Below are 274,682 nucleotides of genomic sequence, written 5' to 3' on the forward strand. Positions count from 1 at the left end.
CCATTAAGGCCAGAGGCCACAGTTTCTATAAGAACTATCTTACAAAACCCAGCCTAGAAAATGTCCCCTTTTACCCAGGAAGAATCTGAGTGCTGCTGAGGTTAACAAAGATTCTCTTTGTGTATATTAGATACATTCAAATCTTGGCATGTTAATATGTTAAAACCATCAAAAATTGATAAAGCTATGCAGTATGTGGCTGAATTTGTTATGCAAATAATAATATCAATTATCTTTTAATTTCTGCCCCACACTGTCCCCCTGGAAATGCATTTTTCCACCCAATCTGTTTATTTATTTGTGTGGAAAAAAATAATAGAAACCTAATAAAATCTCTAGGTTTCAAAGCTAAAATAGTATAACCAATAAAACCATCGAAAACAAGACATTTTATTTCTGAAATGTACATGCCTAAAGGAAGAAAAGAATTAAAATTATTTTCTCTAAAGAGCAAAATCAAGTGTGAAAAAGATTAGGAGTATGAAATGCTTTCAAGTACTACCATAAATAATAAAATACAAAATAGAGAGTCTGTGTTATTGCCTCCATCCAACTGACTTATGGAAAAATCTAAAAACATTCTTTAATAGAATATATTTTCCATATGATAAGGAATATCTTTTGCCTATAGATCACTTTTAAATATTAAATTCCATGTCATTCTCTGGAAAACAAAGTTAAATAGCAGTCTGTGCTGTAAATTCCCAGTTCTCCATTTAAATAGTAGATTCCAAAATGGCCTGCCCAGCATTAGTGGTACAGTACTGAGCATAGCTGCCTTCAAAAATGGCCTGCCCAAGTGTATTACTGCAGCAGTCCGCTGGCTCAAACGCCATTACAAGATGGCGCTGGTTTCCTGTTTATCCCGAATGCTAACGTGTCGCTCTCCCGCCCGAAGGCTGATGCAACCTTGACGTGGTATCACCCCATATAGTACTGACCAATCAGCTTACCGCCCAAGCTCCGCCCCCAGAACCTGCATATAAGCCAGCTTGCCCCGGCGCCCGGGGCCCTCCTCCCGTACCAGCTCTCCCGAGAAGCCATAACCGAGCAGCGTTCAATAAAACCGTGATAGAGGAAGAATCTTGGAGTCGTGTCTTGCTTCCCCGCTGGTCGGGGCGCGCCGCAACTGGTGCCGAAACCCGGGAAACTTCGGACCTTGCGAACGACTCGGAGGAGGGCCGAAGATTCAGAACCTCACACGGGAACGGTGAGTACTCATAAGGTATGACTGACGCCTATGACACCAATCTTGCCTTTTTGCTGGACTTTTTCCCGTTGATAATTTTTGTGTGGGTTATCTTGGTGATTGGGTGCTGCTTTTGGCTGCGCTGCCACCGCGCGGAGGAAACTTGTTTGTGTTGCTGCGAGCGAAACGAAAGTAAAGTTTGTGTTGCTGCGAGCGAAACGAAAGTAAAGCTCCTTAGTGGGGACTGCCGGAGATAAGATAGTCTTTCGTTAGCTCGTTGTTTTCTTTGAGTATAAATCAGTTTCAAAGATGGGGAACTTTGACTCACATATTGAGTTTTTTGTCAAACCTGTGAAGGAATTACTGGGTGCAAGGGATATTAATGTATCCTCCGGTTCTATAAAAAGGGCGCTTAAAGAGATAGATCAACATGCGCCATGGTTCGCGGTATCCGGTGATCTCACAATGAGTTCCTGGGAAAAGCTAGGAAAAGATTTGGAAAAACACAAACGAGATCTAGGAAAAGCCACCTTGCCTTTTTGGAGATTGGTGAAATCTTGTCTGGATGAGGAAAAGGCACAGGAAGCAGTAGCAAAGGGGAGAAAGGCTATGGCAGAATGGCAGGATAGTCAGTCCGAAACCGGTAAGGAAACAGAAGCTAGCAAAGAAAATTCTAAACATAAAGAAAATAAAAGAGAAAAGGGAAGGAAAGGAAATTTCCTCTTAGAAAAGGGAGAAAAATTTTAATCAAGAAAAAAGGATTTTCCCGGTAAAAAGGGGAAAAATTTTTGAAACTAGGCCTAAAGATTGGGGCCCTGTAGAGGAAGGATGAAGGAAAGAGAAAAGCCTCTTCCCAGTGATAATGGAGGAAGAAAAGACTTTTTCCAATTGTAGAATTTTCAGGATAGCTGAAACTCTGAGCTCTTTCTGCAGTGCAGCATCTGAATTACAAAGAATCGGCAGGTAGGCCTCATTGCTGCTGGCTGAACTAGCAAACAAGCCCAGAGCTTAAAGTTTTGCTGTCTGTTTGCTTAATTTTGGTTCAAATGTTTTTTATTTCTTTCCCTCAGAATGGGAATAATTCAATATTTAGGATCCCTTCATGGGAAATGTTTTTCTGTTTTTCCCTTATGGTGGGAATAACTCATTAGGTAGTCCCTTCACGGAAGTAAGAGAAAGTTTAAACGTGAGTGCACGTGTGCGGGGCAAGCACCCAGCATGGTGGCGAAGGTGTGTGTGAGATAGCCCAGAGCAGCAGGCAGGAGGCTTAGCCAAAAGGCCGATGAGAGGAACAGACTCGCGGGCAGGCAAACAAGCAAAGGCCAGGAGAGGGACTACCACTAAAAGTTTAAATGGGCCTAACTTCTGGTGAAAAATGGTTTCGGTCAGGACATAGAATGCTAAGTCAATGCTGTTTGAATAAAGGATGTTCTGTTCTTTTGACTGTCTTAATAAATGTTTGGATGAATATTTGATTCTCATGGTAAATAAACTAAGGAACAGAATTCATAATTGTGAACTATATATTAGGTATGCTCTTGTCTGTTGATCATTACTGAAAATTTGGCTCTGCTCTTTAAGTTGCTTTCTAGAATTCTATAGAAATATAACACCTGAAATGGATTGGGTTGTTAGCTTATTAAATAATGTTGCTAAGATAAACCCATAAATAATAATCTCTTACTGATAAAGAGGTTACAAAATTATTTTTCCAGTAAATAAAATACAAGTAAATTGTTTGGTCCACATTGTTAATAATTGGCAATTTACATTAATGTTACTTGGAATTTATAAAAAAGGATCCTAATTTTAACATTTTATAAAAATACTCAAGAGTTTTACCTAAAGTTACCTCTTCAAATCCTATAGAGATTGTATTTAATCCTTTTATAATTGGTATATGTAAAAAGGACCATGAAAATAGAAGCTGGTGATAAAATTGCTCGATTAATATTGCTTTCCTGTTTTAATTGCAAAATGGCACCTATATGTAGAACTGGAGGCTTTGAAAGTATAGGAAAAAGGTGTTTTGACAAACAGTTATCAATGATAAACAGCCTAAATTAAAAATAAAATTATATGGGATTGAGATTAAAAGATTACTGGATTCTGGTGCTGGGCATATCTATAATTTCATAAGAATCCTGAGATCCCAACTGGCCACTACAAGAAGTCAGGAAAATGGCGGCTATTACAGGATCTTAGAGCTGTAAATAAAACCATGCTTCTCATGGGAGCAACACAACCTGGCTTGCCTGTTCCTGTGGCAATTCCTAAACATTGGCATTTAATTGTGATTGACTCATATGGATGATATTTTATTGGCTGCTAAAGATAAAAAACTTGTTTTTGATGCCTTTTCTAAATTACAAGAGGTTCTTAGCCTGGCTAATTTACAGATTGCCCCAGAAAAGGTACAGGTATCTTATCCCTATCATTATTTAGGTCATGAATATTTTGTTTTTCTCATTCACCTACTGGAGTGTTTTGGCAAACAGGTCCTATTCTATGGGTACATTCCCCAGCTTCTCCAGCAAAAAACATCACTCCTTATCCACAGGCTGTTGCTCAGATTATATTTAAGGGAATCAAGATCAGTGTTCAAACTTTTGGTAAGGAGCCAGATATTGTGGTGACCCCATACACCCAGTCTCAAATAGCATAGTTGCAAGCTAATGATAATGATTGGACCATATTGACATGCTCCATGCAGAGTCGGTTTGATACTCACTACCCCTCCAATGATGTGTGTCATTTTTTTAAATTGCATCCTGTTATATTTCCCAAGATAGTACAGATGACTCCTATTCCTCAGGCCCGTGTAGTATTTACTGATGGCACTTCACATGGTTTTGCTGTGGTGGTTTCTGGTAACATAGTAAAGAGAATGAAAGTCCATGGCACTTCTGCCCAAATGGCAGAGGTACAGGGACTGTTGCTTGCTTTACAGATGTTTTCTGATGAGAGTGTAAATATTTATACTGATAGTCAATATGTGGCACATGCCATTATGCCTTTGGAGACAACAGCCTACATAACATCCATTTCTCCCATTCATGAATATTTATTGCAAGTGCAAGGACTTATATGGTCCCGCTCACATAACCTTTATGTGGGCCATATTAGAGCTCACACTCAATTGCCTGGACCTCTAAGTGAAGGTAATCAGAGGGCTGACGCCATTACTCGTGTGGCTGTCACATTAGTTTGTTCTGCCTTTGATAAGGCTACTCAGTTACATCAACGTTATCATCTTAATGCTGGATCTCTTCCTCATCATACAGGCATAACCTGGGAACAAGCCATCCAGATAGTTAAATCATGTCCTATTTGTGTTGAATTTTTACCTGTTCCTCATTTGGGAGTTAATCCCCGAGGACTTTTACCTAATCACGTGTGGCAGATGGACGTCACGCACGTGCCTTCCTTTGGAAAATTACAATATGTCCATGTGTCTATTGATACATATTCTTCTCTAATTTTTGCTTCTGCTCATTCAGGGGAAAAGATTAAGGATGTAAAGAATCATTGCCTTAATGCTTTTGCTTACATGGGAGTGCCAAAATGCATAAAGACTGATAATGGTCCCGCCTACAGCAGTATGGGATTTTCAAAATTCTGCCAAGACTTTTCTATTGTTAATAAGACTGGTATTCCTTATAATCCTCAAGGACAGGCTATAGTAGAACGCTGCCATCGTACCTTAAAAACATATATTTCTAAAGTAAAAAGGGGGGAGCTAGGGGCTCATCTCTCCTCTCCACATTCTATTCTTTCCCTTGTTTTATATATTTTAAATTTTTTATTGGTGGATTCTGCTGGAGTATCCGCTGCAGATAAGCACTGGAGGGCTCCTGTTGCAAATCATCCTCTGGTGCGATGGAAAGATCTTTCTACTGGCACTTGGAGGGGACCCGATCTGGTATTGGTGTGGGCCCGGGGATCTGTTTGTGTCTTTCCACAGGACAATGAAATTCCTCTTCGGTTTCCTGAGCACTGTGTGCACCCTGTGGCTGCTGCTGAATCCCGACATGGCAGAGACCTATTGGGCCTTCGTAAAAAACTCTCCCCTTCTGATGCCAATGGGGATTGAGAGCCCAATACAGCCAGCCTTGGCAAACATTAACGTAAGCCTAGGAACTATAGCCATGTGGTTGGATTCTTCAGAAGGTAATGTATGGTAACCTTTTTTCAAAAATGTTGGGAATGTGTCACACCTTGGAGATTAAGGATAACCATGAAGGTCACTGACCTCTGTTTGTTAACAGTAGCATGCCAGCTAAGCCTTTTCACATTTTGCAACCCTCTTCAAGCTGGTGTAGTACCTACTTTTCAGGAATGGCTCTGTGCAACATCTATTGGCCTCCTGAAATTCTTCTAGCCTCTTTTGAAGACACCTTAAAATTTGTGAGCCTGAATGTAGCCATTAATGAGACCATTAGTTCTGCTCCTTGTTTGCTGTTTTTGTTTTTGTTTTCTTTATGGTTCTTAGTTCTTTTGCAGACCTGCCAGCCTAAGTAGTGCTGGGATCAAGAAAAATGGGCCTTGGTGGTTCGTGTTCCTGGAGCTGCGTCCATGCCAGTGGACCATGGCAGTTAGACACAGATGATGCTAACACGCTCCAGAAGAGACTGACATCACTGTTACCGTTGTTGCTGTTATAGCGGTGGTGGCCACTGCTGCTACTATTTCTGGGATGGCTATTTCATAATTGGGTTCTACAGCTAGCACAATGGAGACCCTGGCAGCAAAAGTAGCTACCACAGTTAGTTAATCTTTTATTTTATTGGGCATGATAAATTTAATTCTACATTTATACATTTAAATTGGCTTTGAAAGTTGTAAAAATTATTTAAACTCAAGTTCCATTTGTTTATGGGATACCACTTTACAAGGACTCCAATTTGCAGTAAGGCTCATTTATGAAGGGAATGGCTCAATCGCCTTTAGCCTCCTGGCTATGGGTGGGTTAGGACTACTGTTGGTCTTTTCTGTGTCGCACAGATTGCAAGCCCAGCGCCACTTTGAGATCTTTGGCAACAGTTTACTCTACAGCTCACGTGGTTGAGCCTGTATGATAATGAGTATTCAGAGACGGGTAATGCTTGGGGGGCGCTCACCAACCTAAGACAGAGCACTTGCGGGGCCTGGGCAGGTGTCTCCATGACGGGTAAGGTGACCTGCTGACGTCCCACGCAACCTAAGTCAGAAGCTCATTTTTTAGTAAAAAGGGGGGACCTGTAGGGCCCTGGTCTCCTCCCATATTGAGTAAAGCCGTTGCCTGCTTGCCGACCTTGACCAGATGTCCTCCCTATTCTAATTCCCTGCCGGTATCCACCCTCCTGAATGCTTTAGGGAAGTTCCTTGTTTGTGTATCCTGCATATTGGGCGTTAACAGCTTAGATGCAAGAATGTAGAACATTCAGTAGCAAACTTCTGCCCTCCGGGGATCTCCCATTGTACTGTAAGCCTGTATTTAAGGTTTCCTCCCTCTTTCAATAAACGGCATTTGGCATTTGGCATTCAGCTGAGGCATGCTGACCTTCCTGATGATCAGCCTCTCCCTGAATCTGGCCTGGACTCAGGATGACATATTCTGGGCTTTCCTTCGAGCCTGGCCTGTGCCCGCTACTGTGTTTTTAACGGATACTCTCTTTCCACAATTTCATTCCACCATCTGCAGGCTGGAGGATGAAGTTTGTTATCCTACCACCTATCAAACTTCAAGCTATAATAGCACTGATTTTATTTTCCAGTTCAAAAACAGTGCTTAAACAGTAAACCTTTTAAACCAGCCAAGAATAAGTTAGGATCCCTGTTTCAGGCATATAACAACAAAAGTCTGGCAGGGTATCCCTGGGATATGAGAGAGAATTTGAAATGTTACAATTGAATTTCACCGCCTCTATTGCTGCCCTAAATCAGACGCGTGCTCATTTGACCACCTTGGGAGAATTTACTGATTTTTTGGTCACAGCTGCATCTTATGTGAAGGAATGGGCTGGGGTGTGGGCGATGGGAACAGTGGGCTTGATTGGTCTAGTCATACTGGGTTGGATCCTCTGTAGGTTGATAAAGCGCAATCGTACAGAGCGTACACTTATGCTATGGCCGCCCTGGATGCTGGCGGTTCCCCAAGTATCTGGTTGGCCCAGCTGAGGGAACTGTAGGCTGTCCTTGCACTCGGAGGGCTCTGCCCATTGCACCCGATTAGGAAGCCTATGATACTGCTCCTGCACACGGAGAGCTCTGCTCATTGCACCCGTTTAGAGAGTATCATTGTTCCTCCTACTCAGCACTCGCCCATCGAGCAGGAAGCTCATCATGAGGAGACTCCTAGCTCTGGGTTGCCAAAAACAAAAAGGGGGAACTGCAGCAGTCCGCTGGCTCAAACGCCATTACAAGATGGCGCTGGTTTCCTGTTTATCCCGAATGCTAACGTGTCGCTCTCCCGCCCGAAGGCTGATGCAACCTTGACGTGGTATCACCCCATATAGTACTGACCAATCAGCTTACCGCCCAAGCTCCGCCCCCAGAACCTGCATATAAGCCAGCTTGCCCCGGCGCCCGGGGCCCTCCTCCCGTACCAGCTCTCCCGAGAAGCCATAACCGAGCAGCGTTCAATAAAACCGTGATAGAGGAAGAATCTTGGAGTCGTGTCTTGCTTCCCCGCTGGTCGGGGCGCGCCGCATATTACATATCTATACAAATACTGACCATCAGCGAGATCGTGTCTCCTAGGACTACAGCAGCTACATCCATAAAGGCTCACCAACATGGCTGCCTAAACATCACCTGAACAAGGACAACAACAGACATGCCAACATGGACAAGGGAAAGCCCAGGAGGCCTCAACCCACACGAAGAACTAAGGCAACTCATGCATGCTGAGTGAGGGTGGCCGAAACCATCTCCCCAGGGAAGAGCACACGGATGAGTTATCCAATACCAAACGGGCAGTTCTGAAAACATACACATGAGTAACACTATACAGACTGAGCAGGCTATATTTAGGAATATAGATAGATAGATAGATAGATAGATAGATAGATAGATAGATAGATGATAGATAGATAGATAGATAGATAGATAGATAGATAGATGGATAGATAGAGATACAGATACACACACACATATATACATATATATATATATGCATGTAGCAACAATTAATGGAAAAAAGAGGCCATGAATTTGCAAGAGAGCAAGAAGGGATGCATGGGAGGGTTTAGAGGGAGAAAAGGGAAGGAGGAAATGATATAATCATATTATAATCTCAAATATAAAGAAGATAAAATTATTGTATTTCTACATACTAGCAATAAGTAACTGAAAATTAAAAATTTTAGGTTCAATTTTAACAGCATAAAACAGCAATGAATGAAATATAGAGTCAAAAAAACCTACAGAAAATTAAAATGTCTAATAATGTAGGAATACCAGCTATGCTGATGACAGATTCAACAGAAGAGTTCCACTCTCTCCAAACTGACCTCTAGATTCAACATAAATCCAACCAAAATCCCAATTACCCGTTTTCTTTCTGAAGTCTAATTCTAAAACTAATTTAAAGGGGACAAGAATCCAAATAGTCACTGAATTCAAAGTTGTAGGACTCACATTCTTGGTTTCAAGGCTTGCTCTAAAGCTACAGAAATAAAGAGAATGTGGTCTCCTAGAACAGAATACAAAATTCAGAAATCGATCCATGCGTAAATGTTCAACTGATTTCCAGTGAAATGAAAATGTCATTTTGGTTCAGTGTGGAAAAGGAGACCTTTCAGCTAATGTTATTAGGTAAGGTGGGGGATTGGCCCTTGATTCAGGCCATGGAAAATTCTAACTTAAAAAGAATCACAAAGCTTAATGTAATATTTAATACTTTTCTACACCTAGAAAAAAGGAGATCTTTATGCTTTATGAGTAGGCAAAAATTTGCTAGTTAAAATATACAAAACATTATCTATAAAAGAAAGAAAATTAATAAAGGATACTTCATCAAAATTTAAAACTTGTTTGAAGCACATTATTTAAAAAATTGGAAAAGCACACCTTTGAATAGGAGAGATTATGTACAAAACAAATAGCCAGTGAAAGATTTGTATCCAAAATACGTAAGAATTTAATGGACTAAACTCAATAAGATAATATGGGAGCGGGAAGATGGATAAAACATTTGAATACTTTACAGGAGGAGTTCTGTGAATGGCCAGACCACACATAAGAAGACGTCTGTAACTCGTTGAATATATTAGTCATGTCTCTTTGTTCTGTCAGGCTGATGAGTTGTCAAGTTGGGTCCTTGCTGACTTCAGAAGGACTTGTCCCCTGGGCTAGTGAGTACCTAAGATTATAGCAAAATAAGAGCCCATACATGAGGTGGTTGGGGTTCACACTCTGATGTATTGCTATGTATGTGAACTGTACTCACAGATGAACAGGGAGTATAACAGACTGTCTTTTTATTTATTTATTTATTTATTTATTTATTTATTTATTTATTTATTTAAGTTTTTCATTTTGCATAACAATCCCAGTTCCCCTCCTTCCCCCTTTCCCCCCCCCACCTCCCCCAGTCCCACCCACCCCCACACTCCACCCCCCACCCCCCACCATCCACTCCTCAAAGAGGGTAAGGCCTCCCTGGGGAGTCAACAAAGTCTGGCATACTAAATTGAGGGAGGACCAAGTCCCTGCCCCCTGTATCAAGGCTGAGCAAGGTATCTCACCCTAGGGAATGTGTTCCAAAAATCCATTTCATGCACCCAGGATAAGTCCTGGTCCCACTGCCAGGGGCTCCCCAAACAGATCTAGTCACATAACTGTCACCCACATTTAGAGGGCCTAGTTTGGTCCCATGCATGTTCCCCAGCTACAGACCCGAGTCCATGAGCTCCCACCAGCTTGGGTCAGCTGTCTCTGGTTTTCCCATCATGATCTTGACCTCTCTTGCTCCTGTGATCCCTCCTCCCGCTCTTCAACTGAAGTCTAGGAGCTCAGCCCAGTGCTTGGTTGTGGGTCACTGCATCTGCTTCCGTCAGTTACTGGGTTCTACAAAGACAATTAGGGTAGTCACCAATCTGGTTATACGAGAAGACCCGTTCAGGAACCCTCTCCAGTGTTGCTAGGAGTCTTAGTTGGTGTCATCCTTGTGGATTCCTGGGGATTTCTCTAGCACCAGGTTTCTCCTTAACCCCCAATGTTTCCCTCTACCAAGATATCTCTTTCATTGCTCTCCCTCACCATCCCTCCTCTTCCCATCCCCCAGACCCTCCCTTCTACCCCCCTCCCAGTTTACCCAGGAGATCTTAAGTATTTTCCCTTCCTGGGGCCCTCCATGTGTGTCCCTCTTAGGTCATCTTTTTTAACCTGCTTCTCTGGGGTTGTGGATTGTTTGCTTTGCGTCTAATATCCATTTAAGAGTGAGTACAAACCATGTTTGTCTTTCTGGGTCTGGGTTACCTCACTCAGGATGATTCTCTCTAGTTTCATCCATTTGCCTGCAAATTTCATGATGAATAGACTTTCTTTTAATGGCAGCCATCTGATCGATTGACCTTGCAGTGTGCCTAAATGCTAATAAATCTATTTTAAAACCTAGGAGATTCAAGTTAGATGCGCAGTGACATGCCATTATACACATCAGTACAGCAGATACCCTCAAAACACAACAATCCAAAAATGTCCCCCTCCAACCACTGAGCAGCCAGCCCACAGCATTATGTGCATGCAGGCAGGCACTGGGCGCTCCCCATACAGCCTCTGTCCATTTTCCTCACACTTGTTTTCATCTGAACTGCTTTTTAATTATGAAATTTATTTATTTATTTTATGAAAATGTGGGCCAGCATACACATGCCACACAGTACATGTGTCAGTCAGAGGACAACTTGTAAGAGTCAGTTCTCACTGTCTACCTTATGGGTCCCAAGGATTGAAATCCAGGCTTGTTGACAAGCTCCTTCACCCATTAAACCATCTTACTGGCTCTTTTATATTTATTTATTCTCTGTGTATAATCTTTAAAAGATGGGGCTATCAAATGTCAGGTCGGAGAGCAACTGGAGGCTTCATTCATTGCTGGTGAAATCATTAATTGGATACTCATTTTGGAAAGCCATCTGGCCATTTCTCATAAGGTGAAAGATACACTTATCAGAGTAGTAGCAATTCCACTATTAAGTATTTACTCAGGAGAAATTAAAATACACGATCACACAAATACCTATCCACAAAGTGATCCGGATAGCAGCAAATCAAATACCATCCGGGAGTGTGGGCATGTATCTACAGGAGTGAAATCCCACCCAGCACAAAAACAGGAACGACTGAAAAATGCAACAGCAGAGATGGATTGTGCTAAGCAAACGTCAGCCAAAAGTCTACAGTCTGCAAAGATACCATTTCTATGAAACTCTACGATGGGTCCATTTAACCTTTATTGACAGAATATTGGCATTAATCTGCAGCTGGTGGGTAGTGAAGATTAGTTGAGAGTGACTGTCCTTGACCTGAACAGAGACAATCTGAGGGGATGAGAAAACAGATAAAACATGCTATCTTCATTTTGGTTTTATGAGTATGTAAGTGTGCCAAAGTTCAAATCAAGACAAACAAATGAGTGTATTTCACTGTACCGAAACTATACCTTAAGAAAGTCGAATTTTAGAAAACATTATCCCTGAAATAAAATGAGCTTTTATGTCAGTTTCATTATTCTTTTAGATGTGGGGTAATAGGTTTAAGTGTTCTGAAAGTATTATGAAGGAAAAATACTGCAATTACTAAGGCGGTTTCCTGTTTTAAGAGTTGAAGCACTGCTGTTAGCAATGTCGTTTTATGTGCCTGTAAGGGCTCGGTCTCTGTGCGCTGTGTGTTAACGTACATCTATAAATACCACTTTATAGAAGTGGCTGTATTTCACAAAACTCTTTTTACACAGTGGAACTGTTAATTCTGACATACAGACTCTGTTAGTCATCACTTCCCATTCTGAGACAGAAGAGCCTTTTTGCTTCTCAGATCTAACACAAAACCCACAAGCTGGCTCAGGAATCTAGTGTCTGGACAGACATCTGCCAAGAGGAGGACCAGGGACTCTGAGAAGTTGGATTGATGCTGCTGAAAAGAACTGTCTCTGTTTCTCCTGCTTTTTAGGGGATTTTTGGGGAAGACAAACTAGGACTGCCAGATGGTTACAGCTCATGACGGCCTGGCAGCATTCAGGGTGAAATGAGAGTACATTAATCAGCATTCAAGAGGAATGAATGGCAAGAGGAGATGTATATTGATGCTATTTTAGCGCAAGTCAAATTAAACCTGTACAATTGACAGCACACATTAATCTCCCTGTTGCCTCCAGGAGCAGTACAAATGAGCTCCTACTTTCTTTAGACAAACAGCTGTTATTTTTCTGTTATTACCTTGGCGAAATTGTGGAGATGGCCTGATACATTACCCCTAGTAATGAATACAAAATTTCACACTCTACTTTCCCTGCTAATGAGAGGCGGAAGCCTGCATTGTGGCAAAGAACCTCTCAACTGCAGCCCCGAGACAGTGTTCAAGAAAGCCAGTGGTCAGACGTGTGTCGCTCACAAACACTTGGGCCTAAATGAGCTCTGTGGAGGAAACACTGTAAGAGTATTACAAATGCAGCAAGGATGTTTATCTGAAAGGAACATGAAATAAGATTCTCTCTGTCTGAAAACCACATGTTGATGTATGTTCCTGATTACACACAATGGCATCATGTTGAGTTATTTTACCTGTGATGGTATTTAGGAATAACACTGTTTTGAAGAAAAGGCTGGCCCTTGTATTGGTACCTTTCTTGCTGCTGAGATGCCTGACAGAGACAACTTCAGGTGAGGAATGATTGCTCTTGGCTCACAGCCTCGGAGGTGTCTGTCCATCACAGCCAGGGGAGTAGAGAAGAGAACAGTTACCTGTTGGCAGGTTAGAGAGTGGGGTGGAGCATGTCAGACTCTGCCAGCTTTGTCCTTCCCCATTTGTTCAAGCAAAGCCCAGGGCCCCTGGAAGGGTGCTACCCACAGTCAGAGTGGATTTTTCTCCCCCAAGTTAACCCGCTCCAGAAATGTTCTCACAGACACAGCCATACCATGCCTCAGCAATTCCCTAGGCGATTCCAAATCCAGTCAACAGTGAAAATTAGTCATCATACTCTTGAGTTGAAAACTAAAATACCAAATAGTTGATGGTGTCTGAATCAGATTGAATTCTTGCTCTAGTAAAGCTTCTTTCTGACATATGCCATGGGAGTCTCTGGTATGCTGTCACCCTCCCCTTTAATATGGACGTCTTTGCTGGGTAGCCCCCCTAGTGGGGTGTACTATATTAAAATGATTTCTAGAAGCTCTGAATAGCCAAAAGAGACCAATTCGAGGAGGACAGCATCCTCCCAAAGCCGTAGTTAAAAAGGAAGCAAAATTAGCAAATTTAGAGCTCACAAAATGAGTTGCAAGGTCCTCTGGTATTTGTTAGGATTAACTCTTCAAGCAATATTCTGTTTTTAATTGTAACAGGCCCAGTTTGTGGATATTTTGAAGCTTATATATCTGAAGGTAGAGGGGTTTTGTTTGTTTATTTGTTGTTTGTTTTTTAAAAGGAGGAAATATTATAAAACAAGATTGCAAAAGCAGAAGTAAATGCTCCCCTAGACCAAGAAGCAACAACAAATTATTAGTTTATTTATTTGGGTTTTGTTTTCTTTTTTTTTTTTCCTTTTTTTTTTTTTTTTGGTTTTTCCAGACAGGGTTTCTCTGTGTAGCTTTGCGCCTTTCCTGGAACTCACTTGGTAGCCCAGGCTGGCCTCAAACTCACAGAGATCTGCCTGGCTCTGCCTCCCGAGTGCTGGGATTAAAGGCGTGTGCCACCACCGCCCGGCTGGGTTTTGTTTTCTTAACATGGGGACTCACTATGTAGTTCAGGCTGACTTAAATGCATGATCTTCCTGCCTCAGCTTTCAGAGATCTTTGATTGTATGTGTTATCACATCTAACCACAAGTTACACATTTTTATTATTTTTTTATTTCGCTATATATACACGGGTGTTTTGCTTGAATGTATGTCCATGTATCATTTGCCTGTCCGATGCCTCTGGAGCCAGAAGAGGGCACTGAATCCCCTACAACTGGAATTACAGATGTTTTTCACCTCTGTGTGGGCACAGGGTATCAAATCTTAGTGCTCTTCACCGCTGAGCCATCTTTCTGGGTCCTCAAATGACAATTTTAAAAATGCAACAAGCCAATAATTCTTTTCATGTCCCGAGGCTTCTGACAATCTTTTAGCATTTTTCAAGCTTCCACTAGGGAATTTCCTTTTCATTACATTTAAAGTTTTATAAGACCAATAGTCTCAAAAAATATAACATTAATCTGAAAGAGGTATTATATTTGTATTTAAATTGCTTTGTATTGCACTGAACTCTATAGCTGTTATCGTTAATTCTTATAGTAATCCACTGAACTTCTATTATTGGCTTGGCAAGGAACTGGACAGGAGGGAACCAAGAGAACTGTGGCTGTATCTTGGTGGCTGTGTCTCCTGACCTTCAGACTGCCCCTTGATGGTTAAACATCCATGAAGCTGTAGATAGGTTCTTGTCAACACACCAGAAGCTAACTAAGATTACCAGGTGTGAGTTCTAACAAAAGTCGTGTATACCTCAAAGGCTTCTTTATAGTCATGTGGATTTGTGTTTTGATGCGTGTCCTGCCCACCATAGACTTTTCCAAAGAGAAGAAACACCGTAAGAGGGAAATCCAGTCTACCATGATTTGAGAGAAAAAATGTCACATTAACCTAATGAGTATGCCACCCAGTTTATAAAAATGCATTTTAAAAATTCCTTAAAATGTACAACATAGGGGCGAAAGAGATGGCTCTGTGGTTAAGAGTACATACTCTTTTACAGAAAATCCGAGTTCGGCTCCCAGTACCCACACGAGGCAGCTTACAACCCCTCTAACTCTACCTCCGGTGGATCCAGTACCCTCTTCCAGTCTCTGTGGGTATCTGCATTCATGTACACATATCCCCACAAAGATACACAAAATTAAAAATAAAAATAAATGTTAGCCAGCATGGTGATGCAGGCCTCTAATCCGAGCACTCAGGAGGAAGAGGCAGGCAGATCTCTGTGTGTTCGAGGCCAGCCTAGTTTATATGGTGAGTTCGAGGCCAGCCAGGGCTACACAGTGAGACCATGTCTTTAAGATTAAAAATAAGGCCGGGCGGTGGTGGCACATGCCTTTAATCTCAGCACTCAAGAGGCAGAGCCAGGAGGATCTCTGTGAGTTCGAGGCCAGCCTGGTCTACAGAGTGAGCTCCAGGAATAACACCAAAACAACCCAGAGAAACCCTGTCTAAAAAAATAAAATAAAATAAAAAGATTAAAAACAAACAAACAAACAAAAAACCAGAACCCATTGTGCCGTAGTCCCTGCTTTGAATTCCTAAATAAACTTTAGGTAAAACTATCTGTCTCAGCTGAATTTTTTCCTTCAAAAAGACAAGAAGTGGAAAACTTTTGCTCAGTAAGACCTTATAATAGCTCTGCATACCGGAGTGCTTATTTTCTCAGGCTCCCACCTCATCCAGGGGAAAGTCTTCACGTTCTCTGTCCAGGACCCCCCTGTTCATGGTACATGCTAATGTGTGATCCAATAGTTTGGGATCTATAAACCGTGTAGCATCATACAAAGATGTGTGCACTGTTGGAGTACTATTAGCTGTCACTTCCTGTCCTCAAACACAGGATTTCCAACAAATTCTATTTTATACAGCTTATACAAAAATACATACTATTGATAATGGCTTATGCAAGAGAGAACTTTCAATCTGAGTATCGATGGGAATCCAATAGTCTTCTTAGTGTTTTATACATACAGTGCTTGGGGGGCATTTTCCAGAGTTAATTCTGGCTCCATACATTTAGAATAAATTTCTTCCCTGCTTCCCACATACTTCAGTAGTCAGGTGCAGAGAATATCTTCATGGCAATATGACCTTTTGTCCCACTTAATCACAATCCAGGCAGGAGAGCTTCTGGAAGCCATTCCAGATTCAGGACAGTTAAATATCACATCATGCTATGCAAAAAATGACTGTAATAACCGGAAAATCAAATGCCTGTACCACACCTTCCCCCTCATACCTATCTCCAAATTGTGCGGGGCGGGGGGCAGGGCATTTGTGCAAAAGGAGACAAAGTACTAACTATTTGCTGCTGATAAACCTTTCTTTTTTCTGGTAGACATTAAAAATCCATGGGATGGGGGAGGCAGGAGAGATGACTCAGTGGTTAAGAGCATTTGATTGCACTTGCAGAGGACCTGGGTTCAGTTCCCAGCACCCACATGGTGGCTCACAACTATTGAAAACTCCAGTCCCAAGAGATCTTTGTCCAGGACTACCCTCTTCATTGGACACTTGTACACTGTCCCAAGCTACCAGGCATGTGTGTGGTACACGTGTACATGCAGGCAAAAGTGCCCATCTACATTAAATAAAGTAAATAAATAAATCTAAGAATGATTTTTAAAAGGACTTGTGGGATGATAGGACAGATCAGAGGGTGAAAGTATTTGTAGCACAAGCCTGGCATCATGAGTCAGATCCCTGGAACCGATATAAAGGTAGAAGGAGAAAACCAACTCCAGGAAGTGGTCCTCTGACCTCACTTCCACACACGTGAGGTGGCGTGCCCACCCCCTCTACATGCAATAATATACACACAAATAGATGTTTAAAACATTTTTTTAAAAAATTCACAGTCATGTATACCTATCCTGGTATCACTCCCTGGGTCTTGAAAAGGCCCATGCAAAAAAGGGGCTGATGTTTAAATTTCTCTCTATTATGGATGAACGTATTCTCCCCAATGTATATATTAAGCTCCTAATCCCCTAAGTGACTATATTTGGAGAGAGGACTTTTAATGGGGGTAATCAATGTTCAGTGAGGCACTAAAGCTATAATCTAACAGGATAGGTGTTCTTAAAAAACAAAGTACCAACACACACACACACACACACACACACACACACACACACACACACACACACACACAAAAGGAGACAAGCCTGTACAGACACAGTGGTGGTCTGTGAGCCATGGAGGGAAGCCTCACCAGGAAGCAATGTGCCTGTATCCCAACCTTGGACCCCCCAGAACTGTGAAAACGGCACCCCTGTTATTCAAGCTGCCCAGCCCATCTTGTCATAGAGGGTGTGCAGATTAATACCGTGGGGAATAAGACTCTCATTCTGTGGTAATAAACTCAAGGGACTAGTGAAAGTGAAAGTCTTTAATATTCAGTTCTGCAGAACCGGTCACAAGTATAGAATTAGGGCAAAAATGGCTGGTATATTGATTCTGTGGGATACTGGCTTCTAAAGTCCCCAATGGGGAGAAACTCCTGCATCAAACAGACACAGTCTTCACAGTCTCCACACTTACAGTTACCACCAAGGGTACCATCCTATTGGTTCAGGACAGAGATCCTTATCTGATAAATATCCTGAGGCTGTGACATTGTCTTCTTTCTGATTGTGGGGTCAGTCACATAGCAGACTGCCTGAAACGTCTCAACTCAAGAGTTCTGAGGCAAGCAGGTGCCTAGAACTTCTTGCTTATCTGTGATTCTTTGATGAGTTCTAAGCACACTCTATACTGAGAAATGGACCATAACGATTTATTTCTTAGGATGTTAATGTACCTTCTCTGACAGCTCCATCTAAATCAAGCACTTCCCATTATTCTTTCATCTCCTAGTGCAGAAAAAAAAAATACACTACTCAACATTATATATGTATTCCTCCAGGAGCTTAAGAGGCAGTAGGATATGCAGAGTTACTATTGGGTTATGGGTTCAAATCCAGATTCTGCTGTTTCCGCATGATGCAACAATCCTCGTTATGAAAACACCATGAGCTTCTCCATCTCTAAAATGGTAGTGATGGAAATGAATACTAACTATTTCGGGGGCTGGGGAGACGGCTCAGTTGGTTAAGTGCTTGCTCTGTGAGCATGAAAACCTGTCAATCGCTAGAGCCCATTTTTTTTTTTTTTAAATCCAGGTGTGATAGTGTATGCTTATAATGCCAGAGCTAGGGAGGCAGAGACCAGTGGGTCTCTGAGGTTTGTTGGTCTGCCAGCCTAGCTTAATTAGCGCGCCCTAAGGCAGCAGGAGACCCCATCTCAAAAAAAAAAAAAAAAAAAAAAACTGAAGTGGATGGTGCATAAGGAACAATACCCATGGTTGATCTCTGGCCTCCGTGATATATATGCTGGATTGATACACGTGATCATGCAGATACACACATGTGTATGCCCCTACCATGTAGGCATACACAAAACAATATAGTTTCTACTTCAAAAGCCCTATAGTAAGAATGAAACAAGTGACCATGTATGTCAGAGTCTAGATTAGTGCTTGGGAACCATGTGACCATTCAGCAGTCTTCTGTTGTTTATTGGCTGTTAGACTGCTGGAATGTGCAATATGGACAGGGACTTTGTCCTTAAATGTCCACAGTGCCCAAACCGGTGCTTCTGCAGCACGTGCCAAAGCCAGAATAAATATTTGTCCCCTTCAAATGTCAACGGCAAAGGCCTGTGGGGCCTCTAAGTCCACAAAGCAGAGATCACGCTATTCCTTGAAACCTAAATTTCTCCTGATCTCAGAGTCCTTAATTTTGTGTTTATTGTGAAAGTGCTGCTAAGTGACACTACTTTAATTGACATTAAAAAGTTCATAGGGCCAGTTAACAAGAGCCAGAGAAATTCAGACTCTCTCACTAATGCAAGCAGACTTAACATTGACGTTGTGAGAGAATTTCTGTTTCAACAAACTACCACCCACTTAATGAAACTAAACCATTTCATTGGAAATTGGTGAGCTTGATTTCTGTTCCTGACTTTTGGAACTGGTTATGTGGCTGAATGCAATCTGATGTTCTGAAAAACAGTCAGTCCACGGTGCTCTGGCACCTTCTGCTGATGAGCTAGAGAAGTTTCCTTGCTCTGCGACATGTCACTGCTGTGAGTCACTCTGCATGACTCAGACTCAGGGAGAATCCAAATCAGATGCCTGGTGGTGGCTTTGGGATTGGCTTCCATAGGTCAGTTAGCAACAGAGACTCCTGGCCAGCTGTTACTCAGAGTCCACTGTAGGAGACAGCATGGCAGTAACCAGCAATTTTATCCTAAATATCAACTTCTGTAAATTGCTTGTGCCTCAAATCATGTAAGTCAACAGTGGGAGCATTCATCACCAAGGAAACCAATGGGACAGTTTAATTCCCCCACAAGATCTGCTCCTCTAGCTCCACCAATGCAGATTTTTTTCCAGTTGTACTAATGGTTATTCCTCCATGGCAAGGAGCCTGGGAAAGAATGTGCTAGTCACTGGGCAGTGGTGGCGCATGCCTTTGATCCCAGCACTCACTCGGGAGGCAGGGGCAGTTCTCTGTGAGTTTGAGAGCAGCCTGGTCTATGAAGTGAGTTCCAGGACAGCCAGAGCTTATTACACAGAGAGACCCTGACTTGAGAAACCAAAGAATGTGCTACTCTCGTGGTGGCAAATTTTGAGTCCGGTCCTCTATCTTGAACCTCTTATTTCTATCAGGTCCCCACTGGCCAGCTGATTCTTCACCCCTTACAGTATAACATCTACACAACTCTGTGTCTTCCCCACCCAAACCTGCCAGCTCTCCTGGAGCCAGGTCTATACTAATACCATCTCCTAGCCATCACCATCATAGGAGCCGGACATGACATTATGGATGAGAGCATGGCCTCTGGACAGAAATCCTGGCTTTGGAATTTACCAGGGATGTGCCATTGGCAAGGCTTTTGCCCCCATTTCTTCATCTGTAAAACGAAGTTCTTTGTAAGTTTACCATGAAAATCCAAAGATCATAAACAAAACGTTCATAGAGACATATAATAGGGATTGTTAGCGGCACTGGTGAAATTTATTTCTGTTCACCCGATTATTCACTGAGGACTGTTTCTATCTCTCTGTCCCTTCCCTGCTTCCCCTCTGCTGTCATCTAGCTCATATCCATGGCATTTTGATTCCATGTTGAAACAAACTAAGCTGTTGTTATTTCATCTATTCCTTAAAGAGTTGCCAGATACCTCCTAAGTCCGTGCACATCTATGATCAAAGACCTTTGGTGGATTTCCCTTGTCCAAAAAGCATCGTCTTGAGCAGGGCTTTCAAGTCTGGAAGCTCTGATACCTTTCTTGTTAGTTTGCTTGTTTGTTTGTTTTTGTTTGTTTTGCCAGCTTCAACTCCTCACACGCTTTGTCTTTTGGCTGTTGTCAACTCTTTCCCTTCCTCCACAAACCCTACCAGCTTTCTCCTGACTTGTGTTTGTCTGAGGCTGACTGCCTCTGATAGTCCTCGGGCTCTAGACGATGCTATCTTTTTCACAAACTCAGCCCAGTCCCCTCATTGGAATTAGCGAGTCCCCACCCCAGAGCTTTGCTTCAATGTGGATCTGGAGCTAACAGTGTTGTCATTCACATCTGCCTGTCTCTGCCCACACTCAACTCAGCCTAGGCATTCAGGTAAGCCTTGCTGAATGGAATGGAACAGAACAGTCTTCCCAGCAACTGCCTATCATCGCCCCTGTATGTCTCCAGCTCACGGAGGGTCTTTGAAGATTGACACTTTACAAATTAGCATCCTGGTCCAGCTGAAAGAGTACCACAGAGCCCTCTCAACAGAAAGCATGCAAGAATCATTAACTGCAACATCACTGTGCCATGGCAGAAGAGGAGGAAATAAATTTCAATGAATGCAGGCTCAATACTGGTGTTCTAAAGCCTTCCTTCTGACTTTGTTTTGTAGAGGGAAGCTGCTGTCATCTCCTCAGGGATACTGGAAAAGTGCCCCCGCCGCGCCACACCGACCCTCTCCAGTTGAATTTTTACTGAGGGTACAGATTTCAAAGCTGAGACTTGACTGTGTGGCCACAGAAGGTCCCACAAGAAGAATGTAGCTGGTGCTGAAAACACTTTTTTATGGTGGACTCCATCAGCTGCCCACCAGCAGCGATCTAAAGGGTGGGACAGAGAGAGAACACAAGCCAGGAATGATGCCCTGAGAATGGCTGCCCATCCCCCTCAAACTTTTCCGAATGCTCTAGTGATCCTTTGAATCAGGAAACGAGTCTTTTAATCAGCCTTAGTAGTTCAGCATCTTTTCAAAGTCACCACTCAACTGGTACAAGGTAACTCAAGGGTCGTCAACGGGTCGATGTGAACCTTGACATTTGCTAGTTTACAGTACTTTCTTATTCTGGAAGTCTGGAATAAGTTGTCTTAGCACCCATACATCCCGCATTCAGGACCAAGGCAAGTACGTATGAGCAGACAGCACAGCTGGACGTGTGCTACAGCAGCTAGGAAAAGGCCTTCACCCACCGTCCATGCCACCACCCACTTCTGGCTATTAGCTGCGTCTTCCAAGACTATAAAGGGGAAGGGCTGTGACCTCTGCTTTGTATACCCAACTTTCAGATCAAAGGTTAGGTTCTAGTAGAATTAAGTGATTGTTAAATGAATACATCAATGCACCTTCCGGAGAAGTACTCAGAGCCGGACCAACCAGGCAGTCTTCACGTATGGGAAGTATGTATTTCCTTTCTCAGTGTTTGTTACATTAAGTATGTGCATTAGCATCACTATTAAGTCATTTTTAGCTCTGAAATTTAGGAAATGGAATAAAAGTTCTGGGTCTGGGACTATATGGGAAGAGCAAATAGTAAGAAGATTTGCTGAAGTCAGATACTTAATCTCATCTCGCCAGGGCCATCCCAACTCCTGCCGGGAAGCATTCATCTCAAGGGTAGCTTGGGAGACTTACTCTTCAGTTCTTCTACACCCTGTAGCTGAGTTACAGAATAACCCGACAACAATGCCCCAGAATTCACCCCACTATTAAACTAGAGCAAAGTCCACAGCAGGTTTCATGGAGAAGTGCCGAGCAAAGGCCAGAACTCCAGGAAAGGACTACCACAGACTAGGGACAGTCGCCTGTCCTGAGTGAGGATCCCTGTGCCAGCCCCAGCTGTGGGGGGCCATGAGCTCTGTGTTATCCACCTTCTTGCAGGAACTCCCAGGCCCGTTCTTAGTCCTGGGGATCTTCCTGCCCGTGACTCTGCTGCTTCTCCTCCTGATTGCCTACTTCAGGATCAAATTGATGGCGGGTAAGTGTGAAGGAAGGGCTCATCCTTAAAATACACCAAAGCTCTGGGAAGCTGGAGAAACATACCTGTTGGATTGACAGATGTTTCTGCCCCAGCCCTCCCTTAAGATCCTTGATGAACTTGGGCAAAGTTTGATACTTGCAACTCCGTGGATGGTAAGGTAGGTAGGGTTTGACCACTTGCTACAGGGACTCCTTCTCTGTAGTTCTTGGTGGACAGACAGCTGTGAATCAGCAAATTGGACATAAGGTTGCTTGTTTGTCTCCTAAGGCAACAGATTCATAAGCATTACTCTATCCGTGGTCTGCCTTTCCTATGTGACAGATGTGCGTGTACGTCATGGTCCTTGTAAGGACTACTGTCAGTCACATATACGCTGGGTTCCCACTGACACTGAGTGCCCCAGGGAGAAGTTAAAGGATTTGGATGTCACAGGTGGGAACTTCAGTCCACTGTATCACTCTCTTATATTTTTGGTTGTGAGCCTAGCCTTTAACGGCTGAGCTATCCCTCTAGCCCCACTGTATCACTCTCAAGTCTTAACTCTGCTGCTTCTTTGACAAGATTAACTTTCACAACCTCAGAAACATATCAACCATGAAATGAAATGAAACAGAGCAGGTCAATACAGTCTCATAGTACATACATACCCATGTGCATTTTTTTTATTCTGTGGAGGCACACACACACACACACACACACACACACACACATCTATACATAAACATTTACATATATACACACACACACACACACACACATATATATATATATCCATGTATTTGATCATGTGCATATGCACACAACATCCTCAGCCACTGAACTTCTACTTAAGAAATGTTCCAAGCATTTTGTTATCAGTGTTTAGCCAATGCAAAATACTAGATACTGGACTGTAGCAGAAACCTCCCATAAAAGCATAGTATTATATAAAAAAAAGATAAAATATTCGGAAGCTTAAGGTGATCTTTGATGGGCATGTGTGTCCTGGATTGAGCTGATATAATAGAAATTAAAGGAGCTAGACTGTGTTTTGAGAGGCTACATTTTGATTTGGTTTTCAGTAAATATTTGATGCCATAAAGGTTAACACTCATTTTAGTAATGTCACTAAAGATCAATCTGCTTCTTAATTTGGATGATTTCATATTAAACTATGGAAAAAAACAAAATTGAAAGCTGGCCATGTTTGTGCACAGCTATAATGCTAGCACTCAGGAAACTGGGGCAGGAAGTTCGATTATATTTGAGTTAAACCTGGGCTTCAGCGTGAGACTCTGTCTTAAAAACACATGCCTTTAATCCCAGCACTCAGGAGGCAGAAGAGGTGAGGCTAGCTTGGTTTACAGAGTGTGTTACAGAACAGCAAAGGTTATACAGAGAAACTCTGTCTTGGAAAACCAAAAAGCAAATGGAAAGTCCCTGGTCTTCTACAAAATCTTGCCAAGTTCAAGCAATGCCTTCCTGTGGTGCCCACAGCAGAATAATTAGGGACACTTATGTCTAAGGTGGTACTTAGTCCACAGAGAACATACATTGCACTACAGAATCCTATTTCCCATCAGAGCCTACTGGAGAACCCTGTAGCCCAGTGGTTCTCAACCTTCCTAATGCTGAGACCCTTTAATACAGTTCTCATATTGTAGAGGCCCCAACCATAAAATTATTCCCAATGCTACTTCACAACTGTAATTTTGCCACTGTTATGAATTGTAATGTAAATATCTGTGCTTTCTGATGATCTTAGGTGACCCCTGTGGAAGGGTCATGACCCACAGGTTGAGAACCACTGCCATAGCCTTTCGTGTCTCATTTTTATGAACACCTCTTATGCAGGGTGATTAAGGGATAGTGCACCATGCTCTACAGGACCCATGTGACAAATTCTTTTCTTTATAAAGCAATTCACCATCCCTCACTGTCCCCAAGATCAGTCTTCTGGAAACTCGGCACCCAGATGTTTAAGATTCCCAAGCCTTGGAAAAACTCCAAAGGAAGGAGGGGACTGAAAATGAAGACTCCCAGGCCTTCACGGCAGTGTTCCTTCAGTCTTGCACATTGGCTCGTTGCCTGGGGTGCAAACATTTCCCCATGGAAGACCCTTCACGGTCACTGCAGTGACCACTGCCAGTCACAGATGCCCTAGGTTCCCACTGACACTGGGAAGCAGAAGTGGGTGTCATTCAAGGACTTAAGTTCTTTACATACTTAAGTTTTATCTCCAGTCACTCCTTTAGCAAGATAAAATCTACAGTGTCTCAAAAAGCATGAACTAAGGCAAGAAGGTCAGAAGAGCTTCTTGGGTTTTAGTCTCTCAGTGGTCTCACAGCCTCTGCTCAACAATATGAATGATTGGGTGATTCTGTGGGACATTTGGTATCTGGGAGAGTCTATAAAAAGAAAACAGCTCAGTTTTACAACTTTTCTCTTCCCTGGGAAAATATCTATAACATGAAAAACATAATTGAGTACCCAGTATTTTTACTGCTGTGATGAAACATCATGACCAAAAGCAACTTGAAGAGGAAAGAGTTTATCTGGCTTATAGATCTTGAATAACAGTCCATTAAGGGAAGGGAAAGCAGAAACTAAAACTTGGTAGGAATCTGGAGGCAGGAGCTGATGCAGAGGCCATGGAGGGGTGCTGCTTACTGGCTCACCCCTGAATTCTTATAAAACCCAGGACCACCAGCCCAGGGGTGGCATTGTCTACAGTGGGCTCGGCCCTCCTACATCCATTATTAATCAAGAAAATGCCCTACAGGTTTCCTACAGTCTAATGTCCTGGAAGCATTTTCTCAGTTGAGGTTCCCTTCTCTCAGAGGACACTAGCTTGTGTCAAATTGACATTAAGAAATAGCCAGGACAGGGCTGTTGACCACACTGCTTGGTCTAGAACTGCCCAACGTGTACATATCACTGTGACTATTGCAGAATGGCCTCCATCTGTCCTCAGCACATCCCTATCTAGGTAATTCGTCTAGAGATCAAGTCACAATAAAAACCACATAACGACATTTGTAACTCAACAGCACTGTTGAAGCATGTAAGTAAAGGGAGTCGAATAACTAGAACTTCATCCTTCTCTCTCCAAATAATATATGCTAGTGAGCTTGTCCTAACTCCTAGATTTTCTCATGCCATGGGTCTTCTCCTTCCCTCTCAAATTTTTTATACTTTGAAGCATAAGATAGACCCTAGGGGGCAGTGACACTAGAGCCTCACATAATGAGAGGCACAGTCCGTGGGTGAATTCCTTTAAACAACTTTAACGCTTGCTCCAAACACACGTCCTTCCTCTAGATAACAACAGTTGTTAGTCATCCAACAAAGGTTTGCGAATCTACTTGAGGCAGTTTTCTGCTCTTATGACTGAACACTACAGAGTAATTTATTTTTTAAAAATTAAACATTTCTTATAGTTCTGAAGACTGGGAAATCCAAGGTCAAGTGGCCCCATCCAGAGAGGTCGCACTTGTTTGTAGAGACTCCGTGGTCTAAGGCAGCACACAGCAAGAGGGGTGTACCTAAAAGACAGATCCAAATTATTTTTCGTTCTGGTTTTTGCTTTGTTTTTCGAGGCAGGGTTTCTCTGTGTAGCCTTAGCTGTCCAGGAACTGGCTCTGTAGACCAGGCTGGCCTTGAACTCACAGAGATCCACCTGCCTCTGCCTCCCGAGTGCTGGGATTAAAAGCATGCACCACCACAGCCTGGCTCAAAGTTCTGCTCTTAAAGGCCCCATCTGGGCCTAGAGCTTTAGAATCTCACAAAAGGGGTGAAATTTCAATGTGAGCTTTGGTGGCAAACTAAATTCCAGTACTACTATGTATTATGGCAGTGGGATAGATTTTCACCATAGACTTTTGAGACCAAGAGGAAACAGTCTTACATTTAGAAAGCTACAAAATGCATCAGAAAAAAAATTAATCCAACACCAGTTACATAAATCTGTATGTTTCTGATCTTGTCCTCAGACCAAGTTAAGGCTAAACTCTGCCCTTGAACCCAGCCAAGGCTGAACCCCGATCTTTCACTTTAGTCTTTTTCATAATGTCAAAACTGTGACCTCTCACCAGGCAGGGTCCTCTAAACACCTCAGTGACATCCCCAGTGATGGAATAAGTCACCTTCTCCACTGTCACCCTCTTTTGCTGGTTCTCAATGAAGTAAGTATATTCAGGCTGTAGGCGGAGAAGCCAGGAGTACAGGAAGCACCGTTTACTTCAGTGGGACAATTCTGTGCATCGGTTACTTAACACAGTGGAGGTCTCATCTATGGCTTGTCGCTTAGAAACTGTAGTTCTTTCTGTAGTCATTTCCTAAGGGTGTGTGGTATTATTCCCTCTCCAGTTAGAGGGCACATGAGGTCTCTTGGTCCAAATTAAAACATCACCAGTTTTATCCATTGAATAGCATCCATTTAAAAATTGTAAACATATGGGCAAGTGTCTCATATAGTTAATCTTCTCCCCAGGGCTACAGCAAGTGCAATCATTCCTATTTTGTTTCTGTAAAGAGAAGGACATTGACAGATTAACTGGTGTGTTCACAGAACTCCAGAGTCCTACTTTCCAAAACAGAAAACCAGCTTGTGTACCTCATATATCCTAATGTTAGACAGAGCGTCACTTTTAGATATGACGGGAAGTGAGTGGAGGTAATGTCATCATTCAACATTAATCCCTACTCTTCAAGTCTTGAGAGGTAATGGTGCATGGAAATTTAATTAGTATATAGAGAACATCAATTTTCTCACAAAGGAAGAAAGAAATTTCTCTAACATCCTGCACACTTTAGTCTGTCATTTGCCTTGAGAAACAGCTCTTGGGGCGGAAGGCTGAGTCTTAAAACTTTCTAGAAATAGCCAACCCCCACATCATCACTGCCATGGACATTTTTCATTCCCTAGGGTGCAAGCTGTGGTCTTCCTTTCTCTCCAGTATTCCAAAATCTCTACCTCTAGCGCCACCTACCTCCCAAGGTATCATAACCCTGATCAGGAATAAACTGCTCTAAAACAACCAATAGTATCAAAAGCAGTCATTGTATTAGAGTGTATCTGCTGAATGCCCAAAAGTTGAGTTAGATATAAAATAAGTAAAGCTTACATTGGATCAGGTTGTGACCTTCAGCAGCTGTGTGTTATAAAAAAAAGACCAGGAACATCTTGAAAACACAGTGTGTTAAGCTAAAGCATCTTCCACTGAATGTCATGCTTAGATTTTAGTTGTGTAAAGAGAAAAGTAACAAGTCAGGAGAGTGAAGTTGCTAAGATTCCTGACTACAGGAGATTACTATTAGCATTTGAGTCTGGAACAGGGCTTCTCTACTTAATTTAAAGTTTCAGCCTTCTCATCTGTAAAATAGAAGTAAGAACAGTAGGGTTCAGCTATAGGGTCGGTGTGGGAAATGAGCGGCTACAGAGAGTAGTCGATTTTGTTTGTTTGTTTGTTTTACTCTGTGGAGGCCCACCACCCAGCACCCAAATAAATACTCAGAGACTTATTCTTACTCATGAATGTCCGGCCTTAGCTTGGCTTGTTTCTAGTCAGCTATTCTAACTTAAATTATCCCGTTTCTCTTTAATTATATTTTGCATAATCTTTCTTTATTCTATGTATTTTATTTCCTTCTTATTCTGTGGCTGGCTGTGTGGCTGCATGGCTGGCCCCTGATGTCCTCCTCTCCTTTTCTCGCTCCTCCTTCTTCCCTAGATTTCTCCTCCTATTTATTCTCACTGCATGCCAGTCCTGCCTATCTTTTCTCCTGCCTTGCTATTGGCTGTTCAGCTCTTTATTAAACCAATCAGGTGTTTTAGGCAGTCAAAGTAACACAGCTTTACAGAGTTAAACAAATGCAACATAAAAGAATGCAACACATCTTTGCATCATTAAACAAATATTGCACAGCATAAATGAATGTAACACATCTTAAACTAATATTTCACAACAAAAGAGATGTTCCAAACAGTCCCCATCCTGAAAAATGGTAAACCACTATTATTTCTGCTGCTTATCAATCCCAAGATGTCATTATAGGTATCATTATAATTGCCTCATAATAATCAAGCCACCCTCACCTAGAAAGCAGTAGACACGATATGAACCCTGGCTATCGGGCTCCAGAGCTAGCTTTCTTAGCCCACACAAAACCAGGCAGGTTTCCTATCAGCTAATGGGCTTTTTTTTTTTTGGTCCAGGCAAATAAACTCACTACCAAGTTGAAAGGCAACTGTGGGAAATCTGTAAACAAGGGAAGAATGTTTACAAAAGCTTTGGGTGGGTTGGTTGTGGGGCATTTACCCAACCACCCCCACAGTTCCCCAGAGTTTTCTTGTGTGCGAGCAGCAGGAAATATTAGATAGAAGGATTTATTGCGGAGAATCTTGCGGAGAGAAACAGATAGAAAATAAAGGATAGCCTCGAGAGGGCCTGGAACCTATTCCAACGGCCCCCGACTGTCTCTGCCCCAGGGTTTTTATAGAGAAGCCAAGGGATGGAGCAAAAGACCTCCTCCCCCAGCACAGCCAAGTGCAGACCATCTCAGACACCTGCACTCAGGCCCGTGGTCCTAATCATCCTCTATGTGGACCTGCTGGGTAAAGCCACGAGGAACCCGAGAACGGGTTCCCACAGTTGGTGTTTTAATATAAAAGAAATACAAATTATTCCTAATGATGGTAATTCTTTCACATAAATATTTACCCTGAGCCAGGGAAAATTCTTCACCCATGGCCCAAGGGAGAAAAATCCTTATTGCTTCAGAATTGTCCATAACAAACCCAGGTATTTCTTCAAGCCACCTGCTTAATTTTTCTCTGCACATCCTCCCTAATAGACTCTCGGGATTAATATGATAGCCCAAGCTGTTTAATATGATTGCAAGCTGTTTGGGGAGAGGAGTAAATTATTTCAATTCTCTTATTTTCTACAGAATGCCTTTGGCAGCCATTTGGTCACTGGCTAAATTACTACAGCTTGCTAAACTCTCCTTCTCTCATCCTAGGTCTCTGGGTTTTTGTTTATTTTTGTTTTGTTGTTTCTCAGCTCTCTCCCCTTAGTCTCTTATTTGGGCCACCCACTTTGGGTTCTGCATTTAAAGCACTTCTTATCCAAGTGGGAAAGAAATTACTATTATTCCAATGAGTTCATACTCTGAGAGGTCATCTCAAAGGAGTATCTTTAAAGTAGCAAATCATGTATGTGGAAAAGCAGTGTAACCCAGCAGCTGACAGCACTGACTGACTCTAAAGTCAGGCGTCCTGATATCAAACCCTGAACCCATCCATTTCTGGAGTCTTGGGGAAAACTGCTTTATCATGGTCTCTCTCTGCCCCAAGCTGCTCAGCCATAAATCAAGAAGAAAGCAACTTATGTCACTGCAAGAAGTAGACCAGGTAACACATGCAAAATTAGCACTGTGTATCTGGCACATAACTGCTGAACAAATACCGCCTATTTAATCCTATGGCTCACATAGCCCAGGGTGTATCTTCATTTGAGAATATGGAACATTCCCTAGATATCCAAGCCAGGTAGGAAACATTTCCTAGGTGCATGGTAAAGGATTGGTGGCATAGCTTGATGTGGATACCAAGAATATGGTCAAGGTCAATTCCATATGCATGACATTAGTGAGTGACATTGGTGGTAAGTAAGTGTTGTTTGGTGTACCAGGAACATATAAGGAATATATATTGAGACCTTAACAGAGATCTCAAGGTTAAAATCAAGTTTGGTTCCTGACAGACATACTAGGTGAATACATGAGCAGTGAGAAGGCCGATGCAAGGCAAGGAGGTGGGAGTGAGGCAGTGATGAGTGAGTAGGTAAGACTATGTTGATGTTACAGAGGGGAAACTGAGGGTTGAGAAAGGCCACTAGGTTTAGAAAATCCGGAGTAAGTAGGATGCCACTTAAGACTTTTTAATATTTTAGCAGAGCAGTTTTTAATCTAAACATTTTTGAGATTAAGGTATTCATAGGCTCTGAAAAGTTGAAAGAATTGCCAGTAAAAGATGCCAAAAGTTTAATGTCCAGAAAGAAAACAGAGAATAAGGTGACATGTCTAAGGATGACATGTACCCAAGTGGATTTTGGGAAAAGAGGATGGACAGAAACCTTGTTTTTCTAATTCTTCTATCTCCAACTCCTGACCTACACGTTTAATGAAGGTTTCTTGAATATGAGAATCTAAACATCTGCTAAATAGGACACTTACTTGCATGTTAATGATCTTTAATGCAGTGGCCATCTATCCAAACCAGGAATATCCTTTGGAAGAGGCTGAGGAGGGCCAGAGAGATGGCTCAGTGGGTAAAGGTGCTTGTGGCCAAGCTGGATGACACGAGATCGGTCCCTGGCACCCAGGTGGTGGAGTGAGAACAGCCTAAACCAAGCTCTCCTCTGATCTCCACATGTTCTGTGTCATGCTCATGACTACACTCATACACACACAGAGAGAATATTATTTAATTTTTTATAATCCAAGCTCTCCTCTGATCTCCACATGTGCTGTGCCATGTTCATGACCACACTCATACACATGTAGAGAGAATATTAATGTAATTTTTTAAATGGAAGCTGAAGAGGTGAGGTCCCACAGTAGAGACCCATTCTTCTGTAGCCCACAGAGCTGCCAGTCAGAAATACTAGCCAGTAGCTATAAAGGGTCCAAAGCACTCAGGTGTCTACAAATTAATCAATATTTTTTCTTTCAGTTGATGAAGAACTGTCTCAGATTTCTGATCGCCAAAACAAGTATGGTTCTTCCCTATATAGGCGAATGAGACGAAGGTGACTGTTGGGATCATTCAGGGGACAAAGCACCGTGAATTCTGATGGTCAACAGAACCCTGGGGAAATGAGAAGGACAGTGAATGCATCAGCTGCTATCAGAGGATGTCTATGTGATCTGGTATTAATGGCACTTCTTCAGAAAGTGCCAAGGACTAAAAATCTTATTATGCTCAATGCATGAAGCACATCATGAGTTTCTTTTACTGTGACATTTACTTGAGGGGGGGGAGGGATGTTTTTAAAATAAAATTTCTAGACCTCATCATATCACTCTATGGAAGCTCACATAATTTTCCCTTTAAGGGTGAGGAAACCCTGACAGAAATCAAACAAATAGTAAAAGATGGGGCTTGAAGGGAGAGCTGTGGATGTGCCACACAAGAGCCTTCCATTTGGCCCTCTAGCTGGTCTGAAACATGGCAGCTTCAGACAGCATTCAAGACCTTTGTGTCTCTTCTCTTCCCAACTGCTTTAAGTCATCTCTGTGGTAGGCCACGACAAATAAATGGAGTCTCAATATTAGGTATGGGTCACTCACTAACATAGCTCTCCACATGGTGGAGATATTGATGTGGTGGTACCCAGGAAAGGAAGAGAAGGCAATGTTCATCTAATCCCCCAGGACAATAATTCAAGTTTTTTGGTAAAACCCAAACAACTGGGAGCTATTTCTAAATAGAAAGTCAGCACTTCACTAGCAGAATTCATATCATTCAGTGGACTCTACAGAACATAGAATATTGAAAAAGAAGCATTTATTCAAGGTGGCAGTTAAAATAAGATTATGCCCACTACCATGTTCACCATACTTGTCTAGTTAATAGCAACAAAATGTTCAGTACTCCCTAAACCTGGCTATATTCCAACTTTTGCACATGACTCCATTGTGCTTTGAGTGGGTTGGGTTGCTTATGAAACAGCAAGTGTGGTCTTTTTTTTTTTTTTTTTTTTAAGTACCAATTTTGGTAGTGACAGTAATACAAGCATACAAGACTGCAATGTTAAGAAGGCAGAATGTCTCACTGTAGCCTGATACTTCCTGACTCTTTCAGCCCCTCCCTGAAATTCTTCACAGGCATTCAGTGAGCTTTCTGTTGGCACTTCTCGAGAAATGTACTCTCAGCTCAACTGAAAACATTCACTTGTCCATTTTAATAGCACTCAATTATATTGAGAATGTATGTTGGGTCTTTCAGAGTTGGGTAATTTCTAAGTGTTAATGCCATATGGAAGAAATAACACTATTCTTTCAGTTCTGGGAAGGAGCTCTTTTTAGCCTCTGGTGGAAGCAGTTTGTGTAAAAATGCTTTCTTCAACAGGAGGTGTGAAAGGACACAGCAGAGTTCCATCTTGGGCAGCTGCCAGCCAAATCTGTGGTTCAGCCATCAGAGTTTGCTCCCTCTTTCCCCAGAAACACGAACGTCAGAAGTCTGAGCTTTGGCTTTGATGGATGCCTGATCACTAGCTCGACTACTGTGGTAACAGACGAGCTTGGAACACGCATGTTCTATACAGTAAGCATAACCACATTGTCAAAGGATGACTTTGTGTTCCTGGACACAATGAGGGCAAAGAATTAACAAAACCAGATGCATGTGCATTTGTATTAAGAACACTGACATGTTAGCAGGCTGTCTGGAAAAGTCCCGAGGGGTTATTACCAACTCGGTGCAGGCCCTCCTAACTTCACCAAATCTCTTGCTAGCAGTCATCAGCTGCAGGGTCACATCATTACTCTCTACATGACCAAACACCAGTTTAGCTCTTGTCCAGTCATTGCCTCTGCCAGGTTTATCTAACCCAGGCCAGTCTCCTTACACACTCCAAAGCGAGTTCCAACCTAGGCGCTGAAGCCTTTCCCCAGGGAGCCACATCTATTCCCACCACCCCAAGTCTTCTCACCCCCAGCAGCTCCCAATCTCTTTCTTGTTCCCCTCTAACCTACTGCTAATATTCCTATTAACTAAAAGAAGTATCCAGTAGGGGTAACAATTCTCTAAATCCAGTCCTTCAATAAAACACTTCAATGGGTGCTTAAAGCACCATCACATGGCTCTTATTAGTCAATGAAAATAACTAAGAATTCATATAGAGCTATGAAAGCTTTTTTTTTGGGAGGGGGGGATCCTCTTTATGTAGAGTCCATATGGTCTAGGACTAAGTAGACAGGATGACTTTGAACTCATCCTCTTCCTGCCTCAATCCCATGAAGTGCCAGGATTATAGGCACAATTCACCATACCCAGCTTTAAGGCTGTGTTAGTTTTTCCTCTTTTTTTTTTTTTTAATTGAATTAGTAACTTGGCAGTTTGGTGTTGCCCAGGATGATCCTTCAAAGGCTTCCAGAAATGGACTGCAAGTCCATGCCCACTCCACATCCTGACACTAGCTGGTAAGACAGAAAATTAGGCATGGAGGGGTACAATTCACATCCTCTGAAACATATTTGCAACTTCTTAATTATAAGATTAAAAACTAATCTTTCCAGGGATTTCAGTGCTTTCTAGTAGCAACAGTAAAGTCAAGAACAGAGTTTCCTTGATATCTCAAGTTCTCTGGCAAAAGTAAGTCTTAGAAATCAGAATTCAGATCTTATACCTGTCAAAATTTGGAAACATTAAACATATTTCAGATTAATAACTTCAAAGCATATTCTAAGATGTTATGGTTTGAATCTGCAATGCCCCCCGCACAGGATCATGTGTTGAGCCTTGGTCCCCCATTTTCTTTTGAAGCTATAGGTAGAGCCCTTAGGAGGTGGGCCCTGGTTGGCAGAAGTCAGACATTATAGGTGGGTTTTTCAAACTTCCAACTGTCCATGCATGTCCTGCTTCTTATCTGTGCATTATGAGATGACCCTGACACACACTCCTGCTCCCCCATGCCTCCCTCACTGTGATGGACTGCCACTCTCTGAATTAGTAAGACAAAGTAACCCCCCCCCTTTAGATTCCGATTACTGGTGTCAGGTGACAGTGCATATCCCAGCATGAATGGTCCCAACGTGAATGGGGCAGGACGCACACACTCTTTAAGATTTTCATCTATAATTAACAAGATTATGGATTTAAAAATATTCTTCCTACTGAAAAACTTCAAATCTGTATCTTGAAACTCTTGGATCCACTTTCCTAATTACTCTGCCATCTGGCCCAGTTTACAAGTGAGATGAAGACATTTTGAGAATCCCTTTGTCAGAAGTATGAAGTATTTAATAAGATAGCCTTTATTGATGTTTCCACAAGGGATGATTATCAACACTGTTCCAAGTGGCTCTTTGGGCACCATGTCTCTAAAATGCTCCTGATTGCTCCAGGTTCCCTGTTCATGCTGCCTCAGCAGAATAAAACTGATCCCATGGCCTGACTGCATTGCCCAGCCTGCAGGTTTTGCAGAGGCCCTTGGCACCATCGGTATTATCATTAGATATATTTACAAAAGAAGGAAGATTAGTAGATAATTTTTAAATATGATCTCTATAATACTAACGTCCTGATGGAAAGTGTATGTACAGAAGCACGTTTGGTTTCATAATATTCCCAAGGCTTGGCTAGCTGATACAGCCTTCTCCAGAGAGTTGTTTTTGTAACAATTATAGAGAATGTGAGAAAGGCCTTTCACAAGTTGAGACATAATTTAGTGGGAACAGATCTCCAAGAAGATCTGTTTTGCAAATTATATTTCCTGTGCTCATTTTAAATGACTACATAGAGAAATTCTATATAACATTTCAAAAAGATTGTACTCTGTTGACCATTTTTCTGTGTCATGTTTAAAAGACAACGAAGCCCATAATGTGGTATGCTTCGGTGGAAACTTCCCAGTCAGCCATCTCAATGACACGTGGATGAAGCCCCTCAGCCAGCCCGCTCCATCCGCTCCATGAAGACACAGTGGACATAAAATAAAGCAGGGCCCGAAGCACAGCAGCAAGGCACAAACGGTGCAGCAGATAACTCCATGAAAGCATACAACAAAAGGAGGACAGTTCTCCCTTGCAGAATTCCAACAAGTTGGAGCACCGTTTAACCACGTGCAAGGAATCTTCCCACAATGCTTTCACATTTCAGATCGCTGGTGCCGGCAGCAGCAACAAATGAAAGCAAACCAAAAGCAGAGCTTAACCACTCTTAAAATGCTATTATCTTAAGTAGTTTTACAAAATACTAGATTTTCTGGTGGAAAAATAGCATTCCTGTTTATTTCTCTCATGTGTGTAAAAAGAGAAGTGACAAGTTTATAGAATAAACAAACTTTTATTTTATAACAGTATTACATAAAGCAAAATACCATTTAATACAACTTGAAGCTGCTATAAATCTAATCTTGCATCATAACTATACAGAGTCAAAAGCAAATGAAAAACATGTTCAAGACAGTTAATAAGTCCCCCTCAGGTCTCTGGTGTCAGCTTTAAATGGTATAGCTTTCATATAACCAACACAACCCCACCACTGTCCCCTACCCTCGTCTCCGCAGCTTCCTCAACCCTGCGAGTCATCAAACTATCTTAAAGAGATATACCTGCTCAGTAACAAAGGGTCAGTTTTACACGTAGACAAAGAAGTTTAATACAAAGCAAGTGCTCTACTCAAGTGTTCAGATAATGGGAAGTATCGAAACTGGAAAGGTTAAGAAAGAAAGCACTAAGGCTTTAAGCTGCCTGATTTCTTTTAGTAGGAAGAGGGAAGGGCACCTTCTGTGGTTCTCCTCCTGTTCTGGAATGCTGTGGCAAAGTCTATGTCTGAGAAGTACTGCACTGTGGGTGGCGGTCTCTGAACACAGTGCTTGGTCAGTGAGCTTCGGAATTCTCCAGTCCAGAGTCTCTGACTCCACTAAAATACAAAGTCACAGGACTGGAAAGTCAAAGGGCTCAGTATAAAAATCATCCGCAGTGAAATTCCCAAATATTAGAAAATTTTCAAGATGTAAGAAATGCTTTTAATTGGTATTAATATGTTCTCATGCAGTATATTTACTGCAATCTGAAAACTGTAAATATGGACTGTAAGAATTCAATGGAAACAATCCTGAAGAATGAAAATTACTATCTAAATTAGTCACAGAGTTTCCTTTCCACATAACAGCACCTGTTCAAGTGAACAGCACCTTACCAGCCTGGGCTGGCTTTGTTCACTGTCATTTGAGCAAATGAGTCATAAAAAGCAGTAGGAAAAGGAAACAAATATAAAACGCTTAACAAAAAACAAAGAATTAAAAAAAAAAAGACAGAGGAAAAGAAAGAAAGAAAAGAGGAAGCAAGAGTATTTAGAAGTGGTTATAAAACAAAGAACGTATTAGAAATGCATGGGAATAGTATGGACCAGATCTGTTAAGGTAAGGTTTGGTGTTGGCATTTTAATTCTGCAGGCTTCTGGTCATTGTTACCAGGTGTAGCACAAATTTGCTGGAGTAGTGGTGTGGCATTAACACTTGGAATGATCAAAGTTCTTCCGATTCATGAAGTTGAATGTTGCTTAAAAAATGACTTTCTAGGAAAGAAAAAAAGACACAGTGCTTAAATATTCCAAAAACAGGCTTAAAAAGCAAGTTATCAAACTTTTCAGTCAAGTAATTAATCGTTACCTGCCTAAGTCAACAAGAAATATAATACAATTACCGAAAACAAAGATGAGAGCTTACTCCAAACCTAGAAACTTGACGAATTCTGGAAAACTGACAGGTACAGAAGAGCTGGCATCCAAGACCATACCACATGATTTAATTACCACAGAAGATACGACACGCACAGTGTTCCACACCCCCCGCCCCCCACCCCCAAAGTCCGTTATCTAGATTTCCTTCTGCAGTTGCAGGACCTGTAGTCAACTGTGTCCGAAGACATTACCTGGGCAATTCAAAAATGAAGTCTGAAACTCAGGGTTGCTCGGAGTAGCACAACACTCTCTCACCCAGACCCGCCCAGTTTATGAGTCAATATGGCCATGCTACTTAGCCATTCATCACTCAGCAGCTGTACTGGTTATTAGGTCAAATATCATGGCCTCACAGTGGCTGCATCCAAGTAGCCCCTGGTTTCCTTATTAATGGCCCCAAAGTGCCTGAGCAGTATCTGCAATTCAGATATGCTAAAAGGAAGTCATGAAGGGTTCCCTTAACTGAAAAGGTAAAGGGGCCAGTACATGGAGGACTCAGTACTATTTGGTTTCAGGTATCTAACGGGAGTAGAGAAACAGAGATCCACTTCAGATGAAGGAGACTGCTGTAAAAATAAAAGTTAACCAATGCAGGTTTTAAGCTGGACTTGGGGAAAGTCAGTCCATTTTTATTGCATTAAGATGAACAAGAAGATTACCTCAGATGCTGAGAACAAGCGTGATATAGATATGATGGGATAAAAGGGTAAATTGCTGAACCTATTTTAAAGAGCAACAATTTGTTTAAAATGTTTTACATTAGTATACATTTTAGTTTATTGATACTAACTTAAAGTTAATTTGTTATACTGTGTGTATATTTCTACTCTTGTTTAAGGTGTTATGTTTGTACAGCTCATTTAAAATTGTAATGGATAATTAAAAAATAGATTAATAATTAGTCATCTATGATAATCATACTCATAGCCATGTTAGTTAAGTCTTCTAGGTATACATAGATATATTTCAGATAGATAGGTAATCTTCAAATACTTCAAAGACCTACAGAATATGGCATTTAAAATATTTTAAAAATTTAGACTTTCTGGACAGTGAGACATGTCTGCTCCTGGCAGCACCGATTTACTTCAGAGAGGAGGATGGGCACTGAAGACACTCCATATGGAGTTTATCTTCACCTTGGCAAAAATTGCCATTTGGGCAAGAAACTGTTCTTGCCTGGACTGCTTGATCGACTGGACATGCAAGACCCATAGAAAGGTGACCACTGAACTTTGCTTGACAAAATGGTTCTTCAGGTTCCTGCTTTGCAGACAGAAGTGACTAAGAGACTCTAGGCCTGTAGGCTGAAGACAGATGCCCCAACTTTACAAAGGAACATTAGGTGACAGACTTGCCAGCTGTCTCTGTCTACACTGGCAAGACTCCTGAAAGTTGCTTGTGTCCTTCTCCCATTTTTCAGGTAATATTATATCCTTCTGAGGTCTTTGATGTAGTTGAAGACTAGATAGTTATAATTTCCCTTAGTTATGATAAAAGATAAGTTAGATATGAAACCTTAGACTCACAAATATAGGGTAGATAGGATATCTTCTCTAATTTTGCCAAATATAAATAGACTAGATATTGTAACTGTAATTCTTGCTTGATAATTGTTTTGTTATATGTAAATTTACTATGTGAAAGTTAAAATCTTCCTTTTTGAAAAAAAAAAAAAGAAAAGGGGAAGTGTGGATATCGCTCTGTAAAAATAAAATGCTGATTGGCCAGTGGCCAGGCAGGAAGTATAGGTGGGACAAGCAGAGAAGAGAATTCTGGGAACAAGAAGGCTGAGGCAGAGAGACACTGCCAGCTGCCGCCATGACAAGCGAGATGTAAGGTACCGGTAAGCCACGAGCCATGTGGCAACTTATAGATTAATAGAAATGGGTTAATTTAAGATAAAAGAAGTAGATAACAAGAAGCCTGCCACAGCCATACAATTATAAGTAACATAAGCATCTGAGTGATTATTTTATACGTGGGTTGTGGCACTGCGGGGGCTTGGTGGGACCTGGAGAGAAGCTCTCCAGCTACACAAGTGAGAGGCACAGAAGGTGTAGAGCATTAGGATACTAAGACAGACTTAGGGATTTATGTAAAAGAGGAGACAGAAGTGTATGGAACAGCATGCTGAAGCAACACACACCAGGAAAGGTAAGCGTGGGGACCTAAGTGACGGGGTAAGACTATCAGGTCTGCTCTACAACACTAGAATGAGAAGTATGACGTTTAGTAAATACAACGGGAATGGGGGGTTGTTTGACAAAAGATCACCTGCAATGATCCAGAGGAGAGTACAGAGCCAGGGAAAAGGAGGGAGTCCTGAGTTAGGGGCAGTCAGCTATGCAGAGTATAAACCCGGCATAGCTGGACTCAGAGTATAAAGCACTGCTGCGTGTTCAATGTGATGAGCATGCTGAAGGTGAAGGGCAGCAGAGGCCAGAGCTCCGGTCAGGGGCCCCACAGCTGAAGACCAGATGTTACTATGAAAGGGGAAGACTTGGACTTGAGTTGTTGCCACAGAAGGGTAAGCAAAAATAGTTGACTGTGGTGATTAAGGATGAATGACTGCCTAAGAGGCAGAGGCAGGTGGAACTCTGTGATTCTGAGGCTAACCTGGTCTATATAGTGAATTCCAGGTCAGCCAAAGTTACAATAGTCACACCTTGTCACAAAATAAAACAAAAACTAAAAGCAACTAAAAAGAAAGAATGTTCATACATAATACAAAGTCTGGGACCTAAAAGGAGGAGGGGGTAGGCATAGAGCCTGTGTGAGCCACTAGGACTATAAGATGGATCTGTGTGTCAGCACAAAGGGATCCAAGCAAGACTAACAGGTACAAGGATATTGAATGTATCAGAAAAAAAGAAAATACAGAGTCTTGGGGAAGCTCACAAGCCCATAGTCAAAGGCAGACAGACAGCACAAAGGACTAAAAATGATTAACCATTCCTGAGCTAGCAAAACATTTTTTAGATGCATCCGTTTCATTCTGTATTTCAACTTGGCAAAAATTCTGACAAATGCATTAATTAGAGAGGACAGTGGACATTAATGTTCCTTCCAGAAGATACCAGTCCCAAAATAAATCAGAATGAACATGGTACTGGTGAGATAAATTTTGATAGGGGAAAAAATATTCCCCATTATTTAGAAAGAGCACAGATAATATTAAAACATTTGATTATTTGGGGCAGGATGACCAATCAAATCCATTGTCGTCGTCACACACACACACACACACACACACACACACACACACACACACACACACACCCGCTGTCTTAGGCTATTCCATTACTCAGTAGTACTTCCGCCTGAGTCTAGGCAGGGGAAATCAATGGAAGCAAAGTCATTCAGGCTAGCAATCCCAAAGAGAAACGTAGGGGATGGTGAGGGAAAACACAGATTACCAACCAAACTGCTCTGGAGGGTTATCTGTGACCTTTGGTATTCCTACCTAGTTCTTGTACTTTGACATCTAGTATCTCTGCTCTGCTTGGTAAATGTGTATCATTTGTTAAACACAGCTACCCCCATCTGTCTAGTTTACATTAGAAAACAAACCCCTTCACCCACTGAAATAATGCTTTAGCTATAGTAGGTTAGATACATGATTAAAATTTGAGAGAAAAAAACAAGATCAAGGTTAGCTATCTCTGAAAACTACAGTAAAAATGACAGTTTGAATCATTTATGACATTTTCTCTATTTAGGTTTGGTGTCATTTCTTTAAATTTGTTTTCATCAAAAATGTCATAAAATTGGAAAAGAGGGCAAAAATTATTTGTTTCAATGACATTACAGGAAAACTAGGAATGTGTAGGAAACTGAAGACAACAGATACTGAAGAAAAATCTTCAAGACCTACTGGACTTAACATGAAGACACACATTAAAATGTCTCTTACTCCCATTCAGTCACAGGAAATCACAAAAAAGGCATAATAGCCTAATTTTTCTGGTAAAATCACAAATGACAACCTTGACATGCTTCTAGAATCCCAAGCAGCTTTTAGAATCTAAGAAATCTCCATTTTTAATGTCAACTGCATTCATTACATTTTTACATGTGTAAGTTAACTATTAGTTAACTGGACTCCTTACTGTTTTAGATGGATGAGCAGTAACTTCCTTTGTATAGTTCTTTATACATCCATGTATCTTGGCTCTTCCTGCATGTAAACACAGCATGCATTCCCTAAGCATTTAGGTTATGAACTAAGGAAGAACAGAGACAAGGATGGACCCACTAATGTCGCTGGCATATACACATTAGAAGTTTTCCTTTTTCTTTCTTCTTTTTGTACCTCTAAGAAATAAACTTAATATGGGACAAGTTTTTATTCTGGGTCTAAATGGTTGACACTTAACCCAACCAACAACGAGGCATCGCACCTTTTGGTAAGAGCCCAAGTGTTTCAAGAACCTCTCCCTTGCCCTGCCTGTGCTTGCGTGGACAAGGACCTGGCATGCCAGGTAAGCGTCCTGCCTCTGAGCCATATCTCCAGTGCACAGCCCTCTTTCTTTGTTCTTTTGCTGAGACAGGGTCTCACTGTGTAGCCCCGGCTGGCCTAGAACTTTCTATAGACCAGGCCGGCCTTGAACTCACAGAGATCTTCTCTGCCTCTACCTCCCAAGTGCTACAATTATATGTGTGCACCACTGTGTCTGACCTTTTTATGGTAGGACAGAATTCTATTCCACATTTTTACAGGTCTGGACACAGTTTTTTATAGTGTTAGTACAAATTGACAGTAGTGATATCTTCACTTTCACAACATCACAGAGTTTGTTATAAGGTCAATGCTATTAAGTTTATGAATTATAGTTTATGGATTAGGATTGTGGTCAAGCAAATAGAAACCATCCTGGATTATGCAATGTGAGTAAACATTTCTAATTACTACAGTCATTCCTGAGCTTGTGAAAATGGTCAGTGTGGCTACACACCTCAATATAGGTCTAACTCCATGTTTAAACTCTTTAAGAGCACATGCTGTTCGCATGCTTGGCTGAAGCTCTCACAGGTTTGGAGGGGTCCACTTTACTTTGCCCAGAGCACCTTGTGCAGCAGTGGAAAGACACTGAGGTCCATGACAGAAGCATTACAATCTCACTTAAAAGGCCCAACCTCAGTTTTGAGGTTCACATATGTCTCAATCTTGAGACTGCTGAGCTCTAAAAAGTGAATCAGTAAATTGGTTTTTAAAAGCATTTAACACTGCCTTTAAATGGGAAAGCCCTTATCCAGGGAGAAGTCTGAATAAAAACAAAAACAATTTTTTTTAACAAACTAATGAACAAAATGCAAAAAATAATGCAAAAGTCTTCAAATTAAAGAAAATTCAATTACCATAGAGCAGTAATAGAATTAGAGATGTAGAAAACAAATATAAATATGTATGTAAGACGCAATACAATTATTTCTGAAATTACAAATGAGTTCTGTGTAGTCAGGCGTGATAGTCATTTCTAAAGATGAACTTTTTATTCTTGTTTTTAATTTGTATGTTTAATTTTCAATTTCAAGCAGTTTCTATTGTTTACATTATTAGAATCCTAAACCCCAAATGCAAATACACTGAATTTCCACTAGGCTAGCTCAGGAATTGTTCAAGTGTCTGTATTACCAACAGAATGCAGACGGAATGTGGTCTACAGATTGAGGGTTGCCAAGACTCCTTCTGGAGGCCACACAGTCCCCACTACTTTCACAGTCATCAGTCACACTACGGCAGCTTTGCTCTTTCGGGGCACCAATGGTATAGCTACGGTGCTGGGAAATGGTGACATTTTGGCAATGCTGCACCACCAGTGGACTCCATTAGGAGGTCTGGCTTATCCTCCCACTTCCCCCTCTTTTCTTCTGAGATAGGTCAGGGCTGGCTCTGATTCACAGTCCTCATGCCTCAGCCTCACCACTGGCAAGGTTACCATGGTACATCACTACATCTAGAAACTCATTTCCTCTTCGCCAGCACACCCTCAAAGCAAAGACTCACGTCATGGACACATGCTTGGGCTGAGAGATGAACAGAACTGTGGGCCCAATGATCCTTCAGGTAAGTTTGAAGACATCTTGTACAGAAAGTGCTCTCCCTAAGCTACTGCCGTTTCCTGAATGGGGAGGTGGGGTATCTCCCCACAGGAAAAAACAATAAATGCTTGCTTTTCCTCGTTTGCTGGAACCTGTCAATGCATAAGAGAGCAATCATGTCAAGAGGTCCTATGTTCTTCCTCATGAGCTATGTTCTTTACAGTGCTTCATCCAGGGGAAGGCACGCTAACACAACTCAGTTCAAAGTCTGCTAGGATCATAAACCACCTAAACGTCTGTTTGTGGACCAGTCTATTTTAAGATGCTCCTCCCAGTATTTTTTGTCCTCAAGGCATCTGATTACCTTTCACAGAGCTGCAGCTATCTCCCCTCCCTAGGGGGACACAGAAGGGCATCTGCATCTCTGTGACCCTTTCTGGTCCAACCTCATTTTGCCAGCCACAATCCCTTGCCTCTGAGAAAAGAGTAGTTGCCAGTAATCTCATCAGCCCCATCACTTCGTTCTTTAAGGCCAACAGTTATTTTTACGGTTAGACTCCATATGCCCAACACTCCCAAGTCATTCAATGTCAAGAATTACTATGCAGCAATCTCTAGACAGCCTAACACACCAAATAACCAGTTCCAGCTGCAAATGCACACATTACCAGCCAATGGCTGCATGAAATATGAAGATAATTCTACCTTTCACTCACACTTAAATTCAGTTTTTTTCTCCACCTATTTATTTCCCTTCATGTAGGAAAAGCAGATATAATACTTTCTTTTACCTTAAAAAACTAGATTATGTAAACATGATTCTTCTTATATAAAGCATTGACATTATTTGTTCACTTGGCTTTATAACAAAGCTAAAAACTCAAGAGACTTTTGTCCAAAACAAATTTTTCTAGAAGGGATCCAAGTATGTCATGTGGGAATTTATTTAAAAGATTCCTGTGATGGATCCTTTGGCAAAGCCCTGTGGGGTGTGTTATCCAACCGGCAAATGGTCCTTCTAGGTTAGCAAGTCACAAACTAACTGGCTTGGACTACACAAAAGAATGTAACTTCTCCAGCCTCAATGTTCTCACAAGTCACAGTTGACTCTAGGAACCAATAATAGAGGTCTCAATACAAAGCCAAACATTTATAAGTCCTCAGTAAGTATTATCTAATAATGTTATATTTTTTACAGATTTTTCTGTGTGGTACTTCTTCCTGATTTTGCTTCTGAATTAAATTCAATCCTACTCTTCAATACAGAGATGTCCACTATAGTTTCTGTACTAAGAAATGCCTGAGCCACTATGGCTTCCCCGTTAGAGGATACATCATCTAATCTAGCACTCTTTCCATCAGCCAGCCAACTAACCCATCAATCACATACACTACTGATAAATAGTACTAACACACAGTGAATTAAAGACCTCAACATAAGGCCAGATACACTGGATCTGTCAGAAGAAAAAGTGGGGAATAGTCTTGAACTTGTTGACACAGGAAAACTTTCTGAACAGAACACTAACGGCACAGGCACTAAGAACAACAATTAATAAATGGGATCTCATGAATCTGAAAAGCTTCTGCATGGATACCGCAGTAGGCTACAGAATGGGAGATTTTTACCAAGTACACATCTGATACAGGGCTAATATCTATGAAGAACTCAAAGAAATGGACACCAAGAAAGCAACTAAGCAGCATGGTGATGCATGGCTTTAATCTCACCACTTTGGAGACAGAGGCAGGCGGATCTACAGAATGAGTTCCAGGCCAGCCAGGGCCACACAGTTAAACCCTGTCTTGTATGAAGAATAGAAAAAAGGAAGAAAACAAATACCTTAATTTAAAAATGGGGTACAGATCTAAAAGAGAATTCTCAAAAGAGGAAACTCAAAGGGCTGAGAAGCACTTAAATGTTCAACATCTTTAGTCACCAGGAATACGCAAATCAAAACTACTGTGAGATTTCATCTTGCACCAATCAGAATGGTCAAGACCAATGAAACAAATGACAGCTCATGCTGGTGAGGATTCGGAGAATTGGGAACACTCATCTGTTGCTAGCAGGAATGCAAATCTGTATAGCCACTATGGAAATCAGTGTGGTGGTTCCTCAGGAAGACAGGAAAAGAGCTACCTCAACAAACAGCCAAAGGACTCCACATCCTACTATAGAGATACTTGTTCAACCATGTTCATAGATATTTTATTAATAACAGCCAGAAATTGTAAACAGACTAGATGTCTGTCGACAGATGAATGGGTAAAAGAAATGTGATACATTTACACAATAGAGGATTATTCAGCTGTTAAAGAGAGAAATGAAATCACGAACTAGAAAACAAAAACAAAACAGCAACAACAAGAAAACCAACCTGAGTGACTATAAGAAGTGATCAAAAGAAGACTATAACCACAAACATGGTATTCTATGCACTTATATGTGGACACTAGCTGTTAAATTGTTGATAAGCAGGCTACAATTCATAAGTTGGTTATAGACTAAGGGTTGGGAGGGGAATAGAATAGTTCCATGACAGACAAACATATGAACTCACATAGACTGTGGCTGCATGCACAGGGTCTACACAGATCTAAGCCAGATGGGGTCCCAGTGCTAAGAGGGGAAGTGGATCCCATCCCTAACCCAGAAGCAACCTCCAACTGACAACAGCTTGCAAAGGAAAAATTCATTTTCTCCAGTGGGCATACAAAGCACACTGAAGGGCATATCCTAATCCTAGCAGTAGATGACCAACACAAGAGAAACTCAACGCTATTTTTGGAGGTCCTGTTTTGTTTCTATGGATCTTCTATACATGGAAATGTGTGTCTCTGCATCTGTATGTGTTCCTTTTGCTTTTTTTTTGTCCTATTCAGGTTTGTTTATATCCTACTTTTTAAATGCCTGTTTGTTTTCTAATGAGAGAGAGAGAGAGAGAGAGAGAGAGAGAGAGAGAGAGAGAGAGAGAGAGAGAGAGAAAGGTACAGATTTGGGTGGGTGGTGAGGTAGAGAAGATCGGGGAGGAATTGGGGGACAGGAAACTATAATCAGAACATATTATTTGAAAAAAATCGATTTTCAATTAAAAAAACAAAGACATCTATCTGGATGCTCACAAAGACCAGAAGAGCCAACCTTGCACTAGATTTCCTGTTGCTAGAAAGATAGGCAGCTACCTAATGTGGGTCTGGGAAACCAAACACAGGTCCTTTGTAAAGAGAGCCAGCTTTCTTAACCTTAACTGACTCACTTGTCCAGCCTCGCTTTTCATATATATATGAATATATATATATATATATATATATATATATATATATATATATATATATAAAATATTCAGAGGAACAGTAACACAGTTTTCCTACCTTATCTTTTATACTGGCTAGTTTTATGTCAATTTGACACAAGGTAGAATCATCAGAGAGGCAGGAGCCTCAACTGAGAAAATGCTTCTCTAAGATCTCGCTGTAAGGCATTTTCATAATTAGTGATTGATGTGAGAGGGGCCAGCCCACTGTGGGTGTTGTGTTACCATCCCTGGGCTGGAGGCCCTGGGTTTTCTAAGAAAGCAGGCTGAGCAAGCCATGAGGAGCAAGCCAATAAGCAGCATCCTCCATGGCCTCTGCATCAGCTCCTGCCTCCAGGTCCTTACTCTGCTTGAGTTCCTGTCCTGACTTCCTTGGATGATGAACTGCGATGTGGAAGCGTTAAGCCAAATAAACCTTTCCTGTGCAACTTGCTTTTTGGTCATGGTGTTTCATCACAGCAACAGAAACACTAACTAAGACACCTTTGTACACTATTTTCCATAACATCTTACTATATGCTTAAGGTAATCCTATGAATTAATAAAGATAAATTGTACCATCCCACTGATCTGTCCAATATCATCTAGTTTTCTATCTGGCGATATTAAAACCTAATAGTCTTTTGAGTCCAAGGTATGAGTGTTCTTAGTTTTCCACATATAAAATTATCAACAAAATACATCTCAAAGATAGACCAACATTACAAATAACAAAGTTTATTAATTTAAGCAACTGGATATTATGGTTTTTCTAAAATTTTAAACAATTCATTTATACACTCTGCATTGAAGAGAGTATCTAAGATATAAAGTAGTTAGATACAAGGTCAATATAGAAATATCAACTGTATTTAGATAAGATTTATAAGACTACAACTGGTTAAAAATTATGTAAGTTTACTGAAAGACATTTCATGACCACAAAGACAACATCACAAAGCTGCGATTCTCTCCATATGGGCCTGATAAGGAAGACATAATTCCAACGACAACCCCACAGGTTTAGGGGTACAGCTCATTGGCTGAGTGTTTGTAAGTCCCTAGTTTGTTCTCCAACATTGAAAAATAAAAAAGGAGAGGGAAAAAAATAAAAATACAGAACTGAATTAGCAAGCTGACTTAGTAATCTATATGGCAAGAAAGAACCAAGAAGGAACAAAAGGAACCCAAGTGGGGGCACACATCCTACAGCTATCATGACCCAGTATGAAGATACACGATGAAGACAGTGAGGCGGGATCACACATGGACCAAAGGAAACAGACCACCGAGAACACCCCTTCACATAAGCAGCTGAGCCGAGACACTACAGCTTAGAGGGAAAGGACCAGCTACTGATACACAGTGCTGAGATGCTCCCACCGCTTTTCCGAACACAGAAAAAGCAAGGGAAGGTAGCGTAACACTTGCTATATGAATTGGAATATTGGCATATTCAGAAGGAAAGTATGGTTAATACTCCAGAGTACCAAAGAGGCATAAACCACAAAGGAAAGCTTATAAATTCAATCACACTAGAAATGAAAGAAACACCATGAGCCTCACAATATTTGTAACATAAAACACCATAAAGACTTAGTATTAAGAATCAATAAATGGGGGCTGGAATGATGGCCGAGTGGCTAAAAGTGCTCACTGCTGTGGCAGAGGACCTGTGTTCAAGCCCCAGGACACACAGTAGCTTGCAACCATCAGTAACTGTTGTTAGCTGTTTTTACTCTTTTGGGGGCCCCACCACTCAGCTCCCAAATAAATTCACACATGGAGACTTATCATTACTTATGAATGCCCGGCCTTAGCTTGGCTTAGTTTCTAGCCAGCTTTCCTTAACTTATCCCATCTACCTTTTGCCTCTGGGCTTTTCCCATTCTCTTACTTCTGTAATTCTTACTCTGTGGCTTGCTGTGTAGCTGGGTGGCTGGTCCCTGGAGTCCTCTTCCTTCTCTGGATGTTAGATCTCCTCATTCCTCCATCTTTGTGTGTTTGTGTTTGTGTGTGTGTGTGTGTGTGTGTGTGTGTGTGTGTGTGTGTATTCTCTCTGTCTGCCATCCCTGCCTATCCTTTCTCCTGCTTTGCTACTGGACAGTTCTTTATTAGACTATCAGGTGTTTTACACAGGCACAGGAACACAGTTTCACAGAGTTAAACAAATGCAACATAAACAAAAGTAACACACCTTAAAATAATATTCTACTACAAGTAACTCCAGTTTCAAGGGCTCCAATGCCCCCTTCTGGCCTCTGAAGGTACTAGGGATGTGTGTGATACAACATGCAAACATAGAAGCAAACAATCAGACCCATAAAAAAATAAATAATTTAAAAAAAACAATAAATGAAAGAAAGAAAAAAACAGGTTTTTAAAAAAAGCAACCAAGTATTTCATAAAAATGTTTTGAGTTTTCTGGCTATTCCCATTTTCACAGAAAAAAATGAGTGCCTCATAACCATTCAAAAAGATATGGAAGAAACTAAAATTACAATCACAGTTATGTATCATTTCTTGTCGACTAAATCAGCAGCATACAAATCTGAGGCTGTGAACTAGTAAGGGGAATCACTTTCCGAAGATGGACGAGCAAATGGTTTTACTGTGTGAGGCAGAAGAGAAATACTCCATGGCATTACCATTCCCAGGAGTTCTCTGCCCTCTGACTGGTCAAGGTACAGACTTTTAAAGTAATCTTACAACGTACTCTATGTGGTAAGACCTGTTTTATAAAATCCTAACAGATAAATGTCATAATTATGCATTTCATCAAGAATTCTTTCGTCATTGCATGAAAATAGTGTAATAACTAATTCCATACTATTGGTCATTTAAATTGTCTCATGTCTTGCTACTAGTACACAAGTGTGAAGTGGTCTGATGTTAATGAGTTACTGGTACTAACACTGGTGACACTATAGTTATATATAGGCCCCTCACTGATAAATTCGACTGGTTTTTCAAAAGACACAATATAAAGGACTCTGAAAAGGAATATCAGCAAACATCCCAAAGTATTTAAGCAAATTTACTGCTTTTAATTTTTAGTATATTTATTTATTTTGTGTGCACACATATGTGTTTCTGTGAGGGTGTTTTTATCATAGCACACACATCAAGGTCAAAGGACAACTTGAAGGAGTCTTTTCTCCCAGCAAGTGAGTCCCGGAGACTGAATTGAAGTTGTCTAGCCAGTAGCAAGAGTGTTTACTTGCTGAGCCCTACTAAGTTCTTAAAGGTAGTTTAAAGATAGGCAAGTATAATGTAAATACTTTGAGACAGATTTTTGCCCAACTGTCTTCTAAGAAATAACATACATTAGTATGTGAATATGGTTTCTTCTCATAACCTTCCAACACCGGTTAAAACCTAAATTTTTGCCGTATCAGTGAAAAATGTTCCATAGACTTTTAATTTTTACTGATTTAAACAATATAGTAAAGGCCAAAGATTTTTGTTTATAGTTCACTTAGTTTTTACATGGTTTACCTGTATAACCTTCAGCCCATTTTTCTCTAGAAGTGTTTAAATTTTCTTAATAATACTTTAGAGTTCTTAACTTTTTGAGAATATTAATCCTTTTCTGCTGGTTATATTAAACATCATTTATCATTACTTTCCCTGCTTGGTTCAACTAAAACTTTCAGCTCTTAGGTAATATAAGCATTATGCTCTTTTTTTAATAGATCACTGTTTGATACCCAATTTTTAAACGACTTGGCTCATTATCTCTCATACAAGATAAATCTCTCTTTAATATAAAGGTACAGCACCATCCTCCAATGGTCACCGTGACATTAACTACAGATTACACTAACGCGCTTGACAGAGAAGGAACGCCAATGACTAGCAGCCTCTCTGTAATGCACAGTCATTTGCACCAGATAACCACCAGACCACAGAGTCTGATTATCCACATTTGAGCAGGTGCACTTGGAGATAACAACAACCTGAAGAAAATCTTCCAAACTAAAGAAAGCAAAGACCCCAATATACAGAATTGCACAGCACAGGATCACAGAACAGTCACAGGGAAGGCTGTGGATGACCAGGCTCGCTTACCTTATTCTTCTCCTTCCTCCTCCAACTCCGTTTCTTTGTGTACCACCACCCTTGTGACCGACATATCAGGGTGCTGCTCTCTGGCTTCCCTAATCGCCTGAGCCAGCGCCTACCGGGGCAGAAGAACAACAACAATCATGGGCTGAGTATTTGGTTCTGCCTAAAGAGGGTAGAATACATGCACCTCCATCAACCACACATAGGCTCCAGCCAAATTGTTCTTGTGTCTTCACTTACAGTCACAGAACATCTAAACTGGATTCACTGATCATTTCAGAGAACACTGGCCATTTTCTCAGCTTCCTGTCCTTCCTGTGCATCTCCAAGGGGTGATGCATGTAGGAGAAACACACTGGCTTTGAAACCCAGGCTCATTCTCACTGTGGTATTAGGAGCATGGATTTTCTCTGAGCTTTATATAATCCTTACCTGGAAGCCTAGACTAATGCTACAGCAATACAGATCATTTTGAGGTTTGCTGTATGAATTTAGGTAATGACATCAACTAACAAGTATAGTGCCTCATCTACACAATCAAATGATAGTAGCTCCCACACAACAGCTGGAAACTCCAAGACATGGACCAGACCTCCTCATCTTTGTCTTCTAAGACTCTGAGTAACTGTCCGAATTTAAGTATATTATACTAAAACATTATAGGAAAACAAATACCTATAAACCTGTAGGGGGCAGAAATAAAGAGCAGCAATAACAATAAAAATGATCATTAAGAGAAAGAACACTGACAGACTGAGCTCCTGCAGGCCCCTCTTTGCAGCTCAAGACCCAAGGTTAATGGCTCTTCCTCAAACTCAAGCTACCAGCATTAGGATCGCATGGGGAGGACCCAGACCGTGAACTACACTGCTTCACGGTATCTTCCATGGACGAGGTAGCAAGAAATAAGAAAGCCTTTACTTTATCAGAGAGTAAACTGCAACATGGAAAGATCCTACTTTTAAGAGGGAGACATATCTTTCTTAATTATTGCCAATTTTATTTGTAAAGAAGTTTTGGAAGAAAAACAAAAGGCACAGAAGAACAAAGTCTAGGAAAGAATTCTAAGAAAAATAAATAAATAAAAATAAAACAAAAAAAAAACTCTTCTAAGATACAGATCACCTTATTACATAAGGAAACTATATCTGAAAACAGTAAAAAGCAGTGCAGTGTTTCTTTTGCTCTGGTGTCTATCTCTGGGGAAGAATGAATTACTGGATCACATTACAGTTTCTCTCTGCTATATATATTTATAACATAACATATAGTGTGGTGGTTTGAAAGAAAATGGCCCCAAACGGAGTGGAACTGTTAGGAGGTATGACCTTTTTAGAGGAAGTGTGTCAGTGTGGGGATGGGCTTTGAGTTCTCCTATGCTCAAGCTATGCTGAGTGACTCAGTTCACTTCCTGTTGCCTGCAGATCAAGATGTAGAACTCTTAGCTCCTTCTCTAGCACCATGTCTGCCTGCATGCCACCATGTCCTGCCAGGATGATAATGTACTGAACCTCTGAAACTGTAAGCTAGTCCCAACTAAATATTTTCCCTTATAAGAGGTGTCATGGCCATGGTGTCTCTTTACAGCAACAGACACCCTAATGAAGACATAGAATATACTCTGAAGCTTTGTTCATTAAAACTAGTTATTGCTACAAAGTAAAGAGGAAGAGGAAAGTCATAATCACCACAAGACATACCTTATTTTATTTTTTGTATGTATGAGTATTTTGTCTGCATGTATATCTGTGTACCACATATATGCTGGTGTCCACAGAGGCCAGAAAAGAGTATAAGATCTCCTGGAACTAAAGTTACAAATGTTTGTGATCCACCATGTGGGTGCTGAAAATCAAGCCCAGGTCCTCTGGAAGAAGGGCCAGTGGCTCTTAACCACTGAGCAACCTCTCCAGCCTGAATCTTAAATTATGTTTGCAATTCCTTTCCTTCTATATCAGCTTAAGAAATTAAATGTAATAAAATGTTAATAAGATATTACTATGGCAATAATAAAGACCATGAGAAAATATCATACTGCCAAACTGAGAGGAAAAAAATGTGAACCTGGGTCTCAGTAGAGTCAGGTTAGTTTTGAACTTCTCGGGCTTCCTCTACTCTCGTCTCCTGAGAACTGACTTAGACACCACACATATATCACCATACCCGGCTGTGAACTATTTTATCAGAAAGAAATATGCTCAGAAGAGTATCTATAGTGTAGTCTTTTCCTTCTTGGAACAGAGCAGCAAATCATGACCTACACAGAAAAATGAGCTGCTGAGCCGGTTTCTATGAGAGTGTGCCTCTCAGACACATCAATGTGAGGCATTTCTTTTTGTGTCTCACTCAAATAAAGGACTTCAATCACTAAGATTCCTTTGAACATAAGAAACTAGAAAAACTGTGAATGGCATTGGAGTCACTCTATGACCCGCATCAGTTTTTGTCAATGGGGCAATTTCCTCTAATTTTCCATAGTTCCAATGCTCCCAGCACAGCTTTAAGGAGAAAATGAACCCATCATGAACTTCTGATGGCAAATATGCAGATCAGACCTCACTTTAATAGTGCTGAAGCATAAAAGAGACGGTGTACTTCACATCAACAGTTAAGGATACAGAATCATCCTTTTTAATTAGAATTGTGTTATTTTAGTAACCATACGTTCCATGTGTGTTACTTATAATTGCCTTTCACGAGCAATGCTACATAAAGGCAAACAGGTTAAAGGGTGAAACCTGAGAGATACTCAGCTGGAAAAGTATTATAAAGCATGGAAGGGCCTGCATTTTTGGGAAGTGGGCTAAAGAAACAATGGCTGGGAAAATACTCCAACTTTCACTTCTTCCTGCCTAGGACACTGTAGGAATTTAAGAAATACTTCTTGAGCAAGAATGTCAGGGGAAAAGCAAGAGTCGGGTATGCTCCATCTGAGTCAGGGAAGTCTAGACTGCCCCAATGGGCAGCAGTAGAAGCATCTTCTATATGGCAAAGTGGAGGGGTCAGTTCCAGAGACAGTTCCTCCACAGCAACACACTAGTCATCTCCTGACGCTCGAGTTCAAACTTAGCATCTAGAGCAACCTTTATCGCTAACCCTCAGAAACTAAAAACAAAATAAACCAACAAGAAAACAAAATAAATCAACAAGCAAACAAAATGAATCTCAATGAGACATGCAATTAAAATAGCATGCTTACAAGGGTCACAAGTTCCCTCCTTTCTGGTCCTACACGGAGCCTTTCTCAAGCAAGTAATTCCTAGCTCTAATAGTGGCCCTCGCTGGCAGCACCACGTTCAAAGCTGTGTGTCTATCATTTGACCCTATTCTCCAGCAGAAGAGGCCCACTCAACACTTCTCTTCCTTTCTTCAAGTTGTAGAGAAAAATAGTACCTCATTCTCCTTAAAATTAGACAAAAAAAAGAAAAGAGAAAAAAGAAAAGAAAGAAAAACAAGAAAGATAGAAAGATGGGGAGGGAGAGAGGGAGGGAGAAGGAAGAGGAGGAGGAAAGCAACGACGGGAGGGAGGGAGGGGAGGGAGGGAGGGAGGGGAGGGAGGGAGGGAGGGAGACTCTCCTCATCACTTGTGGCCAGTCTAAAATGAAGCCTCCAGCAGCCCCATTCATTTCCTGCTTTATAACCAAGCATTGCATCTAGCTTAACCTATGTTAGAACTGCAACACAGTTCTGGTTTTAAAAACAAAGTATCAAAACAAATAGAATCAATATAAATTTTCATTGAAAGACATATGAGGCAATCTTCCCTTCCCTCTACTACCCCAAGTTATAACACAAAAAAAATACTTGTCAGTATCCCAACTTTTCTTATGCTACAGAATCACTTGAAAAGGTCTAACAATTAGACCTAAGAAGCCTTGGTGGCTTGTTTGTCTTTTAGGGCATTGTCAATAATTGTCATTTGTTTACAAATATTTGATGACCTGTCTTTAAACCAGGCCAATGTGAATTCCTACTGGTCACCGGAGGTCCCCATTATCTTGCATGTTAATCCAGTGGAAGATAAACAGTACTTCATGTTTTGTGCTGATGTGCTCACAGGAAAGCTCACAGGACAGGCTGTGAGGTGTCTTTCCAACATACACATACACACACACACACGTGACAGGAAAGGCCCTTACCTGATCGTGATCAAGAGCGGCATCTCCTGTGATCACAATACGTTTCTCAATTCTTGTTTCAGATATTCCACCCTTTACAGTCTACAGGTCACAGAAAGAGAAGAGAAAACATAACTAGAACTTGTAAGCAGAGAACAGAAGCAATGCCTGACTTCCAGCTTCTGACCCTCTCCAGACCAGAATACAGAGCAGTGTAAGACTCAGGCTCCAGGTAGTTTCTGTGCCGTACTTTTCAGTTCAACAGAGTCCTACTGTTAAAGTTACAGCACGCACACACATCCTTTACTTGAAAGCAGCCCTTAAAATACCAAGATTCTGCTGGAATTAAAATGCAACAGATGCCATTTTTAAAAGTCTAAGTAATGCCACTGGGATAATCTATTACATTCCCTAAGTTTCTTCCCTATCAGTTGGCCAATTTTTGAAAAGGAGAGTAGAAAGAAGAAATAATTATTTGGCATTTGTAGAGTTACAAATATTTTAGGTGTGTTTTCGATTTAGGTAATTAATTGATACTATAGTTTTGATGCCTGATTCTAGTCATACAAATTCCTTTAGTGAGTTCATTAATTTGATTTTGTGCAATTTCAAACGTTTGATTTGAGGCAAACAAATGAGATTTTCATTAAAAGTTGATCTGATGATCGCTTCCATGCGTGTTATGCACATGGACACAGAATACACTGTGTACTGGCTGTGTAGACAGACTGGGGTGAAGGAGGCCCTGAAGGAACTGCCTCCCAGAAGTCCTGGTCAGGCAGAGCTGAGAGCGCCTGTGGCAGGCTGGTGAAGCAGAAGCCCTGAGAGAGCCTCTGAGCCCTTTGAAAAGAACACAGCCACCAATACCAAAGTCGCAAGAAAACACACAGGCAACTTCTGTAACCTTCACGATCCACACACCAAGTCACACACGGTGGCCCTTCAATAAGAAATAAAGCTTATCACTAGCTCTGTCAGCTGAGTATTTGTTAAATTGAGTACCAACATACCCTGCATTTTTAATCCACAAATTTCTTGCTATTTTTGCTTGCTATTTAAATTATTGTCCTGAAACATGGGGTGGAAAGGGTATAACAGACCATTAAAAGCACAAATCCAATGTGAAAATAGAATCAAAATGCAATGCTAGAAAAATCAGATTTGAATTCCACTAGAGTGCATCAGAATCAGCTGGGCGCTTCTCTCCAAGGTTTCAATAGATCTGAAGTGAATCATGACTTTTATTAGACATCCAAGCCCCAGATGCAGCTGATGTTCTCAAGCCTAGTACCACACCGGTTGGTTATAAGGTACTAAATGTTTAGAAAAGGCTCTGGGTAAAATGTCTCAAACCAACATATCAGGACTTTAAATAAATGAGAGAAGTTCACAATTTTATTAAAATATTTCTTCTGTCCATATAGCTGTCTTAAATATAGCTAGTCATATTTTTACCCCCCTGTACTTTACAAAACTGTAATTTGGTTCAAAACACATTTGTTGTTGGAGCCTAATTTCTTGGATACTTTAAAGAAACTCATTTTAGTCCACTGGCACTGTCTGTGTATTACTGAAGTGTGTATAGAAACAAGAATAATACAGAAAAGATCTGTCTGCCATGTACCATCCTCTCCCTAGGGTTCCCCTAGGTTGCTTTACCTTGGTGATGTGTGTGGTTGTCGTTGTTGACACGGACTCAGATGTGATGGTTTGTGCAGTCAGTAACGTGCCCGAATCACCACCAGCCCCGCCATCAATCTTTGGATAGTTGGAGGAAAAATACAAAGTAATGCTTAACTTCCGTCATGTCAGAAAAGACCCCGCCCACTGAGTATGCATCTTCTAAGATTCCACAGTTGGCAGGAGATGCTATCTGCCTGTCCTTTGCATGTTGGTAGTAGTGGTTCATGGTCCAGAAAGCAGCTGGCACTGAAGACAGAAGAGCTGTGGAAAACAGTGAATGGACAGAAACAAACCATGTGGCAGAAAGAGGAAGGAGAACAAAGCAGAAGTTGGGACTGTACGTCATACAAGAGCAAAGAGGATTTGTCTGAGGACATTTGTAGAAGCTAGAAAAAGAAATCCGAGAGCCAGGTGAAGAAGTTTCCACAGTGACCAGAAGTACTGACTTTGCTATTGTTTTTTAAGCACAGGTGGGTAAAAATAGGTAAAAGTTTCTCAGATTACTAATAACAGAACTTGAACTTGATAACAAACTGAACTTGAATGATTTGGCTATTTGCTTATCTCTAATATATTTTGTAAAACTTACATAGTTCTTATAATGGTTGGTATCTCATGAGTATACACATATATATGAGTGCATATATTAATTTTATATATGTGGATACACTCCATGTATGTCATATGTGTGTGTATATATGTCGTGTGTGTATATGTATGTATGTATATATATATATATATATATATATATATATATATCCCATTGTGTATATATATATCCCATTTTATATATTTTAAAGGGAGCTACTTTAATTTGTTTGCTTTAACACTGGAAGAAGCAGGAGATTCTAGAGTTTGCCAAAGTAAATTAATAGCTAGGGTGCTTATGTTTCGATTGCAAACGTATCTGCATATTTCCTGACACTAACACAAGGAAACTGCCCCCAAACTTGCCTCAGGCACCTGAGCTTCTTCCTAAGGGTACTTACCACAACCCAGACGTCACAGCAATATGCTCACAAACCTGCCCATGATAAGAAACCTGTTTGCTCTTATGTGGGATCTATGCACACACTAGATAACATGCTTGCAACTGTTTTGAGAAAATTTAATGTTTAAATCAAAAATTTTTAAAAATATTTTGAGATCTGACATCCTTCACCACAGTGCAATCCTGCCAGAGAAAGGCAAACTATTTATCACGTATATTTTTAAACAGGTCCGTTTTGAAATGATGAACTCATTTTGTTTGTGTGTGTGTGTGTGTGTGTGTGTGTGTGTGTGTGTGTATACTCATGTGTCTGTGGTGTCCAGAGCACAATGTTAAGGTCTTCCTCAATTGCAGGCCATTTTGTTTTTGAGATAGAATCTCTCACTGAACATGAAGATGACCAACTCAAATTTGGCTGCACCGGTTGGCAAGCAAGCCCAAGGATCCTCCTCCCCAGCACTGGGATCACAGGCATAAACCACTCCCAGCTTTGAACAGGTATGAACAGGTATCTGTACTCAGGTCCTCAAGCTTGTGTGGCAAGCACTTTACCATAAAACTAAGCAATCTCTCCAGCCTTCTTGTTTAAAAATCTTTGCAGAACCAGTATCTACAGACCTAAAATCAAGCACACACGTCTTATAGTCACTTTGACACTGATTACATGAAAATGACTACATATTCCTAAGAAAAATGGCCCAGCATACAGGGGAGAAAGTTATGTGTGTGTCTCTAATATTGGAATAAAATATGAGTTTATCAAGTCTACTTTCATGGAGTCAGAGCAGGGGAAAGCGTATAATACTACAAATCAGTAAAACACATCTAGTAAATGTTGCAAGGCCATCTGCTTCCCAAGAACATACACACCGTTTTCGATACAAGCAGCCAGAAAAGCCCTATAGTAATAGGGTAGGGCTTGTGCTGCGGTCGTCTTAACTACCCATATGTATGGCTCTACTATGTAAGTACTAGGTCACCAATATTTACTTACTCCTCCTCTCTACTGATGTTTTTCTTTCCCTAGGAACCAGGGACTGAACTCAGACCCTCACACTACTAGCAGTGCTCTATCTCCAGTGCTTTGGGGGTCACCAATTGACTGTAGCTCTCTGTCTAAATCTAAGACAGCAACAGAGCAAGTTACATTGCTGGGACAGTTACAATGTGTGAAAAGCTATGTCAAAGTCAGAAATGGGGGAAGACAGTGTAAACAGAAATATTCACACTACACAAAAAGGGGAATTCAAACAGTCCAAATCTTGAGCTTCTGTACCTGTGGAGACTCATATGTGATGGTTTTGGTCTCAGTTTGAACAATGGGGACTTCCTTGGTGGAGATTTCTGTCCTTTGTGAGGCATCAGAAATTGTTACCATCTCTGTTTTTACCACTGGTGGCTGAGGTGGAAAAGGAAGGGAAAGATAAATTCTAGTGGTCATAAAGTAGAAGTGTATAAAGGAACCTTCAAATATAATTGTTAAAAAATATCCAAATACACACTCATGCATGAAAAGTAAGAGAAAAAGCAAAGAACCTAAAAGATATAAAAGACAAATTCTCCTTCAAAGTATATCTCACATGCATATATGTACATGTGTGTAAGTATGTATATATACAAATATATGTGAAAAATAAGCTAAAATCATGACTCCCTAAATTGTATTACACTTCAATTGTGATGGACCTAAACCACTACACTGACACATGTATACTTTACTTTGGGGGAAAAAAATGTTAAAACTGAAAGATAATAGAATGCACTAAAGGTAACTATCTCTATTTTTACTGAAGCTTAAAGAACCACAATGTGAAGGTTCATTATTTTTAATTGGATTGTAAGCTATGTAGGCCAAGATTTACTCTCCCTCCCCCGAAAATACGCCATCATCAAAAAGGAAATTTTCAAGTATGATTATTTTTAATTACACTCATCTGAAAGTTCACTTTCTTTTGCATTAAGTACAATAAAATGTTGTATCTAAAATTAGTCCATCAGTGTTGTATTAAGTGCTCTGAAAGATTTTACACCTGCAGAGAGGTTCACTGTCTGTTAAAACTGCTGAGCATACATGCTTAAGTAGATCAGACTATAGCACACCAAATATTATAACATTTCCTTTGAGAGAAAGCTCCCAACAGGTATAATTATTAAAATGGAAAAGGTAGTTCTAAGTGTTCAAAAGACTCTTGAGATGTCTGCTCTGAAGTGAAAGATGAAATCTGAAAGTAACTTATTTAAAACAAAGCTACTTAAAGACTGTCCATTCCATCAGAGAGCAAATGCTGATAAATCCGGACACTGTGGGAGTTCTGGAATCAAGAGACATTCCCGGGTAAGTCAGTTATCACATGAGAGACATTGCCCCAATGATCAAGACTGAATCTGAGAGAAATATGCAAGGTTCTCTTTCTTGAAAATAAAGGAAAGACATATCTAATATCGGACAGTCTACAAAATAATCAATTTGCAAATAACCCAGGACTGATATAAGACCATGAAAAGAAGAGCGCACTTCTCGTGAATGCTTAGTCCTTGGATGTCAAGAAGGAAGAGGCTCTTAACCACACCACACTCTCCCTGGACTCTACAGACAAGAGCCACAGTGGCATTCAAGAAATCATGTCCTTACCACTGCCAGAAGCCACCTTCACAGCACCTGCTGTGAGCTCCAAGGAAAAGTAAGAGAATGATCCAGAAAGTCAAATCCAGTCATTACCCCAGGAGCACACACACTTAAACCCACCATCTCTCAACAGCACGCACACATTTTACTACATATGCCCATGAGAAAAAGGCATGTGATTGAGGAAGCAGTGCAAAGAAAGACAGAAGCACCCAAAGCATGCAAAGAAAAACCAACATGGAAACGAGAAGGAAGAGGGCTGTGGGAGTTTACCCTACAGGCAATCCAGGGGAAGCGCCCAGAGCATGCAAAGAAAAACCGACGCGGAAATGAGAAGGAAGACGGCTGTGGGAGTTTACCCTACAGGCAATCCAGGTGCGGTGAAGAAGCTAGAAACTGTGACCTGAGCTGCAGAAGATCTACAAAGCAGTGCTCCCCTTCTTCCCAGACAGAAAACTCAGATTCTTGCTGAAAAAGCTGAAGGAGAATTAGGGGAAAGGTGAAGAAAGGCAGGTGTTTCCACCCGAGAAACAGTGCCGTAGTTTAGCTCATGCTTGAGACTCCCATTTACCTCTGAACAACAAATAACCTCTGGTAAAACATCAATGTCAACATGGGGCACCTCTCCGTTAACTCTGTGTTGCTCTTCCTCTGCTTCTTCTCTCATGTCTTGCTTAACAGTGCCTCCGTGTGCACTCTTCTCTCCGGGTAGCTTTTGGACACCTACATGTTCCTGGGCCTCTGTGTCTACTGGGAGGAGCCTGGCCTCTGCGTGTCTGTCTGGGATGGCTTCGGACACTGCTGCCTCCCTCTCTACTACCTTGGCTGCTTGGCCGGCCTCTTGCTCCAGCTCTTCATCATTCTCCTCCTGCTCTTCCCTTATGGTGCCCTCGGTCACTCGGTGGTGGGGCTGGTACTCTCCCACGTCTTCCTCCTCACTCTCACTGCTGCTGCTGCTCTCAGAAGACAGGGAGGTGGAGTCTTTTGGTGTCACGGGCTCCACCTTACGAATCTCCCCAGGACCACTCCCAGCTGATAGCTCTTTACCATTCATTTCTTCTGTGATTACTCTTTCGTCTTTCCCAACCTCTGCCCGCTTCTTCTCCTCCACTACATTCAGAGTCTCATGTGAACTCTGTACAGGAAAAAAAGATGGATGAGGGAAAACAAAAATAGATGAATAAATAAAACCAGTGGAAATCCAAATGAACTGATGGCAGACTCATGTCATGAAGGAAAACGAAGATGGTTATGATGGCTGACTGGAAGGGAAGCAGGGAAACATGAGGCGATGAGAGGCGTTAGGCATGGCATTAACATGGAAAAGGGGGAACCTTAACAGCGTCCCTGGCTCCAGCGCAAGGCCCTTCCGATACAGGAGCGCGAGTCTGCGAAACAAAAGCAACCGAGGACACAAATCAATATGGTTTACCTCACCGACCACCGAAACAGACACGGGACGATGCAAACACAGAACAACGGCCAGATCAACTACGGAAACCCATGCTCAAGGTCACAGCGGACAACCAGACAAACGCCACAACACTTACAACAACGACAAGAACAGCCAGCATTCTTGAAAAGAAGTAAAAAAACATTATTACAGGTATAAGCCCTATTTATGGAGTTGAAAATGTTTTTTTTTTAAAAAATAGGTAATTATACCTAAGCTTCCTAATCTGCTTAAAGGATAAATTTTAAATCTGTTCCTCAAACACTGTGGTCTGAATCTAGAACACTGGCTGGGACCCTAAGCCCTAAATAAATGCAACATCAAGGATTTCTTTCATTTTTTGCAGGGGTGGGGTGGGGTGGGGGGTGATGCTTTCTAAAAAACAGCCTGGAGCTGGGCCGTGGTGCACACCTTTAATCCCAGCACTGGGGAGGCAGAGGCAGGTTGATCTCTGTGAGTGTGACCAGCCTGGTCTACAGAGAGAGTTGCAGGACAGCCAGAGCTGTTACACAGAGAAGCCCTGACTCAGGGGTGAGTGGGGGGAGCTTGGACTGGAAAACCATGTTTGGTTTAAATGGCTATTAACATTAAAAGGTTCATTCCAAACAGTTATTAACATCTCAATTTGCAATATAGATATTTGGGTGGGTGTCAACATTTGCCCCAAGTTTCCTCTTAGAATTTGCTCATTCACTATCACCACTGATACTGGAAATGGGTCAAGCTTATTACTGAAGACCATCATCCAACCCCCAGTGATACCTAATTCTTGGGAGTACATTAATTCTATTTGATTGACACAGTAGCTAACCGTTCTATCCAATACAGGAGTAACATACAGTACTACAGTCCAGTATTAACTAGGGACGGGGCTTCTCTGAAGTTTTTAAATCCTCACATTACCTCACAACACTTGTACAAATGAAGCAGAGCAACAAGTTTACATCCTCCTGACACTCCTGTTAGTGGTCTAACTGAAAAATCTTTCAGCTCCAGGCAACAGTGCCATTTACTCAAGGTATCACCCACATGAATGCAGAAGGGCACTGGTCCTCTGACCTTGCTGGACACTGACTGTGTGTACTCAAGAAGTTTTCCTAATGGGACACCAGGTACTTCATGGGGCCCAGCAACAAGGACACACAGATCTAAATGACACAATTCTCTGTAGCACCTACAAACATATGCCACAGACTCTCTAGCCTGTTACTCTGAACTGCGTGGTACTTTTATGTTTGAGTTGCTCAAAATTCACACCAGTTTTACTGAAAACCCAGGAGTTTCAGATATTACATGGAAAACCATGAGTCTACAAACTGCTTCATAGATGAAGATAACTGTGGTTCAGAGCATTTCTAAGGCAGATGTTTCAGGCTTATTACAGGCCAGTGGTATATAATATAATATAATATAATATAATATAATATAATATAATATAATATAATATAATATAATATAATATAATATAATATAATATAATATAATATAATATAATAAATATAATATAATATAATATAATATAATATAATATAATATAATATAATATAATATAATATAATATAATATAAAATATAATATAATATAATATAATATAATATAAAATATAATATTATATAATATAAAATAATATAATATAATATAATATAATATAATATAATATAATATAATATAATATAATATAATATAAAACTATTATATTACTTAGCCTCAAATGACAGACAGGTTTAGCTCAAGTTCAGGGAATTCCAGAATGTCATCCCAAAACAATTAGCTCAGGCACTCTGGCGGGACTAACTCTGTTAGTGTTGTTTCAAATAACAGACCACCATAAGATGCCTGAAATTGGGCTTTGAAAACTCGAGCTCTGCAAAGCACTTATCTAACTTCTTTCTCTTTGTTGACACTTTCCTTCTGCTTAATACCTCCAGCTCTGGGTCTCGGGGGTTTAAACAATTTTCTAAATTTAGACAGGTTTTTTTTTTTTTAAACAAAAGAAACAGGAGAAATTTTCCAATCTACTTCTTCATGTTCAAATTCACTGTTTCTTGAATGTTTCTCCCAATGATTTCACTAGTAGAATGGAGGGAAAGGTACCTAAATACTCAAAAAAAAAAGAAAAGAGAAAGAAAGAAAGAAAGAAAGAAAGAAAGAAAGAAAGAAAGAAAGAAAGAAAGAAAGAAAGAAAGAAAGAAAGAAAGAAAGAAAGAAACTCTGTCTCTTATGTGGCTTTTAGTAGCAGGGGAAACAAAGTAAAATGCACCTCAGGCAAGCGTGAGAAGGGCGCAGAAGAAAGCGTTTCTCTAGGTGCATTAGAGTTCACAACAGCGCCCTCTGCTGTCCAAGTGGTGGCTGAAGGGAAGGAGGCTTTCATACTATGAGAAAAGCCCTTTCCACTAAACAAAATTGATGTTATCTCCTCTTCTAGGCTCTAGAGGTCAGAAAAGGAAGAGCAAAGAGTTAGCGATACATCAGGACAGACGGCAGTAACCTATTAAGAGAAGGGAAAGGTTACACGAGAGAGACCAACAGACAACTTACGATGAAAGGAAGGGCGAGAATTTTGGAGATGGGAGCAGGCTCATGCCAAGGTTTGCCTGAATGCCAGCTTCTGCTCCTTGCCTGAGAATCTCTGGTGGCTGTAACCTACAGAAGCCAGCTACAACTCCATTTATCACTGATTTTTGTTGTTACAAACGGCATACCCCTAGCCCCTCGAACATTGACTTTTGAGGTAGCTCCTTGGCCTCTTTTTTTCTGGCAGAGAAGGATCTCTCCAGCAGCCCTACATTAGAAAGCCTTCTTTCCTGTGCTGGAGCCACTCTGGATTTCTGAGTCCACTCACTTACTAAAGCATATTTTCTGCAATGCTTCTATAACACCCTAACTCCTATGATCTCTTCTCCACTGCATACGAAATGCAATAAACAGTCTTGACAGAATGGGGAGGGGGTCCTCACCTTTAGGGGGGTGGCAAAAACAAACAGTTAAAAAAAATTAAGACAATTCCTGAACTGAAATCTCAGTTCAAAGTCAGAAATAAAAAGCTCATTCGTCTGAAAATCTATTAAGGCATACATATTAAGTTTCACATTTCTATCCCTTAAACAACGCTTCCTAGTCAGCCTGTGAGGACAACGGACAAGTTGTGACAATCCTCAGAAACTTGGAATGCCACAAAGGATGAACAAGAAAACCCCCACCCCTCCCACCCCTGCCATGTGGAACTTTGTGAGAATTCTTAATAAACCACATTCTCCAAAGACCTTTACAAAAAGAAAAATGCGTGACACGTATAAAATGTTCTTCAGACAATGACCTAAGAAGGATGGGAGAGTGGGTAAGTTATTAAAATTTTTCAACAGAGAAAAAAGTTTCTGATCTTCATCAATAAAAATTGTGTAATTTCAGCAGTGGTGGTATACGCCTTTAATCCTAGCACTTGGGAGGCAGAGGCAAGCAGATCTCTCTTAGTTCGAGGCCAGCCTGATCTACAGAGCAAGTTCTAGGACAGCCAAGGATACACAAAGAAACCCTGTCTCAAAACAGAACAAAAACAAAAACAAAAAGGGGGAGGGGGAGATTGTGGAATTTAAGTATTGTGCAATGAATTAATCAAATAATTTCAAAAGTATCTCACTGACTGGGGACGTTACTCGTGTAGTGTTTGTCCTGCATGTTCAATACCTTGGAATCAACCCTCAATACTACACTCCAAAAGACTACAGAGTAGGTAATCCTCAAAAGTCCACAAGAGAATACAAGTTGTCCTATGTCTCATAATACATAGGATACACACTAATTACTTACCATTAAAAACTAAAAATCCTTTGGCTTCTAATTTCCTGTTCTACCCCTCAAATTATTCATGGTCAAACAAAAGCCATTTTTAAAAATTCAATCTATTTAATTTTTAAACAAGACACTTATCACACACACACACAAAACCACCTAGGGGTTAGAGAGATGAGACACCTCAGCAGTTAAGAACACTTGTTCTTGCAGAGGACCCAAGTTCGATTCCCAGCACCCACACAGTGGTTCACAAGTATCTGTAACTCCAGTTCCAGAGGATTTGATGCCCTCTTCTGACCTCTGTGGGCACCAAGCACATATGAGGTACATATACATATATGCAGGCAAAACACTCAAATGTAAAATAAAAATTAACAAATCTTTTTAAAAAATTGTGTAAGACTCATACTGTAGGAATTTGGAAAATTTAGACAAATACTTGCTCATATTTTTTCCACTTTTCAATAATGACAAATAATGTTCAAAGACAATTAAGAAACCTTGGAAAATCAAAAATGAAAGGAAGACGTAATAAAGATAGAAAGTGAAATGGCATTCAACTCAAGTCAAAGCATGAGCAGGCTGAGCGCATGCTTCCCATAGTGGTATATTATCTCAAGAGAAAAACAGTGCACAGAGATGGCCAATAACTGCTTCATAGGTGACAAAACTGAGTAACAATAGCTGGACAACACCTGCTATATAGATTTTCTGCATGCAGAGAATGCAGTCATTTCAAATGCATACAAGCCCCCTAGGAGCTTCCCCTGATTAAATGTCACATGACCCCACTTCAACCTCTGCCAGTTACTTTATGCTGTACTGTACATCCTTCAAACATGAGATCCAGAAAAAGTCATTTTAAACATCTTCACCAAAATTCTAGTTAATGTTTCCAATAGCCTTTATCAAATGATGGCATCTGACTTGGGTTCTGTGCATTCTGATGACTATATCCCTGTTTATTAAGCTCATGTCATTTAGTCATTTTGGGTCCTTAAACCAGTTCCTACCTTAGCAGTTACATGTGCTCTTCCTTTAGTATGGATATATCTTCTGGTCTACTTTCTTAGAGACAGGGTTTCTCTATGTAGCTCTGGCTGTCCTGGATCTCGCTCTGTAGACCAGGCTGGCCTCGAACTCAGAGATCTGCCTGCCTCTCTGCCTCCCAAGTGCTGGTATCAAAAGTGTGCTCCACCACCGTCCGGCTTTGGTCTATCTTCCTATCATTAAGAACTTACTTCGAGGCCATCTCCTCCTTATCCTTCTAACTCAATACTATGTTTCACCTTCTGAAGGTTCTCAGTGTGGGAAAACCTCTAGTCACTAACGAGCATGTCTGCTGTCTACCTTCTCAGCAGCCTCTAAGCTCTCCTGGCTAACTAACCAGCTAAGCAAGCTCAGCAGAAGAGGAGAGTGGAAAAGAGATGGAAAGTGTGTTTCCTCCCTTGGGAGAGGCATTTCACAAACTCAAGGCCTTGCACAAAGAGAAAGAAGCTGCTATGGGACATCTATATCTCTTTTGTTACACTAAAAATCTCAAAAATAAAATTTCAAAAGCTTCCCATATGTGATTAGTTATGAACCAAAGCACATGTAATATATCTTAGTTGCACCACCATGTGCCTAAGTGACATACAGTGCATTTTCATGGACTAGTTTCCCAACCATAAGCCACATACATCAAATGATGGATCATGAAGCACCTAACACAGATGACATTCCTACACATCCTTATTCTCAAATTGCATGGAAGGTATTGACTGAAATAGGATTTTTCTCCCCAATGTTCCTATGCTCCTAATACATAGGAGCCTAACTTTTTAAACATTCAAAAACCATTTGAAAATTAGGCTGACTCATTAAAAATAGACTCTCTGGCTGTGAGCAGAAAGAAACGCATGGAGAGGGAAGCAAAAGCAGATCCAATGATGCAAGGCGAACACCTTGTCGGCCTGAGCTTCCTCTCCAACTGTCCGTGTCGCCGCCATCAGGTACGTCTCCTTCATGGAGAGAATATCCTTGAAAAGACGGTCTCCTTTTCTCTAGTGTTTAAACAATGACATAGTCAACAAAAAGACACATACATTACACCTACAGCAACACAAACGCAAACGGACAGTGTGGGTCAGTGCAGTGAACTGGATGGGAGTGGGAGAGAGGAAAGCTCTTCCTTCCTAGGTCAGCAGCCACCGTTTCTCTGGAAACTCTAGACTAGGCTGCTCAAACTACTGGATTCTCAAACAATCTGCAAATGCTGGTTTCCTCCTTCACAGCACCGAACATGGAGAGTATCTAATCTCTCCATTTGACAGGTTGCAGTTTTCGGTTCAGCAATGGTTTTTGCTCACTGGTTCTTAAAACACTGCCTTCCGTTCAGTGCCACACACTTGGAAACTTAATACTACCAGGGGCTTTGCTCTGAGGAAGAGCAAAGACTGTCTAAATCAAATGTCTAACATTGGGCAACATTCACTACACAATGAAAGGGAAATAATCAAATTGTAACACAACATCTTTGCACAGCTTTCAAAAGTGCAGAGCAAATTCTATCAGTCTCCTCAAGAGGCATGTGCCCATGAACTTCCTGTTCAATCACAGGAGAGATCTGAGAGGATCAAAACAGAAGAGGAAGAAAATGAAATGAATGCGGAGGTATTCTGGGAATATACTCTACAGGCAATACTTGGCGAAGGTAAGAAGCAGAACATGAAAAGAAAGAAAAGTAGGTCTGAGGTCCACTGGCACTTAAAATGTTTCTGAACATGACTCTATTTACCACTGCCAGGAATTTCATAGGTACATTGATAGACATACAATATTTCATAACATGTAATGTTTTGCAACTTTTCAACAGAGCCCATCAATCTTTAAAGGTAAATCTTAACTCATTATCTTCATAGTAATGACCTTAAACCATTCTATACATGCTCTGCATTCCTTTATCAACTTATATTTGAGAAACTTTTAATGTCCTTATATAAGAAACTTATTCGATATAGTATTACATTAGTTCCCAAACTGTCCTAAGTAACAATTCAATGCTACTAATTTACCTAAATACAACAATAAAATTACTCTGAAAACATTCCAAAAGTTTAAAATTCATAAAATTTACCTAAGAATTAGGTCAATAAATATTACATTGTTAATACTTAGTATTTTAAAAAATTGTTAGCAATAAAGAGAATTTATGCGGGAACATTTTCCAACTTCTGAGCGTCAACAAACAAGATGAACAACTGCAGTGAGACACAAAGCCGACAGACAGCTAGTGACATACCCCTTGGGTCTGTAGGGACAGAGGTGTGAGACGTCGTTTTTCCCATTCATTGGGGCGCGGCTCAGGTGTGGACTCCATAAAATTGCGCTTGAGCTCACTAATGCTAGCCTGATGTCTCAGTATGTCCTCCTGGGCCTTATCCAGGTCCTAGCAACATGTAACGTGACAAAGGGGATCCAAAACAAAACACCCAGCAGGGCAAAAAATAGAACCAAAAAACAAGATAAAGTAAACTTATTATTTAAAAAAAAAACATAATAAAGCAAGAAAAATGCCAAGTCTCAAAAGCCATATTATCACCTGTGGATAGCCCTGAGTTCATAAAAATTGGAAAATGAAGCCACTGAATTATTTTCCTCACATTTGAATGGTTTTAATTTCTTCTCTGTTTGGGATTTTAAATTATCCATATTAGAAGGGAGCCATGGAACTGACCATAATGGCTAACAATCCTTATCACCTTGAATTTAAACAGCAGCCTATGACTTTGTTCCCACAAATTTATTTTTGTCATAAAGGCTATTACTATATTGCATTCTGTGAATATAGCTTTGTCAGGAACCCCAGTGGTGGCTCTAGCTCTCCAGGAATAAAATAACTGCCTCCAGAGGCTTTTATGCTTGGTCTCTCTCTAAATGAGCCACATACTGGTCTCACGTAACACGGAGAACAAAGGAGAACCCAGCCACTTGATGTAACATGTGGTCCCTTTACAAAGATGGAAAATCTACTAATTCTATCTTCATTGGTCTAGGCCCTGACGAATGGTATCTAGCATATTTAAAACAAAAAACAAAAAACTGGGTCTGGTAAGAAGCACATGTGTAATAGTGTTTAGGAAGTGGACTTAACAGGATTTTAAATGTTTTCTTACACTTCAAAAATCACAGGCTGCCTGTAGACTCTAGTCCCACTCCCAAAGGCAGGTCATGCATCTGATACAATTAGCTAATCCACAGTCATGCACAAGCATAGTAGCTCACCGGGAGCTTCTATAGCCATCTGCAAAAACTCCCAACAACCTGAAACTTTTGCATGGCATGGGGAAATGACTGGCTTGAGATCAGGCACATTTCTTGCATTTGTTCACAGCAATGTTACTTATACTTTACAGCATTTTAGTAAGTTAAGCAAAAATACATTTTAGCAGTTATCAAAGCTGCCAAAAGCAACCTAACAGATTAGTCAGATTACCCAGAGCTGCAGGTCTCCACTGAATACACTGCACACACCACCTTAGCATGAGAAGAGAAAACTGTCCTCCTCTGACATGGGAACAGTCTTTACAACTACCAGTGTCTCATCTACCTATCCGTCTGTCCATCCATCCACCCATCCACCTACCTACCTAAATACCTATCTACCTCTTCCCCCCTTCCCTTCCACCCTTTCTCCTCTGTTCTTTCCTTCTGGTCAGAACAATTCTATTAACAAGCATATTCTCAAGTGGAATCATTTAAATGGGCCACATACCTTATCACATGGATTGTACTGAGAGGTCAAAAAAGCGGGGGAAGCCATATATTGAGTCAACTGAATGAGCTAATGTCAAATGAAAAAAATTTACCTATTCTCTTTAATATTAAAAACGGGGTTGTGTTACTTCAGATTTTATAGCTTAAAGGTGACTTATTAGGGAAGCAGACTTACTTAGTAATGAATAAACTTTATTTAAATAAAGAGAGCTTTTCTCCCCACCTGTCTCTTTGAGAACTTGCAATAGCTACATCCCTACCTCCGCCACGTAAGAACCAAGCTGGACTGGTAGCATGCACTCCCACGTTCAATAACCCCATGCATCGCATGCACTGTGCTGGAAGAGAATGGCCAGTCAGCCAGCCTGTGCGTGACCTCCCGTCCACAGCAGCTTGGCAGCCAGAGGACAGAGTGCAGCGGTTCTTAGATCATACAAACCTCCAACATTAAATTGCTATGTCTGACATAAATATTATCCCCTTCTACTCTCAAGGTATTTTTCTGTGGAATTAAATCACACACAGGGGGGAAAAAGCAAATCAACATAAGTGTATCCATCAGCAAGCACCATAAACAACCCAGAGTTCCATAGTCTAAGACTTTAAAATAAAAGAGAAAATCTTAAAAGCCACAACAAACAAAACTCAGATAAACCCGAAAGTGCATTCCACCATCCTCTCCCACCCCTACCCCAGCCCCCCAACCACAGCAATGGAGGGCAACAGGCACTTATTATTTAACGTGAGGGAAAACGGACACCTCCTCCAGGTAGGTTTCCACGTCTTCCGTCTTCCCCTGCAAAGTCACACAGCACACAGGCAGAAAGAAGGGGCTCGCTGGTCGGCTCCACCAGCAAGGCAGAGAGAGATGCTGTGTCCAGACTTAATGGTGCAGCGGCAGTACCAACCTTGACTCCTGGCCCTCGGGAGACGCTACTAAGTCATGTGCTCTGTCTTCACCTACAGTGTTGCACAGATGATGAAATGATCCTTTGCAAGGGTGGAATGGGGATGGAAGCTTCGCTCTTTCTCAGTCCCTAGACTCTGCTCTACTTTTAAGAACTGTCTTTTTTTAAGCAGTAATAAAAATATGAAAGTGTAAAGATGGCAAAAGCCAAGTAGCAACGGAACAAGGTACGGAGATGCCAAATTTGTCTTCGGCTTTAAGTAAGTTACAAATTTTACATCATTATACATTGTCCCATCAGTTTTTAAATAAAGTTTCCTTTGGACAAATTTAACCTATTAGATTTTTTTATATTAAAATGGGTATTTGCAAATAATCTTTAAAATATACACTGTTTTTCCATAAAATTTTTATACAATGGGATGCTGCAGTTGGACATTTCCCAATATTTAATGACCCCAAAAAACTAATTTGAAGGCTTAAGACTAAGAAACACTGAGTAAATGTTGACAGCAGGAAACTAACTAGTGTGTAAACACAAAACCACTGGCTGAAAGGAAAATCAGCTTTCCAGGATAATCCACCCACAGGCCCTCCCCTGTGCCGGCAGGACAGAGCTGGGTCAAAGGGCCTGTCTGTAGCCACTCAGTGGTATGTGTGAGAGGTAAGGGGAACTGACAGAACCCCCCTCCCTTTGTATTAGAGGTGAAAAATGTGACACAGCTCTGTGAAGAATCGGCCTCCAATTTCTTGGTCAACATTTAATTCACAAAAAGGTTGATCTTTGGTATTTCTCAAGTAAATGTAAAGAATTACAGCTTCTCCTACAATGTATACTCGATCCATTTCTAGTATTGTTCTTTGTGTTTGCTCTGAATTCTGTGATTTAATCTGTGTTGATAGAATACCTAAAATACAAGACACTTAATCACCAGACCACCTTGAGCAAAATAATTAAAAACACACTGCACATGTTAAGACCGACTTTCTTGCAGTGCAGAGGTAGAACACTTCAAAATAGCTGTCTTACACAGATGAAAAGTCTCAGACACCTCATTTTAAATAAAAAAGCCACAAAGGCCAACCCTTCATATACACTCTAGTCTCTCAAAGTCATGTTTCATTTTTCATACATGTTTGTTAAATAATAGACTATCATTTTTCTTATAAAATAGCTGATGATGACTCTTACTTATATAATTGCATGATTCAGGGTAGAAGAAAGAACACGACACTAAATTCATCTCTCTGGTCCCCGAATGCTGAAAGTACATCAAGGAGATTCTGAGATAGGCTTAGAAACATCAGGAGTGTCATTTACAGACTCGGGTTCCTAAGCACAAGTACAAGCCTGGGTTTTGATCAAGGTTAATAACACTAAGTTCACTGATACATGTCAATTACAATTATGTCCAAAACATTCTAAGTTTTGTTTCAAAACAAAGTTCCCATGCTTAAGGAACAGCACTAACATTTGTCTTCAAAACAGAGCCAAGATGAATACATAAGGACAGTACAGATTCCCAGCTCACACACTCCTTTAACAATCTAGCATGATCTAAGATATTTATACAATAATCTTGCGAGTTTGTGCTGAATTTAGAATGTGTGTACCTACACTTAGGATAGTGATGCAGAGGAGTATCTACACTTAGCACTCATGCACGTATGTATGTAAATGTGTACATACTATTTTGAGGATAGTCAGTAAAATTAATGCACAGGTTTAGACTCTACATTAGAAAGGGGATGTAACAAAGAGCGGCTGGGTGGACCTTAAAAAATGCAACTTATGGAGGCATGCTGGCCACTGCTTCCTCTTCCTCTGGTCTGTCATTCAAATCACAGTCATAAAAAACGTGACAGGCGGTGGCTTTCCCCTCCAGATAGCAGAGGACTAGTGCCAGAGGAAGTGAAAAGGTAAGAGAAAAAGAAACTGACTGAGAAGCTGAGAGAAGCAGCCCGAAGATGAGGATAAGTGAAGGAATGAATGAAGGGGATGTGATGGGGATGTAATGCTGGACGTCAGGAGGGAGGAAGGAAACCCAGATCTTGGGGAGGCTGGGGAAGGCAAGGTATCCATCTTCATCAAGAAGGGAAGGCAAGCCAGAGGCAAAGCATTTGTAAAAGTTAAGGGAAAAGTAGCCAAATTCAGAATCCTTAGGGTCAGCCGATTTGAGAGTCTTCTCCTGGATGGAAGGACAGTCAGGTTGAGGAGGGGCTACAGCAGGATCTAAGACAGAATCCAATGTGGCCACCTCAGGGTCACCCTGCTCTGACGCTCCACCTGGGGAAAGTAGCTCGAAGCTATCTAGTGTGGTCTCATCAGCCTCCCCAAAAGGGTCTTCCTCTGAAATGTCTGACAGCAAGTCCACTTCCGGGACTGGCAGGAGGTGTGGGGAAAAAGGTGAAGTACAGCAAATGAGAGGTGACGGAGGGCACATGCACACACTCTATTTCAAGAGTAACCCACAGTTGAGTATGAATCATACAATGGTCATGTTCAAAGGAACAAGAAGGACATAGGAGAAAAGAAGATATATTAGTGAAATATTAATCCCAAGTAGGCTTCATAAAAACAGTGGTTAGAAAATTAATTGAATCATCCATTTTTAAGGAGGAAAACCAGATTCCTTTTATCACATAAAATGTATACCTACTAATGACTGTGAGTTTCTAACTGATGTTACTCAAACCTAGTTGCTGATTCATATATTAAAAACACCAGCAAAAAGCTCATATAACTAGTCATCTTGAAGACAAGAAAGATTTCCTTTCAAATTTAATATAAGAACTTCTGTCGTCCAAAGAAAATGTTTCATAATTACATATGTCAAATTAAGTAGGAAAAGCAGAAAAGAACTATTCTGAAATACTACGCCTACTTCTCTTCAGTAGTCGTTTTCTTGGGTACTCTGTAAGCTTAAAAGATTCTGACAACTTAACACTTGAAGGACATCATGTAGGACATAAATTGTGTTATCTTTAACTAAATCCCTTCTAGACAAATATTTTTCAACATGACAATCATAAATTAAGGTCAGGCTACAAATGATTTCCTATCATCTGCTGTTTGATGTCCTGTGACTATGTGTCGGAGGCCTCTAAGCTGGCTGCAGGGAATGTCAGTGCAAGAACTCCTACTGTTCTGGCGGATACTTCAGCTACCTTCCTTTTCTAAGTTCATTCTGCTTATCTTTACATTTTTTAAAGGCAGAATTAAACAGACACTGTAAGTCAACAGGATAATCGTGTGTGTGTGTGTGTGTGTGTGTGTGTGTGTGTGTGTGTGCATATGTGTGCTTGCGCACATGCATGTGCACTTATTTCCAAAGTTGCATATAAAAACCGGTTTGCACAGATCTGGAAATAAGACATGAGGAGCCCAAAAGCTCTTCAGTCAAGTGACTTAATCAACTGAAGTGACTTCAGTAACAAAGTAACAAAACAGTGACAGATTTGAGAACATCTTAATATTGATTGCTTCTTCATTCACTACAGTGTATGCACAAAATAAAGACAATGACAGCACACCAACCCTGCACTCACTAGCCACAGCTACGAATTATTAATGGATTTTTTCATAAAATTATCTTCATTCATATAAAAATTTAAAAAAACAATGGAACTCAAGACAGGGACTACCTTTAAAATTGACTGGCAACAATATGTAAATTTCAAATAAATGGCTTTTATCATTGGTGATTCAACTGATAATAAACTAAGAAAACAGGAAACGCCAGTGCACTGCTTTCTTATATTGGAATAATTACACTGAAATAAATATTTACACTGAAAAATAATCAAAACAAGGTTAGAAATCACAGTCCAAACAGCAGCAGCCTACACATACTTGAAACTTGGGAAATCAAACCAGCATAGGTCACACAACGAGAATACATTTCTGGTTCTGACATGCAAAATGCAGCAGAGAGCCTCTGTCTCAGCACATCTTCCCAACAGCACTAGTGCTAACGTGCCATACCTTTCCTTCAGCGAGCAGGGGTGTGGCTTTTGTGGGGCTTCTGACATCCCTCCGGCTATCCCCATCTTGAATGGTGGTGTAGCTGGCAGCTCCAGGGCCAAGTGCTGAACCCTCTCCCGGAGGGCCAGGAAAATCCTTCAGAAGACTTTGGTCCACAACATCAATCAGAGCTGGTCAGAAAATAAGTTGAAATGCCCGTGAATACCTTGACCCTGAATGGCCAAGCTTTAAAGAACATAACCCCTTAAACAAACAGGTCACATTAAGTAGCTGGAACATAGATTGAACTTTGAAAATATCAACATTTAAAAAAAACAAATGTTTAAAAACAAACTTGTACAAAACTCTACTAATATTCTGAGTTTTTAAAAACTATTTATTTATATTCAGCTATCCATCAGCAAATTAGATTTTTGAGCATGTGGCTCATTGAGGAATTGACCAGTAGGAGGAGCTCTTGGCCCAACTGCAACAGTCCAGAATTAGAATATAACCATCATCCAGGGTGACTGATCAGTCCTAAATCTACCTTTTAAAACAAATAATACTAATCATTAAAATGACTTGCTTCAAGAGGTTTTAAGAAATCCCCTGCAAGTTAACTTTTTATTTGCATATTAAAAACCACAGACTTAAGAATTTACCTAGTATTTTTCACTTTTCTGATAGTTCTGAATACCTCAATCTGACTATGATGTCCAGTACCCCAGCTACTGCCCAAAAGTTGGCCTTGTGCATTGCCTCCCTCTTTCTCAAAGAAGTAAAAAGCTATTATTCTAAGGTTTCTGTCATAGTGAGTGAGTGTGTGTGTGTGTGTGTGTGTATGTGTGTGTGTGTGAGTGTGTGTGTGTAAAACCCACCAGTTAACTTGAGGTACCTTCCATCTTGGTCCTACAAGGTACTTAATAATCTGCACCCTCCCCGCCCGTCTCAACAGGCTTCTTCCCTAGCCCAGTTTGTCTTATTAAATGATACTCTACCTGCACCTATCTGCTTGAGCCAGAAACCTCCAATTCTAGATCATCTTCCCTTAAAACCAGCAAGTCAAACAGGGCTCTTGGGTGTTTTCTAAACATGGTTAGATTTCTTTTTTAATCCTTTATTTCTATACCACTTCACCCTTTAAAACTTTTCCCATCTATAAAAATTTACTTTTCAGACTCCACAAAATCATCAAAACATTAAAATGAGCTCACATCTTACATTACACCTGCTAATTTCCCAGGCTGGTTGTTTTTTGGTTTGGTAAAGATTTTACTTATTTTCCTGTACCGAAGTATATAATTATACATACCCCTTTGACTTATTTTATAAATTTAGGCACCATAACAATCACGAATCACTACAAAGTGAGAAAATCTGACCTAAAGGTAGTTTCAAATATATTGATACTGAAATATGAGTCAATATGAAATTAGAAATTACAAACCAAGTTAACAAATGTTGACTGCACACTTTTAAACACATACTCAGTCTAATGTACAGTAACCAACTGGTCTCCTCCCAAACCACGGTGAAGATCACAGCGGCCCGTCATGTAGACCACTCTGAGCCAGGCTGCCTGTTTCCTGGCTGTCTTCTCTAACCATTCTCTTAGAGCACAGGATTCTTCAAAGCTGACACTGTGCTCTGGTGTGCTGTCACAGATGCCCCAAGCCCTCAATGCACAGGAAGGACTCTGCAGAGCCTGCCAACGGCCTGGCTCTCCTAAGCTTCAGTGTGCGGTTCTCTCGCCTCAGAGCTGCTCGGCGGCGTCCACTGCCTGGGTGCTCCATGTTCTCCTCTCTACTCAGGGCTGCCTCCCTTTCATCTTCCTAGGTCTCTGAGATTCTTCATTAGGGAGGCCTTCCTTCCCTGATGACCATACTTAAGTAACACAGCACTCCTGTTTACTCTTAATTTTCGCCTCCAAAAACAAAAAACAAAAAACAAAACAAAACAAAAAAACACTGCTACCCCCACTTGCCAGCCAACAAGGATTGTTAGTTCTCTAAAGGGACTCTTCTGGCTCCCTTGGTTCCATTTCCCAACCTCAGAGGAGCCTTGCTGCTCTACAGCAGCTGTTCGAGGGGATTTTTACTTTTAAGTCTTCCAGTGTCACATTAAATGGTGACGTTTATGCAATCACCTCACAAGTTTTCTAAACTTAAAGGGAAGATTATTTACCTATCTAAATTGTTCAAGTCTAATTTTTAAAAGCAAGCAACAAAATAAGAAAAGACAACCCTTGTCAGCAATATTCAAGGAATGCTGGTAAAAATGGTGAAGGAAGCCGGGCGGTGGTGACGCACACCTTTAATCCCAGCACTCAGGAGGCAGAGGCAGGCGGATCTCTGTGAGTTCGAGGCCAGCCTGGTCTCCAAAGCGAGTTCCAGGAAAGGCACAAAGCTACACAGAGAAACACTGTCTCGAAAAACCAAAAAAAAAAAAAAAAAAAAAAAAAAAGATGAAGGAAACTGAACTCTGTACTGGGTTACTGAGGAGTTTTGCTTTGTTAGGGAAAAAGAACCTAAGCCCTAACCAAACAGTTCACACACTGGCATGAGAAGCCTCCTAGTTTTCACAGTTAACACAATCATCCTTTTGATGACCTGCCCATCTGATGAATTTCAGTGCCCAAGACACAAAGGGGAAATACTGGTGCCATGCTTGTTCCTGTTCCTTGTGAAAACTGTTTTCAGATACAAACTGGACAACCCTCTGCAATAACTACTCAGTGGAGATGGTGGGTTCCCCACAGAAGTGGACAGGCCACAAAGAAGATGCCCTGGCGGAACCTGTTAGGATCCTGCCCCTACTCCTGGAGTCCTGGGTCTTGCGTCTTATATCATCAGGGGGCACGGGCGACTATGCAATCTGCGCCCTAAAAAAGCCAAACACGAACCCCACCCTCTCTATCTGTTCCCTCTCTGCTCTGCTCCCTCCCCCCAGGCTGGCTCCCCTCTCTCTCCCCCTCTTTCCCTCCTAATAAAGCTCTCTGTAACTCAGGCAGTGGTGGCCATGGCTGGTGACTTTTCCAAGGGTAACCAGCACTGCCACCAGCGCCATTTACCTAATCAGAATGTCCTTCATTAACTCTAACACTCACAACATGGGAGCTATACAGCCTCACAGCTTAGAACAAAAGCTCAGGACAGTACTCCAGAAGGCAGTAGCTCCTCTTGGAGCATAACCTACAGAGATTGTCTATCTAATGCTGTGGCAAGAGCAGACTTGGCAAAGCCTTACATGCATTGGAACATTTTTCTGATCCCTGCTCAGCTGTAAACTGACACCACTAATTCACTAAACTTAAACAGTCACATCTGGAAAGAGGGACATTCATCTGCTTGAAGCACACATTATCTGGTGGTTCCTTAAAACTGTAGGGAAGACTCTCTAGAGCTAACAAGCACATCCATCAATACCCACTGACAAACCCTGGGAGGTAGCAGTGTGTACAGGCCTAGTCTGTAACTTCTTTTACTAGGAAAAGTAGCATATGGTCAGTATGTGTCAATCACCCACTAATGGGACACTATGTTAGCATAGGAATAGTCTGTTTTATCTACTTACATAATATCTAAGTTGTTCAAGTTCATATTTCAAAACTATATGAAGGAACAATCAAAATGCAATTTTTTGATAATAATGCACTATAGAATTATAATTTTTTAAACTATTTAATTAGTATTAAATATAACCAAAAATGTTAAATTTCACTAAAATTAACCATAATCATTTTTGTAATATAAAAAGAAAAGCATTTTAATAAAAATGTAACATTATCTCTCTTATAAGAAACTTATTATTAATTCCTAATTTACTAGTTATCAGTATGATAAATAATATGAAAAAGCAACATCACCTCATTTCCATGCACATGTTCATAAAACTACAAATATGTAGCTCATCTGAACTCTAACACAAAAGCACTAATATTTATACTATCTCCCCAGACAAATGAGTATGTATTTCTTTTGTTACTATTATTTAAAACCATATTTAAAATTAATCCTTTGAGGCCTAGAATGTTTTCTTGTATGATGGAAGTTTGATAACTTCTAAAAGCATAGCTTCAAATCTGAGAGAATTGTTTAACAATTATTTGAATTAAGATTCATATGCAGTGGGCAGTGGTGGCACATGACTTTAATCCCAGCACTTGGGACACAGAAGCAGGCAGATCTCTGTGAGTTTGAGGCCAGCCTGGTCTACAGAATGAGTTCTAGGACAGCCAGGGCTACAGAGTAACCATGTCTGGAAAAAAAGAAAAAGAAAAAGATTCATATACAAACTTACCCCCCAAATCCTTTATAATTGTTAGCAATTAATAAGTATAAGAAATTAAGTCACATTAGAGATCATAACCAAATAAAACCAAGAGAAACATGTTTATCCAACAGCTTATAACCACAAACAAAAATACATACTGATTATTTATGTGTGCTGTCAACACAAAGGAAATACGTGGCAAGAGCGACAACCTGAATGCAGAATTATTTCACTCTGAGAGTAACAATCATTTACTAATTTTGGGGTAACTGTCTATCCCTCTAAAGGATGTCTGGTAGTCTTACTAACTAGATCATCACTTTCTGACCCCAGTGGATTAGAAAAGATGAGTAGAATCCAAAATTATAAATGTGTTTACCTCCATCCAGGCTCCTTGAGACACGTTTACTAGAGGCACGCTCGAAGTGTGGTGCTGGCCTATCTATGAGGGTGCTTGCTTGGCGGGTCTGTGCCTGGGTACGTCCACTGTAGCGGAATTTGGACCCCAAGGTCAAGAACTTGGCCTTTGGTGGCTGCTCTGGAGACACAAGCCTACAAGTGAAAAGAAAAAACAGAGACTTCAAGTACATGAAAAACAAACAAACAAACAAACAAACCAGGTATATATTTTTAAGATCTCATTTTAAATATTAGTCAAAAACAGTGCTACATATAAGCTTTTACAAAAAACATCCTTCCTACCTATGTGATTTTACTATTTTGTTTTGGAGACAAGGTCTGACTATACAGCCCTAGCTGGCCTCAAACTCCCTGGGCAAACCAGGCTGGGCTCCAACTCATCCACCTGTCCTGGCTCCCAAGTGCTGCGATTACAGTGAACGCCACACCAGGTCATATGTCGTTTTATAATAGTTCACAGATTTTTTTTTTCCAGCCCAACCAAAGCAGGTGTTCTGAGTGTGCATCAAGATATTTATTTGAGTTTGTGTAAATCATTTGTGGTAAACACATATGTCTGAATTTGTGCTGCTATCTATAAATGCCAAGTGAAAAGCCCATTATCATTAGCGATTGTTAATATTTATGCTTCTTTCTGGTTGGGAAAAAAACCCCATCTAACTCAAGAATCTGTTCCATTAAGTAATTCTTCCCTGAAGAACAGAACTTACACAGTGATCCACAGAGATGACTAATATTCCTTTTTGTCAACATAATTCTACTATGTAAACCTTGGGTTCATAATGTATGAATTCAAACCTTAATCACAAGTAACTTTCAGATTTATGTAAGAGCACCCTTTTTAATAAGTAAGCCAATCTTTTTTGATACAACTGAAATTATCTTGCCATTGTTTACTTGGGAGTAGAAAAAAAATCCTAACAAAAATATAGTCTCAGAGATCTTACAATTTATTATTAAGACTTTAGTTGACAGTTCATGAATATGGAGATTTCAATCATTTTCCAAGGAAAAGTCATTTTTTACAAGTTTTTTTCTAAAGTCATTCCAAGTATTCCTAGATCATCTGTATAAGTTTTAGAATTTTTCTGCTTAGTGAATGATAAGTTCTAAGGCAAGGTGAAGTCAGCTGTGATAACTGTGAGAGGTAATCCTCCTTTAACTCAAAAGTCTCAAAATAGTATTTATCAAAAAAAAAAACACTATGTCAGAATTAAATGATAAATAAACTAATATTCATCATGCTTTCTTGGTTCAAATCTACTCATGTGGTAAAGTGTAACTATACAAAGCACATTCCATCTTCTGCCTATAAATTTTCCTAAGATACACACAATGGTGTCCTACAACAGTGCTGAGAATGTGTACTCTGGTGGCTGTTTATTCCCCTGGGACTGTCTCCTGATGGGCTGAACATGGGAGAGTTTCTCTAGCTAGCGATACTGCGAAACAAGCCCTTAACCTGCTTTGTAAGAATGCAGACAACTACAGAAACAGGAGGTAAGGTCGCTGACAAGCTTATCAGTGCAGCCACTGTGGGAAAAGTGCTCTCTGGTCTATTAATGAAGTCTACTCTCAGAGACCAGTGGGGGGAAAGAGGAAAAGACCATCACGATGGAAAAGCATGCACTGGTAACTCAAAAAGAAATCACCAAAGAAAATTCTGAAATTACAGACAGAATGTCTACTTTATGGAGAGAGCTATGAGGGAAAAAAAAAAAAAAAAACTTAAAGATCATGGATTTTAAAGAGATATATCACTTTAAAATTTTAATATATTTTCTGTTTCTTTTATAAAGTAACTTTAAAACAACTGAGAAACCTCTCATTCATCAGGAACCAATTTTAAAGAAAATGTAAAATCTTTCAGAGGTGTTCTCCCAGCTTCCAATCACTACTTTACTTTCTATAACTCCATGAGGCCTACGTGTGCCAGGGCCCATGCACTGGGGGCGCTTGCCTGTTCCTGTTGTAACCTTTTGTAGTCTGTGAAGTCTAGACATATCCAAACGCCCATCTTAATGGGTTTTTGCTTTGTTTTGTTTGAGGGTTTCACTGTGTTGCCCAGACTGGTCTCAAATATACGAACTCAAGTGATAGTCTGCCCTGTCCTCGTCCCCTCCCCCTCTCCCACAGCTGGGACAACGGGTAAGCACCCTTTTAGTGTTCTCCTTCCTGGTGTCACACGGACGTAGCCTTGAGGAATAAGTAACTTCTGTGCTATGTGTTGGAAATCTAGCAAAGGGAAACTGCTGCAAGCCCTGTGACCTCTGGCCCATTACTACTGAAGTGCTGTGTCTTCTTAGTAAATGCACAACAATATAGTCTTCAGAATGAACTCTAGAATGAATCTGGTTTTGCTGTGTCCCCCACCCAATCTGAAAGGTAACTTTTCTCATTAACAGAGTCTGTGAAGACATTTAACATCCATGTCCAATGAGAGAGAAGTACTCTACACAATCAAATTTCTTCTAATTTACTTTCCATTAAGGTAATGGTCAGCCAACTGGTTACTATTTAAGTAAATATCAGAATAATTGTCCATTTAAGCATTTTTGCATGCGATATTTTACAAAAATATATAAATTTAAGACATACAAGGAAAACATTTAAAAGATAAATATATAGTACAATTAAAAGAAAGCAAAAATAATTGAAAATGGATTTATTTCAAATGGGATGAAAAACTTTCTTATCTAATTGGCACCGGTAAACCAAAGCATTAGCTTACAGGTAGTTTTCCAATGACAAATAAATTTTGAAGTAATTAAATTGCAATTAAATAGAAATTAATATCAAAACAAAAACGGATCAAACACTGGAAGTTTTCTCTAAGATAATTTTTTGGGGATTGAAATCAGAGGTTACATAAAATAATCCTCTAAAAAATGTAGGTCAACGCACAACATATTTTAATTCACTCACTTAATTATTTCTTTTTGGTATTACTTTTATTTTACACAGCAGACTGCAATAAGACCTGTGTCTTCATAAAAACTATCAAAGCAGTGAACTATAAGACATCTATCCTATTAGCTTTACTAATATGAAAATTACAAAAGGAACTTCCACGGAATGTTAAAAACCTTGAGTAAAATGACCTAATTAATGATGTGTCAAAAATGAATCAACTTTTATATATTTGACTGCTTAAGTAGTGAAATACTGTTTTAAATTTTATAAAATCCAGCTGCTACAAGCCAAATACCATCGATGCTCATCTATGAGAAAGACAGGAACCATTTTTAAAAAGCCTACATATAAATTACTGAAGTTAACCATGAGTGGTACAGAGGTATCCACAAAGCTCTCTATAACGGAGCTGACAAGTTTAAGTGCAAGTGACTCTCTGGCTCTAAGAACCTAGTCTTTCTCTCAGACCTATGAGAACCAAGCTGTCAGGAGCACAGGAGGAGGCGGCGCACTGCAGACAGGTAGGCAGACAGGTAGGCAGACAGGTAGGCAGACAGGTAGGCAGCCCAGTGCAGCAGACACACTGATGAGAACTAGGCTCCACAGTACCTGGGTTAAACGCCATCTCCACCTGTTACTCTTGATATGACCACCACACCTTAACACTTCTGTTCCTCCTTTTCCATATGCCAAGTACAGCCAACAGCAATTGTGTCTTAAGTGGTAAAGATTGTGAACAGGTTGTAAAGATTAAAATAATCCTTGCGCAGCACTTAGAATAACAGCAATCTCTATAATGCGACTAGTAGTTTTAGTATCACATTTGTGTTCTGCTAACATTAGTATATCTGATTGGTTATCAATGAATAGAAAGACTTGTTTATTTTTAATAGCGTCAATCTGCACGCCTGACAATTTTATAAAGAAATAATTTGCACATTTCATAAAAAGTATCAGCAAAATCCACTGATCTGACTTAAATTACTCTACAAACACATTAGGATTTTCCCTTTCCATGCTAAATACGTTGTTTTATGCAGCTCTGGAAGTGTCACATACGGCTGACCTTTGGTTTGTTAACTAACCATGATCACAAAAGTCTTCAGGAGCAAAATAGTCTACTTTTAAGTGAGCTTTGCAGGACTAGCACATCACAGAAATCCCTGGAAGGCACATAAGAGAGAAAGCTGGCATAGAAGACAGTGAGGCCTTCAGGTCCCACCTCTGCTCCAGTGTGTGGCTACTGTTCTACCTCTGAGTATCCACTTCCTGCAATATGAAGCAGTCAGCTGTGTCTAACAACAATAAACAGTCAAGGAATTCCTAGCGCCTGTCATTTCCAACAGGACCCTTGCTGTGGGTATCATCAATTGACAGCAAACTTGCTATCTGCCCAGGCTAGACCTGTATGACAGGTGATCTAGCTATATACGAGGTAGGCCCAGGCTTCTTCAGGAAAGTCTGCTCAGGTTACCAAGAAACATGAACCTTTCGAGGACTTCCATGATTAGTGTAACTGAGTTAGATTCAAATACATGTTGAATGATATGTCTCCTCTAAAATTAGTGTATTAGAGTACTCTCGAAAATGAGTACTGTTTCACTCTAAGAACCAGTCATTTGTAATTAGCTACAATTTGTTTTTTATTTTAAAAAAATAGTGATAGTGTCAATGATGATAATAAACATTATTATACACCAGAAATAGATTATGTTTGCTTCACACGTAAACTCCCATTTAATTTTGAAAATAATCCCATAAGGAAATGAAGGAACCCCTCATTAGCACCACACAGCTGAATAACTCGTCCTGAGTCTAGAGAAAACACTTCAACCTGGCTGGCTTTATAAACCACAATGACCAAAACCAGAGGAAATGAAAGGAACCAAACTACTGGGAAACATACGCCCCCAAAGAAAAGGCTTAAAAGACAACAGACACAAGCTATAGTTTGGGATAAAAGGAAATTGGGGGGGGGGGGGGTGTTCACTGTTGCTCTGTTGCTTGCTTGAGACAGGGTCTCACTAGCTCACTAAGTAGATAAGGCTAGTCTTGAACTCACGAAGACCCGCCCTGCCTCTACTTCCCAAGTACTGAGATTAGAAGAATCATGGGGGCTCTTTAGGAGTTCCGTTTGCTGGGGCTTTGTTTTTTAAGGAAGGCGTGGGTGCGTGACTGGCCAAGGAAGTCAGAGGAGGCATCTACTAGAAAGTAAACTTACCCAGAAAACTCCTTTGGGGGAGGGATGAAAGAAACAATCAAAGCAATGTCTATCCACTCCTTGAAAAGGAGGAGGTTACAAATGAAGGTGGTGAGATGAAGAGATAATAAATTAGGAGGTAAAGACAATAAACCAAGTGGAGCCCTCGTGACCCCAGTTTCTACAGCGGACCTGAGGAGAGGCCTTCTCACAAACATTTCAGAGGACAAGGGAGGTCAAAGGACCGGCAGGCCACTTTCACAAGGTTGTGTTAGCGGACCACCCACCAGCAGGAGTGCTGCTTCCTTATGGCTGACAACACAGGCACCCAAGTGGGCCCGCCAGGCCGTCAGACCTGCAGCAGCACACGGGGAAGCGGCTGTGCTGGGGAGGGGCCTGAGGACAGTCAGACCGTCTTGACCAAACCACCAAAGAGAGCAGTGGCAGGGCTCCAGCTGACCGAGAATGTTCGGCTGGAACCTCCAGCTCACTCCTGCTGATCCGAAAAGCCCTTTTCCTGTCTCTATCTCTGTCTCTCCAAACCCCTCCCTCTCGGAGAGTCTCCAACAAAGAGAAGGCACCAAAAAGCCCAGTTCTGTGTTCTTGGCCGATGCGGCAGCTCCTCCTCTGACGCTGCCAGCAGCCGAGTCCCACCTAAAGCGGTCAGCTTTTGACCAGACTTGGGCAGACACATCATCACCCCTTGCCTACAGGCTCTATGACCTCCCTGTTTTAGTTCCGTGTGACTTCTCCTGCCTGGATCTCTGGGGCTGGAGAACTCACCTGGGAGTTGCTCTGCTCAAATAAACATGTTCTTTTAACTTTTTCAATTTGGCTTGATCTGGCTTACCGCGTCAGTGGAAAAACCTATTATCGCGATACAGAAAACCTATTAAGAAAGAGGTTAAGTCCAGAAGAGCTGCTAAGAAAAAACTCTGAACTCTAAGTGATGACAGAAAGGACAGCAGCAGGTGGTGTGAGGATGGGATGGTGGAAGGAGACAGTGAAAACCAGAAGGCAGATCAAAGCACGGCCTCAGGTAACAGAAACAACCGAAACATGGCTTCCAGCGGAGTCAGAAACCCTGAGGCAGGGCACAGTCACATCTGCCATGCTATCCATTCCACCTAACCTGGACAGGGTACCACAGGCAACTGCACGAGACTGTTCAAGTTACCTGTAGAAAGTGTGATGCTCCACACATACTTTCCATAGCCTTTTAGCTGCCCGGTGGTTTGGCAATTTGAATCCAATGGTGCTCTCAAACTGCTCCAGCTGAAATAAATCCGGAAGACAAAATCAGCCGATTCCTTAAGCACTGGCTACATGCTACTGTAAGCCGATTCAGTCATTTCTGTCAGGAATAATTCTTGTTTAGAAAGTATTAGTCTATCTATAGTCAGACAAAATAAAAAAAATTTCAGACTGTGATACTGCTTCTATGAAAAGCAAGTATTAATTGCCCATGTGAAATGACTATTCATTCCCACTAAAACACATTCCATCACTTAACTGAGTCAACAGAAAAAAATGAGCTCCCACTGTGCGTGGGGGTGGGAGGTGGGTCACAAAAAGATCCCTTCTTGTGAAAGATATAGTGGTTGTGTATATCAGAAACAGGAATGTTCGTATGTAGGTTATCATCAAGAACCCTGGCTTGTGTACCACACAAGAACAAAGAAGAGCTTCTTTCTGCAGTATTTTCATGGCAGGAATTCATTCATCTCTCCTACTAGCAAAGGAAATACTGATAGTGTGTTAGCTAAGCCAAGGGTACAGGCATTGCTTACCTCTGCTGGTCTAACCTTAATGTAGAAATTACTGCGCTTATAGGAAATTTTCAGGATCTTCGGCCAAGCAAAACGATTAATTCTCAGTCTGTCTTTGTAAATGAGAAGGCCATTAGCACACACACCCAGCTTGATGTCCACACCTTCAGAGTCCTGCCAAGTATAACCCATTCAACAGTTAGAATGACAAGTTACATAGACAGAGGCAAAGCAAACCTCAAATGATTGAAAATGTCAACATGTTCGTATTTAAATCTTAGTGACAGTGCCTAAGTTAATTTCAAGAGTAGAACACATGCTCATATTAAATGATTCATCTTCAGGAATTGGGTTGAATTTACAAAGAACTATAGAAATATCATTTAAAAGATATAAAAATCTGCAAAAGATTCAATTTCTCTATTGGCAAGCTCTGCCAGGAGTTAACAGGGAAGAATGAAAAAAGACCCAAATTTCAGCATCTCGAAGATACGGAAGATAGAATGCTTCCCTGGAGCAAGTCCAACCCTCGTGGATAGACAGTCTGCTGGCACACTGCTATGCTAACTGACAGCTGTTAGAATTAAACCTGTATTTTGCAAAACACCAATCCACAGAAAACTTCTCTTCTAGGCTGCCAGTGCTGAAACCTCTGAATTCTTTCAAGCATTTTCAGCAACTTAAGTGCTGACAAGCAGTTCTCATTAAGCATCCCTTCAGCTGACATATTGCAAACGACTGAGACAATTTCTGAAGTTATTATTAGTTTTCTTTTCCCAGAGATTTAATTTGGAATCAATGGTAATACAGAATAATTACTAGTGTGAAAATGTTTTACTTAGGTACAGACGAAAGCAGAAAGCTGACAGCCGAAAGTATGTTTTAAAAAGGAGAAAGGAACAACTTTCCCCTCGTATTTCACAGTGCAGAAGAGAAGAGGTACACAATATTCAAAGTACACGAGGAGTTACCCTCCAGGGTGCAGGTGATCTCAGTCAAGAGAGACAAACTCAACACTGCTACTCAGAGTTGTACACAGTTTAAGAAATCATTAACAATGGGGAACAAATTTTCACACGCACAAAGCAAAGACAAACAGCACATTAAGTCTAAGTCCCAATTCAGTAACAGAAAAGTGTTTGGCGGCATCATTACTAAGAATGATCTAACACAAGTTATAGTTTTTTGTTTTCAAAATAAAAGTATAGTATAGCCTACGGATGTTAATTTCATTATCCACTGTGATACCTGAGTAACAAATAAAATTACATTACAGCACATTGAGCAGTTTCTGAATCACTGGGGTGCCGAGATGGCCTAGCCAAAAAAACACTTACTGCAAAAGCCTGATGACCTGAGTTCAATCCCCAGAACTGATGTAAAGGTAGACAGAGAAAATCAGCTCCACAAAGTTGTCTCTGACCGCCACATGCACCATGGAGTGTACACCACAGCATGTGCACGGCCACTTACATATCAAATACACAACTCTTAAAAAAAAATTTAAAAATGGCCCAGGCGGCGGTGGCTCATGCCTTTAATCCCACCACTCGGGAGGCAAAGCCAGGAGGATCTTTGTGAGTTCAAGGCCAACCTGGCTGGTCTACAGAGCAAGATCCAGGACAGGCAGCAAAAAACATAAAGAAACTCGATCTTAAAAAAAAAAGTTAAAAAACTTAAAATACCAATACTGCAAATACTCACAAGGCCAGCTCCATCTAGTCGGAAGCAATCTTTAGACAGGACAAAGAACTATTTTTATTTTAATTAAAAAGAAATCCTACCAGTACTCAAGCAGATTGGAGGAGGTTTGGCTGGCTTACATATTGTTTTAGATTTATCAGGATTTGTGAGATCAGAATTACTGATAAAGGGTATGAAGTGAAAGGGGGAAAAGCATTTCTTAATCTCCCATGTCTGAGCTATGCTATTCAGCAACAATAAAAAACAGCTGACTGCAAAAGTTACCCTCTGCTCCGCCCTTCCGGAAGCTGCCCAGTGTGGACGGTCTTCTGAGAGGTTTGAGATGCTGAAGAGTTCTTGCCCAAGATCAAGGAGACGGAGGGAAGGAGGTCAGGGGTTAATTGAACAGGCTCCCTCCCTGTGTGGTCACATCAGCTGGCTGGTTCTAACAGTGGCTCCTCTGAAGAAAACCTCTCCAGACCAGCTTTCTGCCCAGGTCCCAGCGGCCACTCTGCCTTCCACCCTTCAGAGCTAGAGGGTGCAGGGGGGCCACTGACACCATCTCAGGGTCCCTGCTTCTCTGTGCTTTCATGCCCCTTCGTCAAGACTTTCCATTCAACATTCTTGAACTTGTCTTGAGTTTGCTATCTTAAGGCTTCAAACAGGAAGAAGAATGTGAGCTCGAGGTCAGGAAAAATGTTTTATGAAAATAAAATTTTACATGGCACATATTTTAAAACTGTTACAGGACTTCTTTTCCATGAGCCACAAATATGCTTATTATTAACTTGTTCTAACAAATGATAGTGAATAATGACACTTTATTGTTCTGTTCCTAACTGTACAGCGAAAACTGACATTACATTCATGATCAAGCTTCCCTTTTAACACTCTAGTATTAAGAGAAAAGAATCCTGACATTTTGCAGTAGTTCCCTAAGAACTGGCTTTTACTTAATGATCTACAAAGCAAGGAGACAGAAGAGCTGCATACAGCAAAGGCTGCAAGGTGTAGCTCATTGGTAGAGTATTTGCCTCATGGGTTCAATCCTTAGTCCTCCCACCCTCTCAAGAAAATTACATATAGCAAAATTAACAGAAATTTAAAAAGTAAAGATGGGAGAATCTTTTCAGTTCCAGACCTGTCCTCTCTCATCCTTTAGTTTCTTCATTAACCAAAAAAGGAAGGGAAGGGGGGTGTCCAACAAAACACTCCAGCATCAGAAAGAGCAAATTTACTACCTAGTAGCATTTATCAAAGAGTATTAGGCAGAGCTGATTGCCAGCAACAGATGACATTAGACAAGTCATTCTCTTTACTATTTCATGTATTTATAAAATAAATACATTCAAATTTCGAAAAGATAGTCTATGTGGAAGTGTTTTTTTTTTTTAATCTTAAAAGTTCTGTATCATCCAGCAGTTTAAACATGATGTTTCCAGGGACTAATCACTGGGTTGCAAATGTAAATAAAGCTGCAGTGAAAAGTGTCCTATATAAAAGGGTCATCCGACCCCCAAAGGGGTTGCAACCCACAGGTTGAGAACCACTTGTCTAGCAGAAGCTGGGACCCAGCATGAACCAGGGCCTCAGGGTAAGGTTTAAGGCTACCCAAGGCAGTTTTGTGGTAAGAACTCTCAAAGTGGCATTCATTAAAACACTTGATGAAACTTCTCAACTATGTTCATTTATTTTAAATAGCCAGAATTGGGAAACAACCTAGATGCCCCTCAACTGAAGAATGGATAATGAAAACATGGTTCATTTACACAACAGAGTATTGCTCAGTGGTTTAAAAAAAAAAAAAATGGCATCATAAAATTTGCAGGCAAATGGATGGAACTAGAAAAAATCATCTTGAGTGAGGTAACCCAGACCCAGAAAGACAAACATGGTATGTACTCATTCATAGGCGGATAGTAGATATAAAGCAAAGGATAACCAGGCTACAATCCACAGCCCCAGAGAAACTAGGAAGACCTTAAGAGGGATGCATGGATCACCCTGGGAAGGGGAAATAGACGAGATCTCCTGGGAAAACTGGGGGTAGAGGGAAGGGACAGAAAGGAGGGGAAGGGGATGGGAACATGAGGGTCCCGATGGTTGAGTAGGGGGAGGGATGGAGAGGGAGAGCAAAAGAGATTTCTTGTTGACATTATGAGGTTAGGAAGAAACCTGGTGCCAGGGAAAATCCCAGGAATCCACAAGGATGACCCCAGCTAAGACTCCTAGCAATTATAGTGGAGAGGGTGTCTGAACTGGCTTTCTGCTATAATCAGATTGGTGACTACCCTAATTGTCATCATAGAACCTTCATCCAGTAACTGATGGAAGCAGATGTAGAGACTCAAAGCTAGGCACTGGGCTGAACTCCTGGAGTCCAGTTGAAGAGAAAGAGGAGGGATTATATGAGCAAGAGGGGTCAAGACCATGATATCCACACAGAGACAGCTGACCTGAACTCTTGGGAGCTCACAGACTCTAGATAGCTAGGGAGCCTGCATGGGACTGACGGAGGCCCTCTGCATGTGGGTGACAGTTATGTAAATTGGTCTGTTTGTGGGGCCCCTAGCAGTGGGACCAGGATCTGTCCCTGGCATATGAGCTGGCTTTTTGAAACCTATTCCCTGTGGTGGGATGCCTTGCTTAGTCTTGATGCAGGGGGAGGAGCTTAGTTCTGCCTCATCCTGATATTCCATGCTTTGTTGACTCCCATGGGAGGCCTTACCCTTTCTGAGGAGTGGATGGAGGGATGGGGTAGGAAAGAGGTGGGGGGAGGGAACAGGAGGAGAGGAGGGAGCAGAAACTATGGTTGGTATATAAAATAAATTTTAAAAAATGGAAACAAAACACTGACGAAAGAAGAAGCAGGGAGAGGACAGGTGATTCCCACACTCATGAATTTTATAAGTGGTCACCAAGAAATACTGAAGACCCACAAGTGGAGACAAACAGCATTTTCCAAAATGAACCAGGCTTTGTGAAACTGAAGATTTCCTAGAACGTCAGCTGCTAAACTGGAAGAATGTTATTCCCACTGAATTTTACAATACCTTGGCATGATGCAGGTCAACACCGTACATGGAAAGCCTCTTTGCATTTTCTAAGAACTGAGAATCAGCTTGTGCTGGAGATAAGCCTCTGAGAATCAAAAGAAACTGTGTTACCGAGAGATGCAAATATGCTCAAAATAGATACAGGAGTGTGTACGATTGGGAGTGCAGGGAGGAACTCGGAGAGTAAGACAAGCTGCAGCTCCATCTCTACCACTTCCTACTACGGTCAGTTAATCTCAGCCTGCTCATGTCAAGGAGGCCAGTTTCTACACTTACCACTTTTATCCTTAAAATGGTGCTTTCCATTACTCTCACTGGGGAAGAAGACTGGGCAATAATGGGCGCAACATAAGCTAACAGGGCTCTGGCCCGACAGTCTTCATTTCCAACATAACATTTCATACCTAGCACGTCAAATCTGAGTGACAGAATAAATGTCTGTTGAGCAGAATTTAAACACAGAAATAAAGTCAAATACTGATCTTTTTTATTTCTTTAAACCAAAGTCAATGTATAAGGCCCCTTAAGCATTTTAAATCTCTGAAAGCTATTCAAATGATTTTAGTCAAAATTTCTTAAAATTATGGCTTGAAAGTATAAAACATTTTGTAGTTTTGAGAGATTCTGAAAACTCATGTAAACTCCATTTTGACAGAAATAGGAAAGTATTCAAGGTATACAAGGCATTCAAGTAATTTACATCATCCTCACCTAAATCAAAGGGCTATGTTCCGTGGCCTGTGGGGACAGCTGCACATTTCAGCTATCCCAAACCCATCACCATCTATCATTCCAATCCAGATGCTTCAACACATCCTAGTTTTTTAAAAAATCGTTATTTTCATCCTTTGAAAGTCTCAAACACATATATAGTGTGTTTTGATATCATCTACCCCCCTACCTCCCTGGCTTTCTTATAAAATACAGGAATAGAGATACTAAGAAGCAGAAAAATTGTACAGTAAGGCCAAACCAAGTATACCCAAGTCTGCTTCCTGTGTGTCTGTTGAGGATAGGATGGGACAGAGAAGGAAGCGTCAGATGGGAATCTACATTATTCTGATAAAAGAGTGTAGTTTCAAGAACACAATCCCCATATTACAGTAAGAGCTAGCTGCAGGTTGTCTCCATCAGTGCTGGAAGAGCTCCAGAAGGAGAAAGGAGGTAAGCTAAAAACGTGGCCTCCAACAACCAGCAAGTATCCAGGCTATGTCACCCTGTCCCGGCGCTGGTCTCTACAGCTAGCAGGTCAACAGACCTGTGAGTTTTATGCAGCTCTGCCACCTTTTCTTCCAGCTCCTTGGTCTGGGATGGGGCAAACTGGAAGTCACTAAGATCCATGCTGTCATACTCTTCTGGGTCATAGTCTCCGTGTTCAGCCTGCAGTGTGTAGGATCCCAAAAGGGCATGAGTCACAAAGGAACAGGGCAGGCGGCCAGAGGCAATGTCCTGCCGCAGCTGAAGGCACAGGAAATATCTGCGAGAGCAGGAAGAGAAAAGGATGGAGAAGAAACATTAGTTAACTTTAGAGCACCTTCAATTCCTTAAACTTTAGTATTCCACTGCAAGCATACACATAGGGATTCTTTATATTCACAGCAAAAATAGCCTTTGCATAACATGAAGTTCAGTCTGCTCCTACATGGATGGCTTATTTAAAAAACTAAGTCTAAATTAATAAAGAGAATAGACATCTTTCATTGTTGTTGTTGCTTTTCAATAAAAGGTTTCTCTGTGTAGTCCTGGCTGTCCTGGAACTCACTCTGTAAACCAGGCTGGTCTCTAACTCAGGGATCCACCTGCCTCTGCATCCCGAGTGCTGGGATTAAAGGAGAATAGACATCTCAACAGCAATCATTTATAAGGAAAAATGGTAGTCACTCACTCTTGCTCATCTCTATCATTTTCATACTGATTTCTTCTTTTCTTGAAATGCCTTCAACACAATCCTAGTGAATCTACACTGAAACCTTTGACTGTCCACTGCCTTGTCTGGAGATAGCCAGCTCAGTTCCACAGAGAGAGCAAGCACTTGGAAGTCATGATCTCTAGTCCAAAGCAAGTTAATAGACTTGTCTGAGGCTAATGTGCTGCCTTAGCAATGAGAAGTCTTTGAAGGCGAGAGTAAAAGTCAGGTACAATAAACAGCTGGCACGGAGCCTGGGACTCTAACTGGGCGGTGTCACAACAACAGTTACCTGCCGTCAATGACTGAACTGTCTCACTGCACCATTATGTGACCTCGAAATAAACAGCAGTGATCTCACTGAAAAGATCGTTTCAGGTTGTCGTTCCTAGCACAAGTTGACTACTTTCTCACGTGGATGCTGTCTCTACCCATGGCTGTAAGACCCACTTTTCTCCCTTTCCTTGCTCTCTACCCCCTACATGCCAACACACCAGAGATTATACCCTAAGCAAATCACTGTGCAGTTACAAAAGCTACTGTTTATTATTTACTAGCTGGAGATAATTCAATCAAGGCATGATTAAAATATGAGTAGTAATTAATTAGCCGTGTGTTGGTATTTAGCAACAGGTGACAAGGTAAAAATAAACAAAACACCTGCCATTTTTCCAATCTTGGCAATAAATGTCCATATGACATCTGTACACTGAAACTAACATAGGTAAACATGGAGTATACTCTTAAAAAAATACTTTGGCATTAGAAATCTGAAATACTAAAGGTATGCCTTTAATCATATATATAACATAGGAAACGAAGCTGCCAGCAATATATTAAGTGTTTTATGACTTGAATATAAAGGGAAAACTGTGTGTGTGTGTGTGTGTGTGTGTGTGTGTGTGTGTGTGTGTGTGTGAAGTTTTGAAACTGGCAATACTTCAGCTCTTTGTAAGAAGATCCATTTTTAAGTAAACATCTAAGTTTGTTTTGTTTTCAAAGCTGCTTTGAGGCTGCTGTGATGGCTCAGCAGCTACAGGCACCTGCAGCCCAAAGACACATGCCTAACGTCCTGAGTTCAGTCCCTAGAACCCGTATCGAGGTGAGAGGAGAACGCACTCCACAAAGTTTCTTCTTACTTCCACTTGTGTACCCTGGCATGCACTCCCGCAGACACAATGATAAGCAAGCGAGGAAACAAGCCTCTGTGTGTGTGTGTGTGTGTGTGTGTGTGTGTGTGTGTGTAAATAATTGTTTGGAGGGAATGGATACGGCTTAGCTGTTAAGAGCACTTAGGGCTCTTATAGGGAGCTTTGCTTTGCTTTTCGACACCCATCTACGGGCTCAGAACTGCCTGTGACTCACCTCCCTCATCTGCCCTGTGGGTACTAGGCATGCATATGGTGCACATACAGATATGCAGGCAAAAGTTTATACCATACATTTTTATTGCTTTGATTTTCAGTCCTAAAGTTACAGCCATACTCACAGAGCATAGAAATAAAAAAAGTCATAAGCAAAGATGCATTTTAAAATGTAAAAGCAAAGTACCTGGTGATATCTTCAGTCAATTGAGAAGGATCCGGAGGATAAAATTTCACATTAAAAGTGAACAGCCAGGGAAGGTCTGTAATTACAAAATGTCAATTATTTACCAAATAACTGTTTGTTTGTTTTTTATTTAGAGTAATTTAGTATAACCATGACATTAACAAGAAAACTTTTACAACTATAAATTAATATAAGTAAGCCACTAGAGAATAATAGGTTTATTATTATTAGAGAGTTAATCTATTACTATAATAGAGTAAACGTATTAGAGAATGGGTTTTACTTTTTCTAAATACATATTTTATATGGTGATTTACTACACAATAAATTAAATAATCTCCATCCAATAGTTCTGCGATAAACTTGTTTCACCCATGGGATTTCTAGCTTCTAAATACTCCCCATTCTGAAAGAAAGAAAGGGAGGGAGGGAGGGAGGGGGGAGGAAGGGAGGGAGGAGAGAGAGAGAGACAGAGAGAGAAGAGAGAAGAGAGAAGAGAGAGAAGAAAAGAAAACCCGTGGGCTTCCCACATTGTTGGCAAACATGAAATGATCCAGAGGTCACAGTAGACACTCAGGAAATGTTTGTATAATGGAAATGCTCAAAGAGATCCTAAAGATGGAAAAGTAGGGATAGGGAAATATCCTGACATACTTTAAGACAAAACCATTTCTCAGGTTTTAGAGTGTGGACCTACAGGACCACACCATTTCAAAAACCCAGGCACTGTGTACACATCCTTCTGTGGGGTGACCACCAATCCATAATCAAGTCAAGTCACAACAAGACTATCATTTCCCAATGGCATCTTGTTTATCTGTTTTCCAGGTGGTAACACTAGCACAGAGCTACCTGAGTAGGACTACATTCATAAGTCTTTACTAGAACTTCTATATTTTAGGATGTATTTCCAAAACCCAAGAATGCTAAATAAACATTTTTGACTGAAAAAAAATTGTATATATTTATGCTACAGAAGATATATGAAATATGTATACATCATGGAATGGCTAAAGGGAGTTAACAAAGAAATTACCTCAAATACTTATTTTTGTGGTAAGTACACTTAAAATCTACTAATAGTTTTTAATGTAATTGTTATCCCTAATTTTACTTGGCTACATAAAAAAAAAGTTCAACTAATTATGGGTTATTTCTATACTAACCACAGGCAGGTTTTAGACATACAGCCTAATAGATATACTACTGAGAAAATAACCAAAACTTAAGGTAAATTTTAAGTGAAAACCATTAGGCTTGCCAACTCCTAGGTAACTCAGAAGATTAGTTCTAATCTAATAGGACAAATCACAGAAGAAGTTCTATTGCAACAGGAAAACTACATTTTCTAAGCTGCATCCATGGAGGAGACAGTGCCGGGAATCATTTAAAGAACTCCAGTGGTTTAGAAAAGCCGCTGAATTGTTACTGCTATTCCTTTGCCAAACCACGAGGGCAAACGTCCCAAAATAACTCTAAAAAAACACTTCAAAAATAACCAAGACATAAGAACATGATTCATAATCAACCGGAGTCTCGCTTTCCAAGTTTTTCAAACACTTTTACTTGCAAAGTTTCCTGTCAAGTTTTCAAACTTGCTTTTTAAGCTTTCTTCTGAAGGGCAATTCCCAACAGGAAATATCTGCGACTCTGAATGAGTAGCACAAAGCAAACTCAGGAAAGAACTCTATGGGCCATCAATCACATTTCGACATTGCCCTGTTCTTCCTTTTTGGGTCACCTGGCAGATCTGGGTTCAGAGAAAGTATAAGCACTACATCTTTTTGAGGCACACCCTTCATAGAGCATGTGAAGAAGAAACAAAGGAAGCGTTTCTCTGACAGTTTCTTCGATAATACTAGCGCGATGCAGCTCTGTCCACTCACTACTTCTTCCCTGCTTTTCCATCATCGATGGAACAGCAAATAATAAAACGCAAAAGAGGAAGAGAAGAAGGCAATGAATGCTGAATGTCAGAGTAGTTCAAAGATAGAAGCATGGCACTATTCTAGTTTCATGCTCAAAGTCCCAAATTTTAGACCGTGTCTCAGTTCCAGACAAGGCCAAAAGATTGGTCAATGAGAAGTTATTCTTAAAAGGTAAAACATGAAGGCTGGAGAGATTGCTCAGAGGTTAAGAGCACTGGCTGCTCTTCCAGAGGACCCAGGTTCAATTCCCAGCACCCATATGGCAGCTCACAACTGTCTGTAACTCCAGTTCCAGGGGATCTGAGATCTTCACACCAATGGACATAAAATAAAAATTAATTAATTCATTCATTCATTCATTAAAAAATTTAAAAAGGTAAAACATGAATCTACAAAAAGAATATATGAGAACAACAACAGATAAGCTCAGAAAGAGCAGAAAACCAGGCGTAGTTGTACATCCCTATAATCCCAAACTCAGGAAGCTAAAGCATTAGGAGTTCACAGTCACTGTGGGCAACAGTGAAATCCTGTGCATAAATAAATAAATTAAAGCCGGGCAGTGGTGGCGCACGCCTTTAATCCCAGCACTTGGGAGGCAGAGGCATGAGGATCTCTGTGAGTTCGAGGACAGCCTGGGCTACCAAGTGAGTTCCAGGAAAAGCACAAAGCTATACAGAGAAACCCTGTCTCAAAATACACACACACTAATTAATTAATTAATTAATGCATAGAAGGGGGAATGATGGAAAGACTAAGCTTTGTTATTGAGGGGAGAAAAATAATATAAAACCGAAGAGTGGACAGAAGAACCAAGAGAACTGAATGGTTTCAGTGTTTTGACATCAGAATAATAAAGGAGCAGAAAATGTAGAAATGGTATCAAGAATACAGGGGACTCTACAGGTTAGTTTTCAGGAAATGGCTTGTCCCTGGACAGCCCTCGGGCCCAGTCTTAGAAGGGCTGTGAGGAACTTAACTATACTTCAGATTTTTCACCCAGGTCTAAGCGTTCCAGGCTGTTCTTAGCGCTCTACCTGTTTCAGGTATTCACAAACTCTGAAGCCAGTATCAGAGACTCCTCAGCAGTTCTAACACGTTTTGGCACCTCTGTCCCAGGCAAGGCAATGTGCAGAGGCACATCTATGCAGGGAGGGGAGGCTGGCTAAGTGGGAAGCATGGCGTCATGGGGGAATCACTACAACGAAAATGAATGGTAAAGACAGAAAGAAACAAGCAACACTAACTGTCACGCCAGAGTCTAAGGCAGGTAAAGCAATTTGGAACTTTGGAATGGACCACAGAGAAGACAGGCAGCTCTGGAAAGACTTCTGCTTAGCTCTCATCCCTGGAGTCTTCACTCCAGTAGACAGGAACAATGTGCTTATGTGCCTCTAGGGCACAGGATATGCTCAACAATTAGAATCTACAGTTCCAAACTAAAAGGGAAAGATATTTGTATTAGGTGTACATAGAGCAAACTGTCTCAACCAAAGAGTGAAGTGTGAGGGTGAGGTGACAGTTCCGTCAGTAGAAGCCTGCTGTGCAAGTACGAGACTGAACTCAATCTCAGCACCCATGTGAGAACAGGGCACAGCAGTGGCACGCATTTGCAACCCAGCCTGGGGAGGGGAACACTGGAGAACCAGGGAGATGGGTAAATTCAATGGCTTAGCAAATTTAGTCAAACTGATGGGCTCCAGGTTCAGTGAGGAAATGTTATCTCAAAAAACAAGGTGGAGAGTAATCAAGAAGACACCAAAAGTGGACCTCTGTCATGTGCATGCGCATACACACACACACACACACACACACACACACACACACGCATGCACATTCAGATATATACAACATAAATTTCAACTCAAAAGGTCCAATGTATTTTTTTAAAGGTCAGGCTGTTACTTTATACCAGTAAATTCCACAAACATGTAAGAATAAGTCTATAGCCTCCTGAAAGAGAAGAGTCTCTGAGGCATCTACAGTCACAATCAATACTTTTAGTTTTGTAGGGGTTTTTTTGTTTTTGTTTTTTTGTTTTGTTTTTGAGGTAGAATTGCACTGTGCAGCCTACAGTGGCCTGGAACTCAAGATCCCCTGCCTCAGCCTCTTGAGTGTTAGGATTGTAAGCACATGGCACCATATTCAGCTAAACGGTCACAATTCCACAAGTGTCTTACAGTTGCATTGATTTCAGCATGCAAAATTGAACATCACCATATTCTGTATTACTATAGTATTTAACCCTATAGGTTTTTATTAAACACAGAAATATTACAGATTAATTTGAGTATGGTTCTTTAAATACTCACTTCTCAGCTGTCTCTTTATTTCTTTTGCTGGATCTAGCCAGTTCTGCAGGTGGAAAGAAAAAATTAGTTATCCATAAGAACTATCCCCCAAACCAAATGGAACAGTTTATAATTCGTAACTTACATCTCATAAAGTCCACTTTAAGTAGTTTTCACCTATTAGCATACTGGGAGTGTGTGTGTGTGTGTGTGTGTGTGTGTGTGTGTGTGTGTTGTGTGTATGCATTGTGTGCGCACGACTGTGCAAGCGCATGTGTGTAATAAAATGCTAATTACTTCTTAAGGTGAATTTCATGCACTTCATTTTCTTGGAATATGATCCAAATAATTATCTAATGATACGGTGCAATTTATCTATACTACATTTATCTTTACTACATAGAGCTGCTCACAAATCACTCCTCAGACACTGAAATAATAAACTGTTCACAGTTCATTTTTACTTAAGAAGGATAACTTTAAGTTGGAAACTGCTGGCTCAAAGTATACACGCCCTGATCCAAAGCAAGAATTTCAACCTCTAAAGCCAACGTCTTCACATCCCTCCACCTCCTTAGCCTCCTGCCACGACAGCTCTTCCATGCTAGGGAACGATAATGCCAGATTAGAGACAGTATTTTCCTTCCTGGTCTTAACATCCTTTCTTTCTTTTCTCCTTTCTTCTTCATTTGAAGTTAGAAAACACAATTCTAAGCAAGGAACATCCTTCCATTTGCCTCTCATTTCTCTTTTTTGAGAAAGCTAACAAAAAAATTTTGGGGTTTTTTTTATTGGTTTTATTTAAAGAAAAAAAACCAATTCTGAACCACCTAATGATAGTAAATCTTTCAAATTGTAAAGCAAAGAATTTCCACAAATTTTCAAAAATTTGTATTTGTATTTTTTCCACCCTACTGTTAAGCCATAAGAAATTCATTCACCTTCCTAATGCAGAACACAGACATTTTTTTGAAATACAACACATTGACTCAACTGACTTTACAGCAAGTAAGTCTGGTTTTTAACAAGTATCTCAAATAATGCATTATTAACACCTGTATTTTAATACAATTTATTCCCATACAGCAAGAATAAAGTATTTGTTGTTACATAGGAAGTAATTATCAATTCATTGAAATGATGCAACAGAACATGACACTCACTAAAAAGTATTAACAACAGCACCCTTTGAAAGTAGCCCTCAGATTTTACTACACCATTCACAGCCTCAACTCTGGCAGCAAGGGTCCAAGGTATATGTGTCTCTGTCCTAACACTGGTCATATTCAAAGCTCTCATTAAAGAGCTACCAGAGCATGGTCCAGTTTCATTATTCCTGTGTCCCAGCTGCATGGTGCATTGATGTGAGGGACCAGTGGGACCCTGTACCTCTAGTGCCATGTTAGGAAGCAGCTCTATTTTTCCCACTTAGAAAAAAGTACAGCATTCAGCTTCCTCACCCTGCAGCTGCTGTCTTACACACAGTTGGCTCACAAATGGCAACTATGTTAAGTGCACAAGACCAAGAAAAGCACATCATTCAGCTTCTAGCCCAGGCTGACTGAGGCTAGGAAGAGATGAAGGAGGGTTCAATGTGTGGCACTGAAAACAAGCAAGTAACAACCACACAAAGAAAAATGGAGTCAGAGACCACCAGTGCAAACCCAAATGACAAGATCCCTCCTATCACCAACACAGAGAAAACATTAAGGGAGCATTTGCTGGTCTCAGAGACAGACCTCCCAAACCTTCAGTCTCCTTAAGGATAAGCTCACACAGATGCCTGCTGAAGAGAAGCCCAAGGTACCCGTTTTGCAGGAAAGAAGGATGAAAGCAAGGTCATCTTCTCTAACCCCACAGACGCACCCTAGGTCCCAGCTACCACACCTTCCATCCTATCTGAAGCACCAATCCCTCCAAATCACCTGATCATAGTGAGCAGAGAGAGAAGTTTACAGACATAGACATTCATGAGTGACTAGCTGGCAAGACAAATTGAGACTGTCACCCTTAGGCCACTTCCCACAACACTGTCTGCCAAGACATAGTGAAGGCTGCTGGGGCTTCTTATGCCAGATCTGTTCTGGTTTGCTTTTCTGTTGCTAAGCTAAAAACATTGACAAAAGCAGCTTGGGGGAGGAAAGTGTTTACATGGCTTACACTTACAAGTCATAACCCATCATTGAGGGAAGTCAGAGCAGGAACTCAAGCAAGACCCAAAGCAGAGACCATGGAGCAATACTGCTCATGGCTTGCTCTCCAGCTCTCTCATTGGTTCATTCTCAGCTAGCTTTCTTAAATAGCTCACACCCCCTGCCTACAGATGGTGCTGCCCACAGTGGGTTGGGCCTTCCCTTGTCAACCATCAATCAAGACAAAAAGACAAGACTAATGGCCATGGGCCGTTCTGATCTTGGCAGTTCAACTGAGGTTCCCAAGTGACTCTAGGTTGTATCAAAATGGCAATAAAAAACTACCTAGCACTTCAAGATCCTTACCAGGAAACCACAGAGCTGTTTCCACGGTAGGATGAAGCAGCAGAAGTCACTCTGTCCATGTGCCTACCTGGTTCCCTTTCCTAAGCACACTGACTTCCACTCTGCAAGCTCCATTCCTTCCAAGGAGGCAGGTCTTGCCCACTCTTTGAGACTACAGCTGTGCATAGGCATGAATAGGCATTTTTAAGTAATTAACATTAGCTATTAAAAATCAATACTTGTTTACTGTTATCTGTCCATTTCCACTTCCTTCCTATCCATGATGTAGTCATCATAAATGATTACACATTATTAAATTTATTTTTATTTGAATAGTTATCTTTGCTGGGCAGTGGTGGTGCACGCCTTTAAACCCAGCACTTGGGAGGCAGAGCCAGATAAATCTCTATGAGTTCAAGGCCAGCCTGGTCTACAGAGCAAGATCCACAGAGAAACCCTATCTCGAAAAAACAAAACAAAACAAACAAACCAGTTATCTTTGAGTACTTAGATTATAACTGTATATAATTTGTCTAGTATCAAAATTCTCAAGCAAAAATTAAAAATGTTTTAGTACATCATAATGAAACCTAAGTATTTCTCTAGATTACTAATTACACATAAACATAAACTACTTTTGCTGCTGTGTTTTGATTCTTAAGACAGAGTATCACTATATAGTCCAAGTTGGTCTTGGACCTCCCAGCCCTCCTGCTTCACCTTCCCAAGTGCTGGGAAATTACATGTGTGTACCACCATACTTAGCAAACAAAAAATAAAATCATAAAAATCAACTTCTCTGGGTTGACACTTAAGGAAAGGATGAACGACACGTAAGACACATCAAAAACATGGAAAATGGCATCAGTGGATAAAGGTTAAAGATGGTGGCAAGTGGACACACTGAAGAACACAAGCGTAAACATGCACACCATCCCTCAGGAAACATTAGGATGTATCCTTACTGTGTGAAAGACTTGGCTAACATAACCACAAACACAGACTTTGGGCTTAGAAATATGTGGAGTCAAACTCCCACTTACCACCAATTCTATGTCTTAAAAACATTTCTTGCCCCCAGTAAGCCTTAATTTCCTCCACAGCAAAATAGAAACCACAACATCCACCTGACTAAAACAAAAATCTACTACCTGCCAGTCTCACACTACTCTTTAGGCTGGATCTTAAGATTTCAGAGTTTGATTCCCTCACTCCCAACCAAAGTTTGCCCATGTCTTCATTATTTTCAGGAAGCCTTAGGTTGACCAGGTATGAGAATTTAACCATTTCAAACAAATCCACCATGTAGTAGCAAATGTTGAAAGGCTGAGAGTAGTTTTGTCTTAAATTTCCATTCTTCTACAAGAATATATAATGCTGAACGAGATCCCCTTTACTATATACATTTAACCAACAAAAGTCTACAGAAATGCTGGTGCCAACAGTAAAGTTACAGGCTTTCCATGTCACAGTAAAACTTAATACACATCTAGAGAATGGACGACTATAAAGTTTAAATGCAATGAATAGAGAATCTTGGTAAAAGTTAGTTTACATGTGCAAAGAGTTTACGATGAGCTTTTAGTTCTGCTTCTGGGGAGATGTACTCTGGCTATTAGACAATGCTTTAATCTGCAAAAAGCAAGCTTGGGTATCAACTACACTTCTAACAAGCACTTCTTGAAATATGACTTATAACAAAATGACTATATAATGCCTGGGCCAAAAGCTGAACTCTACTAACAACAAAATTTCAATACTACTTTTCTCTTTAAAGAAAGTTCAGTATCTTTAATGATTAATTCACTTGAATACCAAAACTACACAGACTTGTAATTCCGTATAAAAGAGTAACAAGCTGCTTGATTCTATATACCTTTAACATTTTCTATAGCAAAGTTTATGAGACTTTTCAACAGATGCTGAAAAGTTGAACATTAACAATGCCACAATTTCATAATCAAAATGAACTGAAAGGCTTCCAACTCAGTGTCACAATTGAGAGATACAATATTACACTAAAACCAAAGACAGTTTAGATTTTCCCTCATGTCAAATTGTTATATAAAATATTTATAGTTCTGCCTGACTTCCACTTTACAAAAGGCTGAAGTAAGTACCTGAAACTTCTTTAAAAACACATAACATTTATCAAGAGAAAGAATCTGAGAGTTGAGTCTAGCAAAGTGGTTGAGCATGGGCTTGGCACACACACACAACAAAGAAACACACACCCCTATCTCCTACAATGCAAACCCCAAGAACTTCAAAGTATGACTGATGAAGCTAAACTGGTATGACAATGCTAATTTTCTGTAGAAAAACATAAAAAAGAGACCATATACATTTATACTGGGGAGAAGGAAAGTTCTTTAAATGAATTTGAGGACTGAATTTTGCCCATATATATTTATTATAGATAAACAGTAAGACATCTAAAAAGCTATGCAATATGAACATTATAGTCACATATATATATAATTTAATATACTCAACTATAATTGAGCACTCATTTCCTGAAAAGTTGGTGCCTCATGAAGGACACCTCTCTGTATGTTCTTGAAGCTTTAGTTAAAGCTTTCGTACTAAAAAAGTGTTCATCTAATTTTACAAGCATTTTCATCTGACATTTCATAGGAAAACACTAACCGCAAAGTTAAATGAGGGATGTTGGACTCCTCTTCATCACTGGCATCTTTCTCTCAATGAGGATGCTACAGTAAGCCCACCACAGTCCAGCCTTACATACTCTTAGAGGGAAGAGGCCAAACTGTCTACCTCAGAGTTATACTCCCAGCCCCCTTCTTATCTCGTTATCCTCGGTAACAACGTTCCCCTCCCAGACTTGGCCGTCCCCTTCCACAGTCAAACCCTGGATCTTGTCACTGCACGGCTCTCCATCTCACTAGACTTCATCGTCGGACTTTCAGATACAATCAGAGCACTGAGGAGAAAACCTAGCACACAAATAAGGTTTGTACTCCGTATGTTGATAACAGAGGAAACTTAACTCACCTCCCTTGAGCGGTGGACCGAAAGATGGCAGGAGACAGCCCACCCCCGGGGAGAGGGAACTCTCACAGGAAGATATTTAGGTAGCTCTTAGAAAAGGCAGGTATTCAAATACAATGCAGCATCCTATGTATGAGCAGAGAGATGGACCGGCAAGGCCCACTCGGGGGGCAGACTCGGGCACGCACCGAATGTCAGCCAGCCACTGTGAGACAGCAGCACTAAGAAGGGGCGGAAGCTCCTGCCACAAGACTGCAGGGAATTCAACTGTAAGCAGGACATAGCTCTAAAATAAGGGAAGCCCACAGACACCTGGCTATTCACAGTGGGAAGTGGAAATGAGAGTCCAGAACAATCCTTCAGGGACAGGTGGCATTTAAGGGGAAGATAAAGTTGGCTTTTAGAGCATGAGTGTTCTGTAGACAGCTGAGTATATGGATCAGAGGTTCAGGTGTTAGATATAGACTAGACACGTGTATTAAAAGTTTAAATAAAAAAATAGTAAATCCTACTAGTACTATCTTATTCAAAAGGCATGTTCCAGAAATAATTTCCTAATGTTGTTTATCTTGCTTGTACTAACAAAGCATTTACAACATACTAAACTGTATTTATATTTTACAAAAATTACACATTCTTACGAATCTACCAAGAGACAATTCCAGAAAAAGATGTAACTGCCAAGTTCCCAGCACTTTCTCTTTTGGAGCTTTGAAGAGCAACAGACAAGCACATGATTGGAACCATTACCAAGACCAACTTGTAATTTACTGCCTTAAAAGGCACTTAGTTTATTTAGTGAAGTGTGCTATTACTTCTGAGGAGAGTATTCTAAACAGTTCTAATAAAAACACACACTATTCAACAAGCAGGCATGCAATTTGTCTTTAGTCTAAAGGTAGAATTAAACCACAAATTACATATCAGGGATTTAAAGCTGAGCAAGTTGAGAAAATTTAATTTGCATATAATTATCATGCTTAAAACTAAAACCCTTTATTTCATTACTGAGATATGTAAATACAAACAATGATATTGTGCAGGCAAATTACAAACTGCACACTATGCTTCCTCTAATGGCCACTGTGTTCTATTGACTGAGATATGAATGCCTGACATTAGACAGAAACCTCTTTCACTACAACTGAGTGCTCTATACATCCTAACGCAGAATGCTCCACAGCAACAACCTATCAGACTAAACAGGCTTCCTCTGTAGGGTCCAACTCTGGACAAACTTACATTCTTCACTCCCATGTCAGCACCTTCTCACCATGCCAATTCTAGACACTGCCAAAATGAAGCACAAGAGGAAAGCCCTTTGCCTAATAACGCAGACAACTACAGTTAGCCCTCGTCCTGTCAGAGGGTTCATATTTCCGTCCTTAATTTACCTGGGAAACTGAAAATCTCTTCAGTTCAATAAAACTAGTATGAGCTTCAGATCACAGACCGCCCTATGCTCTAAGTTCTCTAAAATTATATGAGCTTCAGATCACAGACCAACCACCCTATGCTCTAAGTTCTCTAAAATTATATGCGCTTCAGATCACAGACCACCCTATGCTCTTGCTTAATGTCCTAGAAAAACTTAAGAGTAGCCATGTTCTCAGCACACTCCTTGACATTGGGTAGATGTACTACTAGGGTCAATCCCGCACTGGTTGGTCAAACATACCACCCGAGACAGCTGGCCCAACCACCTCTTTTGCCCCCGACAGCCCAACTCAGAGATATGAGTACCTTTGCCACACAAAGCCATTAAAGTCCATAAGCAAGACAAACACTTCCTCCCAAGTACCTAAGCAAGGCTCGTGGATCCTCTGACTCCCGACAGTTCTGTACACCCACTCCCCTATTGCTCAGGTTTATTCAGTAACTACTACACAAGTGATTGCACATCTGTATGTTGGCAAAATGAGTCTACTTGGCTGGCCTCTGTATTTAGCACCACGAGGAAAAATTGGGACATGACTTAGATAATATTACGTTAAAAGATAGGCTTCATGTGAGAACATCAATTTTCCCACTACTGAATCTTTTAATTTGAAGTACTTTCCCCTCAACAATCCATTACACAAGTTGATTCTATCGTGAATTCAAGAGCTAAGGTTTTCATATAATTTTAAACTCAGGATTTTCAATCTCAATTAAGACAAGAAAACATTCCATTCCATCTGCTTATGAGAAAGCATTACACACCCAAAATGCCAAAAAGCATAATCACATAATCATTTTTAAATATTTGTCAGAACCTAATAAGCATATAAATTAAAGTTAAATTTATTCTGAAATTAACTGATTAAGAAAAATAGAGTACTTTCTAAAAGACAAAGTTGAAATCACTTACTTTCTGCTCAGCATTTTCCTGAAACAGAAGCCCAAAGTAGTCCTTCTCCAGGAGATTGAGGTGCTCACACACTCTGTCAAATAACACTTGTCCCTTAGCGCGTTTCTGCAGAAAAACAAAGCAAATGTTCACTTTTCTAAAGGAGATCACAGAAGGGAACAGGAGATGTTGACCAGGAAAGGGAAAGAACGCGTGTGACCTGGAAGACAAAGGAAGATCCTGGGGCTGGAAGAGCACAAGAGAATGAAGGGGGGGGGGGGGGGGGGGCAAGAACAAAGTTTGTAGGGAAAAAGCCACAATAAAATGTTTTTGTATACTAATATATTAAAAATTTATCTTAAAAGCACCACTGATTTATTACAAATTCATATAAAGTATTTGTTTTCAAATGTTCTAACAATGCAAAAGATTATTCTAAAATGAAGCCCTAACTAAATGCATTCTGCTTTATTGCTAGTCTTATTAATTACTAAGAAAAGTAAAAAAACAAAATGCTGACTGTTCATCTACTCATATAATCCACAATAAAGACATATTGTCAAAGTGTTTCCCTCAAAACCTGAAGATGACTCACGACAATTCCTGAAAGAATGCTCCCCTATGAAAACTGTCTGATGTAACTTCATACAACTTACCCTATCAGCACTGAGGTTTTGTTTGTTTATTTATTTGTTGTTGTTACTGTTTTTCCAAGATATCTGTAGAACACCAGGCTGTAAATTACACTTTTATTTCTAATTTTCTAGAGAATATAGTATTCATTCTTTGGAGATTTAAAAGCTCCAGGAAGCCCCAGAAAAAGTGGTCATCATTTAGCCAGTGACAAAGCAAACCCATTTCCAATTCAAAGGCATAAGCTTGGAATATCCCAATGGTGAGTTCAGTCAGACATGTATCTCCTCCCCAAGGCATGTACAGATGCCACAACTAGATGGCCAGTGAAATTGGAACAGGGCCAAGAAAAGGCTCAGTGAACACCCCAATATCAAAATATGCACCTGTCCATTCATGCAGTACATAGAAATTATACACACACACACACACACACACACACACACACACACACACACACACAGAGAGACACAGAGAGAATCAATTGATCAATCTGGGGGAGTAGAATCTGGTATTTTCACTACTAAATATTTCATAATAACATTTCTAAAATATGGTTATTATGTCAGTAGTAAATGAAAGGAGAAATTCACACAAATTACCATAGCAATGTACTACATCCATCACTGTGGATTCACAATCAGTAGTTGATATTTAGTTAAGTTACTCAGCTAGACATGTGCTTCTATTATTTACGTATTTACAGTATATAGAAACACTTGGGGTCTAAATACACCACTACCTCTAACAAGATGTATAACTGAAGTTTTCAGAATTGTAAGTGAGAATAATAGAACATACCATAAGCATATGGCAAGCATAAAGTAAATTAAAATGTGTAGCCACTGGTTATGGTACTTGAAATTAGGAATATTTGAAAGGATTATCTAAGACAATGTCTATAAATACATACATCACAGAGGAAAACATACTCCAACTTGGCTTAAAGTCAGTTTTTATAAACTCGTATCTCTTCACTAGTTTCTATCTCAGAGACATGCTTTACTGGACAGTATTTATCCTAAAAGCCTAGGAAGAACACACCCACAAAGCCACCCCCACAGTCTGGTGCTAATATGGTGAGCCCCAGCCTGGGCACTGGAGTCAGACCCAGTTCACCATCACCCAACATTTCGTGAACAACATTTGTGTTACTAGACAGTGTGACAATGGGAAAACTACATAGTCTCCTATCTGTAAAATGGAGACAGTGACTAACGGCTCTCCATAAGAATCATATTAATGCGACAGGATACATCAAACTGTCTGGATCATTCATAGCTGAATTCTACTTCCAGCTGTTCTCTGACTTAGCCCACATCTCACAATTACCAAAATACTGTGTGATGTGCAGGCTGTTCCTCCTACTAGGCTTCCATCCCTAAGACATAGACATTTTAGCAGCTGCTAAGAGGCTGACTGAGTGCGCACAGTCGTAACCCAAACTCCCATTCAGCATCTCTACTCTCCAAGTGCTATGGGAGCACTAAGAACCAGTAACCGTATCTAAGAAAACACGGCTTTCTCAAGAATATGACATCTCATGTGAATCTTAAAGGAGGAAACGACTTCTGGAAGTAGAGACTACAGATATTTAAGAGGTATTATTTTTCACTTTTGGTGTTTATTAAAACCCGACAGGGTGAATTTCTATTCAAAGATACTGCAGGACACAGTAAGATGAAAAAGGAAAACCATCTCACAATGAACAGGCCATTCATTCTAACTGCTAGGTACCGCCCCATGGACAAATGACTGCAGAGCTTGCCGAGCTAGAAGGCGAACATACACCAATCCAGCAAGAGTAGATGTCAGATCCTGTGTTAAGACAGTAGAGAAACAATGATGACTAAAACATAAATGATCTCAAGAAATTTTATCCAACTGTCAAGGACAGAAAATAAATAGGAGAAGAAAAATACTGTCTTGCTGATAAGCACTTGAAGATGGTAATGAGAGAATTAAATTAAGTGTGTGACATGATTAATAAATGTTTGAGGTGTTTCATTTGAGGATTCACAGAAGACCTGTATAGGGCTTTTTGTGAACTGTTCTAAAAAATAAATAAATAACCTGGTGTTAAATATGATTTAAAAAAGCTTCAGTTATTTCATTCAACCTCCTTCGAAGTTACAGGAAGTTGAAATGATCCAGTTTTCCTATCTGCTTAGAATTAATGATACCTGTAAAGTGTAACACTTACACATCTGTCTAGGGAGGCAACTTATCTTCTTTGTTCAAGCTAGGGTTATTAGAACATAGGCCAGGTTGGCCTCAGTTTTGAGGTCCTCTTGCCTCAGCTTCCTGAGTGCTGGATTATACTCATGGAAACTATGTCCAGCCATCGGTTTGTTCTCTGATATACAATTACAGTTCTATTACATGAAAGGACCACAAAGGAACATCTGCCAACCAAGCAAAATGAAAGACATTTTCCTTTACAACTTGTATCAAAAATAGCCGTTTGTGTGTATGTATACAGAGATACATCTTTCGGAGTTGCTTACACATATATGATTTCAGGGCTGACCACTTGGTACTGGATAACCAGTTAAGGGCTCATCCTCAGGAAAGACTAATTATCTCCTCCACACATACACCAACAATAATCAAAGAAAAAGAGGCCACAAATTTGAAAGGGGCTGGAGGTGGGGGTAAAGGGTATTGGAAGGGTTGGAGGATGACATGGGAAGCATTGCAGGAAGGAGATGAAAGTGAGAAAATGATTTAGTTATATTTTAATTAATTTTTTTTCAAAATTAAAAAAAAAAGTATATATAGTTGGTTCACGGGCTATTATTTCAGTTTGGGGTTATTGTCCCATAGAAGGAAGATCCTCAAATCCATTATTTTCATTTTTTAAAAAAATGTTTTTGTGCCACAGGGTACACACAGAGGTCAGAGGACAACTTGTAAGAATGGGTTTTGTAGACCGAAATGAGGTAAGGGTTGGCAGCAGGTTCCCTAACCCAACTGGGCCATTTCACCAACCTTTTCAACTTAGTTTCAAGTGTCAAAACTCTGCCTCTGCTCCTACACAAATCTCTAGATTTTCATCTCCTACAAAATCTATTCCAGTCTCCCAATATTTCAACTTTCTTCCTTAAGAACTTTTGTTTGTTTGTTTGTTTGTTTGTTTGTTTTGGTTTTTGAGACAGGGTTTCTCTGTGTTCCTGGCTGTCCTGGCACTCACTCTGTAGACTTCCTTAAGAACTTTATTTCATACCTCTCGCACTCACTCTTCTCTTCCCATCCACACTTTAGCTTTTCAGTGCCTGGGTTAAGAAAAGCCTAACTTACCTCAATGCCTCCTATAGCAAGCAGCACTTCACTGAATTATAAACCAGTAGGGACAATATTGGGCAGCATGGCTCACATCATCAATGCAGGCCAAAAGTCTGGCAGAGTTCAGTCTAGAATTCAGGCTTTCTGGCTGGCAGTCATACACAATCTCCTGGGGCCTCATTCATGACTATCGGCCCACAGATATTCAAGAACCAAAGCAAACACACACTGCCAATAAGTTTGGGAGAAGATCAGCCACAAACCTACACATAAGCTTTTCCTTAGTAAATGAGAACATTTCCAGATACCTTTGGAGAACTATACAAGCAGAAAACCACTCCACATTTGTCCTACGAGCAAGCTACACCCATATTTATACAAACAAGGCAACTGGCTTTTTCACACTTTGCACATTTCTTCATTAAGACATTAGCTTCGCCGTTGCTTCATATTGCCCGCTGAAGCATCTCTTTACTCTATAACTGTTCTTATGTTAGCACTTATATAAACTGTTTCAGTCTCTGTTCTAATGATGGAGCACTTAATACAACCACGTAATTAGGAATGGGGCACTACCTCAGGGGTAGAATCTTGTCTAGCATCTATGAGATCCTTGGTTCAATCGTAAGCACTGTCACAAAAAAGGTTCATAAAACTTACCAAGCACATTTTGAAAAAGGAATTTTAGTTTTAGTCAATTCCAACAAGCTTAACAATCTGTTTCCCCCATATACCTAACCCAACTTTACACCTAAGCAATACAGAACCAGGGAAGGGAAAGTTGCAGTGGGGGAGAACTCATCTACTTTCCAGGTTCAATCAGACACTTTATGTATCTGCATAAGTGTGTGTGTGTGTGTGTGTGTGTGTGTGTGTGTGTGTGTGTGTGCATGGCAAGAAAATGCAGCTATGGTAGGAGGGGTGCACATGCACGTGTGTCCCAGAGGTCAACTCTGGGTGCCTCCCTTATCATTCTCCACCTTATTTGAGATGAGTCTCTGAATCCGAAGCTCACTGGTTCAGCTAAACTGCTGGCCAGCAGCAAGTTCAAGGGACCTGTCTCTGTTTCTCCAGCATGCCACCTGCCACATGGGATTTTTAAGTGGACACTAGGGGTTCAACTCCAGGTCCTCATGCTTGCACTGAACCAGCTGAGCCATCTCACCAGACCAGATCTTTTTGGTTCTGGTTTTGTTGTTTGTTTTAGAAGACACTGCATAATATATTAGAGACAAGCAAAGGAGCTTGAAAAAGCAAGATAATTTAGATGTGTCTTCAAAAATATTTTACTTAAAAACTAGCAGACTAGCTTATGGAAGTCTCTCTTAAAAGCAGACCCCAGCTAAAGAAAAGCAGACTGAAATCTGAGACACTGAGCAAAGTCTCCTGTGTCTGTGCTGTTATTTGTGGCATTCATTACTGAAGCCAAAATATGACATTTCTGGAGACCTCTCAATGTGGAGGAATTTGTGCAACTGCTTACCCAGCAGATTGCAGAGGACGCCACACACCACTGGCGTTTTATAAAACACCATCACTGTCTCCTTGTAGGCCTCTCCACACTGCCCTTATTGTGTGCCAAGAAGCCAGTGATGGGAAGTACACAATGCAATCCATACATTACTGGCACAGAGCTATGCATTTTGCACTCACTCTAACTACACTGTGCAAATATCAAAGGCCAAGGAACAAAGGTATGCACAGAGCAAACCAAACTCATACATTGTTGTGGGGCAGAGGAAATCGACTAAAGCCATATGCAAGAGGAAAGAGCACATCAGGCTAAGGGCATTATTGCCAGAATTCTTTTCCTACCAATCAGAATCACCTGTCCACAAAACTGTTTCCAAAGTTCATTCAAGTTCTGGCAAAAAGAAACTAGAGCCAATGACCTCTTTGTAGATGATTAGAACATAATTCCACAAGTAAATCAGTCATTTATGTTTCCCTGACTGTGGGAGCCCACAAAAGCTTCCTGGTGAGATCTGAGCTTGCTTTACACAGCAGGGCTGCATTTTAGGGGATGGCTTGACCATGTGCACAGTCACCAGGTGCCTGGAATGGTCTGCACTTGGCTGTACTAGGGGAGGTCTTTGCTCCACTCCTTTCATTCCTTTAAAAGTCCTTTAGAAGACAGAAGGGGCCAGTGGGTTTGGACCCAGGCCCTTTCTAACTGTCTCTCTCCTCTATATTTCTATCTACATATTCCTCATTTCTCCCTGCTCAAGAGCACCCTGGGGGAAAAAGAGGAAGCTAGTCTCCCTCACCTGACCATTGATAAAAACTAAATTTGAAAGGTTATTCCAAGTACTCAAAATACTCCTCCAAGTTGAGGTGCCTCCAGTAATGTCCTATTTGGAGAAAGAAAAAAAAAATTACATCTGACTGCCTATACACACACTTTTTTTTTCCTTGTCATCATTCTCAAAGCAACACAATGCAATAACTACTTAGACAATATCATCACTGTATTATAACTCTAAGTGATCTGGCAGTGAGTTAAAGTATACTGGAGGCTTTCCATCAGCTGCATATAAATACCAGGCCATTTTACAGAAAGGATTTTATGTTGTACGGCTCTGGAGGGCTCTGTGGAAGTTCTGGAAGCCAACCCCTTTTAGATGCCCAAGAACAACCAGATTTGCAAGAAAAAAATACATATATTTTAAACAGAGTAGCATTTCCATCTTTTCATTTCCTATGACAAACCTCCATTCTACCCAACTAAACATACTTGCAAAATAAAGTAATTATCCAGATACCTGTCAGAAGAAATAATGAAAGGACATAAACACTTGTAAAACCATTTTTAAGAATACCATCAACACTGTCAAAGTAGAAGTCACTAAACTGCCAGAACTAATTCAAAGTCTTAAAAGGTATTTATTACACTAACTTTAGTATGTGCTACATTCAAGGTAAGGATCCACAAGTTTATTTTAATCGTGTGATAAAACACAGTCAGTATAGAAAAGTTGTTACATAAACTAAGACTTAGAACTGAAAACACACATTTAGTGCTGATCCCTATAAAAACTATTACATTTAGTATGTGTGGCTATGAAAGTGTGCAAATGCGCGCACACATTTTCTCACTCAACCACCACCAGGGCTGCCACCACCACCACCACACCCACCAGGAGAGACAATGGAATTCACATCAGCACAACTTCAGAAAATAGACTCAAAGGGCAGGAGGTGGAGCCTGCAGTTCTTTCTTTCTCCGCAACCTCTCCCACAGATGGTAGTGCACCTCTGTAAGATCAGCATAGTGGAGAACTGAACTTATTAATGATACACTTATTTAGTAGTGATCTATTCAGTGACTCTGAACGACAGGACTAGCCCCAGTTAAAGCCAGCCAAGAGAAGCAAGTCTAGCTCAAAAATGGCAACCCTGGCCTCATAAAGCCAGTGGACGAAAGCTGAGAATGTATGGTATAGGCTATCTTTTAATAGAGCTTATGCTAACAGATCTTAATATACCTTCCCTTTGTATAAACAAAGGAAGCCTATCTTCCCTAACACATTTTGTTGTTTCGTGGAAGACTGCATCACACCACTTCATCTGATAAACCTTGACAAAACTCCGGGGGTTTTAGTTGTGTTTTGTTTGTTGTTTGTTTGTGGTACTGTGATTGAAAGGAGGCTTTAACATTTTTTTAAAATTCCTCTGTTTTAGAGATGAGAAAAATATGCCTATGCAGACTTTACAGATTGTATTCTGAACCTCAGCTTTCCCACCATAACTTAAATAGTTCTTCATTTTCAAAAGAGAAAACAACCCAAAGACTAGTTCCTCCTGTTCTGCTACTTGTTAGGGTCTCAAACCAGGGACAAATTGCTAACTGAGATGCCTATTTAACATATCAAAGTGGACCTGGCCACCATTCATGTTCTCCCAGAATCCCTTAGTCCTTAACAGTTAGTTACAGGGTAGGGCTGGCATATCCCGCCCTGCCCCTGTGCCTCTTTCCTATATAATCCAGACATTTTGGTTGCTCAGCCCTTTTGTCTACCCTTTACTCTCCTGGCTTGTCCCTCTCCCCTCCCCTGACTCCTTACAAGGCCAGGCTAAGGGTCAAGTTCAATCTGGACTCTCTCCGATGTCTCTGCCTCTGGCTATGCTCTCCCTCACATCTACAATAAACCTCCTCCACCATACCTAGGAGCAGTCAATTCCTCCTTTTTCATGTCTTTTTTTCATTCACTACCAGCAGGTGGGTACAGTCAAAAACTACTGAGTGCTAACTACCGAGGTCTCAGTGCCTGGAAGAAAGGATCAGTAAGGGTGAAAGCTGGTCCTCACAGCTACAAGTTACTTTCAACTGGCAAGCTGATTGCTTTCAAAATACCACTGATTCAGAGGGAGAAAAGCAATCCTGGTGTTTTGAAACCAAAAGTGGAAAGAACATTATAGAATTTCAAGACTACTCAAAATTCAAAACCATCCTTTTAGAGAAAATATTATTGAAAAAAGAAGTAAGGCATTACTTTTTCGGAGTAAGGCATTATTGATGTTCACCTTTTCAAGCCCAAGCCAGCCAGCAATTTACTACTTCAAGGAAGCAAAGAACTCCCAGCTACTGGAATCCACATTTCTCTCCAGGCTGCCAACTCCTGGGGGCTCACCTCTGTAGCATGCTTGTACTCCTAGATTTGGCCAACCTTTTTCAGAAATATAATGAACTGTTTTTACTCATTAAGGCCCTGAAGAATTTCTACAAGTCAGCCAACTGTTCCTAAGCATTTAAAAAACACCGCCAGCAGGGAGACAGAAGCAAAAATTAGATTAGGAACACAGACAAGCAATGCCATCAAGGTATCTCAGGAAAAGAGGGTAAAAAGTGTACATATGTAGCCAGGCATGGTGGCACACACCTTTAGTCCCAGCACTCCAGAGGCAGAGGAAGGCAGATCTCTGAGTTCTAGGCCAGCCTGAGCCACAAACCCCCGAGCAAGTTCCCAGACAGCCAGTGAGCCACACAGAAACCCTGTGTCGAATTTTTTTTTTTTTTTAAGTATACTGATGTACAAGAAAGTAAATGGAAATAATGGTTTTCTAGGAGAACTGACTCAGGCAAAGCCCCACATTAACGTTCTGAAGGGAAAAGGGAAATAGCTTTAGGTAAAAGAAGGAATGCAAGCTTTTTAGAAATCCAGTAAGAGTTGAACAGCACAGTTCAACAACACAGGAGATCCCTTCCCAGGACAGTGCATGATCAATGAATAAACTAACACACAAGTAAGTTCAAAGGAAGAGAAAGCATTCTGAGAGCTGGACTTGAGTTAGACGTGGAATCATGCCAATGAGGAACACAAAAGCCAGATTAAAGACAGAAACTTTACAGGAGAACAGACAACTCTGGAAGCGCAGAATGAGCTAGATCACTGTGTATGGGCAGGGAAGGCAGACAGCCTGCGGTCACACCTAACAGTCCTGAGGGACCAGCCGAGAAGTGTCTTGAGTACCAGGCCAGGCCAGCTCCCACCTGAAGAAGTTCTTTGTCTTCTTCAAGTGGGACTAAAAACTTCTATTACTCCCATGGCATGACACCCTTTTCTCACTTTAAAAAACAAATCCCTGGGGGGGGGGGGGGGGGGGAGCTGGAGAGATGGCTCAGAGGTTAAGAGCACTGCTTGCTCTTCCAAAGGTCCTGGGTTCAATTCCCAGCAACCACATGGTAGCTCACAACCATGTGTAATGAGATCTGGTGCCCTTTTCTGGCCTGCAGGGATACATGCAGAACACTGTATATATAACAAATAAGTAAATAAATAAATAGATAAATCCTTGGACAAAATTGTCATTTTAAACCCTTTTGTGAACCTAAAAGAATGGAGAGTTGGTCAGAGACACTGTATTTGGATCTAGTCACTGAAATTTTTAATTTGCACATAAATTATTCCCAGTTCCAAATACACCCTCCCCGACTTCTATGTGGTATTTTATGGAGTATCAAGTACCATAACTTCTAGATCCTCCAAAAGTATAAGGATAGCTGAAATGACTCAACTGTTTCACCTCTCAGGGTCATGGCTGTAGTTTGAAAACCAACCCAGGGAGACAAAAGTAGACACAAACACATACCACTTCATAAAGCAAGAACACCAAATAGGGTTTTCTGAGACTCAAAATCAGTACGAAGAGGGCCTGGGGACCTTGACACATTCTCTGCTCTCTGCTGAATACTTTTATCACCAGAACACTGCTGCTGAGAGCTTGCATTCTGATTGCCTTAGGAAAAATGGTTGTGACATTCCTGTGTGGGCTAAAACAATGCCTTCAATTCTCAGACAAAATCAACATGTGGGAAAAACTCGCAGCTGCCAGAGGAAAATGTGAGCCTTTAGTCAGAATGCACATGGACTCACGCTTCTAAAGTCTCCTGAACTTCCACACTTATTTTCCAACCTTAAAAATTATATACAGGTTTACAAACTCAAGAAAACCCAGCTCAATCCGAGAAATAAAGGAAGCCAATATTTTCATTCTTACTTTGCAGTCTGAGAATAGAAGAAAAGACAGGAAGTCCCTTGTCCAAGACATACAAAGAGTCAGCAGAAAACTAAACCGTCTCCTGGCTAGACCCAAGACTTCAAATAAACCTTACTGTACTTTTCCTCAGAGGAAAGAGCCCCGCTGTTTTAGCACACCTAGTGTGTAAATGACTTCTACAGCAGCGTCACAGAGAGTCCTACATCCAAGCATCTGGAGCCAGCATGCAGAATCCAGACGACCCTAAAATTCCTCACAACTTAAGCTCTGGTACCAAACTAGGTTGTCATACATCATTTAAATAACTTAATGAGATAAAAGTTGATATAACCTTCATTAAAAAATATAATAATCCTCATTGGATACGATGGTATACACCTTACTCTCAACACTCAGGAGGCAGAAGCAGGTAGATCTCTGTATGCTGATCTACATGGAGAGTTCCAGGCCAACCAGGGTTATTTACATTTTGAGATTCTTTCTCAAAAATAATAGTAATAATAATAATCCTTCCTCAAAAGACTTGAAATACATGTGATTAAATTTATCAACAAATGATAAATTAAAATAAAACATTAATATCAACTTTCATGAATAATAATGAAAAGGTACTTAACACTCTGAAACAAAATTACTAAAATATACTAGGCTTTGGATAAAAGGAAATACATGACATAGCAATAAATTATTGCTTCATAAACCAGAAAGAGCATGACAATCAAGCCATTTCCATAGTATTTTTTTTAGCTTAACTACAACCAGCCCCTTACAATGCACCGCTATCCAATCTACTTGTCACCTCCACCTCTGGGGGCTGGCAAATATCTGAGGCATTCTTTTAACCCACACTCTCCTTCCTCAGAAGAACACCAACGTCAATGACGACAAAAAGGGTTGTGCTGTGGAATAATCCTTCTGTCCACTGTGAATATGTATTACTCTCATTGGTTAATAAAGAAGTTGATTGGCAGGACAATCAAACCAAGGATATTGAGATGAAGAAGGGCAGAGTGAGAGAGTCACTGGCAGGTGCAGAGAGAGCAAGATGGGCATGCTGTACTGAGAAAAGGCACCCAGCCATGTGGCAAAGCACAGATAAGAAATATGGGTTCACTTAAGTGAAAGAGTTAGCCAGGAACAAGTAAATGTTCGGCCAATACATTAAGACTCTTGAGTGATTATTTGAGAGCGCCTGCAGGACAGGAAAACTCCACCTATAGGTTTTGAAAACCAGTGTACTTGGCAGTTGTCTTTATCTAGTTCCTGAGGCTCAAGAGCAGAAGGAACAGGTTCAGGGGGTCTCTAGGAGAAAAAAGAATTTTGAAACAGAAAGCCAAAAAAGTAAGGGGAAGTCACACGTGTATCTACAGCCCCAGCTACTCAGGAAGGCTAAGGGAGGAGGACATCTTCAGCTCAGGAGTTTGAGGCCAACTTTAGTAAGTTAAGCCCATCTTTAAAAAAAAAAGTATGTATGTGTAGGTACCTGCATACCCATCAATACCCATCACACATACACACACAGGAGAAGAATGGATATTGACGGGTATATAGAAATTTACACATTACATACATGTACAAGCCAGTAAAAATAATACATAATATACATGAATACATTACACATATCCTATATGTTAATTCTACCTATGTATAGAGTGATCTGAGTAGTAGAAATGACGTTTAGGTAAGACAAAAAAAATCTCGCAGAATTCTGTTTCCTGGCATTAAAAAACATTCATTATGTAGCAGCACTTTCTTTGTGAACAAAAACAGTGATAGGTAATTAACACAAACACGAACTTGCCAAACTGATCCAGTATTTTAAACAAATCATATAAAACCATCACCTACAAAGACCATCTGCTAGCCAATGCAGTGAATTTTTAACACCCCCCAATACACAGTTACCGCAACAGCACAACGAACGCGTCCCAAATCTTAAACGGCACCTTGGCCCTTGCGCTAGGAGTCTGTTTTAATCTTATACTGGTATTTGAGGTCTTCCAAAACTTCACTCTGTTCCATAAAGAACCCATGAATCCAGACATTCCACCTCCTCATGACTTCCTGCAGTGGCCAGTTTTCTTTTTTCTTTTTGTTTTTTGAGACAGGGTTTCTCTGTGAAGCCCTGGCTGTTCTGGAATTTACACTGTAGACCAGGCCTGCCTGAAACTCAATCCACCTGCCTCTGCCTTCCAAAGTGCTGGTATTAAAGTGTGCACCACCACACCTAGGTCGAGGTCGGTTTTCTATTGGCTCCCCTCTACCACTGTAGATGCCCTAAGTTAAATTCATTAGGTCCTCTTTACTGGGCATGTTACATAAACCTAAGGGTGACTGAAAATTAACACACGTCCATACAGGTATGAAAGAGTAACTACACTCATCTGGAAAACCATGAGAGAAATACAACTTTTACTGACAGTTCTCCCAAGCCAAAGTCTGTGCCTCACATTGCATGTGCCTTTCTCAAATGCTCAAAAATTCATTAACAGCTCCAGTTTCCCACACATACTTCCTCAAAGAGTAGTCAGACACTAGTTTCCGGTGTGGATCTACAGAAACACACATAAGCACCATCAGCACATCACCCAAGTGTCTAGGCCAGCACTAGACAGGAACACATGAAAGCACCCGACTGTGGCTCAGCAACCTCTGGGCTCCACTCCTGAAGAGGGAATAGAGCAAGTCTGATGAGAAGTAGACCCAAATTAATGTTACCAAGCAACCAAAGAACCACAATGACAAGAAAATTTAGATGAAAGAGACATTAATTACGAAGGAATACTACTCATAACTTCTGCACTGCTCCAACATCTACTAGGATGTGATGAATCACACCCTATGTTCAGATACAAAGTCCCTGCTCAGAACTCAAGTGAGCTGTTGGTGCATAATATCTACTGCAAGGCAACATCAGGAGCATCTACTCAATTCTGGTTTGCTTTGCACTTGAAAGGAATAAGATAGTAACTCCTTGCAGCACATGAGGGATTAGTAGAAGGGTGTCATCTTGGAAACAGAAGCAGCTTTTCCTTAGATACTGATCTACTGACACCTTGATCATGTATTTCTCAGTCTATTTCAGTGGTTCTCAATCTTCCAAATGCTGCAACCCTTTAATACAGTTCCTTGTGTAGTAGTGACCCCAGCCATAACATTATTTCATTGCTACTTCTTAACTGTAATTTTGCTACTGTTATGAATCATAACATAAATATCTGATGCAGGGTATCTGGTATGACTTTCAAGGGAGTCATGACCTACAGGTTGAGAACCACTAGAATCTATTCTTTAAAAATTACCTTTCCTAAAGTATTTTGTTATAACACCAAGAACCAACTAAGACAGGGATTTTTAATTCTTTGCTACTGTAGTTTTGATGCCTCAAGTACCCTAACAATTATACATACAGTGAATATAAAGAAAAGAACTATAAATGCTCACTGAGTATCCCTGCCTGGCAATATAATATATTCAAATATAATAAACTGTGGTTCAACTAGATAGCCACAGATGTTTTTATCAAGCTGTTAAAATATGAATGCCAAGAATTTGGTGCAATTTTTTTTGTTTTGTTTTTTGTTTTTCGAGACTGAGTTTCTCTGTGTAACTTTGCGCCTTTCCTGGAACTCGCTTTGGAGACCAGGTTGACTTTGAACTCACAGAGATCCGCCTGGTTCTGCCTCCCGAGTGCTGGAATTAAAGGTGTGCTCCACCACCGCCCAGCCGGTGCAATTTTTTTTGAACTGTTAACAGAAGACTAAAGGAAAGCTTAGTTCATATTTTAAGTGAGTACGAAAGATAGATCACCTGTGCCACACACAAAACTCCAAATATGCAGACTTGTTCACAAGCTCTGGTACCGAGGTACCAAAGCTGCAAGCTGGCTGTACCTGGCAGTTACTGATGTAAACCCTTCCTCCGCCACCTGGCAAGTTACTGAGTCTAAGCCTTTATATTCCCACTGTAACACTGAGAATGGAGTCCTCACGAAACATGACGATCCATTCCAAGTACTGCATGTGAGAAAATGCCATGTGAGTAAATGTCACTGTGAAAAGAAATAAGCTAACACAAATCCTAAGAAGCTGGTGCTAATAAGTTGCCTGTTTTACAAATCGTAGGTACCTTTTTACTAAATGAAACAAAATTAATGACCTAGGATTATATCATTACCTTTCTCAGGATAAGAGTTTCCTGCTAGCCAGGCGGTGGTGGCGCACGCCTTTAATTCCAGCACTCGGGAGGCAGAGCCAGGCAGATCTCTGTGAGTTCGAGGCCAGCCTGGGCTACAGAGTGAGTTCCAGGAAAGGCGCAAAGCTACACAGAGAAACCCTGTCTCAAAAAACAAAAAAAAAAACAAAAAAAAAAAAAAAAAAAAGAGTTTCCTGCTAAAATTTCATTATTCTAAAAGTCAGCTTACAACTATCATTTCCCAAGTAAGACATCCTACAGAGGCTGCAGTCAGAGCCAGTCACTCAGAACAGACTCACACCACACAAGCAGCGGTGTGCACAGCACATCACCCGCTCAACCCTGGTCAACAGTGCTGTTCGAAATGGAAACGATGACTCTTCTACACGGTTGTTACTGTGTTTAGAGGCCAATCAATAAACTGGCCTATAGGAACTCGGTGCCACAAGAAACATGTCTGCTGTGCCACACCGCCCACAGAGCAGAGTGCTTTCATTCTGCCCATGGAGAGGACTCTCTGCTCAGCCCCTGCCTCACCTCAAGGTCACAACTGTACTCGGTGCCATCCAGGAGGGTCACTTTGGCCAGGACAGTCTTGGTCTTCTTGGCAGTTTTCTGGGAGGCCAGCTCCGCTTTCAGCTCACTGGTCTGCACTTCCTTGGTCTCCCTCTTTGCCACCTCTCCTTCCAGTTTGTCTTCCTGCGTCTCCTTGATCTTCTCCTCTTCTCTGTCCTTCCTCACTTCTTCAGCAGGCTGCCAAGGAAACATTAAGTCCACGTTAAAGTTAACCTACTTGTAGAAGACAACACAGAAAAAAAAAAAAAAAAAAAGAACCAAAATTCACTTTTCCCTTCAGTGCTGGTAACCTATCCAGGGTTCTGACTGTGGTAGGCAAGAGCTCCAGCCACATCCTTGGCCCCAAAGAGACTCTTTCATGAGAATTATGGTCATCAGTCTAACCACTTTAAATTTAAGCTTTTTAAGACTCAAAAGTAGTTCAAGAAAGGGTATTTTTGTGAACTGGGCATTAAATGAATAAAAGAAACTATATCCCAGTAGCTATACTAAAAGTACTGGGACAACAAGATTTCTAAAAGCTTAAACCACAGCAATACCTAGGCTTCCACAGGTAAAGAAAACATACACAATCCACTACTTACTCTCAACTAAATCCATAAATAAAGCAAAGATAAATAAAGGGTATGGATTTAACAGAAGAGGAGGGAGGGCCTGGCAGACGGCTCAACCGTATCAGAAACACAGGTGCTTAAGAGAGGGTGTGTGTTCTGTTGCTGCCGCGCTGGTCTTTTGTTTTGCTGTTAGGGAATAATTTTAAAAAGACTCACAGGGAAGACTAACATACAATACTCCAAGTTCTATTCTGCAGACACATGAAGTGGAGGCAGCATCTCGACACGGAATGGGAAACAAGGCAACCCCTTCCCCATGTGGCTATGTTCTCACTCGGTCTTCTCAAACGCACCTGGGTCTCAGCACTGCTTTTCAAGGAAGGCTTTTCTTCCTTGACCTCCACCTTAACCTCGAGGTGTTTCCTCTGAGCCATTTCTTCTGCATCGCCCTTGGCCCGACTCTCTTCTTCAGGAAGGGAGTCCTCTTTATCCAAGGTCTGTTCTTCCACATCAGCTTGAGTGGGCTCTTTTTTATCTCCTCCATCTTTGGCTACTACCAAGTTATATGACTTCTGCTTCTTAAGCCAAGGGGGTATGAATCGAGAAATGCCCCTGCTCTCAGATGGATCCTTCTCTCTTTTCCGCCGGCGAAGACTACTTTGGCTTTCAACTGCAGGGCCTGGCTGCGAACCTTTTTCCTCCTCGGGCTCAGATAACTGATTCTGCTCATTTTCTGTGACTTCTTTAGCTTTCTCCTTAGGCGCATCTGCTCCTGCCTGGTCAGAGCCCTTCTTCACTTCAGACGCAGAGCCAACTTCAGTAGTCATGGTTACAGCTTACACTGCAACAAAATAAGAACCACAAAATAGTATTTTAGAAACGTTCCCACTTTCAATCTGGTGGCAAAGGGACAAAAGGGGTGAGACAGGGTGGGAAGAGGAAAAACAGAGAAAAGGAAGAAGGCCGTGTAAAGAGGAAGGATCAGAGGCACAAGACAGACTGCGGGCTGCTCTGTGAGAACTCTCAAGTCACACATCACAATGGGGGAACCCTGTACAGCTGGAACTCAAAATCCCCAGACTCAAGACACACGGGTTACCTCTACTCGGTCTGAACTAGTTAGACAACAACTAGCACAGAGTCCAATGTTTAAGGATTCTTTTTACTCAGCCTTTACTCTTTATTAAAGAAATGTTGTCAGCAGTATTAGCAAGTATTGAGACACATTCCACGACAATTTCACACATTAAAACCAAAATCTATACAAATGTTAAGTATTATAAGAACTAATTTTAAGTGCTGGGTGTTTGGCAGCAAAAATATATATACATAGAAACAAAATTGTATTACTGCTTTGCTGTTGATGTTAAATCCTGTGATTCACCAGCACTATTCCAAAAGTTAAGCTTCTAAGCAAATGATTAAAACCAAAAATCAAAACTCCAAGCTTCTACCCTACCCAATCTCAAATACTGTATGTATACACATATGTGTCTGTGTGTCTATGTCTGTGTATGTATGTGTAAGAAAAATATTTAAAGATCCTAATACAAACTAAATAAAGATACTACAGAACACAAAAAATATAGATGATTTATTCCATCACAACTAACGAAAGAAAATTTAGTTAAATCTAAAAACAACTGTGAGTTTCAACTGTACACAAGCCAAGAGGATTCCTTAAGTATAGCAAACCTAGTCGACCAGGACAGCAGGCAGGGGATGGGGCCAGTTCACTCTGCTCCCTTTCCCAGCATAGCTCTCCCAGAGATGGTCTCAGTGCTGGCAATGGGTAACGTCCCAGCTAGCTTTTTCAATGGTACAAACATGAACAGAGTCTTCAAAGGAGAACTAAAGTACACTTGTTTGAAGGCAGATTCACATACCACACAAGTGACGCTTTTAAAACACATCTTGTCGATAGAGTAGAATGCTGTTTAGACGTAAGAAGAAAGCCCTAATGCACGCTTTCACACGGACACAGCCTGAAATGAGGTAGTTCTAGAGGTCAAGAACTTAATGTATAATGTGATCGGGTTCCTGTTTCAATAGCCCAACCTGGTTGTAATGTTTAAATGAGAGACAGAACAGGAAGCTACCTGGGAGATGGCTGCAGTTAATCCAGGCATGTTTCTTTACTAAGGCCAAAGCAATCAGGGAGGGGCTAAGAACTGAATCTTGTAGGAAAGGCAGAGGCCATCCTGAATATGGAAAAAAAGAAAACAGATCTCGGGACTTTATGGGAGACTGGGGAAGGTTATCCATGGAAATAGGATATCCAGGAAAAGAGGGTGTAGCTGAGCCATACAACTGGATTTTAAATGTGCTGTGATGATAGCTTTGTGGAGATGTCTAGCTGTCCAACAGAGAAAACAGGCTGTGAAAGAGACTAGATGTGCACTTGAGACCCTATCTGGGAGTTGTGGTCACATGGACGGAGAGCTGCAAGCAAGAATACTAACAATATTACCATGGAAACCAGTTTTGTTCAATATTAGAGAATTCTGCAAGGAACCCTTCCTACCACCTCATGCAAGAAGAGACAGGAAAAGGCATGGCAGCCAAAAGAAACACATAGTGAAACGGCAAGATCAAAGGACAGTATGTTTGAAAGCAGGACTACCGAAGAGGGAAGAGTTAACTACCAGACCCACACATGACTTCCTATCCTTAGGTATTTACAGTTCAAAATGCCTGCCAACAAGAACATAACTGCATCTATACTGCACAAAAACATTGTTTCTTTCCCATGTCTTTTTCCAGAAAACCATTTAAAAATATTATGTTCATTAGTCATGCAAAACCCAGAGATGATTCCATAGAATATACTTTCTAATTACATCCCGAGAGCTGAATAACTATCTAGGTAAAGTCAAAAGAAAAATGCCCCACACTTGGATAAGCCAACCAAGATAAATCAGCAGCTCTCTAATTACTCTGGCTGTAAGAAATGAGAACAATCAACTGAAGCTGATTTTTGGCCAAAATATTCAGAAAGCAATGAAACATAAAACTCAAGTTTCCACTGTTAGGCTAAGTGAATTAATAGCTGTTCATATTTTAATCATAGGAGAGACCACTATGTCAGGTGGCATGCAATTTCTGTTCTTCAAAACATCCATGAAATACCTGATGAATCACAAAACTCCTGGTCTACTCCTAGAAAGATTCATGTCAGTTTGTGGAAATGATTACAGGACATGTTACGGAACACATTCTGTAACTTACCATAAGTAGCTCTGCCCCCACACAAACCTATTATCACATACTATTTGAAAGTCATTACTTGGCCGTGTGATCACAAGCAAAAGGACAGAAGTTGAAGACAAACTGCTACTATGGAAATAAAGAACACAGATGAACCAAGCACAGGGTGAGCCTCACAAACTATATCAATGTCCACTGTACACAACCCCGGAGCTGACAAGTGTCACTCATTCAAATTGATGTTATGCGACAGAAAACAATGGAAACAGCTTATGGAGCTGTGAATAGTCAACAATAAAGGTAGGCATAACTCTATGTAAATAACCATATTCTTAAAATAGCTCCAAGAGCTCAACCTAACACTACCTCTTTTATTTGTAAGATGGTTTCTTAAACAAATCACTACCATCAAGAGAACATGATTGCAACAACACATGCCTTCGCCATAATTACCACACTTGGAACTCTCAGCATCTCAGATGTGGGTAGGCCTTTACTGCACCACCCAGAAAAATGGAGACTCAAGTGCTGTGTGGTGTAGTTCCAAAAAAATCAGGGTTGTGTTTCCCACTAAAATGAAAATCCACAGGGGCAGGGCTCTTTCTTTCATTTGTAGCAGTAACATCTAGACTTGTCTTCAAAAGGTGGTGACCATTTATTCAGTAAATACTATTTTTTTGGTTATTGTTAAATTATCTAGTCTAATACACTTATTCTATCAGCAAGGAAAAAGACCGAGCAAGCTGGATCTGCCTAAGGTAACAAAGTTAAATGGGCAAAGGCAAAACCAAAACTAATATTTCTCAAACTATAGCAACGTTCACTAATCTTTCATCAGAATTACCCAACTCCATCACTAGTAGTATAGTTATATAATATACTAAGTCAAGATTTTTCTGCTTATCAAGAACCAAAAACAAAAACAACAACAACAAAAAAAATGCTGTTAACAACCAGCCTATTAGATAAGCATGTAGTTCTGACACAATTACCATGTTGGCATTCTTCAATTGGAGTTGATGAAAGTGTTTGTTATTGTGACTGCTCCAGGAGAAAAAAAGCATGCATCATTGAACAAGCAATCAAGCAGAAAACCATCAACAGAGAACCAGTAATATTTAGCAGAATATGATACTAAAGAAAACCACTCTTTATGTCCGTCCTTGTATTTTTAAAAGGGGGGGGGAGGGGGTAAATGCCAAGGAGCCATCACTACAGTGACGTACACCACCTACTGTACATTCTGCTGTTTAATACACGGGCGATTCATAAATCCTACACAAAAGAGACAGCCACACAGCTACACACATTCTGGAAGAACTTCAAGGAAAGAGTCTGTGCTAATGGTAGATCCAGGTGTTTCCTTACAACCTAAAGGGTCTATGCTGTAGCCCATCTGGTTCATGCAACCCTTAAGCAAGAAACTGAGTGGAAACTATCAGCTGAGTGGCTCCCTTTCTGTGCTGAGATCACAAGCAACCATGCTCCATTTCTCCTAGCAGAACATGAAGAAGTGTTTAAGGAGCCAAGATTAACAAAAAAGGAAAGTATACATTTTAAACTTCAAAACTGTGGTAAGAGGATAACAGATTTTTCTTTCAACTCTGAAAAACACAGAAACAAAACTGTTCTACAAATAACCATGAACATAAAAATATATTGACAATGTATGGACTGTTCTAATTCAGCTGTTTTCTAGATCTAACAAAACTAGTACTCATTTGCCATGTTCGTGACAGGGTAAAAGCTAAGTAGAGGATCTTTCTGATACTCACAACTGCTCATCTTTTTCTTCTCCCCAAACAGCCCACAGCAAAGAGAAGATTCTTTTAATACTCACTATCTTCCATTAAAGCATCAAATGTGAGAAAATCAAATACAGGGGTGAGTCAGCAGCTACCTCATTCTACTGGGGAATTACAAGGTGATGCTTCTCAAATATATATAAAACATTAAAGAGGAAAATAGATGGGAGGAAAGGGGAGGGAGAGAGAAAGTGCCTGAAGGGAAGGAAATAATAAAAACAAGCAGACAAAATGGACTGCAAGAACTGATGTTCACAGTTCAGTGGTGGAGAGCATGGGAGGGGGAGGAGAGGGAGGAGGGGGAGAAGAGGGAGGAGGGGGAGGAGGGGGAGTCGCTGTGGGTTTGTTTCCCTTAAAGATGAGATGGTCTAGAAATGCTACACTCTCCACTCCCTAAGTGCAAATACATTTCAAAGAAAAGATTGGTTAGTGTATGCCATGTATTCAGTGAAGATAAGCAAGTCATTTTTTAAATTATCAGTGCTTCCCACCCTACCTGTCACGTACCAGACCACGCTTGTTTATTTTTAAAGGATGATTTAAGAACTCATGACATACTATTTCTAAAGATGTAACCTAACATCTGCTTGAAATTAAGCCCACACATCAAGAAGATATGAACTACAAAGCAGCCCTTTGCTAGTTCCAGGATAGGCAAGATCATGTTTCACCCAGAGCATATATTTCCTCTGCTTTTTCTTTTTTAACAAAATCCACATTTTGTTCAGTTTCTGCCCTTACTTGTGTATGCACAGAGAATACTTCCAGAATGGGTCCCAATGTAGGTTCTGGTGGTCTAGAGCAATCTTGAGGCCTCCCTTTCTTTGTCAAGAAGACATGCATTCATCAGTTGATGAGTTTCCAGGAAAAGATTTCTCCCTCTACAAGAGTACTTGGCTTGCCTGCCTCTTAACACTATAGAAATGTCATCATCATCAAGTCCACTGAAGGAGAAAGCCTAAGGAATACTTGGCACAGGATACAGAGCACTGATACAAGTTATAGGAAAGAGGACCATCCCCTGACCAGGCCAGACCCAGTCGGGTCCCATTTCCTGTGATATAAAATAACATGCTCTCCTAGGCTGAAATGATTGCCAAGGGTATTCAAACAGCTTCTGAAGTCTAAGAAAACAGAGAAATGAAGCCTAAATAAACAGAAAAGGGCCAGTTTGGGAGATGGAGACAGAAGGATTGGGAAGGTGTTCGAGGTCATCTTTGGCTCACAGTGAGCTCAAGGCAAGCCTGGACTATATAAGAATGTCTCAAAAATACAAGAAAGAACGTTTTTAGCCTAACGGTAGTGAAATATGGCATTAGTTGTTGAACAACTCTAAAGAAGAATGAAACACAAAAAATTGCATTATAATCCCTAGATGTTGCAGAGGGATTGATATACGAGTAAAGGCATAATCTTTTGCTACTTAGTTGAAATGAAATAGTTTGTGTAATAAGCCCAATAAAACACCTGACTCAACACTGAAAATCCAAACTACATTCTGAACTGGCTAGACTAATTTAAGTCAGCCTAACATAACAGGAAGAAAAGGTGGCATGGCTAATGATGATGGCAGAGCTGAAATGAAAAAGACGGTCACTTGCATTCCTAGTAAAAGAAATGGACCCAAAGGCCAGACAGGAAGCTAAGGCAGGAGGTAAGTTCAACTTTCATCTGGGCTACAGAATAAAACTCTGTATTACAAAAAAAAGAGGAAATACAGCTACAAATTTAGAATGCAGACACCCCATCTTAATCACACACTCACCAATCAAGGCTACTGAGACAGAAGCATTCACATGCAGTTGCTACTGAAGAGTATCTGGTACAGACCCCATACTAGTCAATTTGTCAATAGCTACATCATGGGGCCAAAGAGGGTGGTACAGGCCCTTGATCCCAGCACTTGGGATGTAGATAGAGTAATGTTTCTGTGAGTATGAGAGCAGTCTGGTCTACATAACACATTCCAGGACAGCCAGAGTTACACAGTAAGAACCAATCTTAAAAAGCAGAAAGCTATCACAATTCTAAATATGTTTTTTTTTTTTTTTTTTTTTTTTTTTTTGGTTTTTCGAGACAGGGTTTCTCTGTGTAGCTTTGCGCCTTTCCTGGAACTCACTTGGTAGCCCAGGCTGGCCTTGAACTCACAGAGATCCTCCTGGCTCTGCCTCCCGAGTGCTGGGATTAAAGGCGTGCACCACCACTGCCCCGCCTAAATATGTATTTTAAACTAACAGTTCTACTTGTAGTAAAGAATCCTGCTGACATATATGCACGTGTATGAAATAATTACAAACAAGATGATTCAACTAGGAAGACCGGGAAAAACACAATGGTTATGAAAACTGTTAAGTACAAAAAGCCAGATCTACATGTTATATATGACATGCTAACTATTAGGTTGAAAGCATGGTATATGAGAAAGAAAAGTTTATGCGCACATACACATCTACTGTATACTAGGGGACAAACTAGGGTGATCCTAGAAGAGTAGCAGATTGTAGGAAAAGGTAGCTGGCACTCAGTGAGATATACGAGTGGAACAAGGAGCCAAGAGTTCTCCTTGAGCCAAAGCTTTGGTGAGCTGCTTCGATGCTTCAGCACTGTACTGGAATACATTCACACACTGAGTGAAAACAGCAGCGCCATCTTGCCCTGTCACAGAACTCCAGCCACAAATGAACAGCGTGAGCTCAGAAACCTTCCCGGCTACTCCAATTCAGAAGCATGAAATTGATTTCCTAGAGAATGAAGTTTAATACTATCTCCATACACTCAAAGTAACTGAGTTTTGCTAGTCTCTGAAATATTCCACACACCAACCTCATGCCACACAGACTGCTTACCTAGTCTAAGCTTAAAACCCATGTGTTTAGAATAGAGGTACTTCTAAAGTATTTTCATGGGCCTTCAAGAACGCTCAGTGGGTAAAAGACCCCGCCCCAAGCCTGCAATGTGAGCTTGATCCTAGGACTCATATGGTGAGAGGAGAGAACTGACTCTAACCTCTAGGCATGCGCCTTGGCACACCATCTGTGTGTGTGCATACACACTTAAATAAATGCAATAAAAATTAAAAAGTATTTTCAGCTGTGTACTTAAAGGGAAAGAAAGCTAGAGCTCCTGAGAAAGCCTTGCAGTGCAAGATTGCTGCTATTATCTGCGGAAGGAAGGAAACGTAGCACTTACCAGTTCTCTGAAAGCTGAGAACGTTTTTTAAAGGAAAGGGAAAATGGAAAGGGAAGGTAAGTGTGTATGATGGCCACGTATAAACACTCCCAATCACTTCCAGCAGCTTCCTCTTCACTTACAGGGAAAAGCAGCAACAAACTGCACGAGATGTCATGTGCTTCCTGTCCACACCTCCTCCCTGGCCCACAGCTGCTACTGTGCTCCCATAAAGAGGGACATTTTTGTGAGATGAGGAAAACTTCATGTTCCCAGTGCAATGTCATACATCCGGTGGCTTCTCAATAATACTTTTATGTTGTTCCTGGTATCTAGGGAGCATTTATTAGGTCATCATCATATAACACTCTATAGAAAAGAATATACCAACAGTTTCTCAGAGTGACATCAAAAGCAAGCTCAGGCAGAACAGACCCAAACCATCGTCTCTCTTGATCCTAACAGTTATCATGAACTGGACTTTTTCTAAGCTCATCCCAGCTACTCTCTGCACAGGAGGTTCACCCAACCCTAACAGGCATACCTACTTGGTATGAGTGGTAACCAACAACCAGTTATCTATTTCTGTGTAAATAAACTCTAAGTCCTGAGGCTACAAAATACAACAGCATTTTCAGCGGCTCTTCTGAAATAAGCTAAAGACAAATCCACCAAGGTTAACTGCATGGGATAAACACACAGGCTGCAAACGCTGCATTTTAATGGGTCATAAGACAAAAGCTTGTCAAAGTCAATCAATGCCCCAGACTATGACAAGTCCACCAAGCTGGGGCCCGCTTTCAAATCCTCTTCTCTGTAAGCTTGGGAATGCTGCAGCGTAAACACACTGCACTCTGTCTGCCCCCCAAATACCCTCATTATAGCAGGGTAGTCCCTGTACCGTTAACCAGTTACAGAGATCAGTGCAGTCAGTGGTACCACTTTTTACTTTGTTAAGTAGCAAGAAAACCAGTTTAGGTTTTTCTACTTATTTTTAAAGAAAGATTACTTGATGAGTAAATTGTATAAAGAAAGACCACGAATTTTTTAATGTCATATGAATATCAGAATCTAAGCAACAGAATGAATTTTCACATTTCCTCAGTATGACAAGATTAGATATTTAGAAATAAAAGAGCACATTATGAAAACAGTATACAGTTCTTGACAACTGCATACCTCGGACTCTGTAGATGCTCAACCAGTGGGAATTTGCATCTCTAAGAGCTACAGAACAACTCCTATTAATCAGATACATTAGAGCGAAAATAAAGTCTATAAATTAATTACTACATTGAGATTTTCACCCTTTAATGTGATAAAAAGTAACTATTCTACAGACACTGGCTTCATAGTGCATTAGAAAATAGTTCACTTTTGGGGACTGGAGAGATGGCTCAGTGGTTAAGAGCACTGGCTACTCTTCCAGAGGACACGGGTTCAATTCCCAGCACCCACATTGCAGCTCATAACTGCCTGTAACTCCAGTTTCAGGGGACCTGCCACCTTCACACAGACATACATGCAGGCAAAACACGAATGCACATGAAATAAAAGTGAGTAAATCATTGTTTTTTTTTTTTTAATAATTTACTTTTCATATGGTTTCTCAGACTGGAAGTGTGAGAGTCAATGCTGAGGCAGCTGGTCAAGTGTATAAAATAAAGCAGCTCCACTGCTCTTAGAGGCCATATCTGAAAAGGCTATTTGTGTTCAAGATAACCCACACAAGTCCAGCATTGGCCTAGAAAATGCAAATAACTAGTCTAAAACAAAAATTTGGCCACTAAAATACGCACACAAATGCATGCAGTCACACACATATACAGATACACATTCACACATTTTTTAACAGGGCTTACAGCAAATACAACACAACATTCCTTTCCCAATGAGTATACATACCCAGATTCCATCTACTCGGTACACTAACATAATCCACTTTTCAGGCCCCTCGACTCTTAATCACACCCTTAACAACAAACTTATTTCACAAGCAGAAACAAGCAAGCATGTACCACAAGACGCCCCAACAGAACTCCCTCCTGGATGTACATACGCAGGCAGCATCTAGGCACATCCAGCCAACTGTCTCCTGTTTCCTCTCATTGGGAGACTGTGGAAAGCTGATGGAAATCCAGCTCCAAATCCTGCTTAATGAGCAAACTGGGCCCCACCCAAGCTGGACCCTGCTGGAGAAGAGCATGCTCAGTAGAAAAGTCCAGCTTGCTTCCAAGTCACTTCATTCCTCAGCTAGAAATTTCATGTGGGTCAAAGAGAGCTTCCTGCTGCCTATTCTATGCAGCAACTACATAAAGACTGTTTCAGTGACAAAGCTCCAATTCTGTAATTGCAAATTTTATGATTCAACCATTGTTAAAAATACCTTTCTCGTTTAGTTTAGTTTTTTTTTTACGTGTGTGTGTGTGTGTGTGTGTGTGTGTGTGTGTGTGTGTGTGTGTGTTCGTTCTCTGACACAGGTCAGAAAACATCTTCTGGAAGTTAGTTCTCTTCCTTCACTATGTGGGTCTGGAGATTAAACTCAGGCCATCAGGCTTGGCAACAGGCATTGTTATCCACTGAGTCACCTCAGAGGTCCTATCAGTTCTTAGGATAATAATGTTTGATCCCCTCAAGAGCCAAAGACTCACAGCAGACATGAGATCTCTCTTTTGAGCTGTTAATAACTAGGGCCATCCAAGAAACTCCCAAAGGCTATTGCTATTGCCTCTGGCTGTCCCCCAAAAGTGGAAGGCAAACCTATATGGATGAAGATGCCATGTGCTTTAGACATGGGTCCCAGAGGACTTAGGCTCAATATAGCAAGGTCTCAAAAGGTTGGAAGAGTATTTTCCAACCATAAGGGAAACACTTTAGATATCTCAATAATGTCACCTGTACCAAATGGTTGGGAAAGGGTAAGGTTTTCTCCATGAAAAGACTTACTGAAGGTAAGTTTTTGTAACAGGTCCAAAAAGGTACCTCTGTCAACTATGCAAATGCCAAACTTTAAAATTGCTCTATGATAATGAGAGCAGGCTATTCTCAGAGTTCTTACCGCACCACGGAAGAGCAGTTTGGGGAGATTTTCAGTAGAACCCATTTTACTGACTCAAAGTATCATCCTCTATTCACATTAAGTTTGTGCTATTTTTAATTACAAACCTATTTTAAACTTTTTTACATTCATTTATTTGTAAGTTAGATGCATGCACAAGTGTGCACACCACGTTGAATGAGTGAAGGTCAGAGACAACTTACAGAAGTGAGTTCGCTCTCTGCACTTTCTGAGTTCTGCATATTGAACTCAGGTGTCAGACTTGCCAAAAAGCACCTTACACACTGAGCATCTCACAAGCCCTTCAAACGTATTTTTAATAAATATTGGTGTTGTGGTTACAAATTTATTACATATATCAGTTTCAAACATTTCGGAAACATACTGCTCTGTGGAATGCAGCAATCTGGCAGCCACTGACCGATAGCACTGATGCCAGTGAACTAAGTTTTAGCAGGCAGGTCTCCAAGCTCTAGCTCAGGCATCGCCTACCATGCCTGCGTGTCTTTGTTTTCTTTACCCATATCCTACTTGTAGGGACAGGAATGTGTCTCCCTAAAATCGGTACTTTGTACATGGAGGTGGAGGGCTTAGAAGATAATAAATTTAGAATGAGGCCAGGGAGGGGAGGTCCTAATAATAAAAATCAATGCCCCTGTGAGAAAAAAACACCAGATAGCTTACCCTACAGCCATCTAACTAAATCCAAGAAGAGGCCTTACCGGAAATGATACTGACAACTCCAATTCAGACTTCTAACCTCCAGACTGTGAGAAAATAAAATTCTGTTGTTTCAGCCACCCAGTCTGTGCTGTTTTATCATGGCAGCCTGATTCCTCATAGCCACTACTCAGCTCTTGCTGGCTTCAAAACTGAAGACCCCACCCACCCATCAGGCACATGAACCTCATTGTTTGGAGGAACTGAGAGAATTGAGTAGCACAGCAACTTTTGTGGTATTATGATTTGGAAATACTACCCAAAGATATTAAATGTGTTCTTTCACTCATACATGTAGTAAGACAGTAAGGCCAAAATTTATACTTCAGTCTGCTTCAAAACAGTCAATTTTCTATCTCTATTATCTCTATTTTAACACCCTTGCTTTCTAGATTAGTAAACTGAACCTAGAAGTGAAATAACTTTGGAAGCTTACCCAATACGTTATCAGCAGAGAAGTCTACAAATACATCCAGCTGCATTCAAACTTCTCATTTCCAAAAATATGTAAAACAATTCAAAGTATATAAGCTGAAACACAGCTTGCATTTTGTTTACAGGGACTTGTATATGTTACAAATATTTTTAAAACATATTTTTATCTTGGGAAAAATATTTTTAAACTCTATTTTTATGTTGTATCATCATTACCATAAAACTGAAAATAGGAAAGTTTATCCTTAAAATGTGGTCTGTTTAGTCAAGAGAGAGTGGAAAACATTTCCACTTATTTGTGGACAAGAGTTTATGTAGATTTTAATCTTAAACCCAGGGTAACTTGACTTTTCTGTCTCCCACCCAAAAAAAAGGAAGGGAGGGAGGAAGGGAGGAGGGAGGGAGGGAGGGAGGGAGGGAGGGAGGGAGGGAGGGAGGGGGGAAAATAAAATAAGATGTAGATGTAGAGGCCAAGTACTGTGGTAATGCCACAATCCCAGCAGTCCTGAGGGTGCAACAAGACTGCTGTGAATCTAGGACCAGCCAGGGCTTGTAGCAAGACTGTCTCAAAAGAATAACAGGGGACTAATAACCTGACTGTGATGGTCAGCTCATGGCTCCAAACCATGAAGACCACAAACTCCGTGTAAAAACAGTTCTCAGGGTCACAGAAAAGACAAGGGGACAGCCAAGTTCTTTAGCTGTCACATCTCTACTTTGTCAACCTTCCTCCAAGAAGTGATCACCACCTGCCATAGAGGAGGAATTCAGACATCACAATTTCCTAGAAGAGTCCTAAAACCACATGGAAAGTTTCAGAAATAAATAAGTCTCTTTCTCTTTTCTAATACAATCAATCTGACTGGGATTCAATATTCCCATCCACCAATCCATCACACAAGACTGTACACCCATCACCACCACCGTGGGGAAGTTTCCTGACTCTTCAAACCAATGTTCATTTTCTAAAACCCTGTACGTCTTAGGATAACTGCTATTGGTCCATCTGCGGTCAACAGGTGGTGGACACGGAAGGGAGATGACCAGTGTTCCACGAGTACCTGGGCTCTAACATACAAGTTGTCTTTGGACCACACACTATCATTTAATTTCTTTCAGGCTCTAAATGCAGAATAATCTGTAGATGAGTCATCTGAAAAATGTCTTCCTTAACCAGACATCTTGGTAATATTATATTCACATGTTCAATTACATTTCTTAAAATGTAGCATTTTACAGATCTGTAGGACTCTGGAAAATACACAGTAAGACTTACATCTTTTTACAAGGTGTGATAGTTTGAATAACTGGCCCACAAAAGCTCACAGGGAGTGGCACTATTAGGAGGTGGAGCCTTGTTGAAGGAAATGTGTCACTGTGGAGGCAGGTTTTGAGGTCTCTATGTTTAAGCTACCACCACTGTGGACACAGACTCCTGCTGCTGCCTGCAGATCAAGATGGAGACCTCTCAACTCCTTCTCCAGCACCATGTCTGCCTGCACGTCACCACGTCCCACCACTATGATAATGGACTAAATCTATGAAACTGTAAATTGCCCCAATTAAATGTTTTCCTTTTAAGAGCTGCTGTGCTCATGGGAGTCTCTTCCCAGCAATAGAAACTCTAAGACACAGGGGACATGGAGACAAAGCGGGAGCAAGTACAGAGACGAGAAAAACAGTAATGGGCTGAGGATCCAGCTCAGTGGAAGAAAGCTTTCTTATCCTTCATAGGTAGCTACATTCCACTCCCAAGCACCGACAACACACACACACACACACACACACACACACACACACACACACAGAGTTTTCTATTCTACATTGTGACTATCAGAAGCCAAAAGATCTTAATCTGCTTTGTTGAGGGCAATGTGAGAAGAATCTAGAAAGAGACACCTCAGCCATAGAATGAAGGTGATCGTGAGCTGAGAGAGGAGGCTGGGGAAAGCAGAGACTCTAAGGCAGGCCCATGCTCTCAAAGCTGGTTAAAGAAGAAGGGAGCCACTCAGGTAAACCTATCAGTTACTATAAATGTCCTGGGGGACTGTGGCTTCCTGTTTGCTTTGACTTTGAACTCTGGCCCTTTTGAGAGTTCAACTTGATTACATGGCTTTACTAGTAAAGCTCCACTCAGCTTTGCTCTGGGGTCTGCAGCAGCCTAGTGGTAAGAAGCTCTCCAAACCAACCGTGCACAAGAAGCACTTGCTGTGGTCCTCCAGTGTCAGACAAGGGTCTTCCATGAGGAATTCAGAGTCCAGCAGGGATGACAGACACATGACCAAGTCATCAGGCCACATGGGATAAGACATGCAAGAGAGGTACAGGAAGGATGCAGCAGAAGGGTGTTGAGAATATTATTCCAAAGTGTGTTACTTTTGTTTATGTTGCATTTGTTTAATTCTGTGAAGCTGTCTTACTGTGCCTGTGTAAAACACCTGATGGTTTAATAAAGAACTGAACGGCCAATAGCGAGGCAGGAGAAAGGACAGGTGGGGCTGGCAAGCAGAGAGGATATACAGAAGGAGAAATCTGGTAGAAAAAGGAAAAGAAGTAGCTGGAGAAGAAGGAAGCCTCCAGGGGCCAGCTACTCAGCTACATAGCAAGCCACAAAGTAAGAGTAAGATTTACAGAAGTAAGAGATCAGGGAAAGCCCAGAGACAAAAGACAGAGGGGTTAATTTAAGTTAAGGAAAGCTAGTTAGAAACAACTCAAGCTAAGCCCAGGTATTCAAAATTAAGAATAAGCCTCCGTGTGTGATTTATTTAGGAGCTGGGTGGTGGGCTTCATGAAAGAGCCAAAATAAGCAACAATAGAAGGGGTCATTCCCTTAGGGAGTCAAGAAAGGAGTTATAAGCTTATAATGTCAAGTCAAGGCTCATTCTTCACACTCTACAGGAAACAGATGCTACTGTGGGACAGTAACAATACCCATGTTGAACTAAAGATGAACCAATGAAATAAAATTAAACTATCTATCACTAAGACTACCAAAAAGAGCAAAAGCAAAGACTGCTAAGCCACTGTACAATACTCTGCGGTGTGATGCTGCCAAGTGGGATTTTATAGAATCAAAATGAAAACAAGAAATAGTCTCAGTGTTCACGTACCCTCCATGGCCTTTAACAGACAGGGATGCTGAAGCCCTCACCCTAGAGTAATCGTCTGGAGCACACACACAGTCAACAACAGCAGATCTAACCAAGCCAGGTTCCGGATCCTGATTCATACTCCCAATTCCTTGCCCTCCAGCATGCCCTGGCTGGCTGAGGAAGGAAAGAAAGTGGAAATGAGTCTCTACTACAACCTAATGCCAGAAACAACAAACAAAACAAAACCCAACTGCAATATGAGAAGTACAAATCTCAAGCAGTTCCCATCCTGCCCCAACTTCTGTACCTGTGAAAAAGCCAATACCTTCCCAAGGACATGCCATCACTGAAAAGTTATCTACTCAGGCTGAAGAGATGGCAGAGGACTGGGGTTCCATTCCCAGGACCTACAAGGCAGCTCACAGTTGTAACTCCAGTTCCCGGGGACCCAGCAACCTTTTCTGCTGCACTGACATCCATGAAGGCAAAATGCTCATAAGCATAAAACACATTTTTTTAATTATCTACTCTTTCAATCTGAAAGAGCATTAAACATATACTCAGTTTAATATTCTCATGCTGCCATTTACCTAAGTCTATAAAATGAAGGTATCGGCCACTAAAATCTTAACAGGATTGTGGTTGGGATCAACAGAAAATTATTATGATAGCTGCCAGTAAAGTACAAACACTAAAGGAATGCAGAATACTATTAAACAAAATTTTCAATGATCAGAATCTTTGGCTAGCTTTTTTTTCCTCTAAAATGGTTGAATGCACCCTACATTCACTTCATTTTTAAAGAAAAGATAATAAAGTACAATAATCTCCCTACCAATCTGATCATCTACTCCTTTCTCAATATGCAAAATGAAAACTATTTCTCCAACCTAACACCCCTCCTGAAATCTCTCTTCAATCTTTCCTCATCCCGCTTTGAAAACAGACACCCCTGGGGGCTGAGGAGAGGACTGAGCCAATGACGTGTCTGCCTTGCAAACAGGAGGACCTGAGCTCTGATCCACAGCAGTGTAGTGAACTGTAACCCTAGCAACGTGGGGACGGGCCACAGGGAAGATGGGCAACTCATGACACACAGCTTACCCAATCAATGAGCTCTAGGTTCAAAGAGAGACCCTGTCCTGAAAAGGAAGGTAGAGAGCAACTGAGAAACACACTCCATGTCAACCTCCAGCCTCAACAGGCATATACATGCACATGTTCACACATTCACACCAAGCACATAACATATTCCTTTACACACAAAACACAACACTAGCTCATAAAGAGGCCATACGGTTCAATGGGTGACAGTACTTGCTCCCAAGCCTGACAACCTAAATTCAATGCCTGGGACTCACTTGGGGGAAGGGGAAGAAGAGAGAGAGAACCAGGTCCCCAAAGTTGTTCTCTGACCCTCAAACTCATGCCTCTGCCATGCATACACAACGTAAACAAGTTATAAAATGAAAAGCAAATTATTCTTTTAAATATAGTTTTGATTTGACGGGGGGGGGGGGGGGGAAGGTTGCAAGGGCAGAGGGCAGATGCAAGGAGACAGGGAGATAGTGGGATCAGAATGCATGACATGAAATCCACAAGAATCAATAAAAGTTTAAAAAAGAAAACACACACACACACACACACACACACACACACACACACACACAGCCTGAGCATTTATTGCTTCTGCTGAGGAACTGTGAAGCTGCAACATAATAGGCAGTGCCAGGCCTTCAGTCCAGCACAGCCTGGGGAGGGCAGCCCCATGAGGGACTCAGTCTACCCCCCACCCCAACCCACCCCGGCACTTCTGCTGACATCTGCTCTGGAAACCTGGCCTACTCCCAGTCATGGCTTTACTAGCATCCTAACTGGGGGCTGCAGTTCTGCTCTTGTGTTTCTGTAACTTCAGCACTCAAACTTCAACTGAGGAAGACAATCCTAACCATGAGGCCTAATGCATTCAATCCAAATGCCTTTCTCTCCAACACAACACACAACTATGCACCATCACACCTGCACACAATTCATTACTTCCGCCTGTGAGATCTTGATTTTAGTTTTCTATATTGGGGATGGCTACAATCTGTTCATCCCAGGAGAAACTGCTTGTGTGCTGAAAGCATCTGAGGCTACAGACCTTTACGAAAGAACTGTCAGCAGGGAGAGGAGGGTGCTTGGTATGCAACTGCACTAAGAGAGAAGCTACAATGGAGGCACCAACAATTTACCAGTAACCGACTTATGAGGGAAGAATGAGCTCCACAGTGACCTTGAAGGATAAGGAGCTAGCTTCCTGGACAAATGATAAGTGGGCGTAAGTACATTCCAGACTGTGGGAACAGCAGGGAAGGGCAGAGGACCATTAAAGATAAATGTGCTGTGGAGAATGGCGAGTACCTCATCTGCCTGGAACACAGGGTGGGGAGCAGAGATGGGGAAACGGAAGCAACAGCCAAACAATGCACGATCAGTACTGAACTCAGATGGTTTCACTCAATCCTGCAGGCAATGGAAAATAACATCAACTCTATCTCTGGAAGACTACTTTGGCAGCCATTTGAGAACAAGTGATACAATGAAAGGAAGCTGGATAAAATTATTCTCCAATGATCCAAGAGACTAAGACAGGAGCGACGAAAGTACAAATAAAGAGGCGGAGTCCACGGCTGTTTAAAATGGACAGGACTTACTAGTAAGCTAGACTGTGAGAGTAAAGGAGAGCAGGGTTCCTAGGTGCTGGAAGTCAGAAGAAAATAAGAGCCCCGCTGGCCTAGAGACCTTCATAAAGACCAGGAAATAAGGACAAAGGAGTCAAAAGCTACTTGGATGGTATGTGGACTGAAGTGTCTGCCTGATACCCAGCTGGAAAATGAAAAGATTGATTGATGATGGAATGACAGAGGCTGGGTTTCCGTATGAAGATCTGGAACTAGGTCATTTGGTGTCAGAGTGGATGGAGATCCTGGGCCATAGAAGGCAAGGAAAATACTCAGGATCAATTTCCAGGAGGGAACAGCAGGGAACCTCAAGGGAACAGCAGGAGAGGGATGCCAAGAGGGATGCTGGGCAAGTGTCCAGACACACACAGGGACGCACAAGGGTTAAAAAGTGCTAGGAGACTGTGGTGTGGGAGATCCCACTCACCTCTGAAGGCTAGTAATGAAGAAAAGGGAGGGAAAGAGGAACTAGCAGACACTTCATTGCTGGGGGAAGACGATGACACACTCCACTTTAACTTTAAAGCACTTAGAGAAAAGAAAACCTCTACGTTTTGGAAAAGGGGGAATTTGGGGGAAAATAGTGTCCACGTCTTCTCATCAATGACAATTCCCTCAGAATGTATGTAAATAAACAGGAGGCTCAAACCACTCAAGTTGAACAATTTTCCACTGAGAAGACATTGTTTTGTTCTGGTTTTGACATTTTCAATAACTTCCTGTATAATCTTCATCTTCTGATATATCAACTTGATTTGTAAATCAGTACTTACTAAACTACAAAGAGGAATATAAGCAATTGAGTGTCAATGTGCTTATCTGGATAAAGGCAGAGAACTTAAACTGTAAAGTTTGAGGAGGGGAGATTTGTTTTTATCCCAGTGTGTGCCAAAGGCTTGACTGCATTTTTTTTTCAAGACAGAAAAACTCCAACTGTAATTCCTATTCTGAAACTGTGAGGCCTGTGTCTAATAAAAGGTCAGTTCAAAAGACAAACCAGTGAAGACCACCACCACCAGCAGCACCCCATAAGAACATAGGAGGTTATAAAACAACACTCCTTTTATAGAGCTGAACCCTGTCCAGGGTGGGCTTTAAGACATTCTGACAGTGCACACAAATACTATCTCTGGAACAGAACCAAACGGCCCAGCTGCAAGACATCTTCCACTACTATTGTAACGACTCAGTCGCAGCTCTGTCTTTCAGAAGACCATCTAGAAATGGCAGAAGCAGGGCTATTTTCCCCTACAAACTGCTTAGTGGAACTGTGCTCTTCTGATCCAAACTTCAGGGGAAAAACTAACATACACTGTACATTTATTTTTAACTTATACTGAAACATGTGAAAACTGGAGAAAAATCCTCATCTGAACCAAATCTAAGCTTAAATACATAAACATACATTTGCAAATTACAGCCCACCACCATCACCACCACCACCACCATCATCATCATCATGGCAAACAGGAAATTCGGATCTACAGTGGCAGAACTTTTTCAAACTTCTATGTAGTAATAATAATAAATAACCAAGTAATTTGTATTCATATTAAGGATATTTATTTTGAACTTCATATGCTATGTGGCTAGTTCATGACGGCTAGAATGAGAAAAGGCATCTTAAAGTCACTGTCACTGGAGAACCGGCTCAGGCAGCCCAATGGCCGCCTCGGGACGTGACACCTTCACTCCCACAGCAACAGCTGTGGACTTTTCTCCTCCTGGACTACTTCATCCACAGGCAACAGGAAAACCAACACCTGCATCTTAACAACCAACAACAAACGAAAACAAAAATACAAAGAAATCAGCCTTCCCAAGTTTCACTGCACAGACTTCAAACCCTACCATTTAAATACGCACCAGGTGCAGTTAACCGCAAGTGTGAGAGTCTCTCGCTTCAGGAAGTTATAGAGAACACAAAACTGCCTAACTTCTCTGACAATAATCATTCTGAACAACAAGAAAACCCACAATAGAAGGAAAGAAGCAATTATCAATAAACCGGCTTGGAATGTTACCTACAACTATCAAAACACTGAACTAAAGCCCGTGCCAACACACACACACAACCAAATTCTGGTTCTAAAGCCAAAGGAGAAGGGTATCTTAGCTTCACTTTCAGATACATTGCTATTGTTTTAAAGTAAATAAAGCCGTTTTCTCATCGTAGTAACCCTGTCAACTTTGGAACAAACTCCTCCAAATTACAAGCACTCCCATTTCTACTTCAAAATCTCTGCAAGTATTATAAAATTCATTTTATATTACAATGAAATGAGGCTCAGAGAAATTAAATAATTTCCCTTAACAGCACAGAATACAAATCCCTCATCAGTCCTGGATATCCATAGCTCGGCTTCAGGCTTTAGTTCAGCATCCTGACAACTGTGTGCAAAGCCGAATCTTAGACTGTTTCGAGTAAGACACATTAACACTGCACTGGGATCCTTGTGTAACTCCAGGAGACCTTCAACTCCAACAGTCTAACCATACGCAGCTCCTCATCCCTACCATTCATATTTGCATACACAAGTTTCCACACCTAGAAGGACTGACTGAATTATTTCTACTCTAATAAATTTTCTCAAAAACATTTTTAAATATATAAAATAAGTTACAAAATATGGAGGAAAAAACCACCACCTGGATCTTCCTATCTTCCAGACGCACGCATACATGATGGACACTCGTGGCATTTCATGTTAAAGCAATGGCAATGACTTGGTGACACCACAAGTTAAACAAAAGGCTTTACCTGTCCACCTGTACAACTATAAAATCATTTCAAGAAAGTATGTCCACATACCAGGTATGGTGGCACATAGTCTGAATCCCAGCACTGGGGTTGCAGAGGCACACAGATCTGTGTGACTTCTAAGGCAGTCTGATCTACGTAACACATTCCAGGCCAGCCAGGGCTACACAGTCAGACATTGGCTAAGGTGGGGAGAAAAAGTAGAACCCATGATACTGCTGAGATACAGTCTGTTGTATCCAGGGAGTTTGTAAACGGCCCTTGTGCTACTGCTTCTCATGCCTGACAGTCTGAGCCACAGGTGGTCTCTTCAGGCACACATCACTGCAGGTGCTGCTGTTGGGACTATGCTGGCCCACACTGATCCTGTGCACAATTCGAGAGAGCCCTCCAGCCCCAGGAGTGGATCCAGTGTTTTGAAAGTACAGCTCGCAAGCAGATGGGATGGGAGATGCTGCAGGCATTACCAAACATTCTTACTGAGCACTACCGGGACCTACAGAGAAAGAAAGCCCTTCTACTCAGCCTTATGGAGCATATGAGCTCTGGACCTGTGGTGCCCATCACCAGGGAAGGATACAGAGGGGTCCACATCTCTGCAGCTATGATAGGACACACTGACTCAACTGAGACAACCCTGGTGGGGGTGGGCGGATGAAGAAGACTTCAGTGTTTACATCATCCATGCCAGCTAGTGGACAGGGCCAGAAGATCCAGCTGTGGTTCTGAAGCAGCAACATGGTGAAATGGGCAGCCAGTGGGGACCACACTCCCCAGCCTAAGGATTTGAACTGCAGTGTCCACCCGAGACAAACTACCTCTGTCAACAAGAACACAAGCCCACAGCCTTTTCATCACCCAAACCACCCTTTTCCCCACTCTAACCCCAGTGAGTTTAAGCGCCAACTTTATGTCTTTTTGTATCCTAAGCCAGCACAAGATTGGATCATACCCTGCTATACAAAAGTGGGACATTGTAAAAGATGACCTCACCTGCCCTAAAGGAAACACATTAAAATCCTCAACTTAGGAAGAACAAACAAAAAGCTTCGTCTACAAACACATACACCAAACACCCCAAACAATTCTGAGTTCCATTGTTCTATCTACTGTCTCCTAGGGTAAACTCACAGTCCAGATCCCATTTTCCAATGGACAAAATCACCAGATTTTAAGAGTTTGAGGAGAAAAAGTGTTGCAGATTGGAGTCGTGAATGGAAGAAATCTGATTGCAACTCTGAAAAACAAAGGTTAGGTTGTCACAGTAGCATCCAAGAACTATGGGAACGGCCTTGTAAAGTGAAAAGCAAGATGCACAAGATGTTCTGGGAGAGCTGGGGAGTAGACGGTGGCAGGCAAAGCCGTGACTTGAACGGTCATTGGATCTGAGTTACACATAAAGGTAAGTCAGCAGTAACACTGTATGCAAGGCTGGTTCAACAAAGGACAACCGATAAGTAAATCATATTAATAGAAACGAGGGGAGAGGAACATGCAGGATCATTTCAAGACAGGAAATAAATAAACCAAGACTTGAAAAGTCCAAAAGACTTGAGCCAGGCATGGTGGCTCATGTCTTTAATTCCAGCACTCAGGAGGCAGAGGCAGGCAGAAGATCTCTGAGTTTGAGGCCAGCCTGGTCTATATGTGAGTCCCAGGACAAGGACAGCCAGAGCTATAGAGAGAGACCCTAACTGAAAAAAATAAAGAGGAGAAGAGGAAGAAGAGGAAGAGAAGAGGAGGAGGAAAGAAGAGAGAGAGACAGAGAGGTAGGGAAGCAGGCAGGCAGGCAGGCAGGCAGGCAAGTAAGCAACAAGCAAGCAGAGAAAAGTCAACACCTTTCCATCATAAACAGCACAGTGAAGAACATCAACCAGAGTCTACCCTTCGACATGTACTCAGTGGAAAGACAGAAAGCCTTACTTTCAGTGTCAGGAGAAAGAGGGTTTGTCTAGCCACTTTCTACTCAACACTGTCTCCAAAGTTCAAGCCAGAGTAATCAGACAAGAAAAAAGGGGAGGCACTATGCTTTTAAGAACAACAAAAATCACCTAATAGGAAAGGAGTTAAATTATCTCTATTGACAGATGACACAATCTCATACTTTAGAAAACGCTAAAGAACATTTTTAGGATAATGAACCAGCCAGTTCAGCAATGATTAATATATAATATCAGTTGTACTTCTACACAATGAACAACCCAAAATGAAAATGTTTCCACTCAGTTTCAAAAATAATAAAATGTAGAGGAATAACCTTAACTGAGGAAGTAGAAGATTCATATACTAAAAACTGAAAAACATTGAAAGACGACATGTCAGCAGATTCAAAGAATCAGTGGTCCTGAAATGGTGGCCAGTACCCTCCACACTGATCTATAGATACCATAATACATCAAAAAAGCAAGCTGGTTTTTGTCAAAATGACAAGATAATCCTAAAATTCCTGTAGAATTGTAAGAGAATGAAATAGCTAAACTAATATTGAACCAGAAGACAAAAGTGAGTCCCATTTTAAAATTGTAACACTATGTTAATCAAACTATTATAGCCCTGGAATAGAAAAGGCATACAGAACAATGGAAGAGAATGGATAATCCAGAAGCAAGAAGGACAAGTCTACTGATGAGGAACAAATTCTCAAAACAAATGGTAAGGGGACAACATGACAAAGAATAAACTGGAACTCTTATCTCACACTATGAACAACTAAATATATAAACACCTAATGTAGGAGTAAATCTATACAGCTTTTAGAAAGACAAGTGTAAATCTTCATTATTTTTCTGACTTAAATATGAAATATTGCCTTTTCCAAAGGCAACATATGAAAAGAAAGAAAAGCAAAAGCAAACAGATGAATTGGACCCCACCAAAAATATTTAAGTAACTTTAACTAAAAAAAAAAAAAAAAAAAAATCACTAAGATCAAAATAAAATAAACAACTCAATAACTGGAAATATTTGCAAACCCTGTATGTGATATGGGTCTTCTATACAGAACACATAAAGCAACTTGAAAATGAACTCAGAAGCTGGAGAAGTCTTGAGACATTTCTCAAAATACGTACAAATGACCAATCATGACATGAAAGAACATTTGACATCACTCATTATAAAACCAAAATCACGTCATGATAGTTCTTCACACCCACTGGGATGACTGTTTTAAGAAAAGAAGGAAAATAAAAAATAGTGTGACAAGATAGGTATGATCACATAATCCTAGCCCCTGGAAGCCTGGGCCAGGAGCTGAAGACCTGCCTGGAGTATACAGTAAAACTATGTCTGAAACACAAACCTGCGTGTGTGTGTGTGTGTGTGTGTGTGTGTGTGTGTGTGTACACGTACAGAAACACACATACAAAGTATTCGTAAGGATCTGGAGAATAAGAGCCTGAGAAACACACATACAAAGTATTCGTAAGGATCTGGAGAAAAACACAAACCTGTGTGTGTGTGTGTGTGTGTGTGTGTGTGTGTGTGTGTGTGTGTGTACACGTACAGAAACACACATACAAAGTATTCGTAAGGATCTGGAGAAATAAGAGCTTGAATTCTCTGCTGATGGAAAATGGTAAAGCAGGCTAAGGGACATTAGGAAGAGTGGGAATGACTGTTTTAAAATGTACAGGGTTTCTTCTGGGGAAGAGAAAAACGTTTTAAGGTCCCACAACATCTTGGCTATAGTATAAAATACAGTGTAGAAACAATCGGAAGGAAACATTATGGTGATATTGTGTTCCCCAAAATATTGTGCACCCTAATAAACTTATCTGGGGTCAAAGAACAGAACAGCCACTAGATATAGGGGCCAGAAAATGATGGCACATACACCTTTAATCCTAGCATTCCAGAGGCAGAGATCCATCCGGATCTCTGTGAGTTCAAAGCCACATTGGAAACAGCCAGGCATGGTGGTGACTCACGCCTTTAATCCCAGGAAGTGATGGCAGAAAGCAGAAAGGTACATAAGGTGTGAGGACCAGGAACTAGAGCTAGTTAAGCTTTTAGGCTTTTAGCAGCAGTTCAGCTGAGATCCATTCGGATGAAGACTCAGAGGCTTCCAGTCTGAGGAAACAGGATCAGCTGAGGAATTGGCGAGGTGAGGTGGCTGTGGCTTGTTCTGCTTCTCTGATCTTTCAGCGTTCACCCCAATATCTGGCTCCCGGTTTGTTTTTATTAATAAGACCTGTTAAGATTCATGTTACAAACCAGGATTGAAGTGGACAGGCAGTAGATGCAAGGGAAACACAAGTGAAAAGCTATGGAACAGGCACAAACAGAAAAGGCAGTTACAGTATGGAGTTGAGATTGGACTTTTTTAAACTTCTGAGAAATTAATCCTTAAAACTTTAAATTCATCTACTGATGTTTTAAATAGAGGACAGAGAAGTAACTATAAACTAATCCACGCCAAGAACAGGATAGAATATATGGCATTAGTACTTTTTAGAGAGGAAATCAAGAATATAAGTGGTAATTTAGGAATCATCTCAAATGTAAAAACTATTTCTTCTATCTGCGACTATTATTAATTTTGTACCTGATATCCAAACAGATGACTATTCCAAAAAAGCCTCTTTCAAGCAGGCTTTGGGAAGATGTTCCACGACTAGGGGTGGCACGGAGAGACATTCTAGGAGCTAGAAAGATGTAAGTGTAACAACAGAGTTCAGAGAGCTCTACAGAACTAAACATCACAGATGGAGTCTACTTTCTCAAGTAGTCACAAAATTATCTACAGGCGTCTGATGAGAAAATATCACAAGAAACCTCAATGGCAAACTTAATGTAACAAAGAAACACTGACTACAAACAACCGAAAAGTTTAAGGATAAAAAAAAATATGAGAAGTGGGGGGCCCAATATCAGAGCATCCACTAAGCATTTATTTATTCACCAAATACTGACTGAGAGCTCAGTTCACTTGGGACAACTGTGACCCCGGATGTAGTAACTGCCTGAGGCAGACGTCCTGACTCTCTATCTCTTCTGAACCACTGCCTACTCTCTTCCACTGACTCCACCATTCTTTCCCCCCCGCGGAGTTACAGACTCCACAAAGCTGTGTGTTTAAAGTTTTTAGAAAAGATTAGTGTGAGTAGCTAGAACTTATGTTCCCTCTCCCTCAAAGAGAACGATGATGCCTTTGTAATTTCAAGTTTGAAAGCTGCTTAAACGACTGTGGAATAGGATGGGTTAGCAGAGAAAAAAAGAGCTGGTTAAAGAACATAGGAGGAGCACTCCTGGGTTTGTCAGAGAATGCGAAATGACTAACAGACCGGAGGACCCAGAAGTTAGACCAGGACCAGGGGACTACCCAAAGAAATGTTAGAGCTTCAAACTATGCTAAAATGCACATGGAACCACAAAAGACCCTGGATAGCCAAATAATCCTAAACAACAACAACAAAAAAAAAAAAAAAAAATACTAGAAGGCTTACCATTCCAGATTTCAAGATATATTATAGGAACAGAGTAATGAAATACAATATGGTAGCACAACAAAAACAGACACGTAGGCCAATGGAACAAAACTGAAGACCCAAACATGAGCACACGTAACTACAGCCATTACTATTCAACAAAGATGCCAAAAACATATGCTAGAGAAAACAAAGCATCTTCAACAAATGGCTCTGGAAAAACAGGATGTCCTGTTTTACTTTTGCTCTTTTGAGGGGCCCACCACCCAGATCCCAAATAAATCAGACATGGAGACTAATTCTTACTTATAAACGTCCAGCCTTAGCTTGGCTTGTTGCTTGCCAGCTTTCCTTAACAACTTATCTTGTCTACTTTTTTTTTTTTTTTTTTTTTTTTTGCCTCTGGGCTTTTCCTTTTCTATTCCTGTATACCTTTCTTTGTTTCTGACTCCCTGGCTTGCTGTGTAACTGGGTGGCTGGACCCTGGAGTCCTCCTCCTTCTCTGGCTACCTCCTTTTTTTTCTCCCAGATTTCTCCTTCTATTTATTCTCTCTGCCTGCCAGCCTCGTCTATCCTTTCTCCTGCCTTGCTATTGACCATTCAGTTCTTTATTAGACCTCAGGTGTTTTAGACAAAGTAATACAGCTTCACAGAGTTAAACAAATGAAACATAAACAAAAGTAACACACCTTGAAAATATTCTACAACAATGTTCACATGTTGTACAACAGTGAAATTATACCCCCACCTATCATCTTGCTTTTACAAAAACTACTCCAAAGGGATCAAAGACCTAATGTGAAACACTGAACGTGCTAGAGGAAAATATAGGCAGTATCCTCCATGATACAGGTGAAGGAAAGGACTTTCTGAATAAGACTCCATTTGCCCAAGAACTAAGGTCAACAACTGACAAGTGGGGCTTCATGAAACTAAACACTTCTGCACAACCAAATAAACAATCAGCCAAGTGACGAGGAAGCCCACAGAATGGGAAAGAATCTTTGCCAGTTACACACCTGACAGGAAGTTAATATCCAGAATGAATACATATGTACATATATACATACATATAAACATATCAAAAAGACAATTGACTGACCCATTCAAAAATAGACTTGGGAACTGAGCAAAGTGTCGCAGGATATTTTATCACAATGTGAATCCTAAGATTGCGTTATTTACTGGAAAAACCCGTTTCTAGTTTTGGTGTGGCTCAGCACTAGCACACACCTTTAACCCAAGAGCTTTCTGCTAGAATATTATAAACAGGATTAAATAAAATCAACCACAGGTCAAGAGGTGGAGCAAACAACCAGTTGACAGGAAGTGAACATAGGATTATTAAGAAAAAAACCATAGAGGGTAAGAGGGAGTCAGGAAGACGGATAGAGAGACTCACAGGAAGTAGAAGGAATGACACTGAATTTGAGGGGCTAAGACAGTAGGAGAGGGGAGAGGCTTCTGGAATGTTGGCAGAGGAGGAAGGTCAACTAGATACTTTCTCTGCCTCTCCAAGCTAGCAAGCTTTCACCCAAGCATCTTTACTGGTAAAATCAAATGACTGAGATTTTGTTAAAAACAACAACAGAGTCAGCAAGCATAATCAAAATAATAAAAATGGCTAAGAAATAATGCAAAAAAATGCTCATCCCTAACAATTAGAGAAATGCATATATAAATAACTTTGAGATTTCATCTTACCCTAGTCAGAACGGCAAAAGATCAACAAAACTAACAACAAATACTAGAGAAGATGTGCAAAAAGGAAGCCCTCATTCACTATTGATGGGGCTGCAAACTACCCCAGCCACTCTGAAAATCAGTGTGAAGAATCCTCAAAAGGCTAAAAATAAATTACCATACGACCCAGATATACCACTCCTTGGCAAAGGATTCAACATCTTACTCTGCTGGGGTCCAGCCACAGCTCGGATTCAGGTCCTGAGATCTGGAAGGGGCATTGGTGCAAGGAAGAAATCTGACCACCAGGTGGACTGCACTCAAGTGGCCCTGAATAGCTCAAGCCATCTTTATTTACACCTTAACAGGGTTTTTTCTACCAGGCTTACATGGACAGCTTTATTATTGGCTCCTTTTTTTTTTTGACTTTTAAGAAATACAATGTATTTTAAGAAACCATCATAATCATTATAAAATCTCCCATTGTTCCCCTTTATGCTTCCCCAAATACACTTTCCCACCCCTGCGTAACCTTATTCTAGACACAGAGTTCAGCATTTTTGCAGCTTAACTGAACATGGAGACACACACATCCTGCTCTCACAGCACTTATGTCAGCTGGCGGCCGCTTGCGGTTACAAAGTTAAAAAGTAGTAGACATAGGTACACTGCTTTAAGGACAACAGTCAAACCCAATTCTTTTATGTCTGCAAGATATGCTTTTATACAGTTCCCTTTTCTACAAGAGGGTCCCATGTCTCAATCTCTCTATAAAAGGCAGACTTTGATAAGACACTCTTTCCGCATCCTACTGTATCATATTTCTTCCACCAATATGAGCTCCTGTGTATGGTAAAGATGGATCTCTCCATCCCATACTTTACATGGCATTTTTTCCCCACTGGATCATACTAGATCCTATCGTTGATTCTCTATGCTTGGTGTCCAGGGAACTGACTCTCAACAGTTGGCACTAAGTGTATTCCTGAGGCATTTTTTTCTATTGTGTTTGCGCACCTTACTCTCCTTTCCAGAACTGTAGGACAGTTAATGTTCCAAGTGTTGTTTTCTCATATGTAACTAACTGTTTCTATTGGGTCAGAAAAGTTCTCAGGATTAGTTACGAGTTGCAGTTAGTAATTCTAGATAAGAGAATTGAGAAACATTAGCCCCCTTTTTTTCTTAGGGGAAAATATTTAAGAACAGAATTTCTCAGGAAAATTACAGCTACTGCATGTGACTGACAAAAACAAAAACAAAACCCGCCCAAAGAATCAACAATAGAATGAGAGAGAAAAGAGCCCACAAGCTGCACAAATTTTGCGGATTCCTATGCTGTCCCACAGTCTACTGGTCCTTGCCAAGTGAGACTGTTTCCACGAGTGCCTTGCCCCAAGGAAACCCGCTGGACAGGTAGTCATGCTGATCTGAGACTAGGCTGCACGGCTCCCAACACTACTCCACAGATACCTGCTCAGCTATGTCCAATACAGCTCTGTGCACAATAGCTAGAATATGGAAATAACCCAAATGTCCTTCAACTGGCAAATGTTTAATGAAGGTGTGGATATGGTGATGGAGCTCCATTAGGGTTATGGAGTACTATTCAGCCATAAAGAAAAAGAAATCTGTAGTTATGTGTAGTTTTCACCCTTAATCAAAAAAATTGTCTTTGTAATAGACAAGAGGCTGAGAAAAACAGAACTAACCAAAATGCTGAGTTGTGGAGCCCAGTCCCAAGTGATCCATCTACACCACAGCTCTTGCACCTAAGGCTCAGTGATCACTGAAGAAGAGAAGTGCAAAGATTGTCAACGTCAAAGGAACAGAAGTTTGCTGTAAGACTGTGTCTCAAGAAATGTCAGAGATGCTACACTCGTGAAGTCTCACCAACATGGCGGCTAAACATAGAAGCCAAGGCACCACTGACCCAGGGCGAAGCCGAAGCGGTGGCTCCAGGTAACTGAAGCTGCCAGCTGCTGAGCCACAGAAATCAGCACCAAGACCAGCCACAAGGTCCAGAGTCTCGTCAGGAGGAAGTTGCACAATAGGACCTTACTTCAAGGCAAACGTTCTGATTACGTTCTCGAGATGGTAGCCAAGAAATAAAGTCAGAAGCAAACGACCCCAAAAAAAAAAGTTTCTAGAGAATGCCACGATTCAGTTCACCAGATGGCTTCGTGGAGTCTTAGCTAGGCTCAGCTCTGCTACAAATGAACACTCTGAAGTCTTCTGACAGCAGCGTCTCTGTAGCTATGTGCCTTCCCAGGGATGAGAGAAAACCTGAGGCTGCAGCTCTTCCCCTAGCCATTTCTAGCACTAGACCTGAAAAAAGATCCCAGGGTTTCTGCAAGTCAAAGGAGCAGAAATGTCAACAATGACACCTCTGAGGGAGCCAGCACTCTATGAAGAAGCAACAGATATTAAGTCAGAACCAGATGTTCTCACTGAGGAAGACCTCAGCTTTGTGTAGGAGAATCCCTTATGTTGGAGAAAACCCCTACAGTGACCCTTACATAGATTTCTTCTTGCCCCTCTACTACTGAGAAATTTATCAACCACCTGCACATTCTGGTACTCATTCAATTCAATAGCAGCGACACAGGGTTCACAGCCAAGCAACTGGATGTACAGAGAGCCTGTATATGAACAGGACATCTATGACTGCTTTGTGCCTTTTCCACCCTTATTTCCACCTCCTTCATCTACCACATTAGTAACATGGTTCTAACATGTTGTCTTCAACACAGACACAAAATGCAATGGAAATCATAGGGAGGGCTAAGATTACCTGCATATGTATATCAACTGGATATTCACAAGGTCTCTACTTTCATAATTACATACTAATTTAATAATTTAAGGTAAAGCCTTTATTTCTAGTTCATTTTTCACACAGTAAGAGGCTCTTCTAACAAGTACCTCTGAATCTTTTGCTTTCCTTTCTAAACCTTAATTCTAACAGTACAGTGTTTCTTTCCCCTGACTTCTAAACTATCTGCATTCTGAAAACAATAACATCCCATGTTATCTGAACTTTCAAGCCACCCTGAAAGTGTCTATGTACGTACTTCTCTCTGCAAGACTTTTAAACCTTAAAATCATGGCCAAAACACTTAATGACACTTTATGCGTTCTGTAAATTACTAGAGAGTAAAAACAATATGAAGACACATATATGCTTAATATGTTCTCTTTCCTTTATTCTTCTTTGGAAAGATCTATTCTTTGTAAAAGAAAAGCATGAAAAATATTTTAATACTTTGAGAAACTGTGAAAAGTTCACAACCATGGCTATAATTTGTTTCTCTTAGATCTAAACACACACACACACACACACACACAGAGAGAGAGAGAGAGAGGGGGGGGCGGGGCTTCAGAAAACTACTTAAGCAGAAATCTTAGGCAACCCTAAGATACTTCCTGGAAGTTCCAATGAGGGAGAAAGATCGTAAACCCCTTTAGTCTAACCAGCCTGGACCTGGTATGTAACGGGTAGGTAAAGGAACATTTGATGGGTTTATAAGCATGTAACTCAGGATGTAACAGCTACTACTAAGCCCCCACTCTAAAGAAAGCAAAGGCAGGCTCAGCAGACTCCATTCCTGCCTCTCCATCTAGGCTAACGTGTTGTGCTTCCTCTGGATGTCTACCACCGACATTACCACTTCCCAAGGCTTATTACCAGGCTCCTGTGAACTCAGGAGCTCAGTCTTCTTCCCCATTGTGAGTGTCCTCAGCCTGGCATATGGTAAAACTGGACACAAATGTGTTTCATAATAGAGAGCAACAAATACCAAAGTCAACTCCCCAATTTAGTGTTCCCAAACTTATTATTTCTCTGTAGGAATTTACTACTAGGGGTTTGACTGTTATCATCATTAAAGTAAGTAACACTAAAACAAATGAATCAGTGAAAATTCAAATAACACCAAGGCTACTTGATAAAAACTTCAAGGAATATTACTTTTATATTTATCTAAAATTATACACAAGGCATGTATGTACTGGTATGTGTCTGGCTGGTTGTATATGCGCACATCTATGTGTCTTAAAGGAAATTAAGTCACCTGAATTGATAATGCACCCCACAAGAACCATAAACTAAGAAAAACCCCAGCAAGAGAAACCTACTTTCAAATGGTTGGTCAGGGTAGTCCAAGTGACTTCCGAGAGTACACAGATTGTGGATGTAGCTATCGGTAGTCTCCCAGGGTTGAGGGTGGGCCCCTATTACTGAAAACACCACACACTAGGACACCAGACTAGGATGATTCCAACCACATCTGACCTACAAGCCTCCTTCCTGAAGTGTGGCTATGCAAGCTGCCAAGGGAAGAAGCAGTAATACTCCCTCCATGCTGTCTTCCACTTCCCCTCTGCAGCCCTTATACACCCCAACTCCAGCCACACCAACTTCTTCAACACAAAACGCATCTCCATGCTTCCATGTCTATTAATGCAGACCTTCATTTTAGGTCTAAACTGTCCACTTCCCATGTCTACACTTAAAAGCAAACAAACCAACAAAAATCCAACATGACCTTCCAGATCTAATTTTAAAAACAGGCAGTACTATGACTAAATCCAGCAACACCTCTATTACTGATTTTTAAGTCACAGAATATCCAGAATGACACTTGGGCCTGAGGGGAACCCAATACTTAATTGTGAGTTTATGGTACATCTACAAATAACAAAAGCCATGAAAAAGAGATCTACATGACAAGCCACACCAGCCAAACCAACCACTAGCAGAATAAAATCAGGATGTTAGAATTTGCTCTAAAATGGGCGAAGTACAGCATGATTCGTTTTCACAGTGCCCCTGAGATACAGCACGGCACTTGGAGCCAATCCTCAGACAGAAGCAGACAGGACTCACCCGAAGCAAGCCCTGCTCTCACTCACCTAGTCATCCATCCTATGAACCACACACCCAATGGCCTACGTACTGTGATGGGGCCATGAAAAGGGGCAGGGCAGAATGGCAGACCTAACAATGGTACTCACTGCTGGCCTGGGATAGAAGGCAAAAGAACCAGAAGAATGCACAGCCCTGGGTTCTGTGAGGCGAGACGTTCCCTCCAGAGGCAGCAGATCAAATGAGACTGCAAGACCTGTCCTGGACTAATTAAGAGCTGGTATGTGTGTGCACAGGTATACGTGTATGTACGTACGTACATACACACACACACACACACACACACACACCATGGGGAGCACTCATAATAAACAACATAATCAACTTAGCAACTTCACCTAACTTCCCCTTTGTCCTACTTGCCTAAACCTTCCTCCCTCCATGGTCAAGCCTAATCTGATGATTACATATTCCAGTAGTATAGGGACAGTAATAATCTGAAACCATCTCATACATCCCTACCCAGTCTTTTCCTGTTCCTTCTACTCTCCTTGGTAACTTCAGTTTAACTATACTAGAATACACTAAACTGCAGTTTTAACTGGATAAGGAAATCTGCTCTTTCGGTTCTGTATTCTTGCTGTAACCTATGGAAAATAAGGAAGTCCGGGTCACTTTTTCTCTTCCATGGACCACTGGCCTCAGAATCTATAAATTCCCTTAAGTGATTGAATGACTTTCACTTAGACCCCAAGTAATAGAAGAACACCCATATAAAGAAAACTGGGGTTTGTCATGGAGTTGATTCTAACAGGACCTGCCTATACCAACTACCTATTTACCTTTAAGAGAAATAGATGGAATATCATGACACAGGGCTTGAAATCACATCAAACCTGCAGAGTTGCTGCCCAGACAGACACAAACACTGTTCCCCCCAAGTACCTCTTGCCTAGATTAACAAGAGTCAGGTCACAAATAGAATCAGCCCTTGGAAATCAGCAAATCAACACTCCAGGCCAAATTAAGGCTGTGTGATCAGATCTCTATTTCAATGGTTCCTTAACAGTTATAAGGGACCTACTATATATACTTTCTATGATCTCAGAAAACATCCAGAATGATAGCCTATCCCTTTCTGGCCACATGTGTAATCAATTAACATACATACTTGCTACTAAATACATACTTTCAAATGAGGTTAGTATTTCCAAATATGAGCTCTACCACTGTTTTTTTACTGCCCTGTTCTGCTAAAAGGAAAGCAAGTTTAAAAAGGAACTGCTGTTGCATTAATCCATATATGCATGCCTACAAACAAAAGTCTAGAAACGCTTAACCAAACTGCTAACTGCTAATTCCAGAAATATGGGCACTGGGAAATCTTGTTTTATTTGTATTTTTCTGTTTAAGTTTTCTATACATAGTATGTGTTGTTACTGCAATAAGAAAAAATGTAGGACCAAATCCATAGATAAGGGTGCTTGTTACGAAATCTGATGACCCAAGTTCAATACCCAGGTCCAATGTGGTGGAAGAGATCCACCTCCCACAAACTGTTCTCTGACCTACAGACACACACAAAAATAAATAAAATAAATGTAATAAAAATATAAACTCCTTGAAGATATACAGGGTTTTCTCCCTTTATTTTTCTTCTACTAAGAGTTTTAGAGGCAGTAAAATTAGTAAGTCCCAGCAAGTTATACTAAACTAGCACTGTACTGTGTGCAGATTTACCTCAGCACAGAGGTGCATTCACAATGTGCTTCCTGAGCTGGCAGGCAAGCAATCTGTAGGACTCTGAAGACCCAAGGCTTTCAGATACTGTTACACCAGGGGACTTTTAAAAGGTCTGATTTCAACTGGATTCAAAAGAATGAAAGGAATTTCCTGCATTTTATCAGGGCAATTTCCCAACAGATTTTTGCTTCCAATTCTTTTGAATACAAGGTTAACTTAGCAAATTAGAGTGTATTTCCCACTTAAAACTCTGTAAAGAGCACATAAATTCAGATATTTAAAGAGCAACACATATCAACATGAGGCTTAGAGTCCTTCTCAGAAGTCATTTTAACTAGGAAGTTGGTCACAGATCATCAACCATCTATGGGCACATTTAAGTGCAGGAGGGATCGTTTGCTTTGGGACCACACAGGAACATGTAGCATCATCTACCTCCGTAAGATCAAGCGAGAGCCATTCTTTGTTTGGTTAGCGTATGACAAGTGTTATTATCTAGTTTTCTCTCTAACTTCATTCCAATACGAGTCACAATACATGCACAATTTAACGAACACAGAACCACAAAATGGCATCTGTAGAATGTCTCCAAGAGTCACAAAGGCACTTTATCCTAACAAAGAACAATGTTCCCACTAACATACAACAGCACTGTTGCCTTTGGGAGGGGAAAATGGTAAAAATTTACAAAGCAGAACTAAAAATGCAGAACAACAGTCTATAGAGAAAAATTACAACTATTAGGGCACAAATTTCCCTCACTGCAACATGGAACAGAGTTTAATTAAAAAAAAAAAAAAAACTGAGTAACTGCGAGTAAGAAACTTAAAATGAAAAACTGTAACAAAACTTCAAAACAGACAGTTGTCAGTGGAACTATTTTTCCTCATAAGCAGTGAGTGAGGAGTCCACTGTGGAGAAGGAAGCTAAGGTAGCCTCTTCCCCCACCCCAATGAGCATGACTTCCTACTTGAGGAGCACTCCAGCAAAGCCTCCTTTTACAGATAAGGACACTGAGGCTCAGAGATGTAAAACTTCTCAGGCAGCTGTCAAGGAGACCAGGTTTTAATTCCGAAATCCTTCACTTCCCAGTCAGTACACTGCCTTTCCAAGACTATGAGGGAGCAATGTTCACATGGATAGAACGCAAGCCATCTTCAAAAACAGCACAAGGGCTTTCCTAAAACAGCACATAAGAATGGAGCTAGACTATTGCTCGGCTGCAGAAAACAATGACATCATGAAATTTGCAGGCAAATGGATGGAACTAGAGAATGTCATCCTGAGTGAGGTAGCCCAGACTCAAAAAGACAAGCATGGTATGTACTCACTCATAAGTGGATACTGGAGGTAAAGCAGGGGATGATCAGACTATGGCCCACAGCTCCAGAGAAGCTGGGAAACAGGGAGAACCCTAGGAGGGATGCATGGATCACCTTGGGAAGGGGAAACAGAGGAGATCCCCATGAGTAAACTGGTGATGAAGGAGGGCAATAGAGGGGAGGGGATGGGGGATGAGAGCATGAGGGAACAGGATGGTAAAGCTGAGGGAGGGATGGAGTGGGAGAGCAATGAGGGGCATGTCTTGATAGAGGGAGACGGTATGGAGTAGGGGAGAAACCTGGAGCTGGGGAAATTTCCAGGAACCCACAAGGATAACCCCAGACTAGACTGCTGGCAATATTGGTGAGGGTGCCTAAACTGGCCTATCCTGGTAGTCGGATTGGTGAATACTCTAGCTGTCATCAGAGAGCCTTCATCCAGTAACTGATGGAGGCAGATGCAGAGATCCACAGCCATGCATCAGGCCGAGCCCTGGGAGTCCAATCGAAGAGATGAAAAAGGGATTATATCAGCAAGGGGCGTCAAGATCATGATGGGGAAATCTACAGAGACAACTGAACCAAGCTCAAAGGAACTCACGAACTTTGGACTGACAGCTGTGGAACCTGCATGGGACCAGACTAGACCCTCTGCATACGAAACACAGTTGTGTGGCTGAGTCTGTCTGAGGGCCCCTGGCAGTGTGATCAGGATCTATCCCTGGTGCATGAGCTGGCTTTCTGTATCCCATCACCTGTGGTCAGACACCTTGCTCACCCTTGATGGGGGGAGGGGGGGCGCACAACCTTGGGTCCTGCCTCGGCCGAGTGTGCCAGGCTTAGCTGTCCCCCATAGGAGAGCTTGCACTTTTGAAGAAGGGGATGGGGGGGGGGGGGGGGGGGAATCTGTGATTGGTATATAAAATGAATACAATTTTTTTTAATGGAGCTAGATTAATGACTTTGGAGGTGAAAGAGAAATCAAAATATCCTCAACTCAGTCAACCAAGTAACATTTTCAAAATTCTGCTAAGAGACTGCTTTAGAAATGAATCAGGAGGGCTGGGAAGAGCTTCAGTGTGAAGCATTTGCCTGGCACACCAAGCATAAGGCCCTGGTCCCAAACCCCAACACCAACGAAAAACAAAAGCAAAATAAGAAATGTGTTGGGGAAAAGTAGGAGTGCCAGGAGCAGGACCAGGGAACAAAGGATCTGCACACTCTGCACAGAGGACCACAGTGACAGGATGTAGAATTACTCCACATTTTACCTGCAGTGCTTGTGCTCAGAGATCTTCAGGAGAAGCTGCCCTAAAAAGCATTTTCTTAACTGTAAATAGGCTGACGTGAGTAAGTTACCAACAAGTAACCTGTTCTCCCTCTGTTTCTTTCTCATAACTTACTTACTGGTCAGCCCTACTTCAAATCTTTCCAGAACACTGCTTCTCAACCAATCTTCCTCAATTTCAGTTCTGATGGAATCATTTAGGAGTGAAAAATTCAGTAACTCCAATGTTACAGGAAGCAGCTCGAGTTCTTCTACCCAGAATGCTGTCTGATCTCCTAGGCTGAATGCTACAGTGTAGCACAGGAAAGCCTCCAGGCTCATACCCGGGGCATACTCAAAAGATGCCAGCAGAGCGACAGTTATCACCATCACTGCTGGGCTCATAGGCTTTGCATGATCTAAAGACTTCCATGCCACAGACCTTCCCTCCCCGCCTCTGGGTCCCAACTACCCTCTCTACCTCTCTCCGAGCTTCTTCCCAACAAGTTATGCTTAGTTTAAGTTGGATAAGAAGAAGTGGGGGCAAAAGGAGGAAATTCAGCATACCTATATTTTCAAGCAATTCTGGGAATCGATCTTATTTTTCTAAGATCCGAGATAGTCATGTAATGATCCCATAGCTATAATAGTAAATTAAGCTGCACTCCAATGAAACATATACTTTGGCACACTTTAATGAGAAATTTTGGGTCATCTTTTACAACGCACATTAGAAAATATGAGGAATGGCATGTCTGCCAGCTTGCACCTGTAATACCAGCGCTTTGGAGGTGGAAGCAGGAGAATCAGAGTTCCAAATCAGCCTCGGTTGTACAGCAAGTTCAAGACCAGCCTGGGCCATGAGGAGATCCTTTGAGGAAGAAACAGCAGTGGGGGAGGGGTGTTAACGCCAAGGGAAGCAGAGGAAAGGCAAGATCTGAAACAAACCCTAGAATAGACCAGGAGTACAGAACCTTCTCAATGATAAAACAAACAAACACATTAACTTACACTTTATAACTGTTAAGGAATCTGAGAATCTTTAAACTGATCTAAGTACATGAGAGGTCAGCTTTTTCAAATGTTCTGAGAAAGGCAGAACAGCCCCGCCCCCCTCCTCCCCAGTGGATACCTGCCAGGATCTCCCATTTGCATGAAGCATGTTACATGGTGGTGCTAAACTGTGTTTCTGAATAAACCTACCCCCCCACTCTCACCTCAAATGAAGTTCACTGTGCCCACCTCTTCCCCAGTACACTTCACTGCTGACCTTCCATTTCTTAGAAAGGCCAACAAAAAACGAAAACGTGGGACAGCCTGGTGTGGTAGGACCCACGTGTAACCCCCGCACTCAGGAAACTGGGGGCAGAGATTGGCCAACTGAAACGACGACGTAGGATTGTTTTTTAATAAATAAATAAAAAAATGTAAGGTAGTGAGTGCTTTTCAAAACTACAGGAATGATGAGAATCTCTCACCAATGTGTAGTGTCATTTATTAGAGCAGGGTAAGGAGGCTTATTCCTTGCAGGTTCAGGTTAGTACCTGACTGCTACAAGGACACTGGTGGGGCTCTGTGGAAACAGCATAGAAAGCGTCTTTCTGGCTGGTAGAGACCAAATGGTGTAAGCTACTCAAAAAATAAAAGTGAATCACTTCAGGTCTGCCAATCACCTAGACATGGGGCCCCTTCAAGAAAGCAGGTTCACCTTAAGCCATGCTAAAGAGATGGAGGAATAATCAGTCCTTCACCAAGATGGTATACTTTTCCTTCCCAGCACTCACTCCCAGGGTGTTCAGAGCCCCATAGCCATACAGCTTGGCAAGTTGGCCTGCTTCTCTGCGTTACTCCAAAAAGCCAACCTCTCACTTTTCTTCTAGACCGCTCTTCTAAGCATGCTTCCCTAACACTGGGCTTCAATCCTTCTCTAGGCTCCCTCCCTAGTGTGGCTCTTTGTCTGCCATGTGACTGACCTCCATGCAGCCTAACTCAAATAGCATGGCACAACTTCTTCCTCTTCTCCATCTTCTCCTCCTAGCAGCTGCCCAAGTTTACAGTTTGCTGCCCTGGGGTTTTTCTTTCAAACCCTATTAAAGTTGTCCCCAAACTGCATAGTCTGTTCTTAAACTATTTGACTAACACGACTAAGAGCCCACAGAAGAGACTCCATCTTCCCTGATAACAAAGTCATATCAAAGGCCATCAAGAACCTGGGGCACCTGCTCTGGAAAGAAACAGTTACAGCTATCACAACGGAGCCGTAAGACAAGATGTGCTTCAAGATGTCCATCATGTGCTTCTTCCGGAGTCCCTCAAATGTGATGTGCAATGGCAGCACACGGCCTCTAGGATAATGCTAAATAAAACACAGCCTGGCTTCTAGCGACCTAGTCAGTCTAAGGACCAGAAAACCAAACTGGCACGGTGACTCAACCAGCTGTGCAGCCGGTTCCTCACTGGCTAGACACCTTCTTGTGCTGCACCACAACAGAACCTTTGAGACCAAATTCAGACATGCACTCTGTTCTAGAAGAAGAATACCATCCAAACAAATGCACTGCCCAGCAAGCCATCAAAACACGGCCTCCCAGGGAGAACACACTCACATTTACCAGCAATGGAGTAGTAAGAGCTCTCAGGACCCACGCCTGCCGTCCAGGTCTGCAATCACTGCTACCACCTTGCTCACCAGCACCGCACACTCCAAGGACGCCTGGATTAGGATAAACCCCTTAAGTAGCAGTGCTGACACAATTCAGTCCTAGCGCTTAAGTCAGAGGTGGCCCCCAGGTCAGGAAATAATGCTACTGACACTAGAACCCAAAGGTAAACACCAACTGCTCGAAGAAGCAGTGTTTCTTCCCAGTCACAAAATTAACTCCTGAGTTCTGTGACCTAAGAAGCAGTGTTTTTCCCAATCACAAAATTAACTCCTGAATTCTCTTACCTAAGAAGCAGTGTTTCTTCCCAATCACAAAATTAACTCCTGAATTATATTACCTAAGAAGCAGTATTTTTCCCACAAAATTAACTCCTAAATTATCTTACCTTTTTTCCAGCCAGTCAGAAAATAATTCCAACTGTCTTAGAGAGTATGTACAACTATTAAATATAATGAATTGAGGGCTGGATAGATGGCTCAGTGGTTTTAAGAGCACTCACTGTTCTTCCAGAGGACCAGGGTTCAATACCCAGCACCCACATGGTCGCTCACAATTGTCTGTAACTCCAGCTCCAGGAAATCCAACACCCTCACACAGACATGTGTGCAGGCAAAACACCAAGAGACATAAAAAATAATAATAAAATAATAATAGTAATAATAATAAGCAAAAGCTAATCAAGAGATGAGATCACCCTAGCAACAGAATAAGCATTTTGCACAAAAAACATCAAAACTATCCTTCTCTTTTTATAGGAAGAGAGCATACATGTATGTTTATACACACACCACACAAATGGCCCTAGCCATGACGTGACAGAGCTGCTTATGGAATCTGTCACACCTTCTCCACATCCTGACACCTCATGGTGAACAAGTGGGGTATGGATGGTTCCAATATCTACTCTAACAAGAAGCAATGTGTGGGTGTCACAGTCAATTCAAAGGAAGATTCTTTTATGTTACACTGGAAAAAAAAACTTTTGGCTTACAGGACATACACATCTATTATTACATAAATATAATGAATTTGTAAGTAAAAAAAAAAGAAAAGAAACAAAAACTCATTTCTCAAGAGAAACAGGGGAACTGAAGTACATTATAAAAAGCATAGAGTGCTGCCAGAGGGGGGAAATAATTCTTTTTAGTTGTTTCTTCCTAGCCTATCTCAACACTTGGCCAATTTCTGTTATGTTTCTCTAATACTTAAGCTGTCATCTCTAGTGGAGTTTCCCCACCCATCCCAATCACTTTTTAAATCTTGTGGAAAAAAAAAAATATATCAACTTTGCCAAGTGACATTTGGACTTAGACTCCACCTCAGTATCTGGCTGTCCTGCCTAGTTTTCCATTTCTTTCTACTCTTCTTTCTCTCCCCACCTACAAATGGAGGCAGCGACTCCCCTTCCTCACTCCCTCCCGCTGAAGAGTTTCAGAACCGAGTATCTCCACCCTTCCCACCTCTCTGCAATCTCTCTCAGAGAATGCCAGCCATGTCCGATGGCTCCTTCCTACAGGACCAGTACTCAGGAGGCCGAGGCACGATGACAGCCCCGGGTTCAAGCTAGTCTTCGCCACCTGAGTTCCAGGCCAGATCAATACTGGCTCCAAAACCAAAGCAAGCCACTGGAAGCTTCTCCATCTATTTTCAGATATTCTTTCACATCGGACCATGTCACTCAGCTCATATATAGTTCCTTCAGATTTACACTGAGTTCAGAGACGTCAGGGAGTTTGAAACCATAGTGTGTGCCAAACATGCCAGACTGGTTTATTCCACCTGGATGCTCCTTAGATGAGCAAGGCCGGCATGACTATAAACCCACGAGACCATGTTTCCTCATGTGCTCCCAAAGCGCTCAGAACATCTTTAATAAGCCATGGAAAGGTGACTGTGGACCTGTGAGGTCCTCTGCTAGGAAGAAGGGAGAGGAATAAAGAGAAAAAAAGTACAAGAAAACATCCTTGTTCTTGAGGACAAAACCTTGTGTGGTGACAGTTATGGGTCAAATTTCAAGGTAAGAGCAGAATAAATGCTGTAAGACTATGTGTGAACAACTGCCAAAAGAATCAGAAAGGTACAAATTCTTTTAGGAATTCAGCAAAATAAAGGCAAATATATTCCGTAGTAAAACATAAGTGAGATATAGATTACTTCATCAAAATCTTTTGGAAAAGCTCTAAAATGTGCTGGGGAGATGACTGTCAGTAACGGGCTTGTGTGCCAGGCCCTGAGTGGATCCCCAGCACCCACATTGGGGGGGGGAGGGCAGAGGGAGGAGGAAGGGAAAATAACAGGGAGGGGAAAGTAACAGAGTGTAGAGTCTTCACCTATAATCCCAGCGCACACAAAGCTTTCAAGGGACTCACAGGTTTTAACAGGGTAGAGAAGAAAACCTTCCAATACTCACATGCTAAAGGGGAACCACATTTTAACTCCATCTCCTCTCAAGTCTGTATCAAATAACTCAAAAGAGTAACCACATCATAACGTTTCTCAAACTTGTCCCAATCACTTGGGCCAAATTCCTGAATAGTTGTGTTTGGGTGGTCTCAAGTTTTCATTTTTTCATACTCAAATTTGTAGTCAGATGGATTGAACTCTCTGAGGTAGGTCGATGATCTCTAATTTATTCTAGAACACATAAATACTTCACCAATTCTCATGTACAACGAAGCAGAGCAGAACGCTGTAGTGTGTCGTAAAAAGCGTACTAACTACGTGGAGCTGACTGTAAACCCAGTTCTGAAAATGACAGTAGTCAAGAGCAAGTTATTTAACTTCAGTCTCCTTTCTTAATCTATACAGGGAAGAGAAGTACTCATGACTACAGTATGCCTGAATTCCAAAAGTGTATGACTTTTCAAAAGAATCTGGCATGACAAGCTATACACAAAGAGTGAAGATATCAAAAAATCAAACACACAGTTTGAGACCCCACTTCATTAAATGTACACAACTCTGTATTTAGAGTGTTTACTCCATAAGCTGTGACTGCAGAGCACATGTTATTAATAGCGATTACATCTGAAGGTAAGAATAAGACTGGCCTATTATTTACAATTCTTGCATTACAAGGTCTATCTGATACACATGTGGATTCTCTATTAAAATAGATCCAATCTCTTTAATCCAAGCTTGACATTTAACAAACTTCTTCAACCTTTACAAAACAGGCTGGAAATCAAGAGCTCTCAAAAAAATGCCCAATCGTCAGGTGAGGGGAAGAAACCTTCAACTTTGTTTTCCTGGTTTCTTTTCTCTTAAGAGTCTGAAATCCTAAAAGACCTCCACCTCTCCTCACAAACCCTCTTGCAAGTGACTGAACTTGAGTACCTAAAACTGGAGTTTCTGACACTGTGAAGTTTCTAAAAGCCATTGTATTGTCCTCTCACTACCCTGTGCACACCCAGAACTGGATTCCACACATCTCACAGTAGTTCTTAAACACACTGCTTGCTCTCTTTTTCTTTTAAACAAGGACAGACCACAGAGGGAGGAGGAACAATCTGGCACCTGTGGAGATGATGTCACTATGAGCCATGGCTCTGACCCACCTCCAGAACGCAGCTGCAGCTTGACTCTCAAGCCCACCCAATGCTGCCGAACATGTAAGCGGGCTCCTCTCAAAGCCCTAGAGGACCTCATGGTTACTGACTACACTGTGCTTGGGAAGACCTGCGCTTCCAACTTTGCAGTTTTAAACTTTTTGTAGACCGTGGCGTCAACCCCTGTCAAGATAACCTTAGGAGGACCAACCATTCACAGCTCTTTTTATTGGGTGGCAGGTCTGAAAAGGTGTGGTTTCTGCATTCCTGTCTACAGTTCCTGAGTCGTGGTTTCGGCAGTTACTGAGTCTAAAAACTAATTTGGGGAACTTTGTGTAAAAAAAATAAATAAATAAAACACACACACAAAAAAAAAACAAAAACAAAAAAACACAACTTATGCATATCCTTAATCCTCATCTCACCAAAACCAGACAGTAAGGGGTTATTAGGCAGCACCTTAGGGAACACGTAGGATATGAGCCTCGATCTGTTAAAGGAGACTAAGGAAATACATATCTGTCTCTCTAATGGTTTATTTTCATCATCAATTCAACTGGATTTAAATTACCCGAGACACCTCTGGGTATGTCTATATGTCTGTGAGGGTGTTTCCAGAGAGGCTGAACTGAACCCTAAACCTGACCATGCAAAGCATCCTAAATGTAAACACCGTTTATTCACTACCCACACTCTTGCTCTTTCTCCAAAGCTCAGGACAACCATGTGTTCCTACTTAGAAATCAAACCTCCACTGATCTGGTGGTTCTCACCATCTCCATTTTCCAATCCCATAGTCACACCTCACCTTCCAAGTTTTTCCAACTGTGACCCAGGAATATTTACTGCTTAAGCAACTCACAAAAACATAGCAAATACCCCAGTTTTAAAGGAAATCATGTTTTCAAATGAATGACCTTGTGTGACTCTGATCAAGCCTAAACCTGGACAATCTAGCAAGTCCAGCCCCCACCTTGCTACTCAACAAATTCCACTGCCGTCCAACAGACTCAGTCATAAAAGGTCTCCCCTTTCCCTCCTCTCCCTCATTCATCTAAGTTTCTCATACATGATGTGAAGCTCACGTTATTTATTGTTTCCCTCTTAAATGCCAGTCATGACCCTCTAAAATAACTCTCCTGAAGGTCCAGACTAACACCTACGACCTTACCACAACCTCAACTTCTAATTATCATCTATCTTTTCAACTCAAACCCTCTTCATCACAAATTCCAACATTTACTTGACCATGAAGAGGCTATGTCCCTACCCGTCCCCCTGAAGCACTTGGATCCCTGAAGTCACCAGTATAGCACCTTAACTCCTTCACCCACTCTTCCTGCACCCTGCTTTAGGGCTGTTCGCACCCAACTAGTTTAACAAAACCCACCTGTACTCATGTATGAAATTCTCAAAGAATGAAAAATGTGCTTTTTACTAATTTTTTAAGCCATCAGAGCAACATTTCTCAACCTCAGTTTTCAGGCACAGTAATACATACATTAGTCTCAGCACTCAGGAGGCTGAAACTGGACTGTCATGAGTTCAAGGCCAGCCTGAGCTACAAAGGGAGAATCTGTCTCAAAGAAAAATAAAATAAAATAAAAATAATCTATTCAACAGTTACAAACCCTAAGAGGACCTTTAACAATCCCAAAAATTCTACCAAGTTTTTTAGTCAATACACATTTCCACAATCGTAGATATCAGTTTTCCATCTGTATATACACAGAAGAAAAATGTTAGAACCTCCAAATACATACAATTTGAGACTGGAAACTAGATGCTCTTTTGTTTTGTTTTTTGTTTTTGTTTTTTTTTTAGTTTTGTTTTGTTTTTGTTTTTTCGAGACAGGGTTTCTCTGTGTAGCTTTGCGCCTTTCCTGCATCTTGCTCTGTAGACCAGGCTGGCCTCGAACTCACAAAGATCCGCCTGCCTCTGCCTCCCGAGTGCTGAAACTAAAGGCGTGCGCCACCACCACCCAGCTTAGATGTTCTTTTGTTCTAAGCCAAAAATCAAACTACAGCTGTCGTTCAATGGAGAAAACCTAATATTCTGGTTAGCAAATTTGATTACCAAAAACAAAGCTGGACACTTGAGGAGAGGAAAAGAGGGGATAGATGGTATGGGGAAAAGGAAGATTTGCTCATCAGTGGAAGGCTGAATTCTAATGTTATCAAGTTCAATGACGTATGCCTGCTTAGCAAAAGGGAATCTTTTAACTCTCAAAAGTGGTTCTATTTTCTCCTCCACAGTAAAAATGTAATATTGACTGTAATTCTCTTCCAAAGCAGTCCGTGTGCAACCATGCCTTGCTTCTCCAATCACTCCGGGCATAACAGTTTATTGTCCAAGTATAATTTGTCTAACCATGCAAACACTGTGCAATCAGGCATGGTCAATTTGCAAGAGTCAAGACCAATAGCATGGCCACAAGTGATAAGGGCAATGCCCTACTAGTGGGCCTTTCAATGAAAGGAATAATTTTCCCACAATTATCTTTCATTTGAATCCAAAGGTCTAATAAATGCTTTCCCATAACTTCAAAATACAATCGAAATAACACGCATGCTTGTTATTTCCTCTAACCGGTAACTTTAATACACATAAGAGACTAAACCCTGGAGAGAAATGAAGTCGTCTCTCTGAAATTCAAGACAGTACAAGTGAAGGCTAAGGAGGTATACCCACCCACAGTGACAAGAAACAAGCCAGCTCAGAACTCAGGGCTGCACAAGCTCCATGAGTAAATCTGCACAGGACCTCAAGGGCTAGTTCTGTCACTTGGAGACCCAGTTCTTCCTGACAGAGGTAAAGATGGGGGGAGGGGGAGAGGAGGGGTCGTCTAGGATTTCAATCCATTGTGAGAAGTATCTACTTAAAAAAGAACCGTGCAACCGTAGAAAGAAGAGCAGGCCAAAACAGAGGCTGTAACCAGAGTAAGAAGGGAGCAAGGAAAACCAGAAGAAAAAAGTTACTCATCAAGGAAACTTCGCATCACAACAGGCAGAGACCATTACAAAAGCCACAACCAATTAAAACACAACACTGTGGAGCCCTGTCGTAATGGATACATCTACAAAACAAGTCCTACACCCAAGTTCAGGGAACACTGCAAATGGGTGTCAGAAAGATTGGAAGAACCAGAGGATCAGGGAGTTTACAGCGAGATCGTGTCTCCTAGGAATGTGAGCAGCTACATCCATAAAGGCTCACCAACATGGCTGCCTAAACATCACCTGAACAAGGACAACAACAGACATGCCAGAATGGACAAGGGAAAGCTCAGAAGGCCTCAACCCCACACAAAGAACTAAGGCAACTCAGGCATGCTGAGTGAGAGTGGCCAAAACCATCTCCCCCAGGGAAGAGCACACGGATGAGTTATCCAATACCAAACGGGCAGTTCTGAAAACATACAAGCGAGGAACACTATACAGACTGAGCAGGTCGTATTTAGGAATATGAAAGTATATACCTATATAAATACACGCAATTAACAATTAATGAAAAAGGGTAATGAACATGAAAGCGAGCAAGAAGGGTTTATATGAGAGGGTTTGAGTGAAAGGGAAGGGAGAATTGATGTAAACATATTATAATCTCAAAAAGAAAAGAAAAAATTCATAACTATCGACTGCCCCTTTCATCTTTTTAAACATGACAAAAATTATGAATGTTATGCTACAAAACACCCAAGGTGATAATAAAACACCAAAAGAATCAATTTCTATTAACAGAACACGTGTGATAGGTAAAAGTATCAGTTGAAGATAGGAAACAGGTAAGAGAGAATCCAAAGCAAAGTCAACTTGTGTCATTTGGCTTAGAGCCAAACAGGGCAAGCAAATAAATAGATAGCCTCTTCCTCCACCTCCAAAACAAGAAACAAATGTGCCCAGAACTGGACCATTTTGTTAATGAGAAAACTGCTTGCTAGACCTGGGTTGCTCAACCTCTACAGTTTTAACATTTTGCTACAAGGAGCAGCCCTTCCTGTTACAGGACACAGCCTCTCTGCCCCGCATACCAACAGATTGCCCTCCAATGGGACTGAAAACCACTGTGCTAGATTAAGAGCAAAAGATTGCTTAGCAGGAATACAATTATGAAAAACAGTATTACTAAATATCACAAAACATTAAGACAAAGATTTTGTTGTAACCAGCTACTTCTGTACCTTAAGTGAAAAAGCTTAGATGCCCTCAAAAAAGAATAATGCCAAAAGTAAGGTCAAGAAAGTACAGCAACATCAGAGCTTTTAAGCAACACTGTGACGGAAGTGCCTGCCCCTTTAGACCAGGAAAGTTTAAGAAACGTTCAATGCATACAGGTATAGCAACAGCTAACCTAAGTCAGAGCTTGGTGAAACACTAACTGACCCAAGACTACCCCTCCACATGTCCAAGCACATCCTACAAGAATAATCCTTACAAGATTCTCAATCTAAAAGATGAGTATCTGGAATAGCAACTACCTGGAATAAATAGAACCATTCAGATTGGTTCCACGTCCCAGCTCCAACCACTGTTAGCTACAAGACACCCTCTTTAATCTGCTTCCCTCATGAGGAGCCATTCAGGGGACACAGTCAACGTAAAGACATCAGCACTGTGCTTGGTACACTAAGTACAAGCAGGTGGCAAGTTCCAATACACGTTTTGTACATGATTCTAATGCAGAATGAAACATACTTAGTAAGTGAACTTGTGGACGAGGTAGTTCTAATTAGTTAACTGGGGGGAAAAGGACAAAACCTATTCCTATAACATGCATGCCAGGATTTTACCCTCACATATGGGGCAAAAAAAAAAAAAAAAAAAAAAGGATTATCTCTGATACATCATGGTAGAGTAAAAACAAAATAGAAACGTCACTTTTAATACTGCATCGCTTTCCACTTTGGCTAAATCAAATATTTCTCCAGATTTCTGTCTAAAATCAGTCAAGGCATCATTTCTAGTCATTGAGATTAAAAATTCCCTTTATAAAATATGTCTTGTAAAAGGTCTACTAACTGAGTAGGGAGAGCGTTTTCTCCCAACGGCAGTCTGGACTTGCTGGTTTGCCTCACGGCTGTTTTCTAGCCACAAGCTACGACAAATTGTTCAGACCCTTTGGCAGCCACACAAGAAACTGCCCTTTTCATCCATTCTCCCACAAAAATGTAGTCAATTTCCAAAAGAACACTTCTCCCAAGGGTACTGTGCTTTGTGAAGCCAAATGTACACAACTTTTCATTTAGCAATGAGTGCCCCAAATATTTTGCATTTTGTGAAGAAAATTGAAAGCAAGTCACCAAAGACATATGGGCAAAGTTCTTTATTGAATCAGCTCAAAAGTGTGCTATGCCAACATTTGAAATTTATGGGGCATTTGGAATCACAGCTGTTTCTATTTTCTACAAATCATCAAGTATGCGATAGGCAGTACGTGAAGCCATTTCCTGTACTTAATTATCCTTAGAGCCCCACTATTCTCAATCTGTCATGGTTTTATATTATTAAAATAAGTGGAGTGGCCTTTTTTTAAAGTCAGGCAACCTACACACTGTACCTTCTATTTTGATCTCAAGCTTTGCTACAATCATATAAAGGCATTTGGACAAGTCACAAGATGAAACTGAAGGTCCTTGTCAGTTTTTATCCAAGGACACAAACAACCTACAGATCCCTCCATTTATTTAAGGAGAGGTGAAAGTCGGAGGTGGTAAATTACTCAAGAGCTTTAAAATATTTAATTTCTAAAAATAAAGCCAACATTGCCTCTTTAATAGAAAATTAAAGACTCCCCTTTGAAATGCAGGAATTCCTTTGTTCCCCATTCGGCTTATAATTTCACAGACTAATTATTTATTAAAAAGAAAAAGAAGCCAAAATAGTAAAAAGGCACTAAAAAATAAAGTTCAATAGGACTGAATCAAGGGCCAAAATCCAATCTGTGAAAAAAATTTATGACTCAAAGAAAAACAAGTATCTGGCCAGTATCTTCCAAGAAATGTCTTCTATGTCCAAAGATGACTTATACTGCAAACCACTGCCAACAATAACACAAAGGCAGCTTCTCCGAAAGTGCACACAATAAAATGTATACATATACACACACACACACACACACACACCACACACACGCTTAAGTAACTGATTTGGTTATACAAGATCCACTGTACCTTTTTTTTTTTAAGACTGACCTTGAGCTCACTATGTAGCCAATGACAATCTTAACTCCTGATCCTCCTGCCTCCACCTTCCAAGCACTGGGCTTACAAGACAAGCATTGCCACGCCCAGTTTTATGCAACCCTGGATAGTGCGGCCAGGGTTTGAAGCATACTAGGCAAGCATTCTACCAACTAAGCTACAGCCCTAGCCTGAAACATGGGACTCTCGATCTAATAAAGGACAATCAAAAAAGCACTTTCAAAGTTCAATATAGGTGTGAATTAAGTTAGGCTGACATTCAAAACTCCTTGTCAAAGAAACTTTCAATTATAAAAAAAAATACATACATATATATATATGACACATAAGGAAAGCATACCATAAAAACTTCCAACTAGAAACTCCAAGAAAAATAGACAGCAAGCAGGTGAAGAGACTTTTCTGGCATTTTAGGCAATTGTTCTAATTTTAACAGCTACACTTCACAGCGGAGCAAAGGCTAATTCTATTTGAACTCACAGCCTGTCTACTGACACCAAGTCAGACTCTCACCTCCATGAACAGCAGGTGACTTTACACTACTGTTTCCCAGCTTAGCGGCCTCTATACTGTCTGTGTTTACGAAAAAGTGCATGTGGAAAAGAGGAATCACTCTGCATTGGACTTACTCCGCTGGCTCTAAACCCTTCTGTGTGCTGGTCAACACCAGCACAGTTGGAGAAAATCTCTAAACAGCCGAACACACAACTCTTCCTCTGGCTGCCCGTATTCTTCCACATCTACTTTCAAGTGAGTAACTGAAGAGCAACTGCCCGAGGTCATGCCGAGGTCTGGCCTAAGAAAACAAAGCACTAAGTTCAATTTTCAAACACATGGGTTTTCTGGCCCATGTTGGAAAACTTCAGCCTGGGAAAATGTACTTCAGATTTGAGCTAAATGGACAATTAGGGACTCTTTTCCACTGTTACAGTTTTCAATCTCTCACATTAAAAGACGTTTTCTGGACAGTAAAATAAATCATTATTGGTAAAACCTCGGCCTCCGTTTACCCTAAATCCAGTTAACATTTACTGTAGTTACACAAAAAGTCCACAGCCAACCATGACAAGCAATGCGGTGAGGCAGAGGGACGGACTTAGTTCCAAATGCACTGTGTTTACATCCGTATTTACACCCGGAAGTTAGGGTGCTGTGCGTGCTTGCTTCTGTGCCTTGTTTATAAAGAACCCCTGTCTGGCTGACTTTATTTACAGCAAAAGCACTGAGTTCCCGTTATGTACCTGGAAAGCAAACTAGGAACATCTGGCTTCCAGAGGGCCAGCACTTTCTCGAAGATGGCTTCCAGTAGGGATCGTCTACATTTGTGTACTGGAAAGACAGAGGGGCAGTTTTCTGTGCTGCAGCCAGAGGCTCAACAATTTGCAGTAGCTTGTGCTAGAGAATTTCCCTGAGAAGAAAACTGCAGTTCCCAAGCTGCTCTGCTGTAGTTGGTACAGAATGTGAGTGTTTTCTCTTTTTCTTTTTCTTCTCCCCTCCTCCCTCTCCTCCTTTTCCTCCTCACTTACTCATCTTTTGTTATAATTTTCCTGTAAAATCCATGTAATTTTATAATCCTGTTTATGAATGATTCCAAAGGACTGATGACAATGAATTCAGCAGATGTGTAACTCCAGAGCATCTGACTCTCTCTATGTTGTCCACGGCATCGATACAGAGTATAGCCAATTCATCTGGGTATACTCCCAGATCTGACAAGTTCATCCTAAATTCATCCTGAAAATGCTTAGTAAAGCACTTAACTTGAGAGGGAAGAAAAAAACTGAAACCAGATATAAATACGCACACCACACAAGGTTATGCACTCCTGAATAACAAGTCCACTTGGTCTACACAGTGAAGTCCAGGCTCGCCTAGGCTATCTAGTGAAACTGTCTGAAGAAAGCAGAGGGGGAAAGAAAACTCCTGAAGAGACCGCATCTAGTCCTGGGAAAAAAAACAGGAAGAAAAGACTTCTGAGGGTAAGCCTAAGCTCAGCCCATAGTTCTTTAAAGCACAGAGTCAAGGTGAAATGGCAATCTATCAGTAAGCTGTCCTTGGTGAGGAAACTCATGCCTGGGTCTTTTCAATAAAAACCCACTGCAGGTACACCAGCACACCACTGCTTCTCAAACTCACATCATGTATGAAGGAGTCAGTCTGCCACATAAACAAAGTGTGCCTTACTACTGCTTGTGGGAAAAAACAGAAGTTCCTATAAACAGAACTAAACTGACAGCCAGAACGGGACTGCTTAATTCACACACATGAGGACTCACCACAGATGAAGACACATTTACAAAATGTTTTATAACTTCAACATCGTATCAGTGGACTCCAGCAGTTCAGCCGTTATAATAAGCAGACAACCCCACGCAGGCATAAAGCGGGCACTGAGTCACACTGGCTGTGTTCTAACTTGGGGTTGGTTAGGCTCTCAAAGAGTCACTGAACAGTAGAAGAGATCGATCTCCGCAGTCAGCACGTGTCTCAGCAGTGCAGCTGCTCATCTCACCTCCTTCTCTCCTACCCTTTCCCAGCTCTCCTCACTGACCCTCCCATCCCCCTCCCTTGTATTCCTTTAGAACCTCAAGTGCAGCTGCTCATTTCACCTCCTCCTTTCCTACCCTTTTCCAGCTCTCCTCACTGACCCTTCTTCCCACCTCCCTCCCTTGTATTCCTTCAGAACCTCCATACCCCTTACAGGCCATAAGCTACTCCCTGTCTTCATCGATCACACCGGTACTCTAACTTTACAAACGGCTTAGTTATGGAGTTCTATGTCCCTCGTGCCCACACACACTATGTAGGCTATGCAGGTAAAAAACGCTAATCACGTTGTTTTCTGTCTATTCACAGTTGGATTTCCAGCTGATTCAAGGCTTATTTTCCCCACTACCTGCAAGTCAGAATCATTAGATAGAATGATTGACTTCACATCTTAAATACACTTAATCATGATAGTAAGGCTACAATTTAGTCTCATACTTAGGGTTCATTACTCATACACAAGCACGTATTTTAATTCAACAAAGGATGACAGTAAGGCCACAAGCTTTCTCTCCATAGGGCCATGTCCCTCTACACCTGTTTAGCTCCCCCTGGAACACAACTGACTGGGTCTCAGCAGGCCGTTGCCTAGGAAGCCAAACAACTAACCATTACTTCACAAGCCTACAATGATTCAAATGTTTGCCAAAAGGATTCAAGGCCAATACTGAAGATAGCCAATGATTACCAATCACTCCATGAGCCAAACAGTGACAGCACTAGTACCAACTCTAAAAAGTTAAGCATTTAATTCTTATATAGTTTTATGTTCTTGCTCTGGTGTTTACTGCAGCCTAATATTTAGGGAGAGCAGCCTACTTCTCTCTCTGAATAAAATGTAGTGTAATCAAGAGGAGCACATATCGTTACTCAGCTATAAGGCCCAACAGTGACCAAACCTTCCCAAATCACATCAGAAAAACATTCCAAACAATTATGACTATACTATTATAACAGTTTATAAATACTATATTCTGCAATTCCTTAGATAAGTATGCTAAAAACCAGTAATGCCTTAATTCCAAAATTGTAAAAACAATTTACTAATGGGAAAAAAATGATTTGTTCATTCAACAAGTGTATTGAACTCTTAATCTAAACGTTAAAATTTTCATAGTTTGAGTTTGACATCTCCAAAGTTTACAAATCATTTAAAACTGACTCAAGTTGCCACGAGTCTTTCTTACAATATTCCAAAGTCAACTAACATTTTTCTGATAACTAATTTTAAACAACTTATTAAAAACTTCCATGATTAAAAATACTTCTAAGGAAAACAAAGTGAACTTTTTTCTTCCTAACTTCAATGTAAGAGCCGACTCAAAATTCACACACGTCACATACGGTATACTTGACAACTGCCAAGATCCTTTCAAAAGATCTGACATAAAGAAAGGGGCATCAGCAGAATGGCCGTGGAAAGGCTAGCAGAGCAACAGTTTAGAAGTAGACACTAGCAAGAGGAGCAGGTGTAATTCATGAAGTACATTTGCCCTTCACTACTGCTCTACACAAAAAGATCAGGGAAAACCAATTAACATTACCAATCACCTAAATATCAGAATTGCCGACACGTTCTAAGAATTAATACCTACTTAAATCTGGGAGGTACAGACCTTTCATGACATGGGCACACAAAGCAGTTTTGTTCCTTCTGAGACTACCTGGTTGGGTGCTGCCTTGGTCACTACTGGATTAGGTCATTCTGCAGTGTGATGACTTTACCCCCTAGGAACTAAAGCAATGAAGTAAAAACACTCCACTGTCTGATGCTCATACCATACCACACTTCATTAAAAGCCGATTCTAACTGGTTCAATATTTTAAAGGGGAAAATGTTAATACAAATTCATAACCAAACCATCAGACTGGTTCAGACTTTAAACAGTAATGTGCTATAATGCTTAGATATATGTCTCTCACAAATCTTTATGTCTCATATTTGTAAGAAAACATCTAAGTGCTCTGAACCATACCCCAAATTACATATAACAGATTACCTACATATTTGCTAATACAGACTAGTTCTATGGGATACCACTTAGGGCACACCAGTAACTATAAATAACTACACATTATATATGTATTTTTTATCACTGACCTCCTCCAATTAAACTTATGACTCAAATGCTGCAAATAACTACTTAAAGCAGTATTTCTCAGTATGTAATGTCTGAATTCGATATATTTTAGGGCTTGCTTAGCAAACATTTCAACCTCTCATCTCCCAATCAGTCCAACACATTGCTGATCCCAAAAGAGAACCAATACTTTCTTAAAACACTGCATTTCCCTCCCTAATACCTCTTCCTTGTTTCCAAAATTCTGAAAACACAAGACATTTTCATTAATTTCCTCCTTTCACATCTAGCAAAATGAGAAGACTTTTATTCAACTTAAGATTAAACAGTCAGCTTAAGATTAAACATAAAAGTTTAGTGTTTTTGTTTTTAAAAAATCAAAAATAGCATTCCCCATCCCACTTAAGCATTTATGAACGATCAACTAAAGTAAATTCAACTGGTCAAATTCTGACGAATCATATGGGTAAATAATACATCAGTCATGGTCTATCAAAGGTTAAATTTACATTTTGCAATCTGATTCTATGGAAGTGAATCTTTAAAGCATGAATAAAAGATTGAGTTCTTACTGCTCTATTTTTAAAAACTGCCAAGTTAACTACAGAAACTAAAAGTCCACTTTCCCTCCACAGGGCTCTGAATAGGATTCAAATGCCACAGAATGTCTTAGACTTATACATTTACTTTGGAAATTAGAGACACCTGCCAAATTAGAAAGCAACTGCCTAAGCATTCCAGTGACAGTTAACGGCTACCAAACAGCAGAAAAGTGACCTTTAGTAGTCCACAGTCATCGGTGCCACAAGATCTCAAAGTCTGAACCAAGATCTGATGGTTCTGAGTGATGTATCCATCAATCAAATCAGAAGGTTGGACTCAGGTTTTCGGGGGCTGCTGTGTTTTCCCATGAAACACTCACAGCCATACTCGGAATGTCTTGATGAGAACGACAAGAGCAGTCATCCACAAAGACCCATGCACTCAGGTATAACTGTTTGGAGCCTTTTGCTTCCTGTTAACTATAGTAATGAAAGGTTCAGGGCTTTGCTAAGAGTGACCTACTGCTAGTTGCTTCCTTCCAAGACTTGAGGTTTCTAGGCCTACAGCCACTATAGGAAGCTGGAGGTCCAATGAAGCAGAGTGACCAACTTAAAAGCAAGGCAAAAAGCAAAGGCTATACAACCTGTATATAACCTACAGGGCCTGCCCCCCTCACGCCCCAAACTCCCCACCCTCCCCACCCCATCCCCACCACCCCATTTAACCAGATGACAGTCCAGTCCCAGCCATGTATGCCATGGCCTTCCCTGAAGTCTGTACCTCCTGTTCTCAAAACAGCCTCTCTGACCTTCAACTCTAAAATGTTTAAAGTCATGGCTTCCACAGGCACTCTATAAACCACCTCAATTTTATCAATAGGCTTTCTGAAAGTTATTTCTCCACTGACTAAACGACTAGGACGTGGCTGATAGTCTGCTACATCTTCAGAAACAGTAAGTTCGTAACAACCACGTTCACATACACTTTCCTTCAGATGGCAATAAGATCCAACTACAATGTGCAGCCTTCCCTACACATTTCAGAGCCTCAAAATGTATCTCTTTAACATGCACTGTCTTAGTTTGCTTTCTGTTGTGATAACCACCATGACCAAAACCGACCCGGAGAGGAAAGCGTTCCTCCATCTTACAGTTTACAGACCATCATCAAAGAAAGCTAAGGCAGGAACTCAGGACAGGAACCTGGAGGCAGGACCTGAAGCAGGGACTGTGGAGGAGTGCTGCTTATTGGCTTGCTCTTCAGTTTGCTCAGCTTGCTTTCTCATAAAAACCAGAACTACCTGCCTAGGGATGGCATCACTCACAGTGGGGTAGACCCTCCACATCAACCACTAATCAAGAAAATGCCCCACAGGTATGCCCAAGGACCGGTCTGATGGAGGAAATTCCTCGGAAGAGGTTCCCTCTTCCCAGGTGACAATAGTTTGTGTCAGGTTGATTCAAAGTAGCCAGCACACACTCCATTTCTAAATAGGCAATTTCCCCAGCACTTACCTCACTACTGAGCTATTCTTAACCCAAACATTTATTTAACAACTCCACCAAGGTCACTATATAAAAATCTATTTGTACTCAAATAAAACTGCCTAGTATTCAAATTATCAATAAATTGAGATCCTCTGCCTAGGGATTCCAAAGGCTCTAACATAAATACATACAAAAAACGTCCAGGCATGTTATCACATGCCCATAACAACACATAAAAGGCTGAAGCAGGAGACCCATGACAAGACCCTGTCTCAAGAAAATACAATAAAAATAAAAGTTTATAAAGCATAGTAAAGAATATTAAAATACAGTTCAGGTTGGTCCCAGGAGCACAGACTTGTACTCCAAATACTCTGACAACTGAGGCATGAGGGTTGCGAATTCAAGGCCAGCCTGAACTACAGAGTAAGTTCAATACCAGCTTAGACAATCAGTGAGACTATTGTGTCAAAATGAAAAATAAAAACCGGTCTGGAGATGTAGTTCAGTACTGAAACACTTACCTACAATGTGCCAGGCCTATATTCAACCCCCAGTACTACAAAAAATAAACTGATTTAAAAAAAAAAAACTGCAGTCAGGTGTTAAATGAACAGTAGGTACCCTTGAAATAGGCAAAATGACTGAACTCTTTGAAGAAAAAAGAAGGAAGGAAGGAAGGAAAGTAGCTAGGTTCCCTAAGTCCCTAAATGTTCATTTGGATAAAGAGTAGAAAAGTAAGCAAAACAGACAAGAATGAGAAAATACACATGATTCTTTTTAAGCCATAAAAAGACTCTACTTAAGTGACAACAATGGGTCAAGGCCCGCAAGAACTCCACAGTAAGACCCTGTCTCAAAAGAAAAGCTGACATGTGGAGAGGAGGTTCGTGGTTAAGAGCACTTGTCACACTTGCAGAGAACCTGAGTTCCTCTGCCAGCACCTACACAGTGGTTCACAAACAGTTCCAGGGGACCCGCACCCTCTTCTTATCTCTGCAGGTACCAGACATACAGGTGGTATGCACACATGCATGCAGACAAAAAACACTTATACACACACAAGAGTACATCTGAAGAAAAACCTGAGAAGCTGATCAACATCATCGAATTATCAGGGAATGGAAATCAAAGCCACAGTTAAGACACAACTTCCTACCCATGAGGATGACTCACTTAGGGGGATGGGGAGTCAAACAAGCGCAGGTACTAATGTCAAAAAAAACAGGATCCTGGTAAAATGCAGAGAAATACAGCTCTGCGTCGTATGGTCTGTAGTCTAGTGGTTCCTCACAAATGTCAGACGTACTGGGAGTCAGCAATTCCACCTCTAGCTCAGCCAAGTGTAGACCCTTCCAATCACCTAGTAACTAAGCACATGATCAAGCCATCCTCTAATGCAGTCCTGCTGGGTAAATAAAGAAAGCAAGCTCAGATCTTACTAGGAACCTTCTGTGGGCCTCCACATCTACATACATGCAAATAAACACAGAGAAAGGCATGTACACACACCATAGCCAGAAAAAAAAAGATCTGGAAATAATGGTGATAGCTGCACAGCACTGGGGGTATATTTAATACCGGTGGATAACGGTTAAAATGGCAACACCGTGTGTTTGATGGCAGAATCCACTAAGTAATCCAGCCTGGCCATCTACCCCAGGCTGATCTGTTTGCAGTCCTCCTCCTACTTTAACCTCTTCAGTGCTGGCATTACACTGTGCTCAGCCAAAATGATAAGTCTTGTGTCTATTTTTATTTAGTTTTGATGTATCTTTCATATATTTTACCAAAATAAAAATATAATTCAAGGGCTAAAACCAACAGCTGTCCCCAACAGCTGTCTTTTTGAAGACAGAAAAGAAAGTGTTTATGGTGGTTAAAATATTCCCTAATGTTTTAACACCCCTGGTGTAAGCCCATGCCTTTAATCCCAGCACTCAGGAGGCAGAGGCAGGTGGATCTCTGTGACTTTGAGGCCAGCCTGGTCTATAAGAGCAACTTCCAGGACAGCCAAGAACAGCTACACAGAGAAACCCTGTCCTTGGGGAAGGGGGAAATCTCTAAACATGATGAGCTACAAATCAGCAACCCAGTTTCCGAAACATTATGAACTAGAGACCTGTCTCCCCCACAGCAGGGAATGGCTGCATTTCCATCACAAATAAATTGTGAATGTGTTATCTGATACCAGTACACACTGGAAGGTAAGCTTAAGGATAACAAAATCCGACCCATTAAAAGTTGAGAATGAAGCAAGTTCACCTCATTTTTCCAAGGCCATCAACTAGTTAACGATGACATAAGGGCGAGAATAGCCCACGTCTCTGTTCTCCAGACAGTTTAGCTTGAACATATCATTTATTCTCACTCTTAAGCTATACACAGAATTTATTTCAAAATGGTTATTCAAATATCTTGAAAATTTGAAAATTATACTTCTAAGACCACCCTCCAAATGTGCTCTTGAATCTCCTAAGTGCATTCTCACACTCCTAATCACTAAAGACTTAAGACTAGCACAATATTCTATGAGTTATTTCAGAGGAACAAAGAACACTGAACACAAATCCTTTAAAAAAAAAAAAAAATCCAGGAAATCAATATGCTTAACCAGCTTAAGGGTTTCGGTTTCACCTTTCCAACAAGCAAAAGAGACAAAAGATTCTTTACACCTAACTGCATGACTACAACAGACACACACTGTCCACTTAACCCACACCATCCCAGAAGGCACTTGCCCAGCAGGGCACCGAGTTGGAAGCCTTCAGTATAGCAGACAAGTTGAAGATGCGCCTGAAGAAAGCATCCTTCTATGGAAGCTACTCATTAGTCTCAGTACCACTGAACTAAGGAAACAGCAGACCAACAGTGAACAAGGCCAGACACAGCACTGTGCCTCTGGGACGCTAGCACAAACTCTCCAGGTAACTAACTTGTTTCAAGCACAAAAACCGTGCTGCTCATCTCCCCCAGTGAAATGCATGTCTCCTGGATGTTGTCTCTAATGTGGTCCTAGGTTGGCACTCCATTTCTCACCCTCTGCTGCCTCCACCACTCCACCAATGTTTGACACTCAAAATGTGATCCGAGTCAGACATCCTTCCAATTAGGAAGAAAATATGTCCTCAGCTCTTCAGTGAAAGGTGCTAAAATAGGCACACCAGTGACCTAGGCACTTTTATCAAGAGCCAAGACACCTACATGTAAGCAATTACAAAAAAAAAAAAAAAAAGCTAAATGTGCCTACCTCTAGAGATCTACATTCAAATCTAAGCTTGGTATTTTAAGACTTTATCTCTACAGACCTTCATATCTTTGTTTTCTTATTTCTAAAATGTGGGTAACAGTGCCTTCCAGTAAGGAACAATGAAGTGATGACCAGTCACAAAGGAAGCTCTTAAAGACAGCTTTGTTAATTACCACTGCAACAAAAAGTATGATGCTATCATAGTACAGTAAATGTCATTAAACTTTGGTGCTACATACACTAGAGCCTACGCTGAAGAGAATGAATACAGAAGGGGTAAGAGAAATGTAGAATGCCAGCTACATCTTACAAGAAAAAAACCATATGAAAAATGAACAGAGACATTAACTATAACCTGGGTCTGGGGCTACTTTTCTTTGACATAGGTGGAGGGCTGTTTGAAATCATTTAAAATTTCAACATTTTAGGTTTTCCATTTATAAGTTAAAAGGTTGAGTTAAAGAATGGCCATAATTCTACAGCTCAAAATTCTGTAATTGGTATGAGAACTATAAAAAAAAGAAATTGCCGGGCGGTGGTGGCGCACGCCTTTCATCCCAGCACTCGGAGGCAGAGCCAGGCGGATCTCTGTGAGTTCAAGGCCAGCCTGGGCTACCAAGTGAGTCCCAGGAAAGGCACAAAGCTACACAGAGAAACCCTGTCTCAAAAAACCAAAAAAAAAAAAAAAAAAAAAAAAAAAGAAATTAAGAGATAGCTTACAGTCGAGGCTGGAAAGACAGCTCAGCAGCTGGTCTTCCAGAGAACACAAGTTCAATTCCCAGCTCCCAATCTGGTGGTTCACAGCCACTTCCAACTCCAGCTCCAGGGGAATCTAATAACCTCCTGTGGACTCAAGGGTACATGCACATACCTACACAGAACACATACCCACAAATATCCACACGTATACAAGTGATTAAAAATAAAAATAAATCTTTGTAAAATAAAATTAAAAAGTCGGGTGGTAGTGGCACACTCCTCTAATTCCAGCACTTGGGAGGCAGAAGCAGGTGGATCTCTGTGAGTTCAAGGCCGGCCTGGTATACAGAGCAAGTTCCAGGGCAGGGTTATTACACAGAGAAACCTTGTCTCAAAAAAACCTAATTAATTAATTCAAATAAAATAAAAAGATACTGCTTACAGAATGTCTTCAAATCTAAAAACCCTAGCTGTCCAGAGCCATGGAAAGTCCTATGGCTGGAGCAGGACATCCAGTGAGTAAGGGGAGAGGATCGCAACTGTTAGCTTTGAATTCTCTCCCATTCCAAAGGGAGTGCTCAACAGCTCTTCAGTAGGAACGTGACATCATCAAACACGAAGAACATCTCAAAAAACATGACATAAAATAACGTCAAAGTAAGCAAAGTGAACTAGAAAATGGAGACTAAGGAGTGGTGATAAACAAAGGTGGGACTCAATAATGCCGAGTGTGGAATGGGAAATGGGATCCGTGGAGAGGACTTTTAAGCATCCAGTTCTTGACCCAAGTTTTTAGAGTAAATAGATTCATTCTCTTGGGAAAGCCCTTAGATCTCACTTTCTTCACAAAGCTTTCCTGTCTTGCCATTCTACTATCCTCTAATCCTAGATTCTGATATTTCTTCCCTTTAAAATCCCTAGGTGATTCTAACATCTCCAGGACTGAGGACCATGGCCTAAACAAAGCAGACAGGAAACACTAACAAGCTGCAACCAACTAATATGACATCTGATTAGGCCAGAAGTGATAGGATAGGACTCCAGGGTACCAGTGAGGCTAAAGAAGGCCACCTTTTCATGAAGGGACAGGAAAGAGGTAGGTATGGCTAAGTCAGTACTGAGTAGAAAAAGTAACTACTCAGCTCCACTTCCGCACTTAAGAACTTGTCTCCAACTCAATGACAAGTCAATCCACACTGCCACCAGCACTCAAAAGTTTCTACACAGTAAAAGGACCATCCAAGTCACTTCATATATTCACTTATTCCTAGCAAGGAAATAAAATTAACAGTACACGTTGGACTTTTCATCATCGTGACAAACACCACACACAAACAAAACATAGCTCAGCTTCCGAAGTTGGATCCACTATGGCTAGGAAAGCATGCGCGGCAAGGAGCTCACCCAGGAATCAAAGAAGGAATAGACTGGGAAGTAGGCTTCAACAGTGTGTCCCAGTGACCTACCCTCCAACGAGGCCCCATTTCCTAAGTTTCCACCACCTCTCAAAACTGTACCTCCAGCTGGAGGCCAAGTATTCATTCAACTCATAAACCTGCAGGGGACATTTTATATTCACATAGTAACAAAAATCTGAACTTCATTAAAACTTGTTTCATTTACTAGTTTTCATTCTTTCCATAAACACCGAGAGAGTGCTTCAACACATGCCAGTCACCGGGAACATGCACAGTATGGCTGCTGCTCTGGAAGAAGCCGGTGACTGGGAACGCGGGCACACTTGGCATTTTAAAATCAAACCTGACAGATGCTATTAAAATCCGGGAGTGATAAAAGAGACAGCAGTGTCAAACCTTCTTGTAGGAATGAGAGACACTTCACTTTCACAGGAACCAGAGGTGGGGGTGGCTTTAAGCATAAAAAATCATCCAAGGAATATAACTTAGAAAGTCTCAACTACTAATCTTTTTTAAAAACAGGTCTCACACTGTAGTTCAGGCTGGCCTCAAACCTGCAGCAATGCTCAAGGCCCCAGCATCTGGACTGCTGAGATGAATGAGCCTCCAGCTTTAATAATAATGAGGAGGAGGAGGAGGAGGAGAAAGAGGAGCAGGAACAGCTGAGTTCAATCCCCAGGACCTACATCTTAAAAGGAAAAAGGCCAGCCGTGGTGTCCGCTTATAATCTCAGCACAGAGGAGGTAAAAACACTAGATTTCTGAAGCTTGCTGGTCAGCCAGTCTAACTTCCAGGACAGTGAGAGAGCTTGTCTCGTTTCCAAAAATAAATAAGTAGACAATACTTGAGGAACAACACCCAAGGCCTCCAGAGACACGTGCATACACATGCATGTGTACCTGTACACACACACACACACACACACACACACACACACACACACACACACACATATCTACATACACAGAAGAAAATTTCAGGACTTAAGAGGGAAAATGCTTTCAATACCTTACTAAAAATTTCCAAAGAATAATGGTTAACATCAAGAATAATCGGATATTCTGAAAAAGTTATTTTTTTATAAAACTAACAAAACAAATATATACATAAATAGAATATCTACAAAATGTATGCTGGCTCACAGTCATAGCTGTATGTGTATATCCTCATTTGGATACTTTCTTCTAATTATTAATTTACCTGACCCTAACTGGTTTTTATCTAAGAAATTTTATCATAAATATTCTCTGTAAAATAGCTTAAATCCATTGTATGGTAATGTACAAAATAACTGCCATTCAACCTACATACACTTGTATTTTCATGTAAGAAAGTGTTCTTATAAAGGCAATCCTGCACAAACTTAAACTGCACTTATTCACAATTCATTAATACTATGAATGTGAAAGAAATAACCAAGTATTCAGATTATTCTAGCTGCTGTCACATCTGGAATAGTCATAGAAGAGCTTTATCTGCTAGAAATGACAGTATTCAGTTTCTGCAGTTGGTGCAATTTTAGGGTTTTTTTTTAAGTGCTGGCTCTTTACAGTTACAAAAACAATGTTATATTTTACAAAGCTGCCAAAACTTAAAGGCATAAAGATGAATATTTCTAACTAAAAGTTAGAATATAGTATGGTTTTTTTATTTTACTCTAAAACTGAACTCACTGGAGAATAAATACAGGATTCCACTACAGTACTAGATTCTATTCTGGAGAAGAAATGGCTTTCCAAAGCACCGCATTTGGTTTGTATTAGTATGGTATGCAGCTGTATTACTTGTACTGCTGCCCAACACGCAGGACATGTTCAAAGTATTTAGAAGCTGGAGGTTCCCATTTAACACTTAACAAGAGAGCCATGATGGCGACCATGGTGAGAACAAGGACAAACTATACGACTTACTCTGAAGAACAAAGCTTGCAAAGCTAAAAGGACTGCTGCTTCCACGATGAACACCATGGGCACTACAGAAAGGGACGTTTACAAGCTAGCATGTGTTCTACATGGCAGATCCTGTTTTCCCAGGGCTTTGGAAACATGATGCACCCATGAAGACTTTATTCAATTACTGATCAGTCCTTCATAAGCTCACTTATACATTTCAGCTCCTAACGTGACCTGTTTACTCAAATCAGAGGAAACAGAGCTGTCTGCAGGAAACTCTCCGCAGTCTATTAATCCAGCATGACAAGGCTAGTGTCCAGGCAGAGTGTTAGCTTTGCTTTAGGATGGAAGGAGAGGCAGAGGTTAGCATGCAAATCCTCTGAGGATGGAGTTGTAACTCTGGAGGATGCCGCAACTCTCACGTCTCCAAATTGAACCCATGGCCTGGAAAGCTAATGGGATAGGGAACAAATTCTAACAATGTCTACATCAAAAATCTAACAATACACAAACTCTTGAGCTATTCTGTTCCAATAATGACTGAATAGCAAAACAACATTTTAAGTGTTTAGAGATCACAAATCATATAGAGAGGCCTTGGAACGCGTCTTTCATGCTAGATCTTAAATGCTAATGAATTAGTGTCATGGCACTAAGCTCTCATTCCGCTTCACAGCATTTTCTTGTATTACACATCATTTTGTGTTATAGCTAATGGGGATTTGATGCTATTCTCAAAAACAAAAACAAAAATAAAAAAACTTATCGTCTTTAAATAAACTCTTGTTTTCAAAACTTGATGGGATTAAGTTAAAGAGATAAAGCCAGTTTGAAAGGACTGAGGAAATGTGAACCTCGAACAAAAAGAATGACTGGCCAAGCACAGTGGTGCAACCTGTAATCCAGCAACTAGCAAGCCCGAGTCAGGTTTCAGAAGAAAAAAAAAAGTGAGTGAAACTCCTTGAAATCCATTGAATATACAAAAACTCTTAAATCAATGAAGATACCCAAAAAAAGAAACACACTGCTTCCGTTAGCCTTCCACTGCTTTGACAAATATCCTGAGACAAAATCTACCTGTAAGGATCGAAGGTTTATTTCGGCTCACAGTTTCTAAAGTTTCAGCCCATGGCAAGTTGGCACCATCATTCTGAGGCTTATGGCAGTGGAACACATCATGGTGGGAAGAGCAAAGTAGAGTGGAGCTGCTTACCTCCTGGCAGCCAGGAAGCAAAGAGGGAAGAGGATGAGATCCCAAAACACCTTCAAGTACAAGCCCTCCATAACCTAACTTGCTTCCACCAGGTCCCACATCCTGACCACTCACTCTCCTCCCCACATGCCACAGGCTGTAGACCAAATCTTTATACATGGGCAGTTGGGGATATTTAAGGACCGAAACTTTTTTCTGTTAACACAGAAGGAAAAAAGAAAAAGAAAAGAAAAGGGCATAACTATTAAGCTTTCTTCTGAATTGTGGTAAACCAAGTATTTATCCTGCATTTTACATTTTAAAACTATTTTATAATAACCAAGAAGCCCACGCTGATAAAAGAAAGCTACCTAGTAAAGAATAAGCAAATAAAATTAAAGGAATAAACATTTCGAATACCAGAGCTAGAGAGTTGGCTCAGTTGAATAGCAGCACTTGTGGCTCTTGCACAGGACTGGGGTTCAGTTCCCAGTGCCAAAACAGCAGCTCACAACCACCTGTAACTCAAGTGCCAGGGAATCTGACATCTTCGGACCTCCACTCACTACAGACACATGGTAGGTGCACTTACATACACGCAGGCAGAACACTCACACACAAAATAAATCTTCTGTTTAAAGCATTTAAATACCATGTCAGGATACACAGTTTCAGTGTTGTGAACATGAGCACATCACAAAAAACGTAATACTGAATTACATGCTTAAAAATGATCAAGACAGTAAGCTTGTGTATTTTGACTCAGACTCTTTAAAAATTCTGTTTTATAACCTTTTGCTAATTCCAATAAGACATGATTCTGATTAAAAAAGAAAAAAAACTATCAAAAAAAACTATCACTTTATTAGGTAGAAGTTGGATAAAGAACTAGACACTTATGCATTGCCAAAATTTCTCTCTTCCCAGATGACACACTGATACCAAAAGGAAAAACATGATTTCACAACGGGAAAATCTATCATCGCTTTAATCAATCCTAGCTTTATTAATAAGGATTTGCACGGCTCCTACTATGATGCATTGTGTCTGGTTATTAAACACTCTACTAAAATATTTATTCTGAATTCAATCAATTCTTCAGATAGACTTTTACTTGACAAAAATATGGGCTATAGAAGAATGACCTAAATACAACATAAAAACAATAAAACCAATTCAGAAAAAGCAAGTTTTAGAAGAGGTCGGATGACATCACATCTTTCTAACAAGTCCCCATCATGAAAAGGTAATGAACTAGAAGGGGCTAAACTACTGCAAACTAAAGATACTAAACGGCAAAGGCACGTCTAAATGAGGCAAGCGCTCCTTTGCGGAATCCTGGTTTAATAAGCACACTATAAAGACATCACGGGAGTGGCTGGAGATACTTAAATATACCATAAACTTGATGATATCAGAGGATTTCTGCCAATTAATGGTTATAAAAATAGCAGTGCTCTGATGAAATGTGAAATGCCCTTTTTCACAAATACATAATAAAAATGTCGGGATGAAGGGCTCTCAGTTCCATAATTTAAATTACTTGAGTGAAAAATATACATGAAAGTAACGTAATCACATAATGTATCCAGGCAATTAGTAATCTATCCATGGCTGCTAAAAACCATCAAGTAAAAGCCTGATGGAAATTCTCAAATATCCGGTTGAATCCCTGATCCATCCTCATCCCAAAGACAGCCAGCCACAAGAGCATCTTTCACAATGATTTGTGCATATGTGCTGTGTTGTGTGACTGCACATACCACAGTGCATGTGTGAGGGGCAAAGGAAAACTCCCACCAAATAGATCCCAGGCACTGAACTCAGGTCATCAGGCTTGGGGACAAACCATGTCACTAGCCCTACTACAGTATCTCCTAATGAGATGCAATAAAAATAAATGCAAGAATGAAGGACTCTAACAGACACACAGACACACACACACACACACACACACACTCCCCCCACAAACTAACCTTGAATCTTACTAAGTCTCTGCTACTATTTATAGGAAATCAAATGACACAAACATATTAAATCATTGCCACAGGAATTGATGCAATCAAGAAAACAGAAGAGACAGAAATTCCCATAGAACAAAGGAGTTCCAACAAACAAACTGAAGAAAAAAGAAATAAGCCACATATTAAAATATTCCAAGGCCATCCAGGCATGGTGGCACACACCTTTAATCCCAGCAGTGCGAGGCAGAGGCAGGCAGATCACCAGTTCGAGGCCAGACTGGTCTACAAAGTGAGTTCCAGGACAGCCAGGGATACAGAGAAACTTTGTCTCAAAAAAAACAAAGGAAAAAAAAATTCAAGGGCCACAGCAAGCAAGTTAATATAAATGTTACTCAGAGGCCAATTTGAATAACCACGAAAAAGACTTAAGAAGAAAGCAACTAGACAAACACGGATCCTAAATATCTGATAACATTAAAGAAAGCTTTTTAGATGTAGGGGTTGGTTTTTGTTTTGAGTTTGAGTCGTTTAGGGCTTTGTGATGCCTCTTTGCTTTGCTTTCTGAGCTAGGCTCTCTCTCATCTCACTAAGTAGCTCTGCTGGCCTGAAACTCACTGTGTAGTCCACATTGGCCTAACACCCAGAGATCAGCCTGCCTCTGCCTCCCAAGTGTTGGGATTAAAGTCGAGCTTTTTAGATGGAATCACGGAATTGTGCTTTGATTTTTTTTTTTTTTTTAGGTGTTTTTCTATCACAGATGAAAAAAAAAAGAAAAGTCACGCAGTGGTGGAGCACACCTTTAATCCCAGTACTCAGGAGGCAGAGGTAGGTGGATCTCTGCGAGTTCAAGGCTAGCCTGGTCTACCAAGAGAGTTCCAGGACAGCAAGAGCTGTTACAGAGAAACCCTGTCGGGGAGGGGGGGGGGATATCATGTCTGGTACTGGCTTTAAGATAATCCAGCACAAGGGCTGGAGAAGTGACGCAGCAGTTAAAATCCCCTGCTGCTCTTTCAGAGGATTTGAGTTTGATTTCCAGTAGCCACATCAGGTAGCTCACAACCGCCTGTAACTCCAGAAGACACCTTCTGGCATCTAAGAACATCCATACACATACAAATACATGAGTAAATAGAAATAAATATTGGTTTGTTGGGTTTTTTTTTTTTTCATTTTTTGTTTTGGGGTGTGTGTGTGTGTGTTACAATAATCTGGCACGGAATTAGGGAAAGACACATGGGTTTAGATGCTACACAAAAGAAACTAGATTATTCGTTATATTGACAATCAGATGGAAAACGATGAGATTCATTCTTCAACACTTGTATATGATTCTATTATTTAAAAAAAAGTACTTGTTTGAAAAATACAGTAGAAAGCATAGTTACATCATCTTCGTCTATCATATAATTCCCTTCACCTGCTACCTAAAATGAGACAACCAAATACATAACAGAACTAACAAAAAATATCAGATGCATTGATAAAAGAAAAAGGATGTACTCTGTGCCACAGGTCTGATAACAAATGGAACAGGGAGATTCCAATGGAGAGCAGTATAGCCCCACCCCCAACTCAGAAACGGAGCAAGCATCAGCAGACAGATGAGGGGGGTGAAGGCACAGATGTCCATTACTTTACTGTCTTCTCTACTTCTGTATCTGCAACGTTCCAGTAAAAGAAACAGGGCTGAGGAGGGAGGGAGGGAGGGAGGGATGAAGGGGGGGACGAAAGGGGGGAGGGAGGTTGGTTGGTTACAACGCCCTTCAGAGGCTCACTGCAGAGCACATTTATTGGATTTCCTCACACATCTCAGTTGCTCTCTAACTTGTCACCTTCCCACTTTAATCCTTTTCCTTCCAACTGCCAAGAAAGAAGAGGGGAAAGTAATTAAGGACACTTCCTTTGTGGGTGGGAAATTTAAGCAACAAAACTAGATCGTTCCTGTCATCATGGGAGAAAAACCAAGACTGCTTAACTGTAAAGCATCTCATTGTAACTGCAAGCCAGGTTTGTGGTCCACAGGACTATTAAGGCAGCTGTGTGTTTCTCTGTTTTTCGAAAGCAAAGCTAGACTAGAAACTCTTACGTAATTTGTATCTCAATGTGGTTCTTCAGATTACCTTCTCAAATCTGCAAGTGGTTCCATCTGTTTCTATGGGAGGTTTGGGTTAGGCTGACTTCAGAAAATGAGGGAAGGAACCTCAGCATCCCTACAACTGGTTTTAGTACACTGCCTGAGTGATATTAAGAAATAACAACCAGCCGGGCGGTGGTGGCGCAAGACTTTAATCCCAGCACTCGGGAGGCAGAGCCAGGCGGATCTCTGTGAGTTCGAGGCCAGCCTGGGCTACCAAGTGAGTTCCAGGAAAAGGCGCAAAGCTACACAGAGAAACCCTGTCTTGAAAAACCAAAAAAAAAAAAAAGAAAAGAAAAGAAATAACAACCAGAGGGCTGCAGAGAGGGTTCAGCAATTGAGAGGACCAGCTGCTCTTCCAGAGGACCCAGATTTGAGTCACAGCACCCACAGGGCAGCTCGCAACTGTCTTTAACTCCAGTCCCAGGGTTTCAACACCACCTTCTGGCCTCCACAGACATTGACTGCACGGGACATACAGATATACATGCAGTCAAAATACCCACACACATAAAATAAAAAATTAAAAAAAAAAAAAAAAAAACTGGGACTGGAGAGAGCTCAACGGATAAGAAACTGCTCTTCCACAGGACCTGGGTTCCATCCCCAGCACCCACGTGGCAGCTAACCACCTGCTCTAACTGCAGTTCCAGAGGATCTGCCGCGCTCTTCTGGCCTCCACAGGCACCAACCATGTATGTGGTGCAGAAACATACATGCAGGCAAAACATTCATACTCTAATCATCATCACCATCATCTCATCATCATCATCTCATCATCATCATCATCATCTCCTCCTCATCATCATCATCTCAAATTTTTAAATATAAAACAAAATATTAATGAGAAAAAGGAACTGGAAACTAATTTTTTTCAAGCTTCTGCTTGTTCCTACCAACCCAAAAGGGACAGAGGGACAGAGCACCCTGCAGAGGTGAGAATGGCATCATCACTTCAAACAGGCAACTGGAAGGAAAGGGAACCTGTAAATTAAAGAAAGTCAAAAAGAACGCTGACAGTATGTGGGCCTCATCTGGATTCTAATTCAAACACACACTATAAAAACAGCCAGGTACGGTGGGACACCTGTAACCCCAGCTCTCAGGCTTGGTATCTCAAGGTATCTCTCACTTTCAGCATAGCTGGCAATACTTTCTGAATAATATACTGCTCAAGGCCACTAACTCTATAATGTGACTGAGATGTTTCCTCTCCCGATAGCTACTCCTAGCCCTGCCATACAGTGCCAAGTCTCAGTTGTTATCCACAACATCTTTACACCTTCAAAATAAGTAATACCTGGTGACTCTTACACCATCAAGTTTTGCTGCCAGCATGAGATGCAGCCTTGGTCCTTTGTATGGCTGACCGTAAGGAAATACTCCCAGGTTTATGATCCTCAATGATGATTCTGGTCTTTTGTTTTTGTTTATTTGTTTTTGTTTTTCAAGACAGGGTTTGTGTGGTCCTGGCTGTCCTGGAACTTGCTCTGTAGACCAGGCTGGCCTTCAACTCAGAGATTTGCCTGCCTCTGCCTCCTGAGTGCTGGGATTAAAGGTGTATGCCACCACTGCCTGGCATGATGCTGGTCTCTTCTTAACCACTGCTATTTTCTCAGCTCCACTAACCAGCATCAATTGTCCCAGAAAAACCAATGTTTCACTTCAGTGGTTGCTGGTCTCTTGTTAATCACAGCTGATTCCTCAGCACCAGCTGACCAGAACCACAGACTCCTAATTCAAAATATCACATAAAAGGCCCCAGTAGTCTTTGCTTCTTTCTGAAGCCTCATAAAAGACCTCCATAGTCTGCACTCATCTCGACATTCTATTCCAAGCTCCCACAGAACAGCACACTGAGCTCTGAGCTTTTGTAGCCCAATACTCAAATGCCACAACAATCCTCCCTAAAACATATGGTCAGTCGTATCATAGTAAAACCCCACTCCTGGTACCAATTTCCATCTTAATTAGGGTTTCTGTTGCTGTGATAAAACACCATGACCCAAATCAACTTGGGGTGAAAAGGATTTACTTCATATTACAACCTGTATGCAGTCCATTATCCAAGGAAGAAAGGGCAGAACTGCTCAATTCAGGAACCTGGATGCAAGAATTTATGCAGAGGGTATGGAAGAGCACTGCTTGCAGGCCTGTTCCCCAACACTTGCTCCACCTGCTCTCTGATAGATTTCCAGGGCCACCTGCCCAGGGTGGGACTACACACAATGGGCTGGGCTCTCCCAAATCCATCACTAATTAAGAAAATGTCCCACAGACTTGCCCACAGGCCAATCTGGTGGAGGGCATTTTCTCAATTGATGTTCTCTCTTCCCAAATGACTCTAGCCTGTGTCAAGTTCACATAAAAACTAGTCAACACAGCAAGGAAAGCCCCTTCATTTGTCCTTGCTGGGGATTGGCGGACAGCTGACACATATCTACCCAATGAGAACTGAGAAAACTCCATTGGCAACGTTAAGGAGAGAATTTTTCAGTATGATCAACACCAGACAGTGAGTCACTGGCTGCATTTCCTTCTTTTAAATGTCAGCATGTAAAGCACAATGCATGTAAAGTGACTAACACCTGGGAGCTGAGGAAGCATTTTTTGCTTACGAGCCTATGGACAAAAAGCCTATAGACTGATGATTGTGCGTGTGCGTGTGCGTGTGCGTGTGCGTGTGTGTGTATAAAATGATAGGATCTAGAATCAGCTAGAAGATGAACATGTGTGCAAAGGAAATTCTAAACAGTTAATAGAGATGAGAAGATCCATTCTAGATGTGGGCAGCATCAATCTATAGGCTGAGATCTTAGACTGCACAGAAAGGAGAAAGCAAGCTAAGCAGAAGCATGCATCATTCCCAAAACGCACCTTTCCTTTCTTAAAATGATAAAAAAAACTTCAAGAATTTTAAATGACTTCAGCAGTTGAGAGCACTGCTGCCCTTCCAGAGGGCCCACATTCAATTCTCAATACCCACAAGGCAGCTCACAACCATCTAATTCATTCCATGCGGTCTGGTGCCTTCTTTTGACTTCCACAGGGACCAATTGTGCATGTAGCGTGTGGGTATACATGCAGGCAAAACACCCATATACATAATAAAATAAAAATTTTAAAAATTAAAGAATTTTGAAAGGAAGAGGGAGAACCTTAAGAGAGAGAGAGAGAGAGAGAGAGAGAGAGAGAGAGAGAGAGAGAGAGAGAGGAGCCAGTGAGGTAGCCCTGGTAAAAGCCCTTTCCATGAGCCTGACAATGCACACTCAAGCCTCTAAACCCAAGGGGGAAGGAGAGGACTCCTGAAAGCTGTCCTCAGATCTTCAAATGCATGCTGTGACACCTGAGTGTCTATTTTGTCTGTCTGTCTATTTTGTCTGTCTGTCTCTTTCTCTCTTTCTTTCTCTCTTTCTTTCTCTCTCTCTTTCTCTCTCTCTCTCTCTCTCTCTCTCTCTCTCTCTCTCTCTCACACACACACACACACACACACACACATACACACCGCAATAATAATAATAATAATAATAATAATAATAATAATGGTAATAATGGTAATAATAAATTTTAAACCAGGAGAGAAATGGGGGAGGGTACAAACATGGTACAGATAGTACAAACTTTTGTGGAAGTCATTCCAGGACAGTTTTCACTTTGTACTGAAGTGTTTTCAAGGAATTTATAGTCAGAGAAACTCAACAACTCATTACTAACAAAGTTTGTCTTGTTCATCTACTTTGAAACACTGCAATGTACACAACTTGTGAGGTTTCCCTACAGACTTCCACGAAATCTACACAGCCAAAGGAAATTAAATCAGTACTTCAAACTGACATCTGTGGGCCAGGCGGGAGATAGCTCAGCAGGTAAAGGCACCTGCTGCCAAGCCTAAGCAATTGAGTTTAATCCCTGGAGCCCCAGTGGTGGAAGGGGGGAACTGACCTTCACATACATGCTGCAGCACACACATGTACAGAAAACAAAACCACTATTCCCAATAACCAGGAGTAAGTAAGGAAACTACAGGAAATATGCTGTATTATTTTCAAAGGCTTAAAGAACAGAACTTAAATGCTTCACTATAAAGAAATGTTTGAGACAGATATACTGAATACAACTCCAATATTAAACAATGTACACATATCAAAATAGCACATGAAAGCCCACAATGTGTACAATTCTTATAGAACTTTCGGAAGTTAGTTTTGTTTTGTCTTGAGACAGAATCCCATGTCTGGAATTCATGATCCTCCTGTCTCCACAGGATGTGGGATGTGCAACCACCACTTGGTTCATGTAGTGCTGAGGACTGAACCCAGAACAACATACATGTTAGGCAGACACTACCGACACAGCTACATACACAGCCCAATTCTTATGTTTTTATGTATCCATTAAAAAATAAACTTTAAAGCTGGGCATGGCGGCACACACTTTTAATCTCAGTACTGAGGGAAGACACAGAGGATCTGTCAGTTCAAGCCCAGTATGGTCTACATAGCAAGCTTCAGGGTGAATGATGTGAGTTTATCTCAAAAGTAATTATAATAATACATTTTAAAATAAAAACTTCAGTGGGAGCCAGGCAGTGGTGCCACATGCCTTTAATCCAAGCATTTGGGAAGCAGCAGCAAGTGGACTTCTGTGAGTCTGAGGCTAGCCTGGTCTATAGAAAGAGTTCCAGTGTAGCCAGGGCTACCCAGTGAAACCCTGTCTCGGGGGAAAAAAAAAAGAGGAAGAGGAAGAGGAGGAGGAGGAGGAGGAGGAGGAGGAGGAGGAGGAGGAGGAACAGAAGGAGAAGAAAACCTTTATAATGGAAAAGAGATGGTCAATGTTAAGATTCCAGTCAACACCACCAAACTGGTTTCCGCTAAACTATTTTTCCAAAGTTGCTATAAGGATACCATGAAGACTTCATCAAATATTGTACCAAAATCTTTCATCTATTTTTTATAAGTAAGGACATTTTCAAATCACTTTTGCTACAAAGATAAATTACCAATTCACAAACTTGAGTTAGGACTATCTTCACCACATTCAAGCCACTGCTGAGAAAGTGGACCCTAGAAGCAATGCCCTAACCCAACGCTGTCCTCAGTATTCAGTGCACCGAGACTGGAACATGGGGCTACAGTCACCTCCTACCTTCTTCTTTCCCAAGACAGCAGGAGACAGCATCTAATGACCTGTTGTATGAAAACTCTGAAGACTCAGGACAAACTTCTGTGCAAGTCGGCAGCACTGGCCAACCACAGCCAATGTTCCAGTAATGCACTTGCCACTCCAAGGCACTCAACTGAAAACCAGTTCTCATCATCCACTGGTACCTTCAACTACTGCCCTCGGCAGGGTCTTTGTGACTTTCCAACATTCCAGATGGACTCTACATTCCATTTCAGAGGCGGGGGTGGGGACAATAGAGGGTAAAGGGGGGAAGGGACAAAGATGTATATCATGTTTCTCTTGAACACAGAATTTTGATTTGAAAACTATATGTAAATAGGTCATAATTTTATACACACACACACACACACACACACACACACACACACACAGGTAGAAGGGCAAATAGTTGAGAAACAGAAAGGCCCAGGTTGGGGTGAGGAAGAGAGACAGAAGGAAGGTAGTAGGAAGCCCAAGTACATGATGTATTGAATGCAGACAATATATGGTCAAGGTGCTTGAACAGAAATGTCTACAAAATCCATGACACTGCACAATCAATGCAGCTAAGTATTTTCTACAGCGGAAGATGAAGGGAAGTGGGAATTAGAACAAAATATGATGATATATGTATGAAATCTATGACCTTATATGTGAACTAAAAACAATCTACTCTAAAGGTAGAAGTTGGGTCCATGTAATCGCAGCATTTATGAGGCTGAGGCAGAAGAATTATGAGTGAAAGGCCAGCCTAAACTACACACTGAGACCCGGGCTCACAAAAAGATAGACACAAAAGCAGACACTACTGAGCACCAACAGGTCTCTGCGCACTTGCATAGTTCCCCTTCCCAGGCATAACTCACACCAGCCACAGAACATGAGCGGACTCTCCTCAACTGCTTTCAAGCTGCTTAATGAAAACTCTCCTCCAGTGATCAAATTATCTCCTACTGCAATAAAGCAGTGCTGGCTGCGGGTGGGAGGGCTGCAAACACAAACAGCTCACATGTTCTTCGGGAGAATACAGGACAGCACTTAGAACAGAAGGCTCTAGAACTAAACAGCCTAGGTTCAAAGCCAGGCTCTGTCTTTAGTTAACAGAATGACCCCAAGCATTCTTAATTCTGTTAAGTTCCTGAGACTTGAAGGGCCTCATTTTTCTCACAGGATTCCTCCTACAATAATAAATTTCAGCCATACTGTGTTACTAAAGGACTCAATAGTAAACGCAAGTCATAGTGCCATGCCAGGGACACAGGAACATCAAGCAAGGCCATCTGTTATCAGTTATGAGCCAATGCCTTTCCTAAGAGACTGATTCCATGGAACTTGAAGTGTACACTAACATAATGATGCTCACGTATTAGCTAAGGAAAGCAATGCAGTACAGACACGGCCAGCTGTGGCTACACTGCCAATGACTGCCTCACTTCTAAGCCCCGAACACGGTCAGTGTTTTAAGTCGTGTACTGTTCCCCAAACTGCTAGTCAAACATAACAATTTTGCCAACAGAAAGAAAAGTATCTCATTTCTTTTAAGTTCTCACACGAACCACAGAACATCAAAGGGCAGAAGGGAAGAAAGGAAGAAAAATAAAATAAGCACCAGTTGGAGCCAGGGGGAATATGTATATACATAAACATAACCTTAAGAATACACTAACGGGCAGGCAGTGGTGGCGCACGCCTTTAATCCCAGCACTCAAGAGGCAGAGCCAGGCAGATCTCTGTGAGTTCAAGGCCAGCCTGGGCTACAGAGCGAGATCCAGGACAGGCACCAAAACTACACAGAGAAACCCTGTCTCGGAAAATCAAAAAAAAAAAAAAAAAAGAATACACTGGGCGGGGGTGGCAATTTGGCCAGAATGCAATATATTTGAGAAGAAGAATTAAAAAAGAATGCAGTAACAGCCAGGTATAGTGGTGCACACTTTTGATCCCAGCACTTCAGAGATAGAAACAAGAGGCTCTCTGTGAGTTTGAGGCCAACCTGGGCTACATCATACGCATAGTAAGTTCCAGACCAGCCAGAGGTACATAGAGACCCTGTCTCAAAGAGAAAAATACACTACAATTAGACCTCTACTGCTGTCTTAGAGATCATTCACAATGTCTCTGTAACTGTTTACTTCTGTGCTATAGTCTGACTCGTTACTAGTACTGGCTAAAGCACACACAATGCTATATTCATACAAATGTGCTTTCAGGGACAAGGACAATAATACTCAGATGTTTATTTCAAACACATGACAACTAAATAGGTTATAAATGAACTACTTCGTTACTCAAAAAAGAATCAGTTAGGAACATAAACCTTAGACACCACGTAGTACATAACAGGATTCCCACATTATTTACATAAGAAATTACATGATGTTTAGGATTTGCTTCAAAATATTATGGGTAGGCAGGCAGTGTGAGAGTCAGGGAACAGAGAGGAAATACGTATGAAACATTCCAGGCCAGCACTGCTAACTGCTGAAGTCATGAGGACACAGGGACTCTCTGTTATTGTTCTCTCTACTCCTGAACATGCTGCAAACTTCCGAAACAGAATGCCAAAAGGAAGCAGAGAAGGACGTGTCGGCCTATGTGTAAAGTCCCAGCACTGGAGAAGTGGAAACAGGAGAACAAGGGGTTCAAAGCCAGTCTCAGCTAGAGACCAGCCTACATGACATGAGAAGGTCTCAGAAAAAGAGGCCTCACTTTTCCATAACTGATAATGTTATGGCGGGTACTACTTACAAAATTTAAAAAAAAAAAATACACACACACACACACAAAAAAAATATGGCTTCAAAAAATCCCATATACACATACAAAGAAAAAAATCCTTTAAAAAGGGCCTCTTCCACTGCTGTCCTGTGTGCACAGGTCACAGATCCACAGAATGGTCTAGAATCAACCCTTCGTAACTCACGCTCATAGCACCAAGGATGAGAGTAAACTGGCATCGTGCAGGCAGAGGCCACATCTGCACTGCACACGCACCAAACCGACAGCCCTTCTCAGGGCTGCAGAAGTTACAAATGCCCTCCATAGAACGCACTCTGCTTCCTGTTTCAAGGTGGGGGCACTCAGGGAGAAACCAGAGTTTTCACATTCCCCTACGTGCCTAATTTAAAACAGACATGCTTGGCATTAGGAAAATAAAGACATGAGCTTTACTGATTTTAATGGCCATGATCCAAAAACCAGTTCTGGCTACAAGTGCATAAGGAAATCTTGATTTCTTTTTTAGACAGGCTCAAGTCAGTACTTGACGCTCTTAGCTTATCCTACACACAATTTTTATCTGCTTTATGGAGGAGAGAAAGTTTTTCTTTCCTTCACTGACAGAAGTGAACAAGGAAACTTCTCCAGAGACACATCCATTCAGCTGCTTTTCTTTCTACTGCAGAAGGATTAAGCAGAGGGTACCAGGAAGAAGCGCAAGAGCATCACAGTAAACACAGGCTCCCAAGCCTCGGCTGACTAGGAACACTGTCTAGATACAACCAGGGCCACGTCTGCTTTTCCAACTTCCGAGAGCACTTGGCATCCATTTCCAATAACCCTCACTGCCCTCGACCTCCTTGTTTTCTCAGCAGTATTTCAAAACCTTGACACATTTATTGAGCTATTTTTGGAAGACCTCGGTCTGTCTACCTTCAGGGCTCATGATGTAAATATATAAAAGCTACAGGACATCCCTTTAGCTACAAAACTTGGCAGGCTTCCTGGGTCTCCAAGAAAATTCCAATTAGCTACTTTCCGAAGAGCAAGAACACAATGGAGAAGGGACGGCTGTAAACCCGGGAGACTGGCCATGCCTGCCGGTCCATTTCTCAACTGCTGAGTGACCTCCATTTAACCTCTTCCTGGCCTGCTTCTCTCACCTGTCGCATCTACTCAACAGAACTTTAAAAAAAAATAAATTCCTAAAGTCCAATGACAAAACATTCTAAGGATTTCTGTTGGGGGGGGGGAACTAACTTTAAAATTAATAGACACTAAAGAGAAAAATAAAAGAAGCAAACTGTGTACTCCTATAATGCCAGCACTAAGAAGACCGAGCCAGGGATTTGGGCTTCAGAGGAAGTCCTTGTGGGAGGGGGAACACTTAGAAGTCTGTCACAGTCAGCACGGAACTTTACACTGTCACCAAGAGAAAAAAAAAGGACTGTATGAAAGACATCTTTCTCGGAACCGTCCCTATGTGATTTTTTTTGAAGGGTTCTGTTTTTAATCTAAGCAGGGTCTCAAGTAGCCAAAGCTAACCTCGAGCACACTATGAAGCAGAAGATGAACTGGAACTCTGCCTCCATCTCCTCATTCCTGAGGGAGGGAATTACAGGCACGCACCACCATGTCCGGAAGAACCCAGGGCTTCACCAGGAAAGCGCTCCACCACTGGGCTCCATCCCCAGCCCTGCAGTGCACTTCTAACTCCAGTCACCTGTACACCTTTTCTACTTTCCCCAAATCCTGTATTAACTGTTGAACGCTTGTCTCTAAGTCTCTGTAAAATGTGCATCCGCTTCCTCCTAAGGCTTAAGTAACAGCAAGGAAGTAAGAGCTGCGAGACAGTTGCACATTTTCTGGGGCACATCTGCATACACACTCAAAGGTTAAAGAAGATTCTTCTGTGAAACACCTCAGTCGTTCAGCATGCCGCCACACTTCAGGGAGACACCTGCACTGTCTTCTCCAGAAGACACAGAATACAGGCTCTAACTGTATAATCCTCTGACACCCACTGGTCAACTGAACAGGAACCACACATTTGTAGCTATTAGCTCTTCCTAGATGCCTGGATCACACACAACCCCTCCCACAACTTTACTTACAATCCCTTTTGCATCGCAACGTCTCCAAACTCCATTCACAAACATCCTTAACATCCCTATTCGCATCACTGTAAAACCTCTTCCTACTTACATCTGACCGAGCAATGAAGATTCTCATGGTACAGTACAGTTGTTCAAACGCCCAGATTTACTTTATTTTATCCAGATTTATGTATGGCATTATGTGTCCATTTAAAAGCAGGCAAATGAAGAAAGTACTGTTCTAAAATAAGACTCTCATTTCTGAAAGGTTCATATTCACCAAATCTGTTGCCACTGTGTTTTGTTAAATTTACCTCAGATACATAGTATTTAAGTTTATACCAAAGTAATCCTTGAACTACCACAAGAAACATATCTGTGTGGTATAAATAATGAGCTTCCTGACCTCTTCCAAGGAAGTGCTGTTCTGTTCAATCATCAGTCCTTCACTCTAAACGCTGACTCACTTACCTGATTCTTCTATGTGCTTTTACACATAACTGAAGCCAGTAAATGGACAGAAAAAGAAATGGGTTCTTTATGGCTGCACCAAGATTGTGTTAAGTACCACAATAATCTTCTGAATTTTATTTTTAACCAAAACAAAGCCCTAAATCCAGACAATTGAACATGGGTTAATTTCTACTTCCTTAGAAAATAAAACTGGTGTTAAAAACAAGAGGGGAAGCTAAGGGTTGGGCAGTACATATCTTTACTCTCGGGTGCCTGAAACAGGAGAACCACTGAGAGTTCGAGGCCAGCCTGGGCTAAGAGTGGAAGACTTGGTCTCAAAAACAAAACAAAAGGGGCGTGGGGGGAGGGGGACAGAAAAGCTAAACAAACAGAACTGGAGAGAATGGAAAGCAGATGTACAAAACATCTGACTTCAGAACAGAAGTTGCAACTGAATCACTGCTTTGATGGGACCCAAAAGGAACTGATAAAGTCCTAAGTATCTTAGGTACCTCTGAGGGCCTGAGGTTTAACACAGAGTTCAATACAGACTTCTAAAGGCTGCAAAGTAGTCTTCGTGCTTTGCCGGAGAGTAATCACTAACCTGGAAACCTGTACAAGCCAAATGTACAAGCCGTCACCTGAAAAGGAAGGGTATTTCATGACACACCGGAGTCTGAAGAAACTGACCTCCCTCCCACTTACACCTTCCTGAACAACTGCTACTTAAGTTCCTGTGAAGTCAGAGATAAATCAAGATACAGATAGAGCACACAGGAGACACAGAACCCAGGAAGAAAGATGATCAGAAATTCCCAAAATACAGTTAGCTATACAGAGGTTCCAGAAATAAAGTCCAGGATGACACAATGCCCAGAAAGGATGGGGGAGGAGGAACTACGGACATCATTAGTGAAGTGTTTGCAGTACAAGCTTGAGGATCAAAGTTCAATCCCCAGCACCCACACAAAAAAATCCAGATCTGGTGACACCTACTTATAATCCCAGCACTGGGAGGTAGGCGGGTCCCTGCAGCTCCCTGGAGAAAGACCCATCCACCAAGTGGACAGCTCCTGAGGAACACCACCTGAGACCAACCTCTAGCTTCCACATGCACGTATGTACACCTGCACACACACATATAGATCTAAAATGGAACTGAAAAACTTTTATTTTTGAGCCTAACTTCAGGAATTCTTTTTAACACTTTTTTTTTTTTTTTTAAGAATTATTACGTATAGTGTTTCGCCTGCATGCCAGAAGAGGGCACCAATCTCATTATAGAGGACTGTGAGCCACCACGTGGTTGCTGGGAATTGAACTGAGGACTTCTGGAAGAGCAGCCAGTCAGTGCTCTTAACCTCTTAGCCATCTCTCCAGCCCCAACTTCAGGAATTTTATAGCTTCCAACATAGCTGAACTACGGGCTGATATCAAGAAAACCAGCCAGGCGGTGGTGGCGCACACCTTTAATCCCTACACTCAGGCGGCAGAGCCAGGAGGATCTCTGGGAGTTCGAGGCCAGTCTGGTCTACAGAGCAAGATCAAAAACAAGCTCCAAAACTACACAGAGAAACCCTGTCTCAAAAAAAAAAAAAAAAAAAAAAAATATTTTTAAAGTATAATCAAAGTACTTTACATGGCTCATCTTTCTAAGTTGAAGAATGGAAAAAGAGAGTGTGGGCCAGTATGAAAAGAGATTAAAACAAGCTAACTCTAATCAAAATGTCAAGTATTATTTATATGTACAAGAAACTGGAGCGGAGAGACACCAGCAAGACTACACAGGCTTCTCCAGTGTGGTTCCGGCGATGAAACAACTCTCCATGCACAGAAGTACTCCACGTGAGCCGAGGAACCAGACAGTGGCTAGGAAACGCCTATGAAATCAAATTGTTGACTTCCAGCAGGTCCAGTTCCCTTAAAAAATACCCAAGCCGGGCGGTGGTGGCGCACACCTTTAATCCCAGCACTCGGGAGGCAGAGGCAGGCGGATCTCTGTGAGTTCGAGGCCAGCCTGGGCTACCAAGTGAGTTCCAGGAAAGGCGCAAAGCTACACAGAGAAACCCTGTCTCGAAAAACCAAAAAAAAAAAAAAAAAATACCCAAGACCTAACCAATCACAAAACGAAAAGTATTTCATCATTTCTTCAAAAGTCAAAAACACAAGACAAATGTGTTACTTAGAGACCAAACACACAGAAAACAACATCAGAAGTATCGAAAGTGGTGGCCTCTGGGGAGCTGAAGCTGTCAGGAAGACTTAGGGCACTGGTCTGCCTGCTCTTTCCCTTGTAGTCCCAAAGCATGCCTGACTTTCTAAATCATGTGAAAGTACTCTAGGGAGTGCAATTTCCACTGTAAATTAAAGAGCAGAAAGTGTAAAACCACACGAAAGAAAAAACTGGTTGGGAAGGGGAGAAAGCCACACTTTATTTTTATGTTCTAAATTCTGACACATTTCGCTAATGTTGGAGAAACAGGAGGAGCGTTACATGAAAGGCAAGTTGAAGGTCATTCCGCACTTGAGTATAGAGGTGGAGCTCTGGGGTACACTTGGCAAGCATGCAGCCCTGGGTTCAATCACAATAAAGTAAAAAAATCACACAACCCAAAGTAGTGCTCAGTCATGGTATACTGTTACTCGGTGCTTCAAGATCACACCTCAGGAAGAAATGAAGGGCCTATCTCCTCCAAAAGCCAGACGCTGAAGATGCCAACAGCTCTGAAACGAAGGCCAGCTCTGAAGAAGAGCATCAAATAACTTGAGTAGTTCCTGGCCCCACTGTACAAAACGAACATTCTGCCAACACACCCCCTGAGTGCAGTAACTCATTCAATTCTCAAGCCTCAGCTATTCCAAAGGATTAAGGATACGAAAATGTGTAAATATAGTCCAAAACAGCCTTCTTATTTTCTGGTTTGGTTTTTCTGGAACTTCCTTCTCTCTTTCTTTTCTAACGTGCCATTGATTATGGATGTCTTTGCCCTTGGTTACTTACAATGGAACCTAGAAAAGAAAGAAAAAAAAAGCCCAGAAGCCTAAGCCAACCTGTCTATGGCTGTGACGGCCCCAGAAGCTGGAAGGCTGTAGACCAGGAAGATGGCTGAGTGCGTAGAGGTGCTGCAACCAAGCCTGAGGATCTGAGTTCAACCCCTGAAACCCACAAAGAATGAATTCCCGTCCCCTGACCTCCACAGGTGCGCCACGGTATGTGCAAGCCTCCGTACACAAACATAAACCCACACACAAATAAACGTAAAAACAAATTCGAAGCCACAGGCGTCAAATAAAAGCCTACGCCTAGGGAATAATCTTGCAGAAATGGGAAAGAGGAGGGGAATTATATCATTTTTCTAGATCTAATTACAAATCAAAAGAAAATACAAGACTCAGGGATGGGTTAACTACACTACAGTGAAAACAGCAAAATAAGCCGCGATTAACACACAAGACAATCAATTAGGCTTCTTCAACAAATAATTGAAAGGAAAAATAAGAAATAAAGAGGCAACTAAACCTGAAGGGCCAGATAGACATATCAAATGGGTTGTATATACAAATCTTAACTGAATCTTGAGCCAATGAAACTTGGGAGAGTAGAGAGATGGCTTACCGGTTAGGAGCATTTGCTACTCTTGCAGAGGACCTAGGTTCCACACCCAGCATCCAGGGTACCTCACGACTGTCCACAACTCTAATTCCAGGGAATCCAACATCCTCTTCTGGCCTCCACAAGGACTAGACTCAAATGTAGTGCATAGACATGCATTCAGGCAAACATTCATATACACTAAAAAACTTTTTAAAAATGACACTGATTAAACTGACACTTAACTAGTTGGGCATGGTGGGCACAGATAGACCTGTAGTCTCAACATTCAGGAGGCTGAGGCAGAGAGATCACAAACTCAAGGCCAACTTGGGCTAGATGAGTTTGAGACCAGATCAAACTACAAAAGGAGTTTGAAGCCCATGTGGGCTACATAGTGAGACCCTGTCTCAATGCCTCCACTCAAAAATTTGGCACTCTGCCAGGCAGTGGTGGGCACAAGCCTTTAATCCCAGCACTGGAGAGGCAGAGCCAGGCATTATCTCTGTGAGTTCGAGGCCAGCCTGATCTACAGAGCAAGATCCAGGACAGGCACCAAAGTTACACAGAGAAACCCTGTCTCAAAAAACAAAAACAAAAAAAAAAAAAAAAAAATTGGCACTCTGATTGAGAAAACAAAGCACTTGGGGCTGGAGAGCTGTCTCAGCGGTTAAGAAAGCCTACTGCTCTTACACAGCACCTCAGTTTGGATCACAAGGGCCTACACTAGGCAGCTCACAACCGCACTTAACTCCAGCTCCAGGGGACTTTCACAACCTCTTCTGACCTCCAAAGAGAACCACAAGTACTGTGACCACACTAACATTCAGGCGCACACACACATCAAACATGAACGTAAGTAAAAAGGAATTTAAAAAGGAAAAAACTGGGACTCAAGACCTTAATGCTGACAAGTGAACAACTCTTTGTGACTTTGAGAAACGTTTAGTGTAATGATGGTATCAAATTAAGGTTATCAAACAGTGTTTATCATCTAAAACTGAAAATGAAAGGAAAAATACAATTGAAACAGGTAGAGAGCTCAGGAAGCCCTAGGTTTGACCCTCCCCGCCCCCCCCCCCCCAGCACCACATCAATCAGGTGCGGTGGGGTGGCTAGCAAATCCTTGTATTCTGAACACTTGAAAGGTGGAGGCAGGAGGATCAGAAGTTCAAGTTCATCTTAAGCTACATAGTGAGCCTGAGATACATGAGACTTTGTCTCAAAAAAAGTAGTTTTTCACAATGTAGAAGATACAGAAAGTAAGACGTGACTCGCATATCAAGCTGCGGCCTCAAAATGTGAACTTTGGTTTCTCATTCTCTGACTCTGACATCTGGTAATGATCAAAATGACCAAACAACCAGATAATTAGCTCACTGTGCCCAGAGATGCAAGAGGTGGTCAGACTTGTTTTGTGAACATTTCTACATGATACACACACTTCTCACACACACTTCTCTGTCCTCTGTAAGTCATGAAACCCTATTCATTCTCAGCATTTGAAAGGTATATCAGTATTGCTTGCCCATAAAAGCTTCACTTGCCTTTCTTCAAAACACTGCAGTTCCTCGGACCTCAAATAAAACTGCCTTAGTTTCTGAGTCTGAACTGATAGGGTGGTGCATAATGAAACAGAAAGGACAAAACGAAAAACATCACTTTGAAAAGCCAAGTAATATATAAATCAGGCACAGCTGTGGGCTATGGGAGTCTAAAACTAGGCTTTAGACAATGAAGCAGACTGCTTAACAGTAAATAAGGAAGTCTAGAACCAAACCAGAGGAGGAACACTCCATCATGACCCTGACAGTGACCCAAAAGTCATGCTTCACAAAGGGAGAGGCAAGAAATGACCGCTGGCCCAAGAAAAAGGAAAAAGCCCCACGGCAAGCAACAGCTGCTTCAAGTTCGCACGGACCCAGGCGTTTTTCACCTTTCCATTGCTATTTAATACATGGAGTATAAATTTAGTAGTCAGTGCACCCAACGCGAGTGAATGAATTGGTCTGGAGCAGTGGTTCACAACCTGCAGGTCCTGCCCCCCACATTTCCTGCATATTAGACATTTACATTACGATTCCTAACTGTAGCATATTTACTGTTATGAAGTAGCAAGGAATAATTTTATGGTTGGGGGGGGGGTCACCACAACATGAGGAACTGTATTAAAGGGTCACAGCGTTAGCAAGGTTGAGAAGCACTGGTTTAGAGGTAAAATAAAAAAGAAATGGGGGGACTATAAGAAGAAAGAATTAGCATAAAAATAATGCAAGTTCTGTCTGGCTGACAGTCCTTCCAACAGAGGAGTATGGACCCAGTGTTGCTACCATCCTCCATGTGTTCTACCCCAAACAACAGTGTTTATGTTAGACTAAAACGAAGCCCTATACTGAGGGAATATATGTCTACAGGTGTATTTCCCACATAAAACAACATGTTGGATTTACAAAGGTTACATTTTAGTGTGTTTTTCTTCGCCAGAGTTTAAACAATCAATACAACATCCACTTACTGTGAGCCTTATTACAAGTTTACCGACTATAGAGAAAAGAAGTTGTAACACAGCATATGCAAACAGTGTACACTCGGGATCCGTTACCTCTGGCAACACCACAAAGACTACATTCTCCCTGTACTGTTGAAACCAGATCCCAAGAGCTTTACCACATGCATACAACTTTGGGCATTACTTAAAAAGATGGACAAGACTAAGTCAACAGTTTTGTAAAGGTTCAAAAATTCTAAAGATACTGTACTAAAAATAGTTTTCAAAAGGCATTTCAGCCGTAAGAAATTCTAGCCTCGTATCGGACTGCATTTCCACCCAGATAACCGGTTCCTGACTACCGCAAAAAAATGTGCTTCCCACACAGTCACAGCAACCCACTGGGTCTTTTCATAACCTAACAATTCCCACAGAGGCCAGGCACTATGTGAAACATTGTATAAACACTGGCTCATTTAATCTCCTATCACGCTAGGAGGTAAGTGTGATTTTTACACACACACACACACACACACACACACACACACACCATTGAAGAAATGGCTTTGCGCAATACTTTGCTCCACGTCCCTGGCAGAGTGGCAGCCTAGCCAACACCAACTAGCACAAACTTGCTAGTGACCCTCTCTCATCAACAATTCCACCACAGGAAATTTCTAAGGAAGTAAAAGCGGTCTTCAAGCTCACAGGTAAGAATGTCAGTGGCTAAGATCGTCTATCGGAACTCAGTTTCACCTTGACAGCGGCACAAAAGGGATCACCTGAGGAACTCAATGGAAAGGAAGTAAATACAATCAAGAGGGGGAGGGGAAATGAGTGACGGAGTACAACAGTGGAACAAAGAGAGAGAACAGGGTGTCTCTCAAGACTTGGAGTTCCTGATCTCAGACACTGAAGAACTAGGTCTAGGGATGTGGCTCTGCTGCTACAGGGCAGCCCTGGGTTTGATCTCCAGCACTACCACGTAAATGGGGTGCTCAAGGTCCTCCACTGTCCCATACCAAGTTCAAGGTCAGCCTTGTCTACAAGAAACCTCGTCTCATACACTAATGATTAAAAAATAAGAACTGAATTAGATTAGCAATTTGAAACCTTTTCTGATCCCCTAAATAACCACATATTCATATTTTCTCTTTCTCCATGTCCACCCACCTCTCAGGGTAACTAACCTCTTTCACGTACTCATTCACCCAAACATAACTCACACACAAACATAACCTAATTTCTTGACTTGCTACAGTCCGAGGCATACCCCAAGCAGTCAGGAGTGTGAATTAAAACATGGCTAAGCTTCCTTCTGACCAGGTTTAGGGTCAGGTGACCAAGTTTAGGGTCAGGGGTGGGTGTGTGGGTGTGTGTGTGTGTGTGTGTGTGTGTGTGTGTTCTTAAGAAGTAGCCTCTTTGGATAAAAGGAGGAAAAACAAAGAACAGTGGCAAAATACAAATTACATTTGAATGTCTTCACACTACCAGGATATATGTATACTGGTCAAAGATTGATGATTCTAAAAAAAAAAAAAAAAAAATGAGTAACCTCGGCAAGGTTGTTACAACTCTGATGGGTTCAGCTCCAAAGTACATCCAGAGATCTGGAAACCTGAACTTAGGGTTTGAAAAAGATGACTAGACAGTTGGGAATTGGACCTATATGCTATATGCCATTTTTTAAGCCACCTAAAGGGTACTAAATGAAAAACATCATAAAATGAGAAAAATTAAAAAAAAATCAGAGAGTTATCTGAGTGAAATATACTTAACAGTGCTGAGAATATGAAGTGAACTCAATTTCCATCTTGAGAAAAAAAAGAGAATATGAATGTACTGATAGACTATGAAGGTCTGACTTGGTGTCTGAGATTACTTTAAAAAGGAAAATTCAGAAAACCTCTTTTTTTTTTTTTCAGAAAAATTCTTGTTAAAATAAATGCTATTCCTCAAACCAGCAAAACAGTATATAGATGATTTACCATTCTAGACATGGAAAACACCCATCAAAAAAATCTGCACAGCTCTCAAACCAATCAAAAGAACAAGCAGAAACTATATCCAGAGATGGTTATTAAGCAAGTCTTCATTATGTTTCTTTGTAAGCTATGACCAATTTCTACAAAGTCAAGCTTTCAAGGTATCCCACTGGAATGCTAGCACTTAAGACATGGAGACAAGACGATCAGGAGTTCAAAGCCAACCTTAGCCACATAGTAGGTTCAATACCAACCTGAACTGTATGAGACCCTGGGGTTTTGTTGTTGTTTGTTTTGTTTACCTTTTTTGTTTTGTTTTGTTTTTTTGAGACAGGGTGTTTCTACATAGTCCTGGCTGTACTAGAATACACAATGTAGACCAGGCTGGCCTTGAACTCACAAAAATCTACCTGCTTCTGCCTCCCAAGTACTGGGATTGAAGGCGTGTACCACCGTGCCAGCGGAGACCCTAGTTTTGTTGTTGTTGTTGTTTTAATACACTCAAGAAGGCTGGGGAGATGGCTCACAGTAAAGAGCACTTGCTGCTCTTACAGAGGATCCAGGTTTGATTTCCAGCTCCCTTTGGGCTTACAACAGCCTATAACTCCAGTTCCAACAGAACCAGCACCCTCTTTTGGCCTCTGTGAGCACCAGGCACCCACATGGTGCACATACATACATGCAGGCAAAATAATCACACACATGAAATAAAATAAACCTTTAAAAAATATACAAAAAAGGTCCAGTGAATTAATTTTTCAACTACTGAGTATAATACAAGTATATGTAAAGTCTGTGTGTTATGTGTGTTGTATGTGTGTGTATTCCCTTCTATTTCATACAAAATATACAAACACATATACTTTATAGAAAAACTACCCCCAAAAAGTTGTAATTGTCAATTGTTTCTAGATATATTAGAGATGGGTTTTGTTTTTGTTTTTTAATTTCCTTTCTGGCTGACTTATGACTTCTAAGCAACTACACTATTAATAAGTACTGTGGTGGCCATATCCCTACAGTTAATGACACAAAGCAGTCATTCCATCTTAGATTTTAGTTTGGGACACTGCCCAGACAGACAAATGATAGAAATCTTATTGAATATCAAGTTACTGGTTCATGCCAAAACATGCCACTCCCAAAGGATGCTCTGTCTGCCATCTGTGAAGGAATCACATACAAATCCTCTATTTACTCAGGTCTTCCAAAGCAGCTAGAAAGGTCTGTGTGTGGAGGGGAGAATGGACAGGGCTAAGAGGAGAGTTGCTGACTCCTAAAAGTTCAGCCCTGAGACTAATTCCAAGATTCTATAAAAAAGCAGTAAATTAAGGTTTGGCCAGTATTTGCTGACTATGGAAGCCAGAATAAACATTTACTTGAGTAACTCTGTAAGAGTACCCAGTGGTTAGGTACAGCAACTCCAATCTGAGAAGAGAAAAAAAAAAAAAAAAAAAAACCAAGTCCACTAGAACTGTTTCTAAATAAAGGTAGGGTGGAGGAGATAGGCACATTTCCTTTGTTATCTCTAATAAACAATACAGACTTCAGAAAGGCAACATGCCAGTTGGTGGTATTGATCTCTAGAAACTTCTGCTGCCTTGCTTAAAAAAAAAAAAACAACTAGCAATTTCTCTTTTCAAAAATGTCTACCCACAGCTATCTCAGCTCAAATAAAGAAAAAGCCTATGCTTTACTGTGGAAACAGAAACAAAAATCAGACCTCCAACTATACAAAATATGAACCACACATTCCTAAATAAAATGGCAAAGACACAACCTTTGTAGGTCACTAGCCGCAGCAATACGAGGTGGTGATTCAGAGCAGACTAAATGTTAAGCATAACTCTACAGAATTACTAGTTACAGAGAAAATTTACCAATAAATATTTTGGTTGAGGACTGCTTTGTCATCTTCGTAAGTATTTTTAGTTGAAAGCATGTGTTTGGGTAGCCCACGAGGACATGATTCTGATTTTTAAATATCTATTTTTTACATTCTGGTCACTGGTTAGGTTTCTAAACTCAAGTCTTTAGAACCGGTCATTTGAAAAGGGTAAACCACAAGAACATTACATTAAAAAGCAGAAGACCCAAGCTTACCAACTCAGGTCAGCAAAGCTAGGCCGGAAGGCTCAGGGTTCTCACAAATCTAAAGATGGGTCTTCCCTGGTCCAGTTGCACATGTAACACAAAACATACATGAACAAAATGTCCTAAAGTCATTCCTCAAGTACAGCAAGACTTCTGAGTTTCCTTACTTTTCTATCTGTAGTTATTGGGGGTAGGTGGCACGCATCCATTCAGATTCTTCCCCTAAAGCTCCAAATGGGCTTCTTTCTAATTGGACCTAAAAATTCATCATTTTAAATACCCATAATCAATTATTCGGAAACATCCTACAGCAGTTTACATTTCTTATAGAAACACCACCAAACAGGTCGCTGAAAAATCTATTCAGATGAGTAATGTTAAATAATGGCACGGCTCTTGGTTCTTTTAAACAATTCCCCATCTAATTTAGACTTCAAGAGCTTTGAGAGTTGGTAGCTCAATCCATCCACACACTTTTTTTTTTCTTGCACACAGTGTCCTACTTCCACTAGAGGTAAACGATCAGTTAAGAACTGTTACGACTAAGTCTTTCTTAAAGGGGGGGGGGGGGTGTTTTAAAAGCAAAGAAACTGTCCTCTCCTATTAATGAGCAGCCTCCCGTTCATTCTCAGCGGTCAGCTTGCGCACAAGACCACTACTGACGTCAGTGGGAATTCTGCCTGAGAAGTGAGGAAGAAAGGATAGGATTAAACCAGCAAAAAATCCACACCACTGCCCTAAGCCAGTCCTACTCCTCCGGTTCTCCAATCCCCTCCAAAGAGCAACGTCTGACGTTTGACGGGGGCTCTCAAACTGAGTTCTAGAAATGATCACCCTGCCCCTGACAGGTGACACAGCCTCTCTCTTCAAAGTTTATGTCAAATTAGCAGCCTGATGCGAGAGAGGGTTGCTGGGCCTTACCAAGATTCAGGATGGCATTGCAATGCAGCCCCCATCAGGGGCTGCAAGAGCAAACCAGCGATTTCCCATAGTAGGACCCTGCAAACCAACTGAAAAGTCGTACCAGACGCTATCCATCCCCCCCCCCCCCCCCAGGAAAACCTATACACATATTGAGAATTCTAAATCCCATCTCCCACAGCCAAAAAACGGATCAAATTTCCCTCAGATGCAGAGGGATGTCTGACTAACATGCTCTCAACGCAGTATTATAAAGAATACACAGATAACATACCCCCACGGAAGAATTACAAAAAACAGGAAGGGCTGAAGAGAGATGAATGGAGAAAACTGTGACAGTAGTTTGTTGCTGTTACTGTTTTAGCTAATCACAGTAACAAGAACATAATGCCCCGCACACCCTACATTTCACATGCAAGAAAGTTCAAGCAACAAGAGAAAAAAACCTCGATCCCGAAAGGAGAAAATATATGCACAACTCCCTGAGGTTCCACCTTCCCTACCACCCACCCAGGGACCTTAAAAAACAGGGGCAGCTGTAAAAGTGAGGGAGAGATTTACTCAAAGGAAGAGATTTAGTGAAGGGAGAGATTTAGTGAAGGGAGAGATTTAGTGAAGGGCTTCCTCAGTTTGTATGTACCAAAGGCTCCACACAGAGACCACTCCCCAAAATAACACACTGTGGGCGGGGAGCTCTTTTAACTTCACCAAAACCAAAAAAAAAAAAAAAAAAAAAAACTTGGCCCCGCCAGAGGCTGACATCTGGGGACACTTAATGAACTAACGTCCCCCGCAGACGTCTGGGATCGAGGATGTGGGGGTGGGGGGGGGTGTCCCTGGACGCCAACCTCACCGCCACGGGGGCTCCGTTATTTCCTCCACCTCGTCCTTTTCCCCCTGCAGCGCACCTCAATTGCTCCCATCCCTCTGCTGCCAGCGCGGGCGAACAGGAAGCCAGCAGTGAGTGGTTGGATGGCCCGGTGTCGGGAGCTGGAAGGCTCGCCGCAGAAAACGTGCGTGCGTGCCCGCAGCTCCCACACCGCGGAGGAGACGGCGGCGGCGGCGGAGACCGCGGGGGCGGAGGGTCGCCCGCGTGGGCCCGGCGGCGCAGCGCCCTCCCCGGCTCCCGCAGAGCCCACGAGCCGGCTCCAGGGGCCCGCGCCCGGCCACGATCCCCCCCACCCCCCGCGCCCCGGAGCCATGCTCCGCCGCGGCCGAAGCCCCTCCGCGCCCGGGATGGATGGATGGATCGCCGCATGCCTCGGTAGCGGCTCGGCTTGGGGGGGGCCCCGGGCGCGTGACCCCCCGGGGACGGCGCCGCCGCCGCCGTCCTGCCTGCCTGGCTGGGAGGGAGGGAGGGAGGGAGGGAGAAGGGCCCACAGCCGCCCCCCTCCCCCGCCGGGGGACAGCCGTCCGGGGCTTCCTGCCGGGGTCGGCTTCCCGCCTGCAGCCTGAGGGGGACGCCGCCCGCCCGGCCGCCCACCCCGTAGCCCGCTCGCCTCCTTACCGGGACACCGCCCCCTTTCTCGAGCTTGCTCGCCCCGGGACACGTCCCGCTTCAGCCCCGGCCGCCGGCCCTCCGCGCCCGGCCGCCTCCACCCTCCGCTCAAGGTTTCAAATTGAAATTCCCTGGCTGGGGCCGTCAGAGAACTCAACGCGCAAGCCCCGCCACTCCTGGCGGAAGCCCCGCCCCCGCATCCCCCCCCGCTCGCCACGCCCCCGGGCGCGGAAACCCCCGCGGGGCAGGCCACGCCCACCGCGGGCAGGCCACGCCTACGGCGCCGTCTGGCGTGGGCGGGGGGAGTGGGGGGGAAAAGGGGTGGGCGGGGCGGGGGACGGACCTTCCCGAGGGATTCGCTCGGCTCCCAGGCTCCGCGGGCCCGTTTCGCCCTCCGAGCGACCCTGGAGATAATGAATTGCCAATGCGTGGTGTGCGAGGCGTTCTTTCTGAGAATCCTGGCCTCAAATGCCCTCTCACTTGTAAAGTTCTTTCTTCAAAGTGCTTTCACTGACTGAACCTTCGCTGGGTGCCTATTTCGTGGTAGACAGCAGAGCAGGTCCAGGAAACCGAATAAGGAAAGCCGGGTCCCCCCATCAGACCTCCAGTGAAAGAAGCGCTTTCACAGGAAAGGCTTGAAAGGAACCATTTATTCTTCCTGTGGAGAGGCAGGAGAGAGTGGACAAACCCCGTGGAGGAGAGGAGCTTGATGCTCAGCCTTAAGAGCCAGGATTTCTCCAGGCAGAAGCTTGGGGACCGAGGTCTGCAAAGTATACGGGGATGAGGCAGTGTCCTTAAAAAAATCTAACGGGTCAAATCGTGGAAAGTTTTACACACACGCACACACATACACGTAGATAGACTCTCCCCCGGGTGTTTTGTACAATTAGATCTCTTAGTGCTACTTATTCCATCTTTTCTTAGGCATTGCATGTTCAAACTGTCAAGTCACCTCACTGCCTCCAGCATCTGCCCCCAATGTTCTCTAGTCTTTTGCTTCCTCCCACCTCTCATAAAATCTTTAGTGATTTCACCTTTTGCAAAGTCACCTTTTCTTTCCTAAAACATCGTAAAATTAACAGTGTCGAATTAACCCTCGGCAGACACGCCTTGCATTGGATGATACTTTCCAGGTAACAACAACACATCATGTATTTTATCAGTTGCTCCTCACAATAGCTGAAAAAAACCTAGCGAGAGTATTATCTTCACTACATCAAAAAGAAAAGAGCAGGGGAAATAAGTTACTTACTAAAGTCATTCTTGTAAATAATAAAATTATTGCAATAATGGCTAGCATTTGTTGTACAGCAGGCATCTGAGCAGATTTCCTCCATTGCAGTCCCAGACACTGAGTACACAGTAAGTTTGATTAAGGTGTGTAACACATACTGGAATCCTGATTGCACACATTTCTGGTGAAGAAGAGCCGGCAATTCGTGTTTCACTTTCTGGTGCTTCGAGGAAATAGCTGAGATAAATAACTTAGAAGAGTTATTTTTGCTTATGGTGTCGTAGGTTTCTGTCCACGGTCACTCAGCCCTTTGCTCTGGGTAGGGGTCAAGGCATCATGGTAGGGAGCATATGAGCAAAACTTCTCACCTCCCTCATGGAATCTGAGAAGTCAAAATTGAGAGACCGAGATCCCTAATATACCCTCCACTGATGTACTCCAAATGACTTAGCTTCCACCAGGTAGGCCCCACATGCAAAAGTTTCCACCTCCCCGTGGCACATCAACTGGGAACCAAACCTTTCAACATATGAGCTTCAGGGGAATATGTAAGATCTCAGCCACAGATTTCAGATATTTATGCACCTTGAGGCAAGCCACCATAAAGCTGATAAAACAAGCTTCAGGACTCATTATTTTCACAGACCTTGAAACCAAATATTTTGCTGTTTTGATTCCACGTGAAGAATAAGTTGTTATATATAATAAGTTTTGTGTCATTTTTGTTTGTTGCAACAGACACTTACTGTGTTGACAAGCTGGCCTAGAGTTCCTGGTTCGATTGATCTTCCTACCATATGTAAGACTGAGGTTCAGACTATAGGTTCAGACCACAGCACTGAACTTAATCGCACAAGTTTTGAGGGCCGTAGATCTTGACCCACACAGCTGTAGACGTGGCTTCATAGTTAAGAGTACCACCATGAGAACCTGAATTCGGGTCCCTACATCCAGGTAACAAGCCAGGCATAGTATCACAGGTGCTTACAACCCAAGCACTGTGGGGGCAGACAGAGGGGTCACTGAGGCTTCCGGACTAGGCCAAAACACAAGAAGGACCAAGTTCAGAGAGAAACCTTGCATCAGAGGAGTAAGGACCAAAGTGATAGAAGAGGACAATTGACATTCTTCTCGGGGTGGCAACTACAGATGAATAATTTTTCAAATACCAATACAAAATAGTAAAATGAACATACATATAATAATAAAATATAATGTTATTATAAAAAAAAAGGTGCTACTATGGTGATATTGTGTTCCCCAATATATTGTGCATCCTAATAAACTTATCTGGGGTCAGAGGACAGAACAGCCACTAGACAGACATAGAGGCCAGAAAAATGGTGGCACTCATACCTTTAATCCTGGCATTCCAGAGGCAGAGATCCACCTGGATTTCTGTGAGTTCAAAGCCATGCTGGAAACAGCCAGGCATGGTGACTCACTCCTTTAATCCCAGGAAGTGATGGCAGGAAGCAGAAAGGTATATAAGGCGTGAAAACCAGGAACTAGAGCTGGTTAAGCTTTCAGGCTTTCGAGAAGCAGTTCAGCTGAGAGGCATCCAGTCTGAGGAAGCAGGATCAGCTGAGGAATTGGCAAGGTGAGGTGGCTGTGGCTTGTTCTGCTGCTTCTCTGATCTTCCAGCATTCACCCCAATACCTGGCTCTGGGTTTGTTTTTATTAATAAGAACTTTTAAGATTCCTGCTACATGCTACTATGATATTCTCCACTGCACGTTATGAATCATTTCTATGTGCTTTTTTTTTTTTTTTTTTTTTTTTTAATTTCAGGAGGAGTGGTTGAGACGAGGTATCAATCATTTAGGTATCTGTTCCGGATAGTTTTATGTCGACTTGACAATGCTAGAGTCGTTTTATAGAAAAGGCAACCCAATTGAGAAAATGCCCCCATCCGATTAAGCCTGTTTGCAAGCCTATGGTGCATTTTTTTTGATTGGTGACTGATATGGGAGGGCCTAGCTCACGGTTAACAGTGCCGCCCCTGGGCAGGTGGTCCTGGGTGCTATAAGAAGGTAGGGGGCTGAGCAAGCCATGAGGACCAGAAAGCCTACCTCCTCCATGGCTTCTGCTTCAGTTCCAGCCTCCAGGTTCATGCCTTGACTTCCTTCAATGGTAGACTGTGATGGGGAACATATAAATGGAATAAGTTATTTCCTGGGTTACCTTTGGTCTTTAGTGGGTTTTTCATCACGGCAATAGAATGCTAACACAGACAGTAGCCCACGCTGGCCCTGAGTTTGCTATGCAGCAAAGGCTGCCTCCCGTTTTTCTGCAAGTTGGAAAGTACAGGCATGGGCCCCTGTACCCAGTCAGTCCTATGCCACACTTAGAGAATATTAATAAGATAATGATATCTATAAATAGGGTTGTTTTTATGTGGGAGACAACAAGATTTCGCTTGAAGAAATGACTTAAGGTCATTAAAAAGTTATTACCAAATATATAACAATGTGTATGTGTAAGAGAGAGAGAGGAGAAAAGGAGAGGGAGAGAGAGAGAGAGAATGCACCAGGCCGACCTCTACCTGGTAGAAAAAGATCCCCCCGTGACATTACTTCCATATCCTTTATTTGGGGGGACTTTCATGTGTGCATATACTATCTTTTCATTAAAAACACACCACATGCCCTCCCTCTAACTCCTCTTGTAATCTCCCACCACTGCTTTTCTCTCACAATGTCATGGCCACTCTCAAAAAAAAAAAAAAAATGTTTCCTATTTTTAATTTTATGCGTATGGCTGCTTTGGACTGCATGGATGTCTATGTACCATGTATATGCAGTGCCCACCGAGGCCAGAAAAAGGCACTGGATCCCCTGAGACTAGAGTTACAAGTGGTTGTAAGCAGCCCTGTAGATGCTGGGAACTAAACTCAGGTCCTCTAGAAGAGTAGCTGATACTTTTATCATGGGTCTGTGTGCTCGCTCTCGCTCTCTCTCTCTCTCTCTCTCTCTCTCTCTCTCTCTCTCTCTCTCTCTCTCTCACACACACACACACACACACACACACACACATCTTAAAGCCATTGAGTGCACTTAGTCCCGCCAGTCTATGTGCATGGGCATAGGGCCATCTTCTAGTCAATAGGAACGAAGCCTTTCAGGCAGGAACCAGTTTGATTTCTCCATATCCTACGAATCAAGTATATGGCCTCTTCAGCGATATGGTCTCATCATCAAATTCTGAAGGGGAACTGCCCTGGTTAGATTCTATTATCAACTTGACATAACCCGGGAACCTGGGAAAAGGGAACCTCAGTTGCGGAACTGACCAGATCACATTGTCCTATGACGACATCTGTGAGAGATGGTCGTGACTCATGATAGAGATGGGGGAGCCTAGCCCAGTGTGGGGAGTACAGCCTTAGGCAAGTGGTCCTGAGCTAGGTAATCAGGAATCAGAGAGCTACCTAGTGAGCAGCATGCCTCTGTGCCCTTTGCTTCAGTTCCCACTTCCGTGATTCCTAACTTGAGTTCCTCTCCTGACTTCTCTCTGCGTTGGACCGTTATGTGGAAGTTTAATCTGAGGTAAACCCTTGCTTCCCTCAAGTTACTTTGGGTCATAGTGTTCATCACAGCAAAAGAAAAGCAAACTTAAAAGGCAGCAAAGAGCTAAGACAATCCTGTGGAATGTTTGAGGGTCAATGGGACTCCACCCACACACAACTCAAGAAGAGATAACCCAGATTAGGCACGGCGCTTTTTGTTTAGCAGCCCATGATGTCTGTCTGGGAAAGGCTTTGCTCCCTGTTGTAGGGTGACTGCGCTTACACGCTTTTTCGGTATTTGCGTATGTACATATTTTAGAACTCTTTCAACAGTAGTAGATTTTCATATGACTGCCTCAAAGGCCTTCAATGTTAGTTACCCCTCCCTGTGTTCCCTCCTCTACCCTGCCCTCCCACACCAACCTCACTTATCCTTCCCCCTCCATTATTCCCCGTTCCCCCTCCAGACCACCTGCGTTCTATCTCCCTCTGTTGAAGCTCCCCCCGCCCTTCCCCCCTCATCTCCCCCCCCCCCATTTGGCCCTTACTAGCCTCCTGACTTCTTTTGGGTTTTTTTGGTTTTTTCGAAACAGGGTTTCTCTGTGTAACTTTGCGCCTTTCCTGGAACTCAATTTGGAGACCAGGCTGGCCTCGAACTCACAGAGATCCGCCTGCCTCTGCCTCCCGATTGCTGGGATTAAAGGCATGCGCCACCACCGCCTGCCCGGCCTGCCTCCTAACTTCTATGAGTACTCCAATTTAAACACAAATATCTAAAGACTCAAAGAAACCACCCAGTTACTCAAAAGAAAATGTAGCATTTGTCATTGAGGGGAGGGGTCTGGGTTACGTCATTCAGAATAGTTATTTTCAGCTTCATCCATTTACCTGCAAACTTCATTTTCTTTTTCTTAACCAATGAGGAATATTATATTATGTAAATGGAGCACATTTCACTATTTATTCAACAGTTTATCAACATCTAGGCTGTTCTCATTTCCTGGCTATTGTGAATAGAGCAGCAATGAACACGGATGGACAAGTGTCTCTGTAGTAGAATATACAGTCTTTTGGAAATATGCCCAGGAATGGCTAGCTTAGTCACATGGTAGATCCACATCTTTTTGGTAAACTCTACACTGATTTCCACAGTAACTCTAGCACTTCGTGCTCCTACCAATAGTGAATAGGTGTTCCCCTTTCCCCACACCCATGCCAGAATTCACTGTTGTTTGCTTTGTTTTGTTTTGTTTTTGATCTTAGCCATTCTAACTGGGGTAAGAGAAAATCTCAAAGTAGTTTGAATTCGTATTCCTTTGTGGCTAAAGATGTTGGAGATTTTTGTAAATATTTCTTAGTCATTTGTACTTTAAAAAAAAATCCCTGTTTAGTTCCATGCCCAGTTATTTTTAATCGGATTATTTGTTGTCTTGGTAAAGTTGTTTTAATTCTTTGTATGGTCTAAATATTAACTCTTTATGAGATGTATTGCTGACAAAGTTTTTTTTTTCCTATTCTATAGGCCGCCTCATCACTTAATGAACAATGCCTTTTGCTATACCAGGGATTTTTGTTTTAATTTCCTGAGGTCTCACTTATATGTTCATGTAAGTTGAGGCATGTTCCCTACTTTTCTCCTGTAACAGATTCAAGGTGTCAGGTCTTATGCTAAGATCCTTGAACCATCTGGAGTTTGTGTAGGGTGAGAGATAAACGTCTAGTTTCATTCTTCTATAAGCAGCCATCCAGTTTGTCCGGCACAAATTGCTGAAGGCGGTATCTTTTCTCTAATGTGTATTTTTGGATTTTTCTTCTCTCTCTCTCTCTCAAAATTCAGGGGACTGTGGGAGCATTGACTTATATCTAGGTCTTCAATTCTATTCCATTGATATTTAAATTTTTTTGGTTTTTTGTGTCTCGTGGTTTTATAATGCGAACACCATGTTGTCTTTATGACTATAGCTCTATAGTGTGACAACATCTGGAACAATGATGCTTCCGGCAGCATTTTTTGTTGTCCAGGAAATTTTTAACCATCCCATACCGTCTGTCTTCGTGTGTTTCCATGGGCACTGGCTGGTTTTGTGTCTCAACTGAAGACAAGCCACAGTCATCAGAGGAAGGAGCCTCCATTGAGGAAACGCCTCCTTGAGACCGCTGTAAGGCATTTTCTCAAGGAGTGATCAATGAGGGAGGGCCCAGCCCATGGTGGGTGGTGCTGTCCCTGGGCTGCTGGTCCTGGGTTCTGTAAGAAGGTGGCCTGAGCAAGTCAGTAAGCGGCTCCCCTCCACGGCCTCTGCGTCAGCTCCTGCTTCCGGGATCCTGCCCTGTTTGAGTTCCCTGTCCTGACTTCCTTCAGTGATGAACAGGCAATGCTGAAGTGTAAGCCAAATAAACCCTTTCCTCCCCAACTTGCTCTCTGGCCACTGTTTCATGGAAGCAATAGAAACCCAAACTAAGTTGGGGATTTAGCTCAGTGGTAGAGTGCTTGCCTTGCAAGCGTAAGGCCCTGGGTTCGGTCCTCAACTCCGAGAAAAAAAAAAAAAAAAAAAAAAAAAAAGACATCATGTGAATTTTAAGATTTTTGTTGTTGTTCAACTTCTGTGAAGAACTGTGTTGGAATTGAAATGAGGCTTGCCTTGTATTTGTAGACTGCTTTTCAGAAGATTAAGGTTTCACAATAGTAATTCTACCAATCTATAGTCACAGAAGGTCTCTCCATCTTCTTCAGCTTCTCATTGCAGATGTTCTGAAATCTGTGGAAAGTGCATATGGGTCTGTGTGCTCCTCCAGCGGTGCAGCTCAGGGTGGGGTAAAGGAGAAGGGAGCAGTCCTACCTGTGGGAATTGCCCGGCTCTGCACTATCCTCGGGTGCAGTGCTACCTGTGAGAGGCAAACATGATGAGCAGTGTGGGAAAAAAATGTACACATCATCTCCTTAATGCCCTTACTAATTCCACAGGCTGTGGAGGAAGCTGGTCTTACTATGACTACAGTAGTGATTTTATACGGGTGCCTCTGAGTGCCTGGTTCAAACCAGAGAGACACATTGTAATGGCTCTGGGTTGAAAATCAGCCCTTCCTTTACCCAGTACACAGACAGGAAGACCCGACAATACTGTCTTCTGCTATGACTGACTCAGATGTGCTCAAGCCTCACCTTACATGCAGGCAGTCCCGATTCCACCACCACAAACAACCAAGACATCATTCAAATATCCCAGTAGAAGACACTGTCGTGGCCAATCTTTGGTGTTGGGCTTCAAAACTGTAAACCAACCATTTATAGCCATGAGTCTTTGGGGCAGAAATTCAGGCAAGACTCAAAAGAATTCCTCTAATCTCCACTCCATGTGGTATCAGCTGGTAAGCTTAACGTAGACGAAGACTCTAAGACAGCTCCACTCACATCTGCAAATTGGTCCTGCCTGTTAGTTGGAACACTTAGTTTCTCTTCCATATGGATCCTCACTGCATGTTCTTCCTCCCTCCTTGCCAACCCCCCCCCCTTTCATTCTATGTGGCCTCTCTAGTAACAGATTTCTTACGTGGCACCTGGCTTCCAAGAAAATATAAACAAAATCTAAGTCCAGCTATAATACAGCATCACATCCTATTGTCTTGTCAAAGAAATGCAGAAGACCAGCCCCAATTTAAAAAAAAAAAAATTATCACCTACTTTACCTCTTGGTAGGAGGAGCAGGTCTAATAAGAGAAGAAAAGTTGTTGGCAGTTATCTTGAGGTATCTTGGTAAACAATTCACACATACTACACTTTTCCTTCCTTTCTTCTTAAATAGGGTCTCTCAAGGTAGCTCTAACTAGCCTGGAACTCACTATGTAGACCAGGCTAGTCTTGAACTCATAGAGATCCACCTGCCTTTACCTCCTGAGTGCCACGCTTTTTCAATGCAATATCAGAATCTTCCCTCAAGCACCCCATTTCTTTTTCATCTGCAGTAATATTCTCCACACGATTTCCATCAGAATCATCACAAAGCCCCCTTTTCATATAAGTTATAGAAAATGAGGCAATCTTCTTTTGAAAAACCGCTATGGCTAATGACAGCTACAGTCATCTCCAGTGTACCAAAGGGTAGTAGTGTTGCCTCAACGATAGCTGGAGTTTTTCCACTAATGCACCCTCCTTCGTCTGGCTTTTAAGAGGAAGAGGTGTCAGCATGCTACTTCCTGTAAGCCAGAGAACTCCACGATTGCATATGGGTTCTCATGGTCAATTGCTCCCTAGAACTAGAAACAGAAATAGAATGTGCTGAGGATGTAGCTCAGTGGTAGAGCATTTGCAAGGGGCCCTGGGCTCAAACCCTAACCCTGAAAAAGGTTCCTAGAAAAGCTACCTTTTAGAAGGATACAACAAAGGCATGCTGTTTCAGTTTAATAATCTGAACATCATTCAACACCAAGCCTTGCTCTGGAATTATAAAAATGAGTGAAACATTATGCCCACTGTCACGTCCAGGGCCTGATAGACAATAAATCTGGGGGGAAGATATAGGGATTTAGGAAATCTGGCTCCTGTCTCTGCCCCTCAAAGTGTCCTCACTCCCTAACAGAGACTACATTTCATCATTGTCATCTGAAGTCTATATGGACAAGGAAGATGAAGCAATATCTTATATGAACAACAAACTTCGTTGATTTCCATTTTCTGCCGATTCAGTTCAGAAAATAACCACAGAATAAGTTCAGCAAAAGTGATGCCGTACTTTGATTTAGGCCGATGAGTAAACAAGACCTATAGGACTTTAAGATGGGTCTAAACTTCTCAAGAAAAGAGTTTAGAGAGGTCAGAGGAGAAGATTGTAGACTCATTCAAAGACCCAAAGAGCCCAAGGCAAAGGAACTGCAGAAGGTTCCTTGTGAACATGAGTACCAGTTTTGCTTGGAATAGACAGATATCTTGCTACAGGGCAAGACTGAGACAGAACACCATGTTTTAATAAGATCAGCATGTCCTCTGATTGTACCTCTCCACTCAACTCGACTCCCAGCCTGGCTCTGCCATTCTGAGCTCTTGCCCAGGCAGTCCTGGGAAGAGGGTTTGATTAGGTCATAGAGAAACAAGGTGCTTTTAATACCCATTTAATTGAATATGGCAACTGGGAGTCAAAAATGACCTGCAAACTTTGGCATTGGACTTCACTCATCACAAAAAGCGCCCCACAATACCATGGACAAGTTTTCTCACAAGTACTCATCAGGCCGGACCCTGCTTAGGCTTCAGAGATCAAGGGCATTCATGGTGGCATGTCTGTGGACAACTTCTGATGTGGCATGACAGTGAAAGCTGAAATTTTTTAACATACTATGAGGAATGTTCCCTGTGGAGTATAATTTGTGAATGGCCTCGGCAGCTGGTGGTATAAAACCTAGCAACAGTGGTAATGGGAACAGCCCAGAGACTGTTGAATCAAGAGAAAATGTGAAAGAGTTATCCCCTGAATTGCATGGAGTTGGCATTGAGTGTTGTGTGGCCCGGTCTTGATGAGCTAGTTTATTCCCAACAGCCTATAGAAACAGTAGAGATGGAGCCAATGAAGTTGGAATGTAGCCATTTCTAAGCAAACAAATACTTCCACTTGGAAAACGCATTCTTCTAGGGAGTGATCCTTTGCTTATTCAAAACAGATGTGAGGTAGAAAGAAGGTCAGTATTAGCTAACTACCACCCTTCAGTTGCATTCTATGTGGGTCCTCACAGCTCAGAAATGTGTTCTGCTTGTTGGGAAAGACTTACAACGGATTTTAAGGTTATGTGATGCATATGCCCATACCCCAACCCTCTCCAGAGGAAAATTTTCCTGGAAAGCACAATTGCTGGGAAGAAAACCACACCCAGAAAATGATAAAGGGCCATACAACTATAGGCTCTATAAAAGCAGGGATTTCTTCTGCCTTGTATACCGGGGTTGTGGTGATGTATTGTGTCCCCCAATATACTGTGTCCCCAAATAATATTTGTCTGAGGATCAGAGGAAAAAGCCAGCCACTATAAGTAAACATAGAAGTCAGGCAATGGTAGCATTTGCCTTTAATCTTATCACTTGGGAGGCAGAAATCTGTCTGGATCTCTGTGAGTTCAAGGCCACACTGGTGAACAGAGCCAAGCGTGGTGACACATGCCTTTAATCCCAGCACTAACCATAGAGGTCTGGAGGTCTGTACAGACAGACAGGAAGGGACAGAGCTAGGCAGGAAGAGGAAGTGATGTAGCTGGGCTGAGAGAGCCAATGAGAGAACAGAACAGAAAGGTATATAGGCGTGGGTATACAGGAGTAGGTCTCTTTGGCATCAACGAGTTAAGGTTAGCTTATGATTTTTCCTATTTCCCTGATCATTCAAGTTTTCACCCCTATATCTGGCTCCGTGTTTTTTATTTAGTAAGACCATTTAGCAATTTGTCTACATGAGGTATTTTAGTTCTAAGTACAATGGTTCAAATAAGCCATCTTCATTAAATATCTATTAAAAGAACAAAAGAATATCCTTAACTAAAAACAAATGAAGCCACTTCTATTTCCTAGTTTGACAGATGAGGTATTCAGAAAGAAGTATCGAATGATCTACAAATGATGTATATATTTTTATATACAGTTTTGTATGTATACATGTTCTAATGTGTGTGCATATTTGTGAGCAGGTGTGTGTGTCGAGGTGAGTGGTCAACTTCACTTGTCTTCCTCAATCACTGTCCACTTTATCTTCTGAGTCAGAGTTTCTCACAGAAGCTGGAGTCTGCCAATTCAATGAGACTGAGTTGCCAGCAAGCCCTTGGGATCCCCCAGTCTTTGCCTCCCCAGAACTGCAATTACAGGTGCACACTACCAATTTTTATGTGGGTTCTAAAAAATAGAATTCAGGTCTTCAAGCTTGGACAGCCCTTGACTGTGCTGTTTCCACCGCCCAGATTTAAAATATTTGAAAACATATTGTAAATACGTAGCTGAGCCTGATAGAAAAGGTAATTATAAGAGGCCAGACTCCAGAAGTCCCCAAAAGTGAACAAATGTTAAACCTCACACAGGCCTCTACACACAGAGATACAGCTGTGCACTGCCTGAAAATACCCAGTTGGAGTAAAATGTGTCGTACCAACACACAGTTTCTCAACGCTTGAAGCTGCTCAGAAAAAAAAACACACCCTTTTTAAATACAGCAACCTTTACAAGGTGTCACTCAAAACCATTGAGGGGACTTTGGTCCACGCCTTTAATCCAAGCACTCAGGAAGCAGAGGCAGGCAGATCTCTGTGAGTTTGAGGCCAGCCTGGGCTACAGAGTGAGTTCCAGGAAAGGCTCCAAAGCTACATGGAGAAACCCTGTCTCAAAAAACCAAAAATAAAATAAAAGACAATACTATGATGGTAGGAATTGATCCTATTATAATGAAAACTGAAGTCAGTACATGTGTATTATAGATTGAGTTAAAAGGATGGTTCGGCGACAGGCACATGCCAGGGTGCATGGAGATCAGAGGACAAGTTTGTAGTGTCAATCTGTCCTTCCATCTTTACATGGATTTTGAGGATCAAACCCAGTTCACTAAACTTGTGTGTTGAACACCTGTATCTGCCGAGATGTCTTGTCAGTCCTGAAGTTGTTGTTTTTAAAGAATCAACTCGGTTTCCTGCATTCTTTGTATTATCCTTGAAGTTTTTGTTGCATTGAGTTTTGCTCTGACCATTATTATTTCATGCTACCTACTGCTCTGGAGTTTGGATTGTTCTTGTTTTAATTCAAGTCCTTGAGGTGCATCCTCAGGTGCACCTTGAGGTGCATAAACAAATAAATATAGCTTATCCTCAAAACCTGAAAGCATACTATAATTCACTTAAGTTTCAGTTCATCAAATTGAGCAAATATCATTTTTGCCATATAGAATTAGCAGAGTAGACTGATAAGCCAAGCCCTTCCCTGCCCCTCTGAAATGAGTGCTTGTAGTCAAAAGTTTTCTCCGGTCCCACCCACTCCCCACAGTCCTGAAACCGCTTATAAAATAATCGCTCAGAGGAGAGGCTTAATATTATTTACCAATTGTATGGCCTATGGCAGGCTTCTTGCTAGCTGGCTCTTATAACTTAACTCATTTCTGTTCATCTGTAAGTTGCCATGTGGCTGTGGCATTACCAGTCTGCTGACATCTTGCTGCTCCTTCGGCAGTGGCTGGCATCTCCCTCTCCTCTCCTTTTTTCTCTCTGTATGTCTGCTTGGATTTCCCACCTGCCTCTAAGCTGCCTTGCCATAGGCCAATGCAGCTTTATTTATCAACCAATCAAAGCAACACATATTCACAGCATACAGAAAGACATCCCACAGCAAATGCTTGGTTTACAACTACCTAACCTGTTTCTCAATGGCCCCTGAATAAAGAAGCAGATAGTTAAAATTGTTGTATCTGTCATCATGTTATTTTTTACATAGAATCCCAGAACCCATGTAAAAATGTCAAGCACAGCAGTAAGCACTTATAATCTCAGCACTGGGGAGGAAGAGACAGGAGGATTTCTGGGGCTAATTGGTCAGGCCATCTAGCCTAATTAGTGATCTCCAGACTTAGTGAAAAACCCTGTCTTAAAAGAAGTGAACAGTTTTTCAGAGGATTGACACCTTGAGATTGTCCTCTGGGTCTCCAACATGTATGTATACATACATGGACATATAGCTCCCACATATACTTGCACACACATGAACATGCACATGCATTAAAAATAAAACCTGCTTGGCATAATATAGTAAAAGTGAACCTACGTATATCTGATGACCTAAAAATTACAATTCAAAAACTGTGTTGTAAAGAAATGTACACATAGCCGTGCGGTGGTGGTGCACATCTTTAATCCCGTCACTTGGGAGGCAGAGGCAGGAGGATCTCTGTGAAACTGAGGCCAGCCTGGTCTACAAAGTGAGTTCTAGGACAGGCTCCAAAGCTACACAGAGAGACCTTGTCTCAAAAACAAAAAAAAAAAAAGAAAAAGAAAAGAAAAGAAAAAAGAAATGCATACATAAATTCACCCAAAGGTGTGGGAAACTGATTAAGCCCTAGGTGACTGTGTAAGGAACAGATGAATGAAGTAATAGTGATGGGCACAGCCATATCATGACCTCCAGTGCTTCAGACCCATGGGAATGGCAACGTCTTCTTCTGGTCCAAGTGCAAGTGTTTCAAAACGATTGTCCAGTGTGTGCAAACACTATCAAGCACGCTTCCTCCTTGGGGATGACTGCAGTCTGAGACTGCTCCCTACAGCAACCTCCTTCCAAGAGTACCTAAAGATGTCTCCTGGTTCAGCTGTACACAATACACCCACCTCCTTGATCCAGATGTGTAAAATAAACACATTGTGTTCCTGGTTTGCTGTTGCTGCTGTTGTGTTTCCATCAGAGAGAACATGGCCCACCCTATTCCAGCCTTTCTGTATGCGTCTGCATTCCTGCAGTGTTAGTCATTTCTTCATTCTCTCATCCATAGCACTCAAGTTTCCCGGAACAAGCCACGCAGGATTTTGCACAAGGGATCTGACATATGCACATCAACCTGTTTCTACAACAGCCCAAGCAACAAAATCTTAATAAAGCAATTAAAACAAACAAATTATTGGTACCATCAAACATGGATGCACCTAAAAGTATTAATTCTGAATGGGGAAAAAAAAAGCCAGACACAAAAGAATACTAAATAATTTGCCTCTATTTACACAAAGTTCAAAAGCAGGCAATAATAGACTATGATGATTACCATCAATACTGATGTTAAATACCGGAGGAATAATGACAGGCAGGAGGTGTGGAGGCACCAGCAACGGTGTCTGATATAGATGATGGTCATACGGGCACGTGAATTTTTGCAAAAACAAAAATGATTGAGTAACAAAATTAAAGAGTCTGGGACTTCTGGACTGACCCAGCAGGTAAAGGTACTTGTCATACCAGCCTGACATCCTGGGTTTGGTCCCCAGTATCCACGTGAAAGTGGAAGGAGAGAACTAATTCCACAAAGTTGTCCTATGACCTTCACATGCACATTAGAGCATGTACACACACACACACACACACACACACACACACACACACACCAATAACGATAATGAAATAAAGTGTATTTTTAAAGAGCGTGGCATTTGTTAATGCTTCTGCAGCTGTGTCAATATTTCCATTGACAAGTTCAGTTCCCAACACCTAAACAGCACCTTACAACCACCTCCAGTTTCATGGGATTCATTCAACCCCCTCTTCTGACCTCTCATGTATGTAAGGCTCATATATGCAGGCAAAACAATCAAACACACAAAATAAAATAAATAAAATCATTTTAAAAATTAGTAGGAGGAAAAACGGGGTAGCAATTCTAAAATAAAAAAGGGGAGTGCCCAGAGTGTGACTCAGTCGGAAAGCCCTTGACTAGCAGTAGCAGGCCCTGGGTTTGATTCCTAGAACTGCAAAAAGGGGGTGAAGAAATGAAAACACAAGACACTTACGGATGGTAACTATACTCCAAATCCTGAGAAATAAAAGAGAAGGGATCTGTTGTTTGCTGTTGGTTAGTGCTTGTGTTTTGTTACTTCAGACAGAGTCAGATGTAGCCCAGTTTGCATTCTAACTTGCTGTGTAGGTGAGGGTAGCCTTGAACTAATAATCCTCATTCTGTGTCCTAGGAAGTCCTGGCATAACAGGCATGCACCACCCACCACACCTGCTTTTATGAGGCTCTGGGGAATTAAATCTAGCTAGGGCTTTGTGCATGCTAGGTGAGTGCCTCCCTGATGGTGCTGTTAACATTCTGATCCCGCCCCTTGGCACCACCCTGATGTAGAAGCCTATTCTTAAGGGAAAACTCCTCCCTTCCTCTCTCTTCTCTGTCTTCTGCTTTCCTCCACACACTTCTCAACCCCTCACCCCTCTCTGTCTCTCTGTCTCTGTCTCTATCTCTCTCTCGCCCCTCCCACATTCCGTCTTTCTGCCTCTTCATCTCTCTATTATAATAAACCATTTCCAGGCGGATGTAGTGTCTGGGTTGTGTATCTCCACCTGCCACCCTGCCGCCATGCTCACATGGACTGGTCCGCCCACCAGCCCAGCCGCTGTATCTGGGGGTCCCGCCGTGTACGATTTGGTTTCTTTGTTGACCATCACCAACTAACTTGGTGGAGCATACAATTTTTTATTTCATTTTAAGAGAAGGGTGTCTTGCTATATCTTGAAGGCCCCTGACCCCAAACACTTCTGATCTCAAGCAACCTTGTTGCCCCCTTCTCACTGAATCTAGAAACTATATACCCGGCTGCCCACATTCCTTTTACTCAATTTAGGTAAAAGCGCCTCACTTGTAAGAGGAGTTGGGAAGGAAGAGACTTCAGCCCTCCTGCAGCAAGTTGGGTTTTTATAATGTAGCTGAAAGAAATTTAAATGGCTCGTGCATTACAAATATTACTGGAGTAGAAAATTCCACCTGCTTAGTTAGACTTAACCCCATTATAGTCCAAACAATTGGTTAAATACTTATTTAGAAGTGGTTTTCAGTTGCTTTTATTGCGTTGTTTAAGGGTCTTGTTTTTCATCCTGTCCTCTGGGAAGTCTCCTTATTCAAATTGCTCTGTGATCCAATGAAAGGATTGTGTCACCAAACTGGAAAAGAAAGGACCTGTTTACTTTCCTAGGCCTATTAAGTTTGCCTCACCCAGGGTGAGTTTTCCCACAGGCTGCATCTCCTACAGCCTGAGTGAGTTCTTAAAAAGATTGCTGCTTTGTGTGATTAAATTTATATTTGCCAACACCTGAGCGCATGTCCACAAATACAATTGTGCCATTGCTTTTATTCCCCAGTTATTTATAAGGGTCATCCCATCCAACTCACGCTGTTATGCTGTTTAAAAATAAAGGACATGCACAGTGCAAAAGGAGTCAGAGAAAGGTGGACATTTCCTATACGTGTTCATTTTCAAGTCAGTAATTATTCCTAAACACAAAGTAAAACAGTTGTTGATAAATATTAAATACAGTTTATCATGTAAGCAATTAAAAAATATCTACAATATTTAATTATAACCACTAAGCTTGCTTTTAAAACACTTTTTTCAAGTTTCAAGTAGTAACACATGCTTATAATTCCAGCACTTGGAAGGTTGAAGCAGGAAGATAGAGGTCAAGGCCAGCCTGGGCTGCAAAGTGAGTTCTGGGCTACATATGAAGATACTGTTTCAGTAAACAAAAGCAAAACAAAAACATGCAAAATTTCCAGATATGTCAGTCAGAGTTGGTAACTTAGACAGCAGCCATTAACAAGCCGCAGGATAGGATCAAAGTCAATCAGACAAAAACAAATGTTAAAAGGCACATCTGTGCTATTTTAAAATAGGTAGAAATGTTTTGACATAATTTGAAATAAAGTCAGAGAATGAGATATTATAAATTCTTTCTGATAGGAAAGCCTTACAGAAGCAAAGAGTTATCACCACTTACTGATCACAGAGATTTTTTTTGTTCTCAATGTCCGGTTTTTTACTTAAACTTAAAAAAGTAAATTTAGCTGTGAAACTACCTTGGAGAACTGGTGCCTGACAATTAGGCCATTGATTGCTCTTGAAACATTATCTCATTTTTAAACTTTATTTTATGTGTATGAATGTTTTGCTTGCATGTATGTGTGCGCACCATGGGTATGCCGTGTCCACACAGTGCAGAAGAAGCCATCGAATCCCATGGGCCTGGAGTTACAGACTGTTGTGAGCCACCCCATCCTGTGGGTGCTGGGAACTGAACTCAGGTCCTCTGCAAGGGCAGCCAGTGCTCTTAGCTGTTGAGCCATCTCTCCAGCTCACTTTTACTAATGTTTGGGAGACCAAGAAATGGAACTTTGGCCAGAGGAGATGACTCAGTGGGTAAAGTGCCTTCTTTGCAAGCACAAGTTCATTTGGGATAGTGGCCCGTGTAGTCCCAGTGCTGGGGGGGGGGGGACACAAACACTAGCCTAGCCTACTCGGTCATACTCAGGCCAACGAGAAACTCTGTCTCAAAAACAAGGTGGACGGCACCTGAGGTGGAACAGTGGAGGTCATCCTCTGGCTTCCACATACAGGAAGATGAGTGTGCTTGTGCACAACTCCCATGAACATGCCCACACTCACCACACACACATACACACACACATTCCCACACATGTATTTATAAATGAATAAGGAACACAACAATAAAAGGCGTGGAATCCATGCAACTGACATAACATGGAAATTGAAAGAGAAAAAGAGAGAGAGTTTACCATCCTTGTCCCAGCACAAAGCTTTTTCCTCCCCTAGACAGATGTTATTCACTTTGACATTATCTGAAGTCCAAGGAAACTGTCGAACTTGGTTAGCGATGGCCTGTGAGTTGACAGCTAAGGCACTGCCCTTGACCTTTTTACTAAACACCCTTTGATGTCATTCAGTCTTTTCAGCCTATCAAGCTCACCAATCCATTGGTAAACACTGAAATGAAGAGATATGAATGGGAAGTAATTTTGTCGTGGTTTCTTTTTCATTTCCTTTATAATCTTACACAAACGTCTGTAATCCCATGTTTATTGTGAAACTGTAAACATGCAAGATGCTTTGAAGTTAGGACTTCAAAAAGTTTTCAACGTTGCGAGGTCTGACACAGAGAGAAGGCTTAGTTTATTGTAAGTCCTATTTAATCAGCAAAGAACTCCAATAGTTTTCAAACTCTCAAAACAAAATGGTCTCAACATCTGGAATCTATTAGAGAACACTGGGGAAGTGATGCCACAGTTATGCTTGGAAAGGCATTTTTATTATAAATTCCGTTGAAGCAGATCTGTAGAAAGTAAAACTAAATTGCCATTACCACTTCACCCATGTTCCTCTCACTAATTAGACATATTGTAATCAAAATATAAGATTACTTTTGGGGAGAACCATGGCTTAGTATTTATCTAGAGAAGTGGATCCTTAAAATTATGAGATATTGCATGTATAGTCACTGACTTGTATATTCATAGAAGGTATCACTTAACTACATTTTGATTTGAATTAAACATATTAAGATATGATTGGCTTCCAAGTCAATCAAAGCTTCCAGTTTCACTTTGCAGGAAGGAGTTCAATTGAGAAGAGTCATCAGCTTGGAGCCATGGTGTTCTTTTCCTAGAACAGAAATACTTTCACCATGCAATACGGGAAAGTGAGACACAGGCTGAGCATCGCTCATCTGAGATGCTTGTGACCAAAAGGTGTTCCAGATTTAAGAGTTTAAAAAATCTGTGAATATTTGCATGTGTTAAGTGTATGCACCCTGAGGCCATTGGCCAGATATGTCCTGGGATAGCTGAGATGCATCCCTACACATCTGTAAATAACATCGTGTTTTGAATGCCCAGAGGTTGGATCCTATGCATCATGAGTAGCTTTGGGATGGGATCTGAGTCCTAACATGAAATTCATTTATGTTGCACATATTTCTATGTACATAAACAATAACTAAATAGTTTTCATTTGTTTATTTTCTTTGTGTTCATGTTAGCGATCACATACGGAGGTCAGAGGACAGCTTGTGGGAGCCCGTACACTTTTTCTACCATGCAGGTTCTGGTGTTTGAATTCAGGTCCTCAGACTTGGCAGCAAGTGCCTTTACCAAATGGACCATCTCACCACCTCTGAAGGTAACTTTCTGTGTCTTATCGTGTCTGCAATTCATCACACAGGTTGCATGTGGAATTTTCTACAGTTTCTACTGTGTTGGCATAAAAAACAAACAAAAAAACCTTTTGGATTTTAGAGCTTAATTTATTTACTTATTTATGTTTGATGTTAGAGATTAATCCAGGGCCTTTCACATGCTAGGCATGTACTCTGCATTAAGCTGCGACTCTAGACCTCTTTTGTTTTATTTTGAGACAAGCTGTCTCTAAGAAGCCCAGACAGTCATTGAGCTTGATATTCTCCTGCCTCAGCCACCCGAGTAGCTGGGATTATGAGTGATTTGTCAGATGAGAGAGTCGAAAGCTTAATACGGTGAAGTGACTAGCAGTGTCCAGTTATTATTATACCCAATAAATGATCCCTTCCTCCTTTACTTCCTCTTACCCTTTAACACTGGTGTCAACATGTTACCCTGGCCTTTCACTTTAGGACCTAAGGGGCTGTCACATGAAAGTCTGTGATAACTTCCTGTATACGTCTCTATCGTTGCTAATCGTGGGAAATGCTAGACATCTTCAAGAAGGCTGTGTGTGCATTTCTGGGACAGGATGCAGGAGGAGAACTATCAATACATTTTATTCACTTGCTGCTCAGAGACAAAGGAAGAAAATGCTTCTGTCTTGAGCCCTGTTCTGAGTCATACATCAGATTTATAATAGTCACTCATTTTTATCTCATTTTACTGCTCAGTCAGGGATGGCGACTAGAAAGCTCGTGTTCTTTTTGGTCCAAAAATTCTGTCACTGGCTTCTGTCGTGTGCACAGCTGTGGAAGAGTGCAGGTCAGAGATTTAAACTGTTGAGCTCCAAGTGGATACAGAAAGCCAGGACAGATGTGGGTGGTGGTGGTGGTGGTGGTGGTGGTGGTGGTGGTGGTGGTGGCTATTTGAAAACCAAAAAATGAAAGGACCTAGGCATATAAATAGATCAACAGCGGTGTTGCCTGAGAGACTGCTCACTGATCCCCTGAACTGTGGAAAAGAGAGGAACACAATAGCTGAGAATCGGAGCAAGGCCTGAGGCCAAAACGGGCAAGAACACAAGGCAAAGTGGGCGAGCTTTCTCTGAGCTGTAAACGGAGGCTGCATTGAAAGGAGGCTGCAAATGTATCAAAGAATAGCATCCAGAATGAATAAAACCAGGTGACTCATGCGTTACACCCTCAGAAGTACAACAAGCCTCCCCACGTGCGGGTAGTTCCCTAAAACCATTCGTCCGGCTGTCCAAATTAGCCCAGAAAGAAGGCTCCCTCACGGGGGCTGTCAGCTCCCAGCCTGCTTATTTTCTGTAAGGAGTCGTCCTGCTCTCCGGAGGTATAGCTGTCCGCCATTCCCACTTGGTTGCACAGCTCGTTAGTTTAGGGAGTGATGGGAAAGACACCAAGGAAATCGTTTTCTTTCTCTTTCTCCTTTCTTTAAGGCTTCATTCATTAGCTGTTACTGGCCTGGCACTCATTGTGCTGGCCAGACTGGCCTTGAGCTTGTCTCAATCCTCCTGCCTCAGCCTCTAAACTTCTGAGACTACAGGCACGTACCACCCCTGACTGAAGGGATAGATTTTAGTACACCGTGGATGTAGCTTTTTTTCTTACTTGGATATACCTTTATGATAACGTCTGGTGTTTTTGAAAATGGTCTTTTTAAAAACAAAAGTATAATTCCTCAACCCTCTCTTCAACAGGACTCCTGGAGCTTCGGCACAGTGCTTGACTGTTGATCTCTGCATCTGCTTCCATCAGTTACTGGATGAAGGATCTATGATGTCAATTAGGGTAGTCACCAATCTGATTACAGGGGAAGACCAGTTCAGGCATCCTCTCCACTGTTGCTAGGAGTCTTAGCTGGGGTCATCCTTGTGGATTCCTAGGGATATCTCTGGCACCAGATTTCTCCCTAACCCCATAATGGCTCCCTCTATCAAGACATCTCTTTCTTTGCACTCCCTCTCCGTCCCTCCTCCTACAGTTTTCCCAGAAGATCTCATCTATTTCACCTTCCCAGGACAATCCATGTGTCCCTCTTAGGATCCTTCTTGTTGCCTAGTTTCTCTAGGGCTATGAACTATAGCCTGGTTAACCTTTGCTTTATATCTACTATCCACTTATGAGTGAGTACATACCATGTTTGTCTTTCTGGGTCTGGGTTACCTCACTCAGGATGATTTTTCTCTAGTTCCATCCATTTGCCTACAAATTTCATGATGCCATTGTTTTTTACTGCTGAGTAATACTCCATTGTGTAAATGTACCACATTTTCTTTATCCATTCTTCCATTAAGGGGCATATAGGTTGTTTCCAGGTTCTGGCTATTACAAATAATGCTGCTGTGAACATAATTGAGCAAGTGTCCTTGTGGTATGATTGAGTACCCTTTCTTGGGTATATGCCCAAGAGTAGTATTACTGGGTCTTGAGGTAGATTCCCAATTTTCTGAGAAACTGCCATACTGATTTCCAAAGTACAAGCTGCATTCCCATCAGCAGTGGAGGAGTGTTCCCCTTACTCCATATCCTCTCCAACATAAGCTATCATCAGTGTTTTTTATCTCAGCCATTCTAACAGGTGTAAGATAGTATCTCAGAGTCATCTTGATTTGCATTTCCCTGATGACTAAGGATTTTAAGCAATTCCTTAAATGTCTTTTGGAATTGTACAAGGATAGGGAAACCCCCAGAGACAGCTGACCTGAGCTCGTGGGAACTCATGGACTCTAGACAGACAGCTAGGGAGACTGCATGGGACTGACCTAGTCCCTATGCATGTGGTTAACAGTTACATAGCTTGGTCTGTTTGTGGGACCCCTAGCACAGGGACCAGGATCTATCCCTGGTGCATGAGCTGGCTTTTTGGAACCTATTCCCTATGGTGGGATGCTTTGCTCAGCCTTGATGTAGGAGGGGGGTGAGGGTTGGGGGGGCTTAGTCCTGCCTCAACTTGATATGCCATGCATTGCTGACTCCCATGGGAGGCCTTACCCTTTCTGAGGCATGGATGGAGGGGGATAGAAAAGAGGTTGGGAAGGGAATGGGAGGAGAGGAGGGTGCATAGGCGAGACAGTTGTTTAGCTTGAACTGTTGAAGGGGCCCCCTGGCAGTGAGATCAGGATCTGTCCCTGGTGCATGAGCTGGCTTTTTGGAGCCCAGTATCTATGGCGGGACGCCTTACACAGCCTTTGTGCATGGGGAGGGGCTGCCTCAACTGAATGTACCAGGCTCTGCTGACTCTCCATCAGAGGCCTTGCCTTGGAAGAGGTGGGAATGGGGGGTGGGTTGGGGGGGAAGGCTGGAGGGTGGGGGGAGAGGAGAAGGGGATCTGTGGTTGGTATGTAAAATGAATAGAAAATTTCTTAATACTAAAAAAAATTAATAAAAAAGAATTAAAAATAAATAAATAAAAATAAAAACAAAGTTAAACTAAATTATTCCCTTTTGCATCTGTCTTGAAAGTTTGTTATTAAGTAATGATAATTCAAGTTTTGATCTGTTTGATTGTGACTACCTGTGTCTGGAAATAAGCTTTAGTTCCTCCTTCTATATACACATAATGTGAATTTAAGCAAATTATCTAGCTGGTCTGAGCTCAAATGCCCCCACCTTTTTTCCCCAGGGTACTTTTGAGGAGTGAGGGATAAAAGATTTAGATAGAAGGATAAAGAGGAGAGAGAGACAGAAACACAGGATAGCCTCGGAAGGGCCTGGATCAAAACCCACCAGCCTCTTCTGTCTCTTCTAAAGTGCTTTTTAAAGGAATGAAATGCCAAGAGGAGCCGGGCGGTGGTGGCTCACGCCTTTAATCCCAGCACTCGGGAGGCAGAGCCAGGCGGATCTCTGTGAGTTCGAGGCCAGCTTGGGCTACCAAGTGAGTCCCAGGAAAGGCGCAAAGCTACACAGAGAAACCCTGTCTCGAAAAACCAAAAAAAAAAAAAAAAAAAAAAAAAAAAATGCCAAGAGGTGGAGCAAAAGACCTCCCCCTAGCACAACCAAGTGCAGACCCTTCCAAACACCTGGTAACCACACACGTGGTCAATCCATCCCCTTATGTAGCCCTGCTGAGTAAAACAAGCTCAGATCTCACTAGGAAACTTCAGTGGGCTCCCACAGATTTCCTCTTCTGAAAATGTAGGCATTACTGCTAATATCTATTTTAACTGGACAGAGACTGAAAAATTGAGACAGCAGTGTTGTTGAACATTAGAGTCAAGCTAGATCACCTCAACACCTCACTCATTAGCTCCACAGGCATTGGCCTACTTACTAGACTTACCCAACATTTCAAGGTATATTTCCATTCATTGCCTCAACTGTGCTCTGGTCATGGCCTAAACCACCATCATCTCTCACCTGGATTATTGCAACATCCTTCCGAGTAGTTCCAACAATTTTGAAATCATCACAATTTCATCAGTCCTGTAAACCAGCATGACCTTTCAAATGAATGTCAAATCATGTCAAAGGGGATGTGGCCCACCTGCACTTCCTGTCCTCGTGGACCGATGTTCTCTGGATTCCACCCACACTGCTCCTCCTCCTGGAGCACACGCACAATTAACTCAGCTGGATCCTTCCCCTGCATAGAAACCTCTGCTTCCCGGAATGTTCTTTTCCCCAAAACACGTCTAAGACCTGGTCTTTCTCCTACTTTAGGTCTTTATTAAAACATGCTCTTAGGAGAACCTTCCCTCTTCCTTCTAAGACTCTGCAACTCTCTCTCTCTCTCTCTCTCTCTCTCTCTCTCTCTCTCTGTCTCTCTCTCTCTCCATGCCTTTCTCTCCCCATTCCCTCCTTTTCTCCCTCCCTTCTTATCCCATTCTCTCCTTTACTATTTTTCTTTGCTTTTGTTACCATCTAACATCCTATGTAGTCTCATTCTTGATTGTTTAAAGTGTCCCCACTAATATGGGCTCTATAACAGTAGGGATTCTAGTCTGTTTCATATCTAGCCTATAATAAAGTATATGGCATAATACAGGAGTAACTGAACTGGTAACCCAGCCAATCTGTCTATCTAGCCATAAATAAATGAATGAATGTTGAAGCAAAGGGAGAATGATAAGTGTATCCATGTATCCATAGTAATATTCTACATCTGTACTGTAAGATACATCACCTTGGATGATGTTTCTTCTTGGTGGAAACTCATCCTGGTGGTCAGCTGCGGCCAATAAGAAACCCCTGAAGTGTAGACTTGGCTATTAGGGATAATGATTCTCCAGGACCCAAGGAAGAAGAAAAGGAAAGAAGGAAAGAGAAGCTCTGAGAAGTCCTCATTCTAATTAGAGGAGAAGGAGGAAAAGTGGGGCACCAAGCCCCAGAACCAGAACACACACACACACACACACACACACACACACACACACACACACACACACACACGGGGGTGGGGAGTTGATATTGGTAGACAAGGGCAGAAAGTGAGGAGGAGGAAAGTCTTGATGTCGGATGAACCAGTTGTTTAGGGACGAGGATGAAGGGAAGATGTCCATGAAAAGGCCTCTTCGTTTTGAAGTGAGCGGCCTTTATGTGGAATAGGGATACAGAAGGAAATTTGCTCATAGGAAGGCAGAAAGGCTCTGGGGCATTCTGGAAATGTCTTTGCAAACTTAACTAGTTGAGACAATTTCTGTCTTTTCTAGTTTATTTATTCAACTCTAAATTTTTTATATAGCACGAACTCTCGTTTCCTGGGAGAACTTGACAGTTGGCTTGGAGATGATCGTCTTAGTGTCTCTGGGAGTAAGAAACCTAAGAACTGCTTACAGAGCCCAGCACTGGGGAAGCAGCTGTAGGTGGATCTCGGTGAGTTCAAGGTCAGCCTGGTCTACGTTTGGTGCTCCAGGACAGGTGGGCTACACAGCGACACCTTTTTTCAGAAATCAATAAATAAAAACAAAGAACTGCTTACACATATTCCATAGTCATGTATCACTGGTTAAAGGAAGGTTCTCATTGACTGTTGCCAACCTTCTCATCAATGCTACAAACAGCTCAACTCTGCTTCCAGGCGAAGCCTTGGTTTTGTTGTTATTGTTTATTTAATGTGATAAAGTATATATAATATGAACTTTACCATTTGAACCATACAGTTCACTAGCCTTAGAAACATTGGATTTCATTCTATCCCCTTGGCAGAACAATTTTCCATCCCAAGGACATTTCTATCATCCCAATACTCTCCACTTAAATATCAGGTCCCCATCCTCCACCTATTGCCCTGCAACCTCTTGATAATCTGGTAACATATTTTCTCTGTCCATGTATTTCCTAGTCTGAACACTTCCTATGGGTGAGATCATAGAGTACTTGTCTTTTCTGTCTTGTTTAGAACACGGCTTCAAAGTTCATCTATGTTGTAGCACGTGTCAGAATTTCCTTCCTGGAAAAGATAGAGTAATATTCCATTGGAATGCATATGTCTCACATGAATTTTATCCTTCCATTAAATGATGGCTCCTTGGATTATGTCTGTCTTTTGGCAACGTGAAAATGCTGCTGTGAACACTGGCGTGAAATGTTTGTTTTCATTTTTTAATATTTTGAGATTATAGTTATATAACTTCCCCCTTCCTGTTCCTTCCTCCAACCTCTCCCATGTACCCTCCATGGCCTCTTTTTCGTTGTTATTACTCACACACTTACATCCTAAATATATAAATGCAACCTGTTCAGTCCATATAACATTATTCTCATGTATGTTTTCAGGGAATATTGTGCTTTTAGATGATGTATTACTTTTTCTGTTGCTCTCATAAAAGGCTATAACCAAAAGCAAACTAATGGCACAAAGTCTTTATTTTATCTTACTATTCCAGAGGGATAACATCCTCATGGCGGGGAGGGCATGACACAGAGATAGGATCAGGAGTTGATCACATTTACACACACAGAAAGCAGAGAGAAGAGGAAGTGGGGTGAGGGTGTAAACCCTCAGAGCTCGCCCCCAGTGACAAACTTCCTCCAGCAAGGATGTACCTCCTAAAGGCTCCATAAACACCCCAAAGAGCACCACCAACTAGTTATCAGGTGTCCAAGTACATGGGCCTATGAGGGACATTTCTCACTCAAACAATCACAAATAAGGTAGTGTTTACTTCTTAAGGAGTGATTCAAAGACTTTCAGTAAAAGGTTCATTACAGTATGAGTGTGTGTGTGTGTGTGTGTGTGTGTGTGTGTGTGTGTGTGTGTGTTGCTCATGCATGTCTCCTATGTGGAGATCAGATGAAAACTTGCAGGATTCATCTTTCTTTTCCACCGTTTTGGGTTCGACTGGGATTGAGCTCAGGTCAGCAGGTCTGGCAGCAAGTACGTTACCCACTGAACCTTTTCAATAACTCAGATATCTTCAAATTAACGGTCATGTGGCCTCTAAGTAAGTTTCTTTCAAACTGCATTTAAAGGCTGGAAAGATGGCCCAGTGGTTAGAGTGCTTGTTGCTCTTCCAGAGGACCCAAGTTCGGTTCCAAGCCCCCGGGTCAAGCAGCTCCCAATTGGCCGTGACTCCAGCTCCAGAGGATCTGATGTCCTCTTCTAGTCTCTGAGGGCTCTCACACACACACACATACACGGCACATAGACACATATAAATAAAAAGAAACCTGTTGTAAAAACCCCATAATTAAAAGCATTTGGTAATTTGTTCTAAAAAGTTTCTGTTTAGCCGGGCGGTGGTGGCGCACGGCTTTAATCCCAGCACTCGGGAGGCAGAGCCAGGCGGATCTCTGTGAGTTCGAGGCCAGCCTGGGCTACCAAGTGAGTTCCAGGACAGGCGCAAAGCTACACAGAGAAACCCTGTCTCGAAAAACAAAAACAAACAAACAAAAAAAAAAGTTTCTGTTTATCAAGTAGGAAACGGAGAATGGGCAGCCGGGCAATTCCAAAGAGGCTCACATGAAGAAGCAGCCCTAGCCTCAGGGACCGCCCATTACAAAGCAAATCTCCCCGCTTAAAACAACTCAATTAGAAGCTCAGTGGTCGACCACTTGCTTAGCATGCAGGGGTCCCAGGGTTCCATCCCTGGCACAGAGAAACAAACAAAAAAAGCACAACAACTCAATCAGCCTTTGGATGTGGGCCCAGACACTGGTTTGTTTTTTTTTTTTTTTCAAAACCTCCCTGGATGATTCTGTTATGTAGCCTGGATTGAGAATCCCTGATTCAGGGGAATCTGGTATCATCAGAAGTGCAAGTAACTTAATTCCTATTGGAGCCTTTGGAGAACCAGGTGGGGGAGAGGTATATTTCAGGTCCTATTACACATATGCTGTTATTGTGGCTAATATCTATGGATACCTCAGATCTCCTGAAGCTGTCACAGAGGGATTAATTCCAAGAATTATGGATACCAACGTCAGATACGGATCAGAGTTCTAAAACATGCATAGTGGTCCCTGGGGCCAGGTTAGTTGTGCCAATAAAAGCAAGTGAGTAAGCTATGTGCAGTGGTACTCACCTACAATCCCAGCACGTGACAGGTGGTGACAGGCGGAATCAGGAGTTCAAGACCACAGAGGTGGGAGAGAAGGCTTAATGGTTAAGAGCACTGGGTGCTTTTGCGGAGGGCCCAGGTATAATTCGCAGCACCTGTAACTCCAGTTCCAGTGGACTCCCTCTTCTAGCCCCTGGGGGAACTGTGTGCATATGGCTCGTAGTCGTACAAAGGCAACACACTTATATACATAAATAAAAAAAATAAACAAATCTTAAGTTGTATCCTGTAGTTTTAAAAAGATTAAAATACAAAAGCAAAAGAAAATAATCACCAATAAAACAAAGAATAAAGCCAGGCCGTGGTGGTGCATGCCTTTAATCCCAGCACTTGGGAGGCAGAGGCAAGCTGATTTTTGTTGAGTTCGAACCTGGTCTACAGAGAGAGTTCCACAACAGCCAGGGCTACACAGGGAAACCCTGTCTCAAAAAACCAAAAGAAGATGAAAGAAGAAGAGATGTTACAGAATTCTCTCTCTCTCTCTCTGTCTCTCTCTGTCTCTCTCTGTCTCTCTCTCCCCTCCCGCCTCCCTCCTACACACCCCAAGAACAAGTCACAGAAAGCCGGGTGTGGTGGCAGAGGCACCCTGGAAGCAGAGGCAGGCAGAAAAGCACCGTGGGAAGATCTCCAGTTGAGCTGATTCCAATGCAGGAAAAGGTCCTTATCAGGGGTCTGTCCTGACACACCTTGATGTGGGCCTTCCAGGCACCCACCATGAGAGAACATTTACATTTCTCTTGTTTAAGCCTCTGTGACATGGTATGACAGCCTGTGCAGATTAGGATCCTCTGGGAACCTGAGATACAATAAGAAATACCTTCCTAGTTGGCTTTCTGTTGTGATGATAAAACACCACGAGCAAAAGCAACTTGGAGCAGGAAGTGTTTATTTCAGCTTACAGTTGTCATCCATCACAAAGGGAATTCAGGGCAGGAACTCCAGGCAGGGACCTGGAGGTAAGAGCTAAAATAGAAGCCAGGGAGGTGCTTTGCTCCTCCTGGTTTGTTCAGCTTGACTTCTTATGTAATTCAGGACCGTCTGCCCAGGGGTGACAATACCCACAATGCACTGGGCCCTCCCATATCCAATCATCAATCATTAATCAAGAAAAATGCCTCCAAAGACTTGCCTACAGACCAATCTGATGGAGGCATTTTCTCAACTGAGATTCCCTCTTCTCGGATGATGCAAGCTTTGTCAAGTTTACACACCCACCCAAACACACACACACACACACACACACACTCCCAAACAAAAAACTAACCAGCACATAGCTCAGTTGGTAGAGTGCTGTCCAACATGCATGACATCCTGATAAACGAAGAATGGGAATGCACACCTGCACTCCCAGAATCAGGGCTGTAGAGACAGAAGGATCAAGAGTTCAGGGCCATTCTTGGCTACAGACCGAGTTGGAAGTCTGCTGTGGGATGGTCTGTATGTCAAGTGTGTTGCTGATTGGTCAATAAATAAATCACTGATTGGCCAGTGGCCAGGCAGGAAGTATAGGCGGGACAAGGAGGAGAATAAAGCTGGGAAGTGGAAGGCTGAGTGAGAGAGACACTGCCAACCGCCACAAGGAGAAACAGCATGTGAAGATGCCGGTAAGCCACGAGCCATGTGGCAAGGTATAGATTAATAGAAATGGATTAATTTAAGCTATAAGAACAGTTAGCAAGAAGCCTGCCACAGCCATACAGTTTGTAACCAATATAAGTCTCTGTGTTTACTTGGTCGGGTCTGAGCGGCTGTGGGACTGACAGGTGAGAGAGATTTGTCCTGACCGTGGGCCAGGCAGGAAAACTTTAGCTACAGAAGTCAGCCTGAGATACATGACACCCATGAAAGAAAGAAGACAGAAAGAAAGAAAGAAAGAAAGAAAGAAAGAAAGAAAGAAAGAAAGAAAGAAGGGAGGGAGGGAGGGAGGGAAGGAAGGAAGAATCTTTGTCCCCCACAGAGCTTCCCAAATGCTCCACGTCTCTTGACAGTTGGTGACAATTAGTAAACCCCAGGATAATTTCAGGATGGGGCTGATTGCCAGAGGAATGAACCACATGACCACATGCTTAAAATTCTTTGACCCATTCTGGAGCTCTGGGGAAGAGAAGGAAGGGACTAGAAATCGAATTCAGTCATTAATGTTTTCAATCAATCATGCCTATATAAACTGAGTGTGGTGGCTCATGTCTGTGATCTCAGCACTAGGGCGGCTGAGGCAGGAGGACTGCCATGAGTTCAAGGCCAGCCTGGTTATCCATAATCCCAGTTCAAAGAGCTCCAACAGGTAGGTATGTGGTGCACATACATGCATGCAGGCAAAACATTCAGACACATAAAAAAAAATCTGAAAAACCAACCCTGCAATGTTAAAAAAAAAAAAAAAAGCCTATAGAATGAGCCTTCATACCAAGTCCTAAACAACAGTACTTGGTGAACACACCCTCACGCCAGGAGACCAGAGCATCTCAACTCGACAGGAACAGAAACTCCTGTGCATGGGAAACTTCTAGATTTTTCATCTCTTTATCTGGCTTTGTTTGTTTGTTTTTTCGAGGCAGGGTTTCTCTGTATAGTTTTGGTGCCTGTCCTGGATTGTGCTCTGTAGACCAGGCTGGCCTCGAACTCACAGAGATCCACCTGGCTCTGCCTCCCAAGTGTTGGGATTAAAGGCGTGCGCCTCTGCCGCCGCCGCCGCTGCCACCACCACCACCACCACCACCCGGCCTTTCATCTGGCTTTTTGTACATATCTCCTATAGTAAACCAACTAGTGAAGTGAGTAAAGTGTTTTTCTGGGTTCTGGAAAGCTTTCTAGCGAGTGAGGAAACCTGGAGATAGAAGCATAGGAACCTTCCCTGTTAGTCCATTGGTCATTAGTACAGCTGGTAACCTGATAATGAACCCACCACCATCTGAGATGAGGACTGCCTTTTGAGAGTGAGCACTTTAATCCCATGGAATATGACCCTCACATGGCGTGGGAACTGTACTACCTTATAAAATGCCAAGTTTGTGTCAAGGAGCTGGAGAACTTCTCGGTAGTATGGATAACCCCACCCTCGTTTTGGTATCAAAAATATTGTGAGTAAAAGCTACTCAGAATATCATATTTAACCTGAAAGCAAAGCCCAAGAAAAGCATGAAGGAGAGAAAGTGGATAAAAGACACCTTCTTGCCAGCACCTTCCAAGGAGCCTGGGAGTATCCATTCCAAAAAGGCAGAATCTGGGATGTGTTGCCTAGAGGATCAGAATTCAAGATAATCCCTGGGCACCTAGGGAGTTGGAGGTAAACTTGGGCTATGTGAGACTCTGTCTCCAAAAAAACCAATTAGTTAAAACACAACTACACACACACACACATACACACACACACACACACACACACACACACACACACACACACACACACACGGCAAAGGCAGAGGAGAGCATTTGACACACTGGCTCTTGTCCCAGGCAACCATAGGTACTCACTTTATGGGGTCTCAATCCCATCATGCTTCCTGAAACATCTGGTGTGCATTTGTTGGAAGGTTGAATAGGACCCTGAAGACTTCCTATTTGTTCTATCAGGGAAGCCCGTGATTTAGAAGAGAGAAACCAAAACAATGTACCCAAGGCAAAGTGCTATGAGGTGACCATTGCATGAAGCTGCTAGCAATCATGACTGGAGGAATGGATACTAAGAGAGAGTGAGGCAAGACGTCAGCAATGTTCAGTGCAGGAAGTGTGTGGAGACTCTTCAGGTCTGCGAATTCCAGTCCCCACTCCCAGCTCCAATCACAGCCCTCACTCCAAGATCCTCCTTTCAAGCCTAGAGTTGGCTATAGTAAGAGAGCTGACAGATCGCTCACAATAAGTCATTCAGCCCTTATCTCTTATGTTGTCTGCAGGTAATACACTGTTTTAGAACAAAGTCATTTATTTTCAAAACAAAATAGAAGAAAAATGTGCCAAGTACAGTACAGAAAGCAATTCAACTTCCAATCAGGAAGACAATTTTTTTTTTTTTTTTTTTTGGAGACAGGGAGTGCCACCACCGCCCGGCAAATGTAAGCTTTTATTTACTTACTTTAACTCATTATTTTAATGTTTTTGCCCTATGGCAGGGTTTTGTGTAGCCCAGGCTGGCCTCAAATTTATTGTGAAGCAATGCTGGTATTGAGTTATTGGCCCTCCTATCTCCATTTCTTGAGTGCCAGGGTTACAGGGATGCTCCACTGTGCCTGGCTTGGTTTATTTTCCCATCTTTTAGCCTGTAGATATTTGGCGCCCTTCTCTATCAGTAGCTGAGATTGCTCATCCAAGGAGTGCTAGGTTGGTTCCATCCGGAAATGGACTGCAAACAAACAAACAAACAAACAACAACAACAAAAAACACATTACCGTTTTTCAGAATTTTATTGTGCAAAAATATTGCACACTTGCTATTTCTTTACTTTGGTGTTTTTGTTTGTTTGTTTGTTTTCGAGACAGGGTTTCCCTGTGTAGCTTTGCGCCTTTCCTGGAACTCGCTTTGGAGACCAGGCTGGCCTCGAACTCACAGAGATCCGCCTGGCTCTGCCTCCCGAGTGCTGGGATTAAAGGTGTGTGCCACCACCGCCCAGCGTTTGGTATTTTACTATGTTGCCTATATGTTGTTCATATCCATCGGCCATTGATAGATCAGGGATTAACAATTTACACTCTGCTGTCTGCCTGCCTTCCTTCCTGCTTTGCGTGTTATAGGATAGGCAAGCACTCAGTGAGCAAGTATACCCTTAACCCTATTGCCTGCTTTTGTATGGCTTGTAAGATAAGAATAGTTTTTACATTATAAGTGGTTTCTGTGGAATAAGAAGAACAATGTTTTCATTGCCTAAAAATCACATGAAATTCTAATTTATGTCCATATATAAAGTCTTATTAGGACACAGCCACGCACATTCATTTACATATTGGCATTGGCCACCTTTGTTCAAGAAGGAAGAGTTAAATTGTGGCAAAGGGTTGAGGATGAGCCTCCGTTGGATGAGTGCTTGCTTGTTGTGGATTAAGCCCTGAGTTTGATCCCCAGTACCACCTAAAACTAGACAGGGTGGAACATGCATGTCATCCCAGCATTCTGGAATCGGAGGCAGGAGGATCAGAAGTTCAAAGTCATCCACAATTACATAGTGAATTCCAGGTCAGCATGGGCTATCTGAGACCCTGCCTCAAAAATTAATTAATTAATTTTAAAATGCCACAAAGACTGGTGGCCCTTTAAATCCTGAAACAGTCACATGGGGCCCTGTGCAGAACTTTTTTTTCCCCCTGACCCTGAACTAGCTGACAGCAGGCTGCTTGTATATTTATCTAGCCTTAGGTACCCAGAAATTTTAAACTACTTTGTAATGAAGATAATCATTTCTATGTGTGGGTTGGGATTGTAGCTCAGTTGGTAGAGTACTTGCCTAGCATTCAGAAGGCCGCAGGTCCAATTAGAAACACCAATATAAACTTGAAGTAATGATGGATGCCTGTAATCTCAACCTTGGGGAGGCAGATGAAAGACGATCAGGAGTCCAAGCTCATTCTCACTGTGTAAGGAGTTTAAGGCCAGCCTGGTGAGACTCTAGGTCAAAAATAGTAGCAACAAGAATTTACATGTGGTGAGTGGAGGTGGTACATGCCTTTAATCCCAGCCCTCAGGAGGCAGAGGCAAGTGGATATCTGTGAGTTCGAGGTTATCCTGGTCTACACAGCAAGTTCCAGGATAGCCAAGGATACACAGAGAAACCCTGTCTTGAAAAAACAAAACAAACAACAAAAAAAAGAATTTACACATATTATTAGAGTTGCTTTTTCACTAGGCCACTCAAAATCTGTGATAGAAAATGTTTTTAGTAAGTTATTTTATTTTATCACAAGTCTAGTACATCATGGTATGTGTTTATCACATACCATGGCTGACTCTGGTGGATTGAGTAGTGTGTGACCTGAGACAGACACAAGGAAGAACACATTCCTTCTTGCTTCATGTTTGAATAGAGCTTAATGACACACTTAAAGAAGCATGTCCGTATTTGAGATGACGCACTTTCTCATGAGGAGTTTCTGCAATGGTAAGGGGAGGGGCCGCTCTTGGAGAGACCATATCTTTTTTTTTTTTTTTTTTTTGGTTTTTCGAGACAGAGTTTCTCTGTGTAGCTTTGCGCCTTTCCTGGGACTCACTTGGTAGCCCAGGCTGGCCTCGAACTCACAGAGATCCGCCTGCCTCTGCCTCCCGAGTGCTGGGATTAAAGGCATGTGCCACCACCGCCCGGCGAGAGACCATATCTTAATGAATAATACATTCAGAAGGGAGCCTCATGTAACTGCTAGCATGAAGCAGAATTAACCTGGAATTGTTCCCAAAAGATAATTTTACTATTTAATAGTAACAATTATCCAGAGACACCTTATGATTTCCTATGGTTAGCTGATTCAGAACATCACACCTAAACTCTTCAAAAGGTCTCCCTGCTCTTAGATTTAATCTTTATATAGTGATATGGGCATGTTTTTAAATCTCTCTCTCTCTCTCGTGTGTGTGTGTGTGTGTGTGTGTGTGTGTGTGTGTGTGTGTGTGTGTGTGGTGTACGTGGAAGCTAGCGAGAAGGTTGTCAGGCAGGTGTCCTGCTCTATCACTGTCCATCTTATTCCTCTGAGGTGGGCTCTCCCACTGAACCTGGAGCTTGGCTGGCAACCAGCAAATTTCACTGATCCTCCCCAGCACTGGGGCCATAGTGATGAGCATGGTCACACCTGACTTTTTACATGGGTCTTGGGGATTCGAGCTCCAGCTTTGACGCTTGAGCAGTAAGCATTCTTACCTACTGAGCGGTCCCCTGTCCAGCCCCATCTGCTCCTGTACTATGAAAACAGTCAAACCATGTGTAAACGGATGGGCATGGCTATGCTTCCGTAACTTTTATTTATTTACAACACAAGTTGTCAGCCTGTAGGATCTAGTTTTCTGACTGGCTGTCTTCTGCTAATAAGTAAAACTCACCAGGAACGCCTTACTTCGTACAAAAGGTTAAACCTCACACACCACTCCCGTGTCAGTGCCGGCTAATTCTCCAGCTTCGGCCATTGTAATAACACCTAGGGACTTTGATAGTCATTCCATAGACTCTCATAGTGTCCCACGGCACTGGTGACATCATGGCAGTTAGAGCAAGTGATCGGAGTGTGGAAATACTCTTCACGTTTGTAAAAAACATGCTGTAGAGGGTGGAAAATAATATTCCAATAAACTTCAGGGCCTGCCAACATGGTCAAATGCCTAGGACTCTTATGAGTTAAGCCATGCTGAGATGGTAGCTGAGGACAAAGCTTCATTTCTGCATCATCTATCCCCTACTGTCAAGGAACAAACCTAAACCGGACCTTGTACAGTCTCAGAAAATTACCTATATTTTCAGTAAGTAAGAAAAGAATCTGATTTATGATCATGAGTAATACATCATTTGTTAACAGCACCTTTTCTGGTTTTGCGCCACCCCCCCCTACCACCACCAATATTCTTCCCTTCATGTCAGGGGCTGATAAATGAGAAGTATATTTTCCATAGTCCCTTACCAGCGGAGGTTCTAAATATAGTTTAGATTCTGCCTCTGAAGTGTCACATGCTTGAATGGGAAGGCAGAGGAGAGGCAGAAGCTGTTCCCCTTTCTCTACCCAGAGTGGTATATTTGTGAACTTAAGAGGGGGAACTTCTAATTGCATCAGATGGTATTGCTGTAACTTTAGCACATAGGAAGGCTGAGTAAGGAGAATCATGAGTTCAAGGCCATCCTGAGTTACTCAGCAAAAAAAAGAAGACACCCTGATGATACGGCTCAATAGGTAAAGTGTTTGGTGTTTAAGTGTGAGGCTCAGAGTTCAGATTCCCACAGCCCATACAAGTGCTAGGTGGATGTGGCTGCCCATCTGTAATCCCTGCACTAGGGAAGTGGAGACAAAACCCCCAGAACAAACTGGCTGGCTAGATTAACCACAACGCCAAGCTCTGGGTTTAAGTGAGAGACCCTGTCTTCACGTGTATGGTGGGGAGCAATGGATTTAACACCAACTGCTAGGCTCCACATGCCTGTGCATACATGAGCATGTGAACCTGTACACACACTCAAGTGCACCATAAATACATACACAGCAAGCAAGCAAGCAAGAAAGAAAGAGAAGAAAGAAAAGAGAAAGAAAGGAGGGAGAAAGGATAGGAAGGGGCATGGGGAAGAAGGGAGAGAAAGGAGGAAGGAAGGAAGGAAGGAAGGAAGGAAGGAAGGAAGGAAGGAAGGAAGGAAGGAAGGATGGATCCTAGGGCTTTCAGGCTTGTTATTAATTTTAGTCTGTTGTGGATTCCTGATTTCTGCATGAAAACAAATGATTCAAATTCTTTGGACTTTAAACAAACATGAAAGCTGAATGCAGTTTCTATAATGTCACTCTTTAAAACACACCAAAAAAGTCTGGTTTTGTTTTGTTTTATTTTGTCTTTCGAGACAGGGTTTTTCTATGTAGCCTTGGCTGTTCTAGAACTTGTTCTGTAGACCAGGCTGGCCTTGAACTCACAGAGATCCACCTGCCTCTGCCTCCTGAGTGCTGGGATTAAAGGTGCACCCACCACCGCTGGGTGACACCAGAAATTTTTTTTTTTTTTTTTTTTTTTCGAGACAGGGTTTCTCTGTGTAGCTTTGCGCCTTTCCTGGAACTCACTTGGTAGTCCAGGCTGGCCTCGAACTCACAGAGATCCGCCTGGCTCTGCCTCCCAAGTGCTGGGATTAAAGGCATGCGCCACCACCGCCCGGCGACACCAGAAATTTTAAGTACTGTATTCTCTGTAAATTAATGCCACTCTGGGTATGGTTGCATGATTCTGTGATCCCAGCATTCAGGAAATGGAAGCAGGAAAATCAAATTTGAAGCCAGCCTGAGGTACATAACTTTCAATCCAGACTGGGCTACATAGTGAGAACCTGCCTCAAGAAACTTAAAAAAGAAAAAAAAAATAAACACTTTTATCTCTAATGTTTGAGTGGATCTTCATTTCCTTGGCTGAGACTGAACTATATGCAGGAACAGGATCTAACTGATGTTTTCATTTTCTATAGTACCTAGCAGATATTTGTGAGTAGAATATAATAGGATGAGTAACTAAATATTTTTGTATAGCATATTGTAATCATTTTATTTGGCATGAAGCTCTTCTTGGAATCATGATGTTTCTATTTTTTTCTCTTTTAAAATTGTATTTATCATATAACACTTGATACATATGGCATTCCTTATAACGATCCAGATAATTATGTGTAAGAAAACTAGTCTTCCTAAAGGATTAGGGCATCGCATTATCGCTCCCTGCCATCTGGTCATCTGGTATGAAGATATAAACAAGATGTTAGTTGTAGCAAACAATCCCTGTGGTTTTAATATTACATCCAATTTGATTGTTCTTACTATGTAACCTCAAGAGAACAGATAAAAATAAAATGCTGTAAAGTAATCAAAAAGTGATGTTTTATATATTCATGATCTTTTTTGGAAATTATTAGCTTATTGAGATATAATTCATATGCTATGAATTCACTCATGCTGATGATATACAATTCTACTGTTTTTCATACATCTATATGATTGTGTGGCTATTGCAAAAATCTAATTACAGAACATTTTTGTTGTTCCAAAAAGAACCTACAATTGTAAGCAGTCATATCCTTCTCCCAGACCTAGGCAACTGCATATTTACTTTTTGTTTTGGGGGAACTGCTTAGGCTTATATAATGTATCTATTTGCTTAGGTTTAGTAATACATCTATTGGGATAGATATATTATTATTATTTTACAACATAGTTGTTAGAGTTAAGTCATTGCTGACACAAAGTTCAATTTATTTTATTTCTTTATTTTAATTATTTATTTAACTTTGTGTTTGGACTGGATACCTTAGACTGGCTTCTAACTCACTAGCTTCTCCAACCTCAGTGTCCTGAGTGCCAGGATTACAGGCTTGGGCGACCACACTCAGTTCCCCAAGTAACAAGGACTGACTCAGGCTTATTTTCTAAAGATTTAATAGGCACTATTGGTTTAATTAAAACCAATTGCACACTTACATAATTTAATTTCCAAAGTAATGATCGGTGTTAATAGCCAGTTCTCCAAATCTTTGAAGGTTTAACCAGTGGTCTAGTCCCTCAGTACAGCTACTGATGCTGAAGGTGTACAGTGCTGGCTGAGCCTAGAAGAAAACACAAGCTCCACCTGACAGTGGGGCTGGGATGCAGGAGAAAGGAGTGCCCCACAAAGGCAAAATTACCAGGGGACTCTAACCCCACTCTGCAAACCAGTCTTCCTTAAATTGAAAGCCAGTCTTTCTTCAAGCAGCAATAAAAACTAATCCTGGGCTAATCCTAGACAAAGGAGTCACAGGTGTGGCTCCAGAAACTCCTATTAAAACACACCAGGTGTGGGATTCCTTGGGCCTGAGTCAGGAGACACACAGGTGGTGGCAATCGCAGCTTTGAATGGCTTTGTTCTAAGAAATTTCCCCCAAGAGATTATGCCTGTAATCCCAGTACTTGGGGACTGGAGGCAGGAGGATCAGAAGTACAAGGTTATCCTCAGCTGCAGAGTGGCTTCAGGGCTAGCCTGGAGTACACGATTCACCGTCTCAAAACAACAACAAAACCAAAAATAAATAAAAGAAGGCAGAGATTGGCCAAAACAAAAAATGTAGCCACTCAGGTTTTGGCCAGGAAATTGCTAAAATATCAACTTAAGGTACTTTAATTTATCTAGGAATTTCCTAGAATTGTCATTTTACTTTGGAAAATTTTAACATAGATTTGACTAGGACTTAATGAATAAATGTAGATCAAATGTATTGTTTATCTAAAAAAAAAAAAAAATCAACAGGCCAGTCAGGGCTATATAGTAAAACCCTGTCTCAAAAATAAATAAATAAATAAATGAAAGGAAATGTAACATGTGTTAAACAGACAGTTAGCGTTCCTTGAGGCCCTAAATATGCAATGACAGGATTAGTCATCATGGAACTTTGGCTATGTCAAAGGAGGTGAAAATAAACATAGGGATTTCAAAGTAGGGAATATTCTCCTTTGCTGGAAAAGATCACATGAAGACAGTGTAAGAAATGAGCACAGAGGAAGGCCTGAGGGTCTTCAGATAAAGAGGATGTTGCAGGTGAACAGCATCCACGGGACAAACAGTTGTTGGATGGCTTCGATGGAGCTTAAACAGCAGGAAGCGATGGACTTATTTGACATTCTGAAGGTTTTGGAGAATGACAGCAACAAGACAAGGGTGTGTAGCCATGAACTGTTTCAAACGCACAGCTAAAGAACTCCTGATTTCCTGGCAAAGCAGTTGTGAGGGAAGCCCACACCACCTTTTCACAGAACCCGGCTTTCAAGTCAGATTCACTGAGCTGTCTGTAGTCAAGTGTCTCCTTACCACATCACTAAGCTGGAGAGACTTCGTTGAGCACTCAAGAAACATTTGACTAACAGAAAAAAACTGAACACTGCTGGTGATTTAAGAAGTTTGACTGAAAAAAAAGAAGTTTGACTGAGGCAGATATGGTAGAGCACATCTACAATCCTACCATTAAGAGGTGGAGACAGGAAGTTCAAGAGTTCAAGGCCAGACTCTAGCTCAAGCGGGTGGGGGGGTGGGGGGGGTGGGGGGGTGGGGGGGGTGGGGGGTGGGGGTGGGGTGTGTGTGTGTGTGTGTGTAAAGAACTATGAGATTCAAGTAATAAACCTAGGGTAGGAAAAGATTTTAGGAACTAGCTCCCCTTCTCCCTCCCTTTCTCTCTTTTTCTTTCTTTCTATCGAGTCAGGATAAGACAAAAATCTTACACTGTGGGTCAGACTAACCTGAAGCTCACTATGGAGCCCAGACTGGCCTTAAACTTGCAGCAATCCTTTTGCCTCAGCCTTCCAAGTGCTGGGATTACAGGAGTGAGCTTACTGGATGCTCTGCTTATAGTACTTTTTTTTTTCCCATTCCTAAAAATAATATATAAAAATGGAACTTTTCCCTTAGCTGTATGAGTTTACTTTTGATACATGTTTCAAGAAAGCGATCCAAAGGAAGGGGGAGAATCCAGATTTGCAAGTGTATTCTACCAGAAAAACCATCACCCCAAATCTTAATGATCTGGGGACTGGTTAAAGAAATGATGGTGACAAAACATAACTTGGGGACCTGAGGGCCTAGAACAGTGGCAGAACGCTTTCCTGGCATGCTCAAGGCCTCAAATTTTACTCCTAGCAGTGAAAAGAAGAAGAAGAAGGAGGAGGAGGAGGAGGAGGAGGAGGAGGAGGAGGAGAAGAAGAAGAAGAAGAAGAAGAAGAAGAAGAAGAAGAAGAAGAAGGAGAAGAAAAGCAAGCGACAAACAAAACCATTATAATTTAATATAAACAATAACTACAGGTAAAAACAAAGCCAAAACAATTGAAACAGCTACTTGAAAACTACTCAATAAAACTGATGTAAATAGCACTCTGTTCTTCTTTAGATATACAAGTGATACCTATAAAATCTGCTATGACGTGATAAAGATTGGAAGAGATCAGAGGATCATGGGTAAATGTGTTTGCTGAAGGGACTGTTTCAGTTTGTCTACAATTATTTTGGTGCTTATTACACAACTGGACTAAAAGACAATGAAAGAAAGCTATTATTTGACTTGAAACCTTGTCATACTTAGGAAAAAATAAAATAAAAAAAATTGTAAAATACACAAGGTCTCTAAAACAGCCCATGGTCTCTAAGGAAGCCCTTTCTGGTTAAGAGAGAATAAATAGACTCATTTCCTCCCACCCTCATTCTATCTGAATCTTCTAACCTTAAACTTCCCCTCTCTTCCTCATTTGTTATACCTTCTAATTCTTACAATATTCAAAGAAAATCTCATAGTATAATTGTCAATTGTGTCCAATATAGAATGCAAGTGAGATTCATCTTGCCAATCATATATGACTGTTGTGGGATGGTCTTTCTGTATCCTGTGAATGTGTGTTGCTACCATTGGTTAATAAAGAAGCTTCTCTGGCTATGGCAAGACAGGTTGGAAATAGCCAGGTGGAAAAAATCCAAGAAAGAGAGAAAAGTGGAGTCAGAGCAGTCGCCATCCAGCTGTCCAAGGAAGAAGATACCAGAAGACTGGTAATGCTACAGTCACGTGGCAAAATATACATCAATAGAAATGGGTTAACTTAAGGTGTAAGAGCTAGCTAGGAATAAGTCTGAGCCGTAAACCAGTTTGTAATTAATATAAGCCTCTGTGTGTTTATTTGGCACCAAATGGCTGCAGGACACAGGAAAACTTGGTCTACGATATAACCTCTGCTTCAGCTATTGGTCCCATAAGTAAAAAATAAGGAATACTTATGCCAAATGTACAGTGAGATGACTAGCTGTAGAAAGACACAAAGAGTGCCAACACAGACAACCTTCTACCATCCTGTTAACATCTCCTTGAATACGGAACTCATACTCTTTGAAAATGGGCAACCAGAGGTTTAAACACAAATTGCATCACTTTCTAGCATGGCTGATGGAAACTACACAGTACACAGCTCCAGTGATCCATAAACAGATAGTTTACTCAGCTTTTAATGCTGTCGTTTTAATGTCTAAAAATTCTTAGCAAGCAATTATAAATCATAAAAGAAGAATGATCTATTGGTAAGTAAGTTACTGATGGTTATAACACTAAAAATAGCCAAAAAACATAGTATTGGGCTAAGCAATCTTTAAAATGAGCTGTTAAATGAGGAGCTAATCCTCAGTATTAAGCACATGCAGGAGCCCTAATTAGAGCTGCTGATCCTAATCTGCTAACCTGGCATTTGTTCAGAATGTGGTCAAGAAAATGAACTGTTCCTGAGAATAAAAATAAAGACTGCAAAGCAGGTCTCATCATGGAGGCCTCTCATCCTCAGTTTCTTGGGGGGCTGGAGCCGGATGATGTTGAAAGTTGAAGGCCGGCCTGGGCTATGTGGTGAGTCTGAGGCAGTTTAGTGAGACCCTGTCTCAAAATAGAAAGTAAAAAGTGGGGTATAGTTGACGGGTAGAACATTTGCCTAGCACATGCAATAAATGAATGAATGAATGGATGCAAATATATATATAAATAAAAAAATAAATGAATGAATGAAAATAGATTATTTATGTAAAATAAATAATATATTAAAATAGTTTATTACTTTAAAGAAATAATTTAACACATCATTTTCTTTTGTATAGCAAAAACCAATGGCATAAGAAAATGCCATCTTGCCAAACCAAGAGTCAATATTCTTGATACAAATTCTTATAGTGGCTTTCTCACTCTCACCTAAAAAGTAGAAATGTACAAAATAAAAAAGAAAGAAGTTAACTGTTCAGGCACTCAAAGTATATATGGAAAACATTCAGATTGCCATTTTAGTTCTATACACCCACTTCCTAAGTCTGAAACCATGGGTGTTCCTAAACACACCACATAGTTTCAGTGGTCATGTGCACACCTATTACTTCCATATTGGACAGAGCCCTCCTTCAGTGTCTTCTTCCTTTGCCCTAAGATGAATTCACTACCTATCACCAGGAAGAAAACTGACACCTCAGTGTTGGAGATGTAGCTCAGTCAGTTGGTAGAGTGATTGCCTACCATGCCCAAGGCCTTTGGTTCAATCCCTACTATCACTGAACCTGAATGTGGGGGACGTACCTCTAATTCCAGCACTTAGGAAGTAGAGGCAGGGCAGTCAAGAGTTCAAGGTTATCCTTGACTATTTAAGGAGTTCCAAACCTAAACAAACAAACAAGCAAAAACACTGATACTGACATCTCAAGCAAAAAGGTCTTGGTCAGAGGTCTGTGGCACACGCAGGTAATCGAGAGGACTAAAGTGGGAGGGTTGCTTGGGGCTTCTGAGGAAATTCAAAGCCTATCTGGGCAACTTAGACAGAACTTGCTTAAAAAACAAACAAACAAACAAACAACAACAAACCTAAAAAGAGGGGTAGGGATATACAGACCAGTGTTTAAGTAGCATGCACAAGGCCCAATGTTAAATCCTTGGGGCTGTAAAGACAAACAAACAAACAAATAAATAACAAATAAATAATAACATGCATAGCTATGCCCCTATTCAAAAGCTTGCCAAGAGTGTCTTTACTGATTTGCTGCCCTATGTGAGTACGTTCATCTTTATCTGACTTTGTTTCCCTCCCCCACGACGTTCAGTCCTTCCCTGTCTCCTCAGTGCTTCTGATTCTTGAATAGTAAATAGAGCCAAGCTCAGGGTCCCCTGTGGTGTGATATTTTGATTGTGTTCTGACAAATAAAGCTTGCTTGGAGTCAGAGGACAGAATTAGCTGCTGTGGATATCGCTCTGTATAAATAAAACACTGATTGCCCAGTGGCCAGGCAGGAAGTATAGGCGGGACAAGGAGAGAGGAGAATTCTGGGAAGTGGAAGGCTGAGTCAGAGACACTGTCAGCCGCCGCCATGACAAGCAGCATGTGAAGATGCTGGTAAGCCACGAGCCATGTGGCAAGGTATAGATTTATAGAAATGGGTTAATTTGCCGGGCAGTGGTGGTGCACGCCTTTAATCCCAGCACTCGGGAGGCAGAGCCAGGCGGATCTCTGTGAGTTCGAGGCCAGCCTGGGCTACCAAGTGAGTTCCAGGAAAGGTGCAAAGCTACACAGAGAAACCCTGTCTCGAAAAACCAAAAAAAAAAAAAAAAAAAAGAAATGGGTTAATTTAAGATATAAGAACAGTTAGCTAGAAGCCTGCCACGGCCATACAGTTTGTAAATAATATAAGTGTCTGTGTGTTTATTTTATAAGTGGGCTCTCAGACTGCCGGGGTTTGGGGGGACCCAGAGAGAAAACTCCAGCTACAGTTAGCCACTAGCCGACCAAAATTAACCACAGAGATTCTGGAAGACTGAGGACAGATAGGACAGGAAGTAGTTTCCTCTGTTTGGAAGAAGGAACAGAGCAGGTAGGGAGGACTGGTGGCTTCTCTGTTTCTCTGATCTTTCAGGCTCTTACCCCAATATCTGACTCCTGAATTTTTATTGACAAAGAAAAATTAGGGTAATGCTTCAGTCCCCCTTGCCCTTTAAGATCTAGCTCAGTTGGCTGCCATTCTGCTGGCATGTGGAAGCCTAGCTCCCCTCTAAGATTTCTGTGAAATTTTAGGGAGTTTACAATCATAGCCTCCAGACACAGTCACACCTGTGCTCTCTGTGCATCTCAGAGGAGTGTTATTTTCCATAACAAATCACTAGAATTTGTTAATTTGGTTGTTGGCTTAACTAAAGATGCCTGAGAGATCAGGGGAAGGGTCTCATCCCTCCTGTAGGTGGAGTTCTCTGTCGGTCCCACCATCCCACTCCCAAATAACCATACAGAGACTTATTATTAATTATAAATGCTCAGCTGATAGCTTAGGCTTGTTACTAACTAGCTCTTTCAACTTAAATTAACCCATTTTTCTTATCTACCCTCTACCATGTGACGGTACTTTTTTTTTTTTTTTTTTTTTTTAGCATGGCATGTTTATCCTCTGCTTTCTCTGTGTCTGGCTGGAGACTCTGCTTTCCTTCTTTCCAGTGTTCTCTCAGTTTGGCTCTCCCTCCTAATGTCTTCCTGACTAGCTATTGGCCAGTTAGCTCTTTATTAAACCAATGAAAGCAGCATATCTTCACAGTGTACAAAAGGATTATTCCACAGCACCCTCCTACATATTTTCCGTCATCTTATTCATTAAATTCATTCCTCTTCCCATTCTCCCTCTTCTCTTTGTTCTGGGCTGCCCTGAGAATACCCACTTTGCCCACTTTAATGTGTTGGTACCAGCCAACTTATTTTCTCTTTCTTTACATTATCAGTTGCTGAGTTGGTCATTAAGTATTGTCTTGCATACTTTTAAGTCTATTATTTTTATTTTATTCTTTAGGTCAACACTTCTGTTTAGGTTTCTGTCTCTGACACTGAGATTATTATAATATTACTGTGAACTTGGTTTTGGGTCTTCAATTCTCTAACTCTATTAAGTACTGCATTGTCCTTAAAGATATATCTTTCATAGCAATCCTTCAACATGTCTGTTCCAAAGTCAGAGTTTCTTTAGCAACACCAGTTTTTTTTTTTGGGGGGGTGGGGTGGGGTTCAAGACAGGATTTCTCTGTGTAATAGCCCTAGCTGTCCTGGAACTCACTTTGTAGACCAGGCTGGCCTCAAACTCATAGACATCTGCCTGCCTCTGCCTCCTGAGTACTGGATTAAAGGCCAACACAGTCACCACCACCCAGCACAACCCCAGTTGCTTAGCCTGGCTTTGATGACATTTTGTAATACAGTCCCTGAAATAAGCAAAATTAACCTATAAGTCCCACCTGCCCAAAGACTAAGTAACATCCTGAGATGCTGGGAGTTGTAGTTCCTGAAAAATAACAACCAAGCCTCATGGGAAAGTATGGTGGCCTATGAGTTTTGACCATATAAGTCCCTGATAACAAGTGTCTCTGGGCCACTCAGCTGGAAGTTTCAGGGAGTGGCCTTAACCAAAGTCCATCTTGGTCAGTGTCTTAGTTAGGGTTTCTATTGCTGTGAAGAGACACCATGACTATGGTAACTCTTTTTTTTTTTTTTTTTTGTTTGTTTTTGTTTTTCGAGACAGGGTTTCTCTGTGTAGCTTTACGTCTTTCCTGGAACTCACTTGGTAGCCCAGGCTGGCCTCGAACTCACAGAGATCCGCCTGGTTCTCCCTGGGAATAAAGGCGTGCGCCACGATGCCCGGCAACCATGGCAACTCTTACAAAGGAAAACATTTAATTGAGGTGGTGGCTTCCATGGCAGGGAGCATGGCAGCATGCAGGTAGACATGGTGCTGGAGAGGTAGCTGAGGATTCTTATATCTTGACTCACAGGCAACAGGAAGTGGTTTATCTCACTGGACATGACTTGAGCATCTATGAGACCTCAAAGCCCACCTCCATAGTGACACAATTCCTCCAACAAGACCACCACACTTACTCCAACAAGGCCACACCTCTCATTAGTACCCCTCCCTTTGGGGACCATTTTCTTTCAAACCACTGCAGTCAGTATTTAATATTTTAATAAAGCTTGCTTCAAATTTGGCTCAAAATGGTGGAATTGGTCTTTCTCCAGGAATCTCAGGATTAACATCTCAACCTCAGTTTCCAGGCTAATCACTACCCTTCCATCATCTGAACCAGTCAACCAATGTGGGTACATCTCTTTTGCATTGTCTTACAGAGTCCTGGCTCTATGACCCTGGAATGTGTTGTCCCTGGTATTCCAGTTGGATTAATCCACTCATTGACAAGTCTAATCTCATGTATGAATGCCTCTTCTGCGTCTTTGCTGGCCCTCTCAGCTCAAGGGGATCGTCTCCCTTTTGGTGTTGAGGAGTAGCTCAGTGAGTAGAGGTCCATCTCAAAATCTTTTCCCCCGGACCCACTGTGTTAGTTACATTTTCTAGTGGCTATAACAAAGTAGCTGACAGAAATGACTTAAAGGAAGGGTTTACTGTGACCCACAGTGTGGGGACAGGGACAGCAAGGCCGCTAGAGCTAGAGGCAGCTGGTCACATGAGAGTCTCAGTCAGGAAGCAGGGAGAAATGAATGCTGGTGGTCAGCAAGCCTTCTCTTTTTTTTATGTGCTGCCCACTGTTAGGGTGGGCTTCCCCACTTCAGATGAAGCTAATTTAGAAAACCATTTACAGGCATGTCCGGAAACATGTCTCTTCAGTAATTCTCCATCCTGTCATGTTAACAAGGAACATTAACCATGACACCCGTTTCATTTCTCACGCTATGCATCAAGGTAATAATGTCTTCCATTTGCTTGGGACCAATGGTTCCTTGGAACATAGAGTGTTCAGCTCTAAAATGGAGTGGTCCAAGGCACACCAGGATAGTTGGTTGCTCTATTAGATGTGGCAAGGATCCTAGGGGCAGGAAAGGAAGCAGTGCTTTCTCATGGCTGTCTACTGTGGAAAATCATAAACCACAAATGGCCACACCATCTTCAGGGAGGGGAAAGAGGAAACCCCTCAGACCTGGTGATGGGCCTGGGGATGAGACCATCAGATAAGCCCACCGACAGAAATTGTCCCTGTTTGGAAGTTTCACTTGAGACACTGTTATTCTTCTTTTAAAAAATAAATTGATGCTGGGCGGTGGTGGCGCATGCCTTTAATCTCAGCACTTGGGAGGCAGAGGCAGATGGATCTCTATGAGTTCGAGGCCAGCCTGGTCTACAAAGCGAGATCCAGGACAGGCACCAAAATACCACAGAGAAACTCTGTCTCGAAAACAAACAAACAAACAAACAAACAAACAAATAAATAAATAAATAAATTGAGGTAATCAAGGAAAGGAAAAAGAAAAAGAAATCCTCCCAATAAAGAGTCTTAATAAGCGTAGAAGTGGGTGGAGAGAATCCAGGCTTTAAGATCAAGAGGAAAATCTAGACAGGTAAACAGCATTTTCATCGAGCTATTACCTTGAGAGCAGGCAGAATCAGAGCTATTCACTACCAGGAAAAAGAAATGAAACCCAGAAGTTAAAGCTAAATTTTCTGGTGCTTTTCTGACTCTGAGTTGGAATTCAAGATGGGTTATAAAGGTTTAGTAAAGCAGCAGCCAATGAAACAGTGGGAGAATCATACTAGAGGTCTGAGATGTGCACCACCGTGGTCACACTGCTTTGGAGACACCAGCTCTGCCACTGAGGAAAAGAACGGGGTTGGTGAACTAAGACGTGCAGCATGTATGTAAGTAGTAAATTAAACATGAGAATGTTTGTAGCAGGCTTCCTCAGACTGCCAGCCCCCCAAAGCGTGACCCAGAGAATTATTATTAGTTATGAATGCTTGGCCATAGTTTAGGCTTGTCCCACTAGGTCTTTTTTTTTTTTTTTTGGTTTTTCGAGACAGGGTTTCTCTGTGTAGCTTTGCGCCTTTCCTGGAACTCACTTGGTAGCCCAGGCTGGCCTCGAACTCACAGAGATCCGCCTGGCTCTGCCTCCCGAGTGCTGGGATTAAAGGCGTGCACCACCACCGCCCGGCTTTAAGTCTTATAACTTATATTAACCTGTTTCTCCTTATCTACATTTTCCCTCGGGTTTTTTTTTTTTTTTTTAAATCTTTCATTCATTCTGTATGTCCTACTTTCCTGCTTCCTCTGTCTCTGGCTGGCTGGCAGCTGATTGGATGGCTGGCCCTAGGAGTCTCCCTCTCCTTTGCCCTCATTCTCTCTTGAGCCTAGATTCTTCCTTTTTTTTTTTTTTTTTTTTTTTTTTTTTGGTTTTTTCGAGACAGGGTTTCTCCGTGTAGCTTTGCGCCTTTCCTGGAACTCACTTGGTAGTCCAGGCTGGCCTCGAACTCACAGAGATCCGCCTGGCTCTGCCTCCCAAGTGCTGGGATTAAAGGCGTGCGCCACCACCGCCCGGCAGATTCTTCCTTTTACTTATTCTCTCTGCTCACCAGCCCCACCTATCCCTCTACTGCCGAGCTATTGGCCATTCAGCTTTTTATTAGACCAATCAGGTGCCTTAGGCAGGCAAGGTGAAACAGCAACACACTTTTACATAGTAAAATAAATGCAGCATAAACAAATGCAACACATCTTTAGTTAAAAAAAATTATCCTGCAACACGTCTTTACATAGTTACAAATATTCTGTTCCACAACAAATGTTAAATGTTGAGACGTGTCAAAAAGCATGGAAGAACCTGGGGAAATCTCATCATCCTGAGGTACTGCATATATTCAAGGACCTGTGGCCGCATGTTTTAGGTAGCTTTTTGTGTCGGTGACAAAATGTCTGAGAAAATAAACTTCAAGGAGGAACTGTTAACTTTGGCTCATGGTTTTGCAGGTTTCTGGTGATGGTCAGCTGGCTCAGTTGCTTTGGGGCTTGTAATGAGGTTGAGCAGACAGCCTCGGGGCCAGGAGTGTGTGGTGAAGGAAGGCGGATCACTTTGTGGAAGATCGGAGACACAAACACAAACACAGAAAGAGAGAGGGAGAAGGAGGGGGAGGGAGGGAGGGGGAGGGAGAGAGAGAGGAGAGGGAGGAGGAGGGAGAGAAAGAGAGAGGAGAGGGATGGATGGGGGAAGGGAGAGAGAGAGGATCAGACAGAATGAATGGTAATTTTGGGACCCAATAGCCTCTTCAAGGGTATGCCCCAGTGACCTTACTTCCATCCATTAGACCCTACCTCCCAAAGGTTGGATCGCCTCTCAGTAGCACTACTACCTTGGAACAGAATCTGTGTTTCCTTGGACATTGGGGATACTTAAGACCCCCATCACTACATAGGAGACTTGTCCTTGCGTTTTCCTGGTTGAGCAGTGCTATATCGTAGCTTTGGCAACCTTTTCTGTATGGGTTCCCAGAGTCAGATCTCAATTCTGGGATTGGAGCTGTTGCTCAGTGGTAGAGTGCTTACCAGACATGTGTGGAAGCCCCTGGTCTATGCCTCAGCATCCTCCTAAACAAACGAACACTTCTCAGCTTTAGCCCTCATAGCTATACCAGAGGCAGGGAAATAAGCAAGTTTGCTAGGCTTCACCCCTGTTACTCCACTTGCATTTTACCCTAAGTGTCTTGCTACACCCTCCCCACTTCTTTCCCTTGCTTCTCATGAGAGTTGTGGTTTTTTGTTTGTTTGTTTGTTTTTTTCGAGACAGGATTTCTCTGTGTAGCTTTGCGCCTTTCCTGGATCTCGCTCTGTAGCCCAGGCTGGCCTTGAACTCACAAAGATCCACCTGCCTCTGCCTCCCAAGTGCTGGGATTAAAGGCGTGCGCCACCACTGCCCGGCTCATGAGAGTTTTAAAGCAATTTAATGAACTGTGAGATGTGAGCATTTTAATAAAGTGTAAGAGTCTTCTTGTAGTGGATGTGGTGGCTCCTACCTGTAATCTAAACATTTAGAAGGTTGAGTCGCAAAAGTTGCTGTGAGTTTGAGGCTAGCTGGGCTGGAATAAGACCCTGCCATCAAACATTCAAACAAATGCAGGCTGGTGAAATGGATTAACAAGTGAAGTTGCTTGCAGTCATGCTTGACAGCTTGAGTTCTAGGCCTTGGACCAACCTAGTAGAAGGGCAGAATGGACTCTAGCATATCGTGTGCATCCCCAAATAAATAAACACATACATAAATAGATACATAGCCGGGCGGTGGTGGTACACGCCTTTAATCCCAGCACTCGGGAGGCAGAGCCAGGCGGATCTCTGTGAGTTCGAGGCCGGCCTGGGCTACCAAGTGAGTTCCAGGAAAGGCGCAAAGCTACACGGAGAAACCCTGTCTCGAAAAACCAAAAAAAAAAAAAAGAAAGAAAACATAAATAGATACATGTAATAAAAATTAAAATAAGTAAAGAAATAATTGTAAGGAGAAAATACTTTAAGCCATCAAAGCAAAGTTATAAAAGCACTAACTGAAATTAATATATAAAATAACAGATTATCAAATTTTCATAATGCTATTGTTTATAATTAAAATATAAAGAACAAGCTAAAGCAATGTTTTCTTTATATATAAGTATTGAGCTGGAGATGTAGCTCAGTGGTAGAGGGTTGGCTGGCCTAGTATACTTGAAGCCCTGGGTCCAATCCCCAGGACCACATAAATCAGATGTGATGGTGCACACCTGTAGTCGTAATACTTGAGAGGTAGAGGCAAGAGGATCAGAAGTTAAAGGTCATCCTTGATTAAACAGGGAGTTAAAAAGCTAGCATGGACTACATTAGCCTTGTCTCTGAAAGAAAAAGATGAAAACAAACAATGGCAAAAAAAACCCTCCACAATTTAAAATCATTAATAAATAGATTTTTATGAAGTAGAAACAAAGGTAAATTAGAAAAAAATAACCAAGTGTTTTCTATATAAGGACATGTAAGTGACTATCAAATACATATGACTCTCTAGGAGTGAAAAAATGTCCCTGTTTTCTTCTGAAGATTCTCCAACATGAAAGATAATAGACAAATTACAGAAGTCAACATAGACACATATTAATATGCAGATGTTCACAGAAGTCATATAAAACTCAAAAAAGGGCCTGATCTCGGCCCGTGTGGTGGGCACACGCGCAATCTCAGCACTTGTGAGGTCAGGAGTTCAAAGTCGTACTCTGCTTCATAGCGAGTGTGAGGCCAGCCTGCGATACATGAGAGCTAGTCTAAAAACAAAATAAATCAAACCAAAACCAAGCCAAAATAAACAGCAAACAATAGGCTAGATAGTTAAAAATACTCTTCAAAGGAGAGAGAGAGAGAGAGAGAGAGAGAGAGAGAGAGAGACAGAGGGAGAGAGAGAGAGAGAGAGAGAACCGGGTGATGCAGGCAGGTTCAAAGAGGCAGTAGATGCCGGGCGGTGGTGGCGCACGCCTTTAATCCCAGCACTTGGGAGGCAGAGCCAGGTGGATCTCTGTGAGTTCGAGGCCAGCCTGGGCTACCAAGTGAGTTCCAGGAAAGGCGCAAAGCTACACAGAGAAACCTTGTCTCGAAAAACAAAAACAAAAACAAAAAAACAAAGAGGCAGTAGATGACTTTAGGGGTAATGAAGAATGGCTCAGAGAAAATTTCCTGTAGTGATGGATGCTTGGGCTCCCCCTCTCTGACTTCAGTTTAATATTCCTTGGTTAATAAAATCGCAGTTGGAGGGCTAAAGACAATCTGGCTCTTCTTTGGTGGATCTGGTCTTCAGATAAGTGGACTTCAGTGGAGACCCTTCCTGACACTGGCTGCTCCCCAGGGCCTTGCAGTTCAGGTTCAAAGTGAACATTCTCTGAGACCCAACCAAATAATATTCAGATTCATTAACAACCAAAAAAATAAGAGCTAAAATAACCATTCGCACTTTGTCGATGACAAATCAGGGAAGAACTTCAAAGCAGTAGGATTTAATGAACTTCCAAAAACTGCTTATAAGCCTATAATTTTTTTTGGGGGGGAAGGAAAGGACAGGGTCTTGTTACGGAGCTCAGGGCTACCTTTAGACTTACTACGTAGTCTGCCCTGGTCTTGAACTTGTTGGAGTCATCCTGCCTTAGCCTCCCCAGTGCTGAGCTAACAAATGTGAGCCACTGTGTCAGGCAAGCATACACATTTGCTTGAACATTTCGGTGGGTAATTTGGCAATATGGTTCAAAAACCTCATAAATAGTCATGATCTTTTATCCATCAAGCTCCTTGCTGGGAATTTAATTTAAGAAATAAAATACTGGGTGTAGACGGAAGTTTCTGTCCCACCCGGCCCCACAGCCATTCAGTCCCAAATAAACACACAGAGGCTTATATTAATTATGACACTGTTTGGCCTATTGCTCAGGCTTATAACTAACTAGCTCTTATGCTTAAACTAACCCATAATTCTTGTCTATGTTTAGCCACGTGGCTTGGTACCTTTTCTCAGTTCAACATTCTCGTCTTAATTCCTCTGCATCTGGCTAGCAACCCTGTCTCTCCTTTCCTCTTCCCAGAATTCTCCTAGTCTGGTCATCCCACCTATACTTCCTGCCTGGCTCCTGGCCATTCAGTGTTTTATTAAACCAAATCTTTATTGTGTACAAGAGCATTATCCCACAGCAACTGGGGCCGGAGAGGTGTTGCAACAGTTAAGAGTGTGTATAAAAGAACCTGAGTCCATTTTCCAGCACCCACATTGGGCAACTCACAACAGCAGCCTGTAACTCCAGTTCCGGGAATCTGACACCCTCTTCTGGCCTCAAAGGGGAGTTGCATTCACATGAACATTCCTATACAGACACAGACACAGACACAGACACATACATGTCACTAAAAATAATTTAAAAAAAAAAGAACCTTTTTAAAAAGTAATAGAACATCTTCAAAGAATGACGAAAATTATCATTGGAGGGACACAGGCCTACTTGAATATGTGGCTCTGGCAGGCCTTGCCCTTCTCGCCCATTCCCTCTGCCTTGCTAAAAACCATTAATGACATTCCTAAAGCTAGCCCCCAAGGTCTATTCCGTTAACTGGCCACTTCCTCCTCCAGAGGCTGACTACCAAACTCCAGCTACTGAAGTATTGAAGTCCAGCAATCAGAAGCCCCCTTCGGCTCACCTAATTAACATGCCCAGTTAAAATTAAACACCTCAGCCTAACTCGGGGTTTTCCCTTTACCTTTATAAACCGCCATTTGCCCGTGTGCCCTGTCTGTCTCCTCTCTACCTAGAGGCGGTCCTTTGTCTCTCTGGGGACCCCTGCCCCCTTTCCTTGTTCCCTTCTCCTTCTCCCTTGTCCTCTATCTCCTGTACCACTGCGTCCTAGCCTATTCTAACACACACTTCTCTTTCTTGTCTTAAAATTACACCTGTACGGTCATTTGCTGCTGTTTTTCTGTCTGAGTCAGAAAGCAGCCACTTTAACTTTTCTTCCCCACTTAATAAAGGATCTCTCTGTGGAAACAGGTGTTTGGGTGTGGTATGTGCCTAATCCGGGTTCCCGAAGGAAGCCCCCACTCTGCGGGGTCTCCTTCAATCATAATAATCAATAATGAAACACTGAGATGAATTTAAACGAGACTGAATAAAGTCAACAGTAAATTGAATACATTATAGTATCTTACATAAAGTTGAAATTGTGATATAGAAGAATACTAAATGACATGAGAAATCGCTTCTAATAGGTTGTACTATTAGAAGGTAGGTTACAGTGTTGTATATAATATGATTTTTATGAAAGGTATGCAATCATAATACATGAACATGTACATTTCTATATCAATATACATCGATAATACTCCTGAATACTTCTGATTTATATAATATACTGTGGTAGTGAGGGTGGAACACAGATCCTTGCAAATGCAGGTCAAATGCTCTCTACAATAAAGCTTCATTTCTAGCCCAGGGATAATATTTCATTCCATAAATTCTCCTGTATTTAATTCTATAAAACAACACAGGTGACCCACAAACACAGGAATTCTAGATTTGTAGCTAGAGCTGTTGAAAATAGTTTTAAAAATTCAAATTCTAATAGTTAATATTATCAGACCTTTCTCAATTGCATGGGTCCTGGAAAAAATAGTAATTAAGTAGGGACAGGAGCTGGTGGTGTAGTTTAGTAGTAGAGCAGGTGATTAGGATGTAAGAAGTACTGGGTGAGATCCTCCGCAACAAAAAATGGGGAGTGGGGGGGGGACGGGGGGTTTGATGGTAGAAGGTATCTTAAAATTGCTATGTTAAAAAAGAACATATTTTGTGGTTCCCTTCCGACATAATGGAATGTCATCCTGAGTCATCCTTGGTTACCAAGAGACTTGGTTTTGTGTTGATACTTGACTATGCCTTATAAAACCGTATGACTTCACCCTCTGGAAGCGTTGGCATCTGTCATTTCTATGTAGGACAAGCAAGTTTCTAGGATAAGAATGAGAAAAACTGTTCTGGTCAATGTTCACACGGAAAGGACGCTAGCCACAAACAGAAGTGAGGCCCTTGTCTGAACAGAAAGGAGTTTAGTAGGATGCATGAGCCAATCAGCAACAAGTTCCGAAGGTCAACAGTAGTTCTTGCTACAGGAACCATGTAGGAATTTGAACCCTAACCCTTCTAGTGTAACCATCTTGACAGTGTACACTGTCCCACACAAAGAAGAAAGCCTGTGTATATTCCAAGGAACTTATTATCTCAACAAAGTCTGTAACTCTCAAAAGTTCTAAATAACACCTTTGAGTCTGCCAACCTTCTAGCCAGACACAATGTATCAGGAAGAATTGGTCTCGATTGCAAAGGATCATCATCCCATAAAGACTAGGAGAATCCACAGTGGCCCTGTGAGCCAGCAGGTAACAGTTCTGGTGGGAGATGGCTTCCTGGATTCAGCTGGATCAGGAGAGCTCACTGAGGCAAGCTCTGGGAATGAGTGGCAGTCTGGATTAAATTCATCAGCAACACCAGACACAGTTGGGGAAAGCCAGATATAATCGGAAAGAACCAAGAGGATGGTACGGATTTTTTGCACCTTGATAGGCCTCTCCGTGACACAGCAATCCAAATCAGGCCAAATTAGGAAAAGGCCTGGTTTAATGGGTAAACCGTTTTCAGGTGATTCCTCAGCCCCAAAGAGAGGAGACAGGGAGGACAGACAGCAAGAACCGTGTGTCTATTTTGGGGGGTGCAGCTCATATACCCTGTGAGAGTGGGCTTGGGCCTCTCTGGGGGAGGAGCTGTGTTTGGTGGGCTTTGAAGGGGCAGGTTTAGGGAAAGAGATGGGGGAGGAGAGTTGAGGTGGATCTTCCACCAGAAGAGAGTCTTTTATCACAGATGCCAATGGCAGCTGATTTTTCGCTTTAGGCTGGAAAAGCTTGAAAACATTAAGGTTGCCTGTGACATCCTTTCTTTTCCTCTCTCCTTTCCTCCTGCCCTTCTCTCCCTCTGCCATCCTCCCTTTCCTCTTTTCCTCCCTCCTCCTCTTTCTGAAACTCATTTGGGTGTGCTGTGTTATTTATTTATTTATTTATTTATTTATTTATTTTTTTTCGAGACAGGGTTTCTCTGTGTAGCTTTGCGCCTTTCCTGGAACTCGCTTTGGAGACCAGGCTGGCCTCGAACTCACAGAGATCCGCCTGCCTCTGCCTCCCGAGTGCTGGGATTAAAGGCGTGCGCCACCACCGCCCGGCGTTATTTATTTTTGATAAATATGAGTAGTTAAAAATCTGAAGATTTTACTCATTCCTTAAATAAATACCCATAGAGTGACCTCTGTGTACTTGGCAACCCAAAGATTTGAAAACACAGTTTCCATCTTTGGGTGGACTAATGTGGGAAACAGTAAGCAGCATGGTCAAAACAGGTTGCCAGGGCGGGCACAGATGTAGTGAAACAGGAAGGTGGGGCACCCAACCCAGGTGGAAGGTCTGGTCCAGGCACTGTTCTCTGGAGGAGTCACACATATCCCCAGCACATCATTACAGTAGCTCTGGTCCCCTGAGACAGCCGGGGCGCCACTTCCCGTCACAAGATGGTGATCTTGGTTGCCAACTTGATTGGATCTGTAACCAACCTGAGTGAGGAATTTTCTTGATCATAATATTTGAAGTAGGGAGAACCACCCTAAAAGTGAGCCTCCTCTTCTGGTGGCAGCCCCCCAATTAAAGGAGTCGGAAGAAGGTTATGTCTATTTTATTTATTTATTTATTATTGCTCTGTGGTGACTTGCCTCCACTCTTTCTGACAAGTTCATCTACTTTGTTATTGCCACTGCTGCATCCCTTTGAGGATATTAGGACCCAAATTTAGTCTTCTAGGGTGGCCTGAAGACCAATGGCGCTTTAGGAATCCTCCGTGTATTCAGCACCAGATTGAGACATGCAGACTCGTGGACTGAGCAACGACCGTGTTTTTAGCCTTTCTGGTGTGAGATAGCCATTTTCAGACTACCTAGACTACCAGACCTTACTATATAACACGGGGTGATAAAGTGTGACGAGACTAGGCAAAAGAAAAGAGGGTTTAGACTTGGGGGAGGAAGTAGCAAGGGCCAACTGTGGGAAGGTAACCAGCAAATATATGGTAAATAATGGCATTAAGTAAAGTTTGTTCTACAGGAAAGCTTTGTTCTCTACTTCCTGGTATGGGAAAACAACAGTACCAAGCAATCCAAGGTTCCCTTGGGGTGGGGGATGTCTTAGTTTCTTTAACAAAATAATTTAGAATTAAGAGTTTGTTTGCAACGAAACACCATGACCAAAAAGCAAGTTGGGGAAGAAAGAGTTTATCTGGCTTACATTTCCATATCACTGTTCTTCATCAAAGGAGGTCAGGACAGGAACTCAAACAGGGCAGGAACCTGGAGGCAGGAGCTGATGCACAGGCCATGGAGGGGTGCTGCTTATTGGCTTGCTCAGCCTGCTTTCTTATAGAACCCAAGACCACAAGCCCAGGGGTGTCCCCACCCACAGTGGTGTCTCCCATCAATCACTAATTAAGAAAATGCCTTACAGCTAGATCTTATGGTGGCATTTTCTCAGTTGAAGTTCCCTCTTTTCAGATAACTCTAGTTTGTGTGTCAAGCTGACATAAGACTAGCCGCCAATGAGTTTGACTCAAAAACAACCAGGGCAGGGAAGCTGTAAATCCTGGTCACTGTTGGGAAGAAGGAGGTTGAGAGAAATCACGCTTTTTAAAATTAGGAATGGAGGTCAGAGAAACAGCGAGAAAGGCCAGAGAGTCATAGAGCATGCTTAGACTTTGGCCAGTAACCAAAGGACAGATAAAAGGCAAAGGCAAAGCATGCTTAGTGCATGCCCTTGAATCTGGGTTCAGAAGGCATCCTATTCCAGGCTCTTTTTTTTTTTTTAAATTCTTCTCTCATACAATATACCCCAACCACAGTTTCCCCTCCCTCCACTCCTCCCAGTTCCCCTTCCCCTATCTTAGTTAGGATTTCTATTGCTGTCAAGAGACACCACGACCACAGCAACTCTTATAAGGAAACATTTCACTGATGCTGGCTTACAGTGCAGAGGTTTAGTCTGTGAAACATGGCAGTGCTCAGGCAGACATTGTGCTGGAGAGGTAACTGAGAGAGCTCTACATCCAGATTGGCAGGCAGCAGGAAGAGAGTGAGACACTGGGCCTGGCTTGAGCATCTAATACCTCAAAGCCCACCCCCCAGTGACATACTTCCTCCAACAAAGCCACACCTACTCCAACAAGGCCATACCTCCTAATAGTGCCACTCTCTAGGGCATTTTTCATTCAACAACTCCCCCCACTCCCTACAGACTTATGGGGGCCATTTTTATTCAATACCCAACCCCAACTCTCCAGTAGTGTTACAGCTTTGAAGGGAAAGGTGTCCTGGCAGTCAGGAGCCAAGGGATACCACAGAGTCACACTGCACAACAAACCTCACACAAGTGATTTATTGGGAGAAACACAAGAGGGTGGCTGCCTCTGCTTGGGAGAGAAGCAACAGAGAACTGAACAAGAGGCAGGCTTCATAAAGGGTTTCTTTGGGGATGGAGCTTTCTAGGGTGGCCTGATCTTGAGCTTTTTTTCCTATAGGGTGGAGTTTGGCTGTCTATGTCTTGAGGGGCTGGAACCAGCCATTATGACCGTTAGAATAGCCTGGGGAAGGGCCTGGCCACTCACATCCTTGAAGGGCTTACATCTCTCTGTTGTTGTTTTTGCTCTTTTGTGGGGCCTGCCACCCAGCTCCCAAATAAATCACACACAGAGGCTTATTCTTACTTATAAATGCCCGGCCTTAGGTTGGCTTGTTGCTATCCAGCTTTTCTTAAATTATCCTATCTATCTTTGGCCTTGGGACTTTTATCTTTCTCTATTCCTGTATAGACCATCAGGTGTTTTACATAGGCGAAGTAACACAGCTTCATAAATTTAAACAAATGCAATATAAACAAAAGTAACAGACCTTAAAATACTATTCCCCAACAACGCCCCCCTAACACACACATATCCTCTCTCCCCCAGATCCACTCCTCTTGTTTCCCTTCAGAAAAGAGTAGGCCTCCCAGGGATATCAACCAAACAAGGTATAATACGTCACAATAAGACTAGGCACAAACCCTCGTATCAGTGCTGGGCGAGGCAACCCATTAGGAGGAATAGGGTTCCAAGACCAGGATAAGGAGTCAGAGATACCCCTACTCCCACTGTTAGGAGTCCCACAAAAACACCATGCTCACAACCATAACGTATTTGCAGAGGACCTAGGACAGACTCGTGCAGGCTCCGTGATTGCTGCTTCAGTCTCTGTGAACCAGTATGAACCCTGCTTAGTTGATTCTGTCGGCCATGTTCTCCTGGTGTCCTGGACCACTCTGCCTCCTACAATTCTTCCTCCCCGTCTTCTGAGGGGTTCCCTGAGCTCCAAAGGGAGAGACCTGATGTAGATCTCCAATTTGGGCTCTCTAATGATTGGCTGTGGGCTGTTGTAGAATATTATTTTAAGGTGTGTTACTTTTGCTTATGTTGCATTTGTTTAACTCCGTGAAGCTGTGTTACTTTGTCTGTCTAGAACACCTGATGGTCTAATAAAGACCTGAACGGCCAACAGCGAGGCAGGAAAATGGATAGGCGGGGCTGGCAGGCAGAGAGAATATATAGAAGGAGAAATGTGGGAGGAGAGGAGAGAAGTAGCCAAAGAAAGAGGAGGACATGAGCGGCCAGCCACCCAGCTACACAGCCAGCCATGGAGTAAGAGTAAGATTTGTAGAAGTAAGAGAAAGGGAAAAGCCCAGAGGCAGAAGGTAGACGGGATAACTTAAAGTTAAGGACAGCTGGTTAGTAACAAGGCAAGCTAAGGCCAGACATTCATAATTAAGAATAAGCCTCCATGTGTGATGTATTTGGGAGGTGGGTGGTGGGCTTCTAAAGGAGTGAAAAAGCCAACAACAGTGGGTCTCTGCATCAGCTCCATTAGCTGCTTGAGGAAGCCTCCCTGACGACGCCTGGGCTAGGCACCAGATCTACGAAGATAGCAGAATATCATTAGGAATCTTTTTTTTTTCTATCCCAGGACTCTGGGATATCCAGGCCCCCCCCCCCCCCATTCCTGGTCATCCAGGCAGTTTTGGATATGGGGTCCTTTTCTTAGTACGGGCCTCAAATTAGACCAATCATTGGTTGGCTACTCCCACAAATTCTGCTCCTTTAATTGCCCCAGCACATCTTACAGGCAGGACAGATTACAATCTATAGGTCAAAGGTTTTAATGGCTGGGTTGGTGTCCCAATCCCACCACTGCAAGGTATGTCTCAAAAGTAAGGATTGCACCACAGATACAGGGTTAGAAATAGAAACACCATGTTTTGTTTTTGCTTTTTAAAAGGAGGAAATACGGGAGGGGGCTTGTGAGCCCAGGAAAGAAACCCCCCAAAAACATCCGACCACACATGAGGGGCAGCACCCATGTCTCCCAGATTTGTATAGCATTATTTTTTGGGGGATTATGCTGTTTGTAACACAAAGCCTGGGGGTTGGGGGTCTCCAGACTTTGCAAACTGGCTTCTGGCTTCCTTTACACGTTAATCCTGCTGTTTCAGTGGGCAATCCCTACACACCAGTCACACAAATAGACCTCTAAAATGGAAAAAAAAAATCCTTACCAAGAGAAATGTATGTTCTAATTCCAGGCAGAAAAGGGAAGAGCAAAGAAATGTTTCCCTGTCTGTGGCTTCTAAACTGCTTTCAGCTCCAGAGTGGCACATTCCCTACCCTACCCAGTCCCGCTGGCCTTGAACTCCCCATGTAGCCTAGGCTGGCCTTTGAAGTCAAGACCCTCCTGCTTCAATCTCCCGTACTTATTTTTGGTTCTTTCTCTGTGATTAAATGATTTACTACTTTAAAAAGACTATCTTACATACACAAAAAGGGCAGGAACCTTAAACATTAAGCAAGGAGCTCTTTGTATCTCGCTGCCGGCTTCTTAGCGCTACAGGTATGGAAAACAGACAGCTAGAGGTCATAGTAACCCTTTGGGGTTTTCTAGTATATGGTCTTCATGTCAATGTTCAATTGTTTTTTTTTTTTTTTTTTTTAAGACAGGCTCTCACTATGTATGTGGGTCAAGCTGACCTGGAACTTGCTAATACCAACTACGCATACCTGCCTGCTTGCTCACAACAACGCCCC

At 41.7% G+C, this 274,682-nt stretch overlaps 2 protein-coding genes and 1 long non-coding RNA gene across 17 annotated transcripts; 2 read left to right on the top strand and 1 right to left on the bottom strand.

The window, feature by feature from the left end:
- The first annotated feature begins 22,305 nt into the window (after positions 1-22,305).
- Positions 22,306-31,237, top strand: Smlr1 (small leucine rich protein 1). Its single transcript, XM_059272421.1, has 2 exons — positions 22,306-22,438; positions 31,158-31,237. The coding sequence occupies exons 1-2, from the start codon at positions 22,312-22,314 to the stop codon at positions 31,235-31,237; spliced, it is 207 nt and encodes a 68-aa protein (XP_059128404.1). The 5' UTR covers positions 22,306-22,311.
- Positions 31,238-36,574: 5,337 nt separating this feature from the next.
- On the bottom strand, positions 36,575-214,181 carry Epb41l2 (erythrocyte membrane protein band 4.1 like 2). Of its 15 annotated transcripts, none has more exons than XM_059272621.1 (22): positions 214,056-214,181; positions 122,498-122,985; positions 121,552-121,767; positions 106,426-106,530; positions 98,608-98,650; positions 94,368-94,443; positions 92,169-92,387; positions 90,908-90,995; positions 86,193-86,345; positions 85,580-85,677; positions 79,249-79,421; positions 74,616-74,785; positions 70,163-70,225; positions 68,249-68,395; positions 66,912-67,010; positions 61,055-61,108; positions 60,292-60,855; positions 58,371-58,493; positions 56,080-56,178; positions 54,442-54,522; positions 50,306-50,414; positions 36,575-36,728 (listed from the first exon to the last, which is right to left on the bottom strand). In XM_059272621.1, the coding sequence occupies exons 2-21, from the start codon at positions 122,969-122,971 to the stop codon at positions 50,307-50,309; spliced, it is 3,153 nt and encodes a 1,050-aa protein (XP_059128604.1). In that variant the 5' UTR covers positions 122,972-122,985; positions 214,056-214,181; the 3' UTR covers positions 36,575-36,728; position 50,306. The 15 variants fall into 15 exon arrangements, with proteins under 15 accessions (XP_059128604.1, XP_059128603.1, XP_059128605.1 ...); XM_059272620.1 differs by lacking the exon at positions 214,056-214,181 and adding an exon at positions 196,184-196,397; XM_059272622.1 differs by lacking the exon at positions 214,056-214,181 and adding an exon at positions 132,384-132,492.
- On the top strand, positions 177,212-184,028 carry LOC131918512 (uncharacterized). Its single transcript, XR_009381004.1, has 3 exons — positions 177,212-177,447; positions 177,882-177,955; positions 183,360-184,028. It is a non-coding gene; the product is annotated as an uncharacterized LOC131918512 (long non-coding RNA).
- Positions 214,182-274,682: the final 60,501 nt, after the last annotated feature.

Source organism: Peromyscus eremicus, chromosome 8b (genome assembly GCF_949786415.1).
Source record: "Peromyscus eremicus chromosome 8b, PerEre_H2_v1, whole genome shotgun sequence".
Lineage (NCBI taxonomy): Eukaryota > Metazoa > Chordata > Mammalia > Rodentia > Cricetidae > Peromyscus > Peromyscus eremicus.

Coding starts and splice junctions, on each gene's coding strand:
- Smlr1 (XM_059272421.1), top strand. CDS start 22,312: ATGAGCTCTGTGTTATCCACCTTCTTGCAGGAACTCCCAGGCCCGTTC. Junction 22,439..31,157: donor CAGGATCAAATTGATGGCGG/GTAAGTGTGAAG, acceptor TTTTTCTTTCAG/TTGATGAAGAACTGTCTCAG.
- Epb41l2 (XM_059272621.1), bottom strand. CDS start 122,971: ATGACTACTGAAGTTGGCTCTGCGTCTGAAGTGAAGAAGGGCTCTGAC. Junction 90,996..92,168: donor GAGCTGCATAAAACTCACAG/GTCTGTTGACCT, acceptor TTTGATTCTCAG/AGGCTTATCTCCAGCACAAG. Junction 68,396..70,162: donor ATAGCAATTTAATGTTGGAG/GTTTGTATGATC, acceptor ACATGTTGCTAG/GACCTGGATAAGGCCCAGGA.